The sequence below is a fragment of the Pipistrellus hanaki genome, assembly GCF_964339955.1.
Source record: "Pipistrellus hanaki genome assembly, chromosome: 3".
NCBI classification, from domain to species: Eukaryota; Metazoa; Chordata; class Mammalia; order Chiroptera; family Vespertilionidae; genus Pipistrellus; species Pipistrellus hanaki.
The window spans coordinates 39,301,263-39,589,620 of NC_140505.1; the positions used below are offsets into that span (position 1 = coordinate 39,301,263).

The 288,358-nt window shown below is 42.9% G+C and overlaps 1 protein-coding gene across 1 annotated transcript; it reads left to right on the top strand.

The window, feature by feature from the left end:
- Positions 1–441: 441 nt before the first annotated feature.
- Positions 442–223,823, top strand: ABCC4 (ATP binding cassette subfamily C member 4 (PEL blood group)). The gene is made up of 31 exons (XM_084876712.1): positions 442–794; positions 48,669–48,779; positions 49,313–49,433; positions 61,514–61,738; positions 75,399–75,488; positions 76,805–76,968; positions 78,361–78,486; positions 79,110–79,359; positions 86,035–86,136; positions 88,411–88,500; positions 89,457–89,648; positions 96,955–97,049; positions 97,264–97,350; positions 102,528–102,624; positions 106,341–106,550; positions 108,223–108,363; positions 108,781–108,818; positions 109,251–109,345; positions 111,387–111,533; positions 151,957–152,036; positions 178,831–178,981; positions 183,342–183,461; positions 184,580–184,690; positions 185,573–185,673; positions 186,851–187,042; positions 194,784–194,939; positions 204,129–204,218; positions 207,954–208,126; positions 208,531–208,636; positions 217,377–217,511; positions 221,736–223,823. Exons 1-31 carry the CDS (start codon positions 721–723, stop codon positions 221,841–221,843), a joined length of 3,978 nt encoding a protein of 1,325 aa, XP_084732838.1. The 5' UTR covers positions 442–720; the 3' UTR covers positions 221,844–223,823.
- Positions 223,824–288,358: the final 64,535 nt, after the last annotated feature.

A 288,358-nucleotide genomic window follows, 5' to 3' on the forward strand; every position in this document is an offset into this window, starting at 1 on the left:
TCCGGCAGCTTTCCGCAGGTCTCCCCAAACCGCAGCCCAGGGGGCGTTTCTGAGCCGCGGGGGCGGGCGGAGCCGGCGCCTCCCTTCCCTACTGAGCCGGTGCCTTAGGTCGGAGCACGAACTCCGTGAAGTTTGCGGCCAGGTGTGAGCACGTGGGCCTCTGGGACCGGGGCACAGGGCCCGTGGCCCCCTACTATCCCCATCCAACAGCGCCCCAGCCCCAGCGCGTGGACTCCGGCAGCGTCGGTCGGGCCTCCTGCTTCCCTGTGGACCCCGGCTCCCCGCGGCTCCAACTCCGGGCTCCAGGCGGGGGCGTCGGCGCCTGCAGCACAGGCAGCACCGGCAGCAGCAGCAGCAGCAGCACCATCACCACCACCACCACCACCACCACCACCACCACCACCACCACCACCACCACCACCACCACCCCCACCCCCGGCACCGGCAGCAGCAGCAGCAGCAGCAGCAGCAGCAGCAGCAGCAGCAGCAGCAGCAGCAGCAGGATCGGCGGCGGCGGCCCGGGCGCCGGAGGCGGGGACGGGGCGGGCCGCTGGACTCTCCTCCCGGAAGCGGGCGCTTGTGCGCCTCCAGCCGAGCGGACCGGCAGGCGCGGCGGCCAGAGCTCCAGCATCCCCGCCGCCGGCGCGCCCGGGAGCCGCGGGGACACAGCGCCGCCGCCGGAGCAGCGCCAGCCCGGCCCGCGGCCGCGCGGCCGGCAGCATGTTGCCTGTGTACACGGAGGTGAAGCCCAACCCGCTGCAGAACGCCAACCTCTGCTCGCGCGTGTTCTTCTGGTGAGCGCCCCCTGCCCCCGCCCGCCCGCGCCTGTCACCCCGCCGCCGCCGCGTGGCCCGGCCCGGGGGTGGGATCCGGGCTGCACCGGGGAGCGCGCTCCGCCGGCCGCGTGCTTCCCGCCGGCACCCCGGCGAGCAGGCCCGGGAGGGGGCCCCGGAGACCGGATGGCGGGGCCGCCGGGTAGCCCTGCCGCGCCGATCGCCTGGGGGGAGAAGGAGGAGGAGGAGGAAGAGGAGGAGGAGAAGGTTACTCCGCGGGAGAACCGACTGGATCTCCCGGATCTCCCTAACCCGCCAGCCTTAGCCGGCTTCCCCCCGCGGAGGCTCGGGGTTTTGCACTTTTGAACCAAAGCGACACCCTTTTCTTTCTTTGTAAGCAAGCAGCTTAGGAAACAGCCTGCTTGATCTCACTGCAACCAAAGCCACCTTAGTGCCCTGGACCATTGCCATCTCCCCGTAGTGACCCCACCTCTTCCGATATGCCCAGTTCCAACGCCGCCGGCTCCCTCCGTGCCTGGCTCTCACCCTCTCCCTTCATGTGTGTTTCACACGGCGTGGCCTGGTACTCAGTTGTGGCACATGTCGTGTGGGTGAACAGCGCTTTATTATTTATTTAAAGAACGGAGAGACGCTTGGACACGGCTTTTTCTTTTGCCTGAGGCACACATAGCCATGTGACTGGAGTACATAGTCTCCTTGACCGGCCCCTTTCCAATTGCAAATATATCCACTCCCACCTTTGAGGTCTCGAACGGGGATAAGGTTTTACAGGGAGGGATCTCTAGCCTCTAGGGAAGCAATTCAGGGTCTGGATGCAGGTCGTTGGCTCTTCCCCGGGAGTCCTATGGTCCTAAAACCACTGGAAGGTGCTTGAGCTGGGTGGTCACACACAGGTGCAAGTCTGCCCACAGAGGTGAAGCTCTGAAGTTTTACCTCGAGGAGCTGGCACCAGGAACTAGGTGGGCCTGAATCCTTGGACTTGGATCACACTTGGTTGGTAGTTAGAGCTTTTGTTTCTCGGCCCTAACCCCCTCCTTTCGTCTTTCCCACACGTTCTAAGAGATTCCAAGGGGATCTCCACCTGCACTGGCATTGATTGAGGTGTAGTCAGCTTGTATGGAACAGACCCCGGTGGTTTGGTGCCCTTCCCTAAATGAAAGGGGAAGAAGGATATGTCTGCTTATTATAAATGATAACGAAGGAGGCACACATCTTTTTTTTTTTTTTAAAAAAAATATATTTTATTGATTTTTTACAGAGAGGAAGAGAGTGGGATAGAGAGTTAGAAACATCGATGAGAGAGAATCATCAGTCAGCTGCCTCTTGCACACCCCCTACTGGGGATGTGCCCGCAACCAAGGTACATGCCCTTGACCGGAATCGAACCCAGGACCTTTCAGTCCACAGGCCGATTCTCTATCCACTGAGCCAAACCGGTTTCGGTGAGGCACACATCTTAACTTCAGGCAGGGCAAGGCACTCTGGAAGATCTTCCTATTTGTGGATTTTGGAAAATGTTTGTACATGGAAATGGGAAGGTGAGGACTTCGCTTGAATGACTTGGAGTAGGCATTCATTTCTGGTTTTCCTGCTGGAGGGGAAGGGAAGGGGCAGGTATCTGTTTTCCCCCTGCAGGCACTGAACCGGAGAGGCTGAGGGAATTGCCCGGGATCACGTAGCTAAGTAAGTGGTGGAGCAGCATCCCAAACCGGGCAGCCCTGGCCTGTGTTCCAAACCGCCGTGCTGAGCTGCTTCTGTTGGGACCCGTGTGCTTAAATCCGTGGAGAAGGCATTCTTAACGCACTGTGGTTCTTACGGACTGGAGTTGTGAGGTGGTTGGGCCTCAGGAAACAGATCCATTACCTTTAGGGCAACCGTTCTCCAAGTATGGCATCCACATCTGCCTCATCCACATCGCCAGGAAGCTTTGTTAGAAATGCAAGTTCTCATTTAAAAAAAAAAAAAAAAAATGCCGAAACCCTGCGGACTGGAGGGTCCCGGGTGCGATTCCGGTCAAGGGCACGTACCCGGGTTGCGGGCACATCTCCAGTAGGGGGTGTGCAAGAGGCATCTGATCGATGATTCTTTCTCATCAATGTTTCTAACTCTGTAAAAAAAAAAAAAAATCAATAAAATATATTAAAAAAGAAAAAAAGAAAAGCAATCTCTCCAGCACCCATTCCATTAGCAATTCTGTAAAGTTGGAAACTCGGTGGGGGTTTAAGCCACTCCTCCATTGTCATTCCTAAGCCCCCCTCCATTGTCATTCCGGTATTATAGTTTAAAAAAAGGCAAGTGTTTGTGAAGTCAATGGTTGATCACACTTGCTGACCTGTATTTATTGACCTTCTGCAGTTTGAGGCATTTTAAAAGTCTGGGGCACCTTAGAGATTTTCTTGTTTACGCCTCTGGCTGTAGGCGGGAAAGCTGAAATGAACCCAGCCAGGAGGAAGTGCGGCCTGGAGACAAGGCCCACCTTGAAGAGAACCAAGTTTTCAACTCAAATTTCATCTGCTTCCTACACTTGTAAACTTGTAGCTACTTATCTTAACGATACCAGTAGCTAGCTCCCTGACTTATGCGATGACCTTTCCAGGGTTTTGGTGTTTTCACACCACATTTGGATTTGGGGTCTAAGAGGAATTGTACATTATTGGCTATTGGTAATTGTTGTGGATTTTTAAAGAGAATGTATGTTTTTCTGTTTCTGCAAGAAATTCCAAAAAGCCTACTAGAAGGTAACCTAAAACAAACAAACAAAAATTCCAAACTATAGAAAAAAGAAGGAAAAGGATTTAGTTCTATCAGCCAACTTACATACAGGTGCTGATGTTTTGGCGGTCTCTTAAGCCTTCTCTTTAAACCTCTTTAAGCACACCTGAGGGTGCAGGCATCTTTTCTACAAAACTGGTTTTGACCCTGATCCCTTAAATCCTATGGTTAACATTTCTTTATGGCATCAATCTTCAAAATAGGCTATTTCGTGGTTATAGTTTATGCAGTCTTTCCCTTCTGTTGAACACAATTTGTTTCTTGTGTACGATGATGTAATTAATGTACATCCACATTAATATTTTTCTTGCATCTTTCCTTTTTTCTCTATTTTTAAAAGTAGAGCAACTGGTGGAAAGCCAAGTTGTTTTCTAACAGGATTTGACCCATTTGCCCTCTTAATAGTGGTTTATGTGCTTTAAACCACTCATTGTCAACTTTGAGTACACAAATTATTTTTCTAAGCAGAAAGGTTAATGGGGGGCGGGGGAGGAGGTAAGGGCAGAGGGTGGAGTGGGTACCAGGTGGAGGGGAGCTGTGGGGGGAGGGGGAAGGAGAAACAATTGTAATAATCTGAACAATAAAGAATTATTAAAAAAAAAAAAAGTTAAAAACACTACCTTTAATGTGAATTTATTTGTAACAGGGCTTATAATATTTTTTTCAGATATTCATTTGTCTCTTAATTTAGTTCAGCTATCTTAAAACTTATGTTTTGTTCATTAAACTGAGCTTTTGTAATGTTCTTAAAAAATCTCAGCACCATCTAAATCTTCATGAGCATTTTAGCTTTCTTGTGTCATTTCTAACAATAAAGGCACCTGGAACTTCTTTTACTGTTTGATATGAGATAGCTCCCCCTACCCCCCAAACAGCTCATTTTCCCATCATGATTTATTGAATAATTCTTCCTCTTCCCCAATATTGGAAATAAGTGGCAAAGCTTGTGGATTGTGTCCAGCTGGGCACTAGAGCGCCCGTTCCCCTGAGACTCCCTGGTGCTAGCCCTCTCCCCTACTGGGCAACCTATGCATGAGTGTGGGTGTGTGTGTGTGTTTTTCTGTCCACCCTTATCCCAGAGGTCAGCAGGTTGGGGAGTGGCAATGCAGGACCTGTTCCCAGAAATGGGGGTCTAGGAGGGCTTGGGCCAGACGCCTCAGGCAAACCAGAGTGGTTAAATGCTCCCTCCCCCGAAGCTGGCTCAGGAAAGCCAATGCGGCTGTGGAGACTCTGCCCCTGGTGTCAGGACACACTCTCCGGAGACTCTTCCCCAGAGAACGCTGATGACATGAGGGAGAAATGCAAATGGCTGAGTGCTAGGGTGGCGTAGAGAGGCTGGCTGTAGTCAGCCCTCTCTACAGTGGTTGTGAATGCATAGAAATATTTAATTTTAAACTAGGATTTTTGCACCATTTTCAGAATACCTTGCTCTTTGTTAACAGTTGGAAACCCAAAGGTAGGTGGAGGCTGGGGGAGCTTTGCAGGGCTCTTTCTCCGGCCTTAGCCTGTTCTTTCTTTCTTTCTTTCTTTCTTTCTTTCTTTCTTTCTTTCTTTTTTTTTTAAAAAAATACATATTTTATTGATTTTTCACAGAGAGGAAGAGAGAGGGATAGAGAGCTAGAAACATCGGTGAGAGAGAATCTTCGATCAGCTACCTCTTGCACACCCTCCACTGGGGATGTGCCCGCAACCAAGGTACATGCCCTTGACCGGATCGAACCTGGGACCTTTCAATCCGCAGGCTGACGCTCTATCCACTGAGCCAAACCGGTCCCGGCCTTCTTTCTTAAGGTTTAATTTGATGAGTTTTGACAAACAAGAGACAGAACATCCCAAAGGCGTGTTGAAATTGACTACTAAGTCCCTACTAAATCCCTGCAGTTATAAGTATCTCCTACGGGTTATTCTTTTTTAAAATTAAATATGTTTTTATTGATTTCAGAGAAGAAGGGAGAAGGAGATAAAAGAGAGGAACATCAATGATGAGAGAGAATCATTGATCAGCTGCCTCCTGCATAACCCCTACTGGGGTTGAGCCTGCATGTGCCCTGACTGGGAATCAAATTGTGACCTCCTCCCGGTTCATAGGTTGATGGACCGATGCTCTATCCACTGGCCAAACCAGCTAAGGCTTGTGGTTTATTCTTGATTTTTTTTTATTTTTTATGTGTGTCTTTATATTCCTGCATCTGGTTTGTCTGGGAGGTGTGAACTAGTGTCCATTCAGTTGTGTCAAGTAGATAATTTGCCTTTCTGACCCCTGCCAGGGACTCCTCTTTCTCCTGTGTAGCTCCTAGAGCAGTATTGGGCGAACTGCGGCTCGTGAGCCACATGCGGCTCTTTGGCCCCTTGAGTGTGGCTCTTTCACAAAATACGACGTGCGGGCACGCACATACTGTGCGATCGAAACTTCGTGGCCCATGTGCAGAAGTCGGTTTTCGGCTCTCAAAAGAAATTTCAATTGTTGTACTGTTGATATTTGGCTCTGTTGGCTAATGAGTTTGCTGACCACTGGACTAGGGGACACCTGCTCTGTGGGGTGTGGAGCACAGGGCCTCCTTGTACAGCGTGAGCCTTCACCCCCAGTCACACCTGCCACTTTTCAGTGGGACCTGGGAACCGTGGCCCTCTTACCAGGAGGATGCTTTTGTGCGTTTCCTCTTCACGTGAGCTCTAAGCCCCTGCAGATATTTTGTGTTTTTGTGTTGACGAAGAGCATAGAGGTTGATGCCAGTAGAGGCGGTGGGGAAGTCTGGGCTTTGGAACAGGTTGGACTCAGGTCTTACCTTCAGAGCTGCAAATTCTGTGTGACTAGGTGCAAGTGATCTCTGAGCCTTAAAATTGGAAGAATAGAGGTGATCGTAAATGCAACTCCAGCTCAGAGTTAAGGCCTCGAATGGCCAGGGGATCTCTGATAAGTGGTAGATCCATTTAAATATTAATCCTTATGAGCTCTCTTTATCTGTACAGGTGTACCCTGTTTTGTTTTGTTTGTTTGTTTTTTCACTTTCCTTTATTGTGCTTCATAGATGTTGCTTTTTTTTTTTTTTTTTAAATAAATTGAAGACAAGACCCTCTGCCAACAAAAAAGATTATGGCTCACTATCATAGTGGTTTGGGATCAAACCGGTATAGTATCTCTGGGTATGCCTGTTTTATGTACATACATAGAAATAACTGAAAATGCAAGTCAGCTAAGGTTAAGCTTAATGTTTTCTTCATGTTTATCTACTCATGTTTATCTACTTCTAAAGAAAAAGGAAAGCATGGCAATGGAGGGGTGGGCAGGTGAACGAGGCGAATGGTAAACTAATGTTAATCTACTTCACTATTAATAATGTAGACGCAGACCTGTTTCCATCCTCCCCCCAGATCAACCTGGTTGTGGCTGGTCTGGGCCGGATGTGTGGAATCTGTGTTTTAAGTTGCTTCAGGGCACTTAGGCTGGCAGGTAGTCCCCAGAGGTGGATCTTAATTTAGATAACAGTGCTACTAATCATTAACATCTTTTGAATGCTTCCTCTGGGCTCAGAATTTTGCTCACTTTTACATTTATTGTCTCATCGAATTCTCAAGCAATCCTATGAGGCAGGCATCTTGTGAAATACTTAACTTCATAAATGAGGAAATCCAGGTCTGGAGAGGCTGGGCAACTTGTCAGGAGCCGCATACTTAGGCGGTCACAAGGTCCTGCTGGGATTCCTTAGCACACCTGGAAGCCAGCAGTGTATGTGCTGGTTGGATCGAACAAAAAAAAGCGATATGCTGACTTTTATCCAGGGGACATTTAAAAGTTGGGTCAGTGAATGATATGCCCTTTGCATATCCATGCATCTGAAAAATGCCTTCCTCATGCTGCCTTCTGAATTGCCTTGGGGGATTTTAGCATCGCTATCCACCCAGTTCTTAAGATGTGAACCTGTCAGTTCTTCACCCTCATCTGCTGACATCAAATCCTATTGATTCAACTTCAAACATGCCCCTGCCTGCCCCCACCTCAGCTTACCCTCTTGGCTTCCCTTCCTTTCAGTGGGTCTTACTGCTACCAGCCTTCCTCTTAAAAGTCCGTGCCATCCTCCTGCTTAAAAACTTCTTGCTACACTTAAGAGTAAATCTCTAAGTGGCATTCAGGATGCTGCAGAATTTGCTTTCCGAGCATCATCTTCCATCATTCCTCACACAATTGGGCCTTTCTGATGAGGTGAGGCAGATCTTGTAACTATTCTGCCTTTTCAGGGCCATCGTGTTAGGGGCAGAAGTAGAATACTGGGGACTAGCTATATGATAAGAAATAGTAATCCTGCTCTGTTAACATGGATTGTTTTGTTCTTATTACCTTCTAACCTGGCTGGGAGTTGTGTGAACTTGGAAACTGGGAGTCAACCTTGAATGACGTCCATTTTCATTGAGAACTGCCTGTTATCATGGAAAGATTAGTAACCTGGTTGCCCCAACAGTGGAGTCCCGCCCCAGCCCACATTGCCTACTTCCACCCGGCCCCGCCCCACCTGCCTGCCTGCAGGCCTGCCTGCCTGCCTGCCTGACTGCAGTACCCATTTTGCATACCTATTTTGCCACGCAATCTTTCTTTTTTAAAGCTTTATTTATTTATTTTTTAGTGAATACTTACTCAAGGATATTTTTCCATTGATATTTCAGAGAGACAAGGAGAGGGAGAGACAGAAACATTGATTGATTGCCTCCTGCAAGCAAGGTACATGCAGGAAAAATCTGCAACCAAGGTACCTGCCCTTGACCGAAATCAAACCTGGGACCCTTCAGTCCCCAGGCTGACACACTATCTACTGAGCCAAACCAGCCAGGGCTCCCCATGCAATCTTCATCCTACCCAATATAAGCAGCTGGCTTAATGGGGGGTAAGGGGGGTTGCAGAGAGATTTTTGTGGATGACCTGCTGCTTTCCCATATTGCGGGCAAACTGGAAAATAAAATACTCGTATATGATTCAACCCTGTCTCTGCTTAATTGGCTCAAGTAGTAACAGGCAGCCGTAATCCATTCAGCCCCTCTCTTCATGGGACTTAAAAATTCTAGTGAAATGGTCGCCAACCGGTGGTCTACAGACTATTGGTGGTCCGTGAGGTTCGAAAGGTTGATGACCGCTGTTCTAGTGAGAGAGACACTAAACAAGCCTGGCCGGTGTGGCTCAGTGGTTGAGTGTTGACCCATGAATCAGGAGGTCACGGTTTGATTCCCAAGCACATGCCCAGGTTTTGGCTAGATTCCCAATAGGAGGCATGCTGGAAGCAGCTGACCAGTGATTCTCACTGATGTTTCTATCTTTCTCCCTCCCTTCCTCTCTGAAATCAATAAAAATATATTAAAAGAAAAGCTAAATAAAATGAATAAGTAAATTGTAGTATGTCAGCTGTGAGTTATTATAAGGAGAAGAAATAAGGCAGGGAAAGGGATTAGGAGTGAGTGTATGTACTGGGAAGAGAGATGGAAGTTTTAGGCAGCGTGGCCAGCGAGAGCTTCAAGGAGAAGGTGAGCCAGGAGGTGGGGGAACGGCCAATGCAAGAAGAGATTTTGAGGACCTTGTTGGCCAGGTGGGACCACTTTTCAGAAGAGATGTAACATAGTCTGCTAAGGATTTAGTAAGATCAGTCTGGTAGCTGTATTGAGGCTGGACTAAAGTAAGGAAAATCACGAGCACATAGATGCAGGGAGACTCGCAGGAGATTTCACAGCAGTTCAGGCAAGTGATGATCGTGGCTTTGACCAGGATGGTAGGAGGGCAGTGGTGAGTAGCAGGCTATAGGGAAGAGCTTATTTGAAGGTGAAGCTGAGCATTTTGGTGCCAGACAGAATGTGGGACTTGAGAAGAAAGTCCAAGTTGTCTCAATAAGTTTGGCCTGAGCAAACCTAGGGAAAGATGGAGTCACTGTGTTAACGAAAACAACAACAACAACAACAAAAACATTGAAACCTGTAAAGAATTTTTGTGAGTTTATTTGAGCCAAACTGTCGACATATGCTGGGAAGCAGAACCTCAATGGATTGAGGTAATGCTCCGATGAATGGCGGGTTACATTTCTGTTTATACATTGCAATCAAAGGAGGGACATAGGTGGGTTACATGAAATTCATTGGTGATGAATTAAAGCAAAGCGGTGGGAAACACCTGGGATTGGATAAAAAGTAAAATGATGGACTTGTACTTAGGTGAGTGCAGGGGCAATTAACATGATAAAGAAGGAATTTGAGGCAACTGTCCTAGCGCCTTACACATTCGGTTGTGCCCCAGGGGCTCCAGGAAAAGGGAAATGACAAGTTACCTAGACATCTCACAGATAATGTTAGAGGCCCAAAGGCGAATGGGCTCAGTAAAGATTTAAGTTGATCTTTATCGGCCTAGGACATGACTGCCCACTATAACTTGTCTGTAGATAAATATTTAATTTCAGACCATCTTTTGTGGTTATTTTAGGTCTCTGAGTTTGCCAGACTGCACGCAGGCCTCCCCTGAGCTTGTCACGTTAGCATGTGGCTCTTTTTGTCCACAGCTGTTGGATGAGATCCTGAAGCCTGTAGGAGGAACAGGTTGGAGAGGTCCAGAAGTTTGGTTTTGAACACGTTGAGTTTGAGATGCCTGCTACACATTCAAGTGGAGAGGTTGAGTAGGCAGTTGGTCATGAATCAGCAGGGGAGAAGTCTGGGCTGGAGATAAAACGTGGGCATCAGCAGCAGTGCATGCAGTGGAGATATTTGGACACACAGTCAACTGACCTCACTGCGGAGTGTATCCCCAAACTACTCTTATCCCTATTTAAGTTCATGTTGTTGATGTCAAAGTTTAGCATCTCATTGTTGCCTGATGAAAGTTATTTGAGCTGAAACCGGTTTGGCTCAGTGGATAGGGCCTTGGCCTGCCAACTGTAAGGTCCCGGGTTTGATTCCGGCGTGTACCTTGGTTGTGCGCACATCCCCAGTGGAGGGTGTGCAGGAGTCAGCTGACCGATGTTTCTCTCTCATTGATGTTTCTGACTCTATCCTTCTCTTTTCCTCTCTGTAAAAAATAAATAAATAAAAAAAAAAAATAAAGAAAGTTATTTGAGTGCTTTTGTGGTCTGTCTACTAGAAAGGGCAAGTCCTGGAGCTGTCTTCTAAGTTGTGGCTGATCTGCTAATGAACACAGTGGGCAGTAGATTAATTTGTCTACAGGTGTTGGGAGAGGTCATGCCATCTGTATTATTATTATTTTTTTAATTAAAAAATATTTTATTGATTTTTTTTTTTTTTTTTTTTTTTACAGAGAAGGGAGAGGGAGAGAGTTAGAAACATTGATGAGATAGAAACATCGACCAGCTGCCCCCTGGTCGATGTTTCTATCTCATCAATGTTTCTCACTGGGGATGCACCCACAAGGCAATTGCCCTTGGCCGGAATCAAACCTGGGACCTTTGAGTCCACAGGCCGGCGCTCCATCCACTGAGCCAAACCGGTTATTGGCTGTCTTATTCTTATGGGAGTCCAGAGGTGTTGTATCTATTGGGCAGTCATTCTGAAACTCTACCAGAAAAATTGAGGTCTCTCTCTCTCTTTCTTTCTTTTTTAAAATTTCTTTATTGATTAAGTTATTATATATGTGTCCTTATCCCTCATTACCCCCCAACCCCTCTCCCCTCATGCCCTCACCTCCCTGTTGTCCGTGCCCACTGGTTAGACATGATTGCCTGTTAATGAACATAAGCTGGCTCTTGGTGCCGTCTTTCATAATTATACTCACAAATTGCCTCCGTCAAATGATTGATGGAAATGATTTCTATTAAGCTTATTAGCTCTATTTTGTCTTAAGTTCTAATTAGTTAATACACAGAAGTTTCTCATCCTTCACTGTGATTGAATTTTACTTGGGCTGCCATAAAATTCGAGCACCTGGTTCCTTCATACACCAGTTGAATCGTTTCTGGGAAAATATGTTTTTATTGATTTCAGAGAGAAAGGAAGAGGGAGAGACAGAAACATCAATGATGAGAGAGAATCTGATAAGCTGCCTCCTGCACGCCCCCTACTAGGGATGGAGCCCACAATCCAGGCATGTGCCCTTGACTGTAATCGAACCCAGGACCCTTCAGTTCGCAGGCTAATGCCCTAATGTACCTTGGTTGCACACACATCAGTATTTTTAAAAGTTTTGGCATCAGTATTTTTAAAAGGTTTCCTAAGAGATGCACAGTGAAGACTAAGAACGACTGAATAAAAACCAAACACATTTCTGTGTTACATTTTTCTGGCCACGATTCCGAACTGTCCTTATCCCCATCCCTTTTCTGATTCCTCCCAAAGGATAAGCACAGTGGGGCTTGCTCATCCCTATTGGGAAGGAAGGGGGCTTGTCCAGTGCACATATCTTAAAGACACTTGGTCCTTGGATGCTGTGGTAACCTCTTGTGGCAGCTGGCATTGTCCTCATTTTACCCAGGTGGGACATAGTGGAGCTCTGGATTGCGTCAGGTCTGACAAATTACAGAGCATGAGCTTCAGCCTTCATGTCACTGTTTTATGTCCTGACCCTGGTCAGACAAGGATGCCTAGATTCATTGAGCTTATGAGGGTGATTGAGTAGAAATCTCACACTTGCCAATGAAAAGCTCGTGTATATGAAATTGCTCACCTTATAAACTGCTTTTATTTGCAGACTTTTATTAGTGTGTTTTATTGGCCAAGATGTGACAGATTATGTCATAAATCCAATTGGCTACTTCTTTGAATGTCTTATGTTGAAGGATTCTTCAGCGAGAAAGTGTACACCCTTCTCTCCTCCCTCCCCTTTCTCTCCTTCTTCCCTTATCTTTTTTTGATGGTGTGAAAGGTGTCTGTCCTGTTCTAAATTGGTAAAAGGGAGATTTATCTGTGGCTTAGAACTTTAGGCTGGGCCTGGAGGTGTCTGATTGTCAAAGAATCTCAAAGTGGCATTTACACGAATTTTGAGTATTCATTGAGCAACAGTTTGTCCGTCAGTAAAACAGATAATGCATTCTTAATGGATGTTACCTGGCATAGTACCTATAAGTGACTGCTACATATTCGGCCCTCAGCAAATGGGTATAGTGGAGATTACTGCAAAATTTACTCTTTGATTATGTTTTTGTTTTAAATGATCAAGTGTTAAGTCTTTATTCATGTGACGTTTAAAAATAAGTTGCTATCTCTGTAGGTAGAAACCATTGTCTTTTACATCTTTCTCTCTCAGCACCTGGCCAAGCATCTTGTACTTAGTAGGCGTATTCAGTAATTTTAAGTTATTGCTTTCGTCTTTTCAGGTTCCTCTCAAAGCGTGAGACCAGCTGGCACCGTGGGGCTTATTCATCCCTGGGGGGACTCGGCAAGTGATTGGGGAGGAAGGGGGCTTGCTTTGTGCAGGGATCATGGGGATACTCATCCCTGGACCCTTTTAGTAGCCCCTTTTCTAGTTTGAATTGCTGACACCGCTACTTTATTTATTTATATATTTAAAAAAAATATATTTTATTGATTTTTTTACCGAGAGGAAGAGAGAGAGGGATAGAGAGTTAGAAACATTGATAAAAGAGAATCATCTATCAGCTGCCTCTTGCACACTCCCTACTGGGAATGTGCCCGCAACCAAGGTACATGCCTTTGACTGGAATCGAACCTGAGACCTTCCAGTCTGCAGGCCGACGCTCTATCCACTGAGCCAAACCGGTTTCGGCTGACACCTCTACTTTATTTATTTTATTTTATTTTTTTATTAAATTATTATCTGTGTACATATTTTAACATTGCCCCCCCCCCCTCCCCATACATGCCCTCCCTCCCCAGAGTTTTGTGTCCATTGGTTGTATGTATATGCACGTATACAAGTCCTTTGGTTGATCTCTTATCTCCCCCAGATCTCCCTCTCCTCCCTGCTGTAATTTGACAGCCTGCTTGTTGCTTTACTGTCTCTATATCTATCTTTTGGTTCATCAGTTTATAATGTTCTTTATTATCCATAAATGAGTGAGGTCATGTGGTTTTTCTCTTTCATCGACTGGCTTATTTCACTCAGCAAGATGTTCTCCAATTCTAACCAGGTTGCTGCAAATGATGAGAATTCCTTCTTTTTTATGGCAGCATAGTATTCCATTGTGTAGACACCTCTACTTTAGATAGGAGCAGGCTGGGTCTTATGGAGAGAGCATCAGACTGGAGCCAGAAGGCCCAGGTCCTAGTCCATGATCTTGCACTTGTTTAGCTGTGACCACAGGCGAGTCGCTTAACCCCTCTGGGCTTCGGTATCCTCTCCTGCAAGTTGGGAAGATTAAACCTACTCATGGTGTATTCCAAAAATTATATTTTATTTTTTAAAAAAATATTGATCTTTTACAGAGAGAGAGAGGGATAGAGTTAAAAACATCGACCAGCTGCCTCTTGCAACACCCCCCACTGGGGATGTGCCTGCAACCAAGGTACATGCCCTCGATTGGAATCGAACCTGGGATCTTTCAGTCCTCAGGCCGATGCTCTATCCACTGAGCCAAACCGGTTTCGGCCAAAAATTATATTTTAAATGAATAAGGTTCTACACACTTCTTTCCCTCCCCCACTTAGAACCCAGCAGGCAGGGCAGGTCGGCAGGGCTTGATGAGGAAACAGTGCAGTGTGTAACATCCAACTCTGAGGAATGGAGAAGTGCCCTGTTAGTAACTGTCCCACGGAAATTAAGAAAAAAGAAAGCAGCAAAGAGAAGTATAATTCATGTCAAGATCAGGGTCACTGTTGGTGGCAGCCCTTTGAAAATTGTAAGGTGATGTTATTACACCTGCCAGAGCAAAATGGCCGGAGCTGCTCCAGACAGCTCCCCCTGGCAGCTTCTCTCTCCAGGCCTGGCCCTTGACCTCACACTTCCGAGCCTGTGGAACTGGAATTGTGAGAATAGATTTCTGTTGTTTAAGCGTCCCCAACTGTAGCACTTGATTATGGTAGCCCCAGAAGCTAAAACACCCACAGGCCCCCCTAGAAGTCTTTATTGGAGTTGGCACCACTGGCTGCCATGGATCAGAGCTGCTCTGGGTTGTAGTTTGTCCTCTCTGGGCTTGAACTTGCCAAGAAGGATTCTGATCGCCTCTTAGTTGACCTCATTATAGACCTGCCTCCTCATTTTTTTGAATTGAATTCAGGAAAATCCCCAAAACTTGTCAGATGTGGAGCCCCAATCCCCAGGAATCCTTCAGAGTGTTTTGCTTAGGAGGAGAGCATCTGTCCCTGGACAGGCAGCCTGGGCGTCGCAAGGATAAGTCTTGCTATTGAAATAGATTACTCATTGTTGCTGTTGGTGGGCATGTCTTTGGCCTGAGGCTGTCTGTCCAGCGTAAGCTGTTTTGTTCTTCCAGGCTGAGGTAACTCAGGCTCATGCTTTGAATTTTCTCCTATATGCAAATTTACCAAATTATTTTGCTTTTGGGGAAAACCCCATACAAGTCTTCAGTGTATCCTGTATTAATAGCCAAAAAAAAAATGAAAATAAAACTAAAAAAAACCTAAAAATGGTGGCTTTATCGTTCTCCCAGGCAAACTCAATCTTTCCTCTCTCCATTTAGAATATAATGTAGTGCAAGCTTTCCCTTAAGAAGACAAAAGTTAGAAAGATAACATCAGTCCCTCCAGTGGATTTTGGAAATCTCCGCCAGGAGCCACTCCACATGAGAGTTAATTGAAGTCTTTGGAAGGGAAATTCCTGAGGCGGTTTCTCGGGAGGGATTCCTTCCCCGTGGCCCGGGGACATTTTCTAAGAAACCTTTCCAGGAAGGATGAGGTGCAACCGGAAGGAACCCTACCGAGGAGCCCATTCACAAACATGGAAAGGGGACTTTAAATGGCCTTTTGTTTCTGGGAATTGGCGTTTGTGCCGAGGGCAGACAAAATGAGAAAACAGCAGCTACAGGGTCACGGAAAAGGCGGTGTGCGAGGCGGGTGAGGGTTGTGCCAGTGAAACTGAATTCTTTGGGGCAACTGAGCAGCTCAGCCTTCCTATTCCCTGCCACCGATTCCCTGTCACCATCACTAATTCTCTTGGGAAGTTTTACTTTAAGAAGTGGGTGACAGCCCGAGCCGGTCTGGTTCAGTGGATAGAGTGTCAGCCTGTGGACTGAAAGGTCCCAGGTTCAATTCCAGCCAAGGACACATGCCCAGGTTGTGGGCTCCATCCTCAGTGTAGGTTATGCAGGAAACAGCCAATCAATGATTTCCTTTCATCATTGATGCTTTTATCTCTCTCTTCCTTTCCCTTCCTCTCTGAAATTAAAAAAAAAGAGTGTCAGGTGGACAACTAGCCTAGGGCCACACAGAGGTCTGGTTCGAAGCCTAAGTTCTGTGGTTTTCTCCCTCTCACATATTTAGATAGAATTCCTGGCGAGCATTTTCAGGAAGTAAAAGGTGGACAGGAACACTGATACAGCAGCACCTTGTTTGTTGAAGGACGACCCTGCCAAGCATGTGCAGACCGCGGCCATGAGGGGAGGCTGTGTCCTTCCAGGGCAGGAAAACAGGCCGCCACCTCAGCGGGGCCCTGCGGCTCCCGGGAGCTGGTGAGCTTGGCACGAGGTCCCGTCCACACTTCCTGCCTGTTCTGTGCTCTCTGCTCACTCCCCCAGGCCTCTCTGCCATCTCCTGTGTTCTCATGAGCTCTCTTCTCTCCCCTCTCCCCTTCAGAAACTCGGCCCCATTGACTGGTTTCCACAAAAACCTACACACAGTGACTTTTGGTGATTTTGAAGATTTTGGTTGATTATCCGGGGGAGGCCCTTGCTCCTCTCCCCCTGCCTTTTCCAGCTCCCATCCCTCTCTGAAGTCAGAGGCCGTGTCTCCCTTATCTGGGGCACAGCCATTCTGACCCCTCCAGCACCTGCTGAGACTTTGTTGAACAGCTTCCTACCTTACTATGCACATTCCTATAAGCAAGGTAGCATGCTACTGTCCGCGATTAACATGTATAAGCAGTTTGCCAAGGGGTCACTTTCACGGTCTCCAGCTGAGCGGACCGGTACAGAGGTTATTGCCTCCAACTGAGGGAACTGACGGTGTAGAGCACATGTGTCAAACACAAGGCCCGCGGGCCAAATCCAGCCCGCCAGGCCTTGCAATATGGCCCGCACCGCGCTGTCATCACTGCACTCCGCTGTCAGTTTATGACATTGTCAGTTTATGACTGTTCAGTAAACCATTCGGCCCGCGATTTAGGCTGGATTTTAGATTTTGGCCCCTTCTCTGATTGAGTTCGACACTGTAGAGGTTCACTGTTGAGCCCAAAGCAAAACAGCTTAGTACATGGAGGGGGGCAGGGCTGTCTGAGTCCCAGCCTCACGTGTTGACATCCCCTGCAGAGATCTTGGGGAGGTGGAGGGGGGGGGTTGCGTTCAGACAGGTGTTCGCTGGAGGAGCCCGGGTGATCCAGAGTGGCTTCGTGGAGCAGGTGTGCTTGTTGGATAAGGTGACCAGATGTCCCGCTTTTCTTTAAAAAAATTGGGACTTTTTTAAAACGCTGTGGGACGCAGGACAAATTGTTAAAAATTGGGACTTTCCCACCAAAAGCGGGGCGTCTGGTCACATTATTGTAGGAGCCACATTGTGTTTTAGCTTCTGCAGAAATATCCCTGTCCTTCAACACCTTAAGACGGGCACCCCCAAAAGTGAGTCTCACTCAGGGATGATTTCTTTTCCCAGGACTCGCAATCTGGTGTCCATGTTCAGGCCCAGTCTTTATTTCTGAAGTGTCCCCTGGTTCCTGATGGATTATATAGCATTTGGTTAGATTGTAGAGAAAGGGGGTGTGTGTGGGGGGGAGTTTGTATTTATTGTATCTGGGTCTCCTCTCAGGCCATGACTCTGTGTTGTACTCGTCTTTTTATTTGGGAAGGGAATGATTTGGTGTAGCAGCCTCCCTCCTTGCATTCCCCCCTAAAGCACACATGCACACACACACACACACACACACACACACAACTCGATTTGACATGAAGTCAGCAATAGTAAATATTAAAAAAAAATGTATTTTTATTGATTTCAAAGAGGAAGGGAGAGGGAGAGAGCGATAGAAAGAAACATCAACGATGAGAGAGAATCATTGGCTGTCTCCTGCAAGCCCCCAACTGGGGATCAAGCTCACAACCATGTGCCCTTGATCGGAATCCAACCCATGACCCTTCAGTCCACAAGCCGATGCTCTGTCCACTGAGCCAAATCAGCCAGGGCAATAGTAAACATTTTTATTGCCCAAGGTTGTTCTTAAGAAGTTAAAAAAAATTTTTTTTCTTTTCACCTGTACCAGGTGGCTCTAACTCCACCCCTAACCACATTGTAATGATTAACAGCACCCCATTTTATTCCTAAGAGTACCTGCGGAGGTTGAATAATAAAATAACATTATCACTCTCACTGAGCTGAAGTCCATATTCCATAAAATACTCCCCCAAGCCCTGGAGCATGCTCAGGAACTGGACAGGGTGATGTCAGTATTTGCTAAACGTGTATCCAGAGTATTGACTGGTGAATATCTATTACTATCCCCACTTGAGCAGGTATCCTCACAGCACAACCCCCGGCCTGTGCTTTGCATGGAAGAATGATGGCTGTGTCAGCTACAGGTCGAGTGCTTGGTTCTTGGGGTGACACCTGGCAGGCCAGGTGGTTGGGAGTCTGGGGTGGTTAGTCTGCTGGGCTCCGAGAGCTGTGCGAACATGGACAGTCACTGGGAAGGTCTCACCTTTGGGGTCCAGTTCAAGTGGCTGGAGGGACCTTACCTAAAGGGGTCTCCTTGAGAAGGAAAGAGAAGGAAACCCCTATTTGTAACAAACTGCTGTTTGGAATTTTCTGCTGTTATTCTTAGATAAAATGTGGCTTTCTAGTCTGCATTAGCCTGTTTGAAGAATGATGATAAAATTAGCTGTCTGACCTTGCAGGTCAAGACTAGGTATGCCCATAAATTTAGCTGTGTTTGTTTTCAAGGACAGCAGCAAGATAACCACTAATTGCACAGAGAGCTGGCTCCTTTATAAAAAGGGAAGCTCTGCTTGTACCTTTGCTTAGAATTTGAATTCATTTTCTCTAAGCCCATGGCGCGATGAATAAAGTGAGTTTCTCCAAACTCTCCTCCTGCGTTGTTTGATTGTTCGGGAACTCTGCAACATCCTGAAGGTGTGAGCGTAGCCAGTGAAGGCAGTTGTCAGTAAGCACTCACTTGGGAGGTGTGAGGCGAGGAGAGCAAGGTGAGGAGGCCTGTACCCTGGGGGTCTGCTGAGACGGTCACCAGAGGCCGAGGAAGCCAGTTGCTTGGGTGAGCTTGCAACTCTGGGTGGCTGTCTTGGCTGGTGAACCGCTGTGTGATCTTGGTCCCGTTCCAATCTGATCCAGTTTTTTTTATTCCTCAATTATTATTAACCCTGTGAGGTGAGTGGAAGATACTAGCCAAGTTTGCCCTCCTCTGGGATCTGAAACCCAGACATCTCTCCCCGGTTCCCTGATTCGGTACCACCTGTAGGACATCCTTCTAGCATCTCTGCTGATCTACTGGGAAATATTTCTCATTCCGGGCTTTTTCTCTAAGTGCTTTAGCCTTAGGGCTTCTGCACCCGCTGATATCTTTGCTTGGAACACACTGACTGCTCCTGTTTTTTGAGCCTTGGGCCACACCTGGCTTCCTCTGGGAGCTCTGCCTTGTCACCTCATCTAAAGTAGCTGCACCCTGCCGAAACCAGTTTGGCTCAATGGATAGAGCATTGGCCTGCAGACTGAAGGGTCCCAAGTTCGGGCACATCCCCAGTTGGGGGTGTGCAGGAGGCAGCTGATCGATGATTCTCTCATTGATGTTTCTAACTTTCAGTCCCTCTCTCTTCCTCTCTGTAAAAAATCAATAAAATAAAAAATAATGTAGCTGCCCCTACTGTTAGCCATGTCTCCCTATTTTATTTATTTACTAGAGGCCTGGTCACGGAATTCGTGCATGGATGCGGTCCCTAGGCCTGGCTCGCGATTGAAGTGTAAGTGTTTGGCGTGGAAGGGCAGGTCCCAGCTGACCTCTGGGCCCTGGGAAGCACCTGGGCCCTTGGGCCCCGTCCACCCTCCTCCTCCGAGTTCCCATGGGAAGATGTGGTGATCTTGGCTGGACGCTGTTGGCTGGGGTGCAGCGTGGGCCTCTGGGCCACTCAGTGGCACCATATGGAAGCCAGGCGGGCAGTGTGCTCTTTCCTGGCGAACCAATGGGGCGCCAACTGGCCCCTGCGGTCCTGGTGTGTGAGCCCTGGCCTCCAAGGGGAGGTCAGGAGAGGTAGTGAGAGCAAACTCTGTGGACACCCCGCATTCTCACCACACCTCTGTCCCGTCACCCACGGCCCCCAAGTAGACGACGACAAGAGGTCAGAACGTGTCTCCGACGCCCGCCATGTTCCGTGTCTCCCCCTGTTGGTCAGCACAAGTCATAGCAAGCGGTTGAACTCCAGGTCGAATGACTGCCCAAGGGGGCAATTTGCATATTAGGCTTTTATTATATAGGATGTATTTACATTAATTAATTCATTAATTGATTGATTAATTAATATTCTCACCTGAGGATATATTTACTGATTTGAGAGGGAGAGAATGAGAGAGAGGAAGAGGGAGAGAGAGGGAGTAATATTGATTACTAGTAGTTGCCCTGCTCATACGCCTCAACCAGGGATTGAGCCCACAGCCCGAGTGTGTGCCCTGACCCGAAATCAAAGGTGCAGCCCTGACTGGGAATCACACCCTCCACCTTTTGGTGTATGGGACAGTGTTCCCGCTAACTGAGCCACCTGGCCAGGGTGCCATAACTCCCTGTTTTATTTTCTGTGGATATCATTGTTTAGAACCCTTTTTTTTTTTTTTTTTTTTTTTTAGCTTGCTTCTCTCTCTCTTCCTTCCCTGAATGTGAGGTCCATTAAAGACTCGATCTTTGGCTTAGAATGTAGAAGAGTACCCACTACATAATGGACAAGTACTTATGGAGCCGATGGGAATGAGTGAATATTGTGATTTCTGTTTTCCTACAGCCCTGTTGTTGAGATTTCTGGTTAAAAAAAAAAGTGAGCTGTGGGTTGCATCCTTTTAAAAAATAAAATAAAATAAAGGCACTAATGCACATGCTGTGGTTTGAGGGCTGCTTCACTTAGCTCTGCCCCTTTGGAGGGAGAAAGAGGAGGTGACTCTTGGGGGACACAGCTCAGTATTGGGGGATTTGCCCTTTCACTGTCCTTGGCCCTTTCGGGGTGTGCTGGTGTGGGTGGTCTGTATTCCCTCATTCCCCATTCCTTCTGAGGAGCTGACCTCCATGGAGGGCCGAGGAGCAGAGAGGTTTTTCGGGGGGATGGGGGACGGGGGACGGGACTGGATTAGCTTGAAAACTGCGCTCAGGGCACAGAGGTTGGTTTAGGATTGTGGGCGGCAGGATGGGCCTGGGAGGGACGGGCTCTCTGAGAAATATCTCCACGTAGCACCCTCTTCGCTGTCTGACAAACCTGTTTGTGTTGTTTTCAGTTGCTTTTCTTTTTCACCCCTGTCTGCTTTTGTGGTTAGAGGAAATATTTTCTTAAAGCAAATAGAGAAGATTCCCAAGATTATTAAGGAAGCTGTTTTAGCAGGTCCTAAGATTTGCTATGGAGTTTTCCCCTCTTGATTTACTTTCGACCAAATAAGCCCTTTAATAGATGCTGTGCTGAGGCTTTTCAAAGAATGTTTTTGTTCTTTCTGAAATGCAGCTATTCAAGTGGTTTCATATTCACGATTGACCTAATGCTTCAAAAAATGAAACGGAATTTTCCTAAAATCTGTCCCATTGACATAGTATTGACCAAATATAAAAGTGTATGATTTAGAATTAGCTTTTCCTCCTTAACTCTGGATGATAGGAAGAAAGGTTATTACATTTTTCTTTATTTTAACTATGTTTTCATTGATTTTAGTGAGAGAAAGGGAGAGGGGGAGAGAAGCATCAATTGGTTGCTTCTTGCATGCTCCCTACTGAGGATGAAGCCCAAAACCTGGGCATGCGCCTTGAACCATGACCTCCTGATTCATAGGTCGATGCTCTCAACCGCTGAGCCATGGCCTGGGCTCAGGTTTTTGACTCATGGTGACTGAGGGAATCCAGTTTCCATCCTCCAGTTTTATGCGGAGCCTGGTCACACTGGGTGCTCTGTTTCTGTTAGGCCCCATGTCTGTTATGTAAATAGAAAAGGAACATACAATTTAGTAAACTTAAACCTTAACCCAAGTAAGTTTCCCTGCATTCCAGAGCAGCTCAGTGTCCTTGGGGTTACCGCCTAGTTCTCATCTGCTTCCTGCAAAATTGGGGGGGTGGGGGGGTGGGGAACCCAAAAACCCAAAAACCCATGGAGCTATTTGTATGCAGGATTTATAAACACTGGATTGCTAGGATGTTGAGGGCTGAGGTGATGGAAATATTTGCTGAGGTTTTAGAGACGAATAACCTGTTCATCACAGCTGTGGTCTTGGAGAGTAAACACCTTCCCCATGGGCCACCCCGGAAGAACAGCATGGTGGGGGGGGAGGGGAGGCTGGGGGAACCTCAGGCCCACATGTGACCTCCTTGTCCTCTACCCCTAGGCCAGCGGTCACCGTCCTGGGCTGTGGCAGTGACTGCCTTTGGAGAGCTCACTGTTTACGGTCCGTGTCTGACTCAGGGTGGCAGATACTGTTTCTGACAGAATCCAGCCAGCTCCTATCACATTGCACAGACTTAAGAAATCTTTCTGCAGCTGTCTCTGTATTCATTTGCTAGCTGCACTTTAAAGCTGGGAGTTAATCATAGGTCTGAGTTAAACTCTGTGTGGGGCAAAAGAGAGAAAGGCCAGCAGGCTATTTCTGCTTGGTCATTTCTGGTGTGTCTTCCACTGCTCACCATGTGATCACCATCTCTGAGTATCAGAAATGACAGCTTGCAGAAACCGGTTTGGCTCAGTGGATAGAGCGTCTGCCTGCGGACTGAAAGATCCCAGGTTCGATTCCGATCAGGGGCATGTACCTCGGTTGCGGGCACATCCCCAGTAGGTAGTGTGCAAGAGGCAGCTGATGGATGATTCTCTCTCATCAATGTTTCTAACTCTCTATCCCTCTCCTTTCCTCTCTGTAAAAAATCAATAAAATATATATTAAAAAAAAAAAAGGTAACGACAACTTCTTTGGTGGGTGTATCTACCTAGAGATTTGTTACCCCAGGGGTGGTCTGCAGACCGGGCACATTGCCATCACCTAGAGCAGCAGTTGCCCACCGGTGGGTCCGAAAGGTTGGCATGGGAGTCAGGCAGAGTCTCAGGCCTTGCCCCAGGCTTGGTGAATCAGAGTTTGTATTTTAACAAGGTCTCCAGGTGGTTTGTATGCATGGACCCAGGCCAGTCTCCTGTTGTGGTCTGCTCGGTTGAAGCTGGGTTGCTGCCTCTTGCAGGTTCTAGGGGTGGGAAGAGGAGAGTGTGGGGAAGGCGTGCTCATGGTTCTAAGGGTTGGGCCTTCCCTGCTAGTGGCACACCTCTCTTCCCCATCAGTGCAGTGTGGCCACACCCAACTGCAAGGGGGGGTTAAGTAATAGAGTGAAACCACAGTGTGAGGAATAAGGGTGAAGGGAGGGCGAGGCTCAGGAATGGGCCAAGGAATGGATTAAGTGAGTTAAGCTGTGGGTGTGGTTCATCAGGCAGGATTCTGTCTACCTTTCCTTTCCCTACTCCTTTTTTAACGTGTTTTTCTTCATCAGTATAAAAGTAAAAAATTAAAGCCTATACTTATTGCTGATTAGAGGAAAAGTTGCTAATTTTATTTCTAATGATGGATAGCACTGATATGAATGGTTGGGTACTGTCACTCATACAGAGAAAATATTCAACATGCTTATCAGGTACCCTACACAGGTATGGATTTCACCCCAGGCTTCCTCCTTCCTCCCTTTCCTTTTATGATGGAAAATGACAAACAAATGCATATGCAAATGCACATTAAAGTATAACGAATACCTGACCACCCATCTGTGTCCACAATTACCAACTCAGGGCCAGTCTTGCCCCTGAACTAGTCACTTCCTGTCCTGAATAGGAAATGTCCATTTTTTATTTTAATTTTTGCAGGCGTGATGTATGAACAATAGTGTCATGGGCTGATGTCCCCCTAAAACTCATATATTAAAACTCCAGTACCTAGTACCTTAAAATGTGACTATATTTAGAGATAAGGTCTTTAAAGAGGTGATGCTGTTAAAATGAGGACATTAGGGTAGGACTGTAATCCAGTCTGACTGGTGCCCTTATGAAAAGAGTAAATTTGGACACATGGACACCAGAGGTACATGCACACAGAGGACAGGCCAGCCATCTGCAAGCCAAGGAGAGAGGCCTCACGGGAAACTGCTGACACCTTGATCTTGGACGTCAAGCCTTCGGGAACAATGAAATTTTATGATGGCAGCTCAACCTCATAGGCGGACGCTCGACTTTGTCTTTAAAAACAGCCTTAAACTATTCCATCATGTTAGTATATTTTAGACACTGGTCTGTTTTGGAGTATTTGCCATTTGGTTACGTTTTAAAGTAGTGTTTAGAATGTTACTGCCAAATTCTCTGGATTGATTCAGTTCATCCTGAAAGTCGTTCAGCACCGTCCCGCCCCAGGTACTGGCCTAGACATTGGGGAGAGAAGATGGTGTATTCTTTCACAAGGTTTAAAGCATAGTTCTATTGAGTAAATTTCTAAAAGTTAAATTTCGGAGGCAAAGGATATACCGATTTGTGATTTCATGAAATATTCCTGGGTTTTAAAGAAGGAAAATTGGATCAGTTTGAAAATACGCCTATCTTATGAATGTGTCTATGTTAACTCCTAGCCAGGCCAATACAAACACCCATTCGTACCCACACATTTGCTGCCTCTCAAATATTGGAGCCTGGCTGGCATAGCTCAGTGTTTAAGCATCGACCCTAAGAACCAGGAAGTCACTATGAACCAGAAAGTCACAGTTTAATTCCACGGTCAGGGCTTGGTCCCAAGTTGTTCAGGAGGCAGTCAATCAATTATTCTCATCATTGGTTTTTTAAAAAATATATATTTTTTGATTGACTTTAGAGTGGAAGGGGGAGAGGGAGGGAGATAGAAGCAGCAGTGATGAGAGAGAATCATTGATCCGTTGCCTCCTGCACAACCTCTTCTGGGGATCGCGCCCACAATAGCATTGGGGTTCTGAGGCCAACCTCACTCAGAAGGCTTCAGATTTGGGGGTTCCCACAACCCCCCAGGTTTACTAATTCGCTAGAATGATGCACAGAACACAGTTATACTTTTATTTTACCAAACACATACAAATTGGAAGCAGTTGAAGGGAGAGGCACAAGTGGTGAGGTTTTTGAGGATGGAAGCTTTTTTGACTTAACCCCATGGAGTCAGGACATGCCATACGCCTGGCACAGCAATGTGTGACAGTATTCATTGTGCCAACCAGGAAAGCTCCCCTAAACTCTGGTGTCTAGAGCTTCTTTGGGGTTTTATTATGTAGGTGTTATTGATTGATTAATTAGGCATGTCATTGAACTTGATCTCCAGCTCCCTTCAAGGAGGTTGGGCTGATGTCACATGGCTCCAAAGCCCAGCCCTCTTTTTTTTTTTTTTTTTTTTTTTGTGTGCAATAATTTTACTGCGTAAGAAATCAGAGATTGCATAAATCATTAAGTCAACAACATACATAGAAGAATGAAACAAAACAAACATGATTATTTTGAGCAAGTAAAATAGAAAAATAATCCGATTCTTAAAAATACAACAAACTCCCCAAATGTGGCTTCCTTTGAGAGAAAAATACACATCTTGCGTTTTCTGAATATAGTGATGACTGGGATTCCCTTAAGCCAGATGGTAAACTGCTTTACAGCTAAAAACATTAAAAAAAAAGCAACTTACATAGATGTGTAGCCCTCTTACTACTGGATATAACACATAAAGACACCAGGCTGCCTGCTTTTGCCTGTAGCATAGCTTGGATTTTCTATTAGTAGTAACAATTCATGTAGAATGCTACACAATTTCCTGTGTTATGAAACTACAGGAGTTGGAGAATCCAAAAAATATTGCAGGAGTGAACTTCTTCCTATGAAGGAAAAAGTATATAAATGTACTAGATGTTAACATTTCCATTCTTCACTCAATTATTTGCCCTGTCCATAACATAAAAGTACACATAAATATGTTTCCTTACACATGAAGTTCATACTATATTATTTAAAAAAAAAAGATTAAGAAACGCAAAAATCTTAATTTACCCTTTGTTGTCATTAAATAAAATGCCTAATATACAGACACATTTGATATTTACATAAATTGTAGGAATCAGCTTGTCATTTCCTGTTCACAGCCGATGTTGAATAAGTGCTAGTTTACACAGCATGGTTCACATCCTGAAGGCAGGGTTAATTCTAGTGTAAGTTGCTCCAGATAATATTTTTCTCTTTAATAAAAAAAAAAAAAAAAAAAAAAAAAAAGACTTCATTCTGGAAATCTTGGGACTTATATTTGAGTGGTCTGAAAAAATACAACTTCAATGAAAAAACCGCATCACGTATTCAAGAGTCTATACTGCTGGTGCTGTCATCTTTTTGCATGTCAAATGGTAGAATAGAAAGGATCAGACATCTTTCTTTTGCATTTGTTCCAGCTTGCGTCGCAGGAGACCGTAATTCTCTTTAGTTCCCGGTGCCGCGGGGTCAAGCTGCAGGGAGATCTCATAGTGTTTTTTGGCCAGGTCCAGATGCCCCCAACGATGACAGAGCACAGCCAAATTGCCATGGTAACTTGCGGTATTTGGATGAGCTTTAATTGCTTTGAGGAATAACGCTTCCGATTCCTTGTATTTCTGGGACTTCCCAGTACGTTTGCCAACGAGAACATGAGAGAGTGATCATTGGGTATTAATTCCAGCGCCTCTCTTCCAACTGCTTCGGCTTGGGCTAAGTTGCCTGTGTTATCCAGGAGTATGATCGTGTTGTTCCACGGCAGGCTGTGCTCTGGCTTCAGCACAGTGGCGTTTCTCCACGCATTCAACGCGTCCACGTGACGATTTAGATCTGCATACAAGCGCCCGAGGTTGTAGTAACAGTCGGAGTACTTCCCCCTGTGTCGGATTGCTGTCAGGTAGCTGTGCTCGGTGGCTTCAAACCGTTTCAGGCTGTTCTGCACGATGCCTAAGTTCATCCACGCCGCAGCAAAGTCCGCCAGCCTTCTTTTAAAAAAAATATATATATATTTTATTATTTTTTTACAGAGAGAAAGAGAGAGGGATAGAGAGTTAGAAACATCGATGATGAGAAGCATTGATCAGCTGCCTCCTGCACACTCCCTACTGGGTATGTGCCCGCAACCAAGGCACATGCCCTTGACTGGAATCGAACCTGTTACCCTTGAGTCCGCAGGTCAATGCTCTCCACTGAGCCAAACCGGCTAGGGCAAGCCGAGCCCTCTTAATAATTGGCTTTTCTGGTGGGGCCAGCCCCATCCTTAGTCATCTATATATATTTAAAGTATATTTTTATTGATTTCAGAGAGGAAGGGAGAGGGAGAGAGAGATAGAAACATTAATGATGAGAGTCACTGATCGGCTGCCTCCTACACGCCTCCTACTGGGGATTGAGCCTGCAACCTTGGGCATGTGCCCTTGACTGAAATCGAACCTAGGATCCTTTAGTCTGCAGGCTGATGCTCTATCCACTGAGCCAAATGGGCTAGGGCAGGGGTCCTCAAACTTTTTAAAGTGGGGGCCAGATCACGGTCCCTCAGAGAGCTGGAGGGCCGGACTATATGAACTACTAATTCCTACTGTAACACCTTGGCTGTGCTCACTGCCCAAAAAACCTGGCGGGCAGGATCAGACTCCCCTGGGGGCTGCATGTGGCCCGCGGGCCGTAGTTTGAAGACCCCTGGGCTAGGGCCTGAGTCATCTCAGCATAAACTCTAGGGGACACCATGAGTCACCTTGTTAGCAAACCATCCAGGCCCACGCTCACTGGGGAAATTCCATGGATTCAGAGGAAATGGGACAATGCCCAGGAACTAGGGACAAATACAAAGTGCTTCCTCCTTCCCCCCACCACGGTATTGAGTACAGTTGACAAAATTGTAAAATATTTAAAATGTACAATGTGGTGAGGATATATGTATACGTAGTGAAAGTATTCCCCCATTGGGTTAATAATTAGCACATCTATCACACATATTTTCCCTTTCTAGGCTGAGAATATTTAACTTCTACTCAGCAAATTTAAATTATAAAATACAGTATTATCAACTGTACTCATACCTTGTAGTCCTGTAATATATTAAATCCTTAAACTTACTTATCTTATATCAGCAAGTTTGTACCTTTTTACTAAACTTCTCTTCCTACCCCCCAATTCCTGGTAACCATATTTTTGTTTTTTCTATGAGTATGACTTTTTTTTTAAAGATTCTATATATAACGGATACTTTGTATTTGACTTATTTCACATAGCATAATGCTTTCCAGGATTTCCTTCTCATTAAAGGTTGAAAGATATTCCACTGTGTGTGTACAGTATATGTGTGTGTGTGTGTGTGTGTGTGTGTGTGTGTGTATGTGTATGTATGTGTATATACTAGAGGCCCAGTGTACAAAATTTGTTCACTGGTGGGGGAGTGTTCCTCAGCCCAGTCTGCACCCTCTCCAATCTGGGACCCCTCAGGCATCGGACATCCCTCTCACAATCCGGGACTGCTGGCTCCCAACTGCTTGCTTGCCTGCCTGCCAGCTTGATCACCCCCTAACCACTCCCCTGCCAGTCTGATTGATGCCTAACTACTCCCCTGCTGGCCCAGTCTCCCCCAACTGCCCTCCCATGCTGTTCCAATCGCTCCTAACTGCCCTCCCCTGCAGGTTTGGCCCCACCCAACTGCCCTCGCCTGTTGGCCCAATTGCCCCCAACTGCCCTCCCCTGCTGGCCATCTTATGACCACAGGGGGTGGTCATCTTGTGTGAGGGCATGACAGTCAATTTGCATATTACATCTTTATTATATAATATATATCTCATATTTTCTTTATTTGTGTGTGAGTTTTTTTTTAAAAAAATATATATTTTCATTGATTTCAGAGAGGAAGGGAGAGAGAGGATAGATTTTCCAACATATGTTCCCTGACCAGAAATTGAACTGTTACCTCCTGGTTCATAGGTTGATGCTGAACCACAGAGCTATGCCAGTGGGGTAGATCGTTTTTCTTAATGTAGGTGTTATCACTGTGAATTTTCCTCTTAGAACCACTTTTGCTGCATTCTATTGGTTTCGATAATTATGTTTCCACTAGAGGCCCAGTGCACAGAATTCGTGCATGGGTGTGGTCCCTAGGCCTGGCTGGCGACCGAAGCTCTAGTGTCTGGTGTGGATGGAAGGGCAGGACCCAGCTGACGTCTGGGCCATGGGCAGCACCTGGGCCCTCATGCCCCCATGCGCCCCACTCCACCTGAATTATGGTGTCCGAGTCCCCATGTGGAGATGCGGTGAGCATGGCCAGATGCTAGGGCCACAGAAGCCACGTAGGTAGAGTGCTGTCTCTTGGCTGGCCTCGTAGACCGGCTGCTGTGAGAACCGACTGGGAGCTGTCTGGCCCCTGCGGTCCCGGTGGCTGCTGCCTGGCTCACCTGGAAGAGGCCATGAGGGTGTAGGGTGGCTACACGAGCCCTGGTGTTCCTGGAGAGGATAGCAGGGGGAGTGAGAGTGAGCTCAGTGGATACCCTCATTTTCACTGCATCTCCGTGCCCGTCACCCTTGCCCCCAGGTAGTCAGGGAGAGGTCGCAGCCACCCCCCCCCCCCCCCCCCCCCAGTTCCCTGTCCCAGCCCGGGAATGGCCCCGATCGCGTGGGTGATCTGGACCTGCTGGCCGCTGGTTGCTGTCTGTGGGGCGATTGATCAGGGCTGGGGCCCCACTGCTGTCACTGGCACCATCTGCGGGGTGATCGGTGGGGTGATTGGCCCCCACTCCCACCCACTTTGGCCTGGCGGCACCTGCTCACCTGCTCCACCATCCCACTGCGGTCGCGGTCCTTTTCTTGTAGGGGCCCATTGTGGTCAGCAGTGTCTCCATTGCCAGCATCGCATCACCAGCACCCGCCATGTTCCCTGGTGGTCAGCTCATATTGTAGTGAGTGGTCGAACTCCTGGTCCAATAATTTGCATATTAGGCTTTTATTATATAGGATTTTGATTTGTCTCAAAATATTTATTTATTATTATTTTTTTATTGTCTAAGTTTTTACATCTCTTCTTTTCTCCCAATTGACCCCCACACTCCCCACAGCCATTCCCACCCCAGGCAAGTCCCCACTGTTCCTGTGAGGCAGCCTGTGTCCATTGGTTATGCTAATATGCATGCATGTAAGTTCTTTGGTTGCTCTCTAACCCCTTCTCTTCCCTACCTTTTATTTCTGGATCTATTCTTGTTCATCAAATTATGTTGATCATTATATCCCACATATGAGTGAGATCGTGTGATATTTATTTTTCTCCGACTGGCTTATTTTGCTTAGCATAATGCTTTCCAGTTCCTTTTTGACCCATTGGTTTGTTCAGGAATTGTTTACTCCCCATATTTGTGAATTTTCTCATTTTCTTTTTGTCATTGATTTCTAGTTTCATGCTATTGTGGTTTGAAACAAAGCTTGATATGAATTTAACCTTAATTTTATTAAGACTTCTTTTGAGAAGGGGAGTGGACTGATGATTCTCAGGGAAAAGGGGAGTGGTGGATGCGGGAAGAGACTGAACATAAACTGTGCACCTAAGGATGAGGACAATGGGGGGTGGGGAAAGGGCAGAGGGTGGGATGGGAACCTGGTGGAGGGGAAAAAAAATGAGGAACTTTTGTAATAATATGAACAATAAAGGTTTATTAAAAAAAAAAAAAAAAGACTTCTTTTGAGACCTAAAAAAAATGTATCCCAGAGAAAGTTCCGTGTGCTTCCGAAGAATGAGGATCTGCTGCTGTTGGATGGAATATTCTGCGTAACGATATTTTGGACAATGAAAGACTGAATATGTAATGGAGGTTCCATAAAATTATAATGTAGCTCAAAAATTCTCATTGCCTGGGGGTGAATAATATTCATTATTCACATAGTGAAGTGCATTATTCATGTTTTTGATGATACTGGTGTAAGCAAACCCATTGACCTTCAGTCATATAAAGGTATAGCACACATATTTCTGTACATAATACTTTATAATAGTAATAAAAGACTTGCTGGCATATATATATATATATATATTTATTTATTTATTTATTTTTAAAAATATATTTTATTGATTTTGTACAGAGAGGAAGGGAGAGAGATAGTTAGAAACATCGATGAGAGAGAGTCATTGATCAGCTGCTTCTTACACACCCCCTACTGGGGATATGCCCGCAACCAAGGTACATGCCTTTGATCGGAATCAAACCCGGGACCCTTCAGTCCCCAAGCCGACGCTCTATCCATTGAGCCAAGCCGGTTTCGGCTATATATTTATTTTAAAAAATATATATTTTATTGATTTTTTACAGAGAGGAAGAGAGAGGGACAGAGAGTTAGAAACATTGATGATGAGAGGGAATCATCCATCAGCTGCCTCCTGCACACCCCCACTGGGGATGTGCCCGCAACCAAGGTACATGCCCTTGACTGGAATTGAACCCGGGACCTTTCAGTCCCTAGGTTCTGGCATATATATTTAATATACTGTACTTTTTATCATTATTTTAGAGTATATTCTTTTTAAAAACTATTTTTATTAATTTCAGAGAGAAAGGGAAAGGGAGCGAGAGAGATGGAAACATCAATGATGAGAGAGAATCACAGATCAGCTGCCTTCTGCACACCAAAGATTGGGGATTGAGCCCACAACCTGTGTGTGTGACTTGATCAGGAATCTAACCCCAACCCCCGGGTTCATAGGTTGACACTCAATTACTGAGCCATGCTGTCTGGGCTAGAATGTATTCTTTTGATGATAAAAGCAAATACATTTTCTGTAAAACAGTATGCCGTATTAAACTGGCAGCATCCTCATACACCTGGTGTTTGCTGTGTCCCTTATTGAATCTTTTTCTCTTGTGCTTGGCTTAATCTTCCAATCTGTTCATCATGCCCCTAAGTGTATCAAATCCCCTGCTTCCCGGCCGGCCTGGCTCAGTGGTTGAGTGTCCAGCTGTGAACCAGGAGGTGACAGTTCCATTCCTGGTTAGGGCGTATATACAGATTTCGTGCTCCATCTCCAGTAGGGGGCATGCAGGAGGTAGCCAATCAGTGATTCTCATAATTGACTAATGTTTTTATTAGTTTCAGAGGGAGGAAGGAGAGGGAGAGAGAGAAATAGAAACATCATTACTAGCATGCCAATGAGCCATCCATTTCTAAGGTCTTATTTTAATGGGAATAAATTTAATGTGCATTTTTCTGGTAAGCAAAATTGCTCATGAATATGGTTTTTTATATTTAGCATATAACCTATGGAGTTCTTAATATATATTATTGCTATGCTTGTTTTCAGGGATTTAAGAATGAATCTGATCTAGAGTTGCTTCTTCAGTTTATATTAAATAGGATATTAAAAATATTTTCTTAAAGGATAATTTGACTTGCAATGTTTTTTCTTGTTTTGACTCCCTAGGGTAAATTAGTAATAGGATGTTGAATTTTAATTTCTGATTTCTAGTTCATGTGGCTTAGCTTTATGGTACAGTGGTAGAGTTAGGACCAACACAGGCAGGTGTAAGTCTGGGAGAGGGAGTTTTATCTAGTTTGCTTGTCTGAAGGAATGTGGCTAATTGTCCTGGTCTCACTGTTTTAAATGATTCTAATTCATTTTTAAGCACTTTCCTTGCCTTCCGCAGTTTAGCTTAAAAAACTGTTTCTTTTTTAAGGTCAGGACAAAGTCCAAATTCCTAAGTTTAGAACACAAGACCTTTGATTACCTCACTACTCCATCAAACATCATGCACTTTTGAACCTGCTGTCCCCAGGCAGAATGTCTGTGTGTCTGTTCTGTTTTTGTGGAAGCTCTCCTCTTCCTGGTCTCCTCAGTGAATGCTAATTGGTCCCCCCCCCCACCTGACTCACTAGCCTCCCCCCCCTTCCCCCCATGGAGGCCACCCAGGCGGATGCACAGGTTTTCTCAGTGTATAAGTGGATCCCAGACCTGATGATCAGAATCGATGGGGGGTGGGGGAGGGGGTTCAAAAGGCCACCAGTTGGGCCCCATCTTGGCTCATTCTGACTCAGTCATTTGGGATGGGGCTCTGGGTACCTGTTGGTCTTTGTTTTAAGACTTCTCGAGTTGATGTGGGATTTTGATGTTTAGTCAGGGTTGGGACTATTGGTGTGAAAGCCAAGTGAAGCATCCAAAGCGCACGCTGCAGCAGGTTCTCAAACCTGAGCCTATATCAGCATCGCCTGGACAACTTGGTAAGATAAAGATTGATAGGCTCGCCCTGGCTGGTTTGGCTCAATGGATAGAGCGTTGGCCTTGGACTGAAGGGTACCAGGTTTGATTCTGGCCAAGGGCACATGCCTGGGTTGTGGGCTCAATCCCCAGAAGGGGATGTGTTGGAGGCAGCAGATCGATGATTCTCTTTCATCATTGATGTTTCACTCTCTTTCTCCCTCTCCCTTCCTCTCTGAAATCAATAAAGAAATATATATATATATATATATATATATATATATATATATATATATATATATATATTTTTTTTTTTTTAATAAGTTTTAGCAAGTTTTTTTTTTTTTTATATTTTATTGATTTTATACAGAGAGGAAGGGGGAGAGAGAGAGAGTTAGAAACATCGATGAGAGAGAGTCATCGATCAGCTGCCTCTTGCACACCCCCTACTGGGGATATGCCCGCAACCAAGGTACATGCCCTTGACTGGAATCGAACCCGGGACCTTTCAGTCCCCAAGCCGACGCTCTATCCACTGAGCCAGACCGGTCCCGGCAGAAATATATATATATTTAAAAAAAGATTGATGGGCCCCACTCTCAGAGATTCTGATTCATAGGTCTGTGTGGGGCCTGAGAATTTGCATTTCTAACAAGGTTGGGGAATCTCTGCTATACAGTAGATGGGTCGGTTATTGGTGAGCTGGGGGTAGTGATCCTTTTCCCCTACAAAGACCTGAAGAAAGACAAGAAGCAGATCTTGTGTGTAGTTCGCAACCACATTTGCCACATACTGTAATTCTTGGATAGATCCTTTGCTCACTGGACTGTGAGCGCCTGTAGGGCAATTGAACTAGAGAATATAGTGAAGGTTTCATACCATTCTCCTTGCTCTAGTGGTTAAGGGAGTACTGCTAGTATCTTGTGGCTACTCTCTGGGGCCAACAGTTGAAGTGGAGTCCTATGGCTTTTCCAGAAATATGAAAAGACTGGGGCAGCAGTTCTGATCCTGGAGGTTTTGCCACCCAGGCAATGTCTGGGGACAACTTGGTGTTGGGAGGTGGTACTAGTGTCTTGAGGGTGGATTTCAGGGATGCTTCTAACTGTCCCAGGACAGCCCCCCAGAGCAAAGAAGCTTGCGGCTTCTTTGTCATTTATTGTTGAGAGGATAAATGTTTTTCAAATGTTAGTTCTGCTGAGCTCCAGAATCCTGCCTCAGGGGAAGGAGGTTCTGATGAGGTCGGTGGGTCTTGCTGGGAGATGTGTCTGTGGTCATTTGTCCCTTCCCAGTCCCTGTTCATAGGTTCCCTGACCCAGAGTGCCCCTACCCCCAGCCCTCCCTGATGGAGCCTAGGGCTAGCAAAATGTGACCAGGGCTAGCAAAATCTTCTGGAGGATTAACCAGAGATTAATATTTGCCACAGCTAGAAGAGCTTTGAAAAACATTATCCTCTCAACAATAAATGACTTATTTGAGTGGGGCTAGGACATTTGCTGAATGATTGACTGACCTTAGCTGACCTGTATCTTCTCTTCTCCAGAAGAGAGGGTTGTGTGACTGAATGTCCCCTGCCACTGCTTCTCAACCAGGGGAGAGTCATTTATTTATCAGCTCAGTTGAGTTTTTTTAAAAAATATATATTTTATTGATTTTTCACAGAGAGGAAGGGAGAGGGATAGATAGCTAGAAACATCGATGAGAGAGAAGCATCGACCAGCTGCCTCCTGCACACCCCCCACTGGGGATGTGTCCGCAACCAATGTATATGCCCTTGACCGGAATCGAACCTGGGACCTTTCAGTCCGCAGACCGACGCTCTATCCACTGAGCCAAACCGGTTTTGGCAGCTCAGTGGATTTTGAGTGACTTGCCCTGTGCCAGGTCTGGTGAGCATCACAGAAAGACCAGGGTCTCTACTCATGGAGTTCTCATTCTAGAAGGGAGATGGACAAAATGAGGGATTATGTTTCTCTAGGAAAAAAAAAAAAAAAAAAAAGCTTTTAGTAACTAGATCAAGAAATTAGAAGAGGAGAATAAGGTGGAAAATCAGAGTATATTTGTGTTTTTTTTTGATAAGATGGTCAGACCTTGCTTTGGAGGTGACAGTTCGGGTGAGACCTGGAGGAGACATGGTGCAATCCTGGGAGGAAGTGGTACAGAGTGTTTGTTCCCAGCAGAGGGAATAGGAAACAGGAGCTGGGACCACAGCAGGCCAGCCTGACTGGAACAGTGAGCAGGGAGGGGAGGGGCAGGGATGGGTGGCCAGTCAGGAGGGGTTCACGCATGGCACCTGTTAACGAAAAACAAAAACAAAAAACATTGAAACTTGTAAAGAATATTTGTGAGTTTATTTGAGCCAAACTGTCAACATATGCCGGGAAGCACAACCTCAATAAATTGAGATAATGCTCCAAAGAATGGTGGGTTACATCTGTATTTATACATTGCTATCAAAGGAGGGACATAGGTGGGTTACATGAAATTCATTGGTGATGGATTAAAGCAAAACGATGGGAAACCCCTGTGATTGGATAAAAAGTATAAAGATGGACGTGTACTGAGGTGAGTGCAGGAACAATTAACATGATAAAGAAGGAATTTGAGGCATCTGTCCTGGCGCCCACCACATTGGTTGTGCCCCAGGGGCTCCAGAAAAAGGGAAGTTACAAGTTACCCAGACATCTCACAGATAATGTTATCTTAGAGGCCAAAAGGCAAATGGGCTCAGTAAAGATAAGTTGATCTTTATCAGGGAAAATTCAGCCTGGGACATAACTACCCACTATAACCTGTTTGTAGTTAAATATTTAATTTTCAAACCATCTTGTGGTTATTTTAGGTCTGAGTTTGCAAGACTGCCACTGCCAATCCCCTGAGCTTGTCAGGTTAGCATGTGGCTCTTTTCGTCCACACCCCCCGGGAAATGTGAGGATGGCAGTTGTAAGGCCACAGCCGTCCGGCATCTTTGAGGTCTGAAAGCCCATCCTTAATAAAGAGAAAGGAAGGTTCTAGAAGAGATTAGAACAAGAAAGTGAGCAGCGGAGGGTGCCTTAGGGCATGGAAGTCACTCAGTGATGTTGGTAGTTGGGGTGAAGGGGAAGCCTGATCCCGGAGCTGGGGTGTGGAAGAATGATAGGCAACAAGAGCAGTCAGCGCATGGCCTTTGGAGATGCCAGGGTTGTTTACAGCCGGGAGGGGCCTGGGGCTGGAAAGTGTGACTGGGGAAATGGGTGATGCTGAGGCTGCAGGGAAGTCCTGTTCCCAGGGGCCAGCCAGGCCCCTGTAGCAGGAGAGCAAGGAGCTGAGGATAGTCCAGGGGCTTCCTGGAGAACACCCCCTTGGCCACAGCATGTGGGGGCCTATGCCTGAAGTTTGGAAGTGGGGTCAGATAACCAGCACTGCCCTAACCGGTTTGGCTCAGTGGATAGAGCGTTGGCCTGCAGACTCGATTCCGGTCAGGGGCATGTATGTACCTTGATTGCGGGCACAATCCCAGTGGGGATGTGCAGGAGGTAGCTGATCAATGTTTCTAACTCTCTGTAAAAAATCAATAAAATATATTTAAAAAAAAAAAGATAACCAGCACTTCACCGGACTCCATTATTGGGAAGCAGTACTCACTGTTTAGGAAGTATAACGGTGAATCCATTGCTTTTCAACGCTGTTTCCCAAGGGCCCCTGTAGGGAGGAGGGTGAAGGAGCACCCCCTGGAAGTGTGGGAGTGGAAGCTCCCTGAAGCCTGGTCTTTCTTGGCCAGTGTTTCCATTTATTCGGTGTTGATGTTGTTCAAACTCTATAGTTTACTGAAACTTCCGCGAAGATGTGCCCAGTGTTCCTGTGGCTTTGTGTGCTCCTGGGACCCTTGGGGACACTCTGTGGGGCGTGGGCCTCTCAGTAGGGCACCCTTCTCTGTGGGGAATCTTGGTCTTTTCAGCACGGGGAGTTTCTTGTATTTTGGTCCTGTGCGTTTCACTTCCTCCTCACTGTGGGAAACAGGAAGTGATGCAGGAGTGACAGCCACCTGTGAGTTGGGCAAGGGGGAAACCCTCCACAGAAGCCACATTGCAGCCTAAATGCCAGTTTAGCCTCTGGATCATTTCTCTGCAGCTCGAATGTTCACGGAGCTCAGCTGTCCAGGGAGCTGTGCTGGGAATGGAGTTTGTAAAAAGGGCTGACAGGCCGCCTGCCCTCGAGGGCCTCCTGGATGGTGTGGGGATGAGGGTGCCAAGTGCATTGTACATACAATGGACCCATTAGTGTGTCAGGAAATCAATTTAGTGAATTTCAACTGGCATTTCTTGTTTGTTCTTTTTTTTTTTTTTTTTTAATAAATCTTTATTGTTCATATTATTACAGATGTTCCTCTTTCCTCCACCCCCCTCCATGGCTCCCCTCCACCAGGTTCCCACCCCACCCTCTGCCCTTTCCCCACCCCTCATTGTCCTCATCCATAGGTGCACAGTTTATATTCAGTCTCTTCCCACACCCCCCTCTCCCCTTCCCCCCCCCCCCCCCCCCCCCCCGAGAATCGTCAGTTCACTCCCCTTCCATACCTCTGATTCTATTATATTCACCAGTTAATATTGTTCATCAGATTTAAAAAAAAGTTTTTTTGGTTTTTAGATTCACTTATTGATAGTTACGTATTTGTTGTTCATAGTTTTTATCTTTATTTACTTTCTCTTCCAAAATAACCCCCTTCAGCAATTCATATAATTCTGGTTTGGTGGTGATGAACTCCTTTAGCTTTTTTTTATTGGTGAAGCTCTTTATCTGGCCTTCGATTCTGATTGATAGCTTTGCTGGGTAGAGTATTTTTGGCTATAGGTTCTTACTATTCATCACCTTGAATATTTCTCGCCATTCCCGTCTGGCCTGCATGGTTTCTGTTGAGAAATCAGCTGACAATCGTATAGGTGCTCCTTTATAGGTAACTACCTTCTTTGCTCTTGCTGCTTTTAATATTCTCTCTTTGTCTTTTGCTCTTGGAATTTTAATTATGATTTGTCTTGATGTGGTCCTCTTTGGATTTTTTTTGTTTGGAGTTCTGTATGCTTCCTGGACTTGTAAGTCTAATTCTTTCACCAGGTGGGGGGAGTTTTCTGTCACTATTTCTTCCAGTATTCTTTCGGTATCTTGCTCTCTGTCATCTTTTGGGTCGCCCATAATTCTGATGTTGGTTCGCTTGAAGTTGTCCCAGAGGTTTCTTACATTATCTTTAACATTCTGGATTCTCTTGTCTTCTTGCTTCTGAGGAGTGTCCTCTGGCTCTTTTCAGTTCCAAATCTTTGACTTGATTCTTGCGATCTTCCATTCTGTTTTTAGGACTCTGTATAATATTTTTTATTTCAGACAATGTATTCTTTATTTCTTGTTGATCCCTTATTATTTCTTGTTGATCCCTTATTATTTCTAGTTGATCCCTTTTCATAACTTCATAGGTCTCGTTTATTTTATCAGTCTTTTCTAGGAGATTCTTGAACAACCTTATAAGTGTGGTTTTGAACTCTATATCCAGTCGCTTTTTGTCCTCTATTTGTTTCGTTTGTGATCTATTTCCTTGTCTCAGCATTTTCGCAGCTCCCCTGAGTTGCTAGCCTTAAAAGTCTCTGTGTTCTGCCTGGATATGGCGGAGTTTCAGGGTGGAGCCTACAGCCTTGGCTTCCATCAGCCACACCCTATGCGGCTCCTGAGTCTCAGTATTCCTCAGGGTCCTTTAGTACTTGCTGCAAGCACCTCTGAGAGTGAGGTGCCCTCAAGTTTCGCCTGCTACCAAACAGTCTAGTCTCTCCCCCAATGAGCCCGGAACTGGGATTCAGTTCAGTTGGAAGTGGGGTTCAGAGTAGTCTGGAGTTTTTGTCTCCTTCCCGCCAGGGCACTACCGCGGCACAGCCAACTGTCCCTTCTCTGAGTGCAATGTGCGGGCCTTCGGGGGCTCTGCTTTTTGCCGTTCCCCCAGGGTTCCACCTTACAGCCCAGTCTCCCTCTGTTTGAGCCTGGGTCCCCGAGGTCTGGCCTAGAACTGGGGTTCAGAGCAGTCCGGAGCTTTTGTCTCCTTCCTGCTAGGGCAATCTAGCAGCAGAGTCAACAGTCCGTACTTTGTTGTGCGCCTCCGGGGGCTCTGCCTTTTGCTGCTCCCCTGGGATTCCGCCTCACAGCCCAGGCTCCCTCTGTTAGAGCCTGGGTCCCCAGGGTCTGGCCTAGAACTGGGATTCAGTGCTGTCGGGTCTGGGGTTCAGCACAGTCTGGAGTTTTTATCTCCTTCCTGGTAGGGAACACCAGCCAGGCACTCAGCCGCCCCCTCCTCTCCGGCTCCGTTCTCTCCGCGCGTGCTGTGTGTCTCTGTACCTTAGGCTTTTACAGCTCCTCTGATTTTCCTTCTGGTTTTCTCCTTCTCCTTGTAGAATTTCCAGTCTGTCAACTTTCCTGTAGTTCTGGGTAATGTCCATTTTATATTTTAGTTGTATTTTATTGAAATTGTTGTGTGCGGCTGCGATTAGGTGTTTACCTGTGAAGCCATCTTGGATCTTCCCTATCTCTCTTGTGTGTTCTTAATTAAAAAAATTTATGGTAAAGCTGAAACCAGTTTGGCTCAGTGGATAGAGCGCCAGCCTGCGGACTGAAAGGTCCCAGGTTCGATTCCAATCAAGGGCATGTACATTGGTTGCGGGCACATCCCCAGTAGGGGGTGTGCAAGAGGCAGCTGGTCGATGTTTCTCTCTCATTGACGTTTCTAGCTCTCTATCCCTCTCTCCTCCTCTCTGTAAAAAAATCAATAAAATATCTTTAAAAAAATTATGGTAAAATACACAAATAAAATCTACCATTTATAAAAAAATTGAGGTATGATTGATATTAATTTCAGTATTATAACATGACTCGATATTTGTATATATTTTGAAGTGATCAATATATTAAGTCTTAATATCCATCGCTCCACATAAATACAAATTTTTTTCCTGTGATGAGAACTTTTAAGATTTACTCTCTTAGCAACTTTCAAATAGGCAACACGGTATAATGAAGTTGAGTCACCATCCTGTATATTATATCCTCATGACTTATTTTATAACTGGAAGTTTGTATCTTTTGACCCTCTTCAGCCATTTTGCCCACCTCCACACCCCTCACCTCTGTCAATCACCAATATGTTCTCTGTTATCTTTGAGCTCTTTAAGATTCCACATATAAGTGAGATCATACTGTATTTGTCTTTTTCTGTTTGACTTATTTCACTTAGCATAACACCCTCAACGTCCATTCATGTTGTCACAAATGGCAAGATTTCTTTCTTTTTTTAAAAAAAATCTTTACCTGAGGATATTTTTCCTTTTATTTTTAGAGAGAGTGGAAGGGAGGAGGAGAGACAGAAATATCGATGTGAGAGAGACACATTGATTGGTTGCCTCCCACACTCGCCCCTGCAACCGAGGTACTTGCCCTTGACTGGAATTTAACCTGGGACCTTTTAGTTTGTTCTGTCCACCGAGCCAGATGAGATAGGGCCATTATTTTTTATGGCTGAATAATATTACTTTGTGTATATGTATATAATACTAAATTTACCATATTAACCATTTTTTAGTTGTGTGGTTTAGTGACTGGCCTTTTATGACTGGCTTATTTCATTGAATATAATAGTTAGGATTCATCCATGTTGTAGCATGTATAAAAAATTGCCTTCCTGCCCTAACTGGTTTAACTGGTGGATAGAGCATTGGCCTGCGGACTGAAAGGTCCCAGGTTTGATTCCGGTCAAGGGCATGTACCTTGGTTGCGGGCATATTCTCAGTAGGAGGTGTGCAGGAGGCAGCTGATTGATGTTTCTCTCTCATCGATGTTTATAACTTACTATCCTTCTCCTGCTCTGTAAAAAAAAATCAATAAAATATATTAAAAAAAATTTCCTGTCATGGCTGGCATGCTAAATGGTTAGAGCATTGGCCTGCACATCAAAGGGTTGAGGGTTTGATTCCTGGTCAAGGAACCTGGGTAGCAGGTTCCATCCTTTCCTGGGCCAGATGTGTGTGGACGGCAACCAGTCTATGTGTCTCATTCATAGCAATGTTTTTCTCTCTCTCCCTCTCCTTCTCCTACTTGCCCCCACCCTCCCTTCCATGCTCTCTAAAATCAATGGAAAAAATATCCTTGGGTTAGGATTAACAAAAACAAAAACAAAATTAATGGAAAAAATATCCTGAGGTGAAGATTAACTACAATAAGAAATTGCCTTTCATATCAAGGCCAAATAATATTCCTTTGCATGTATATACCATATTGTGTTTATTCAGTCATTCATTGATGGACACTTGGTTACTTTCACCATTTGGGTATTGTGGCTAATGTTAAGATTGTGGGGGTATAATGACTGGCATTTCTTTTTAATGTTGTAGGGTAGAATACAAAATATCAGAGTAGCCTGGGTAAATGTGGACACAGTGTAGACAGACCTGGGCATTCAAGAACTCTTGGGAATCTAGATTTTTATAGGAAATAGAACTTTTTAAGCTATCATTCTTCAAAATAATAATGTGTACCCCATTAAGCATGTTTCTTGGCTGGGATCTTTGTGTGGGACTCTAATGGGTGACCTCAGGCATGAGAGATTATAAGGGATTTTTGATAAGTGACATAAATTCCATGGGTCCAAAGAAGGAGAGACTTAACTGGAGAGAGAGGTCAGAGAGGGGCCAAGTGAAGGAGCTAGAACTTGAAGCTGGGAATAAGGCAAATTAAAAGAAAAGGGGTACAGGAACTCTTATTCATTGCTGGTAAGATTGCAAAAATAGTGCAGCTACTTAAAACATATTATTATTTTTATTGATTTCAGAGAGGAAAGGAGAGGAGATAGAGAAACATCAATGATGGGAGATAATGATCGACTGACTCCTGCAGGCTCCTCACTGGGCCCTGGGTCCATAACCCGGGCATGTGCTTTGACTGGGAATCAACCGTGACCTCAAGGTTGATGCTCAACCATTGAGCCACACTGGTTTGGCTAATGCAGCTACTTTTGAAGACAAGTGTGGGGGCTTCTTACTAAATTTACTCTTTCCGTATGAACCAGCAATCATGTGCCTTGGTGTTTACCAAAAGGATTTGAAAACTTAGGCTCACACACAACCTCCTCTCGGTTGTTTATACCAGCTTTATTTATAATTACCCAAACTTGGAAGCAACCAAGATGCTCTTTAGTTGGGGAATGGATAAATAAACTGTAGTCCATCCAGTTAATGGAATATTATTCAACACTAAAAGGAAATGAGCTATCAAGTTATGGAAAGATTTGAAGGAACCTTAAGTGCGGATTAAGTGAAAGAAACAAGTCTGCAAGGGCTAAATCCTGTGTGATGCCATCTCTGTTACATTTTGGAAAAGGCAAAACCATGGAGACAGTAAAAAGATCTGTGGTTGCCAGAGGAGGGAGGGATGAATAGGTGGAGCACAGGATTTTTAGGGCAATGAAACTCTTCTGTATCATACAGTAATGGTGGACACATGTGATTACACATCTGTCAAAAGCCAGGCGATGTATGGATTTTGACAGATGTATAATGAATGACCCTTACTATGAACGTGCCAATATAGGTTAACCCATTATAACAACTGTACCACTCTGGTGGGAGATTTTGATAATGTGGGAGGTTGTGGGAGAGTGGGGTGATTCAGAACTCTGTGCTTACTGCTCAGTTTTGCTGTGAGCCTGCAACTGCTGTAAAAAAATAAAGTGTAAAAAAAAAAAAATGAAGGCTTTCCAGGTTGGGGGATGGAGGTAGGAGCGTCTGTGTGTGCTCAGGGAATAAGTGGGCAACTGGTCTGGCTGTGAGAAAGCGTTCCTGTTAGGACAGCGGGATATGTGGCTGGAAAAGCAGTCGGGTGCAAATACGCAGACACACACCAGCTTGTGCTGGGGTGGGGCTTTGCCAGCGGCATGAGGTGATGTATCTCTTAAATTAACCTAACTGCCCAGATGTTTATCTCCCAGGGACTCATAAACTGAGCAGCCTGTGAAAGCATGATGATAACTGACTACACTGCTCAGATCAGTTCTTTAGCCTTGAGTAGGTATCCTTTTAATCAAGAAAGTGAATTACATGTCCATGTGCATGTGATTAAGTAAATTCTTTGACCCAAGAAAAGTGTTTTCTGATGCCCTGATCCCAATGAGTGATATTAAAGGCTTACGTTGTTAGTCAGTAATACCCTCCAGGTCCATCCTTACTCTTGGAGTTTGGAAGCAAGATCTATGTAATCCCTTATAGAGGAAGAGGTTTAATAGTATAGAAGAAGGTGTTTGATTGGAATAGGAGCTGTTGACCATATTTTCAGAGCAGAGCTAGCCAGCACTTAAGCACTCACAGCCTCAGAAGGGATCTTGCCAATGAGTCCTTACCCTAGTGGTGGTCACTTGGGCTGGGCTAACTACACTACATCGGCAAACTCAATCAACAGAGCTAAATATCAACAGTACAATGATTAAAATTTTTTTTGAGAGCCAAATTTTTAAAAAAACTTCTTCTAATGCCACTTCTCCAAAAATAAATTCACCCAGGCTGTGGTATTTTGTGGAAGAGCCACACTCAAAGGGTCAGAGGAGCTGCATGTGACTCGCAAGCCACAGTTTGCCAACCACGGCACTAGGGTATCAACCTGCCGGTTGTAAGATCCCTCACTTGTGAGTTTCAGTCAGATGTGCTTTAATCCCACACAGCCATGGGCAGGAGAACTAGTGTCTTTCTCATGACCCATTTTGTTCCTAAGGTTACTGAATTGTATGCGTGCATGTGCATGTGCGTGTGCGTGTGCGTGTGTGTGCGTGCGTGTGTGTGTGTGTGTTAAAAAAGGGTTTAGGATAGTTATCCACTCACAGTAGTAGTAGATTCGGGGTGTTGGTTGCAGTGAGGGAAAAGTTCTTGTGAAGCTGTGCGGTGAGAAGACGAGAGACACCAGGAGGCTGTAAAGGCATGGGTTAGCCGTGGGGACAAGGGAGACAAAAAGGCAAGGGATGGACCAGGGGTTTCTGAGTGCCCACAGCCTGGGAGGACCCACGTGGCCTGGGGCAGAGGGAGTGCAGGGACCTGGGGGACGTTGGGGAGGAAAGGGGACCCAGCCTGCACTGCCGCCTGGCTTACTTTGACCCGGGAAGAACTAGTGGGAGATGAAGGGGGAAAGGATATATAAATGAATTTGGAGCAAGCTTTAGGAAAGGCGAAAAGCCGCAGAGGAATGAGGAAAGGCGATTTTTTAGCTTGAGAGTTGCCGCTGCGTTTAATTTGATTTGGCTGTGGGCCGCTCCAGGAATGCTGGGGTGGTGACCTGTTTTGAGACAACTTACCTGAGGTGTGGTGTTCCAGCCTCACCCTGGATGGATTCCGATGACATCTTGCCAAGACAAACCAGACACACTGTCTTTTTTTTTTTTTTTTTAAATATATATTTTATTGATTTTGTACAGAGAGGAAGAGAAAGGGATAGAGAGTTAGAAACATCGATGAGAGAGAGTCATCGATCAGCTGCCTCTTGCACACCCCCTACTGGGGATATGCCCGCAACCAAGGTACATGCCCTTGACCGGAATCGAACTCGGGTCCCTTCAGTCCCCAAGCCGACGCTCTATCCATTGAGCCAAACCGGTCCCGGCAGACAGACACACTGTCTTTGATCACAGAGCTTCTAAGTAGTTTGACAGTAGTCATTGCTCTGAAGGAGGTACAGTCATGGTGAGACAGGAGGGAAATGCTGTTACTCCATCAAGTGCTGTGGATGGAGAGAGTCTCTGTGGAGAGAAGGACCACTGGGGCGGAGCTGGGTGGGAGATGGCCCCTTTGGCAGTGGTCTGGAATCGAGTAAACTCCCTCCAGGATACATTGGAATCAAGGTGACAGTTCACCACGTCTAATTCCTTACTTAGATAGTGACAGATAATTTAGGCTCCTACGAAAGTAGGCTTCCAGCAGATCGAAATGAAAACCTTCAGCCCTTGCTGGCACCCATAGGGCTCAGCTGGCGTTCTGAGATTTGAGCATTGAAGGGAATTGGAAGGGTCCTTAACTCAAAAGCCACCATGAAAGAAATACGTTTGAGTAATTTCACCTATCTGAGTTATTTGGCTTTCTAATGGGGTCCAAATGTGATTGCTTAAGAGTTCTATCCTGATAATGACTGATATTTGGTGGGATTTTCCAAGTTTCCAAAGCAGCTCCAGTTGATCTCTCAGTGGCTGAGAGAGGGGTATGTCTGGGGGTCCTTCCCATTTGCTTGAGACCAATACTAATAAATTACAAGGCTACTTTAAGGTCACACACAGGAAGGGGCAAAGTCCTAGACTCTTAACAGCAGGATTTCTACCTCAAGATGTATTTTGTTTTTACTCATTAAAATTTTTTAAAAACTTTGTGAAAATGCACATACCTAGACTTTATCATCTTAGCCATTGACGTGTACAGTTCAGTAGTGTTGAAGTACACCCACATGGTTGTACAACCAATCCCCAGAGTTCTTTTCATTTTGCATCAGTATTTTATTAAACCCTGACTCCTCCCTTCCTTCCTTCCTGGTCACTCTCCTACTTTCTGCCTCTCTGAATTTGTAGGACTCCAACTACCTCATGTAAGTGGAGTCCTACTACAGTGACGGTCCTGTTGTGTCTGCGCCATTTCACCTTCCCGCCAGCATTGTGCAAGGCTTCCGGTTTCTCTACCTCCTTGTCCACACTTTTCCATTCTAATGTGTGAGAGGTGGTATCTCACTGTGGTGTTGATCTGCATTTCCCTGATGGTTAGTGATGCTGAGCATCTTCTCCCGGACAAGCAGAATTTTAAAGAGGCCCTTTCAGGACCAGCTGGTTCATCATCTGGGTCAGTGGTCGGCAAACTGTGGCTCGCGAGCCACATGCGGCTTTTTGGCCCCTTGAGTGTGTGTGTGGCTCTTCCACAAAATGCCACGTGCGGGCTCGCACAGACAGTGCGATTGAAACTTCGTGGCCCATGCGCAGAAGTCCGTTTTCGGCCCTCAAAAGAAATTTCAATCGTTGTACTGTTGGCTCTGTTGTCTAATGAGTTTGCCGACCACTGATCTGGATAAATTCCGGTGGTAACTGCCTGAGCATTTGCGGAAAGGCACAACTGTAGAACAAATGAAACGGCCCAGCACATTTCAAACCCGTTTAGTGGTAAAGCTTACAGATTTATACTTCTGCTTTGGAAGGAAGTTAAAACCTAGAGATGTGATATGACTGGCAAAAAGTCATGGAGGTCCAGAATCGACCTCGTAGAAGGGAAGGCGGGGGAGAGGGAGACGGTAGAGGCTCTGGGAACTCCAGGGTTCTCGGGATCATTGCTGGGACTAGACCCCACTCTTCCGATTCCTAGTCCAGGACTAGCAAAATCTGGAGCCCAGTTTCTCTTCCTGCTTCCTTAGTGACTCATAGCTGTTCATTCATTCATTCATAAACAGCTCTTGAGCACCTGCTCTGTCCCCAGTGCTGTGCTGGGGACAAAGCAGTCAAGGAGGTAAAGGTGATCTCTGCTTCCATGGTTGTCGTCTGGCTTCAGAAGTTTCCGTACCCTGGCAACATCAGTAAAATGGTGCTAACCTTTGAGCTAACTTTGCATATTAATTATTATCACTTAAATAATGCATAATGGATAATGGCAGTGCATTTGCTTAAGGTTTTTCTTGGGTCCTCTATAAAGTTACTGTTTTTTCCTTTTATAATTAAAAAGTAATTTGAGATTATGTGAGTATTCTCTTCCACATCAAACTTTCATTGGTTTTTTTTTAACTCCCATTGATCATTTCTTTTCTTTTCTTTTCTTTTCTTTTCTTTTCTTTTCTTTCTTTCTTTCTTTCTTTCTTTCTTTCTTTCTCTCTTTCTTTCTTTCTTTTCTTTTTTTTGTTGTTTGTTAATCCTCACCTGAGGATATTTTTTCCATTAATCTTTAGAGAAGGTGGGAGAGGGAGAGACAGAAAGAAATATTGGTGTGAGAGAGACACATAGATTGGTTGTCTCCTGCATGCACCACCACCAGGGCCGAGAAACCTGCAACCAAGGTATGTGCCCTTGACAATGAACCGAACCCAGGACCCTTCATTCCGAGGGCCAACACTCTAACCACTGAGCAAAACCGGCTAGGGCTCCCATTGATCATTTCTAAATCCATTGTTCCTTCAACATTTATTTGCATTTGAGAATGCAAGCACTTTCCCTTCTCTCCCATTTGCAGAAGGTAAGGATTGGGGGACTCTTGTTATTTAAAGGGTTATGATCCATTGCCATTTATATTTATCGTGATGCTCAGTGTATCCCAGATTTCCCTAGTGAGAGCCCTTCAGGCCGTCTCCTCTGTCCTTTGGACATATCCTCATGATTTCTCGGAGCTTTTCCTTATTTTATGGTGTAAGATGTTTCAGGCCCGTCTTGTACTTTCTCTGCCTGTTTTGTGTTGGTCTGATCACTGGGTAGTGATGCCGTTGCTAGGAATGCTTGGGGCACTCCTCACAGACATTTTCCCGGAGGAGCCAGTGCTGTAGCTGGACCAGCCCTTGTGGTTGGTAAGGTTGCCAGCTGCACCTCCACAGTGATCAACAGGGAACTTTGAAAAAAGATTAGGTGTTTACTCACAAGTCCTGCCTGGGGCTACACAGCAAGGTCTTGGGGTTGGCAGAGTAGAGAGAGAGAGAGAGAGAGAGAGAGAGGGAAAGAAAGAGAAAGAATGAGACAGGAAGAGAGAGAGGAGTCATGAGTGTGAGCCTGGGGTTCTGCCTTTATTGGGATTGAGGGTGGGGACCCTAGAGTGTTGTGGGTTCCCTCTTGATCAATTTAAAACGTAAGAGCGGGGAGTTCAAGTGCAGGAAGGGAAAAGCAAGTCGACAGTGAAAGGATCACTTATCTAGGTCAAGCAGAGTTTTCTGAACAAGAAAAAGGGAAGCTCGTGGGTGGGTGGCCTGGGTTTTTATAGTCACGTAGCTGGCAATGTGTTTGAGTTGAATGTCTTTGAAGTGGATGCCTCAGCAATCAAAAGCTTATGCTGCAATAAAAAAAAAAGCTGATTGTGATGTGCTTCCACTACGCTGGCCCAGCCTTGGAGCCAGTCATTTCTGTAAGGAGCCTCGCTTTCTCGGAGGCAGGAAAGGCATTAAAAACGGAGACCTGGGCGCCTGCCCGGAGTGTTCTTGGACATCGGTGTGTCATTGTTTCCAGGCCTCCCGGCAGACAGAGCCAGGGGGTTTGTGGGTGTGTGAGCACATATCTGAGATATCTCACTCTGACCTCCCTCTCCCCCCCATGCCTGTGTATTTAAAATGTAGACTTTTTATTTTTATTTAAAAAAAATATATTTTATTGATTTTCCACAGAGAGGAAGGAAGAGGGGTAGAGAGCTAGAAACGTCGATGAGAGAGAAACATCAACCAGCTGCCTCCTGCACACCCCCTACCGGGGATGTGCCCGCAACCAAGGTACATGCCCTTGACCAAAATCGAACCTGGGACCTTTCAGTCCGCAGACCGACGCTCTATCCACTGAGCCAAACCAGTTTCGGCAAAATGTAGACTTTTTAAAAACAAAACTTATGGATGTAGGATTCTTAGACATAGATGTGTATTTTTTGGGTAGATGCTAATTCATTTTTCTCCCCATTTTTTTAACAGGTGGCTAAACCCCTTGTTTAAAATCGGTCACAAGCGGAGGTTAGAAGAAGATGATATGTATTCAGTGCTTCCGAAGGACCGCTCAAAGGAACTCGGGGATGAGCTGCAAAGGTAAGCAGTAGGCCGTGAGGAGAAGGGTGTGGAAGGAGAGCCTCTAGGCTCTGATGGCTTGGAAGGGGTATTGCCTGCCTTCGGATCCTCGGGAGAGTGGGTACACTGCCCTCCCTTCTCCTCAGCTGTCCCTGGGCTTACCCTGCTTTGGCAGGTGGGTGAAACCGGAGTCGCCTGTGCATTTGTGGGAGTGGAGAGAACCTCCAGCCGAAGCCTGGATGCCAAGAACTGTCTGGGGAGGAGGTATCCCTGCAGGAGGTTGTCTAGACTCCTGTCTGCCCTCTCGGGCTGCTCCAGATACCGAATGCCCTGCAGAACTGGCAGGAACTCGTTTCTTGAGACTGAGACTGTTTTCCTGGTGCCTCAGATACTGCACCCCGAATTTTGGGAGCCCTGCAGACAGTTAGCCAGCATCTGTTGGACAGGGGTGAAGTGCCCAGCAAGAGACTCTTACCTTTCATTCTGTTACCTTCCTGGTTTGCCCTACGCGGCAGGGCGTGCTGCTCTTCACCGTGCTGTGTTTCTCGTCGCAGGTACTGGGAAGAAGAACTTTCGAGAGCCCAGAAGGTCCCACGGGAGCCATCTTTAACAAAAGCAATCATCAGGTGTTACTGGAAATCCTATGTAATTTTGGGATTTTTTACGTTACTTGAGGTAAAAGCTTTTATCGCAGTGAACTGTTTTTCAGGGCCATTAGGGAGAGAGGCATGAAGTTTAAGTGGATAAAAGATTTATGGGAAACACGATATCGTTAGACTGAGCAATTACTTAAATGACTGGACCTGGGAGGAGATTTTAATAAGATTTTAGTAAAACCTTCTATTCATTTTTTTCTGTAAATTAAATAGAGTATTGTGGAAGGGCAGTCCTGAAAAGGGAAGACATTTCATACCACGTTAGGACACACGTTGGTGCTCAGTAAATGTTACAAACATGGAGTGGTTCTTGACCAGAAGAAGATCCCACAACCTCTGTAGCCCCTCCTCCCCTGGCCAGGCAACCTTCCCCTGCCCTCTCCCCCCTCCCCAGTTGGCCAACCTCCCGCAGCCTCTCCTGCCAGCTGGCTGGCCCTGAAAGGCTTTGATCGCTTGCCAGGCCAAGGGACTCCACTTGTGCACGAATTTGTAATTGGGCCTCTAGTTCTATATAATAAAGAGGTAATATGCAAATTGACTGTCACACCCTCACAAGATATTGCTGCCTATGACCAGGCCGGCAGGGGAGTTAGTGAGGGACAACAAAATGACTGAACAGTAGGCTGCATGGGGCAACCAGGTTGGCAGGGGGGCAATTGGGGGTGTCCAGGCCAGCAGGTGATTAGACTGGCTGGCGGGGGGCAGTGAGGGGCTACTAGGCTGGTGGGGAGGCAGTTGAGGGTGACCAGGCTGGCAGGGGGGTGCAGTAAGGGATGACCAGGCCAGCGGGGGGTGTGTGGAGGGGGGGAAAAGGCGGGCAGTTAGGGATGACCGGGCAGACAGGCAGGTGAGTGATTAGGAGCCAGTGTTCTGTATACCTACAGGTATACAGAACAAAATAAAACAAAAGAAACTCCCTGGAGCAGGAAGTCAGACTAAGGATTATAAATTGAGGTGGTCAGGTCCCTTGAGTGCTGGAAGTGGCTAGGGTGTTGACGCTACTAGCATCAGCAGCATGGTGCACTCAGATGGGTTAGGGCCTTGTAGAAAGCCACCTTCCACTCATTACCATCCCTAAGTGGATGTAGTTGTGTCTGTGGCCCGGGTGACCTACCAGCCATACCAATTAATTATGCGGATTCTTTTCAGTAGATGGAGTTACACATGTGTTGATATATATGCGATTTGATATGTATGTTATTTTGTTGTATTGACAGCAAGCTTCAAAACTTTATAATATGTCAAATTTTCTGAAGGTGTTAAGATAGATATTTTTTTTTTTTTTTTTTAATAAATTTTTATTGTTCATATTATTACAAGTGTTCCTTTCCCCCCTCCTTCCCACCCCACCCTCTGCCCTTTCCCCAACCCCCATTGTCCTCATCCATAGGTGCACAGTTTATGTTCAGTCTCTTCCCACATTCCCCTCTCCCCTTTTCCCCAAGAATCATCAGTTCACTCCCCTTCCATACCTCTGATTCTATTATATTCAACAGTTAATATTGTTCATCAGATTTTTTTAAATTTAATTTCCTTGGTTTTTAGATTCACTTGTTGATAGTTACGTATTTGTTGTTCATAATTTTTATCTTTATTTACTTTCTCTTCTGAAAGAACCCCCTTCAGCAATTCATATAATTCTGGTTTGGTGGTGATGAACTCCTTTAGCTTTTTTTTATTAGAGAAGCTCTTTATCTGACCTTCGATTCTGAGTGATAGCTTTGCTGGGTAGAGTATTTTTGGCTGTAGGTTCTTGCTATTCATCACCTTGAATATTTCTTGCCATTCCCGTCTGGCCTGCATGGTTTCTGTTGAGAAATCAGCTGACAATCGTATAGGAGCTCCTTTATAGGTAACCACCTGCTTAGCTCTTGCTGCTTTTAATATTCTCTCTTTGTCCTTTGCTCTTGGAATCTTAATTATGATTTGTCTTGGTGTGGTCCTCTTTGGATTCCTCTTATTTGGAGTTCTGTGTGCTTCCTGGACTTGTAAGTCCAATTCTTTCCCCAGGTGGGGGAAGTTTTCTGTCACTATTTCTTTCAGTATGTTTTCGATATCTTGCTCTCTCTCATCTTCTGGGACCCCCATGATTCTGATGTTGGATCGTTTGAAGTTGTCCCAGAGGTTTCTTACATTATCTTCAATTTTCTGGATTCTCTTGCCTTCTAGCTTCTGCAGAGGAATGTCTTTTGGCTCTTTATATTCCAAATCTTTGACTTGATTCTTGCGATCTTCTATTCTGTTTTTAGGACTCTGTATAATATTTTTTATTTCAGACAATGTATTCTTTATTTCTTGTTGATCCCTTTTCATATCCTCATAGGTCTCATTTATTTTATCGGCCTTTTCTAGGAGGCTCTTGAAAAACCTTATAAGTGTGGTTTTGAACTCTATATCCAGTTGCTTTTTGTCCTCCATTTCTTTCGTTTGTGATCTATTTGGTTTAGGCATTTTCACAGGCAGCTTTTCTGATGGGGCGGAGTTTCAGGGTGGAGCCTACAGCCTTGGCTTCTGTCAGCCCCGCCCTATGCGACTCCTGAGACTCAGGGTCCTTCAGTACTTGTTGTAAGCACCTCTGAGAGAAAGGTGCCCTCGATTTTTGCCTGCTACCAAACAGTGTAGGCTCTCCCGCAATGGGCCCGAAACTGGGGTTCAGTTCAGTTGGAAGTGGAGTTGGAGATGGAGTTCAGAGCAGTCTGGAGCCCCTGTCTCCTTCCCGCCAGGGCAGGCCTACGGCACAGCCGGCCTTCCCTTCTCTGCGCGCAGTGTGCTCGCCGCAGGGACCTCCTTTCTCCGCTACCCCGGGGTGCCGACTTACAGCCCAGCTCCCTATGGCTGAGCCTGAGTCCCCGGGGTCTGGCCCAGAACTGGGGTTCAGAGCAGTCAGGGGCCCAGCACAGTCGGAGTTTTATCTCCTTCCCGCTAGGGAACGCCAGCCAGGCACTCGGCCTCCCTCCTCTCCGGCTCCGTCCTCTCCATGCGCGCGCCGCGTGTCTCCGTACCTTGGGCTTTTACAGCTCCTCCGCGCTTCCTTCTGGTTTTCTCCTTGCTTCTTGTTGTAGGATTTCCAGTCAGTCGACTTTCCTGTAGTTCTGGGTAATGTCCATTTTATATTTTAGTTGTATTTTATTGAAATTGTTGCGTGCGGCTGCGGTTAGGTGCCTACCCGAGCAGCCATCTTGGATTCTCCCCCAATAGTCAAGATAGATATTTTTATGCTTAAAAATACCTAATTTTGCCGAAACCGGTTTGGCTCAATGGATAGAGCACCGGTCTGCAGACTGAAAGGTCCCAGGTTTGATTCTGGTCAAGGGCATGTACCTCGGTTGCGGGCACATCCCCAGTAGGGGGTGTGCAAGAGGCAGTTGATTGATGATTCTCTCTCATTCATGTTTCTAACTCTCTATCCCTCTCTCCTCCTCTATGTAAAAAAAAAAAATCAATAAAATATAAAAAAAGAAAATACCCAATTTTGTGCCAAAAAAGAGCATTTTCAGGAAGTTTTTTTTTTTTTTTAAATATATTTTATTAATTTTTTTACAGAGAGGAAGGGAGAGAGATTGAGAGCTAGAAACGTTGATGAGAGAGAAACATCGACCAGCTGCCTCTTGCACACTCCCTACCGGGGATGTCCCCGCAACTAACATGACTGGAATTGAACTTGGGACCTTTCAGTCTGCAGACCGACGCTCTACCACTGAGCCAAACCGGTTTTGGCCATTTTCAGGAAGTTTTAATTCATTACTTTATTTTGAAGAAGAGTGCTATTGAAAGTTATTGTATACTCAGGAAGCTTATGGTGAACATGCTCCATCTCAAGATACTTGTGAACGCTGGTCCCAGGGGTGTGCTTGCTTGTTCATGCTGCGTTCAGGTGGTTTATGGTATAAAATTAGACAGTGGCCTAGATTCCCCAGATGAGCATGATGACTAGCCTATAATGTTCATTTTAAAAGCGATAATAACTGGCTGAACTCTTTTCTTGGAGAGATAATAACTTGCTGAACTCTTAGTTGTGATGCAGTGAAATTCAGGGACCACTCAGGGTCATTAGAGCTCGGCCAGAAGTCAACCTTGAATTTTCTGTTTCTGGCAGCCAAAGGAAGCCTGGAATCCAACACAAAGACTTGCTTGTTGACACTCTGGTGTTTTGAAGATTTGAAATGATTTCTTAGGGTGAAACACTAGTAAGGATCTGTTTATATTTCAAAAATCATTTTCAAGTGCTGTTTTGGGTTTTCTGTGATTAAAACTAGTTACTGAGTTAGCTGGGATGAATGTTGGTTTAATGATTGAAGCAGCTTCCCGTTTTGTGGTCTGATGTCTATGCTCCTTGTTGGTCTTTGCATTTTAGATAGTGGAAGATCTAAACTCAACCTGGGCCGAAACTGGTTTGGCTCAGTGGATAGAGAGTCCGCCTGTGGACTGAAGGGTCCCAGGTTCGACTCTGGTCAAGGGCATGTACCTTGGTTGCGGGCACATTTCCCAGTAGGGGGTGTGCAGGAGACAGCTGGTCGACATTTCTCTCATCGATGTTTCTAACTCTCTATCCCTCTCCCTTCCTCTCTGTGAAAAATCAATAAAATATATTTTAAAAAATAATAAACTCAACCTGTGATTTTCTAAAAAGCTCTAGGCCTGAGAATGATTAGAGCGTGGGCAGGGCCTTCTCTGGGCACTGCTGTCAGCAGCCAGGGGAAGAGGCTGGCCCAAAGAAAGGCTTTTCAGGGTAGGATTTCAAAGTAGTTGAACCTCTGTCCTACAGGAATTGAGGAATGATTGTATGCTCGGAGAAGCAGGTCCCAGGCTGATGATGAACGCGGTGTTCTTACAGGCCAGCGATAATTAGAAGGAAACAGCTAGTGAGTCCCCAGCACTCCTGGCTCCTGTGTGGGACTGCAAGTATCTTTCCATCTAGAGCCTTTAGGGTAGAGGGGAGGAGCCTGAAGCCTTTTCTAGGGCCAAACCTGGGGGAAGGCCACCTCTCCAGACCTGGGGCCTTTTCTTGGAGAGATGAGTTCTCTGCCTGCTGGTATATGACGTGGCCTCAAAGAGCCGCTGTGGGTTCTGAGAGGGGAGGACTGGACTATTCCATGACCTTTGGAAATGGACCCAGGCAACTGCCGGCCTTTGCCAGAGGCCACTGCAGCAGATGCTCTTTGGCTCAGGTGGAGGCTGTAGGAAGGCAAACATTTTGTGTTGAAACTAAGCAGCTGGACAAGAAACAAACAGACAAACAAAACTCTGAGTAGAATTTATGCCTCGACTTAGGGCTGATTCTTTGAGAGTGGTATTGGGCTTTTTATTTATTTATTTATTTATTTTTTAAATATATATTTTATTGATTTTTTACAGAGGAAGAGAGAGGGAGAGAGAATTAGAAACATGGATGAGAGAGAATCATCGATCAGCTGCCTCTTGCACACGCCCTACTGGGGATATGCCCGCAACCAAGGTACATGCCCTTGACCGGAATCAAACCTGGGACCTTTCAGTCCGCAGGCTGACGCTCTATCCACTGAGCCAAACCGGTTTCGGCTATTTCCCAGATCTTTCTTCCAAGTGTCCCTCACCTCCGCCCAAGCTGGGTGAAGAAATTGATAAAAATAATTGTGAGCCAGGAGCAACCACTGAGAGCTGCACAGCAAAGGAAAGATGGAGGAAGCATCCAAAAAAGCTAACAGGAGACCTGAGCAGACTGCTGTGTACACCCTGCTAGTTCCAGGCACATAGCACTAGCATGGCAATATCCATAATAATGATCCTGAGTTGTCACCAAGGAAATTCTTCTCAACCCATTTTAAGAAGTCAGGGAAGTAGCCCTGCGGGTGTAGCTCAGTGGTTGAGCATTGACCTATGAACCAGGAGGTCACGGTTCAATTCCTAGTCAGGGCACATGCGCAGGTTTCCAGCTCTATCCCCAATAAAGAGACGTGCAAGAGGCAGCTGATCAATGATTTTCTCTCATTACTGATGTTTCCATCTCTCCCTTCCTCTCTCTGAAATCAATAGAAGATATTAAAAAAAGAAGCCAGGGAAGTAGGTGACTTATTTTCAAAGGATTGCGTTCAAAATGGTTGAAATAAAAATCTGCCCAGTAGTGAAGCTTTCCATTTCTGTCTAGGAAAATTGGCCTTGAGGAATGATTTCAGTTAGCATTTCTCATGCTGCTCCGATTGCCTGTGAACAGCAGTGTGTTTTCCAAGCCCTTTGTGAATCCAGCCTCTGCCAGTCTTTGCTGCCAAGCACGGAGTAGGTCCCGTCCGGGAACTTTTGTGTAATAAACATGGTCATGCTTACACTTACGCTCATGCTTACACTGACTCAGAGTACATTTCACGGTCTTAGCTCCTGCAGTTGTCCCAGGATTTCTCTGAGGTAGACAAGGCAGAGGGCATGGAGGGCATGTGAGGGCTTAGAGTCCTGTGACTTGCAAGTAGCCAATTTGGTCTCTGAAGCAAATGTTCTCATTCCTAGGCCAGTGCCCTTTGCATTCTGTCCTGATGCTTTCTTTCCTGCCACACCCCCTCCCACAGGTCAGAGAGCCAAGAGTAGGTGTGTTTTTCTGACAGCAGCTTGTGCTCCTCTGTCAGCTGCTTCATACAGTGTGTTTTTCCCCCTTGTAAGTTTGTAAGGACATTCAAAAATCTATACTAATAAAAGGGTAAAATGCTAATGAGACTGAGAGACCTTCCGGGAGACCTTCTGGACATCCTTCTGGACAAAGCCATGGAGGCGGGGCCGAGGCAGAGGCCATTAGGGGCTATCAGACTGGGCGGGGGGAGGGTCAGTGGGTGGGTGGGGGGGCAGTTGGGGGCAAGTAGGCCTGCAAGGGAGGGCAGATGGGGCAACCAGGCCTGCAGGGGAGGGCAATTGGGGGTTACTGGGCCAGCAGGGGAGCAGTTGGGTGTCGATCAGGCCTACAGGGCTGTGGTGATCAGGCTGGCAGGCAGGTGAGTGTTTGGGAGCCAACAGTCCCAGATTGTGAGACGAATGTTGGACTGCTGGTTTAGGCCCTATCTCTTTGGACATCCCCTGAGGGGTCCCAGATTATTACTCTTGTACAATATATCTAGGTAGGACAAGGGATGGATCGAGATATATATTGGGTCGGCAGCTAAGTAATTGCGGATTTTTTAAAGAAAATCAAAGACAATTTTTTCATGGAACTAAATAACTTTATTCTGTAATGTATTGCCCATTTTGATCAATGACCTTTTGCCATCTTTCAGGCAGCATCATAATCCCACGTTCAAAAAACTTCTGGTTTTTATTAGCAAAAAACTGAATCAGGTACGATTTGACATCATCATCATTATTGAAATTTTTACCATTCAAGGAGTTTTGTAAAGACCAAAACAAAAAGTAATCAGATGGTGCAAGGTCAGGACTATATGGTGGATGTGGCAAAACATCCCAACCAAGCTCCATTAATTTTTGCCGAGTGACCAAAGATGTGTGTGGCCTTGCATTGTCATGATGGAATACAACACCTTTTCGATTTGTCAATTCGGGCCGCTTTTCTTCAACTGCATTGTTTAATTTCATTAGTTGTTCAATGTAGACATCAGAATTGATCGTTCGGTTGGGTGGTAAGAGTTCAAAGTAGACAATTCCTTTGTAATCCCACCAAACTGATAACAAAACCTTCTTTTGATGAATATCAGCTTTTGATGTTGTTTGAGTTGGTTCACCTGGCCTGCTCCACGATCTTTTCCGCTTGATATTGTTGTAAACAACCCATTTTTCATTGCCAGTTATCAGTCGTTTTAAAAATGGATCATTTTCATTACGTTTCTTTAGCAAATCGCAGCTGCTAATGCGTTGCGTTAACTGTGATTCTTTCAGTTCGTGAGGAACCCATGTATCGAGTTTTTGAACATAGCCAAGTTGTTTTAAGTGATTTTCAATGCATGTATGTGATACATGAAGCTTCTCTGCAATCTCACGTGTTGTACTGTGACAGTCCGAATTGATTATTGCTTTGATTAGGGCGTCATCAACTTCAACTGGACGACCAGAGCGTCTTTCATCTTTGAGTGAAAAATCACCAGAACGAAATTTGGCAAACCAATTTTGACACTGCCGTTCTTTTAAGGCTTCGTCACCATAAACAGCACATAACTTTTTATGAGCTTGCGATGCGTTTTCCCCTTTGCGGAAATAAAAAAGCAAAATATGACGAAAATGTTCCTTTTGATTTTCCATTTTTCAACGAACGCCAAACAAAAACTACAAAACAGATCAAAAAACTTTTTTTACTGATTAACAGCTGAATATCCAACTATCAAATAACAAAATGTGTTTTACATTTGTACTACGTCTGCAAACCTAAAAATTCAACTGAAGCCATATATGTGTGAAAGCCGCAATTACTTAGTTGCCGACCCAATATATATATATATATATATATATATATATATATATATATATATATATATATATGTGTGTGTGTGTGTGTGTGTGTGTGTATATATATATATATTTTTTTTTTTAATTTATTTTTTTTAAATATATACTTTATTGATTTTTTTTTTTTTACAGAGAGGGAGGGAGAGGGACAGAGAGTCAGAGCATCGATGAGAGAGAAACATCAATCAGCTGCCTCCTGCACACCTCCTACTGGGGTTGTGCCCACAACCAGGTACATGCCGTGAATGGAATCAAACCTGGGATCTTTCAGTCTGCAGGCTGATGCTCTAACCACTGCGCCAAACCAGTTAGGGCCCACGGGGTATTCTTAATTAAAACATATTTTTATTGATTTCAGAGAGGAAGGGAGAGGGAGAGAGACGGTCCTATGCTTCTTGTATACACTCTAGCAGTCTTTGCTAGTTTCCGTGCTTTCTGGAGTGACAGGATGTTTTTGGTTCTTCATGTGCAGTTTTTGCCCTACCTGGGAATCAGCTGTTTTCTAAGCAGCCCTGGCTCCTTTTAGTTGGAAATGGTGTTTAGGGACTAGAACGTCGGCACTATATGTGCTATTGCTGCTGTGTTGGTTATTATTTATCAGTTTGATTGGACCAAGCTAGACTATGTTCTTTTTAAGGTAAACATATCATGGGTGCTTTTTGGGTGTTTATAGTCCAAATCATATTGAGGATGCTAATATTTTTACTTAATCTCATTATTCTAACATCTGTATCTCTTTTCTCCCATCATCTATTCTTCTTTCTCCCAGGCCTAATCCCACTTCCCATTGAAAACATAACTATTAATTTGTTTTAACTTACATTGCCAACACTATCACCCATAATGTGACTTCTGGGAAAAAAAAAAAAAAGATTCTTTTGCAGTTCATATAGGTCTGTATATCACATAGGGAATGTATGTTCAAACTATTTTGTTTAAAACCACTTTCAGTTATTCTCTTTTTGTGTGGTTCTGCCAACAACTGGATGGTATATATATTTAGGTACATTTGCTTTATTTTACTCTGAAATTTTAGGAACTGCTTTTTAAAAATGTGTTTGTTTTACACGACATGAACAGGAGAGGCTGATTTTAAAGAAGGCTGTTATTCTTGTTCCTCCCACTCTATGCCCTCTTTCCTTTTAGAGGTAACTTTAATATGGCTCTTTTTTTTTTTTTTTTTTGCCTCTCTTCTTCCCCCACCCCCGCCTTGCAAAAAGCTTTATTGTTTCATTTGGTCCAGTGCATGGCAGAGGGCTCCAGCGTGGTTAAAAGAATCGCTAGAAGCCTTGGGGAGAGGTTCAGGCAAAAGGCAGACACTGGGGGAATGCAGAGGGGCCCCCCAAAGGCCTCTGGGCTCCAAAGGCTCCTAGTGAGCCTTTTGAAGAGATACCTGCCCTGTCCAGCCTCGGGGCCAGCCAGCCTGCAGAGGTTGTTCAGATGGCTGCCCGTCTTTGTGACCAGTATCACCTCCTCATCCAGGAACTGGTTCTCCAGGAAGTCACAGAGCTGAGGGTCTGCACGGGTAGAAGCCAAGGCATGCAGCTCCAAAAGGGCCTGGTTCAGGTTCCTCTCCAAGGCCAGGGCGGCTTCCATGGTGCCCAGAGTTTTGCCTCACTCATGGGAAGGCTTCAGTACACCTTGGAAGAGAATCCGGCCACCACGCTGGTTTTGCATTTTTTGAGATTTGCTCAGTGCCGAAAGGTCGCAGGGTCAGTTCCCGGTCAAGGGCATGTACCTGTGTTGTGGGTTCACTGTCTGCTCCTGGGTCTGGGCAGTGCAGGAGGCAACCCTTCCTTGTGTCTCTCTCACATTGGTGTCTCTCTCTCTCTCTCTCTCTCTCCATTCCTCCCTCTCTTCTACTCTCTCTCTGAAAAGCAATGGAAGAAATATCCTCGGGTGAGGATTAAAAAAAAAAAAAGATCAAGCAAGAGTGGACAGATGAGTGTGAAGGTATGGGCCTTGAACTGGCATTCCTCATCCGTGAGCTTCTTTGCCTGACTGGATTGTTAAATACTGTCTCTCAGCAGAAGATTCCAGGTGCTGGGGGGTAACTTTTTATACTGGGTTTGTTGCGTTTATCAGTGTTCTGAGTGATGGGTGATTATACGCTTAACATTCTCTTGTAATGATACCCATGTTAGGCTTTAAATGGAAGCTGAGTAACAGGTACCACTGATTCTTAGAAACAGTCATAGGTTTTTTAAAGTTTAAGGTGGCAGGGGTTACCTCTGGGCTTCTGGTGGGGAGCCTCAGGGTGCGTGCTGCCCTTCGCTCTTCCTGGGTTGGGACTGTCTCATGTGCTCAGTTTGATGTTCTTGCTCCAGCTTTTCATCTCAGTATACTATTATATTATTATTATTATTTTAAAAAAATATTTTATTGATTTCTTACAGATAGAGAGTTAGAAACATCTATGAGAGAAAATCATTGACCAGCTGCCTCCTGTACACCCCCACCTGGGATGTGCCTGCAACCAAGGTGCATGCCCTTGACCGGAATCGAACCTGGGACCTTCCAGTCCGCAGGCCGACGCTCTATCCACTGAGCCAAATCTGTTTCGGCCTCAGTAAACTATTATTAAAGTCTGTTTTATGGCCCTCTGCGATAGGGTTCTTTTGTAAATTGCTTGTTCCTCTTGGGGCGAATGAAAGGACGTGCTGGAAAATGTAACAGTGAGTCTTTGTGTTCTTGCAATCTGATCATCTTACTCATAATTCTTCAACTGAACAGTGTTCCCTTACCTCTAAATAGTAGATGGAAACTTCTGTGACCTCTTGGAAGGTGAAGCTCATGAACATGTCTGTGCATGTGCATACGTAGGACAGGGTGCTTTTTATTGTATTTTTTTTAAATAATATATTTTTACTGATTTCAGAAGGAAGGGGAGGGAGAGAGAGAAAGAAACATCAATGATGGGAGAGAATTATTGATCGGCTGCCTCCTGCATGCCCCACACTGGGGATCAAGCCCGCAACCCAGGCCTGGACCCTTGACCGGAACCGAACCGGATCCTTCAATCTGCAGGCCGACACTTATCCACTGAGCCAAACCAGTTAGGGCTGTTGATGGGGTTTTAATGTTATACCCATTTGAGGGACAGGGTCATCTCTCTGTAAATATCCGGATAGGGAACTATTACTTGGCTGAGAAGAAAATGCATGTTCGTTTTATTTCATGCCTGGTTCTTTGGATCCTTCCTTTCTGTGTGCATCAGTCCCTCACCACAGACAGATAGGAAAGCGCCATCCAAAGCAAACGTGCCCATGGTTTCCATGTCTCTGTTGATAAGGATGGATTGCTTAAAAGGAAATGCTTGTTTCAGAGTTGAGTTCTTGAAAGATTTCCAAAATGTTGGCATTTTGTCTTTTGAGAATTCAGTGGAGGAAACGATGTGGAGGGCCTGTGTTTACTTCTGGTGGCTCGGATTTGCACTGCGTGTTTGGATTTCTTTGAAGCGGAGAAGCCTACCTTACACGAGAGGAAGTAGTTTGTGGGCTGAAGTGGCCGCTGGCCATGGAGGGGCAAGGTTTCCTTGCTTTCAGTCTTGGGGAAGAAAACACTCTACCTAAATCTTACACGTCGGGAGGCAAGCCCAACGACTCCTAACTCACTGGTGTAGGATTTTCATCGTTAACCTCTATGGCTTGTATGTCTAATGAAGGCCTTTTTATTTCCCTTTTGTAGGAAGGCACCAAAGTAGTCCAGCCCTTATTTCTGGGGAAAATCATTAATTATTTTGAAAACTATGATCCCACCGACTCTGTGGCTTCCCAGAACGTCTACATCTATGCCACGGTGCTCACGACCTGCACGTTCCTCTTGGCCGTTCTGCATCATCTGTACTTCTACCACGTGCAGTGCGCGGGGATGCGGCTAAGAGTCGCCGCATGCCATATGATTAATGTGAAGGTAAGTGTCGTTTGGTGTGAAACTGGGCACCTCACCCGAAGCATCAGAAGTGTTTTGGGAAAGTCCTACTTAACCTAACATTTTTGTAAATAGAAGCATTTAAATCTTACTTAAAGAAGCTTGATATTTGCATCAGGCTATTTTTTTTTTTAAACAAACTTTACCAACACATACTGAGTTTTCTATGAGATCATATCAGGGCTGCCTTTGATAACATTTGGCCCCAGGCTGATGCAAAATACTTATAATGTAATCTAATTAAAAAAAGTATCAGGCCGGGACCGGTTTGGCTCAGTGGATAGAGCGTCGGCCTGCGGACTGAAAGGTCCCGGGTTCGATTCCGGGCAAGGGCATGTACCTTGGTTGCGGGCACGTCCCCAGTAGGGGGTGTGCAAGAGGCAGCTGATCGATGATTCCCTCTCATCGATGTTTCAAACTCTCTATCCCTCTCTCTTCCTCCCTGTGAAAAATCAATAAAATATATTAAAAAAAAAAAAAAAAGTATCAGATAGATTTAAGCATGAAAAATTTTCATTGTTTTCATGCCTACACCTCAGTTATATTTATAGAAATTTTGTTGTTGTTCATTATACAGTGTTTCCCAAAAGTGTGGCACGCGTACCCCCAGGAGTACGGGAAGAGTTTGGTGGGGGTACGCGTTGCACCGGGGTTTGGTGGGGATATGCACTGCACCGTGCTTAGCTGCGCCTAATTCTACGTTCTCATGAGTATGAGGGGTACTCAGCGTTACGAAAATTATAGAAGGGGTACACATATGTTTTACAACAACGTTCTATTTAAAACTGACCATCAGCGAAATTGTATCTGTAAAATGAAATCTACAAAGATGTATTTGAGAAAGGGAATGATGATAATTTTATAAGTGAACTATTTAATTATTTCACTGTAATTTTGTTAACTAAAGAAAACTGTAAATGGGAGCCACATATAGACTCGCTCACTATAGTCTATAATTATGGTTGTTTTTAGTAGTATTAAAGAAAAGTTGGGAATTGGGGATAAAACTTTAAATTTCATATATATATTATTAATTTTGGAGAGAAAGAATGGTTTCATCTATTTTATGTCACTTTTCAGTTAAGTTATTGGTATTTACAGTACTTTTTTAAAAATATATTTTATTGATTTCGTACAGAGAGGAAGGGAGAGAAATAGAGAGCTAGAAATATTGATGAGGGAGAGTCATCGATCAGCTGTCTCTTGCACACCCCCTACTGGGGATGTGCCCGCAACCAAGGTACATGCCCTTGACTGGAATCGAACCCGGGTCCCTTCAGTCCCCAAGCTGACACTCTATCCACTGAGCCAAACCGGTTTCGGCGGTATTTATAGTACTTTTTACCCTGTTAGTGTGCATGTTAGCAATTTTAGTGATAAGACCCTATTTAAAAAAAATTTTTTTATTGAGGTATTACATATTTGTCCTCAACCCCCCATTCCAATCTCCCACCCCTCCCCACTTATGCCCCACCTCCCTATTGTCCTTGACCACTGGTTAGGCTCATATGTATGCACACAAGTTCTTTGGTTGATCTCTCCCTTTTATCCCCACCCTCCCTTTGAGGTCCAACAGTCTGACTCATGGCTCCTTATCTCTGGTTCTGTTCTTGTTCATCATGTCTATGTTGTTCACTATTTCTCCTAGATGAGTGAGATTATGTCCTATGGAAATATACTTATAAGAATAAAAAATGAGACAAGCAATAATGGTTATGCTGAAAGGCATATGAATCAGTCTGTAGTGAGTTTCTTTCTGTGCCAACAGTTCTTTTGAGACCCAATTTCAATGTCAGACAGTTCCTTATTTGTTCATGTCATCAATGATATTTCAGTTCTGGGTGGTGGACAAATGGTGGTAATGCAGGTCCGCCTCTCTCTGGTTTGGTCCTGGGCAACCTGCAGTGACACACAGCTGCTGACTGCTAGTATGTGAAGGCGTCATCAGCGACTTCCATCTCCTGACTGCTTCTCTTCTGTCTTCATGGCTGGAGCAGTCCTGTCAATTCCTCTCTGTTGCCAGAATCCATGTGGTTTCTGAGTTGTTTTCTGAAAATATAGAAACATGTTCTCGACCAAAAGTTAATAAAGGAATAATTTCTATAAATTTGACTTGGGATCCTTTTTCATTTTTTGCCCAAATGATTTTCCTCTGGCTTGTTTGACGCCATGTGTGTTTTTCATGGGTGTCTGCTTTTAGCATTACAATTAATTTTCTAAAGTACAAATTTTCTAGATGTAATTTACTTAGAGGGTATTTTTCCTTAAATCATATTTTTCTACTTCCCCCCCTCCCTTTTTTTTAAAATATATTTTATTGATTTTGTACAGATAGGAAGGGAGAGAGATAGAGAGTTAGAAACATTGATGATAGAGAATCATCGATCAGTTGCCTCTTGCACATCCCCCTACTGGGGATATGCCCGCAACCAAGGTACATGCCCTTCACCGGAACCGAACCCGGGACCCTTCAGTCCCCAAGCCGACGCTCTATCCATTGAGCCAAACCGGTTTCGGCTTTCCCCCTTTTTTGATTTAAATATTAGGAGGTTTTGAAAATTTTATAATGTAGTCTTGATAGCTTTTAAATTTTAATTTTTTTGCACTATAATATGACTGCTTTAGGTTCATTTCCTGTTGTGAGATTTTATCCTGAGATGAACTACCAATAAAAATTTTACTTAACACTTTAGGAACAGCTTTTTGTCCAGTGCAATTAGTTTTTCTAGAATCTTTGCTTATTTCAATTAGCCAATTAGCCTGAAAACTTGTCCACTATTTTACTGTCAAATTTATTACTCTAAAACAACCTTATTTTACCATGTAAATATTAGGGGAAAGGATTAGTTGCCTTCTTGAGGAGGCCCTGAGCATTCCTGGTGATAGGCTGGGTTTAGATATAAAAAACCCACTTCCCCACATCATGTTTATAAGACAACTCAAACAAATCTTGTTGTAGTGAGAGGGCAGCTGCTGTCGGCCAAGTCTGTCTTTTACCCGTGTCCCGATTTGAGCTGGGCATTGGAGCTAAGCAGCCATGGGGGCAGGAGACTCCCTCAGCAGGGGTGAGGTTTCAGGCCTCTGAAAAGTGGGGGTGAGGGTCTGTGCCCACCTCAGTTGACTCCCAAGTTCTCTCCTGATGGCCCCTCTTCGACTGTTCTTGTCTTAGGTTGTTCCTTCCCTGAGGAATCTTACCCGTTACTGCCTAACCAGCCATCCTCTGGTGCCAAGCAGGGTGATGTGAGGTTCAGTTCTGTCTCCTTGGTATCCTATGTCCCCATGGCCTCCACATCCAGCTCCTGCCTTAGGATCCCCTTGCCTGGTGGGGGCCCCAGCACTGATCACATATCTTGGGGAACCTGGTTTTCTTCTCCAGGGAGGGCCCAGGTCACCCCACTGGGTGAGAGACAGATCCATGGTACCAGTCATCACGAGGCTTCTATGCCGACCATGGAACTAGGGCATAGAAACGGTTGCGATGCTGGTACTCTCAACTTGGGGTTTTTGTTGTCACTGTCTTCCTCATTGTCATCATCGTGTCGTCATCATTGTCATCATCATCATCCTCATCCTCATCTTTGTTATTCTGTTGCACTCCTTTCTGCCATTCAGGAGGAGACTCAGGTTTATTTTGAAGTTAGCTACATTTTGTATTTCCAGGCTATGGTTAGCCTCCATAAATACACAAGAAATTTCACTAGCCCTCTGCTCTGAAATCTGTAAACACTTAAGTCAGGGTTGAAGTGACAGTTCAAACAAAGCTCTGTGCAGCACAGGTGAGTTGCTGTCCACCTGTTTTTCTTGCTCTTCTCACTAAGGCTTTGGAAGGTTGCCCTGGGGAAATTCGATCTGACTTAATTAGCGCATGCAAACATCTCCCATGAGTATTAATTTGCCAACTTGATTAGCCTTGAAGAATTGACCCTTTACTAAGTCAAGCATGGCTTTGGGTTAAACTGTAGAGGAAACCTGAAATTCCAGAAACGTGGGAAACACAGATTTCCTCAGGCACTGCCTTGCAGCTAGAATCCTGCTGAGGTTCTCAGGTGGGCTGATTGCTTAGGGTAGGGGTGTCGAACTCAATCAGAGAAGGGGCCAAAATCTAAAATCCAGCCTAAATCGCGGGCCGAATGGTTTACTGAACAGTCATAAACTGACAATGTCATAAACTGACAGCGGAGTGCAGTGATGACAGCGCGGTGCGGGCCACATTGCAAGGCCTGGCGGGCTGGATTTGGCCCGCGGGCCTTGTGTTTGACACATGTGGCTTAGGGCAAAAGCTGACACTGCAGTGCAGCTCTGAACTCAGCATTTGCAGTTTCTGCTCAGACCCCACCTCCTAATCTCCCACCTGGGAGAAAATCAGGTTGGTCGTTATAAATGGAATGGCTGTTAAGCTCATTTCTAGTATTGAATGACTTTTTGGGGACGTATCATATATCAAATGACTTGTCATTTGTTTAACCTTTTCACACCTTTGGTAAAATTACTTTTGGCTTTCGATCATTGATTTTATTATGGTAAAATATGCATAATGTAAAATTGACTGTTTCTAACTCTTTAAAAGTGGCGTTGATGACATTCACGTTGATGTGCAGCCATTCCTACTATTCATCTGTAGGACTTTTTTTATCTTCCAAAACTTGACCCATTAAACGCTAGCTCCCCCACACCCTCTCCCCACAGGCAGCAGCCTTCTGCTTCCTTTCTGTATGAATTTGTCTCTTCCAGGGACCTAATACAGGCGGAATCATACATTGTCATGTTGTATCTGGCTGATGTCATGCAGCCCAATGTCTTCAAGGTTCAATCATGTTGTAGAATGTGTCAGAATTTAACTCCTTTTTAAGGCTGAGTAGCAGTCCATTGTAGGCACATACCACATATTGGCACGTCTTTTTTTTTTTTAAATTTAAATTTAAATTTTTTATTGTTGAAAGTATTACCTATTCTCCTCATTTCCCCATTGACCTCTCCTTGACTGCTTCCTCCCTCCAGCACTGGCCCTCACCTTCCTACTGTCTGTGTCCATTGGTTATGCTTATAATGCATGCATACAAGTCCTTTGGTTCATCTCTTACTTCATCTCCCCCCTTCCCCACATAAACTGATGAACAAAAATACATAGATCCACATGTTGTTTATTCATTCATCTGTCATGGACACTTGGGTTGTTGCCACCTTTTGGCTATTGTGAGTAATGCTGCTGAGAACATAGTTCTACAAATCTCTTTTCAAGTCTGTGCTTCCAGTTCTTCTGGGTCTATACCCAGACGTGGAATTGCTGGACTGTATGGTATTATTATGTTGAATTTTTTGAGGAACGGCCATACTGTCCTCCATAGTGGCTATATCATTTTACATTGACACTCTATCGTTGATGTTTCTGTGTAAGTTGAGGACAAAATGCAGTTTTTATGAAGCATGTCATTTTGTTTGGATCAATGGTTCCAGTTGGTCTGTTGAACAGCTCATGGTGGTCTATTCAGGTTCCTCAAATCTTTAGGAGCATTTTCCAGGACATTTTACCAAATAAAGGGATGGTGTGACACAGGCTATTTCTTCCCCCCCTGTATAAAACAGATTGGCATTAAGAACACAAGTTCCTCACACACTAGTGTTTTGAACATTGTACTTGATCATTTTAAAAAGTTACCGCACGCCACAGGGCATATTGCCAGCATGGGTTGCTGTCACCTGTGCAATGAGAGCAACGGCTTACTTCCTGTCTTTGGTTTTGGCTGGACACAGAAGAAGGAAGACATGTCCAGCTTCAAGTCTCAACAGGCTGCTTCCCCGGCTTAGAGCACAGGAGGTGGGGCCAGGCTGGGGGAAGACAGGAGCTCAGGGCAGTGAGCCTGGATTGGAGACAGCTGACCATCTCCATCCCTGCCACTAGTGGGAATATATCCCCTGCCTGCCAGCCCTGACCTTGGCCTTGGGCCTGGGTGGAAATGAGCCTAAATCAAGTCTTTAGATCTGGGGCAGGCAGGATGACAGTCACAAGAATCAGGATGGCTTTGTGGTATTTCACAGACATTTGTTCGCATTATAAAATGTGTACGGTACAGAGATTTTCTTTAAGATCTTTAGCTTAGTTGGCTCTTAGGTTTCCTGACTTTGTGTGAAGAACTGTGGCAGTTCCCACAGTGGATCCTGAATGCCAGGTACACTGGCACTGCCCTCTGCCACTTGCTTCGTGGTGCACATTTCCTTGCAGAATTGAATCAGTTTGGCCAGACTTCTTATTCTGCCTAAAATCTGGTCGCGACTCTTCATTTGCTAAGAGTTACATAAAGTATAGTTTGTGGGAGAGTATTTGTCTTTATTTTCGACTTCTAAGGTGAGCCGATTTCCTGCAGACTTCCTAGTTTCCCTTTATTCTTCGTGGTAGATCTGCCTGACAAGAATTTGTGTACAGCCGATCTTGGCTTATTCCCAGCCAAGGTTGAACAAGATGACGCTCTGTCTTCCGGTTGCAGCTCTCATACTGAACACCGGTGTCCTTTTCACGGTCGACTTGTTGTCTGCATCTTTGGGGGGGGGGGTTTGCTGTTTAACACGGCCCCATGCAGAGTGCTCCTGTGCTGTCTGGCACTCCTGAGCACAGGAAGACTGTGATGTGCCTTAGGGAGAACATACCTGGGTCACACACGCTTGTTTCAGGTGTGAGTGGTCCTGCGTTTGGCCACAAGTCCAGTGTTAATGAATCAACAAAAGATGTGAAATAAGTTGTCTTTAAACAGAAACAAGGTTATGTATGCATCGATCAGTTGATGAAAATGCTGTTACCAGCCGAAACTGGTTTGGCTCAATGGATAGAGCGTCGGCCTGCAGACTGAAAGGTCCCGGGTTCGATTCCAGTCAAGGGCATGTACCTTGGTTGTGGGCACATCCCCAGTAGGGGGTGTGCAAGAGGCAGTTGATTGATTCTCTCTCATCGACATTTCTAACTCTCTATCCCTCTCCATTCCTCTCTGTAAAAAAATCAATAAAATATATTAAAAAAAAGAAAGAAAGAAAGAAAAAAGAAAAAAAGAAAATAAAAAAGAAAATGCTGTTACCAAAGGCTGGCAGAAACCTAACCCTGTATTTCCCTTAGGAGCAAGTAATATCACTCATCATGTTCACAGTGACTGTATAGAACATAACTATCATGAATAATGAGAATCGACTACTGATATTTATTTACCCAATACATCTCAAGGTGGGAGGGGGTGACTTCTATCGATCAATGCTCTATTTAGAGAAATATTTTTACTTACCTTAGGTAAGAGAGAGAGAGAGAGAGAGAGAGAGAGAGAGAGAGAGTGTGTGTGTGTGTGTGTGTGTGTTTAGTTTTTAAGTGATGTACAGATGGTACCCAATTTATGACAGTTTGATTTGATGATTTTTCAGCTTTATGATGGCGTGAGAGCTGTTGAATTAAGCAGAAAGCATATATCGCGTTTTGAATTTTATCTTTTCCTGGGCTAAGTGATAGGTGGTATCACTCTGTGATGCTGGGCAGTGGCAGTGAGCACAGCTCCCAGTCAGCCAGCCACCCCATCACACGAGTAACAACCGGTACTCTACATTGCACTGTGTTACCAGTTGTTTATTGGTCATTGTGTTTTCTCATTCTCTCATGTCTACTAAATGGCCATCTCTGTCTCCTGCTTCTGGTGAGAACCTCAAGATAATCATCCATGTGTAGGCTAATGTAAGTGTCTTGAGCAGGTTTAAGGTAGGCTATGATGTTCCATAGGTTAGGTACATTGCCAAAGTGCATCTTTTGATTTACAATATATTTTGTTAATGCATTTTATTGATTTTTCACAGAGAGGAAGGGAGAGAGATAGAAAGCTAGAAACATCAATGAGAGAGAAACATCGACCAGCTGCCTCCTGCACACTCCCTATCAGGGATGTGCCCGCAACCAAGGTACATGCCCTTGAATGGAATCGAACCCGGGACCCTTGAGTCCGCAGACCCACGTTCTATTCACTGAGCCAGACCGGTTTCAGCTGATTTTACAATATTTTTAAGTTACCGTGTATTTGTTAGGACATAACCAACCTCTCATGGTAAGGTGAGGGGCAGCTGTCTGCCCCTCTGCAGCTGTCATTATAGAATTCTGTCGCTTGAGGCAAATGCATGCTCCTTGTGCCCACACCAATCCGATTCCGTATTTTCAGGCACTCTTCATCTTTCTGCGTGAAGGACTTCCCCTTTCCTTCAGTCCTTTCTTTTAAGACCTGTCTTCCCTTGACCATCTTACTTCTCCTTTCCAGACATTTCTCTAGCTCAGTTCCATTTTAGGCCCAGGGTCAAGATATCAGGGGTCCTTTATCACTGACTGAGGAGGAAGTAGAAGGAGCTCTTCCAGGATGCAGAGAGAGGCTAAGCTTGCTCACCTCTGAGCAACACCTGCAGCCTTCTGCAATAAATGAAGCCTGAGTTCAAAACATCTCTCACGGACCTAGCTGGTTTTGTTCAGTGGTTAGAGCATCGTTCTGCCGATTGTCGGGTCCCAGGTTCGATTGCAAACTCAGTTCCCTACTCTGGTCAGGTGTGTGGGAAGCTACCAATCGATGTGTCCCTCTCACATTGATGTTTCTCTCTCTCTGTCTCTACCCCACTAAGGGTTTTAAGGGAGAGATTAGGGTAGGACCCAGGAGAAGATGTCAGTAGAATATTCATCAGTTTTCCAGGTGTGTTCTTTCAGGGTTGTGGTCTCCACTGCTTGATTGGCTGGCACCAGGGCAGGGGGTTTTTAAGTCAGTGCATCTGGTCCCTATGTGGCGGTGGCTGGTTTTGCTGCTTTTCTGGGCTTGGAGCTGAAATACAGCAGATTACTAGATGTTATCTCTAGGGAAGGAAGGTCAGGTGGTCCAAAGCGCATGAGCAGTGCTATGCTAAGGCAGGAAAGGTCACGCTGGGGGCGATGGCCCACACTATGATGGCCCTTTGGACTTTCCTCCCTGGTGACCTTCTGTACCTGGTCCATCGTCCTTGCTCTGCTCCTGTCTGTATAACAACATAACTGCATAAGTTAAGGAAAGGAGAAGCTGTTTGGTTAAGCTTTCTTCAAAGAGGAAATTGCTGCTGCTGGAGAACCATGAGTGTCCATTGCATTCTGCCATCTGGCAACTGTGTCTTGAGAAATTGCTAAATGATTTTCACAGCGATGGTACTATATTAGGTTCCTACCAATAACCTATGATTTCCAGTGGCTTTAGATCCTCACCGGGACTTGGTATTGTCAGTGCTTTTCATTTTAATTATTCATAAGGGCATAAAGTAGTATCTCATTATGGTTTTGATTTTTACTGCATTGATGACTAAAGATGTGGGCTGGGGGTGGGATGGGGCAAAATCACCTCAGTGAGAATCAGCCCCTTAGAGTGGTCTGTAATTCTGACATGTGGTCTTTCGGGGTGTCTCAGCTTTACGCTAGGCTTGTTAGTGACGAGTTAATAAGGTTTCTCCACTCTGGCTGTTGAAGAGCTTCAGGGTCCAAACTCTGCTGAACCTTCATGTCTGTGTTCTGCTTGCCATACTGCAGCACCAGCTGTCTGGTGAGTCTTGGGCAGTCTTGATCTGGGCCTTAAAAAAAAACAACACACACACATATATATATATATAGATAGATAGATAGATAGATAGATAGATTTTTTTACAGAGAGGAAGGGAGAGGGAGAGAATTAGAAACATTGATGAGGAAGAAGCATTAGATTAGCTGCCTCTTGCACTCCCCCCCCCCCCCCCCCCAAACCCACCCCCTGCCTACTGGGGATGTGCCTGCAACCAAGGTATTGATATATGCCCTTGGCCAGAATTGAACCCGGGACCCTTGTGTCCACAGGCTGATGCTCTATCCACTGAGCCAAACTGGTTAGGGTGACCTGGGCCTTTTAGTTCACTTCTGAGCTAAGGACTTGTAACAGGAATCTCCTCCTCCACCAAGACTTCGGAGACCCTTCCTTTCTGTAACCTCTACTTCTTGATGGCCTTGCCAAAGATGCCTGCTGCTTCAGCTGACCTCTGCCCCCTCTGCTCAGGGCTGCTGTGCTTTGTGGACTCCAGCCACTGCCACTGTTGGACAATGGTCTCCTGGCAGAGAACCAGGGCAAAGGTGGTGGTCACCTCGTGAGTGTCCTTTCTCTCAAGGATCAGCCATGCACTGCCTGTTATCTGATGCCTGAAGACAGAATTTAGTCCTATTATATAGTTGCTAATAACAGAGGCGGTTGGGTGGGTGGGTGGGTGGGGTGGCTGGCCTCTCTAGCAGTTAGACAGCCATTAATCACAGCAGCCGTGGCTTCACTGCTTTTATCGGCCGGATATTTCTGGGCCCTGCAGTGGGGAGTGTGTGTACAGAACTGGGTGTGGTAGTATTAGCTGTAGGACATGTCTGTTCAACCTCCTTGCCAAACACACCAAGAGCAGGGGCATATTCTAGGCTGAGATTCACCAGATTTTTTTGTCATGAGTCTTCCTTGTGCTTATTAAAAGCCCAGCATTTGTTCTGGACAGTGTTCTCAGTGGTTAGAGCATGGACCCTTGCACCAAAGGGTCTCGGGTATAATTTCCAATCGAGGACACATACCTGCGTTGCAGAGTCAATCCCCGGCAATCCCCACAGAGTGCATGGGGGAGGCACCAATCAATGTCTCCCTCCCCCTCTCTCTAAAAATCAATGGAAAAAATATCCTCAGGTAAGGGTTAACAACAACAAAAATACAACCCAGAGTCTGGGTCTAAATCCCAGACCTGCTCCTCAGAATTTCTAAGGAAGAGGCCTGGAAGTTTTATCTGTGCGCTGGGATTCTTATGGTCAGGACATCTGAGGAAGCATACTTCAGAATCAGAAGGGGGCAACAGACACGTGCAAGGGTGGCCTGAGTATCTGTATTCCTTTTCCTGGGATTTATTCTTTGCATAGTTATTGGTAGGCTATATTCATTAAACTGTAGTCATTTTTCTGAAACAACATACACTGAGTGGCCAGATTATTATGCTCTCTGAATGCATAATAATCTGGCCCCCCCCCCCTCTCTCTCTCTCTCTCTCTCTCTCTCTCTTTCTCTCTCTCTCTCTCTCTCTCTCTCTCTCTATATATATATATATATATATATATATATATATATATATATATATATGAGGCCCGGTGCATGAATTCGTGCATGGATGGGGACCGGCCAGCCTGGTCAGGGGGAGGGGACATGGGCAGTTGGCTGGCCTGCCTGCTGGTCGAGGGGACAATTTGCTTATTAGCCTTCTATTTATAGGATATACACTGAATGGCCAGATTATTATGTGTTCAGAGATCATAATAATCTGGCCACTAAGTGTATATTGACTATCTCATCAAGACACATATTTTCAGTTCATTCATTAGATTTTTTGAAATGTTCCCAAGGATCTGTGGCACGTGAGGCCCCCTACAGTGGAGAGTGGTGTTTGGCATGTAGCATGGTCACCAGCAAACTGCTGGACACTCTGTGTAGCAGTCTCTAGAATGGGGCTCTGGTCAGGCTCTGCTTCATCCTTCAGAGGCTGTGGGTGGTTTGCAGGGCCTGGGGGAGCCAGCCTCAGGGACTCATCGCTTTGGGGTGTGATGATGTCAGAGAAGGTAGAGAAGCCCCTTCCCTGGAGAATTCAAGTCCTGAATCTGACTTCATAGCAAGTATCACACAGCGTGGCTCTCTTGTGCCCGAATAAATGCATGGCATTGGAGTCCGAGTCCGGAGTGAAAAAAACAAAAAAACAAAACAAAAAAAAAACACAAAGCAAGTATCATAGTTTCCCCAAACCCCCAACTCCAGTGGTTCTTGGGGTCTACATTATCCTCTCAGGCTTGGATGCTCACTAGTCAACTCTGTACACATCTTTCTGGCCTCTTGACCTCAGTGAGTCAGAATGGTATAAGGCTAAAAAGGTGGCCAGTGGAGTTAAAAAAGAAAGAAAATGGCACCCCCAGGAGGTAAAAGCCAAGGGCCTGTCAAAGCTTGCAGAGAGCTTTCTGTACAGTGGAAAGTCAGGCAAAAAAGTTAAAAAGGGCAATGGAGCTGTCAGGTCATAGAGAGAGCAGGGGTTTGATTTTTGTATGGACTCTGTTTTTATTTCCTTGAGTCTCTTTTCTGTAGAACTGTAGAGGGGGACTGATTAACCTTATGGAGTTGTCACCATTATGCTCTTAGGGACAGAGGATATTAGGCAGTCTTTGGGCCCTCCCCTCAAAAACAGATTAATGGGTTTTGATGACCCGGTCATGAAAGTAGGTGCGGCAGCCTTACCAGGCAATTCTGGGCAACAATATTGGAAAAATACAGGCGATTTTCTGCTTCAAGTGAGCAAACATACTCATCATGGTTGCTTGTTATAGTATTGCCCAGTGTACCCGAAACCACATTATGTGACAGACAGCTCTGGGTAGGGCCGGGTAGGGCCAGGAATCAGGAAGTAAGCCAAACATGCAAAAAGCTGACACAAATGCTTGCATTTTGTTCCGAAAGTCCTTCAAGTTCTTACTCACAGCCTAGTTATTTTGACTTTCCTCAGAATATCACCAAGCATATCCTGGGTCAGAAGCAGTGGTATGTAATGATGGTGAGATGGTATGAAGAAAGGATAGTGGAGGGTCATGGTGAGATAGCCCTTCGAAGGGGTAGCCTGACTGCAAGGGATACGATGGATTTTAACATGTGCAATATCCAAAAGCATGCATTCGGGGCACCCTCTGGAGCAGCGTCTACACACACGAAGGGTCCTTGACATGGGGTCAGTCATGTAGGTGATGAGGAACCTGAATCATGAAAATGATGAGCCACAGTTTGTGTCTTTTGTTTTAAACGACCATTAGAGAAGGGTTTGGGAGGATTTTTATTGAATGAAGATTGGATTCTTAAAGGGGCAATATACCTCACAGTCTGGAAAACTGCCTTCTATGGGAGAGCATTCTTTTTTCACATTCCTTTGGTGGCGTTAATTTGTGTTCACATTGGGTTTTGTGTTTCACTTGTACTGATTAAGTAATTGAGAAAGGAGAAACAGTTTATTTTTTTTATATGAGCCACAATTATTGCTTGCGCTTATTTTTAAAAAATTGTACAAAATGAACACGTGACCTAGATTATACAGTTTCCTAACCTCCAGATCTATTTTCATTCCCACTCACAGGAGGAACCAACCAATGGAACCCTGCTCTACTGGAGTTTGCATTTCATAGTTCATAGTTTTGTTCAAAATGGTCCCTGAAATACTAGTATAGCCAGTAATTAGATACTTAGATTGTTTTCACATTTTTATTAATTTCATTATTTAGATTATTTCCCAGGTTTTACATATTGACAAACAGCAGTGCAATGAACATTATTAAAGCTAAAACTATGTAGACATCCTTAATACCTTACTTAGAGTAGGGAATTTCCCCTTACCTCCTACTCCTGCCTTTGCAGTCCTTGTGGGCTGTGGCTGCCACAGCATTGAGGAGTAGAAGGCTAAACCCCGGTCCCTACAGCCCCGCGGTAATGGGTCATCCTGCTTATCTTCACACACCAAACAGGACTCAACGAAAATGCTTTCCGTTTTGCTGCTTTCCAAGTGTGTCTTGGTATCACGGTGGGAATATAATTCTCTTTCCCTCTCCTATTTTCAGGCACTTCGTCTTAACCACACGGCCATGGCCAAGACCACCGTCGGCCAGATCGTCAATCTGCTGTCTAATGACGTGAACAAGTTTGATCAGGTAAGCTGCACCTGAGCGGTCCTGTTTCCTTTCCCACCCTTCCTGTCTCGTTCACCACGGGCCAGGATCCTGTTTTGGACCTGAGGCTTTTCACAAATAATTTAACTTTCATTTTTTTTTGTGTGTGTGTGTGTGTGTATCTTAGATGATGAAATATATGCTGTCCTCTAGATGAAGAGTTTGTTTTTCTATTGTTGCCCACCCCATAATTCAATTGTAAATAGGCAGACAGCAGAGTTCTTGCCCAGCTTGCTTAAATGTACCCAATAGTCTTACTGGGTTTCTTAGCACATTGTGCTGGTGTTATTGGCTGAGTCCTTTTCCTCCTGTAGACCAGCGGTTGCCAACTGGTGGTCCCTGAGGTCCGAAAGGTTGGTGACCGCTGCCGATGGACTCCTGGTGGGTAGGGATTTTTTTTTTACCTCTGTGTCCTGAATGTTGCCCTGTGCCCACATGCCTGCTGTGTACGAAGCCTTTAATAAATAATGGCAAATGGTGGTTCCTAGCCAGAAGCAGCCTACTCTCCTTTAACCCTCTACACTCTCGTTTTCCACTTACCTGGTGAATATATCCTCTTATCCAGGACATCATAGCTGCTGGTCAGATCTGTATTGTACTAGATCACTTCTCTTTTTTTTAAAAAAAAAAATATTTTTATTGATTTCAGAGGGGAAGGGAGAGGGAGAGAGATAGAAACATCAATGATGAAAGAGAATCACTGATTGGCTGCCTCCTGCACGCCCCCTACTGGGGATCGAGCCCACAACCCAGGATGCGGCCTTAACCGGAATTCAACCTGTGACCCTTCAGTCTGCAGGCCAATGCTCTATCCACTGAGCTAAACCAGCTAGGACGATCACTTCTTTTCTAACCATTTATAAAAAATGAACTAGGGTGCCTGCTCAGTTTTAGGGATGACAGAGAAGCCATAGTCTACCAGGTAGATAAGTACACAAAGAATTACTGCAGCATGTGGTAGGGACCCTGCTATGGGCTCTTCCTGGGTGATGGAGAGAGAGCCTAGGGGAGGTGGGCTGAATTGTATGGCAGAGTTTGGGGAAGCCCTGAGCTCCTCTGTGGGGAAGACAAAGCCGAGAGCTTCCTGCCAATGCTGCTGCTCAGGTTGTCCCTGGGAGTGCCCGTGTTGTTCCAGAACGGTAGCTTCTTGGTGCCGTAGCCGGTTGAAAGCCCTGTGTGATCACTTCTGTGTAGGTTCTCGTCTGTTCTGTTCGTTCAGAGCAGATTGTTCCTATTCTGTATCTTTCGCTGGCTTGGTTTTTAAATAGTCCCACAAAGGCTTTGTCTTTTTTTCCAAGGTCACGGTGTTCTTGCACTTCCTGTGGGCGGGCCCACTGCAGGCCGTCGCCGTGACTGTCCTGCTCTGGAGGGAGATAGGAATTTCGTGCCTCGCCGGGATGGCCGTGCTAATCATCCTCCTGCCTTTGCAAAGCTGCGTGGGAAAGTTGTTCTCGTCCTTCCGGTAAGAGACGGGGATAGGTACTCTTGTAACAAAGTAACGTGGATTTGGGAACATGCACAGTGAGCCCAATGCTTTTGTTTAAACACAGAACAAATGCCCTCTATGATCTCTTTGCATGGTAGCCTTAGAGAGTGGGGCTCTAGCCTTAATCAGAACGCTAATCTTGTAGCAGGAATGGGGAAAGCATTTGCTGGTCCCTCTTGGTGAGCATTTTTGGGGACCAATTCTCAATAAGTAGAGTGTACTTTAGCAGAATTGACATGCATCAATGTTATTTAAAAATTATCAACTAGTAATACATTTAGATATCTTATGGTCCCAGTTCTAGCTGCATATACTTTCATCATGCTTGTGTTAGAGCCATTTGCAGCATGTGTCATTTTTTTTTTTTTTTAACAATTCACTGTTTCCATTAGTTATAAGCTCCCCAGGGAGCTTGATCTTAATTATGTCTTCATACGTCCTACAGCCCTAACAGTGGGTGTGATTGAAAAGTGTCCCGTGATGAAGAACCTAATGGTGGTGAATTAGCCCTGAAGCAGATTGCAAAGGGTTGGAAATATGGGTCATTGCCAAGGTTGTCAGGGGGATGAAGATAAATTGTTTGAAACACATTGAGTTCTTTTCTTTGTGCCTGGAAACCTGGTACTTTTCTCTACTTGGAATTTTCTTTCTCTTCTTTGCCATGAAGAAATGTTCCTGTTCCTTCGAGGACTGTTGTAAAGCTACCAGAATTCTGAAACTTTTTTGCTTTTTCCTATCCCAGTACATTGACGAGCCCTCTCTTTTCTGCTCCCCAGCAATTCATTCCTAATTTATTACAGTATAGTCAATTGTTGTTCTTGTTAGAATCAGGTGTGCTTTTTTCTCTTTTTAAACATGTTTTTATTGACTTTAGAGAGGAAGGAAGTGGGAGAGTGAGAAACATGAATGATGAGAGAGAACCATTGACCGGCTGCCTTCTTGCATCCCCCCTACTGAGAATCGAGCCCACAACCCTAGCATGTGCCTGGAGCAGGAATTGAACTGTGACTTCCTGGCTCATGGGTTGATATCAACCACTGACTCACTCCTGCTGGGCGAATTGGGTGCTTTTCTTTCTTCCCTACCCAACCATGACCTCCTTGAGCAGACAGGTTGTCTCTGACTCGTTTCTCACATCTTCCTCAGCAGGTATTGCAAGCTCTCCAAATTGCTTCTTGAACTGGAATGAATTGCTGACTTCCCAGTTGAAGACTTTCCCCATTTGTGTTTTGAGTAGGACCTGCCCCTGTTCTCAGTGCAAAAGAGCTGAAGGGAATTATTGGATCTTTGGTCTCTGCCTGTGTCCTCTGCTGATGAGGAAAGTTGGCAGTGGTCACCATGGCTCATCTCTCACATCTGTCCCCGTAGGAGTAAGACCGCAACGTTCACAGACGTCAGAATCAGAACCATGAATGAAGTGATAACTGGCATCCGGATAATAAAAATGTATGCTTGGGAAAAGCCATTTGCAGACCTTATTACCGATATAAGGAGGTAAGTTTTTGTATATATCCACCATACTTTTCATATTTCTCAAAAGTCCAAAGCACTCCCATTGTGATTCTTCTCTGACCCCCGACCGACTCAGGCTCTGCTCCTCAGGTTCTGTGCGTGTGCCTCACCCTGACTCCACTGGTTCATGGGTCCATGGGTCCCAGTAAGATGCCTCTTCTCTGTGCTCCCCTGCCCCCCCACTCCACCCACCCCCACCCTCACCCCTGTTCTGTGCTGGCCACTTCTGCCTAATATCTTGATGTCTCACAAGTTTTCAGTTGTTTATTCTCTCTTCCATCGAGTTATTTTGCTCTTGGAAGGGACAGGCTGCATCTCTGTGCCATCAGCGAGGTGCCTCTAGCACGACCTTTGCTCATGAATGAATGTTCAAACCCGGTCTGACTGACCCAGAATGTTCAAGTGCCCATTGGTCCTGCCTGTGGGTGGGTGAGCGAGTGTGTATGGAGCATGCTGTTGTCGTGTGGGAGCTGGCCCCGGGGTTGGGACTGTTGAATGCTTATTGTCAAGTGTGTCCACTCCTTGGAAAGAGGAAGGGACTTGAATTCGTTTCCTGAGTTGGCTGTCGATGCTTCCCCTTAAAACATATCCTTACTCTTTCCTAGGAAGGAGATTTCCAAGATTTTGAGAAGCTCCTACCTGAGGGGAATGAATCTGGCATCATTCTTCGTGGCAAGCAAAATCATCGTTTTCGTGACCTTCACGGCCTACGTGCTCCTTGGCAACAAGATCACGGCCAGCCGCGTGTTCGTGGCCGTGACGCTCTACGGGGCCGTGCGGCTCACCGTCACTCTCTTCTTCCCCTCGGCCATCGAGAAGGTGTCAGAGGCCTTGGTCACCATCAGAAGGGTCCAGGTTTGTTGACAAGGAGCTTTTTTTTTTTAAAGCTGTCGGCGGGTTTTAAGTAAAATCACGCCTCCTTGTACTTAGTGCCAAATCTGCAGTCACTCCAAAATGTCGTACAGACTCCTCCCCGTGTCCTTAGGTTGAGCGCATCTCAAGTAACGTAAGCGTCGCTGATGATTCATGGGCAGCGTGAATGTCGCAGCACAGTGTAATGTCATAACTGCGGGAGAGGGAAACGGAGTTTGCCTCCCATGCTAACCGGAATGGCGAGGCAGGGACTGCACACAGTCTTGGGGTACGTGGATTCGTCTCTGGGCTGGGAAGGAGAGAGTTGCTGGAAGGTCTCTGCTCCTTGGACCGGAAGAACGGCTTCCACCTCACTTAGTTCTCTCTGTTTAAAAATCGATCCTTTCCTCCTCACTTTGCCTGTGATTTCTCGGTCTGCCTTTTGGACCTCGCTTTGTCGTCCCTTTTCCGCCTTTTCTTCCTGCCCCAGCCTCTGCCTTTCAAATTTGGTTTTATCCCCACTATAGCTTTTTCTAACTGGTTGTCCCTACATTGCTGGGGGCAGCTAATGTACCTCACCAGATTAAGGGCCAGGACACAGTCGGTGACAAAGAATCTGTATGTATGAAAACGCCTAAAAATGAAGATGCATTGGCTCTGTGTCAGGGCAGGAACTTGAGTGTCTGGGCTTGGCCAGAAATCTACTTGGTTTTGTTCCTGTGTCTTCACTGCAGTGAATGCCCACGAATAGATCTTTAGTCAAGTCAGATAGTATTGGGCTATCTGGTAGGGGGAAGTTCTTGCCATAAAAGCTGAGATGTTTTATGATTAAATTTCTATACTGTTTAAGAAAACAAAACACAAAACAGCATTGCCCATAAAACAGATGAGTCATCCGGGGTCAGTTCTGGTCCCTGTGTTTCTTTTTGCCTTCCCTGACAGGGGTTTCTATCAGCTTTGTTAAGGGATGGCCCGTGCGGTTCAGTACAGATTCTTTTACATAGCTTCCTTCTTGAATGTGCACTGTACCTTCCCCAGGTGGGGGCTTTGCTTACATACTGTGTTCATGCTGCTGCTGCATGTGCTGCCCATGGCCCAGACACTCCTGAAGCTCTTCACGCCATCTCATTTAATCCCAGCAGTGCTGAAGGAGATGAGCAGTAAGGTACCCACCTTATGGGGGAAATAGTGTGTCATCTCCACATAGCTTGTAAGGAGGAGAACTAGGATTCTCCCCAGAACCCTGTTTTCTTTTCTGTCTTTTTTAAAAAAATGTATTTTATTGATTTTTTACATAGAGGAGGAGAGAGGGATAGAGAGCTAGAAACGTCGATGAGAGAGAAACATCGACCAGCTGCCTCTTGCACATCCCTTTCCGGGGATATGCCTGCAACCAATGTACGTGCCCTTGACTGGAATCGAACCTAGGACCTTTCAGTCCGCAGACTGACGCTCTACCACTGAGCCAAACCGGTTTCGGCAGAACCCTGTTTTCTTAAGCCTTGTATCATTGCCTTCTTCGCATCTTCTGGCATGTGGATTGTTTCCTTAAGTGTTGTTATAATCACTTAGTCTTCCTCCGGGCATCTCCAAAGGTTTCCTGTTTCTGTGGAATCAAAATTTTAAACTGGCATGGAATGAGTCCAATCTATAATAATAAAAGCGTAATATGCTCATTAGGCTGGCCAGCCAGACGATCTTCTGGATGAAGCTGGGGCTGTGAGGGAAGCCCTGGTCCCTGGTACCAGAGGGAAGTTGGTGCCTGCAGCTGGGGGAAGGAAGGCTTATTCTTGCAGGAATTTCGTGCATCGGGCCTCTAGTAGGATTATAAAAGATCTTGTCTTAACCTCAATGCCCTGAACATCTTCAGCAGCTTCTGCAATGAGTAAAATTTGTCTCTGAGGTTATATTGTTACCAAAGCAGCTTAGGTTTTTGCCTACCAACCACTCTGAAGTCGATCTTTTTGGCTCCATTTCCAGCGTCTGATACTTTGCCACATGACCTGTTCTGGGTGTGCACTTCGTGGCTCAGAGGGCAGTTTAATTATTTCAACTTTTTCATCAGCGCGAGTGCTAGAGGAGAATGCGCCCAGCACTGCTGGCTCCTTTACAAGCTGGAAGATGGTGACTTCTTTCTCCACTCAGACCTCTTTATGGAAAGTGCTCAATAGATTTACGTCCTCACTTCGTACATGGTTTTCCTTATCTTTTTCTTTTTCAAGTAGGAAATTTCTATCCTAGTGTACACACTGTTGAATTTTTTGTGATGGTCATATATTTAAGCTAAACTCAGAATTTTATTCCATATAGATGAGATTTATAACACGTTACCTTTGCTTGTTGCATGTTAACTGTGTTAAGGCTGCAGCCATGTACTCAATGGATTGACTCACTTGAACTAACTATATAGTCTGTTCATCCCTCCAGTAGATACTGTGATATGCTGATTCTGTGTGAGGCTCCGCATTAGGTGGAATTGAGACTGTGGTTGTCAAGTGTGTGATATTATGGTCTCTACCCTCTTCCAGATTTAAAGTCCCTTTGAGGATTCCAAGGTAGGGAGGGTAGTGCCGGTGGAGGTTGTGGGGGAGGGTGTATTCTGATTTGCTTTCTAGGAGGGTTAGTATTTGAGATGGACTCAGAAGGGTGGGTAGGATCAAGGCTGAGGCCACTTTGGGAGCATGGACTTAGGTGGGGATGGGTCCCTAAAAGGTTTTAAGCATGTTGAACTTTCTTAGAGGAGTCTTAAGGAGGTCAATAGGGAGTGGTGTTGGAGAGTGCTGGGGAAGGAATCAGCAGGTGTAGGGAGACGGGAAAAGAAGTTACGCCAGTATTTTCAACGATTGGTAGTGAGTGAGATCCTGGCATTAATGCTGTCTCCAGAGGAATAGAGGATTGGAGAGAGGGGTGGATTGTGGCAGAATAGGTAAGAGTTGGTAGTTGGTTGACTAGGGAAGGGGAGGTGTGCAGAGAGAAGTCAAGCAGTGGGTCTAAAGCCTGCAGAGGTGTCAGACCACAGTGTCCATCTGGCCTCGCTGCCTAGACATGGGATTGGGAGGATAGGAATAGCCAGGTTTGAGTAGGTTCTTGGTCTGGGTGAGAGGGTGAGTGAAGGACTGAATGAGCAGATGGTGCCTCATGCTTGCTGGGCCTTCGAGAGGAATGCAGAGGGACGCATTTTCCTTTTCCTACAGAGACGCTTTCATTTCCATTGTTTCCCAGCTGTTCTTTTGAAGTAGGGCATCACATTGGTAGCTTTTCGAAATCACAGATGAGAATATTAAGGGTGTTTACAGTTTTTTAGAAGGTGACTTCTTTATGTGCTGTTTTGTTTTTCACGTGCTAATTTCAGATGCCTTCTATACCGGTTGGGATTAGGTTTGCCTATGGGTTCTAGAACATTCATGTTAAAGCTGCTTACACAGGGGACTTTCCGTTCCGCTCAGGCAAACATCCTTGTAAGGTTCTGTGTTTGTTTCCTAGGGCTGAAGGAGCAAAGTACCACAACCTTGGGTGGCTTAAGCACCAAAATTCATTGTTTTAGAGTTCTGGGGGCTCGAAATCAAGGTGTCAGCAGGGTCACCATCCCTCTAAAGCATGTGTGGGAATATTTTTTTCTGCCAAGGGCAATTTAGATATGTGTAGCATCATTCGCAGGCCATATAAAATTATCAACTTAAAAATTTGGCCTGCTATATTTGTTCAGACATTTAATTAACTCACCCCTAATGCCTTGGCATGGCCAGACCAAATGATTTCGTGGGCCTTATATGGCCCTCGGGCCAGATGTTCCTCAACCCCGCTCTGAAGTGTAGGAGGGAATCCTTCCTTGCCTTTCTCTGCTTCTGGTGGTTGCTGGCAAACCCTTGGTGCTCTCTGGCTTGTAACATGCCATTCCAGTCTCTCTCACGTGGCTGTTCTCTGCCTGTGTGTTTGTCTCTGCATTTCTCTTCCCTTTTTATAAGGATCCCAGTCATACTGGGTTTGGGGTCCCTTCATACTCCAGCATGACCACCCCTTAATGAATTACTTATGTAATCACCCTCTAACTTCAACATAACTTTTGGGGAGGACAGAATTCACTCCATGACAAGTCCCTGGCTGGTAGGATCCTTTATGATGCCAGAGACTCAGTCTCTTTCTTGTTACTCCTCTGTGCTGGGCCTTGAGCAAGCTGGCCACCGCCTCCAATTCCCAAGCTGTGGGACCGAGAAAGGTTGCTGTATGTGTTCACTCCACTGGTCTGCGTTTAGTCACAGGGCTTCTATCTGCACGGGAGGCTGGGAGAGAGATCCTTCTCTAGACTGCCGCAGGCAGCTGGAAATCAGGGTTTTGGTACCACAGAAGCCTGAGAGCGGGTTTTGAGGACAGCTAGCAGTCTGCCATAGGTTCTGAGATATTTTGGGGCTGGGTGGTGGTGGTCTCAGTTTATTCAGTTTCTGCACCAGTGTAGCTTTTCTCATTATGTCTAGCCCTGGAGGCCTGGTGAATGAAATTCATGCACGGGGTGTGGGGGTGTCCCTCAACCTGACCTGTGCTCTCTCCAATCCGGGAGCCCTCAGGGGATGTCCTACTGATGGGTTAGGCCCATTCCCCATTGTCCTCTGCTCTCTGCAGGGCCTGCCTGTCCCACACCATGCCAACAGCCAAGCAGGCCATGCTGAGAGCTGCCTCCTCCCTGCTGTCAGTCTCCAGGGAGGCAGTGAGGTTAATTTGCATACTCACTCCTGATTGGCTGGTGGGCACTATGAAGTTATGGTCAATTTGCATATTTCTCTTTTATTAGTGTAGATTTGCAGAACAAGAGGAAGTGTTCCTCTGGGTCATTATGTTAGATCTGCAGTGGTCATCGGGACCGTTTTATTCAGCTACCCAGTATTGAATAGCCCCTAACTACCCTGGAAAGTAGCAAGAGGTGGAAGACATGGCATTTCTGCTGCTGAGGAGAGGGCACTTACTAAGGAGAAAAGACATGAGTGATTGTAAAAAGGTGCTCATGAAATATATATATATATTAAAAATATATTTTATTGATTTTTTTACAGAGAGGAAGGGAAAGGGATAGAGAGTTAGAAACATTGATGAGAGAGAAACACCGATCAGCTGCCTCCTGCACCCTCCCCCACTGGGGATGTGCCCGCAACCAATGCACATGCCCTTGACTAGAATCTAACCAGGGACCTTTCAGTCCATAGACTGACGCTCTATGCACTGAGCCAAACAGGTTTCGGCTCATGAAATATTTTTTTAAGAGATAGACACTTAGTGTGTTTTATTTTTAAAACAGTAATTGTTATTGACAAGTGGTGATATATTGATTGGATACACAGAAAGAACAAGCAGTGTGCACTTGAGTGTCTGCCCAGCTCAAGGTCACAAGAGCTAAGCAGCAGAGTCGGGGCTTTCATTCATGGTCTCAGCCATTGATAATGTGCTCCCAGCCTGTGCTCTGGCGCCAGCCTGATCCCCTGCAGGCCTGGAATGGCTTTTGTCTCTGTGTTCCTGGCACATCGAATGGTGCTTGGCACAGGGTGTGATTCAGTAAATATTTATGGAATAATTTCCTATCAACTCTTGTGTTTATTGTTAGTAATGCAAAAGTAAAGCAATAAAAATGCCCAGGTTATAAATGTGTTCAGGTTTGTAACAACAATATTATCTCTTCAGGGTTATTAGTACACTTGTTGAGAAAGTTACCAAGATAACCTGGAGGCCATGAATTCTAATATACAGTATATTGCTGATACATCTTACCTAATAATCTTACCTAATAATAGACAAACATGTGAATTGTCTGTACCTCCACTACGCCCACAGTCAATCAGGAGTGAGTATGCAAATTAACCCAACAAAGATGAAGGTTTAATTTGCATATGCATGCGCAGAGTGGCTGGGTGGGGTGGGACCCCTGCTATGAATGGGCTGCAGAGCTATAGGAGCAAAGACTTGCTGGCTCCTAGGACTTGGTGGCTCCTGGGACTTGGTGGCTCCTGGGACTTGGTGGCTCCTGATCAGCCCGGGAGTGGGAACTCGCTGGCTTCCCTGGTGACTGGGAACAAAGCAGGGGAAGGACGGCCTATTGTTGTTCGAATATCATGCAACGGGCCTCTAGTAATTTATATTACATTATATGTAACAATAACAATATGTAATGCTATTATATTTAATACTGTACTACAAATACAGTTTACAGTATATTATATAATTATATGTGCTAAAAATATAGATATATGAATTTTATGTCAAAATATATAATTGGCCCTTGAACAGCATGGAGGTTCAAGGTGCCGACCCCCTTGCACAGTCAAAAACCTGTTTGTAACTTGTGACTCCCTTAAACTTAACTGCAAATAGCCTACTATTGATTGGCAGGCTTAACGAAAACGATGAGAAAAATAAATACTACCTTTATAGTACAATACATACTTACTGGGAAAATCCATGGGCCCTCACATTTCAAACCTCAGTTGTTCCAGGTTCAATTGGACAGTACGTTATAGGATATGTTCTGATGTGAACTAACACTTAAGTGCGTTTGGTAAAGTGACATGTACCCTGTGTAGTGCGTATGATGAAATGACATGTACCCCGTGTAAAGTTTTGGTAGTTCAAATTCCAGGAAAGCAGTTATTTTTGTTTATGCAGTTTTAACGATCTGTATTTTTCCCTTTTCTGTAGAACTTTCTGTTGCTTGATGAAGTAACACAGTGCAACTATCAGCTACCATCAGATGGTGAAATGATAGTGCATGTGCAAGATTTTACTGCTTTTTGGGATAAGGTAACAAATCCTTTATTACGAGGTCATGGCTGCTAAAAGACAACTGGTGACTTAGATGTAGAGAATGTTGGGATTATGCAGATGGTATCAGATGTAAATTGCTCATTTACTGAAAGTGTGTTATAAAAACTCTTAAAATCAGGAACCAGGTTTGCATTGAATGGAGATGAAGTATAAAATCAGCCCTAAGGCATTTGAAACGTTGCTCTTTGTCTCCTTTTTAGGAGAACTTTCAAGGTATTTTGAACTTAAAAATATGTACATTGTAATGTTTGAATTTACAGGATTAGAGGGTTCACTTTTTTCTTAATTGTTAGCAGACCATGTTATGCCATGTTGGATGAAGCCATGATTTGGATCTTTGCTCCTCTAGTCTAAGCTTCTCTATGGTGCCGGCTACTTTGGTGGCAGTGAGAGCAGGGCGGAGGCAGCAGGCGGGTACACTAAGCTCAGTGAGTCCCAGTCTAACGGCTTCAACTGGGGTGCAAGCTGATAGGTTGAGCTGGCAGGATCACCAGGATTTCCCCAGTACTTGGTTTATTAATATATGACATCTAGGCAAATGGGGAAAGAAAAACAAATCAGGGACCACGCTCAAGAAGTTCTCCAACTTGCACACTGAAACGCTTTTCTCCCTGGTTCCGTGCTCCTCTGTGCACATCCTTCTGGATTAGTCAGGAAAACAGAACCCACACCACAGGAAGAGAGAATTTCAGGCATGTACTAACTAGTTACATAGGTGGCCCAGAGATGAGCAGTGGCAAGAAGCGGTACCAAATTCCACCGCTAGGGCTATCGGAACTCGGGAGGAGGTGACATGGACCAGAGGGTCATCAGTTTTGAGCAGGACCCACAGACGGACGGACTACAACGGGAAGGGCTGTGGTACTGGTGCTGGCCCTGTGGAGATGAGGTGACTGTTGTGGTAAGGGTGCTGGAAGCAGGTGGACAGACCAGCTTCTCTCGCTCCTGCCTCCTGGCCTCGGACTGTGCTCTCCAAGGGCTGAGCTGGAGTTAATTGCAGTTCTCAGGAAGCTGGCAGCCTGATCATAGAAATGGAGCTCGGAGCAAACAGGTGCCCGAGCGGCTGGCACTCTTTTCCATCGCAATGCCGGCTCTCTCTTCTCCAGTGGTCAGGGGTCCAGACTCCGTGGACTGTATTTTCATTCCTGTGCCACTCGCCTCGGGGTCACCTGCTTTTAATTTAGTGTCTGCCATTTCCAGCAAAATAAACCCCTAATACATAAAACCACATCATTGCACTTTGCACATGGAAGGTCACATAAGCTGCCTCATCTAACCTGCCCTGTCTTAATACAGTAGATTTACCTCCTGCTGTGTATTTTCTCTCCATAATACATTGTTAAGCATTTATAGAAAGCACCATTAACACTCATTGTAGAGATGTACTCTGTTGAATGCATTGAGGTAGCTAACACCCCCTTTCTATGACCCATGACCAAATTTCTTTTGTACCAAACTATGCTACATTGTGAAATGAGCTACTCTATTCTTCAAGAACTTCAACATGTTATGTTCTCAGACTTTTTTGCCTCTTGCATTGTAGTAGTACACAGATCACCCTGTTCTATTGTGTTGGCATTGCCTGTGAATGGATTATGCCTTCTGCTAGAGGCAGTTAGGGAGTGTAACAAATGAAAGCGCCCCTGGGTAGGGGATGGGCTCAGACATTGGGGAGTTTGGAGAGAAGCTGAGGTAAGATGAAGCTTATGTAGGAGAAAGGCTCTACCCAGCTCCACTACACAGCCCTACAGGTGGGTGAGGGAAGGTCTCCTTGACTGGCATTTCATTCGTGAAATGCATGGATTTGGTCTTTATCAAATGAGGATGGAGAGATGAGTGGTGATTTCAAATTTTTATTAGTGAAGTACAGGCATGCCATGAACTTATGCTGCCACCTTGTGGAGGTGAATGAAATAAGAGTAAAACCCAGGGTTGTGACAACTTGTAAATGATGAAAGCCACTCACACTGAGTGTTGAAGTATATTTCCTTTTAATAAGATTGTACGCATCAAGAAGTTTTCATTTGGAGAAGGTGCTTTGTCTTTTCTACTTACATTGTGTGTCCAGAGCAGTGTCCTTAAGGAACTATGTTAAAAGAAGAGGTCTTCCTAAAGCCAATAAGAAGGAGAAAGATGTGGGTTATCTGCACACAATAGTATCAATGACTATTATACTATTTTCTCAACTATTTGATGTGTCTTACTTTATTGAAATGGACGCTTTTTTTTTTTGTAAACTTTCGTTTGTAGGTATCAGAAACCCCGACCCTAAAAGACCTTTCCTTCACTGTCAGACCCGGTGAATTGTTAGCTGTGGTTGGCCCCGTGGGAGCAGGAAAGGTGAGTTGTAAGGTCTTTGGGCAGCTTGAAGCAATGTCACATCCCATGTTAAAATCTCCGGGTGGAGCCCAAAGCCATATGTAACACAGGTATGAGTTGGGTACACCTAGAGTGGCCTTTCTCAAAGTGTGTTCCATGGAATGTTCATGGACCAATAAATCTGGACACAGCACATTATGTTTTTCTCTTTGGTCATTCAAGTGGCACAGTTGGGAACTGCCTGTCTGGAAGCTGGCCATCTCAGTGAAGGAAATTACTTCAGTGACAGCTGTTCAGGCTGGAATGATTGAGAAAATGGGACTTTTTTTTGTCAGGGCAGACCTTACAGAAGTCACGTCTGTGTACTGTAACAGTTGAAGGAAATGTGCATGTATACTTAATCTTGTGTGTTCTGAAACAACAGCATATAGAAATCTAAACATAGGCTGTAAAAAGGACAGGGGGTTTATTTCTCTTATGATGGGTTTTTGTTCTTCAGAAACATGACTCTTCAGAGTTCTTTAAATAATCTTTTCTGGTGCATTGCATGTATTATGTACACATAGCTTTGCAGGAACTAGTCTTTGTGAAGTGAAGGCTACCTGGTTGCTGGGACAACTGCAGTGAACACCAGGCCTATGATGCACACTGAGTGGCCAGATTATTATGATCTCTAAACGCATAATAATCTGGCCACTCAGTGTGTGTGTGTGTGTGTGTGTGTGTGTGCGTGTGTGCGTGTGTGCGTGCGTGTGTGCGTGCGTGCGTGTGTGTGTGTGTGTGTGTGTGTGTGTATTAGAGGCCCGGTGCATGAATTCGTGCATGGTTGGGGTCGGGCCAGCCTGGCCAGGGGGAGGGGACATGGGCGGTTGGCCAGCCTGCCTGATGGTCGAACTTGTGGTAGAGGGGACAATTTGCATATTAGCCTTTTATTATATAGGATATACCTTTAACGCTTTGTTTGTGATCTCTTTCAGTCCTCGCTGTTAGCTGCTGTGCTTCGGGAACTGCCCCCGAGCCAGGGGTTGGTCACTGTGAATGGAAAGGTCGCCTATGTTGCTCAGCAGCCCTGGGTGTTTCCAGGAACTGTGAGGAGTAATATTTTATTTGGGAAGAAATATGAAAAGGAACGATATGAAAAAGTAGTAAAGGCTTGTGCTTTGAAAAAGGTGAGTTGTGACTTTTAAGCCGCATCTACGTTGAATTTCAAATAATAATACCAGTGTTGGTTTAATCTACAAACTTTGTTTTTTCATACAAAAGATATTTGAATGCTACTTAATACTTTTAGCTGGTCTTCAGGGTAAAGACATATGCACATATGCTACTGTTTTAGTCCTGGTCTGATAATGACATTTACAGATTGCTTTTTTCCTTTGGTTTTGTGAAGTTTTATTCACTTTTAATATTTTTAAGTGGACACGTGTAAAATTTTGCAAAAGTTGAGGGAATAGTGTAAGAATCCCCCTGTTCCCATTCCCTAGCTCCCGTCATGGTCAGCTGGCCACCAGTCTTGTTTCATTTCTACTGCTAACCCCACCCCAACCCAAACCATCTGCAGCAGACCCTACCCCGCATATTAGTTCAGCTGTAAACATAGGGTGTCCCCCCAAAAAAATGCATACACACACATTGAATAATTATAAAGACAATGTTTATTAAAATACATTTCATTTTCAAAACTGAGCTATGAGCTGTTAAAATGTGCCTATATTCATTGTTTGGGGAAACCTGCATTTCATTAGTTATCTCTAAAATATAAGAGAGCCTTGGAAAAAACTGCATCCTGTTATAACACCAAAAAAAGTGACTCACATTCATAAGTATCATCAGTGTTCTACTCAGTATTTGTATTTCCTTGTCTCAGTGAGAAATCTTTAAAAAATATATATATATTTTATTGATTTTTTACAGAGAGGAAGAGAGAGAGATAGTTAGAAACATCGATGAGAGAGAATCATCGATCAGCTGCCTCTTGCACACCCTACCGGGGATGTGCCCACAATCGAGGTACATGCTCTTGACCGGAATCGAACCAGGGACCTTTCAGTTCACATGCCAACGCTCTATCCACTGAGCCAAACCAGTTTCGGCTCAGTGAGAAATCTTATTAAATGTTGGTCTGCCCCAGTCTCCACAAAAGGTCTGCGCCAGACTGCACATGGGGTTGTCCCTCTATGCCCCTCTGCACTTGGTTGATTCATCTCCCAGGTCTCATTCATTCTATAGGTTTTCCTCTTCGCTTCGTTAAAGAAAGCAGAAGGATTTAAAATTTCCCTTTAATACTGCATCATTTCACTTGGGGGGTGGGGTGAGGAAGAGATTGTTTTCAGAAATGACATTGAGTTTCACAGCAATGGGCAGAATGAAATGTATAATACTTGTACATTGAGATTTAAATAAAATTAGTGGTCGAATGATGAAAACTGAACTTACCTGATAGGACAATATAATTTAGCAAAAAGACAAAGATTTTGATAAATACCGTATAACATGCTTTGGGCTATAAAAATCAGTGAATGGTAGTTTTCAAGAACTCTCTTGGGGTCAGGTCTGTGCACTCTGGACACCCGACTGTTCTTTTATGCTGTGAGGAAAGGCAGGGACGGGTGGTCCAAGGTCCAGCATTGAAGGCCCCCAATGGGCTTCGTGAGGAAATAGTAATTTTGCTTGAACAATGGCTTGAACTTCACAGACTGTATCAGGTGAGTACATTTTATGACAATGTGGCTGAAACATAATTGCGTGCCTCCTTGGCTTTTGTGTCCTTTTCCTGGGTTATTGTTACTGAGCGATTATGTTGTGCTTAGAAGTGACACCAAGTTAGCATCATGAGCTAGACTTTCATTAAACAGTATATAGCCTGTATAAGAAAAAAGGAAAAACAAATGTAAAGCAGCAATAACAATAGCTCCCATTTGTTGAGTCCACATGTTAATCATTTCTGTCTCTCACATGTGTACACACAGGTGTATGAGTAGTACTTAAGAGTATTTAATAAATTACCTGTGTCTTTGATGTTCCCGCCCTCATTTTATAGTTGGTAAACCTGCGGCTTAGAGAGATGAAGACTCACCTAACCATTTGCAGCGCAGGCTCAGGTCCATTTCTGCACGGCTGGGTTCTGTGCTTTCCCACAATGCCTCGCTGCCTCTTCATTGAGAAAGTATGTGAGGAAGAACTATTTAAGAATTGGGTGGTTGATGAAGGTGGAATGTGGGATGGGGAATAAACAGACCTCAGACATTTTCTCTTTATCTCTGTCAAGTTCAATTTCTGATGCCCAGACTCGTAGGTCAGTATCTGGCTCTTTCTTTGCAGGACACTGCCTTTCTGGTCATAGGTGAGGCCATCTTTCTGCACACTTCCCCCCAATGTTTGAGCATCTTTGGAGAAAACCAGGTGTTGGGACAGTGGCTATCATTCACCATTTTTTTCTAGGGGCCCATGCCTTTGTTACAGCCACAAGGGATGACTGGAGCAGCAATGGGGTGGATACCCTCAGGGTGTCTGTGTGGGCAGGAAGCCCCTGCAGGGTTGGGCTGCGCAGTGATTCTTCTGAACGTCAGGCGATGCGCAAAAGTTGAGCGTTGACCTATGAACTAGGAGGTTCCAGGTTCGCTTCATGGTCAGGGCACATGCCCAGGTTGTGGGCTCATTCCTCAGTGTGGGGTGTGCAGGAGGCAGCTGATCAGTCGTTCTTTCTCATCATTGATGTTTTTAACTCTCCCTTTCCTTTCCTCTCTGTAATCAATACTAAAAATGTTTTTATTAAAAAAGCATGAGTACAAAAGGGATACATGAAGCTAATGTAAATATGGAAACTAAGTTTATTGTACTTAGTTATTGAGCTATTTTAGTGTTGCCTTCATTTCAAATATATTTTTCTGTAACCACTGGGGGCAGCATGTTGGGAAAGAGAGCAAAAGTCTATGAATTGAGATGAGCTTGGTTCAGATTTCAGCTCTTCCCTTTAACAGCTGACAGTGCTCAGACCAATTAGGCACCTCACTTTGTCTCAGTTTCCTTGGCTATGGAATGGGCTTAATACAGTTGCCCCTCAGTATTGGGGAGTGGCGGGGGATTGATTCCAAGATCCCCCCAGCTCCATGGTCAGCAAACTGCAGCTTGCGAGCCACATGCGGCTCTTTGCCCTCTTGAGTGTGGCTCTTCCACAAAATACCACGTCCTGGGTGAGTCTGTTTTGAAGAAGTTTAAGTTTAAAAATTTTGGCTCTCAAAAGAAACTTCAATCGTTGTACTGCTGATATTTGGCTCTGTTGACTAATGAGTTTGCCGACCACTGCCCCAGCTGATATAAAACTCACGATGCTCAAGTCCCACATGTATAAAAAGGCATGGATCACTGAGTACAGTTGGCCCTCCGCATCCGTGGATTCTTAGCCACGTTTGAAAAATTCTGTTTCCCATTCAGGATTGGTTCAGTCTGCAGATATGAAACCCACAGATATGGATTCCCGCCTGTCCATGCTGTGTGTGCAGCTTGTGAGGATTAGAGATAGTCAATACACAGCATCCAGAATAGTGCTTGGCACCTCGACCTTACTGTCCAGGAGCTGAGTAATGGGGAGAGAAGCCATATACATGCATACAAAATATGAAGCAGAATAAGATGGTTCCTTCGTGAGAAATATAGACAAAGTTTTAGGAACCCACTAGATAGCGAGATGACTTTCTCACTGGGAAAACGCGGGGAAGAGAGTGTTTGAGCTGGGCCTGGAAAGATGGGGAGGGCAATTCCCAATGGAGGCGATGCTATGAACCAGGGGTCTTCAAACTACGGCCCGCGGGCCACATGCGGCCCGCAGAGGAGTCTGATCCTGCCCGCCAGGTTTTTTGGGCAGTGAGCGCAGCCGAGGTGTTACAGTAGGAATTAGTAGTTCATATAGTCCGGCCCTCCAGCTCTCTGAGGGACCGTGATCTGGCCCCCACTTTAAAAAGTTTGAGGACCCCTGCATATGAACAAAGGCTCAGTGGACGCATCGATGCCTGCTGTTTGACTTGGAGCCGGCTCTCCAAGGCCAGGGCCTCGCTCTGGCCTCGTAACCGTCCCAGCAGGCTGCTCAGTGATATTTCTCCTGTAAGTTTCTCCCGTTACTAAAAGGCACCGGATGTGTTTCTGATCCTATGGTATCAAACCGCCGTAGCTGTTTTCAATTTATTTTTTTCTGGTTTGTGTGTCTGATTTTCAGTGAAAATCACTGTAAATGAAATAATTTGTTAAATTAATCTAGGAAGACTTTCCTGTAATTCGGAGGAATCGTCATATATGGTCAACTACAGCTTTTCCCTCTAACCTAGCAGTTTTCAACTTTTTTTATTTTTTTTATTTTTTATCTCACGGCACACATACAATTCTGTGGCACACCAAAAAACATACTATTTTTTTTCCCCAATCTGACCAAAAAAAGGTGTAATTTTGATTCATGTACACTTGGTGTAATTTTGATTCATGGCTGTTGTCATTTTCTTAATTTTTTATTTGATGGGCTAAGGGAAAAGAGGTCAGTGCCTCTTACTGCAGTTAGGTATTGAATGTGTTAAAAATTCTTATGGCACACCAGTTGAAAACTGCTGCTCTAACCAAGTCAGACCATCATGGCTAGGAAATTTGTTTGACTCGGGTGTCCTTCAAATCCTTTGAAATGTTTTTCCCATCTGAGGCTTGTCTATAAAATAGTTTGCAGAGACAGCAAACACACTTGAAGTGCTTCTACCAGGCTCTGTGAGAGCCCATTTCTTAGGTCCTAACTGTGGTAAATCAAAGAGTGGGTTTTAAGTGATCTTTCTAGAAAAAGGCTGTGATTGCTACGCTATATCCTGGTGGTCTTCAGGAAAGCAGAACAATGTGAAATCAAGGCATGAAAACTAAGAAAACTTTGCAAGGGTTGTCAGCAGTGAAACAGGCCAAGTACACTGTGGTTATGTGTGTTTTCCCAGAAGGCTGGGACCCTGTCTTCAAATGGCTCATTTTTTTTTTTAAATTTTTTAAATTTTTTTATGAAAAGCAAAGCAAGAGATGGTACTAACCCCTTACCTCAGCAAAGAAATAATATGAAGTGATAATGAATTTTCATGATTGAGCCCTTGCCCTCTTTCCTTTGATGTAGTCCGCGTGAGCGCTGAGCATGCAGGTGTGTCTGTGGCTGTCAGGCAGGGAAGGGGTTATGATGCCGGCGCTCTCTTTCTCTTCTCTTGGTGATGTGTGCTTTGCATATTACGATTCACACGGAATCGGAATGTGAATGAGTTCCCACTGTTGGTTTGATAGGTGTCAGTTACCAAGAGCAAAAATGAATTCATGCATCTTTTTTCCATTTGTAGAGGCTGTTCGTACACATACTCTCGATTCTCAACAGCATCCTTGAGTTTAGCAATCCTGGTTTCTGTAGCACATTTTGTAGGAGAGGACATGAGACTTAGGGAGAAAAAGATCCCCATGTGCCACTTGCTTACTCCCCCAAATTGTCCAAAGTAGAGACAAAGGGACGAAGGCTGCATTTGCAGAAAGATACTGCTGTGTCCTAGGTCTGTGCTTGACAGGTTGAGTAGAGAGCTAATAAACTCCCCCCAACCTTGGCTTGTTGATGCCAGGGTCTGTCTAGTGATAATTATGGGTAATCTAATTAATATTTTCTAATACAATATGCAATTTAGATCTGATTGTTATCCTGTCATTTTTGAGGATGTTCTTTTCATCTTTTTTTCGCCCTAGGTAATATGATTTATCTATTTTCTAAATACTACTGAAATACAACTTTTGATAGATTCCCCAGATTCTCAAATCAAAACTTCTTGTTTTTCTTAGCTTTGAATTTTTCCTGTTTTGCTTGGAACAAGTATCTACTTAGTTCAAATGATCTGCTTACTATTCCTGGACCATACTTGTTTTTTGTTTTTTGTTTTTTTTTTTCTGCCTAGACTGCTCTTTCTGCTTTTATTTCTTGTACAGATCTTGTCTGTCACTTTCTCACTGTGCCTTAAATATCCCTGTGAAGACACGGGTCAGGTGTCATCCTTTCTCTGAAAGTGGGAAGCTGAGACCGAGAGCAGCAAGATGGCCAGTTAAGACACACTTGCTTCTTGATAAATAAGTCCTGTGCCTCTGCAAGCCACGTGTGTGCTCCGGCTCTCACATGGGATCTCCAGCACAGACGCCAGCTCTGTCATCACCAATGGGTATCTCCGCTTTCCCATAACTGAAATCTTGACTTTATTCCCTGAACCCGCCTTCCTGTTCTTCCTCTTCCTCTTTCCTTCAATTCTTTATTTTGTAACCTATACCCATCCCACCAGCATATCTTATAGGCTCTTCTTTGAAATTTGTTCAGAACATGGCAATTTCTCTTCATTTTCACTGTTTCCACTTTGGTCCCTGCCACTGTCATCTCTCACCTAGATTACTGCAATAGCCTCAACCTGTATCATGACTTTTCCCTGCCCCTTTACTGGCAGTCTGTTTCCCACAAAGAGGCAGGGGTGATCAAAAACAAAACAAAACTAATAAAAGCCTTGGCTAGTGTGGCCCAGTTGGTTGAGCATCAGCCCATCCACCAGAGGTGGCCAGTTTGATTCCCTGTCAGGGCACATGTCTGGGTTGTGGGTTTGATCCCAGGCAGGAGGCAGAAACATCAATGTGAGAATGGAACATTCATTGGCTGCCTCCTCACCGAAAGGCTTCTCTTTATCTCCCTTAAAAAAAAAAAAAAAATTTAAATTAAAAAAATATATTAAAAAACAAAACAAAACAAAAAACCTAAGACAAATCATGCCCGTTCTTTCATGCCCACCCCTCCATGCTTATGTTTCTGTGCTGCGCCCCCTCCTATCTCCCCCTCCCATCCCCAGTTCTTTATTCTGCTCCTGGCCTCTTTGCTAGCCTCTGAATACCTTGCTTGTGTGTCTGCTCCATGCCTCTGCACTCACTCATTTCTCCACATGGAATACATTTTGTCCAGATCTGTTCAGGCTCGTTCCGCCCTCTGATAGGTATCTACCTATCCTTCTGATCAGAGCCCTCGCGACCACATCTAAGATCACTTTCCCTCCTTCACTCTCTGTCCTTCTCAGCAGAGTACCCTTTTTCTTCTTGGTACTCGGTGCTTGCACTCATGTTCATTGTTGATGTCAGTTTCTCACTTTGGAAATGAGAGATTATTTTCTTCCCTGCGCTGAGTTCATGGTGCCCATACAATGCCTGACATATAGTCGATGCTCAACAAATATCTGTTAAAATGGTTAAAGGCATAAACACTGGAAAACTACAGGATGAAGGCAAACACAATGCCCTGAGAGGTTGAAGGTTACAATTTAGTTCCTTTGAAATATATCCATTGCCGTTGCTCAAATTTATGAATGAGGAACTAATGCTGAAAGTTTGGGATGACAGTGGGAGAAATATTTTAAGTCTTTCTCTCTTTCTTCTCCCCCCCCCCCCCCCCGCCCTTCTATGTAGGATTTCGAGATTTTGGAGGACGGGGACCTAACTCTGATAGGAGATCGGGGAGCCACGCTCAGCGGAGGGCAGAAGGCCCGGGTTAGCCTTGCAAGGTAAATCCCGTTTTGGTGGCATTCTGCACGTGCCTGTTAGGCTGCTTCGCAGACCCCCTCGCTGCGTGTCAGCATTTAGTGAGGCTCTTGTCCCCGACTATTTCCTTGGCTTTGGAATGAGCATCATCTGAATCGTTGAGCACTGTTGTGATTCAGAGATGAGCTCCAGGGGGCGTGAAGTGTCTCGCAGTCTGACATCTCTTTCGTTGTCTAGAGCCGTGTACCATGATGCAGACATCTACCTCCTGGACGATCCCCTCAGCGCCGTGGATGCGGAAGTCGGCAGGCACTTGTTCCAGCAGTGAGTTTTATGTCACTTCTGCTTTCCAAGCACCGCGTGCCTCAGAAGATCCTGTGCGTTCTGCTTTGATGTCCCTACCCATCCCCTCCCCTCCCCTACTTCCGAAGAAGGTCCATTTTATTTCATTTTTTAAAATATATTTTATTGATTTTTCACAGAGAGGAAGAGAGAGGGATACAGAGTTAGAAACATCAATGAGAGAGAATCATCGATCAGCTGCCTCTTGCACACCCCCTACCGGGGATGTGCCCTCAACCAAGGTACATGCCCTTGACCGGAATCGAACCCGGGACCTTTCAGTCCGCAGGCCAACGCTCTGTCCACTGAGCCAAACCGATCCTGACCGAAGAAGGTCCATTTTAGAGAACAGTTGCACAAACACGTGAGGTCAAGATGTGAAAAGACCGAAGATGCTTACAGTGTGTGGAGGCGAGTGGAGTACTTGCTGTAGGGAGTCAAGAAATAAATGGCAAATTTGGCAAGTTGTGCGCCCACCCCCCCCTTCCCTACGCCCCCATACACACTTGTGGTTTTTAACCAAGATACTGATGATGGATCTGGACCCCAGAATAAGAAAGATGATGTACAGATTTTAAGTCTAAGGTGCGACTCAGCGACCTGGTACTAGGTTGCCAGTTCTTTTCCTCCATCATTGTTTTTGGCACATTAAAAGGGACATTTTCAGTAGCAACACCACTCTTCCACAGAAAGACCTTGTTGGCTTATGCGAATTCTGGAGGTTGGAATACCCACAAAGGTAGGGTTAAATTGAAATTGAAAGTAGGAATCTAGAATCTGGCTTCATTCCTGCCTCTCACTTTGTGTTTCTGGAAAGTGTTTTCTTTGGCTTTTGCTTAGCTGCTGAGCCACTGAGCTAGAGCAGTCTGACTCTCACTCTTTAAAAAAAAAAAAAATACATACAAACATGTGTGTGTGTGTGTGTGTGTGTATATATATATATATATATATATATATATATATATATATAATTGATTTTTTTACAGAGGGGAAAGGAGAGGGATAGAGAGCTAGAAACATCGATGAGAGAGAATCATCTACCAGCTGCCTATTCCACACCCCACAATGGGTATGTGCCCACAACCAACGTACATGCCCTTGACTGGAATCGAACCTGGGACCTTTCAGTCCGCAGACTGACGCTCTATCCATTGAGCCAAACCGGTTTTGGCCTGACTTTCTATTTTTGTATACCATAACCCAGTGTGTGTTGACTGATGTTCTCTGGGCACTTTAGGCTGGCCTTTTGTGAATTTGCTTTTTACTAAAGCAGCCTCCACATCTCCATCATAATTACCTTGCTCTGCTGTTCACCTTCTTAAAGCCAAGGAGCCGTTTCAGTTGCACTTATTGAAGCCCTACTGTGTGCACTGAGATAGAGTCTTTTTAAAGATGCACAAGACATCTTTAGTTTATAAAGGAGTACATAAGCTAGAGAGGGGAAGGGTCCAAGCTAGACAGAAGAAAGGAGAACAACAAGTTTAGATTTTGTTTTGGCCCCTAAGGCCGTGGTCGGCAAACTGTGGCTCGCGAGCCACATGCGGCTCCTTGGCCCCTTAAGTGTGGCTCTTCCACAAAATACCACGGCCTGGGCGAGTCTATTTTGAAGAAGTGGCATTAGAAGAAGTTTAAGTTTTAAAAAATTTGACTCTCAAAAGAAATTTCAATTGTTGTACTGTTGTTGATATTTGGCTCTGTTGACTAAAGAGTTTGCCGACCACTGCCCTAAGGAATTTGTCTCTACTTGCAGTTTGTCAAGACAAATGCGTGGGAAAACTCACCCTCAGGTCTTAAGGTCTTTGATAAAGGATAACAAATGCTATAAGGAAGTTGAAGGGGGTAGCTAAGATTGGAAAACTCACTATGCACTGGCCTTTGTGCGAAGTTTCTGTGGTCCTGCAGGCTGGGAAGGGTGTGTGGAGACTGAATCTAGAATTCAGTTCCTTTTGCTAAAAGGGACAGTAGAGTCAGAGTTGTAGAGGTTGGAAGAAGCAGGGCCTATGAAAGGAACAGCAGGCATGTCCTCACTGGAAGGTGCAGCCTGTGTAGCAGAGGGAAAGCTATTAGGAAATGCCCTCTTTAAGGTCCTGTATTAGTCTGTTAGGACTGTATGTATTCAGGCTGCTATGACAATACCATTGACTGGATGGCTTATAAGTGATAGAAATTTATTTGCCTAAATTCTGGGGGCTGCAGAGTCTAAGATCAAGGCAAATTTGTTGTCTGGTGACAGCCCACTGCTTGGTTCCTCACCTTGCCGTGTCCTCGCATGGTGGAAGGGAAAGGCAGCTCTCTCTCCCCTCCTCTCTAAGTGCACTAATTTCATTCTTGAGGGCTCCACCCTCATGACCTAATCACCTCCCAAAGGCCCCACCTCCAATACCATAACAGAGTAGGGATTAGGTTTCAATGTATGAATTTTCAGAGGGCACACACATTTGGCTGCCGTAGCAAGGAATCAGAGGCTGGGGGCCCAAACAGCATAAACCTATTTTCTCATAGTGCTGGAGGTCCAACATCAAGGTGTTGGCAGGGTTGGTTTCTTCTGAAGCCTCTCTCCTTGGCTTGTGGATGGCCATTTTGCTGCTCTGTCCTCGTGTTCTTTCCTCTGTCCACCTGCACCCCCGAGGTCACTCTTCTCATGTCCTCCCCTGCTCTTCTTAAGACACCAGCCCTACTGGACCCGGGCCCACCCTCACATCCTCATCTTAACTTAGTCACCACTTTAAATTCTTAGGTACTGGGGGTTAAGGCATCGGTGTGAGAATTTGGGGGTAGAGGTGAGGAAATGACACATTTCGTTCAAAGCAGTCCCTAGTTAGTGAAGTAAAGGGATTCTAGCAGAGTCAGCAGTGTGAGAGAGAGACAGTGTGAGACAGCTCTGGGCCTGGGCATGAGGAACTGGGATTTGAGGTCATCCACTAAACATGGGCCGCTGAGCCAGCTGGTTCTTTAACATTTATACACCAGAGTATGTCTTTAAGATGTGCTTAGTTACAGGAGTGGTGAAAAGTTCCCGAGATAGATGGTGGCGATGGTTAAAATGGCAAATTTTATTTTATGTAAATTGATTTCAGAGAGGAAAGAAGCGGGAGAGAGAGAAACATCAATGATGAGAGAGAATCATTGATCAGCTGCCTCCTGCATGCCCCACCCTGGGGATTGAGCTGGCAACCCAGGCAAGTGCCCTGTCTGGGAATCGAACCCTGGATTCCTGCTTCATAGGTTGACGTCAACCACTGAGCCACACTGGCCGGGCAGGAGGAGGTTTTTAGCTGCTAAGTATCAGTGTGCTTATCCCAAGAGCTCTCCTAAGTTCTGCAAACACAGGCATTTATAAAGTCCTCTCACACCTCTTGGGTTTAATGACTTTGGATATACTCTCGATAGAAGCAAGCTTGTTAAAATTGTTGTTTGCTAATCAGAACCACGCGTTTTAGGGAAACTTAGGGCAGGGAGCACGAATGCAATTTAGAAAATCACTCAGCAGCAGCTGCAGAATGTTCTCAATGAGTTAGAAAATTGGATTGAACAATACGCTATGAAAGATGGCGGTTGTGTTGACGCTTAGGAATGTGAAGGGTTTTGTATGAAAAGTGAATGAATTACACTTTTACTTGCCACTAACAGTTAACTTCAGTCATGACAATATACCCAAGGTTATTAAGGTCTGTGAGTGTTACAACTATGTGCTGTAAACATTAAGTGGATTCTGCCACACGCAGAAGGTCAGGGGGACCCTTAGATTAAATGATGTCAATCATTGTAGAAAAAGCCCCACGCACCAGACCCCTACCTCCTGCATCATGAGTTCTTCGGGTCTTTCCTTATCAGATCTCCCGTATGGATGCCTGCTCAGGTCAGCTTTCTTGCTTCAGACCTGAAATGGCAAACGAGGTTCCTTGCATTGCATGTGCCTCCAGAACCCTTGATCTGATCTAACCCAGCAGGTTGAGTTGTGGCCGTATTCCTGAGATTTGCTCAGTGGGTGACTCGGGCAACCAAAGTGTGGCTAGAGCCCTGCCTGTGATCACTACTTGCTTAGCTGGCGGGGTTGTAGACCATTGTAGGATGCAGCTGGGTCTGAGTTCCAAGTGGTCTGCGTTTCAGTGTAGGAGCACTTTGAGGGGTTATTGTAAAAACAACTCCAACGTTGAATGCTGAGATGGCTCTTCATAAAAGAGTCTACGCGTCCTTTGGGCCACGGGGTAATTTTTGCTGTGATTTGGGCCATTTGAATTCTGTTCTTTAATTTAAAAAAATATATATATTTTTTATTTATTTATTTATTTATTTATTTATTTATTTATTTATTTTAGAGAGGAAGGGAGAGGGATAGAAAGTTAGAAACATCGATGAGAGAGAAACATCAACCAGCTGCCTCCTGCACACCCCCTACTGGGGATGTGCCTGCAACCAAGGTACATGCACTTTTCCAGAATCAAACCTGGGACCTTTCAGTCCGCAGGCTGACGCTCTATCCACTGAGCTAAACCAGTTTTGGCTATTCTTTCGTTTTCATATTCGGCAGGTTTTCAGTCCTAGCAAAAGAAGGTGTGCTTCCCATATGGGACTGGCAATATTGTAGGAACCCATCGAGGCTGCAACTAGCATTTATTTCTCTCTCTAATATTATTTAGGAAGAAGTTTCTAACACTTGCACTCTGGCAAAGGTTACTGAGAAACTAAGACTTCTTTCATTTGCTTAATATGTACACTTTAAGTCATAAATACTCACCCAGGAAACTGTCTTAAGAGAAATGTTCGTGTTCTTAGATGACACAGATCCCTCTTTCTCCTAGCCCTACACAGGGATAAAATAATTAGTATTTCAGTTCAGGTTTTGGGATCTTGATATTGCTCAATTGTTTTTCAGTGTGAAATACAATAAATTGTTAATCTGAGTTTTAGGTGGAAAAACAACAACATTTAGCATTAGTTTCCTCCTGCACTGGACTGCTATTTAGAATTTCTTGGTGGTGGTAGACTTAAGTTTGCTGCTGATGAGTTTGAGGACCCAGTTGGTTTCATTGATTTGTATTTGTATTTGAACCGAAGATCCTTTGACTACTGTGCTGTCTTTGTTTTCAAAATATATGCTTTTCAATTTGGAGTACCCATTAATGTGTTTTTGCATGCTGTACCTCTTGCATTTGTAGGTGTATTTGTCAAACCTTGCATGAGAAGATCACAATCTTAGTGACTCACCAGTTGCAATACCTAAAAGCTGCAAGTCAGATTCTGATATTGAAAGATGTAAGTAATTTCTAGAAATCTGAGAGCTTGCTAGCCCTCAGGCATGTGGAAGGCAGGGCCTCCCAGTAGGTCGCTGTTCTTATATTTCTGGTACACTGGCTCTTCCTCCTCACTTTTCCATTGCTATCTTCTCAGAGATTCTGCTCAGCCTTTGAGGATGAATTTCAAGACACTTAGAAAAATCATTATCACATCCTAAGCCATAATCCCTAAAGTATAAAAATTGCTGCCTCCCTTATTAAATTATAACTGTTTAGCCCTTAAATTATAACTGTTTAGCCTGGCCGGTGTGGTTCAGAGGTTGAGCTTTGACCTTAGAACCAGGAGGTCCCTGGTTTGATTCCCGCTCAGGGCACTATGCTCAGTTTTGTGGGCTCTATCTCTCCCTCTCACTTCCTCTCTGAAATCAATAGAAAAGTAAAATAAAATAAAACTGTTTTAGGGTGATGATGCTATTTCATTTAGAACTTTTTGTTTTCCTCTTCTACTATTCAAGTTGAAGTATGTTCTTTGGAAATCAGAGATACGAAGACATGTTTTATCCATTTGATTGTTATATGCAGATTTTCTAAAGTGTGTCTTCTATTAATGATGGAAGTGTGGTTGGGGAGAGCCACCCACCCCTCTCCCCTCCATTGGTTTGAGACACCCATGCTCCTGGTGTAGTTGGTTGCTAGTTTCACCGCACAGGATTTTCTGCATGCCTGATACATGTGGGAACCCATGCAGCTTGTCAGACAAGTAAGTCCCTGCCATCATGGGACTTCCAGCCTTTTGGGGGGAGATAACAATGATGAAAGTGACAGTGGGTGGGCATATCATGACTGCCTCCCCAAGGAGGGACCTGAGTGCCATGAAGGTGCTGATCAGGTAGTCACTAGGGGCAGGGCATCTGGGCAAGGGGCCCCATGGCAGGGAGCTGAGGAAGTAACTGACCTAGGAGGAACAAACAGGAAGGCCGGTGTGGTTGAGGCCAAGTGAGCAGGGAGATGGGCTGCGTGAGTCCAGGGCAGAGGAGTGTGTGATCTGAGGTGTGACTGTAAAAGATCCCTCTTGATGGTCACTGGAGAGGCACCAGCCAAAACAATGAGAAGTCTTAGTAAAGTTCAGAAGATGGAGTGATGGGCTTAGTCTAGTGTTGTATCAGTTTCTAGAGCCAGCACCACAAAATATCACAAGCTGGGCAGCTTTAAACAAATTTAATCAACTGTCCCGGAGGCTACAGTTCACAGTCAAGGTGCTGGCAGGGCCACGCTGTCACTGAAGGTTCAAGGGAAGAGTGGGGGTGGTCCTCCCTGACTCTTCCAGCTTCTGGTGCTTTGCTAGCCATCCTTAGCGGTCCCTGGCTTGCAGTCTCTGCCTCCATAGTCATGTGATGTTGTGTTGTCCCTGTGTCTGTCTGAGTCTCTTCTTTCTCTTTGTAAGGACATCAGTCATTTCGGGCCCACCCTAATCTAACACGACCTCATGTAAACTTGATTACATCCACAAAGACCCTATTTCCAAATGAGATCACATACACAGGTATCATGTTTAGGACTTGAACATATCTGTTGTGGGATAAATGGTGGCCCCAAACAGCTAGCATGCTTGGTGGGGTGGAGGTTAGTGAGAATTTTTAAGCCTTAGTGGTCAACACATCACTCCTTGGCTTGCTGGTATTTGTGCCTCAGTACCTCCATTGTTAACCCTTTTCTGTTCCAACAGGCCCTTGGAATTTCTTTCCTACGGATGGTTATAAAAAGGCAGTTCCCTGTGGTGCTTCTTCGCCACTCCTCCAGGGATAAGGAGCTCAGATTTCTCCAAGTTGAGAACCATTAAGTTCATGGGCAGAGGGGTGAAACTAGTGTGGTACATAACCCCAGTGTTGGCAGTATTGTGAGTACAGAATCAGGGCAGGAGAATAGCCTGTTAAGCTAGTCCCCAGGTGTTTTGGGGGTACCCTTAATGCTTCCTTTGAGGACATCACGCCCAGATTAGTACTGTCTAAACATGTGTCCACTGGTGAGCACCCTGGATGAGTTGGGTTCATCCTTACTGTTCACTTGGTTCCTCTCTCAAAGCAGAGGGGTTGGCTGCCCCCCTACACCAATCCCCTGTTGGAATTATCAGTGCTTGGCTGAGTAAAATTGCTATGTCTATACCACTAGCATCTCACAGATACTAAGTAGAAAGTGGTAATTTCATTAAGTGAGTTTGTATGCATTTGCCTCCGAAGTGGAATAAGACAGTGCTGATTTCAGCCCGCTGGAGTCAAGATGCATTGGCCTTCTGATGTTTCCTTTGCACTTTCAAGCAAATGCTTGTTGTCCTTTGGCCCCTGGCAACACAGTATACTCATGAATAATTTTCTAATTCTGCCATATCAGATGGTTTCCCAAAACTTTACGGGTTTTTCTTGGTGGCCCACCTTGGGGGGATGGACTGAGGGGGACATGAGGTGGGCTGGTCCTTTTTCCCTCTGATCTGCCTTAACCAAGGCTGACCTTTGATTTGTTTTGCACCTGGGATTTTGCCCAGTATTTGTTTACTGTTGAGTGAATCAGTTGAGTCTTATTCCACAGGGTGATAAGATAGTGAAAACATCTGCATATTTTTTATATAACTTTGTAAGGACAGGAAGTGTCACAGGTCTTCAGAAACATTACTTGATTGGCTGTAACTTGAGCAGTTGACTGACTTGGGAAAGTCTAATTGGCTGCTTGTACTTGTTCAGTTTTGTTTTCTCGGATTTGAGTGCGTCGATCCTGGGGTAGGTTTTGGGTTCCTTGCATAGGCTACTGAGGTATTAAGGCCTAATGGACTGTTTGTTTAATTATTTTAACACATGGAACATTGAACTTCCTGAGTTTTGGGGGGCAGTTTTAAAGACCATGAAGATGCAGCTCATGGGTTGTGTCCAGGGCTAGTCCCCACAGGTCTCGAACTAGCAAGGTCCATGACAGGCTCTATGACTGTGGTCTGCAGTGACTTGATGAGTGACTTTTACCTCTATAGGAGCACTTGTGCATAATTTTTTTAAAACAAATACCAATGCATAATTTATTTAATTTTTAAAATCCTCACGTGAGGACATTTCTCCATTGATTTTTTTTTCTTTTTCTTTTTTTAAAGAGAATGACAGAGATAGGGAAAGATAGGGAAATATCGATGTGAGAGAAACACATAGATTGGTTGCCTCCTCCACGTACCCAGACCTGGGCCAGGGAAGAGACATGTCCTTGACCAGAATCGAACCTGGGACCCCTCAGTCTGCAGGCCAACACTCTAGCCACTGGGTCAAACTGGCCAGGTTGTGCATCAATTTTAAGTTGTTGTTTTTTCCTGGACTATCCTCCCTAATTGTGTTCTTTTCAAGTCTGCTTGTTACAAGTGCTCAATTTCCATGTCATCTAAAAAGATTTCTGATATTCTCACCAATATCTATGCTCTTGGCTTCCTTAAATGGCCATGGTAGTTCTATCAGTGATATCTACTTTTAATACACGATTCCCCATTTCCTTCATATGGTCTAGTACCTAACATAGGGTTTAGCAGAGAATGCTCAGTTCCACATTGAATTAAACTAGATTTGTTAACCAGAATTCCAGACTGATCACTATTTTCTTACAAAAATCATAATTTAAGACCAATGAACATTTCTTGATTAGTATTGCGTCGGATTATTATTATCAAATGCAAATTGATTTATCTCAAATTCCTTATTTTTATTTTAGGGTAAAATGGTGCAAAAGGGGACTTACACTGAGTTCCTGAAATCCGGGGTAGATTTTGGTTCCCTTTTAAAGAAGGAAAACGAGGAGGCTGAACAAGCTTCCATTTCAGGAAGTCCCAAGCTGAGGCACCGCACCTTCTCAGAGTCTTCAGTTTGGTCTCAACAGTCGTCTAGGCCCTCGTTGAAAGAAGGTGCCCCGGAGAGTCAAGCTGTGAGTATCTCCTCTGGCCACATGCCCTGGCTCTGTCAGCTCTTAGTGGCCTCATGGACCTTCATTCTGCTCTGCCCATGACATTTTAATTTGTCCCAAAGTAGATCTCGAGGTTCCAGAGTCTTAACCCATGGGCTTTGTAGAATTAAAACAGAATGAAGGGAGCACGCCCCATTGGGGTTCTCCTTTGGTATGGGATGGAGGAGATTGTAGACATCGGTAGTGGATGTCCCGCTGTCAATTCCTAGGTGTATGTGGCTCACAGTGATTGATGTTAGCATGCAAGTTTATCACTGGTTAATCCTACTTGCTCTGGTGGCCCCAGGCTTCTCTCTTGCAATCAGAGTCTTACTTTGGAGACACCCTCAGACTGTGACCTGCCTTGGCCCTCATAAAATCAGCTACTTTTACTTATTTTTTTTTTGTTGTTGCATTGATTAAAAAAAAAAAAAATCCTTTATTGTTGAAAGTATTAAATATGACCCCCTTTTCCTCTCCTTTTAGCCCTCCCTCACACCACACCTTCACTACTCTATTGTCCATTAGTTATGCGTATATGCATACAAGTTCTTTGGTTGATCTCTTCCCACCCACACACCCTCCCCGTCTTTCCTCTGAGATTTGACAGTCTGTTCCATGCTTCTGTGTCTCTGGATCTGTTTTGTTTATCAGTTTATTTTGTTCATTAGATTCCACATGTGAGTGAGATCATGTGAATCTATAATCTAAGTCCTCCACATGGAAGTGCAGAAATGCACTAGATCTTCCTTAAAAATATTCATTGTATTCTTTGATATGTGAACATTACTACCCAAATCCGGGACTCGGACTATTCAAGTATTCAAATTAGTCTCTCACATTTGAATCTCGGGAATCACTCTTTTCAACAAATTGATTCAGTTCATATAGTCCCCCTTGTTATTCAAACTCTGATCACTCCATCTCAGTGTTCAGACTCAGTTTACTGTATTTAGCCAATATTTTGAACTCCTCCTGTGTTTCATATTTACATTATTGAGTGACACTAATAGTGATACATTGGTTCCCTATCATCTCTATATATATATAAAAGCCTAAGTGACCGCCCAACTGTCTGACCGTCTGACCAGTAGCTATGACATGCACTGACCACTAGGGGGCAGACTCTCAATGCAGGAGCTGCTGAGTTGCGGTGACTTGGCAGCGAATAAAGTCTGATTCCAAGAACCAGTGTCACCCAAGAACCACCCTCTCACAATCTGGGACCCCTCAGAGGATGTCAGAGAGCTGGTTTTGGTCTGATCCCTGCAGGCCAGGCTGAGGGACCCCACCAGTACACGAATCCATGCACCAAGCCTCTAGTTTTGTATATTATTTTGGGACTTGCTTCTGCATTTATACTTGAATCCAGTATGTTGTGCATGTGCTGGAAATCATGGCATTAAGCAAAGGCATAAAACAATGTTAACCTTCCTTATTTCTAAAGATTCCAGGAAGTGGGATGGCTGGGTCCAAGGGCAACTGTGTATGTGGTTAGATCTTTCCACACCCCACTCCCTAGGAGATGTACCATTTTGCACTTCTACCAGTACATGTGATGTGTATGTTTTCCCACGGCTTTGCCAGTGGAGTGAACTTTTGAAATTTGGGCATCACTTAAAGTTTTGTCTCTCACTGCCTTTTTCCTTCCCAGATTGAGAATGTACAGGTTGCAGTAGCCGAGGAGAGCCGTTCCGAAGGAAAAATTGGTCTTAAGGCCTACAAGAATTACTTCATAGCTGGTGCTCACTGGTTCACCATCATTCTCCTTATTCTTGTCAACATTGTGGCTCAGGTACCTAGGGGCTTTGGCTTTGTTTTGTGCCCTCAGCTTGATATTTACAGTAACATTTACATTTATACTGTATCTGTTCATACTATATTACTGTATTTTGCAGTTCACTTGGATTTGCATTGAAATATACTATTTGTGGGGATCAGAAAAAGTGATGCCTACTGGTGTCGCATGTCCATTGCAAGGAATTTCTAGGGGGAAAAACGGGATGCCTTTTAAAGATTTAAAAATGTGCTGTGCACTTACTTGACCTTTTGTTATCGGGGATGTTGGGTTTGGCATAACCGTGACCTGAACTTGAAGAACCCTCCCATTTTCTGGGGCCTTTCCATTACTCATGTTAGTGAGTGACAGTTTTTTGAGTTGAAAAGTCATGCTAGAGTTTGATCTTTGTGTGTGTTTGTTTCCCTGCCCTAGCTCTCCTATATTCTTCAGGACTGGTGGCTGTCATACTGGTGAGTTATTTCTGGGCTGGTTGGAGGTGCTGTGAAATCGAGGTGAAGCCTCCCTCCCCCGCAGAAGCAGGGGGCGGGGGTAGGTTGGGGTGCGGGGGTTTGCTCAGCCTTCTCCTCTAGACCTCACTTAGTTTCCCTGAAGAAAAAGAAAGTTCTTGCTGGTGGACCATGACCCGCCCCTGGTCTTTACTATGTCGGATTCTCAGCAGGGTCTTCGCGAACAATTCTGAGACCTCAAAGTCATGATTCAAATTGAATTTTTATAAGGTAGACAGACACCCACAGAACCCTGGGAGCTGGGAGTCATCTTCTAGCATACAACATGTCTACCCCGTTGGGGATAAGTGGTTTTGTTTTGTGTTGTGTTTGTTCGTTTTGGTATTTATCTAAGTTCCATCTGTAGTTTAATATTTTTTCTGCCTTGTTCTATAGGGCAAATCAGCAGAGTGCTGGGAATGTCACTGCAAATGGACAAGGAAATGTAACTAAAGAGTTGTCTCTTGACTGGTACTTAGGGATTTATTCAGGTAAAGTGTCATCACTTGGTCTATTATGTGAGAGTTTGAGGTGCTTACAATGAGCCTGTGTGAGGAACTAGGCTTCCGGGAGTAATTCAGTAATGTCTTCACAGATTAAGGGTCTGAGTCGTATTTACTCTTGTGAATTAATTAGAATAATTATTTTGAAAAATCTACTAGAAGAAAGAGGTTCAGTGAAGACTCTTAATTTGCTCAGTACTGGATTTTGGAAGTTAAACCGGGATTGAGCATTCAGAAAACCAGCCACCGGAAATATGTGGCTATTGTCTATTCTAATAGGTTGCTTTAGCTAAATCTTATATTATTATATGGATGGGCAAGGGGATTAGAAACGGATCCCCACCCTCTGGTCCAGATTGTTCCAATTCTGTGTGAATAAAGCCTGGCTTTTGTTGAACTTGGATGCAATCCTCTGGCAGCAAGGCCCCCCAAATAAAGCAGCATTATTCCCTCGCAGGTATGCAAAGCTTCCCTCACCATGCTGCTCGGCACTTGGGCTTCACTAATTACTTAGGAGGGAAGCTAACCAGGGAGAAGCCCTGTGTCTGGGAATTAGGCTGCCTTCTCTTTCTTACCTCGAGATCACAATGTTATCGCCTTCCCAACTGTGGGAGTAATTTAACATTTGGCTTGCCAGGCCAGTGTTAACACCAAGCTCCATTTTCACAAGAGTGCTTAGAATGTAGGTAGCATTCCATACTTTTTAAAGGAAATCCTCATCTAAAATGTTAAGTATCCTCACTGGAGACACGCATGCATGCTCTCCTCAAAGCTAGAGTGAGTCCTGTTGGTAAGAACCCACTCATTGAAATGTGGTATTTATTTCATTGATCACTTGCTAAGAAATCTAAATCCGTTTGCTGTTTACCTTCCATATTGGTGGACAATGGATGACCTAAAGGAAGAGGGAAATGATTCTGTCATATATTCATGGAGTATAATAGGCTATGGACAATGCCTGTTGATGGAATTAAAAAATCTGACCAGCTTTCAGAGTTTGAACAAATGATGTGTTATCTGAAGGGGGGAAAAGTACTTAGTGGAATATTGATTGCAAAAGTTATCCCTACTTTATGTAGATGTGTGGCTTCCAGAGATGTTAGGAGAGCTATGTTAATGTGCAGAATAGGTATTCATTTATGTCACTAATAAAATAGTATATAATTTAAAGGATTATGTCCATATGAGATGCTTTATTTATATAAATCACTTAGTGAGATTAGTCACTCATTCAGATTAATTATGTTATAATATGCTTTGTATTTTCTCGAAATTCAGTTATTTAAGAGGTTTTCTAATTGCAACTTCAGATGGTATTTTTATGTTCTTTAAAGGCACTTGGGCATTTTTTACAAGGACATGGTCAATTATTTCTCCTGTTCCCTGTTAATATCACATGCTGGTATAAAAACATACCATAATTTTAGAGCATGGGACATGTTATAAGTAGTAAGATTTGGAATATGGAGAAGGGAAGATCAACTGCTTTTTATAATTGTCTTTATTTTGAGTTTTTAATAGAACATGTAATTGAATTAGGAAAGACTAGAATGAAACTATACTTTACACCTGATTCCCTCTCTGCGGGGGCGCATTCCCCCCCCCCCCCCCGTTCCTATTTGAGAGAAAAATAAATTATTTTATAGTCTTTATAAATGTATCTTGCAAATGCATTAAATTTTTAAAAAAATGTATTTTATTGATTTTAGAGATGGAGGGAGAGAGGGAGATAGAAACATCAATGATGAGAGAGAATCATTGATTGGTTGATTCCTGCTTGCCCCCTACTGGGGATCGAGCCTGCAACCCAGGCATATGACCTTGGCCGGAATCGACCAGGGACTCTTCAGTCCGCAGGCCAATGCTCTATCCATTGAGCCAAACCAGCTAGGGCAAATGCATTAAACTAACAGAGCCCAGATCCTTTATGGAATAGAATACACGACCTCTTTATAATCCGCCTGCCACCCGTTAGCATTGTTGAAGGGAGTGCAGAGACCTCGTGCTGAGGGATGTTTCTTCGTTTCAGGTTTAACTGTGTCTACCGTCATCTTCGGCATAGCAAGATCTCTGTTGGTATTCTACGTCCTAGTTAACTCTTCCCAGACTTTACACAACAAGATGTTTGAGTCCATTCTGAGAGCCCCGGTACTGTTCTTTGATAGAAATCCAATAGGTAAGTCAGACACCAAGTTAATTGGCAAATATGTCTTATTAACACACTTAATGTCCCGATTGCGTTTCACTGTTTGAAAGTGGAGGCAACGCTTGGAGCCAAATCACTTTGTGTGTTGATTCGCTTTCTATAAAGAGCTTCACTGGTTTCCTCCCAGAGAAAATCGGAATAGAGGGGCATATGAGCTTTTATTCCAGTATGTGTGTGTGGAAAGATAAACGAACATTCACCCTGCGAATGACTATGGAAGCCATTTGCTGTGTGCCATAGGAAACACCATGCATGCAATGCAAACTTATTTAAATGTAGTTGACTAGCTGCCTAAACGTTGGCTGGCGTACAGGTAGGCCCTTTTCACAAGGAGTCTCTCCCCATGAGACAGGCTGTGTGTTTCCTTCATTGCCCACCCATCTCTAAAGCAGAGCTCTTCACCAGCTCTCTGAGGTTGACCTAACATGGTTATGAAAAGCTAATTAAAGTGCAAGCGGGTGAAATGCAGACATCCTATCCTCTTCAGTAAAAGCTATGAACTATAGTTTTAAACTAGACTTCTGGTTACATATTGGAGGCTTGGTCCTACCTGCCAGGTGGGCTGCCCGGAGTAATTTTGTTGGTATGAGTGTACCTGCTGGTTTCCAAGCGGTGGGTGCCTCCGCCCGGTGGCCTTGACCTGTCCTGTTTCTGAGGGTGGACCCCGAACTGGGTTCCTATGAAGAGGTAGGCCATGAGCATGCATCCCCACTCTGTCCAATTGGTTAGACTTGTGGTGAAGCCCAGGGCGCCTTTGCTTTTGCAGGTAGTGATGATTGACAGTTTTTGCAGGTAGTGATGATTGACAGAACCTGTGGAGGCAGGGAGGTGGGTTAGAGGGAGCACACGGGTAGCCTTGGTCTGGCTATTAACTTGCCATGTGACCCGGGCCAGAGCATGTAGGTATTATTGGGTAGGCAAATCTCAGAGCAGGTAGCTGTGGTTAAAAGTTGTGGCCTCCAGAGCCCACTGCCTGGTGTGAATTCCTAAGTAATAACCGGTTATAGTTGCATTGATATTTATGTGTTCTAGTCACTTAATTTCTCTGTGCCTGGGTTTTCTCCTCTGTCACATGCGGATGCTGTTCATACCTACCTTGCTCAGATATTGTGCGAATTCAATAGGTTGATAGAATCACCATGGTGCTCAGACCATGGCCGGTGCCTGGTGACCTTGGCAATGACACCTCAGCACCTCCTCACCTGTGAGGTGGAAATGACTGCCGCTCTGTGTTACAGGACTGTTGTGAGGATGTAATAAGACTCTTCCGGAAAGCGTCTTGTGTAGATTTAGTCAGCCCATGTTTAGTCAGCCCATGTTTAGTCAGCCCATGTTTAGTCAGCCCATGTTTAGCCCAGGCCTGTGCGAAGCACCAGGAATTGTCAACTGCAAAGGCACCCACCATGGACAGTGTTCTGTAGCTGTGGTTAGAAGTGATCCGAAGACTTAGGTAGTCTTTTTAAAAATATATATTTTGTTGATTTTCCACAGAGAGGAAGGAAGAGGGATAGAGAGCTAGAAACGTCGATGAGAGAAAAACATCGATCAGCTGTCTCCTGCACATCCCCGCCCTCCCCCCTGTGCCCCCCCGCCCGCCCCCCCCCCCCCCCCCCCTCGGGATGTGCCCGCAACCAATGTACATGCCCTTGACCAGAATCAAACCTGGGACTTTTCAGTCTGCAGACCGATGCTCTATCCACTGAGCCAAACCGGTTTCTGCGACTTAGGTAGTCTTAAAGTTGCTCCACTTTGCCAGTTAATGTGAAAACTACAGCCATCAAGTTTGGAGCATCAAGTGGGACTGCATTTCTGTCATCACTGCCCCTGAATACTTGCGACCACCATTAACCAGACCCTTCATGTGCAAGACCCGTGGGCTTCCCCACTTGCTGGTTTATTCAAAATTCACAGATTTGGGGACCAAGTCTCAATCTGCGAGGTTGCTCATCGCAGAGCGGCACAATAACGCTTATCTTGCCTCCCCCTCCTGCATCTATTGCAGGACTTGACTCCGTCAAGAAAATAGTAGCCCCCGTAAGTACACCAGAGCTAGGCCTTGCTTGCCCAAAATGTTGAGGGCCTATGAGTTATTTACTCTTTCAGTGGTAGATTAAGAGGTGCTTTGAATTCAAGAAAATTTTTTATGTGGTAGATTTTTAATTTCCATTTGGATAAAAGTTTTGTACTTCTGAAAATGGGAAGATCAAGCCAAAACTATGAATTATGCCTCCTCGTTGACATTGATTCTATATACTTTAATAGTTATATATTATTTTAAAAAATTCCCCTCTAGAGTAGTGAGGTACGCATGTTCCATTTCTAAGTCCATTACATGTTCACAAGTGCCTCTAGTAGTGTTGCTCCCCGAGTCACAGAGTGTCCCCTGAGCAGCATGGAGCCTGGAGGGAGAGATACTTTCTGTTCTGCCATTGAGAGCTCACTCTTAGAGAGACCCAGGAATCAGTGTGTTCCCGTGAGCTCAGGGTCCTGACGACCCCCAGATTTTATAAAACCGAGGGGACAGTTAGGCTTTCGTCCGTGTGTACATAGGCTCCTCAACTTACGGGGTTACCTCCGGTAAACCCATGTAAGTTGAAATTGTCATAATTGTAATTATGTAAATTGAAAGTGCACTTAATATAACTAACCTAGGAAACACCAGAGCTTTGCCTAGTCTACCTTAAACATGCTCAGAGCACTCACCTTAGCTGTCAGTTGGGCAAAATCATCTTGCTTCCGCTCCCCAGCATCACGGGAGAGCATCGCATTGTATATCACTAGCCTGGGAAGAGAGCAAAATTCAATATTAGTGGAGTATGGGTTCCTACTGAATATAGGAAGTCAAACAATCTTAAGTCTAAACATTGTGAGTTTGGGACTGACTTTAGTTTTTAGCAAGCTGGACTTGGGTGGGGACTGGTACAGAAACCAGAATTCCAGGCAGAGGCCCGGACCATAGCCCTGCTTAGATTTGTGGAGGACTTTCCAGAGTTCCCTTCCATATTCGCCCCCCAGTTCCAGCTTCTGCCATAATATTCCCAATGACTCTGACCAATGATCCTGATTGTAGCGATGTTGTTTACACTCATTCATGGGTGCTTCCAATCCAGATGTGTTGTCTCCCTTCTAGTATTTTCTCCCCGATCCCCATGCATTTTGTTCGTCATCGGGGGACACTTTGCAAGTTTGCAGAGGACCAGGCCTTCAGGGCAGGGTCTTGAATCGGCCACCGGCTGCCCTGCCAACATCCAAGTTCACCCACTTGGACTTAAGCAGAAGAGCAAGGGGACCTGGAAGTGCAGGTTTCTTCTCACTAGCAGAGTTTCTCTGAATGTGAGCCGTTCCAGAGCTGATCTGTAAGAAGGTTCCATTGCTCCAAGCTGCATGACTATGTTGCTCTCCATTTTAAATCCATATGGTTGCACGAAGTTACCTTGTTCAGTTGTCTATATAACATGACACTTTCTTGTGTACTGATATTTCATATTCTTATATATAAGTTGTTTGGGTAAAACTTGAATCAACTGGTGTGAGGCCTCACAATGGCCAAAACTAGTTTTCTTCTTTTTACCTTCCTTGCTCTCAGCCATCTCTGTTTTTTATTCTCTCCCCCTAAGATGTATTTTGCTAATAGTATTGTGTGTCTATTTAAGAGCCGCACATTTTCAGCTGCCATAATGTTTCCTACTCATTTTGATCGCAACTTGAGTTGTCTAGTGTCACATGACGTTTCCCCGTGCTGTTGACCTTTGTCCTCCATCATCGTAGCTCCTTTCAGTTCTATGAGCTTTTAACACAAGGGTAACGCAATCCCAGGTCAGCAGTAAGTCCTTCAAAAGTTACGAGATAATTTCTGTTTTAAATTTAAGTCCTGTTTTCCTTGCAAACGCAGAATTCATTTCATTTTTTTACATCCGGCACTAGAGGGCAGCATGATCTACATTATCTCAGGGATTCAGTGTAAGCAGGGCAGCTTGCTGCAAAACCTGGTTGTTTTTCTTTGAAAGCTTTCTTGGAAATTCCATTTTTGTAGGTTGGGTCTTTGTAGTTTGTAGTGTTGATGTGAGATTTTAAAAGCAATGTCGTGGTGGTTTATAATGTTTGACACATTAAACTCTTTGGGTTTATAAAACATCACTCCCAGCACCGTCCCAGAATATCTACGGTAGTATTTCAAACAAGGTTACTTGGATTTTTTTAATTGACACCTTCTTTGCTAGTAACCAGGATAGGCAGCTGCTGACATATTGACTGGATGTATTTTAGTTGCGAAAGGGTAGAATATAGTCATTTGTATGGCCCGAGTCAAACATGAGTTCAGGGAGACAGATGAACCAGTTTCTTCACTTTTCTTCCCCACCATGAGCCAGCAGAGACATTTTATTCTTATCAAGTCTCTTGAATTTCTCCCTTTGTTTTGGAGACAAGATGAGTGCATAGTGTCTTGTTTTTTTTTTTTTTTTTGTTTTTTTTTCATGCCTAACTGTGGTGACATACACTTGGCTGAAAGGGTTGACTATAATGAGTTCTAGACAAATATTTTGCTTTCAATGTGTTAATTTGGCTTTAAGAAACTGAGCTGCTGGTGTCAGTAGATGATGTTTGTTTACTATTCTCTCATTTTGGCTGTGGCCAGTATGTTCATGTCACATGACTAAATTTTGTACAGTGGTGTGTGTGTGTGTGTGTGTGTGTGTGTGTGTGTGTGTTTGCTTACTTATGCATCCAGTGTAGAAAAAAGTGCAAATTCATATTATTTTGCTCTTTTTAAAAAAATATATTTTATTAATTTTTTACAGAGAGAAAGGGAAGGGATAAAGAGTTAGAAATATCAATGAGACAGAAACATCGACCAGCTGCCTCCTATACACTCCCTATTGGGTATGTGCCCGCAAACAAGGTACATGCTCCTGATCGGAATTGAACCTGGGATCCTTGAGCCAAACCAGTTAGGGCTCTTTTGCTCTTTATCAATCAAGTTAAGTTAAGGCTAAAACACTATAGAGAGAAAAGTAAACATGCTACTACTGTCTTTTGCCATTTTTACTCTTCTGATGGAAGGTACTTGTCCCCATTGAAGTGCATGGGAAATGAATGTTTGCATTGGAGTTTCCCTAATCAAAAGGTTTAAGATTTCCAACCTGCCTGAGTGGAAAGTGAGGCTCGATAGGTGATTTCACAACCGAAGATACCCTGGGTTAGGATGTGCGTTGAGTAGGAGTTGAGGGTTTGGGGGAAGAGGGTTTGAGCCATTGTTCTGATCCTTCTACCTGGAAATGGACTCCTTCGCATCCAGTGTAACTTGCTAAATAAATACCTTGCAGAGAAGTGCAAAGTGAAGTGGCATCGCGAGCTTTTTGTCCTATCAGGGAACCTGTCTTGCTTTGCTATTCATAAAATCAATCCTCAACATCCCTGTGCCTTACCAGAAAGGAAGAGTCGTCAGTAGAGAAGGAAGATAATTGTAAGGATACCTATCTGTTCAGTTCAAATGACCACTGGGGTTAGTGCTAAATGCCTATTTTTAACAAGTATAATATTTCAGCACTGTCAAAATTACCTTGACGATAATAGACCTGTTAAATTATAGCTCTATAAGTTAGGAGGTGAGATGGCTTTGCTTAGCACACATTCATCTATGCCTGTTCACACAAGTGATTCTGCTGAGCAGGTAGCATGTTAGAACAAGAAATACTGGTCCTAAAACCTCAGATTTATGGTAGGTGTTGTTTTGACACAGCATCATTCAGACGATTTACAAGGCAAGGCTCCGTGTTAAAATATTTCACCAGTGTCATCATTCGTCACCGACATAAATATTCAGTGGTGATGCTTGAAAATTGGTAATATGCCCATTCATGCCAAATCACTGGCTATGTTTCCTTTCAAGTGAGATCTTTTTGTGGATATGGTTAAAAGAAACGACGATTTTTCTTCCTTGAGAGCAGATAAGCTGCAAGAAATCGAGAATAAGAATAACAACCTTCCTGACAGCTTTCATGTGCTCATCTTGCCCAGGTTGCTTTTAGTTCTGGCTGAAGTCCTACAGGCTTTTTGTTTTCTTCTTCCTTTCCTTGCTTAGTGCACATTGTAAAGGACATATTTATAAGTACATTAGCTAAACAGGCTTTTTGTGTTCAAAGGAAGAAGTTAGTCATCATCAGAGAAGCTTTGTTGCAAAACAGAAACACACATTTCCCCTTTCATTTTTCCTTGTTAATAATAACAAATGCAAGTGACTGTAAAGGGAGTCACACAAAAGATTGCATCAATCATAGTGATTCTCAATAGCCACATAAATATTATTTTTTCAGGTCTGAATGAAACAGCTAATAGTTTGAAGTAGGTGTGGTAATTAAATCCTGTCGGGCTGTCACATATTAAAAATAATGTTTTTTCACATAACAATGGTTATATGTACTTAAACTCTTATCAGGGTGATATTAAGTCATATTTTATGGGAGTTGCTCACTTACTACTAATAGAATCATAAAAGCCTTTGTTACGAGTTTAAATAGTTACATAATTACATGTATTTGCTTAATATTGTTATTTTGTCAGTAATCTCTATAAAGGTGATTATTATGCCCTTGACCACGGCTGGTAAATATTGTACCATTTTGGTGTGTATTTTTAATCTGTTAGAATGTTCTGATTACTCTTTATTCGTGTGTGTTTTTCTCCATGGTAATCATACATGAAAATACTGACAACTTAATAGCGAAAAAAGCACTGTTTGTGATTGTCCAGTAAAATATTACAAAGATAAGATTTAGGAAGCCTGTGCCTTGTTCAAAGTTGTTTTGTAGTCATGTAATCTCTGGATAATGTAACGATGGTATTTTACTTGCTTTCCCCCCCCCCCCCCCCCAAATCATGAATATATTAAGTGGTACATATACATCTCTCATAAATTCACTACACTACTCTAATATTTGTGGCTATGATGTTAATGCCCCCAAACTCCTAGGTTTTTAATGGTTTGCTGTCCCCAGAGCTTAGAGCTATGCAGACTTTGGTACTCAAGAATTCCTTGGTGTATCCCATTTTCTGATATTAATATGCCCAATCATTTGGTGTTATATGGGATATGTGGTGTATGGTGTTTTATAAATTGAATAATTTATAAGGTTTACAAATCATTTAAGTTATAGTAATTCAAATTCTGTCACTTAAAAGCCTCTTTCTCCCTCCCTCCCTCCCTCCCTTATTACTTCAACATTTTAGCTTTTTGTGATAGAAAATGCATCAGTCTTTTTTTTTTTTTTATGGCATAGTTCATTGCTTTTGTACAACCATTTCCAGAGAAATTAGAATAGCTTTTTGGGCCAGTTCCCACATGAATAAATATTGAGAAGTATATTACTGAGAAGCTAGTATGTATAAAGCATAGTCTCCTGACACTAAGTGAGAATCGATGAGGATTTGCTGGATTGAAATTCTGTACAGTTTTGCTATAATGTCAAGTGCTTCCCCTAAAATATGTGTGTGTGTGTTTGTTGTTAATGTGCCTTATTGATTTATTTACTTACTTTTTGTTAATTCTCAATCGAGGAAATTTTTTCCATTGGGTTTGAGAGAGTGTGAAAGGGAGAGAGAGAGGAGAGAGAGAGAGAGAGAGAGAGAGAGAGAGAGAGAGAGAGAGAGAGAGAGAGAGAGAGAGAGAGAGACATCGATGTGAGAGAGACCCAATGATTGGTTACCTCCCATAAGTGCACCAACTGGGATCAATTCTGCAAACCTCCAACCCAGGTATGTGCCTTTGACCGGAATTAGTTTGTGGGCCAATGCTCTAACCACTGAGAAAAACTGGCTGGAGCTATTTATATATTTATTTTAAATTATAAGATTCTGAAGAGAAACCAACAACTAGTTATCTGAGACAGTTACAGAGGCAGCGAGTGATCCTTGGGTACCTCTCTGATGCACATCCCTTAGTTGGTTCTTGTTCTACACTCAGGTCCCTGTGTTTTCTCCTGGCGGTGCTCTCATAAAAGAGACAACTGGTGAAATAAATCACTTTCAAATCACCCAAAGAGCATTTGTTGTGTTTAATTTTTGAATTCTTCACCCAGATAGTTCCCATTTCCAGCTTTAGAGTTCAGGCTTGTGCCCTTCCTCAACAAACAGCTGCTGATTATTGGCATTTGTCACTTTGTTTTATGAATCTATTTGGATTTACTCTTCTCATCAGTAGGTTCATCTTGGTTGTCACAGAGACCAACGGGCAAACTTTTCTTTTCATTTTATAACCGAAATCTTCATCTTCTTTTATCATTTCTTCCCTGGCCACTTTATTGTAAACATTATCATTTGTTTTGCCATGAGGAACATGGGGAGAGGGGGCGCGGAAATCCAAATATTTACGACATCGGGCTTGACGTTTCATTTCACAGAGTTTTGGTAGAGTTCTTAATCACATCTTTATAGTCCTTGTCAAAATTACAGTTAAATTATAATTTAGGTAATTATGTGTTGACTGCCTGTCTCTCCTCTTAGCCTTGGGCTCTTTATTAAGTGTATCTATTGTGTTACTAGGAAAGCCGCTGAGCCCAGGAATGGGCACGTTGTAGCTGATTAGTAAGTATTTGCAGGCCGGATAGAAGCGGGGATGGTTTCAGGAGTGTACTTGCACCTCTCTGTGCCCCACCCATAAAGAGCATTGGAGCTTTACAGTGTTGAAATAGAACTGGAGTCTTTATCTTATCCTTTGTTTTTATATTCAGTTGAACTCCCCCCTATAATTTATTTTCAAATGTAGAATTTCTAATCGGTCATTTATGGTGGATTTTGCTTCTGTTATGTGATGGCATGAAGAGAGAACCATATATATTAGTTCATGGAACAAGGACTATTCAAGTTCTGTTGTCTGCCAGTCAAGGAAACGAAACCATCAAACACCTGATACATTTCTTTGGGGATTAGTTGTGCGTTGAAGATGAATGTAGGCAGTGAAATATTTGGTACTTTGTAGTTTTACCTGATAAAAACTACATGCCCCTAAGAAGTAAACAGGAGGACTACCTCCATTCACAAACACCAGCAAGCTTTTTAAAACTGTTATTGGATAGGGAGTTGAGAGGTAGGTCAAGAGGTTGCAATGTCCCATTTCGGCTAGAAACCTAGATTTGGAATAGCTGTTCCAGACCCCTCATTTCTGTTGGCCTCAAGTTTCTAAGAGGTAAAAATGGGGATTTTTTTCACTCATCAAGTATTTATTGGTTATCTACTAGTCGTCGGTTGTGGTCCCAAACATTGGGGCAAAAAGTCCCTGTCTTGGAGACATTTCCACACTTAAATAATTGCAGATAATGGATGGTTTCTCTCTCTCTCTCTCTCTCTCTCTCTCTCTCTCTCTCTCTCTCTCTCTCTCTCTTTAAAAAGACAATATTCTGATTCCATATAGAAAAGATAGAGATAATCAATAAAATATTTAAAAAAAAGAAAAGAAAAGACAGAGATTCAAAATTTACTACAGAGATCTTGACTCAAGCACACACATAGCACACTCGCCCTCACCAACATAGCCCTATGGCATATTTCTTTTTCACAATCAATTACGTAATCGGTTGGCCTTGATTTTCCAAAATTTCCAAAAAGTGTTCTGGAAATTCAAGATGAATTGTTTTCAAAATGAAATCATACCAGTGGGAGTGTGAGAGGAATTTAGGAAACAAAGTAAGTGATTCTTTATTTAAGATCCTAATCTCTAAGCTTACAGCAAACTCAACCTGGTTTCTAAGCAGACTGTTGACTAGACTCACTTTCCTGACCCACCAGGGACTCTGGCTGCTGGAACTCATTTCAGATCAGTGATAGGGAAAGGAGAGGGCAACCAGACTTCCAGTTGTTGCCCTGCATAGGTATCTACATGCAGTTCTCTTTGGGCCTTTTAGAAGTGGGTTACAGATGTTTGAATGGAGCTGGATTTTCTTCTCCAGTAATATTACCATGAAATCAGCTATGATCTCTTCTCAATCTTGGTAACCAGGACTAAACTTTTAGAGACTACCTCCTCATTTAATACCAAGAAAAAAGATGACAAGCTTCAAAGTACACTTTGAGTGGAAGTTTATGAAAATACTGTGGTTAAATGGAAAGCTATCATGAAATCAAGTTCTCTGTTCTGGAAATATTTTCCTTTCATTTTTTTTTTTACATTTGCATTTTAATAGATTGTATCACATGGGGAAATGTTTCAACTTCTTGAACACCTGGAAAGTCTATTTTAGACTTGTTATGTGTTTAAGAGTCTTTATCCAGACATTTTCCAAACACAATCCTGCTCCTCAGGAGAGGAAAATCCTGCCTCCAGGTCAGCTGCTGGTGGAGAGCGTGCGGCAGAGCAGCTGTGCAGCCAGGGCTTCTGCCCTGCTTGCTTTTCAACCTAAGGCCCAGGTTTTTAAAGGATTTCTCTCTGAACTTCAAGTGGAAGTTTCTAGAAGTCAATAATTAGTTAATGATTTCTCTCTGAACTTCAAATGGAGTTTCTAGAAGTGTTCTTTTGATTCAGGGACTGATCTCATCCTTCACCCACTTTTTTCTTCGTCTGCACAAAGGTAGTTGAACAGATATTACAGGGTATGTGGAGTTGTCTTCACAAATAGTATTTCCTCCCACATATAATCCCATATATTTAGATCAGCAGCAGTGCTTTTCGGACATCATCAGAATCATGGACTAATTTTTTTTTTTATTACCTTTAAGTATTTAACAATGAACTAAGAAGGAAATAGTTGCTTTCTTATATAGAGTTATTATATTCTTTTTCATTCTTTTTCCCCCTGTTGGTGTCAGAATTGCCTGGGTTAATAACATTTATTTCTTTGACAGGAACCATTAAATTATTCTTCCTTTTTTGGAGGATAAAATGGTATTAATATCTTTAAATTATATCTTATGCTAATATAAATCTTCTCTGCATTTTCTCCTTTACTTTAAAAAGGAGTCAACAAGGTTTAATGAATTCCACCAATAAGCGGTCGTATAGACAGAAGTATTTCTTATTGGTGCCAGCTTTTAACTTTAATCTTGACATAGTCTTGTGAGTGAAAGGAAAATAAAAACATTTCAAGAAGGTGAGTAATCAGTGTTACTAGAAAATTGTTCTTCTTGACTTCAAGATTAAATAAATAGCTGTTGACATAAATAGCCAGAGTAATAAAAGGGAGCACCTGTGTAATCCAGACAATCAGTGGTTTTATCATACAATCAGATAAGCTGCTGTTTATTCACGAATCTTCATCTTTAACCAGGTGACTAGAGTTAACACATACATTAGAGAATTCTAAAAATTGGGTTAAGAAGCCTTAATTCCCTTTGATGCCAAATTTCCCATCCACTTACATCGCTTTTCACAAATGAGACACTATAGGAGTTTAATGCTTAATAGTCCTGGCCTTCAGGAATGTCGTCTTCTCTCAGTTCTTGTATCAAAGTCGATAAATTTTCCAGAGAAGATCAAGGTTTGAAATTGTAGGTGACAAAATAAGTACCTTGCAAGTTCTGGGATATTTAAACAAATATATAGCCTCTCTTCTCTCTCCCCTTACTTCTCTTGTCGAGTTTTTATTTGATGTCAGCCGAGAGAGACCTTTGGTTGTAGCCATTGCGACATTATTACCAGGCAGGGAGTTGAGAGTTAGAGATGTTGCTCAGTCCCGTCTCCTCTAGGAATATGACTGTGGGATACCTGGGCCAGTCACTTCGCTGGCAGCATCAGGATCCCCAGGTTGAAGCACAGTTACATCTCTAGCAGCATTCAATATGGTGTGGGGTGGGGTCTGTGTGTGAAAATGAGAGAGCTCTCTTTTTGTTAGATTGCCACACCAAAATTAGATTCAGATTGAGATGTAAAATGTATAGTTAGAAAATTAGCCAGCAAATAAAGTGACCTTTGACTCTCTTCATCACCAAATCGGATTGGTTTTCCTTTATTTTCCAGTAGTGGTTTTGAGCTACCATGTGATTTGTAATTGGTGTGCCTCAGGGAGCCCCCATGGTAAAAGTAAAAACAACAGCCTTAACTGGTTTGGCTCAGTGGATAGAGCATCAGCCTGCTGACTGGAAGGTCCCAGGTTCGATTCCGGTCAAGGGCATGTACCTTGGTTGCGAGCACATCCCCAGTAGGGGGTGTGCAAGAGGCAGCTGATCGGTGATTCTCTCTCATCGATGTTTCTAACTCTCTATCTCTCTCTTCCTCTCTGTAAAAAAAAAAATCAATAAAATATATATTAAAAAAAAAAAAAAAAGACAACAGACTTTAGAATCAGCCCTCCTGAATTTGCATTCCAGCCCTGAACACTACTATTGGGGTGGGGTGGGCGGTAGTAGTATGGTAATAGTCCTAGCATCTTTATGTGTATGAGAATTAATATATGTAAAGCATTTGAAACAGTGCCAAGCAAATAGCTGATATTGAATGATTTTTTAACCAGGTGCCATGATAAGTATTGGTGTTTTTTTGCACACACCCCCCCCCCTTTTTTTTTTTTTTTAACAAAATCCAAATGAATATGCAAATTTTGATAAAATAGCAGGGAGTTGGGGTGGACTTGTGTGTTTTCTCAGACACAACGAAAAACAGATAAATGACCAAGACTAACAAGCCACAAAACAAAATCAAACAGCATTTTTTTTTTGTTTGCTTGTGTTGTTTTTGTTTTCATTGAGGCTTTGCTTCACCCCAGAGTGCATTTTAATTTAACTGGGTTTCACAATGAGAGCTCAATTTTGCATGTAAGTACCAAACATCTGGTTTGCTTTTTGCTTGAAAATGATACGGATGAAGTTTATTACAGGTCTATTGGATAATTAAGAAAAGACAGTTTGAAATTTTATAAAATAAGTTCTAATTAAATAGAAAATTGGGATTAGTCCAGAGAAGTGGATATAGATAAAACCTTTGAGTAACAGGAACCTATTATTTTTTTTTTATATGCCATAACTGGTCAAATGTAGAACTTCTATCTGTTTCACTTTTTTTTTTTTTTTTTTTTTTTTTTTTAAAGCATGAAAAATGTCAAATTTCACAAGTGAAAGTTAAAGTTCACCTAAGGCAGTTTTAGATTGTAGAACCTTCAAATTTTATTCATGGGATATTTTTAGAGACATTCCGTGGTTTTGTTCACTCCAGGTAATTCTGGGCAGACCTTGTGCATTTTTATCAGATGGGCATCTTGATAATTTAAAACTCCCTCTTGGGCTAAATGTGGTTAAAAGCAGCCTGAGAAGAAAATGAAATCTGTGGTTAGTTAGTATAATTGTAACGCAGTTAAAGGAATAATAAATCTAATAGAACAGATACAACTCTTCTATATAGACTCCCCAATTAGCGTTAATAAACTAACAATTTAAGTGCCATACATTATTGGCTGGGTGTAATAGTAGCATTGAGCTCTATGAAGAAATACATAGATTTGGGCGGAGAGACCTAAATGAAAACAGAGTGCTTACTAGTTTGATACCTGCCAGCGATTCTATCATCCTGCAGAACTTGCCTGGAAATAATGTGATAGATAAAAGCAGAAGAGAACCAAAACCGAGCTGCTTGTAAAGATGTCAGAGGATTATTATACTAGTTTTCATGTACCTTCTCATGTTTAAGCGATCTCTTGCATAAGACAGATTTCTTCTGTGACAGTAATAATCTCGCTAGAGGCCTAATGCACGAAATTTGTGCAAGAGTGGGCCTTCCTTCCCCTGGCTGCCTGCACCAGCTTCCCTCTGGCACCTGGGACCCGGGCTTCCCTCAAAGCCCCGCCTTCATCTGGAAGGTCGTCTGGTCTAATTAGCATATTATGCTTTCATTATAGATTTCCTGGCAAACTGAAGATCAGCTGGAAGTATAATAAATTTGGAATATTTCCCCATGTCTTGTCATTTTATTGCAATATCATAAATTTGATAATTTCAGCTTATCAAAATATTGTCATTTCCATTGTCTCATTTCATCTTCCATTGCAACAAGAAATTTGCTGCAATCTCTAATTTCTCTGGAGCTTGTCAACAGAGATGCCTGTGCCTTGCCCGGTCCTCTTCTTATTGTCACCATAAGTTTTCTTGTGCGAACCATTGTAATGATGCCTGTAACTGGAAATGAAAGAACCATCCCAGACAGATTGACTCAGTCTGTTGGAGGGCCATTCCTTGTACTGAAGGGTTGCCGGTTCGATGGGCATTTCTCGCTCACGTGGTATATCCTTGTGCATCTCAGATGGATCTTAAATTCTTTGACTTTTTGGGAAACTTTGTGTTTTTTTATTTTTATTTTTATTTTTATAAAATTTTTTGCCAAATTTGAGAGTGATAAAGAATGCACCTGAGACCTAGGTAAAAAGTGAATTAACCAAAAAACTCTAAAGATAGGGAATAATTTGTTTTGGTCTGAGAAAAGAAAAACTTCCTTGGACTCTCCTCTGTTAACGTTTTGACGACATCTCGGTTTGACGGCATCCCAGGGTGTTCGAGAGCTGGGCCCATTTGGCCTGGAGCAGGCTTGTGGCTTGCAAATCCTAATGTCTTGAGGAATTAAAACGCTCTTTCCTTTCTGAAGTAAATATTTGGAATTTCAGAATTATGACTTGTGGGTGTATTCAGCTATAAGGAAACCTTTCTGTGATGAGCACAGGACTTTTCACCTATAGCCTGTGGGGTCCCTGACTGCCCTACTGCTTGGGATCCTGCAGGGTTTTGCTTCATTCTAGCCTACACGGGTGTTATTTAATGCCACCAAGTTGCAAATGCTGATAAGGAACACAGTTAAGGTCATGGTCTGAAAGAACTTTGATGTCCTGCAGAAGCCTGATTTTCCCCTAATATGCGTGAAAAGCTTGTGCAGTAGAGCTCTTAGGAGATGAATAAGTGTTCGTGTGGGTTACAATAGCAGACATACCCTGGGAGTGATGGTAATGCTTTCTAGAATATGATTTGGAGGAAAAGGGGGAAGAACTAGCTTGCTAAAATTAGTCATGGAAATCCACAAATACTAGGCCAAGAATATTCCTGCAAATGCATCGGCTGGGTTTTACCAGGAATGATGGACAGATATGTTTACAGGTCCTGTCTATTTAGAATTTCTGATTGTCTTAAAAGCTCAGCAAAGGATTTCCTTAAGGTTTCAAACCTTCTTCAAGCCCTTCTCCAATCTCCTTAGTTCTTAGTTTTTGAAAGAATGCGTGGAAAGCCATTACTCTGTGCATGTTGATTCTTAGGGCCACTGTACTGGTATAGGCTTTGGTAGCCTGGATGACTGAGAAGGCTTGCTGGTCGTTTTGTGTGCCAGTGCAAGAGAAAAGTCCTAGTTCCCCATCAGGACTGAATACACATGCACATTCCTCTGGCCATCCATACCTTGTTATTAGGATATCTTGGTGTAACATTGGTTAATAACATTATGTAAGCTTCAGGTGTATGATTCTATAATACAATGTTGGTATATTGCACTGCATCTCACTACCCTAAGTCTAGTCTCCTTCCTTTACCATGTATTTGACATTCTTTACCTCCTTCATTCTTTTTCCCTCTGGTTACCACCATACTGTTATGTGTGTCTGTGAATTTTTGTTTGCTTGTTTGTTGCTTTCTGCTTTCTATCCCTCATATGAGTGAAGTCATGATTCTTGTCCTTTTTTTGTCTGACTTATTTTACTTAGCATGATATTCTCAGGATCCAGTCACATGGTTGCAAATGAGGATATTTTATTATATTCTGTGCCTGGGTAGCACTCCATTTTATAAGTGTACCACATCTTCATTATCCAGTGGTCCATCAAATAACACTTAGGTTGTTTCCATGCATTGGCTATTGGGAATAATGCCGCAATGAATATAGTGTATATGTGTCTTTATGACTTAAGTATTTTCAATTTTTTTTTTAGTAGATACCCAGAAGGATCGTGTGTCATCTGGTAACTCTATTCTTAATTTTTTGAGAAACCACCATGCTGTTTTTCATAGAGTCTACACCAGTTTACAATCCCACCAGCAGTGCATGAAGGTTTCCTTTTCTCCACATCTTCTCCAACTTATTTCTTTAAAGCAGGGTTGGGGAACATCCAGCAGAATGAACATCTGGATGACCTCACTGTAACACGCACTGGTGCCAGGCCAACCAAGATGGGTTTCATGCAATTGCGGGGGCAGGGGGCTCTACGATGATCACCCCAAAGAGGGAGGCCCAGGCCACAAGTCGGTGGGGTGATCAATGTGAGGGGGGCCTCCATGAATGATTGTCCCAAAGGGGGAGGCCCAGGCTACCCAGCCGGCAGCACTGCAGCAGGTGGGTGGGGCCTCCCTGTGGGTGGGGCCTCCCTCTGTGCGGTAATTGATCCTGGAGCCCTGTGATCAATTGCCTCTAAGAGGGAGGCCCAGGCTACCAGGCCGGTGGCGGGTTGGTGGGGCATCGGCTTTGCAGTGATTGATCTGGGGTCCTTGCAATCAATCACCACACAGGCCTCCGGCTAGTGACACTGTGGCAGATATGTGGGGCCGGCCAGCGATTGCCCCGCAGGGGGAGGCCCAAGCCAGTCAAGCGATCTCACCCTGAAAATGGAGCCGAACGGTGGCAGGGGAGGAGGGGGCAGCGCTGCACAGGTGGCAAGCAGTGGCAGCGGCAGGGGAAGGGCCAGCTGTCTGCAGCCGGGGGGAAGGAAAGCCCTTATAGGCTCTGATCACTGGCCAGGCCCAGGGACTGTACCCCAGGGGTCCCAGATTATGAGAGGGCTCAGGCCGGGCTGAGGGATCACACACCCCATGCCCTGTGCATGAATTTCATGCACTGGGCCTCTAGTTATATTATAAATATCCATATGGCCTTTGGCTAAGAAAAAGGTCCCCCACCCCTGCTTTAGACTATCTTGTTTCTCATTTAGAGCCTGTGGAGGCCCATGGACTGCCTCTCCTCTAAGTGAAACAGGAGAATGGAGGCAGCCTCCCCCCACAGTTGAGGAAATATGGAGCTTTACTGAGTGAATCCATTGTGCAGGGTAGTGGGAGAGCACTGGGCTCGTGGTGATGCATCAGGTTTTCAGTGGTTGACAACATGGTGAGGAGAGACTGGGGAAGAAGGAGAATCTGGGGAAGGCTGTGGACGTGCAATTGCTCTGAGTAGCATTGAGAGATGTGGCGATGGTATAGTCCAGTGGTCAGCAAACCGCGGCTCGCGAGCCACATGCGGCTCTTTGGCCGATTGAGTTTTCTAACGCCATTTCTTCAAAATAGACTCTCGCAGGCCAAAAACCGACTTCTGCACATGGGCCACGAAGTTTCAATCACACTGTACGTGCGCACCTGCACGTGGTATTTTGTGGAAGAGCCACACTCAAGGGGCCAAAGAGCCGTGTATAGCTCTCGAGTCGTAGTTTGCCGACCACTGGTATAGTCGAAGCGACTTAAAGAATCTAATTTTGGTAATGGGTCATAGAATAGATCAGAATGAGCCCTAACGGCCAGGATGTCAGCACGGAGTAATCTGAGCTCTTGCCAGGGGATGGCATGGTAATTATGAATGCCCATATCAGAATTGATGTGATCAACCACTCAAATATTTTGCACCAAAGTCGAGATGGGGCATTGTGCAGGCGAGAGCCAAGTAGGGCAGTGCCATTGAATACAACACTGGTTAATAATCTTGAAGCTGCACAGAAGGAACTTAGGCTGAAGAGAAAAATGAATACTAGTATTTTTTATTTATTTATTTTTTTTAGTTTAAACAATTTCTGTAAACCCAGCTTTCTTAAAGTGGAGGCAGACTGGAACCATATAAATGTGGGCATTGTTTCTGAGCACTCACAGCCCTGCTCGGCGGTGTGGGCTGTGGGGGTCCCAGGCAGGGGAGGCTCCTGGAGCTGGGGTATTTTCGCCCACCTCCCACACAGCCTGCCCTCATCCCTTTGTCTCAGGGCCAAGTTTCTGGGTTGCAGCTGCCACAGGCACACGCTGAAATGTTCCCTCTTGTTTTGAATGTGACTCGTGATTATTTCCCCCCGCTACCTTTCATCAACACCAACCTTTGGGGAACGCTTGCATCGCTCATTTGGGTGGTCAGTGCCTACGTTGTCCTCGGTTCTCGGAATGAAGTTCTCATAATGTTTGTTTTCTAAACAGGGACAATACCGAAAATGCCAGTTTCGAAACATATTCCCTTCAGCTCCCATCCACCTGTTGAGATACACTTACGGAGCCCTCTCATGAATCAGACATGGTGTCATCCAGACATACGTGTCTTCTGCGTGACGTCACATTGGGGCCCAAAGAAGGGTGGTGTGGTGGGCACTGTGGAGGAAGAGGCCCTGGGGACCTGGTGCAGTTCGAGGTCACCTAAGCACGTTTGAGGAGGGGTCACTATTAGAGCTTCTCTGGTGGACCTGACCAGAGAATGAGTCCGGGTTATCCAGGAAGTGGGAATGGGTGTTTGCAATGGGTGATGCTGGCCCTGGAAACCAGGGAAAGAAGGCTGGAATGGAGTGAGTGTGGGCTAGAGGGATGGGAAGGGTCTCCACAGAGCCATCCAGGTGGAATCCTGCCAGGCGAGGGAAGATTTTTAACTCTATTCCTCCTAAAGCAGTGGGAAGTCTTTCTGTTTGGTAAGAGACTTGATCACACGACTTACCTGTGAATGCCAAAGCTTGGTCTCATTGAAGGACCTCAGAATGGGATATTTTGGATATTAAGACATAAGTTTTGTAACTATCTGGTTTACACTTGACCCCGTGGCTTGTGGCCATTTGTTTCTTTGGTATTAACTTAATTGCATTGAGGATAACTGTGGCAAATGCTGCTTTCTCATGGTTCAAAGTGCCTCACAAAGAGGAGGAAACCAATGTTTCTTATTATACCTTTAATCCAGAAAAGTATTGCACGTTGGTTAAAATCTGTACTTGTGCACATTTAACTGGAAACTCCCACGGAAATTAATATATTGCTTTAATAACTTGTTTTTGTTATAAACAACGGGTAACTTTTCCAGTAATACACCTACCATTAGCTATTTTAAAAAGTGAATTGCAGTAACATTTGGCTCTGGAATAGCATTTAAGTTGCAGGAAGCAGCTACAGAGGCTCACTTTGGAGACTTATAGACTTGAGCGTTTTGAAAGTTTCATTAGTGTCAGAGGGGGTTTATCATAAAGAAAGAATAGGACATTTTTCTGTAAAAATAAAAATGCTGTTTAGTGGGTACCCATTCCCGCCACCCCATTCCCTGAAAAAAATAAAATAAAACTTTGGTGCTTAATCAGGGTTCCAGATGTTTGTATGTATGTATGCATTTATTTGGGTATTTATAGTGTTTTCTGTCAAGCAGTTTGCCTCCCTGGGTGCATTCCAGAAATTTTAAAAACATACATGGCAAAGCCACAAAGATCAAAGACCGGCGTCTTATGGACTCTTTGCAGCACTTTAGGCCAGTGCCTAAAATGATTTATGCTAAAAGAACCAAGCGAGCGCTCTTACTGTCCACAGCGTGTCTGAGGAATGTTCTGGATGGGGACTGAAGAACCCGGTGATAAACCTGTCCTTCCTCTCTGCTGAGTGTGGAGATTCATCTGAAATCCTCCTATGGCACAAAGATGTTAGGGAACATTGCTAGTCTCTTATATTTCCACAGTTTATTGCTGTTGTTTTAGTATATGTGCTGCCGAAACAAGCATGTATTTTTTTTAATTGTTTTATTTGAGAGATAGATAGGTAGGTAGGCAGATAGATAGATAGATAGATAGACAGATAGATATTCTTGTATGTTCCCTGAGGGATGGAACCTGCAACCTTGGTGTATTGGGATGACACTAACCAATTGATCAACCTGGCCAGGGCCTTCCATGTTTTATTGTTTAAGTTTCTGTTATTTCGTCCTTAAAACATGGGAATTATGTATTTCTCCTGCCTCCTTCAAGATGAATTCTACCACATAGAACTTTGAAGACTGCTCATTAATAGTATGTGTTTTATTTTGATATTGCTTTTAAAATAATGTAATGGCTACCATTTAAGTGGAAAACAGCAAGACTTTTTGTACTAGCAAATGAGTGCCCCTGGGACTAATATCTCTGAGAGAGGACGTGGCCTCGGCAGTGGAGGCCCGACAGAGTCGGCCAGAGCCGGGTCCTTGCGGAAGGTTCTTCTGCTCTGAGTAAGAGTCTCGAACACAGTTGGCCTTCTTTGATGTTCCTACCTGAATGTTCTCAGGATTATGGATTTGGTTTATTGCATCTCTGATTAATGATCAATAGGTATCTTCTTGCTTCAACTCCTTATTGCAGTCCTTCTCTTCTGGCTGGGATTGGGGGGAGGGGGGGGGGGGAGGCGGGGTGGAGGTGGATGTGGAGGATGGACAGCAGGTGGGTGATATGATGGCCTTGAGAAAGAGACCCTCTCACCTCCTGGGTGCCTGTCCAGAGTGGTGCACACAAAGGAATCACACAAAGTAACATCTTGACTCTGCTTTCCTTTCCTTCACCCCTGGCCTGCCCCTGAGGTTCACCTCTCCAGAAGTACAGCTCACACTTCTAGTGATGTACGGTGTTCGCCGGGCACGGTGTTTGCAGGGCGGGCGTTGGGCAGGCTTGCTCTGAGGCACTCCCAGTGACTCATTACATCTTCAGGTGTTTGCTCTCCACTCCCTCAGTTCTCCCCAGCATGTTGACCACCATGAGGTGAGAAATTTGAAAGGAGGTACATTTAGCTCAAAGGGCGATAGAGTTCTCTCTTCTCCAAGTTAGTGTATTCAGAGTGGAACCTGTTGCCTTTAGTTTGAGGCTGGATCTCTCCTGAGGAATCCAGCTTTGTGGTCAGTGACTTGAAGGATGGAGGTTGGCCTGTGCTTCCTGCACTCCCCATTCATGCTGGGAACACCCTCGGAAATGCCACCATCTGGCCAGAGTTACCTAGCCTTTTTGTTGGCTTGTTTTTTATTTGACATCTTCTTTCTCAATAATAAAAGCTTAGCTATTCCTTAACTATAAAATTATCGAACCATTTTTCTATGTAATCAATTTTGTCTAAAGTTATGTCTGGAAAAAATTAGTGTTTTATGAGCGAAATAGAAACAGTTTAAAATAGCATAGTGTTCAGAATCATGCTAGTGTCTCCTGGTGGGTGCTAAGTGGTAAAGGATGCCAGTGATTGAAACATGACTCGTGTGTGTGTGTGTGTGTGTGTGTGTGTGTGTGTGTGTGTGTCAGAGTGGATGGGAGAGGGAGAGATAGACGCATCAATGATGACAAGAGAATCATTCACTGGCTGCCTCCTTCCTACACACACCCTACTGGAAATCAAGCCCACAACCTGGGCATGTGCCCTAACTAGGAACCACACCGTTACCTCCTGGTTCATAGGTTGACACTCAACCACTGGGCCAACCCATCAGGCTGAATCATGAGTTTCTTGATCTGACCTATAACTTCTACTATGTTATATTAAGCAGTTTCTGAACAGATTCTGCATAAGGGAGTAAATAGTTAACTAATGTTTTTTCTTATTGTGGTAAAAACACACATTAGTTAATGATTTTACGTATTGCCTTTATAAATTAAAGCAGATGTCATATGCTTTCTTCCATGTAATGGACCACTGGGGTAGGTGTCTCAGGTGTCTACTTATTCTAGACTAGTTATTTAAGGCACTGCGTGCACCCCCCCAAAAAAATAAAAATAAAAAGATGTAGTTATAACTAAGTCAGTTACATATATCCTGAAAGACAGGCCCTAATGTCCTGGGAGTAGTCCATGTGTGACATTGCCTTTTGGTGTTGCTTCCCTTGCTGCTGGTCCTTTGACCGTCATCCCTGCCTACCTCCCCGCACCTACACGTACACCCCACATTGGATTGAAGGGTTCTTTCCTCTTCTTACCCACCAAGCTTCAAAAGCTTTTTGCTATCACTTAAGTGGGCCTCATGTACTTCCCTCAACACATGTTTCTGTGTACCCTTTTCTAGAATATTCCATGGTATTTTCATTCTTTAGACTGAGACTAGCTCATCTCCACCTTCATAGACCCAGTGATTTATTTATCTTTCCTTTTCATTTCCAAGACACATCCCTGGAAGTGCAGAGGAAGGTACATACAGACAGACCTACCTCAATTCACAGTGGTTTGCCTTATGATGCTTCAGTTTTACAATGGTGCAAAAGTAATTGCATTCCGTAGAAATACTTCTTCCATATGTTGAATTGTGATCTTTCCCAGGAAAGTGATATGTGGTACAATGCTCCGGAGAGTGGCAGTGAGCACAGCTCCTGTTCAGCCATTCGAACATGAGGATAAACTACAGCGGGCAGTGTTTTGGGGGTATTATGTTTTATGTTTGATGTCCTATCATATCTACAAAATGCTTCTGGTGAGAAGAGGAGGAAGACAATTTTTAAAAAATTGATTTTGGTTGAGAGAGAGAGAGAGAGAAAAAAGAAGAGAGAGAAAACATTGATTGGTTGCCTCCTGTACGTGCCCTGACCGGGATCTAACCCGCAACGTTAGTTAGGTACGTGCACTGACTGGGAATTGAATCCACATCCTTTTGGTGTATGGGACAATGTTCCAACTAATAGCCACCCTTTGAGATGACACTCAGGATACTTGCCCAAGTGTAGACTACTATAAGTGTTCTGAGCACATTTAGGGTAGACTAGTAGACTGAGCTATGATGTTCAGCAGGTTAAGTGTATGAAATGCATATTCAACTTACAATATTTTCAACTGAATTTGGGTTTATTGGAACATAACCCCATTCTTAGTTGAGAGGGATCTGTACTTCACTCTCTTCTTCCAGTCATATCTACTTTTGTTTTATTTTGGTTTCACCTGTTAGCTTTCCTTTCTTAGGTTGGGTACGTTCACAAAAGGCATTGGCTCTTAGCACCCCAAAAAGGCTCTTCATTGTGTTTTCGGGTGTTGAAGACCAACCTTAGTACTATTTATTGGGTTCCGATGGGGCTGTTGTCCTTGACTTGAAATAGTAGCGAATGGGAGGCTTTTGATGAATCTGTGTTGTGTTGATTTAGCCATGTCATCCATTAGGACTGAATTCCACTTTTATTGATCTTCTGCATCTTTAGTGGAAAGTTTTTTTCAAGGTGTTGGGGAAGTGGACAAGGGGAAAGGGGGGGAGGTCAAGAAAATTGATTGTGTAAAATACTTTAGAGAAAGGTAAATTGCTGTAGCATTTTCTAAAGGTCAACCAATGCTTTGCAGACTAAAATGTCAACACATTCTACTCTCCACCTCACCCTGTGGCGGGTGGCATTTGTGTCTTTTCGGTACCACTCTGCCATCAGCAGGAGCCTCTTCCTTTGCTCATTTCCACCCCAACAGATGTTCTTCATCTTCACTCTGCTCTGCTTATCCTACTGAGAGACAGTTTGTGGGGGTGCTTGGTCGATTCTGGTCCTGGTCCCCAAATATGCACAAGTCTATTATCTTCCACAGTGGGAGTGTGAAGAGGCCACAACAGGCACACCCTCTTTGGCCTTAACACATGGGTGCTAAGTATCCACACTGAGCTAAACCTTCTAATAAGGTCACCAGGAATAGATAAGTGTGACAAGGTAGAATGGATTTTTAGAGTTTGAATTCTTTTCCTTAAAAATTGTGATGAGAAAAACATAACATGAAACTTAACGTCTCAACCATTTGTAAACCCACCTTCAATGGCATTAGGTACGTTCACACTGTTGTATGATTGTTGCTGCCATCCATCTCCAGAATTCTTCCTCTTTCCAGATGGCAACTCTGTACCCATTAAACACCAACTCCCTCATGCCCGTCTTCCAGCCTTTGGCAGCCACCATTCTATATTCTTTCTCTGTGGATTTCACTGTCTAGGTGCCTTATAAAAATGAAATCACATATTATTTATCCTTCTGTGACTGGCTTATTTCATTTAGCATAATGTCCTCAAGGTCCATCCATGTCTTAGCAATTGTGAATAATATCACTATGAACATGGGTGTATTTCTTTCTTTCTTTCTTTCTTTCTTTCTTTCTTTCTTTCTTTCTTTCTTTCTTTCTTTCTTTCTTTCTTTCTTTCTTTCTTTCTTTCTTTCTTTCTTTCTTTCTTCCTTCCTTCCTTCCTTCCTTCCTTCCTTCCTTCCTTCCTTCCGGGGCGGGGGCGGGGGCGGGGGGGTGGGGGGAGGTGGTATATATCCAGAAGTGGAATTCCTGGATCATATGGTGATTCTATGTTTAACTTTCTGAGCAACCACCACACCTCCTTCCACAATGGCTACAGCATCTTACATTCCCACAGAGTTCCCGTTTCTCACATCCTCACAAGAACTTGCTTTTTCTGTTTTTGATATTAGCCATCTTAATGGGTGCAAGGTGGTTGAATCCTCTATTTTCTAGAGTAGGTCATAGAGGTGGCTCTGGGCACCAGTCCTAGTGTCAGCAAGTGCGAGGCCCCTGGAGCAGTTGGAGGGCCCTGCCCCGGGAGCTGGCTGTGTGGGTCCTGGGCTCCGAGTGCAGCTTTCTTTGTTGCTAGTCTTCTCTTGTCACATCTCCTTGGCACGCTTCCTCTTTTTTAATCCCACACTTAAAACTAGATCAAATGCAACTCGTGTTTAGATTTATTTAGTTTCTTCACTCCTTTCCTGTTTTCCTTTTGACAGACTTGGCATAAAGAAGTCTTTTTCAAGTAGTAACTTAATTTAGGCGGCAAGCACCCCACCTGAATTTTGTTACATGCTGGCAGGTTAGATAAATGGATATTATAATCTCAGCACATTTCTGCCCAACACCACGGGGCCGACTTGCAAGAGTCTACAAAAGTGATAATATTCTGTCAGTTTGGGGCCTACAAGAAGAAGAAGAAAAAGGCACGTTTTCTTATTTGTGTTTAGAGGATTCCTGTGGAGAAGCTGGAATTGCTCTATGGCAGTTTACATGGCTAAATACACATGAAGAAAGATAAGAAACGCAAAGACTTTCCTTTGTAGGCACACAGGAGAGGAGAGGGGCGAGATCAGTAACAGTCAGCTGTGTTGGAGATACATTCTCTGGTTCGACCAAAGATTTTTTTTTTTTTTTTCCCTTAAGCTCATCATTTTCTAGAAGAATGTGGTGGTCTATTTTTAATGACTTTATTGATTTGATGATTGGGTTACAATGTACTTTACCACTGAAATGTTTCGTTACTGTCAGCACTTAATGCGAATAAATCTACTTTTGGGCACCACTTTGATGGACTGTAAAACTGCTTGTATTTGCAGGAAAATTTGTTTTGCTATGGTATGTTTGTGTACAGAGGCAGTGTGACTTTCCCCCTTCTCCGAATCACCATGTGCCACAGTCTGCTGAGAAACACGTGCACACAGGGCTGGTATCATTATGTTCGTACGGACTGCGTTGTAGCAGCCTAGACAAAACATGGCTTTTGTGTGAGGGAGTCACAGAAATAGGCTTCAGTGATTTCATGCTCAATTCTTACGTGATTATGTTACGACTGAAGTTTTGATTCATAGTTAATATATTTTTAAAAATAACGAATTTATAGTGTATCCTACATTCACTGTTCCTATCTGCATGTGAATTTAATAATTTATATCTAGTGAGACCCAATAAAAGTGGATCTTTGTATCCTTTTGCCCATTTTACGAGCAAAGGTGAAATACATTTTGGTAATAAGTTTTTCATGAAGTTTCTTTTTCATGAATGTAGTGTCACATATATTTAGCTTTGATGGATTATGTAAATTCAATTTTAGGAGACGCTGACATAGTACATCTTTAAAAAATTTTTTGCTTATCATGACATCTCTTTGTAAAAATATTACCTATATATTTTGTTTTGAAAAGAGACATACAGTTTGTTTTTTTCTTTTCTCTTTAAAATTTTAATTTAAAATATATACTAAGACTGATGCCAACCCAGCATTGAACACAGCCAGGCTGGGATCCCCTCTCTAAAGAGAGGCAAATAAAATTCTTGATAGCCTCTGCAATAGAACATCATCAAGCCCATTTTCAGCCAACTGTACAAACTTTAATTCAGATTTGAATCAGTAGTGAGCTGTAAAAATAATGCATTTTGAAAATAGCAACATTCGTGACACTGGATGTGCTTATAGTGCTAGTGTAGGCACCCCTCCTCCCCTCACCCCCACCCAGAAAACAGCTAGTATAGAGCTGTGTTGTTTTTTCTCGCTACATTTCCCATAGGAAGAATTGAATTTGCAGGAAGGTGAAGGGTCCTGAGAAACATGATGGAAAGACTTATCAGCAGCACTTAAAAATGGACCTGTGGGTTCCCACGGAGAGCTGTGTTATAAAGGGACATTTAATTTGAAGGAACCAAGATAAAGCGGGTCCTGGAAACCAAAAACTTTGAACGGGTTTTTCCTGGACAGACAGTTGTGTGAATCAAGGGTTTTTATAGTCGGCCGTCACCGGCTGCTAGGGAAGTGGCTGTAGCTCACCCTTCCTTGGGTGGAAGGTAGGTTCCTTTCAGAGTCTTTCATTCTTTTTTCCCTGCTCTGAATGAATAAACACTTCAGGTAGGTGGGGTCAACTGTCCAGCTCTTTGCTCTTTCGGTCGGGGAGGAAAGAGTTGCCTAGCTACGGGCCTGAGAACCAAGGTGGGCTGGCACACGCCCCTGGGCCGAGGAGCAGCTGAGCACATTTTGAATCATGCAGTCGAGCGGTCTGCTAAGTGGCGAAGGGAAGAATATCACGCACAGAGGTCTGAAGTCTTTTTATGGAAGAACAAGAGTTTCGATTCTCTCACTTCAGCCTGGCCATTGTGTGGCTTAATCATTGTTTAACTAAGATCCTGCCAAGTATTTGACCATTAAATAGCCTCCAATCTGTATAGAATTCTTCTCCTACACACTTTTATTTGACTGTGATTAATTGGCATTGAATTGTTATTTAATTACCTCTGCAGAAATCTAAGAACAGTATGTGTTCTGATTAACTTGTTTGGTAGAAAAACATGAGTGGCACTGTGGAAGTCAGTTTAGCCTTTGCTACACCTTGCTACTGGCAAGCCAACTTTTATAGCTGCTCAGAGCTCACAGGACATCCTTAAGTATCAGAAACCTGTACAGAATCTGGATTAAAATTTTTTTCTTAATATATAAAATTGTTTTGGCACTCAGACTTACCATGTAAGTCTGTAAAGCTTTTCTTTTATGTTGAAACTAGATGCCCGGTGCACCACATTCATACACTACAGAGTGGTGGTGGGGATTCCTCAGCCTGGCCTGCACCCTCTCGCAGTCCAGGACCCCTCAGGGGATGTCCGACTGCAGGGAGTGAGCCTAAGCTGGCAGTCGGACATCCCCTGAGGGGTCCTTAGTGCTGCTGCAGAGGCTGGAGAGGCTCCCACCACCACTGCTGCGCTCACCAGCCAAGAACCTGGCTTCTGGGAGCACACTGACCTGTGGGAGCACACTGGGCTGAGCCTCTTTCCCTTGGTGGTCAGTGTGCGTCATAGTACCTAGTCGTTCCACCATTCGGTTGATTTGAATAGTAGGGTTTTATTATATAGGATTCTTTTTAATTTATTTATTGGCCTATTAAAGATTTTAAGTTATTGGGTTTCTCGGATTACAATTACCCATTTGTGTGCCTCTGAGATGTGCCTGGGGAGAGGCCCACCAGTGGAATGCATGGACAAAGAAGAGTAAAGGGAGAGATGAGATAGGGGCTGCAGCTTCTGGTTTGGGTGTCTGTTCTTACGTAATAGCCAGCAGTGTGCAAAGGGAAGGGATGACCATTGGGGAGGCGGGGGGAGGTAATAGAGTTCTGAGAGGTGAAAAATCTTGAAATACAAGTGTGGGAGGCAGTTGTATTTAGGAAATGTGTATATAAGCAGTAATGAATAGAGACAGATACTAAAGGAAAAATAATTAGATACCAGAAACCAGCATACATAAATATCTCAAAAAAAAAAAATGTTAGAAGTCCAAGTTACTGCAGAATAAGTCATAAAGAGTAAGGATGGCCGAAACCGATTTGGCTCAGGGATAGAGCATTGGCCTGCGGACTGAAGGGTCCCAGGTTCGGTTCCGGTCAAGGGCGTGTACCTTGGTTGCAGGCACATCCTCAGTAGGGTGTGTCCAGGAGGCAGTTAATAGATGTTTCTCTCTGATAGATGTTTCTAACTCTATCCCTCTCCCTTTCTCTCTGTAAAAAAATCAATAAAATACATTTAAAAAAAAAAAGAGTAAGGATGGATTCTAGCTGTTTGGCTCAGTGAATAGAGCATCGGTACTCATATTGAAGAATTCGAGGTTTGATTCCCATTGAGGGCACATATCTCTGTTGCCGGCTTGATCCCTGGCCCTGGTTGGGGCACCTATGGGAGGTAGTCAGTCAACGTGTCTCTCTTACATCAATGTTTCTGTCTGTCTCATCCCCTCCCTTCCATTCACTCTAAAAATCAATGAAAAAAATATTAAGATTAATAAAACAAAACAAAACAAAAGTGAGGATAGGCTCTGGCCAGTGTGGCTCTGTTGGTAGGAGTTTTGTTCCTTATTCCAAAAGGTGGCGGGTTCGATTCCGATCAAGGCACATTTCCAGATTGTAGGTTTGATCACCAGTCAGGCAGTGCATGAGATGTAACCGATGGTTCTCTTTCACACCAATGTTTCTCTTTCTCCCTTCCTCCTTCTCTCAAGTCAATTAAAACATATCCTCGGGTGAGGATTAAAAAAAGGGAGGAAAGCTGGCTTTTGGTTTAGAAACTAGATGACTGATGTATACCGTGGTGTGAAATGCTGGAAAGGATTGCAGGGTATTTAAATGGGCCAGGATTCCAGTGAGAAAAGGACAACGACTTGGCTAAGAGGTAATGTGTGTCCAACGTCTTTTATAACTGACAAGTCAAATAGAAGTATAACACTAGGGCGATATTTCCAGTTCTTAATACTTTTATATGAATTTCTTTTTTTTAATGTCTTTATTAAGGTATCACTTATTTCTCCTCAACCCCTCATTTCAATCCCCCCCTCCCCACTGATGCCCCCACCCCCCTATTGTCCTTGACCACTGGTTAGGCTCATATGTGTGCACATAAGTCCTTTGGTTGATCTCTCCCTTTTATTCCCACCCTCCCTTTGAGGTCCAACAGTCTGACCCATGGCTCTTTATATGAATTTCTTAAAGAACAGAGCAGGTGAAAATTATTTTCCCTTCCTTTTTAATGGCTCCCCCCCCCAAAAAAAAAAACAAAACAAAACAAAAAAAAAAACAAAGCTCCATGCATTTACACTTAACACAGCACAGCTAGTTTTGTGTAACATCTGTTGGCGGTTCCCAGATATTAAAATGATATGCCGGAGATAGACCTGACGATCAGATTTGGGTGTTGGTTGATCCGTCTCCAGTACACCTTAGTTACTTTACATAGGGTGGGGAGTGGGAGGGCCCATTGTCTTCAAGTTTAGTCATGTTCTCACACCAAATGTTTTTCTGGCCTATTTTTGAGCTTTACGTAGAACTTGCATGTGTACTGGAGGTAGGGAGAGTCGATTTTGCATGCTGAATGGTAATTTCTAGCCAACATTTTCTGAATTATTGATTCCTATACCTGCCTTTGTGGAAATGGGAGTTCCTTGCCTAGGCAAATGCTTTAGAAATTGGCATTTCTATCCCATCTCTGAACACATTTCGAGGTGAGATTGCACCATGTTTTAACTCCCAAGTGCTGGAGATATGCAATAGAGACTGTGCATTTAGTCTTGAAAGACAGCCGTGGGGAAGGCATGTGAGGATTGATGAGGGGATCTTTTCTTCCAGACCACGTGGTGCATTCCTGTGGTAGAAGTCAAGAGAAAGGTGGTTTCCTGCTCTCTTAGAATCAGAGGTTCTTAACTGGGCCACTTAGCCCTGTGGCCACTCCACTTTTTGTGGTTCAAGGTTTATATGCAAACTGTATGTGTGGGCATTTTTCCAGTGGAAACACTCGGTAGCTTTCATCAGACCCACCGTATTTCAGAGCTACTAGGATCCTAGAGGTTCTTCCACTGGTTGTCCCCTGGTATATACATCACTGTGTGATATGTACATCACATATCACACATGTGAGCCTTGAGCCTCACTCCTGTGTGATATGCTTCATGATTTGCGCCCAGGGGAAAAGGCCGTAGCCTGGACTAGCTTTCCAGTGCTTAGGAAAAGTATAATAATGACTACTTACTATAGCAAAGCATTTATGGCTGCTGCAGGAAAGTGGTTTCCTGGGGCAGTTTTTGAGGCGTATCTATTCCTTCAAGGTTAGTACTTGGTAGTAGGTGCTCCGAGTTGACCTGGGTTCAGGCCCAGCTTGTGGTGAATCTCAGGCTCCAGGACTTTTGCTAATCAGTAGGCCATATGTCCTCATTCAATCTTTCATCTGTTCACTTGTTAGGCTATTCATTCAACCCACAGTCACTTCTGTCATTTAATTTGGAGGTGGAGTTCCTTTAAATGTTTTACTCTAATTATGGTTAGTCAAGAGAGATTCCTGGTACTCTTCTACCCAGAAGTGACAGTCAAAATATTTAGCACCCAGTGGAGCAGGCGTTAGCCAATCAGAAGGGGGCTGGGCCACAGTAACTGGTCTGATCTTCACCATTCCTACCAGCTAACACCAGCCCTGCCTGTCACATTATTGGCTCTTTTTCTTGGTTGATACGTGATAGAGCTTTTCGATGTGTCCAGAGAAGTAGCTTTACCTGTGTTCACTTGAACTTTCTGAATCTCTCTAATGCTGGATGGGAGGCCTCCCTTGGGCACTTTATAGCCGAGTGTCCTTGAGTTAAATTCTTTCTGTCTCAGCTACCAGTACCTCTCACTCGTGGTTTCGAGATGAAGTGTACGCCGAGCTTACCAGTTTCTGTCATAATTGTTGCTGTGGTGGTGCTCTGGCAGTTCAGTGTGAGTGAACCAAAAACAACCACGTGAAAAAGTCCTGCCCAGATCTGTGGTACGGTGGTGAATTGGTGTGTTGTGGGATCATCTGGGGTCACAGAGGTTGAGATAGAATTGGTTCTTGCTGTTTTGTTTGGATGCCCCTCTGTCCTCTCTCTACCTGGCCCCTCCTCAGTACTTCTCCTCACAGCTGTTGTTGTGAAGAGACACTGACGAGAGGAAATTCGACCTCCTCTTCACTAAAGGGAATTTTCAGTGGAGGCCCCTTTCCACTCGGCGTCCACACCCACGTTCTCTCCTGCCTCAGCACACCTGAGGTCGTGTTCTCTCCACCAGCTAGGCAAATATTTGCCATCCTTTTGTCCTTCCCTACTTCTTAGTCCTCCCAGATGTCATTCCTCCCACCTGGGCAAACTCTCCACTCACCCTCAGCCCATGCTCTGCCCTCCCTCCAAATTCTCAAGCATTGTTTCTCCTCGAGAACTTGTTAGGCTAACCCTGCCTCACCTTGCAACTCACACGGTCCGGTGACACCCACGGTTGCCGTGGCTGGCTGTCTCATCGGCACCTGCCGCGGGCATGTCCAGTGCTTGTGCTGCCAGCATTCTATGTCACTGGGTGTCCTTGATGCACTTACTGTACCCTATTAGTCTGCCACCAACGTTAGAGTGTAAAATGCCCCAGCATGCACCAAAAAAAAACCAATTTGTGTCGAACTTGAAATCGAAACAGCATGTTTTGTCTGATTAGCAAGAGGGAAGAAAAAGGTACAAGGCAGGAGAATGCTGTGACCTAGAGGAAGGAGGACTCGAAGCTGGATGTAGGACGCATGTTGTGGGATTGACCTTTGTCTTAAACACAGCATGGGACTTTAAAGTCATCTCGTCTGGGACAGTCCCACCTGGCATCTTCCAGGTGGGGAACAATTTAGAAAGCTCTCATTAGACAGGGAAAGACCACCTGAGCCTTTTTTGAAACTCATTTCCTATGGTTTGTCATGTTATGTAATGAAACCTTGAAACTGCTCTCTTTAATATGCCTTAATGATGTGAAAGGCCAGCAAGTACTACTAGACTTTGAAAACACAGCGTCATTATTCTCGGAAGGCATTCCTTCACATTGCTAGGGGAGACCCTTCCCGTCCTCCTTGATTTACTGTTTTCCTGACTCCTACCTCCCAGGAGGTATGAAAATCCCATAGTGTTCGGTGTCTGCCTGCCGCCTCCACCACCGTAGGGACCGCTCCTCTGGTGTGTCCCTGAGGTTAGTTCACCTGTGGCTTTCCCCCTTCCAACTGTGGCCACTGCAGTGAGCAGGACACATGTCAGGGACCTGCCCCCTGGACCTCAGTTCCGGTTTCCCCATGTGTGTGAGCAGGTAGGTGGGGCAGCCAGAGGAACACTGGTGCAGGGCACCTGACCCACGATTTCTGGGACAAGGAAGAAGGACCCTTTTGGGGCTGCCTGGAGGGCACAGTGGGCTTCTTCCTCAGCCCGGGGTTAAAGCTCACCCTTCCCAGGCCTGGCACTAGATTTAGTGCCTGAAGAAACTGGTCTGGGTTAGGATGTACCCTCTGAGGTCTCTCATTTCAATCAAATGCCATCTGTTCTGCGGTTTGAACTTTCAGTTCTCAGGGGAGTTCTAGCTTTATTATTTTTTAAATATATTTTATTGATTTTTTACAGAGAGGAAGGGAGAGGGATAGAGAGTTAGAAACATCAATGAGAGAGAATCATCGATCAGCTGCCTCTTGCACACCCCCTACTGGGGATGTGTCCACCAGCAAGGTACATGCCCTTGACCGGAATCGAACCTGGGACCTTTCAGTCTGCAGGCTGATGCTCTATCCACTGAGCCAAACTGGTTTTGGCAGGAGTTCTAGCTTTAGAGGAATTCTATAAAACCTAGGCCATGGGTAGACCAGAACTCTCCCTCAGTGTCTGGTTAAATTATTATTGGTGCCTTGCATTTCCTTCCATCATTCTTGTCCGCCCTTGCTGCCGGCTCCCTAATCCCATGTGATCTGCGTCTGCTCCACACCTCTTCTTCCTTGCTTCCTTCTTCGGCAGCTGCCACCTCCCCCAGCACCTATGGACTCCTGTCCCCTCGCCCGTCTCCATTCTGTGAGACCAGGCGCTTCCCGGCCCTCCTGCCAGCTTCTGTGAATTGCTGTCCCCTAACCCAGTCTGCACTGGGAACTTCCAGGGCCTTGGAAGGAGCACAGACAGACAAATTGGTTCCACAGCAAGGCAAGGAAAGTGACAAGTCTGACGAACCAGACACTTCATGTTGCAACAGGAATATCCCCAGGTCGGAAAACACCCGCCCAAAGAAGACGACACGAAATGTCAGCCATTGGCGATAGAGGCTGAAATTCGAAAACAAACCATTGTTATTTATTTATTCAGAATATGTTCTAGTGCCTTCTCTATAATAGGCATTGGCCCAAGCACTGGGGGAACTGCAGTGAATGAAACAGGCAGAATCCACTGCCCTAATAATGCCAAATGTATATTCTAATTTAATTTGTGAACAAAACGAGGCAAGTGTGGTCTTTGGCTCTAGGAAGCAAAAGGGGGAGTGGGATTTGATAGGGCAGTAATAACATATAAATGTGAGTTGGCCGCCTTATAGGTTCTTGAGACTAAAGGAGCATCATCAGGAATGTCCACATTTTGCCTTGTTGCTCAAAGTGATGTCCCTGGACCAGTAGCATGAGCATCACCCGGGGAGCTGTTAGAAGCACAGAATTCAGCCCCTTCCCTACCCACCTCCGCATCGCCCCGCCCCCCTCGGTTCTTGAGAGTATTCAATTCAAGCAGATCACTGGGAAATTCGTGTACAGATTAAAGTTTGGGAAACATTGCTCTTCTCAGTGTCTGAGGCCACTCGGATACTCAGGAGCCCTCGATGTCTGGGAGAGTTTGCTGACGTGTCCACAAATCCGAGACTGAGCATTGGTGGGATCTGTAGTGAACAGAATAAATCTTCCCAGGTGTGTCCCCTGACATGTAGAAAGATGGTGGTAAGGTGGGTTTCAGGTCTTATAGTCACTCTTCAGCAAGAGCTGTTTTTTAAGATACTTTACAGATTTGTGTGTTTCTGCAAGGTCTCCCATGTTAAAAACAAAGTTGGAACGCCACTGGGTTTGTGGTGTTTAGCAAATTCAGGGACCCCCCGCACCCCCACTCCAGGCACTTGGCAGTTTGTTACAGGTTGTATATGAAATGGGGCCCATATTTACAGAGGGTGTGTAATCTAGATGTAAATTCAAGACGAATATGCATGAAAAGTAGTTAAACCACAAAATAGATGATACTGTGATATATTCTGAGATATATCCAGCCTGACTCCAGGGGGAATCTGGGAGCAAGCTGAAACAGTCTCTCGTCAAAGTTAGAAAAACTGTGCCTCTAAACATGAAAGTGGCTTATGTCTTTGCTGAGAGAGTCTTATTGTAGGCGCTTTGTGATTGCAGGGCCTCCTCTGTCCTCATCACTAAGAGTAAAACTGGAGATTGGAGACACGTTCTGGGCAACAGAACATGTGTCAGTAGAGGGTGCAGTGATATAAAACCATCGTGTTTGGGGTGTAGGGGTGCATCCTATGCAACCTCAAGTAGCCCCAAATAACATGGTCATGTTTAAAAATAGTTAAACTATTGGCCCTGGTTAGAGAGTTGTCCAGATAGGGTAAGTTTCGGATTTGATCCCTAGTCAGGGAACATACAAGAATCAGCCAATGAGCCCTAACCGGTTTTGCTCAGTGGATAGACTGAAGGGTCCCAGGTTCGGATTCTGGTCAAGGGCATGTACCATGGTTGCGGACACATCCTCAGTACGGGGTGTGAAGGAGGCAGCTGATCGATATTTCTCTCTCATCGATGTTTCCAACTCTCATTTTAAAGAATTAACCAGTGAATGCATAAAAAAGTGGAATAACAAATCTCTCTGTCTCATATTAATAAAAATATTTAGAAATGACTAAACTATGGATGCTCAAAATATTATGTTCTGGATTGTTAAGAAAGAATGAATTTATTCTTTATCTTTTGTTTAAGAAACAAAAGTCTAATCCACACGAGACAATTTTCTGCCAAAATGATTAAAATAAAAATAGAGATTTGTTACTTAAAGGAATATTAGTAATTTGGAAGTTTTACTTTATAAAATCCATTTCTCCATCTGATTTTAGACCGCAATCTCTTGTTGGACATGTTCTAATCAAGGCTTTTGGGTTGGTAGAGGCAGAACCTACCTATGTGAGCTCACAGGAGGAGTGCTTGGTCTTGGGGCCCTCTCTATGTGAAGGGCTTCTTCTCTGGAGGGGCCTCTGAGGGGTCGGCAGTGAGGGAGAAGGGTAGGGTGTCTGGAGCTGGGTAAACTTCACCTGCATTTCCTCTTCTGCCTCATTCTTCCAGACGCCTTTGTAAAACCTCAATCTTCACAAGACAAAGTTTGGAAATGACTAGCTCTAGTGACCTTTCATGGCCCTTAAAGTTCTAAAACCCCACAAGGATGATAGGACACCTTGCACGAGGTGCTCTCATAAGCATATCTTTTATCCTCATAATCTTTTACCCCATGAAGTTGTGGAGGCAAATGTTATCATCCACTGTTCCAGATAAGGATTTGAGGTTGGGTGAGTTGCCTAAAGGCCTGTTGCTGCCAAGTGCCCAACGAGGCCAGCCTTTTCCAGGGATCCAATTCCTGCTGCTCCTTCTGTTTGACATTCTTTAGCAGTCACATACTGACGGCCTACTCTAACTGTAGAGGCGATGGAAATGTTGAGCTCACAGACTTCTGAGCTCCCACACCAGTTCTTTTTTTAAAAAAAATTTTTAGTTTTATTTATTTATTTTTTATTTATTTTTCTTTTACGTTTTTTATTAAATTATTATCTGTGTACATATTTTAACATTGCCCCCCTCCCCCAATACATACCCTCCCTCCCCAGAGTTTTGTGTCTATTGGTTGTACTTATATGCATGTATACAAGTCCTTCGGTGGATCTATTATCTCCCCCAGATCTCCCTACCCTACCTGCTGTAATTTGACAGCCTGCTTGTTGCTTTACTGTCTCTATATCTATCTTTTGGTTCATCAGTTTATAATGTTATTATCCATAAATGAATGAGATCATGTGGTGTTTCTCTTTCATTGACTGGCTTATTTCACTCAGCATGATGGTCTCCAATTCCATCCAGGTTGCTGCAAATGATGAGAATTCCTTCTTTTTTATGGCAGCATAGTATTCCATTGTGTAGATGTACCATAGTTTTTGATCCATTCATCTGCTGACGGGCACCTAGGCTGTTTCCAAATTCCGCACCAGTTCTTAATGTTGGTCCGAGCCGGATTAATCTGCTTGGTCTGATGCAGAAAGTCCTGAGTGGCTCCCTCTCAGCCATCGTTTTCAGGCTGGGGGCTGTTTCCAGGATCCACATCTTCTCCTTTGGGTCAGTTTTGCCCAATCAGGGGGTGTTGTACCTGGAAGGCCCAGGTCATTCTCTTTGCCCTTTCGGGGGGACTCTGATAGGCTGCTGGAGTTAGATTCCACCTCTCCCTAGCACAGTGGTTCTTGTCCTTGTCCTCCCCACCCCACCCCTGCACAATCCCTCAGCCTCAGCCAGCTGTCCTGGTTCAGATTCTGCCTGGCTATTACACTAACAGTCAATTCTTATTGAAGCAGTCAGGATCTAGAACCATCAGGGAGACTAAATGTGGGCACATATGAAGTCCACAATATTGAAGAGTTCTGGTATGGGGTTGTTTTTGCTGGTATCCAAGGCCATTTCCATGCTAAAGAGTGAGGTCCACAAAGAAGGAACTGCTGATACACACTGTGTAACCGATGGACCTCAGAAATGTTAGGCTAAGTGAAAGAACCTAGCCACAGAGACCACATATGTGCAATCCCATGTGTATGATGTGTCCTGAAAAGGCAAATTTACAGAGAAAGCAAGTACATTAGTGGTTACCTGAGGCTGGGGGTGGAAACCGCGAGTCACTTTCAATGGCATGGGTAGGGGTGGGGTGTTTGATGAGGGGATAGAAATGTTTTAACACTGATTTTTGGTGGTGGCTGCATCATTTAATTAAGCTACTAAAATCCATTGAATTGTACACATGAAATTGGCCAATTTTATGAGATGTAAAATAAACTTCCTTTTAAAAAAGGGAGAAAGAAAAAAGAATAGGACTTAAACTAGACATGGCAACTTCCAAGTTTTAGATCATAGTTTAATTATACGTAAGCTGAGGAATCCTGGATATGGGAGAGGTGTCAGAATTCTAGAGGCGACAGATTCCAGCTTAGATGGTAGAATCAGTTCTTAAGTCATGATTACTTATGAATTTGTATTTTGACAAGAATTTCTATGACATGTTTCATGATATTCTAGCTAGTGGACAAGACAGAAGAATGTGAACCAGAGCAATTAGGAGGACCCTAATAGTTCTTTGATAATATGGATTTCAAGGGAGGAATACCTCTCCCTCCCTCCCCCTCTCTTTCCTTCCTTCTCCTTCTCCTTCCCTCTCCCTTTTCCTGCCCTCCCCTCCTTTCTCTCCCCTTGCTACTTTCCTACCTTCACTCCATTCCTTACCTTCCTTTCTCTTCCAGTCATTCTTTCTCTCTCCCCTTTCCACATTTTAAAAAATACACATATATTTTTTACTGATTTCAGAAAGGAAAGGAGAGGGAGAGAAAGATAGAAATATCAATGATGAGAGAGAATCACTGACTCTACATTGGGGATCGAGCCCGAAACCCGGACATGTGCCCTGACCAAAAATCAAACCGTGAACTTCCGATTTATTGGTCGACATTCAACCACTGAGTCATGCCGGCTGGGCCCTTTCTACACTTTTTTTATACAAGTAAAATAGTATACATAGTTATTGTAGAAAAATAACAAATAGAGAAAGTTTAAAATTATCCATAATACGTACATTGTCGACTTTTTCAGTCCAGAGTCCAAAACATGATCTGGGCACCATTGATTGTCAGGTTTGTGATTGCCCATATCCTGTGCAGAACAGGGATCACACACTCCCTGGGGTATGGATTTTACTCCTGGGCACAAGGCATTGACTGAGATGGGCCATCTGAGTCTGGGCAAGGGCAGTGGCCAAGCTGGGACACGTGCCTTTTGAGGGATAATTGAGGCACCAATGACTTCAATTGTCAAGAGAAATTAGATCTGCTCTGTAAAGTTATGAGGAGTGAATAAGCGGCTCAGATTGGATGTTCCAGGAAGGCAAGATTTGTTGTAATGTAGGAGAGCTCTGTCTTAACAGGACAGCCTGAAAATGGACTGGGTCCCCCTTTTCTCTATATCCCTGGAGATACTGTAGCATGGGTCATAGGCCTGTGTATAAAGGGAATTTATCGTAAGGATTTAATTCAGGAACCTTTGAGAAAACCTTATGACTAAGAAGCTATGATCTAGAAATCAGGGGTCTGATTACAATAGCCTATGGCAAAGACAGATGAATTATTCCATTCATTCTCTTGTTTCTTAGAGCAAGGAAGTAACTATTGAGCCTTCTAATTTCACATTTCCTACACTCGGCTCGCTGGTGAAGAAGAGTTCAGTGTTTGACCATCTTTGACATTTAGTTCAGTGAGTGTAGAAGCCTTGTGGGGAGATGGTTTTTCTCAGATGGGGTTTCCTTGTATTTTACACTCTTTGCCACCGTGATGTCTCAGACTTGATCTAGATAAATGGGATGATTTCAAGTACCGTATTTTCCGGCGTATAAGATGACCCCCTAATTTTACAGTTAAAACATAGGTTTAGGCCTATATTCGCCGTATAAGACTACCCCCCACTTCCGAGGCAACACCAGTTCTTTTTTAATAGACCGCCTCTCTGACTCTGGCCAATCTGAGCAGGCTTTTTACTAGAACACAGTGTAGCTTTGGGTACAGAACACATACACCGTGTTCTAGTAAAAACCCTGCTCAGAGAGGCGGTCTATTAAAAAAAGAACTGGTGTTGCCTCGGAAGTGGGGGGTAGTCTTATACAGCGAATATAGGCCCAAACCTATGTTTTAACTGTAAAAATTAGAGAGTCGTCTTATACGCCGGCAAATACGGTACTATTCATCTCTGTGTATCTTGTTTGTTTGTTTGTTTTTAATTTGAAGATTATTTTCAACATTTTGTAAGTTGAGCCATACTTACAGTGCTTCTGAATCCTGTGTATGTTAAAAAGTTGTACTTTTCGCCCTGGCCAGGATGGCTCTGCTGGGTGATGTCGTGTGCACTGAAAGGTTGCCGGTTCCATTCCCTGTCAGGGCACACATGCCTGGGTTGCAGGCTCGATCCCCGGTAGCAGGCAAGCAGGAGACAGCTGATCTCATTTTCACATAGATGGGGTTTCTCTTCCCCACCCCCCCTTCCCTCTTCCTTCCCCTTTCTCTAAAAATTAATCTTAAAAAAATTGTACTTTTCAGTTGAATAACAAGAGTCTAAATTATGTCTTGAACATCCTTTGACTTAGTTTCCGTATTTTGCTATTGATGGCTTGAGAAGTTAAAAAATAAATAGGCCACAGAATCCATAAGAATATGTGAAAATTGCCCATCTGATGTTAATGTTCCCGAAATACAACTGATTAAATAATAACCGAACCTCTTGTCTGTCAAAGCCTGGCCTGGGCATCAGCCTGGGAGCCTGGTACAAAGGCAGAATCTCAGACTGCACCCTTTGGCTACTGAATCAGAATCTGCGTTTTGATCAGTCAACTTCCCCCGGTGACATGCTGCAGAACCCTTGAGGAATAGTAATTTTTCTCACCTTGAGTTTTCTTCGTTTTTTGAGCACCCGTGTACGCGTCTCACATTATCATTGGGTCCTTTCACATGCATGAGCCCTCAGATTGACCCTCTAAAGCAGGGGTGGCAGCCTTTTTTCCGCCAAGGGCCATGTGGATATCTGTAACATCACTCGTGGCTGATACAAAATTATCAACCTAAAAATTAGCCTGCTCTAGCATTTCATTGACTCACCCGTCATGCCTTGGCAGGGCCAGACCAAGTGATTGTACGGGCTTTATGCGGGCCCCGTGCCAGACATTCCCACCCCTCTCTCTAACGAAAAGTTATCACTGGGGCTGCCAAAGGTGTCACTGAAAGACAGTTTCCGGAGTCGGTGTTCCTAAGCCTGAGACAGGAAAATTGGGGTTCAGCTTGTAATGGCGCGGCCTGGCCGAACATGACAGCCTCCAGTTGCTCCAGGCCTCCTGTGGGCACACCCTGTGCTTCCTTCCTTGTGGGAGGATGGCAGAGGGAGCGTTTCTCCAGCCTTCTAAAAGCCAGGGCCCGATAGCTCCCTGCCCACTGCCATTTGGTAATATTTTTTTGTTTCTTTGTTAAGTGTCCATCCTCTTTCCTTTTCCTTTACCACTGACATCATACGAATGTGTAATGTATTAAATGCATATGCATTGAAAATATTGTTTTGATTTATTTGTGAATTGTGCCTCCTCGAGGATCTACCAGGGGAAATGAGTAATGTCTCACATCCTCTTCTTCCAGGAAGAATTTTAAATCGTTTCTCCAAAGACATCGGACACATGGATGACTTGCTGCCCCTGACCTTTCTAGATTTCATGCAGGTAATGTAACAGTAACGTCACGTTCTCAGACAGAAGACGGAAAGTTGCTAACTTCTCAAGGCCCTCTCTCGGGGGCTCAGGGTGGGCCCGTGCAGCCCGGCGATGTGTCATGTTATCTTAAGAAAAGGCCATGTTTGTCAAAGCAAGGTGTGGTGACAGTTTGGAGGCTGAGTTAACATGAGTAATGCCTCGTGTGTAGGAGTGGCTACACAGTCATGCCGAGGTTGGTTCAAAGCAGCTACATGCTTGGTAAGTGGTTCTCCACCTGCCTTCCAGGGATCTGGCGCCAGGTCCACTTTACTGCGGGCACATTTCATAATATAGAAACAATCACCTCTCACGGAAAGATAGCCTAGATTAACTAAATTATGCATTGTATTACCACAAAGGAAAAATATTTACCGCACCGTTTTTTTCTTCTTTTTTTTTTGTGTGTGTGGATAAAACCAGGTGTGGTTACTTACAAAGAAAAGATTAGTAATAATGTGAAAATAATACTTTGTTAAGCAAGGACAATAGAGAGCAGTTATTGCAGATGCAAAACCTTTAAAGGCAAGTCCCGATTAAGCCAGTGCTTTGAGTACAGGATCAAAGTCATCTCAGAAAACGTCTTTTTTGTTTTTCTAGGCAGCTTTTCTTTCACACGTAGATTGCTCTAAGTCTTAAGGTGTCTTTTTTTTTTTTTTTTTTTTTAAGGAAAACCAACAATCCCATAGAAATGCCTTCTGTAAAGCATTTGCTTTGTCTGTGAACTTGGGGTTTTAAAGGATAATGCTGGGTCGCCCCATCTTTCATCTCCTCATTCAGTGCTGTTGCTCATGTGGTATGTTTCTTCTGTTGTCTAATTCTGTCTACATGACAGAGATTCAGGCCGGGGGCCTTTCTTCATTTCCAAGAGTTTGCTTTGGAAATGAAATAAAATTAATCAAAGGCTACACCTATTCTACCATCCCCGCTGCTGTAGCTCATACCTCTCAAACCCCTTTTCACTTTTCCTAAGTGCCATTGTACGGTGGTCTAATCAGGAACTAGATTGAAGGCCAGGAAGTAGAAGTGCTACCGTTGGGGTGTGCAATTATGGCTGGATCCTGATAGTCTTTTCCACTCCCCTCCCTTCCCCCGCCCCCTTCTTGACTCTTCTGGAGCTACTGTTCTAAAAGGAGCCAGAATTATTCAATTTGGAAAATCAGCTATGTCAAAAAAAGTCATTTGTAAGCCTGAGATAATTGCAGGCATTCCTGTTAGCGACACAGAAATGCAGCAATGCCTATCTGACTACACACAGTCCATGGCAAAGGCATCCATCTACTATTGACCAGCTTGTGAAGCAAGCTGAGACTCAGGCAGAGAGCTTCTCCTGCAAACAAAGGTGTCTGATTTCTTTTTCTCTTCTGCATACTTATTTTTAAATGTGTGCTGTTGGGTTTCGCTATGAAATATATCCCCAAGAAGCAGTCTTCGACTGACACAGTGCCATGTTTTGACCTGATGGCTTATGACTTTGGGAAGATTCTATGAAAGGTTCCTTTCCTTTGCCACTGTAATCTAGGCCAAGGTTGAGTTTCCAAAGCTGGCTGCCCGGGCTTAGCACATGTTAGTTAGCTAGAATATGTCATGCACAGGGATAGATGCTACCTGATCTCAGTATAAAACATTCCCATGCCAAAACCGGTTTGGCTCAGTGGATGGAGTGTCGGCCTGCGGACTGAAAGGTCTCAGGTTCGATTCCGGTCAAGGGCATGTGCCTTGGTTTTGGGCACATCCCCAGTATGGGGGGAGGGGTGGGGGGGGTGGTGGTGGTGTAAGAGGCAGCTGATCCATGATTCGATCTCATCGATGTTTCTAACTCTCTATCTCTCTTCCTTCCTCTCTGTAAACAAAAAACAAAACAAAACAAAACAAAACAAAACAAAAAATCAATAAAAATATATATTTAAAAAAACAACAACAAAAATATTCCCAGCCTGCAGAGAGAAATTGCTCATCTCACTGTGCTTTTCTTTAACCCGAGAAACATGGGTTTTTTTGTTTTTTTTTTCTCTCTCATTCTTCGCTCTTCTTAATCTTGGCGAATCATATCATTGTTGCATATCCGTAGTCCCAATTAGCTGATTTCGTGAATCTAATAGCAAAGGTAAATCTCCTTTTTATTGCCTCCAAGAAAGGAGCTTTGTATAAAGGATAACTCAGTTATCAATTATGATAAAGATCTGTTGTCACTGGTTTTGTTTGCAGGTGTCTTTAATAAGGCTTCCCGTAATCCCTTCAGGAAGAAATATTTTCGTCTTTTAAAAACAGTATTTGCTAAATATAAAAGCTCTGATCCCTGCCATTGTTGTTGATTCTTTGCGGGACATTTCCCCACATTCATTGTTTAAATGGTTGTCAGGAGGAATCAAGTGAACCTTCCTAAACAGTGCAGTCACTGGCTCATCTCTCCTCGAGCAGGTCTTTCTCCAGAGGATTTGCATTCAGTGTGTGGGCCTTTGACGGGAGGTATCACAGGCATCATTTTGAAGTATTTGGGCCTGTTACTTTATTAGCAAATGAAGAGTTTTATTAAAGCCACACAAAATGAATTTGGCCTGCCCTCAAACAAAGGCCAACAAAAATCAAAATGTAAATGGATTTTTATTTTTAATTTTTTTAAAAGTTGGATAGGACTCTAAGGCTGAAAACAACCCGGTGGTGCGCTGGGACTCTTAATGGAATCATGTAAACTTAAAGTAAACACTATTATGGTAAGCACACAAAATGAAAACTAATTTTCCAAATCAAATACATTATATTCAATTCATTTTCCCCAATCAACCAGATGTTTAAAACCTGTTAGCTATAACAGCCATCTTCTGGAAATTAATTAGAAGCCTATTAGCTCTGCTAGCTGAGCCGAATGAAGAGGGTTGCTCGTTACATTTCTAAGTAGGCTCTTGTATGAAAGCAGAGCAAGGTCAAAATGACAATCAGCTTGACTCACCTCAGGGCTGTGCTTTGGAAGTTGATCTAGTATGTTTGTTTTTTTGAGGGTTGAGGGGGAGGGAGTGTTAGTTTTTAAAGGAAATTTAATCTACTTTGACTCAGCTTCGAATAAAATTTTTAAGTTGAAGTCCTACTCAGCTAGGACCGTGCAGGTGTCATAAATTTTATCTGCATGAAAAACAGCGCCCTCTCAATTGCATGGGGCTCTGGAACGGACATGACCTTTAGGCCTCGTGTCCAGCTCATCAACCCTTCTCACGAGCTTAGTTAGTCTCTTTCAGAACTGGGAGAGGAGAAAATTGCCTGGTCTGCCTTTGCTTTCAATGTCATTGGCAAAATCTGTTGCTGACAGCAGAGGGCTCTCAATTTTAATGTTTCTCATCAGATTCTTTGGGTAACCATCCTTATAACCTGCAGCTCTTCCTTTGCCTAGAGAAGCTCACAGAATTTAGTCTTCAGTCTAACAGCTGAGTTAGTTGAAACACAAGTTTAAAAAGAGCTGGGAATTTCCTAGTGAAGAGGTCACCCTGGGTGTTCTCTTGTGCAGGAAATGATCCTTACCTGTCTACCCTGTTTCCTCGAAAATAACACAGTTCTTATATTAATTTTTTCTCCCAAAGTTGCGCTAGGTCTTATTTTCAGGGGATGTCTTATCTTTCCATGAGCTAGGTCTTATTTTCGGAGGATGTCTTATTTTCGGGGAAACACGGTACATATCTGGTCTAGTATTCTTTTTTTTTTTTTTTAAATATATTTTATTGATTTTGTACAGATAGGAAGGGAGAGAGATAGAGAGTTAGAAACATCGATGAGAGAGAGTCATTGATCAGCTGCCTCTTGCACACCCCCTACTGGGGATATGCCCGCAACCAAGGTACATGCCCTTGATCGGAATCGAACCCGGGACCCTTCAGTCCCCAAGCTGACGCTCTCTCCATTGAGCCAAACCGGTTTCAGCTGGTCTAGTATTCTTAAGACAGAAAGAATGTGACAGGATTTATAGTAACAAATAGGAAGCAAACAGAAGAGCTTAAATATCTTCATGAGTAGGCAGTTCAGCTCTCCACTTATCAGAATATTGACACTAACACTGTCCTGCTGAATGTTTCTTTTTCTTCCTAAAGATATGCATAGACTCGTGCTCTTCTGAAGAATTAGAACCAAATAGATACAGAACTAATCTAATTGCATTTGCCCGTGTGAGCTTTTTATTTTTATTTATATTTTTAAAAATATGTCTTTTATTGATTTCAGAGAGGAAGGGAGAGGGAGAGATAGAAACATCAATGATAAGAGAGAACCATCAATCGGCTTCCTCCTGCACACCCCGCACTGGGGATTGAGCCAGCAACCCGGGCATGTGCCCTTGACCGGAATCGTACCCGGGACTGTTCAGTCCTTAGGCCAACCCTCTATCCACTGAGCCAAACCGGTCAAGGAGAGCTTTTTAATCCAGAATATGCACATTTGATTAGCTTTTCTGTAAGACTGTTGGATTGTGTAAGTAAGAGTTGAAAAATGGGGACCATTGGAATAGCACTTCATTGTGCTTAGAACTTCTGATGCTGAGGAACTGAGGGGAGAGGCCTGAGGACACATCCTCCAGTTTGCTCACATGGCTGTCGTTGGTGTACTCTGCAGGAGCAAGTCGGAAGTCAGGGACAGATTTTATAACTCCACTGACTAAATGACTGAGATAAGAAAATTCTGTTTCAAATGTGAACAGATTTGCTGGTCTGATAGAGGTTATTAACATAGCTTTGCCCCTTGGACTTCAACAAAAGATTTGTATTTGTGTGGACATTTGTGGGTTTTGTTTACTTTGTGTGTGTGTGTTTTTTTTATAGTTAGCTGTTAATCTACATGCTAATAAGATACAGTGACACAGCTGATTTTGAAATCATGTGTCTTTTATTCTTTCTGCATTCAGTGAGGAGTCAGCAGGAACAGTGGGGCTAATGTGTGGGATTTTGCAACTGAATGGACACATTTATGGTAAATGAAAAAATTTTTGACCTGCGAAGCTTTTTGGAAGGGGAGGCCAGAAGTGAAGGAATTTTTTTAACATATAGGAAATAAATAATTTATGCAATACAAAACAGCAACAGTCTGCAGGTTACCTCAGGCTTATCAGATAAGTTAGCTGATAACTGGCAGTAGATATCTGGCTTATCAAAGTGTTGTTCAAACACGTTTTGTTTGTTTGCTCTTTCAAAAATCATAACAGCTTTGAGTATTAACAGTATTTTAAAAACCAAGTCGTTTAAGCAAGAACATAATTCTTTGCATGTTAAAACTAAATATGAAAATAGCGATTAAAATATAAATAGTATAATAAGATCTTTATCAAGACCTCAGGCATAACATACCACTGCGGGGGAATTCTTTGACTAGGACTTTTGCCATCCTACCATAGAGTATTTAAGTAAACAACAAAAACATACAGGCAGTAATTAAAATTTAATTTTTAAGTGCTTGATTTCTTCTTTAAAAAAATATATTTTATTGATTTTTTTTTTACAGAGAGGAAGGGAGAGGGATAGAGAGTTAGAAACATCCATGAGAGAGAAACATCAGCTGCCTCCTGCACACTCCCTACTGGGGATGTGCCCTCAACCAAGGTACATGCCCTTGACCGGAATCGAACCCGGGACTTTTGAGTCTGCAGGCAGACTCTCTATCCACTGAGCCAAACCGGTTAGGGCAAGTGCTTAATTTCTTAATACCATAGCACAAAATACAGCAGCATAAATCTAGTCTTTGATTTTTTTTTTTTTTAAAAACAGTGATTTAATTAATAAAGGTGCCATATGTAATTTTTGTAATTTTTATATTTGATGGGCAGATATGTTGTTTTGTGAATATAATTGCAACTAGATATGTAGTGGGAAATCTTGGCATTCTCCAAAAAGGAAAACAATGTTCATATTACATATCTGCGACATACGGATTTATAATTTTTTTTTAGGATTTCTCATTTTTATAACATCTTCCTTTTTGTGTTTTCCACCAGTTGTTTATTCAACTCTTTATGTGCTGGGATGTAAGAATTAAAAAAGATGGAGCCTTTACCTTTATTCATCCTACAAGCTCTTATTATCTTGCATGCTAGGCACCGGGTTGGGCATGGGGATGTGGTGTTGAGATTTAATTCCTGTTTCTCCTGAGCCACACTCTCCTGGAAGAGACAGAAAGTCGGTAATTACAATGCTGTGTGATAAGGTATAATAGGAGGCCCCTGCCTGGACTTCCTCTATGGCACTTCCCTTAGCAGGCATCATATCTGATTTCCAACTCCAGGTCTGCCCTTCTGTTATTGGGAGGAAGTTGTGGGACCTCCAGATGGAGGGCCCCATTGTGTAGTTGGAAGTGCGGGTCTGGTGTTGACCTGGGATGACGGTAGAGCCCGCATGTCGTTCACTGAGTGGGTAGCAGTTGAATCTGTTGAGGATGGATAAGATTGCCCAGACAGCACAGCATTTTTAGGGGCCAGGATCAGAACTCTATGGAAGCCTAGGTATTTAAAGAGGAAATAGAGAAAGTGAGGCCAAGCGGAGGAAACAAAGAATGAACCGCCAGGAAGAGAGGAGGAAGGTCAGTACTGGGAAAGCCAAAAGTCCTTTGACTAGGACTTTTGCCATCCTACCATAGTGTATTTAAGTAAACAAACAAAAACATATAGGCAGTAATTAAAATTTACATTTAGCAGGTGTGCTAAATGCAACAGAGATGGTGACCAGAAAGTTGTCAGTTGGGTTTGGCAGTTAGGAAGTGTCTAGGGGCCAGCTGGAGCAGGTTACCATAGAAGGGGGCCAGATTGCAACCGCTGAACATCAGAGAGAGAGGAGGAAGCTGAGATGAGGGCAGACAGCTCTTAAGAGGTCAGGCCCATGTGGAACACAGGGTCTTGGAAGGTGTCACTGGGTGTTGCGTTATTTGGGTTTTGTGGTGGACGTGTAGGATTGTGGTAGTATGTGGGATAGCCCTTTTTCCCAGCCCTCCCTTCAGTGCTCAAGGATTAGAGTGGAGGCCCTGAGAGGCAGTGGTCAGGAAGCATGAAGGCCTCCAGGCAAGGTCCTCTCCAAGCCTCCCGGGGAGGGAGCCAGCCAGAATTCAGTGCCCTGCTGAGATTGGAAGTCCTGGCAGGGGAACTGGGGCTGGGAGCTAGAGGCATTTGGGGAGTCTGGTCCAAGGTGTTGGCAAAGCTACTAGGAAGTGACCTTTGGCCCAAGATGAGAGGAAAAGGGCACAGCAGATGCCTCTGGAAGTCGAGTTTCCACTTGGGAACCACACTCTTCTCTGTCATCAGGAGAGAGTGGATGGGAAGGAGGAGGAGCTCAAAGGGAATTGTTCTTTTTTTTTTTTTTTTTAAAGGATACAGTTAGTGACTGTTCGAAATCATTTTTGTGGCTCTGCTCTTTTGTGCTGTATTTGATAAACCTTAAAAGATACTTGATCATTTTTATTTTTGTCATGCTTTAAAGTGTTTGTTCCATTTACTTTCCCTCAGCTTATTCCTTCCCATTCCCTTACGTGAGATCTCGGGCAATTCATTTACCAAATTGATAAGAAAGGTATGCCTCCTATTAGTTCTTTGTCTCCTCTGCCTTTGCCTTGTGAATAGCGTGGTGCACAGATTAACCTGCCCATGAGCCCCTGAGATCAGCAGATACCTTTGTTCCTTGCTTTCAGATGCCAGTATATTTGCTTATTTTGGAACTTAAGAACTTCCCTGAACCAGAGACTAATATGTCACGGGGCTGAGACATCGTCAGGCTCCCACTTCCCCTGAGACTGTCCAAGGAGCAGCCCCTAACCCTGAGCCGTTTCTCACAATGCAACACCATCTTAGCCTCTGTGTCTCAGTAGGTTTTGCTTCTTTTGTGGTGATTTGCGTTACAAAGGAGCACATGCCTACAGAGTAAAATTCATATTTCCCAGCCCTTTAACCTCTCTACAAAGCCTGGGAGGAAACTTCATATGCCTGCTAGACTGACGTGTGTGTGTGTGTATGTGTGTGTGTGTGTGTGTGTGTGTGTGCGTGTGCGTGTGCGTGTGTGTATTTGAACCTTTCATCCCTCCTTAAATGGATCATATTAATTGTTCAACCTTTAAGGACCAGCAAGTCTCTCTTCCCGTTAGTGAGCTTTCCTTACTCACTCTATCCGCAATAAAACACGCTATGTGCCCTACAAAAGTGAAGGGATCATGTAACAATGGGTCTCATTCTGTGCTGGCCATATTTCATTTCAGGCTCACAATCATTCAGTCAGTGTTTTGTGAACATGTCCCATGTGTCGGGCACTTTTCTAGGATGTGCTGTGTGGAGCAGTGAACTGGGTATTGGCTTCTAGGAATTTGCATTCCTCTGCAGGACACAGATACAAAATGGGTAAACTTTTGTAGTGATTCCTGTAGACTGCTAGTGCCTTAAGGAAAGGCAAGGGTTTGCTGAGACTGTGGGAAGTGCTTCAAGCTTGGTGGTCAGGGAACAGGTGACATCTGACGATAAGAAATAAGAAGGAGCCGAAGCTGGTTTTGGTTCAATGGATAGAGCGTGAAGCGTCCTGGGTTCCATTCCTGTCAAGGGCACCTGCCTGGGTTGTGGGCTCGATCCCCAGTAGGGGGCATGCAGAAGGCAGCCAATCAATGATTCTGTTTGTCTCTCTCCCTGTGACATTTTTTTCATAAAGTTGAATTTACTCAATTTTTCTCTTTAGATATCTTGACTTTCTAAACACAGTGGAATTGCTCTGCCTGGGAATTCTAGTCAGCGATGCCGCGTAAGGCAAAAGTCCAAATTACCCACATATAACAGTAATCCTACTGGCTGGGTCCTGGGTGTCAAGTCTCATTTTTTCAAAATCCTTTATTTGTATAAAATCTCATTTTATCTTCCCCGAAACCCCATGAGGTCCATAAAATTTCCGTGTTGGTTTCACAGGTGAAGGAAATGAGACCCAGAGAAATTACAGAATTTTTCCGGGATCACAGAGCCAGTTAGTGATAAACTGGAGACTTATTTTTAAGGTTTTTAGGTTTACTTATTATGCACATGAAGGAAAAGCAAACTGCTCCTTTTTCTTATTGTTTTTTAAAAAAATCTATTTTATTGATTTTTTATAGAGAGGAAGGGAGAGGGATAGAGTTTTAGAAATATCCAGGAGAGAGAAACATCAGCTGCCTCCTGCATACCCCCTATTGAGAATGTGCCAGCAACCAAGGTAAATACCCTTGACTGGAACCAAACCTGGGACCCTTCAGTCCTGAGGTCCGGCCTCCCTCTGTATGTGGGGGATTCCATCCTGGAGCCCTGGTCAGGTGGGTGGGGCCTACCTCTTTGGGTGATTGATCGAGAGGGAACAGGCCTGGTTGAGGGACTACCCCCGATCCAGTGCACGAATTTTGTGCACCAGGCCTCAGTGTCTAAAATATTTAAATTATTGGTTATTTAGTATCTACACCTTTTCCTCAGCAAAAGCTGTAAAATGCTCATATAGTATGATCCATGGTAGCCAAGATATAAATGTTTTTGAAATTGTGGTACTAGCCTTTTATTTTTTCTTTTGCAGAATTCATTCTATGCAAATCTACTTTCACTTCTGCAAAAATACTTTTGGAAATGTTTGCTGATTGGTAAAGTTTAATCCAAGAACTACTATTTTCAAGAACTTTCTTCCTTCGTTTTGTGATAAGCCTAATACTGGAGAAGTTGTGACACTTTTGGGAGTATGAGCATCAGAATGCTCAGGAAGTAGAGAACTGTATTTACACACAATCTGCTGCAGATGTGATTGAGGTGTGACATATATGGCTCTGTAGTAATACTGTATGAACAGGGAAGGAGAATTAGATGTGATGAAAGCAACTGCACATTTCTTGAGGTTTTGTTTAAAAATAGTAGACCATAACGTCTGCAAGCAATGACCCTAATGTCTTATGCTTCATGGGAAAGTACCTGAATGGACAGAGGAATAACACAAACTACCTGCAACGCCAGCTTGTATATCAGAAGGAATTAGAAAATCAGGTCCAGGAGGAGGGAGACCCATTGAGAAAGCCTGCTAAAGTGTTAGGCAAATAGACATAACATCTGAATGCAGCAAAGCAAGTCTTCTCATTGTAGTAGGTCCCAAAGTCAGCTACTTGGGGATCTTAATCATCTCCATTTGTCAGAAGACTGCTTTCCTTCATCGGTGTGTATACAAATAAGTCTGTTTAGAAAAAATAAATAAAAATAGTAGCATAACTTAACATTAAAACTTTAGGCACAGTGGATGATTCTACATTGTACTAATGCTGGTAATTGGAAATGCATTTGGTCTATATTATAAATTGCATATAATAAATCTATCCTTTTTTTCATGGGGTAAAAGGACATCTTATGGTTTTATTAAATAGAACGACCACGCCACAGTTTAAAAGTTGACTACTCTGAGAAACTATCAATAAAGGATGTAAATTCCCAATTCCAAGATTTTATATGGTAGGCAGTACCCTTCTTTTCTGTGAAGTGAGACTAGGATATCTGATATATTTGACTTTACACAGCACAGCTTGTCAGTACAATACTAGAGGCCTGATGCATGAAGATTCATACAAGAATGGGCCTTCCTTTCCCTGGCTGCCAGCACCGCCTTTGCTCTGGCCAGAGCTGCCTTTCTGCCTTCCCATACTGCCCGGAGGCTGGGAGCATCTTTGTTGGGTTAATTTACATACTCACTCCTGATTGGCTGGTGGGCGTCACAAAGGTGCGGTCAATTAGCATGTTACTCTTTTATTAGTGTAGATGTGTGTGCATGTTTATAAACAGAAATGCATACCCTTTAGCAGCAAAATTACATTGTTCATATAATCCTTTCAAATCAAGTAGCTTGATGCACATTTAAAACTATAAACCAAATGGCTGGAACATGTAATTTATGTAGGACTCTAGGTGGATCAAGGCCTACATTTTAAAGGGTTTTGAAAACTTTTCTAAGGAATTTATAGTTGAACCTGGAGACAGTTGAGCCCCAACCAACGTATTTGAACAGGTGTCTGCTCACCATGTAATTTTAAGGAAAGACTAGAATGTGTGCATGTCTGTCTTCTTTGACGATGTTACTATTCCCAGTTGATGGGCTTTACTGAAAATAAGCAAGGCCAATAATCTGGTTTGTGCTGAACCCACATAGTGGTTGCCCTGAGTTGTGCCCATAGTTGCTTCTGAAAAGGACCTTGGTGTGTTTAGATTTCTCTCTCCTGTTTGTGGGCACCTGAAGAAGTCTTGGTGGCAGGTGATTTCCTTCTGTTTCCTTACTGGTTCCAGGTGGCAATGCATCCACACTCAGGGTTGGACAGCAGGCCACCTTATTCCTTGCTTCACTGTGGCTTCCCTGGGCTTTTGACTGTCGTGGGTGGAGGTGGGGGTGAGGGTATGGGTGGGGATGCCAGGGCCCCCTGGTTTGTTGGACAGTCTTTGATTATTTGATTCTTTCTACGATATTCTGTCTTCAGGAGAAATTAAGGAACAAGCTAGTGAAACCAATGATGTCCCTAATGTCATAGCTTTATGATCCATAAATACCACGGCATGAGTTTATATCACAGAGATTCCAGATTTACATTCTAAAGATTTTAAAGTACACGTTCCCATGTAGACTCACTGAATCCAAAATCAGTTGTTTTCAAAACAGAGCATTGAAGACCAAATATTCCTCCTTTCTGAAACTTTCAAGTTCCAGATAATATTTGCACCAAGAGTCTTAATTATCTAGAATTTTTGCCATCAAAACATCATTTCCTAGAAGTCTTCCTACTGACAAAACAAGTGTAAGTGAAGGTTAACTGTAGAAGCCGTATTTAGTCCTTTAAAAAGCATTCCAAAACCTTGGGAGCGCGCTGTGCATGTGAACTCGCACACAGCTGCCCTCAGCAAAATGCCGTAATTTATTGAGGAAAACTGAATCGCAAAAACCTTTCTTCCCCACACAGCCTCATCCCCTCCCCAAGCCCCCCGCCTCCCCCCCAAAATCAACAGCTTGACTGAGCTTAAATAACTGACTTTTCATATTCTTTCACGGAACACAAAGGACTAATCCCGAGGCTACTTGAGCCACCAATGCAGGCAGTGATGGGGACCACCATGGAACATGTCACTCCCTCCTCACCTCACACAAAACACATTGACTGCAGCTTTATGAAGTGAAAATGCCCGAGAAAAAGAAAATGGGAAGGAGGTGTCCTCGGTGATTTCTTTCCAGAGGGGGGAGCGCCAAAGAAAAAAGCTGCTGCATCTGGATACGGAGAACAAAGCGAGGCTAAGACTCGGGTATAATAGGTTGGGTCACTTGCTTTTATAGAAGCAAAAGAGTGGAACTGCCTTTACTTGTCTCAGTACCACTGACCCTTGCATTTCATTGTGTGGAGATGTCAGGGAAAGTGTGTAGAAAGCATTCCAGCCTCTTTTCACCGAACAATGACTTTGTCATTTTGAGATTTCTATGGTGGGCTGACCCCTTCCCCCAACTCCCTCCCTCCCGTCCCCCTCGGGACAAAAGAGGTTGTTAGTGCTGCCGCCTTGCCCTCATTTGAAAGATCTCTGTTTTACCGACTCTTTAAAAGTAAACTCATCCATTTTAACCACTTCACCGTGTTTTCACGCTTTCAAAATCAACAAAAGCGTTTTTAGTCAGAGCATTTGCAAGGATGGGATATCCCGTGAAGATGCCAGTCCCAGGGATAATGATTTATGCGAGCTGTCACATTAAGAGTGGGCTTCCCCATTAAGGGAAAGGAGACTGGAGGATGTGGGTTACCTGAAATACTTCCAAGCACTTGACCCTCAGGTGTCTGAGATGAGGATGATAGGAATCACACAAGCCCACGCATACAGTTCCTTTACCCTTTTATTTTTTTTTAGTGGAAGACAAGCCAGTTGGGTTTTTCCCATGTGATGGTGAGCACACTCACTGAGCAGACCGTCCGCATCAGCATGGTGACAGTTAATCACGGGGGACCCTCCCAGGCTGGCAACCGGTGCTCCAATTTGTCTGTCCCAGCATGTGTGCTCCAATGATAATGTGTGTAGTTTAACGAGAAGCTAATTAAGACCCAAAAGAAGAAAATAATCAGGATCTCGTTTTTATCAGGCCTGATGGTATTGTGCGAAGCATAGACCATGGCATTATTGGATGACGTCCATTGCGGAACGGTAGTGGCCACTCTTGGGGCCTTCTCACCTTGCCATCTTATGTCTTAGCCATGATAAAATGAACAGTTGTTGCTGGGGACAGGGAAATGGCTGAACGCAGTTTATCCTTATGTCATTTTCCATACGAACAACTGCATTTCCTTCTTTGAGGACCTTTAGAGTCTCCAATATGGTATTCTTGATTACATTCATTGAGTTTACTGAGTTTTCTTGATTAGATGAACAAGAAGGGGAACTTTTCTTCAGATTTAGAACAATCTTGCACGTGCTATTTTGTGTATGGCTGTATTTCTTAAATCTGATGTGGGATGTGATTGACTCTCATCTCTGCTGCCTCGTGGTTGCCTTCTGCGTGTTTCTTGCAGCCTTTCCTGGGTTTGCTGATTTTGTGTTCCCTGATTATCGTCTGCGATGGGTCTCCAAGCAGATAGTGCAGTGCTAGCTTCATAGCAAGTGTGACTTGGGTTGTTTTGTTTTGTTTTTTGAGACACACAGGCCGGTTACCGTATAGCCCTCCCATGTGCTCCCCCAAGTTCCCCTACTCTCAGTTTCCCCAAGAAAATCACCACATGACACCGTGCCTGTATTGTACACATGGCCAACACCTGCCTGACCATGACCTAATGGGAACGGTGTCTTTATTTTTCTCACCTATTGATATTATTGCTGAGGTATAGTTTATATACAATAAAACACTTCATTAGTGGGATGAATTTTGATCATTGTGTGACTACCACATGAAACACTATGTAGAGTACTTTCATCACTCAGATAGTCTCTCTTGCTCCTGCAGTTCATTCCCACTTTTCTCCCCGAATTCGTCCACACCGATGAGCTTTCCTCTTTCCTGGGCTCCTCTAGTGTAAAAGGAATCGATGCTGTATGTTTCCCTGTGGCTGCCTTCTTTTGCTCAACATGTGTGTTGAGATCCATCCATATTGTTGCCTGTCTCCATGGTTTTTCTTTCTTTTCTGTGTGATATTCCATTGTATGGAGCTATCCCACAGTTTATTTACCTGTTCTCTAGTTGATGGACATTGGCATTGAACCTTACTGAGCAAGTGTTTATGTGGTCATGTGTTTTCATTCTTGTTGGGGTCAAATACTTAGAAGTGGAATTGCTGTATCATAAGATAGGTGTAAGTTAACTTAAAAAAGTTACCGTAAAATTTTTCAAGGTAGTTGCACCATTCTATACACCTACCAGCAATATAGAAGAGTTCTAGTTGCTCCACATCTTTGAAATATTAATATTGATTTTAGCCTTCCTAGTGGGCATGACTGGTCTCCTGTGGTTTTAATTTTGCATTTCCTGGATGATTACTGATACTGAGCTCATTTTCACGTGTTTTAATTGGCCACGCAGATATCTTCTTTTGTGAATTACTATTTCTGATCTCTTGCTTATTTTTTTAAACTTAAAAAACTTATTTATATTGTTGATATATAGTTTATATGTATACATTTTTAATAATAGTTGTATTCTAGTCCTTTGTGCATATATTATTCTAGTCTGGGCTTGGCTTTTTATATTCTTGAAAATTTTTTTGAGCTGAAACTGGTTTGACTTAGTGGATAGAGCGTCGGCCTCCAGACTGGAAGGTCCCGGGTTCGATTCCGGTAAAGGGCATGTACCTTGGTTGTGGGCATATCCCCAGTAGGGGGTGTGCAAGAGGCAGCTGATTGATGATTCTCTCTCAGCGATGTTTTCAGCTCTCTATCCCTCTCCCTTCCTCTCTGTAAAAAATCAATAAAATATATTTTTTTAAAAATTTTTTTGAGTGAGGTATAATTGACATATAACATTATATTAGTTTTAGGTGTGCAACATAATGATTTAATAGTTGGACAGATTGCAAAATGATCACCACAGTAAATCTAGTTAACATCCATCAGTTTAGATGGCTACAAGAAAAATTTTTTTTCTCGTGATGAAAACTTTTAAGCTCTACTCTCTAAGCAACTTTCAAATATACAATACAGTATTATTAACTATTAGAGGCCCGGTGCATGATCTGGGCCAGTGAGGGACACAGGAGGTTGGCCAGCCAGGGAGGGACCGTGGGAGGGCTCCAGGTAATGGCAGGCCCATCTCGCTCAGTCCTGATCAGCCGCACCTCAGCAGCAAGCTAACCTACCAGTTGGAGTGTCTGCCACCTGTGGTCAGTGCACATCATAGAAATTGGTCAACTAGCCGAAACTGATTTGGCTTAGTGGAAAGAGCATTGGGTTGGGGGCAGCTCCTGCGTTGAGGGTCTGCCCCCTGGTGGTCAGTACACATCATAGCGACTGGTTGTTCCACCATTCCATCAACTTGTTTATTAGGCTTTTATTATTTGGATTCAGTTTATTGGTGTATTATTTAGTGTTCCTAAGACATATTTGTAATTTTTCTGTCTCCTAATATCTTTCTCTGGTTGTTATATATCATAATTTTATTAAGTTCTCTGGATGAATTTGCTAAGTAAATTTGCTACCATTTACTTGCCATGCCATTTTGGTCTAAGTCTTTTCTGTGAGAAGCTTTTAAATTATGGTTTCAGACTCATGGAATTATTCAGATATTCTGTATTTCTTATATCATTCTTGGTATGTAATTATTCAAGAAATTTGACTTTGCATTAAAAATGTTAAAAGTTTATTAGCACATTGTTTATTGTATTCTCTTTTTAATGCCTATGGCATCTCTTTGGTATCTCTTTTTTTCTCCCCTTGTAGTTCATGATAATGGTGATTTCCCCTCTTTTTTTCTCAGTTTTGGTAGGAGTTTATTCATTGACTTTCTCAAAGACACATGATTTAGGGTTTATTGGTTTTTCTGAAAGTTGGCTTCTGTTTCACAAATCTATTTTTCTCTGGTTTCAATTCTGCTACATACTAGTACTTTAATATACTCTTCATTTTCTGACTCAAAGATGGAATTTTAGACGTTTAGCCTTTTTTTTTTGTAAGTCCTTTTTCTGAGCAGCTTAGGTTGACAGCATTTCCCATGTATTACTAATAGCCTTTCTTTAAAGAAAAAAAAAAATTAGGACAGAATCCAAGATGGCTGAACAGGTAGACACCTAGCCGCAGCCGCACACAACAATTTCAATAAGATACAACTAAAATATAAAATGGACATTACCCAGAACTACAGGAAAGTCGACTGACTGTAAATTCTACAATGAGAAGCAAGGAGAAGGTCAGAAGGAAGAGCGGAGGAGCTGTAAAAGCCTAAGGTATGGAGACGCACAGCGTGCGAGGAGAGGACGGAGCCGGAGAGGAAGGGCGGGGTGGCTGAGTGCCTGGCTGACCTTCCCTAGCAGCAAGGAGATAAAAGCTGTGACTGTGCTGGGCCCCAGTTCCTACTGCTCTGAACCCCAGTTCTAGGCCAGACCCTGGGGACCCAGGCTCATCCAGAGGGAGATGGGCTGTAAGGCGGAACCCCGGGGGAGCAGCGAAAGGAGGTCCCAGAGGCGCGCACATTGCGCGCAGAGAAGGGACCATTGGCTGTGCTGCAGGATTGCCCTGGGAAGGAGACAGGGGCTCCGGACTGCTGTGAACGCCACCTCCAATCCCACTTCCAACTGAATTGAACCCCAATACCGGACTCATTGGGGGAAAGCCTAGACTGTTTGGTAGCAGGTGAAAATCGAGGGCACCTTTCTCTCAGAGGAGCTTGCAGCAAGTACTGAAGGACCCTGAGACTCAGGAGCTGCATAGGGCAGGGCTGACGGAAGCCAAAGCTGTAGGCTCCACCCTGAAACCCCGCCCCATCTGGGAAACTGCGAAAATGCCCAGACGAAATAGATCACAAACAAAAGAAATGGAGGACAAAAAGCGACTGGATATAGAGTTCAAATCTATGCTTATAAGGTTTTTCAAGAATTTCCTAGAAAAGATTGATAAGACCTATGAGGATATGAAAAGGGATCAACTAGAATTAATAAGGAATCAACAAGAAATAAAGAATACATTGACTGAAATAAAAAATATAATACAGAGTCCTAAAAACAGAATGGAAGATCGCAAGAATCAAGTAAAAGATTGGGAACATAAAGAGCCAGAAGACACTCCTCCGCAGAAGCTAGAAGGCAAGAGAATCCAAAAAATTGAAGATAATGTAAGAAACCTCTGGGACAACTTCAAGCGAACCAACATCAGAATTATGGGGGTCCCAGAAGATGAGAGAGAGCAAGATATCGAAAACATACTGAAAGAAATAGTGACAGAAAACTTCCCCCACCTGGTGAAAGAATTAGACTTACAAGTCCAGGAAGCGCATAGAACCCCAAACAAAAGGAATCCAAAGAGGACCACACCAAGACACATCATAATTAAAATCCCAAGAGCAAAAGACAAAGAGAGAATATTAAAAGCAGCAAGAGCAAAGCAGGTAGTTACCTATAAAGGAGTACCCATACTATTGTCAGCTGATTTCTCAACAGAAACCATGCAGGCCAGACGGGAATGGCAAGAAATATTCAAGGTGATGGAATAGTAAGAACCTACAGCCAAAGATAATCTATCCAGCAAAGCTATCACTCAGAATCGAAGGTCAGATAAAGAGCTTCACTAATAAAAAAAAGCTAAAGGAGTTCATCACCACCAAACCAGAATTATATGAATTGCTGAATGGGGTTCTTTCAGAAGAGAAAGTAAATAAAGATAAAATTTATGAACAACAAATACGTAACTATCAACAAGTGAATCTAAAAACCAAGGAAATTAAAAAAAAAAAATCTGATGAACAATATTAACTGTTGAATATAATAGAATCAGAGGTATGGAAGGGGAGTGAACTGACGATTCTTGGGGAAAAGGGGAGAGGGGATGTGGAAAGAGACTGAACATAAACTGTGCACCTATGGATGAGGACAATGGGGTGGGGAGGGGGCAGAGGGTGAGGTGGGACCTGGTGGAGGAGAGCAATGGAGGGGGGGGGAACATTTGTAATAATAGAACAATAAAAATTTATTTAATAAATAAATAAAGATTAAAAAAATAAAGAAGAAAATTAAGTTATAAATTTACTTCTAAACACAGCTTTAATTGCAGCCCTCAAATTTTAATATTAGTAGATTTCATTTTCTGGCAAAATACTTTGAGGCCGGTGTTATGTCAAAGGTCATTACTGAATTTCTAATTTAGTGACTTTCTAGTTACCTTTTTGTTGCTGACTTATTAAATCCACTGAGGTCAAAATATATTCTGCACAATTTCTGTCTCCTGAAGTTTGTTCTTACTTGCTTTTATTGCATGTACATATGCAATTGTAAAGAATGTATTCAGTTAATGGCTCCAATATTGTATAGTTTTAAATTATGTGAAGTTTGTTAATTATCTTCTCCAATCTTTTATATATCTACTAGAGGCCCGGTGCATGAATTCGTACATGGGTGGGGCCCCTCTAGGTGGCCTGCGGGGGTTGTGTGGAAACCTGCAGTTCAACGCTGCTTCAGCTCCTTTGTACTGCTCATGCTCATCTCGGCCCCACTGTGCCTGTTGTTGGCTTGCACTCCCTGATAGGGAGAGGCTTCACTGCTACAGCAGTGCTCACCAGCCTGAGGGGAGTGACCTGCGGGATCGGGCTGAAACTGGCTCTCTGACATCCCTCAGGGGGTCCCAGATTGTGAGAGGGTGCAGGCCAGGCTGAGGGACCCTACGGGTGCACAATTGAGCTGGGGATGGACTGTGGGCGGGCTCCAGGATGTGTCAGCCCAACTTGCTCAGTTGCGATCATCAGGACCCCAGCAGCAAGCTAATTTACCAGTTGGAGCGTCTGCCCCCTGGCAGTCAGTGCACGTCATAGTGACTTGTCGACTGTCTGCCCCCTGGTGATCAGTGCAAGTCATAGTGAGTGGCCTTAGGATATCATTAGCATATTATGCTTTGATTGGTTGAACAGTCGACTGGTCACTGAACGACCAGGCACTTAGCATATTAGGCTTTTATTATATAGAACTGGAGGCCCAATGCACAAGCATTCGTGCACTTGGGATGAGGGGAGGGCTCCCCTCAGCCTGGCCTGTGCACTTTTGCAGTCCAGGAGCCCTCAGGGGATGTCCTACTGATGGCTCCTGCCACAACCGCTGGACTTGCCAGCCATCAGCCCAGCTTGTGCCTGAGCAGCACTCCCCCAGGGGAAGTGCACTGACCACAGGGGGGCAGCTCCTGCATTGAGTGTCTGCTCCCTGATGGTCAGTGTGCATCATAGCTTCCGGTCATTCCATTTGCATATTACCCTTTTATTACATAGGATTGATATTTATCTGATTGTTCAATCAGTTATTGAGATAAATGGATTAAAAACACCCACTAGGAGTATGGATTTGTCTATTTCTCCAGGGTTCTGTCAGATTTTGTCATTATGTTGTTATGCTTATATAAATGTAGAGTTTTTAATATCTTCTATATAAATTGAATATTTTTATGAAATGTTTTTATTTATTTCTATGAATCCTTACTAACTTAAAGCTTCTATGTTTATAGTGGTATAGCTAGACACTCCAGATTTCTTTTATGATTAGTGTTTTCATTGGGTTCCTTTTCCCAACCTTTTACTTCCACCTTTATGTGCCCTTCTTTCTTTTTTTCTTTTTTTAAAAAATATATTTTATTGATTTTGTACAGAGAGGAAGGGAGAGAGATAGAGAGTTACGGTAGAAACATCGATGAGAGAGTCATCGATCAGCTGCCTCTTGAACACCCCCTACTGGGGATATGCCCGCAACCAAGGTACATGCCCTTGACCAGAGTCGAACCCGGGACCTTTCAGTCCACAAGCCGACGCTCTATCCATTGAGCCAAACCGGTTTCGGTGGTGCCCTTATTTCTAGGGGATGCCCTTTAAAAGTAGCGTACAGAGGGACTCCAGCATTGAATTTCTTCATAAGCTCTAACACTGAGGTAAGGTAGAAAGGGAGTTATTGATCAATAAGATGATGATCACAAAGAAAGGAAGAAGTGCATTACATTTCCCTAATATTATCTATGTGTGGTTCAGAAATTGTAATCTGTACCCCACCATTCCACTATGCAGTGGAGTTAGCTAGGACTCAGATTAAAGAACTAACTGAAGACTACACAAGCCCCAGAGCTTGTGTGGATATGAAAAGATCCCAGGCCAAAATGGGGGATGAAAGAAATAATGGACATATCCCAAGGAAAGGACAAGTGTAGAAAGTTTAATCTTAGAGTTTGCATAGACCTCTTCATACACTGACTGGGATGAAGTAAAAAGAAACAAGTGGTCAAGGAAGGAACCAGATTTGACCTCTGAACTCCCTAAGACAATGGTTGGCAAACTGCGGCTCGCGAGCCACATGCGGCTCTTTGGTCCCTTGAGTGTGGCTCTTCCATAAAATACCATGGCCTAGTATTTTGAGGAAGTGGAGTTAGAAGAAGTTTAAGTTTAAAAAATTTGGCTCTCAAAAGAAATTTCAATCGTTGTACTGTTGATATTTGGCTCTGTGGACTAATGAGTTTGCCGACCACTGCCTTAAGACACGGGAGGAGCCACCTCAACACATAACTTACACCTGAGGATTTAGTACTAATCCTAGGTTGATATTAAGGTTTAGGAGCTTACATTTAAGACTCTTCCACACTTTTCTCTTTGCTTCTATTTACCTATCATTGTAGTATAATGAGTATTATTTGATTGGAATTACATTTTACTTCTTAATACTTGTAGAATTTTATATAGCCTGCTCAAAATGTTACTGCCTCCACAAGAATCTCGTACTAGCCAGCAGCACAATCTACTGTATGTGATAGCCATTTTATGGAACGGTTATTTTTTTATCTTATATGTTTCCAAAATAAATAGATAGAAGAATCTCTCCTACACCCACATCAGTAAACAGCTTACTGATGAAAAAACTAGGCATCATTTCTTTCTCCAAATCAGAAGAAAATCTTGCCATGTTTTCTTGCCAAGAAGTGAATCTTGCTTTGTTTATTGCATTTAAGCCATATCTTCTGTGAGATCAGCAATAGTTTAAGGCAATCTGGATGATTTGCCCTTATCACAACTTGGAACAGAATTCTTTGGAGTCTGACTGACAGTAGATTTTAAAGCTTTGAAATTCCTTTGAGGTGTTAGCAATCTTAATGATCCTGGTTTTATTTTTTTAATGCTGTAAGCAAATAATAAAAGTACTGTCTACTTGTTAAGTGGTCTTATGATTAAATACATATTTTACTTAGTATTTAATGTAAGTATGCGAGTGAGGAAGAGTTCAAATAGTAATGGAGTGAGCCAAAAGTATGGATGACATATTTATTTGCATAGAATAAGAAGAATACATTTTTACTGCTGTTTATAGAAAACATGTTCTTTGGCACAAGCTTCACAAAGACGAGCAGGAACAGAATTCCATGGAATTAAGTTGAAAGTAAATCGTGGGTAGATACCTAGGAATTCTTACAGGACTGTAAGCAGTTTGGTAGTTAGATGCCAAACAGGCAAACAGGTCTTTGTGTTTGAAATTGTGCTTGTGATGGGACTATGTTAAAATCTATAATATTACAATACAATGTTAATTCTAGAGGAAGAGACTTCCTAGGGAAATGAAATGTTTTTACCACCATCTGAATGCAGATATTGAACATGCAAAATAGCCTCATTTTTTTTGTGCTTGTGTTTTATGTATTTACTAGAGGCCCAATGCACGAATTCATGCACAGGTGTCGTCCCTCAGCCTGGCCCGTGATCAGGGCCCATCAGGGCCCATCTTGCCCAGTCCGAATCAGCCTGGGAGGTTGGCTGGCCAGGGGAGGGACTGAAGGAGTTGGCTGGCAGGCCCCATCAGGGCCGATGGGGGGGTGCAGCGGGGAGAACACGTGAGGGCGGAAGGTTCACTATAGGTTGGCTGTGGGAGTGCACTGATGACCAGGGGGCAGCTCCTGTGTTGAGCGTCTGCCCTCTGGTGGTCAGTGCATGTCATAGCTACCGGCTGATCATCCAGTCGTAACAGTTGCTTAGGCTTTTATATATTTATTTATTTTTTTTTCGTATTGAATATTTTTACGTATTGAATTTTTACTTTATTATCCATATTTTTCGTATTGAATATTCAAATATGAATCTGATATGTATATGGGATACAATATTATGCAGAGTTTTAAAGAACAGGCACTGGTCAAAAATGACTGAATTATCTGACTTTGGGCAAATTACTAAACCTCTCTGAGTGTCATTTTCCTGCCTAGTAAATGGAGATGATAATCCCTCTTATTAAGAGTTGATTCGAGAATAAGATTAAATAATGACTGTGAAATACTTAAGAGGTTGGACACATTATAAGCTTCATGAAATGTATATTCATTATTAGTATTTGGGCGGGTGGGATGACCAACATTTCATTGCTTGCCAACTAGATCTAGGGGATTGTGGGACTTCTTCAGTATTATGAGGAAATTTGCCATTAGGCATCAACAATAAATATGGCATTCTTTTTTTCCAAAGTTTTTGATTGGGCAGGTTTTTAAAACCATTACATTTTTTTTTATAAGCACTTTTCCCTTTTTTTTTATTTTGTACACCTTATTTATATTCGCTTGTATGCCAGTGTGGTTTGTTAGGAACAGCTGCCCACAGCCGCAGCAGGCTTCCTGAGAAGGAGGGGTACATGTCACATTTCCCTTCATAAGGGCTGGTGGCAGGTTCCTCCACCTTAGTCACCCTGGCATCCAAATCAAGATGCTTGCTTAGTAAGAAGGCCAACCTGGATGGGGTAGACACAGTTGACTTTCCTGGGATTCAGTGGTTCACAAAATCTAGCTTTTGTGTTTTCCATGATAACGGCACCAGCTCATGATGCACAAAGTAGAAAATGTCAAATCGATCTTCTCTTTTGAATAACCTGGTAAGCAGGCATTTGGTTTGCTTTTGAGTCAGAGATCCCCACCTTATTCCTTACGTCTCCCTGAATGCTCAGCAATTTCAGAGCGAGTGTGTCTTCAATAAGAAGAAGCAAGGCTTTCCCCTTAGAGGAAAAAGGATGTGGAATGCAAACAGTAACAATTAAAAAAAAGTTTTGTTGGAGTTGCCTTCAGGTTCCCGAGGTTATCAGGGCTTGGGGGGGTTGAGGTGGGAGGGGGAATGAGGGGAGGATATGTAGAGGTCAGAAATTGTAGTAGGCATGAGGTTTATTATCCATCTTATTTCAGAGGTGCATATTCAAATAAAATAGGTCCTGGATACAACAGCTAGAGAAAAACCACAGCCACTTTTACTCTCCCTCCACGCCCCCCCCCACCCCTCCGCCCTGCCCCCTAACAACTAATGAAGGTAAGCCTGGTGACTTTAGTTAGGATCTGCCAGCTGGAAGACCCTCCCCCATGAGCGTGAAGGAAGAAGGTGGGCTCCTTCATGGGTGCAGCGGGGTGGGATGCATTGGTGAATCCAGTAGCTGTGAGACATTGTTCAGAAGCCAGACAGCCCTATTTTTTAAAAAAAATATATTTTATTGATTTTGTACAGAGAGGAAGGGAGAGAGATAGAGAGTTAGAAACATCGATGAGAGAGAGTCATCGATCAGCTGCCTCTTGCACACCCCCTACTGGGGATATGCCCGCAACCAAGGTACATGCCCTTGACCGGATTCGAACCCGGGACCCTTCAGTCCCCAAGCCGACGCTCTATCCATTGAGCCAAACCGGTCCCGGCAGACAGCCCTATTTTTCTCCATTTATTTATTGGAATTTGTTCCTGCAGAATTCTATTCCTCTTGTCTCTGGGTTTTGTGATGATAACCACAGTACAGCAGAGACTGGGAGAAGCTGTAAAAGCACAGGGGTCTGCATCAAGACAATGCAGTTTGATGATTCACAAGGGCTCCCGACCACACGTTCAGCCCTTGTGGTTTCCTCCATCCTCCCTGCTCCTCCTGTCTGCAGCTGTGGGCATGGATTCCCAAAGTCCAGTGTGCTCCCGGCTTTCTCCCTGATACCTCGCTGCTTACAGGGAGAACTGGGGACCGCCACTTAAACTCCCAGCTTCCTGGCTCCTTATCTGTCAGTGGAAATGACAGTTCTATCTTTTCTCATTCAGAGCTGGTGGTGAGGACCTTTGTGAAAAGTGATTTGGAAAAGCTGTGAAACGATAACCTACGTCTGCATAGGCGTCACCCTGCTAATCCTCCCACCGCGGATGGCTGCCCTGGGTGGGCAGTGGGCACGGTGCTGGGCTGGCAGATAGGGGATGCGGTGCCAGTGCTGAGACGACACAGGAGAACCCGCGTTCACTTTTGCTGCTGGGCTCCTTCTTGGTCATAGGTTGCATCAATTGTGATTACTACCTGCAAATTCTCCATGCCACTCTCTTTCTGTTTGTTAAGCCCGCCTGTGAAATTTGTTCACAAGTCTCTTTTTATTTTTAAAAAAATATTTTTTATTGATTTTTTTACAGAGAGGGAGGGAGAGAGATAGAGTTAGAAACATCGATGTGAGAGAAACATCGATCAGCTGCCTCCTGCACACCTCCTACTGGGGATGTGCCCGCAACAAAGGTACATGCCCTTGACCGGAATCGAACCCAGGACGCAGGCTGATGCTCTATCCACTGAGCCAAACTGGTTTTGGCATAAGTCTCTTTTTAGAACCCTCTAAACAGGGTCCAGTATTCCTCCGTATGTTTCTGTAGCACCCTGTGCCTTGTGCAGGTGGTCATGGGTTTGCGTTCATCAAAGATGATAAACTTTGAAGGTCTTGACCCATGCCAATATGCATCTTCATGTCCCCACCATTCGATCTCTTCCCCCCCCCCCTCCCCCCCAACCTTTCAGAGAGGAAAGGAGAAGTTGAAAAAATAGAAACATCAATGAGGAGAGAGCCCGGAACTCTGGCATGTGTTCTAACTGGGAATCAAATCATTCCCTCCTGGTTCACAGGTTGATGCTCAACCAGGGTTGAGCTCAGGCAGGGTGTTTAGAGGAAAAAAACTAAAGATAAATTAGGAGGCTCAAATAAGTCACTGTTTTTTCCTGGGCAGCAAAAAGTTGATTATGAGGGGCAAGCTTTAGTATATTATAACGGCTGACAACATGTACTCCCTAACATATGTTTTGCAGTCTGGGTCAAGTTGGTTTTCCTCTTCCTGTGCCTCAGTGTCTCCATCTGTAAAATGGGATAATATTACTAATTCAATAGGGCTATTGTGAGAATTAAGTGAATTAATGCACATGAAGTATTTATTCAGTTACACAGACAGCATGCAGGAAGTGTTAAATATAGGTAGAACATGAAAGCCAAACCCCACTTCCAAAGGTAAACATTTTCCTCCTTTTCTGAGTACTGAATTTACAGCTATCCACTTTTTTTTATTGTCTAAAGTTTTACATATGTCTCTATCCACTTCTTTATCTCTGAGTATAGCTGCATCTTCTGATTCTTCATCTGTAATAACTACTTTGCTCATTTCCTACGTGGTATCTACTGACTCATGATAGTTTGGGATTCAAGTCTTACCCCCTCTGAGTCTCAAATTTTCTCACCAGCTTAATAAGGAAAATAGCAATGCCTACCGCATGGAGCTACTGAGAGCATCAGAAGAGCTCATGCCCAGGAAGTTCTTATCTCCTGTCTGGCATATAGTAAGCATTCGATAAGTAGCAGCAGGATCACACCTATGTTTTTGTTATTTGGTTGGATGGGAAAACATTTCCTGCCATTACAACACATCTTTGGAAGTGAGGAATTTAGTCCTAACAAAACAACTCATTAAATCTATTTTTGAAAAGAATTCTTGGTAAGGAGGTGAAAGGGTTCCAGGACCCATTTCCAGTGTGTGTGTGGAGGCTTTCCCACACCAACAAGAAATTATCGGATGCCAGCATGATGTCCGGGCATTTGACTCAGTTCTGACACCATCTGTCCAGGATGGAATCTGATTCCACAGATAAAGGAGATAAAGGACTTAGTCTCACCAGACCGCCATTCACTTCAGACTCACTTGCAAGCCCGGCTTGTTACCTGTGCTTCTGAATGACTGGCTGCAAATCAGGGGTTTCACTGAGACCCTCCTTGGGCTCCATTAATTTGCTAGAATGGCTCGTAAAACTAGAAAAACCCATTTACTCGCTAGGTGACCGATTTATTGTAAATGCTAAGAATATGGATCCACCGCCAGTGAAGAGAGACATAAGGCAAGGTGCCGGAAGCCAATTATTGTTTTAGTAATAGAGAGCTGAGGACAGGGAATTTGGAGGGCTGATCAACCTTAATTGCTCTAGCAGTGTTTCCCAAAGTGTGGTACGGGAAGAGTTTGGTGAGGGTACGTGTTGCACCGGAGTTTGGTGGGGATATGCACTGCACCGTGCTTAGCTGCGCCTAATTCTGTTCTCATGAGTACGAGGGGTACTCAGCGTTACGAAAATTATAGAAAGGGTACACATATGTCAAAAGTTTGGGAAACACTGAAAGTTTTAATCCTCTAACCATAGATTGGCTCCATTGTCAACCAGTTCTGTTCTCTAGGTGTATTCCTAAGGCTACTTCCTTAACATAAAAAAGACGAGTACCTTGATAACCTGGGCGCTCTGTGTGGGAAATGGGGGCAGAGACCACATCGTTAATTCTTGTTTTAAGCCACAACATCACAGGAGACCTCTGCATCTCTTTTCACTGTTTCAGACGTTTCTGCAAGTGATTGGTGTGGTCGGCGTGGCGGTGGCGGTTATACCGTGGATCGCAATACCCTTGGTTCCCCTCGCCATCATTTTCATCGTTCTTCGGAGATATTTCTTAGAAACGTCCAGAGATGTCAAACGCCTGGAGTCTACAAGTGAGTACAAAGGCTCTCAGGTTGGGATGGCAGCAGTGCAATCTGGCTTCCATTCATGCCCTAATTAAGGAGGCCCCTGAAATTCTCATCAAGTTAACATGAACTGAGGACTAAAACCTCCGTTAGTCAGTGTGGCCTCTACCGCAAACAGATCAGTGCCACGCCAGGTGCAGCCTTCAGCTTGGCATAAGGCAGGAATGGATGTCTGTGGAGTAATATTTCGTGGGAACGTGAGCACTGAAGACAGACAGTTTTCCTCCTGGTCATGACATACCTCCTAATCTGGAGCAGAAGGCCATACATGTTTTTCTGAGGTATAAAATTTCTCATCATGTTTTAACTAGTATAGAAATAAAACAGCTTCTCTCCCCCTCCCCCAGAATTTACTAGTAATGACAAAGGAAAGGAAAAGATTAAGAGGAAGAAAAGGAGGTGTCAGGAAATACACTCATGTCAGAAAGTGATACATTTGAAAAACATATTACTCTCACATACCCCAAAAATGTCAAATAAGTTGTGGTTGTTAAATGTTTTGAAAAGATAAGCACTGCTATTTTCAGTCTTGCTATTTATTGTCATCAGTAGTGCCTCACTGTTTGAGGGCCCGTCCCCCCCCCCCCCCCGGGGGGGGGGTTGTCCATATAAATGGATACTGAAAATAATCCCCTTGGGAGGACACAGGAGAGGGATCAGTTTAGTGTGTTACTCTATTCAGCTTCCTAGTGTTAAAATAGTGGGAAAAGCATTTGACGATTAACCATTGTGTTCTACAGGTAATCACAGAGGACATACCGATAATGAGCTTATCTCATTAATGCACAAACATTTTGTTATTAAAACAACAAAATTATAAGGAGAATAGATACTAATATATTTTTTAAATCTTTGAGGACGACAGCCAAAACATAAAGAAGGAATTTAAGTAAGAATATCTAATATATATATTTTTAAGTCTATAAGGATGATAACCCAATCATAAGGGAGAAAGATATTTGTATCAGAAACCTCAACTGAGGATAGTTACTGCAAAATAATACTTAGCTTTCTGGAAGCCAGGCTAAGGAGAGAAATGTTGATTCCCACGGTTCTCCGTATCTACCAAGTGGAAAAATACAAGTTCATCAGGATAAAGGAGTTTTTGTTGTGGCAAAATGTGTGTTTCTTTTTTAATAATAAACTCTAGAAGGGCAGTCGTCCTAAGTATTTAGGCTAGTGGGTGACAGTTTCATAAAAGCTATAGCACACTTTTCAGTCATCAAGAAATCCAGTTAAACTGCTGTTGGGGGTTGGCTTTCTCATATCTTTTAATGGGGCAGCAGAGCAGGAGCAGTGTGGTCAAGGTGTTGATAGCATTCTGTTGATGTGATTTGTTAAGATGACGGGACTTGTAGAAGCAGGACAAGTGATAAGCCCCAACCATTCTTTTGTGTAGACAACAAGGCTTCAGTCATTTACTAGTTGAGGCCACTCTTTCCTTCAAACCTCACAGATAACCAAATGTGGGAGCCAGTTGATTAGACCTTCTGGTCAGTGCCATAAGTAACAATTCCACTGTTTCCTCTAAGCCAGTGTTTCCCAAACTTTTGACATATGTGTACCCCTTCTATAATTTTCGTAACGCTGAGTACCCCTCGTACTCATGAGAATGCAGAATTAGGCACAGCTAAGCACGGTGCAGTGCATATCCCCATCAAACTCTTCCCGTACCCCTAGGGGTACACGTACCACACTTAGGGAAACACTGCTCTAAGCAATAATTGATAATACTTCTTGAGGCTGCTGTTGAGACCACCAGCAAAAAGAAGGACATCTAATTGTCTTGGCTAGACGGCACAAACTTGCTTCATCCGTGTGCTTTGAATAACTGCTAAAGTCCTGAGATTTACTTTCAGGTCACACTTGAAACCTTGCAATCTTGGGCTGACATTTATGCTGCCTTGCTGTCAAATCTACAACTGATCTAATGGTTTTTCATTTTTGCAATTGTGAGCTTAGCAATGTTCAATCATAAAGAAGTGCATAAAGCCTGGATGGCATTTAGTTGTATTTCTGTAGCCAACTCTACTCATTGGGCAGTGCCTGAATCATGAAGCCATATTCAAATTTTGTCTGTAAGGGTTCTGTGGTCAACTAGCAATCTCTGCCAGGGGCATTGCTGGGGGAGTGTTAACACGTATGTGCCACGTGTTTTCAAGTCATGGATCCTCATGTCTGCTGTTTTAGAGTTCTTATGCCAGTTCTTAGGGACTTTTTTCAACCTAAGATGCTTAGTAAGATGTAGAGTATTGAGTAAGGCTTGTGAATTAAGATTGTAGGGTTTTCTAAAGATAAACTACAAAGTCTGGGGCGAGGGAGAGAGACATTTAGTCATACACAGGCATCTTTAACCCTGATTATTCTCTCTGTGAGGTGCTGTGGTCATGATAAAAAACACAGCCCTGGGAATAAGCCAGAGCTGGGTCTGTCACTCAGCTCTACCAGCTACTTGGTTGATTTACTTAATCTTGGGCAGTGCTCTTAATCCCTCGGAATGGTTTTCCTTCTATCAAGAATATAGTACACCTGCCCTCTGGAGTTCTTGTGAGGATTACTTGAGTCGAGGCTTAAACAGTGCTTGCTGGCTTCTACCAAAGGCATTAAGAACACGACAGCTAGCAGGTCACCCATAGCATTAACAAGAGCCTATAGCAAGGCTGTCAGCCCAGGGTCCTTGCAGGCAGTTCCCTGCCCACCTTGCCAGGGAAGATTTGCAACTCTGTGTCCCCAAGAGTCCTCAGGATCACGGAAAACACAGCTGTCTGTCTTGTGAAATGGAGGTTACACTTGTCTGTGACTGGTGACTAATGCCATGGGTGTTACATAGGTCTACTTCAGGATAGTTGGCTTAGTCGGTGGGAAAAAGGATATTACATTGGACACGGTAATACCAGAGACTTGGCGTCCCCTCTCTCTCTTTGTCCCAGTTAATTTTCTTGGCAAACCCTCCAATTCACTCGCCCTGGTATCCGCTCAGAGCTGAATGGCGTGTGGAAGACAGAGGATAGTTTTCCACAGGTCAAGATTCCTGTCGTACCGCTATTGCTCTTGGGTATGCGGTGAAGAAGGTGATGTGTTCTTTGGGTGCCCTGGTGTTCGAGGCTGGTGACCCTGTGGGGATAATCCATTGCCACTTTGACCTCCTAATGAGGGAAGCAAGTGAGGAGGACATCCACGCTCTGGAGAATTGTAGCTCCTCTTTTTTCCTTCTCAGAAGAATTGTCAGTGGTGAAATACAGTCTATGTGACAACATTTGCTCTGGGCATGAAGCCATGAGTTCTCTGCACATGTGTAGCACTCTCTTAATATAATGAGCCATATAAGTCCCCTGAGTCATCCTGCTGAGCACCTTCTATCCAGACTGGCCGAATTTGGGGGTGGACTGGGGCATCGGCTGGTGGGTGTAGGAAAGGCCTCTATGGAGCTTCCAACCTTTCGGATTTGGCACTTGAGTTTCAGTCTGTGTTCATATTGCTCTCTTCGAAGTCCAAGGTTAAAGGAAGCTAAAGTAAATAGAAGTTAAAAGTTGCTCAGTATGGTGGAGAGAGAACAGTGTGACCACAGCAAGACCACAAGCCTAAAACTGGGTGGTCAGCACCATCCCAGAGTCACTTAAGGTTCTTTGCCTGGATTAGATACAAGGGAAAATGTGAGGTCCTGTCTGCCTCGGAGAAGGTTTTCTCCTTTCAGCACTGTCGCGGGCTGGGGACCCTAACCTTAGCACTAACCCTAATGGTCCCAAGTCTGGAAAGAGCCCCAGGCAGAGTGGATGGTCAGATGGCCCACAGCCCAGGGCTGTCCACACATGGAGGCCTGCTCCCTCCTTGCTTGTAGAACATGCGTGGTATTGTGACACACACACTTGATGCCGGGCTAAGGAACCAGACTCTGGCATTAAGTTTGAGTTTTTCCCTATCATTTCATAAGATCTCTGTAGCCTCCTGTATCACAAGTGAGATCTTACCTTCCCCCAAACACCCAGGTTTTACCAACAGATCTTTTGAGCAGGACCATGATGAATGGGCTAGCAAAGAAAGAATTTATCTAAAACTAGCTATGACTTGAAGCTGGCCAAAGATGGGGTCAGAAAGAAGCATTTCCAGGTGGTTAATGGAAAGCATGGTGTGACCAGGGGCTTGAGGGTCGACCTGCAGGGTTTTCCCAGAAGGGGCACAGCGTTTCTGCCCCAACCCCTCTCCCCCCCTCCCCCTACCCCACCTTCCCACCGCCCGCTGGGAGGCACTGGCGGTGCTGTTTGTTGGGACATGCCACCACAGATGGTTTCCCACTGACTTTCTCTGTCGTCTCTCTCTGCTTCCCCAGCTCGGAGCCCGGTGTTTTCCCACTTATCGTCTTCTCTCCAGGGGCTCTGGACCATCCGGGCGTACAGAGCCGAGGAGAGGTTTCAGGAACTGTTCGATGCACACCAGGATTTGCATTCAGGTCTGTACTTTTCTGGAAAATGCTTCCAAAGGATGGGACCTGCTGCCTCCTGAGCCTTGACCTCCCTCTCAGGTGGCCTTGCTGGCTAGCATTCTCTCTGCCTCCCCCTGGGGCCAGCCCCACATCCTGTCGCTGCACATCTTCCTCCCCTCTCCTGCCCCCTCTGTGTTCCCCTCTTTCTCACTAACCGCACCAACCCCCCCCCCCCCCCCCTGCCCCACCCAGCCTGGCTTGCGTTGTTCTTCTATCACTGGGCCCGTGACTTTTCTGTCCCTTTGGGGCAGGCATCAGGAAACTTTTTTTTGTAAAGAGCCAGATGGTAAATATTTTAGGCTTTGTTTGCCACATCAGCTCTGTTGCAACCAGTCAACTTTGCTGTTGAAGCACAAATGCAGGCAGAAATAATGCATCAGCAAATGGTTGTGGCTGTGTTTCAATAAAACTTTATTTATAGAACAAGGTGGCGGACTGTTCTTGGCCACAGGGCACATAGTTTGCCAACCCCTTTTCCAGAACATGTGTGATGGCAGAAGTGGCTGAGGAGATCCACTTCCTAATTGTCAGATTTGCCCCCCTTTTGATACGTACTGTTCCTTGTATCTGTGAAGCTTTCCAATCTGTCTCATATTTTGAACGCTACACGCAGATCCCTTTAGTGAGATGGCCATTTAGATACAGGCTCCTAAGGCATAAACGCTGTGTACAGGGCCCTGTAGTGAGTATGGAAGGTGCTAGAAACAGACTGGGAGCTGCCCTCTCTGCTGTTGGAGCCCTGGTGACCACTTCATGCTGAGGCCCCGCTAAAGAAGACATGCACCGACGAGGCCATGTTTCCATGTTCTGCAGATGGATCACATTTCTGTCTATAACCTAAGAGTTGAATTTTTTTTTTTTAATGCATGCACCCCACAAAATCAGGAAAAACCCACTGTACTGATGCCTGAGCATGTGGCACTTAGCTTTCTGGAATCTTCAGGTTCCCTGGGTGTGCAGCTCCGCTGGCTTCCTTTGTGTAAAAATCGTCTGTAGCTTGACTGAGTACAGCGTTCCCCCTCATTCAAAGTGACTAATGTGGTCTTTCTACTTTTCCGTGTGCTCACTGTGCTTCACAACCTCAGAGGCTTGGTTCTTGTTTCTGACAACGTCCCGATGGTTCGCTGTGCGTCTGGATGCCATCTGTGCCATCTTTGTCACCGTGGTTGCCTTCGGGTCCCTGATTCTGGCAAACAGTAAGTACGGATGGGAGTAGCTGTTTGTAGTATGATTACACTGTATAGCTGCATTTACAAGTATTAAATTAAACTCTTGCCACCTTGTCTGATACCTAGTGGGTCTGTATTAGAGCATTTGCAGCCAGTGAGGTTGGGTGTGATTCTGATGTTTGGCCCACGAAGAGGACCGTTGGGGTTTGGATGGGTTGGGACCTGTGGAGATGTAGCAAGATGACCCCCTTCACAATTACCAGACTGGTAGCGTCTGGTAATTGTGAGGATAGTTCACCACTAAGCATTTTGTCTAGCTTCGGGCTTTAGGTTTTAGCTAGAGGACCACTCAGCTCTCTTGGTTGTAGGTGCCTGGGGCACTGGGTGGAGAAAGATGCTCAGCAGGAAGGAATCTTATCCTCATTGCCCCGTGGGTACCAGAGGAGCAGGTGTGAGCATGCATGGCTTGAGTTCTCCATCCCTAACTATTCCATGTTACAGCACCACATCTCAGTACTGAATAATGGAATAAGGAGAGGAGCATGTTGGATTGAAAAGCACTGGCTTTTAGTACGCATTGCTTTGTTTTTAGGGGTTTCCAACCGCAGTTGCATTGAACCTAGTAAGTGAAATGACATAATGGTCCTGGAAACCACAATGAAGAAACTCTAAATAATGACTTCCTCACATATATCACCTGCCAGGTGGTGTGTGTCAGTCAGTCCTGTGGGGTTAATAAACTCATGTAGTATTCATTGTGAATTCACATGAAAGTGTAACTATAACTACTATTGAATGCTATGTGTTTCAATACTCTGAAGGGGTCTTTTTGGTAAAGTGACAGAAAGAGCTGGACTCTGGGTTTAGAATGGACTGTCTTGACTCTCCTTTTCCCCCCCCATCGTTTAGCTTTGGATGCTGGGCAGGTTGGCCTGGCCCTGTCCTACGCCCTCACCCTCATGGGGATGTTCCAGTGGTGCGTCAGACAGAGCGCTGAAGTCGAGAATATGGTAATGTTTATCGTGACGTTCTTAGCCTCTTCCAGTCTCCTTCCCATTAAACAGCATAAAAGCGCTCCTTATGTAAAATATTAGAACTGTTATTTTTACATCGGAGCTAGCGGAGTGTTTCAGATCCTCCTCCCATCTGTTTAAAGTTAATGTAAAATAGAATGTATACATCTTTTTCTCAGTCTTATGTATGCCATGTCAGCGGGTTTTATATTCACCACAAGCTGTCTTCAAATGTAATACAGGTCTCCGTGGGAGGGAGGTTCTGAAATCCTGGAGTGGATATAAGCTAATTTCTCAGAGGCCCATTTATTTATTTTTCTTAATGGGGTTGTTCCTCTTTCCTGGGTTTTTAAAAAATTATTATTTTTAGTTTTTTCTTTGTTTAATTGATAGGCATCTCCTCCCATCACCCCCATTTTAGCATTTAGCAATTTGCCACTGAACACCTGCATTTAATTGCTGGGGTCCCTCTTTCCGGTAGAATTAAGCTCCTCTCTGTGTCTGGTCACAGGTGTTGCATTACCAGCACACTTGTTTAGGAGGGCATTTGTCAATATGTAAATGATCTCCTCTTAGGAATATTTGCACCTTCTCCTAAAAGGAGGAAAATGATAAAAATGAAATATAGACATTTTACTCTTCTAAGGAAGTACAAAGTGACTATTAAAATGAGGTTTGGTGACCGTCCAGCTTAATTCATGTATAACAGATGGCCCTTCCATAGGTTACATTACTGATTGGTGGCTATAAGTAGTCTTTTCTTTAATAAAATCCTCTTGTCTGTTTTGTTTTTACTTTTATTTTTTATTCAGGTATGAAAAGTAGATAAATGAGATCTTAGCATTCTTTTCTCTCATTTTCTTAGTTTCAATATAATGTTGAGGACAGAACTAAGTTCACCCTTAAGCATTTTGTCCAGCTTAGGGCTTTTAGTATGCATTGCTACTAAAAAGTGTCATAGTAAGTAAAAGTGTTCAAAGATGATGAACAAGTTTGTAAATCATCAAAGTCTTCATCCAGTTCCTAACTTCTCTTCTTTGGGGGGTGTTACGACATGAGATATCTTTAATCAACTAAGATAAAAACAGAATGGTTCAAAATAAAATAAAAGTACAGAGCGGTTCATTTGCAATCTCTTACCATCCTTAAACCCACGATGTCCTCTGTCTTGCAGATGATTTCAGTAGAAAGGGTGATGGAATATACAAACCTTGAGAAAGAAGCGCCTTGGGAATATGAAAAACGCCCCCCGCCGGCCTGGCCCCATGAAGGCGTGATTGTCTTTGACAACGTGAACTTCACCTACAGCCTGGACGGGCCTCTGGTTCTCAAACACCTAACAGCGCTCATTAAGTCAAGAGAAAAGGTTTGTTTAAACCACCTTACCTCTTTAAAATTTCAACTTAGGGTTTAGTGGCTGCATCCACCTGTTGGCTTCTTCGTGAATGAGTTAGGGGCCTCCTTGTTCTTAAGCAGATTACATCGGTGACTATAGGTTAATCTTGGAAACAGACTATGAATGTGAATACCAATATTTCTCTCGTGGTGTGAGCTGCCTCATGGTGGTTGGTGAGCCCCGGGCCGAGGCTGGAACTTACCCTGCCCCAGGATATGGATCTAACATCTCATTATTCACACCTAAGTCTTGGAAGTCAACCCTGGCTACTTGTTAGTATCTCTCTAGTCTCTAGTTCCGATCAATTCTTACTAATTTGTATTTCACAGTCCTTCTCTTCCTCCTCTGGGTGGCCTTTAGTTGCTGCCCTCTGTCCCTTGGCCCATTTTGTAGACTTGCCCTCCTCTAACCCATCCTTTGCTGTCATTCCCCTGCCCTCCCACCAGCAGGCTGCTGCTTTCTGGGACACTGGTCTGATCCCTGTGGGTCCCCAATAGCTCCTGGCCTGGGTGATGCACTGCTAGACCCATAGCCCTGGGTCCACTCCATCGGGGTGGTATGGCCAGCACTCAGCCACCAGAGAAGATTCTGGAATCCATGACCCAGTCAGGACTCAGCTGGGGTCAGTAAAGGGCCCAGAGACTCACTCACATTTGATGGAAGGAGGCTCAGGGGGCAGGGGAAGCCACACGTGGGGGACCCAAAGGAGGACCTACCGGGGGGACCTACCAGGGTCTAAGTGCCCCGACAATGGGAGCTGGGCCCTCAGCTGGACCAGGGCAGGCTCTTAAAGAAGTGGTTAAACCAGAACAGACGAGGCTGTAGAAAGCTCTACTCTCACCTACCCCTCGAGCCCCAATTCCCAACATGAACCCCTCCATTCCCACCCCCACACTTGGCTAGTGTGAAGGTTCTGCCAGAGCATCAGGCCTCCTGGCTCCCTTTCCACAGGAACCCTTTTTTTTTTCATCACCTGGATTTTGAGAGCCTCCTTGTTTTCAGAGTCAATTCTAATGCTAGTATACCCCCATGTTCATAGAAGGACTCTTCACAGTAGCCAAAAGTTGGAAATAAGCCAAGGGACTAATGGATAGTCAAAACGTGGTAGATCCAAACAATGGGGTATTATTCAGCCTTAGAAATGAAGGACCTTTTGACACATGGATGACCCTTGAGGACGTTGTTTTAAAATTTTACCTATATGTTCCCAAACATTCTAGTTTAGCACCTCTTAGTTGGGATTCAGGAATCTGCAGTTTAACAACTCCACCAGGTGATTCTCATCGTGAGAGAAGTTTGGGAAACACTGTTTTAAATGAAAGAAGCCAGACACAAAACGACCGATGCTACATGATCCCACCTGGATGAGGTTAGGCGCGTTGTTAGGTTCAGAGACGGAGGAAATAGGATGGCGATTGCCAGGAGCCCGGCCAGAAGCCGGCAGGTGAGGTGAGTGGAAGTTAGTGCTTCATGGGTATAGATAGCATTGCATTGCAAGGCAAGAGAGTTTTGTAGATTGGTTGCACAACAATGAGAATGTACTTAACACTACTGAACTGTCTGTATACTTAAAATGCAATTTAAGTTGGTAAACTTTGTTATGTGTATTTTACCACAATTAAAAAATAAAGGTGGTACTTATGCCGTGCTTTGTAATTTGAGGTCTGCCCTCACAGTCAGTACACTGAGGCTTCTTAAGGTCAGGGAGCATCTCATTTTCATCTTTGTTCCCCAGAACATGGCACTCTGCAGGCGCACGGTGGGTGGGGAGGCACTGCCGGCTGCGAGAGTGCGTAATGCACAGGTGTGAAGCGCCCGGTAAGAAAAACAGACACCCAGGACAGCTCCTGTAAACAACCCATTACCTAGATGCATTAAGTGCCTTAAGCACTGCTCTGTTAAGCTCTTCTCCACCACAGACCCATTTAGTGGACGATAGCCATAATTTAATGAATGATACCCTTGTGACATGAAAGAATAACTGTTCAACTTAATGCCCAAATGATACCCGGGAGCAGCTCTGCTGAGTCACGTGGCCCACGCTGGCTCATTATTTCCAGTTCTATTGCAGGTCGGGAGGGAGGTGAGGACTGCTGCGTAGGGGGAAACATTAACTACCGCTCTCGATGGAGTCCCATCCCTCAGAGCACTGTCAGGGAGGCTCACTCACCGGCAGACACTGACCGTCGGATTGCACGTGCCACACATAATTCTGTTCATTTGCAACATGAATTAAATTTCCCAGGAAATCTCGGAGTATGAATTATCTAAGAAACTCGGTCGTACCGCTTAGAAACATAACAGATGTTCGTTCTTGAATCTAAAATGCACACCTCCCTTCCCAGAGTTGTAGGATTATCTTAGATTCTAAAATGTTTGTGGGAGCCGAAACCGGTTTGGCTCAGTGGAGATAGAGTGTCAGCCTGTGGACTGGAGGGTCCCAGGTTCGATTCCAGTCAGGGGCATGTATGTTGGTTGTGGGCACATCCCCAGTGGGATGCAGCTGGTTGATCCCTCTCCCTTCCTCTCTGTAAAAAAATCAATAGAATATATATTTAATAAATAAATAAAATAAAATGTTTGTGGGAAAATCGAGTTCGGAAATGGAAGTACGGTAACTCCAGTAGCTTGGCTTTTGCTCTGTGTCTCTGCCCACCACAGTGTCACGCCGTGCTCCACTCGTGTGTTTAGAGATCGTACCTGCCCAGCGTAGTGATGAAATGATTTCACTGTGCCTGTGAAGGTCCCGGGTCCCATCTCCATGCCTATGCCAGGTCTGTTACTCTGGGACACCCCTCAGTCTGGCATTTGATGGAGAGAGGCTGTTCAGGAGACGTGGGGATGTGTGAAATGCTGCTTTATTCTCCTGCACGTATTTCCTCTGCTGTCCAGATTCCTGGAAAACGAGAAAGTATAATAGGTACTAAGCGGCAATCTAATTCCTGTAGTAAATGAGAAAGTCTGATAGGTACTAAGCAGCAATCTAATTCACAGAAGAAACAACAAGTAAAAGAAAGAACCAAAATGAGGCAAATAGCACCCTGGGCAACCTCGTTAGGTTCTAAACACTGGCTGCATGTTTCATTTAGGCGATTTTGAGGTTGATTTGATCATTTTAGTGAGTACTGGGCCATTGTAAAGCATTTCCCAGCCCAAGAGGTAGATTAATTTTGGGTTTTTTTTTTTTTTTTTCTTGCTCAGAGCTATTGCTTGGGTAATACATTTTACAGTTGTGTGCTTGATCTTGCTATAATGCACAAAAATGTTAGTTCCCTGAATTTCCTCCTTTTTAACGTAGTACTTTCTCAGGAACCTCTCCCCTCACTCCAGAGTGTCCCAGTCCCCAGGCCACTTCCGGTTTCCTTCCTACTCAGACAGCAGGGCATCACACCCCCATCACTTGAGGCGGACTCTCAAGCCCAACAGAGCTCTTGGCTCAGAATCCCATTTGAAAAGGGCCCCCTCTCCTGAAGTTCTACTCCCAAGGCAGTTTTTGATGACTGATAGCCCATGAAATGTCCTTTGACAGTTTGAAATTAAGCTCATCAATTACCCCATCCGCTATGATTCAGCAGGATGCTCTAGATCAGGGGTGGGGAACCTTTTTCTGCCAAGGGCCCTTGGGATATTTATAACTTCACTCCTGGGCCATACGAAATTATCGCCTTAGAAATTAGCCTGCTATATTGGGTCAAACATTTAATTAACTCACCCCAGTGCCTTGGCAGGGCCAGATCAAATGACTTCTCTGGCCTCACACAGCCCACGGCCGGTTCCCCACCCCTGCTCTAGAAAGTTCTGTCACTCACCACCCCACAGGTTTGTTTTCTGTTCTCCACAAGATGAGACATGTAAAGCTTCTCCTAGCACAGAGACCAGCACAGCGTAATCTCTTGGACAAAGAGGGCTGTTGTTATCACAGGGTGTACAAATGGTTGTCTGGCCTGTGAAAATGAGGGGGTTGGCCATTTGCAATCCCATTTATGGTTATAGGATCCATATAGGAGCCATGTCTGTCTTCTTTGTCCAGCTTATTGTCTATCTAAACAATATGGGAGTAGATGTTCCATAAATTTCTCCAACCTGAGGTAGACTCCCCAAACTCTCTACAAAATGCCCCTTTTGTGCAGGACCCCGCAGGCAATACAGATCATTCAAAGGTGAACTAATGCAGAGCCCCTGTCAACACATGCAGTCCAGAGAAGAAACAAGGAATTATAAAAATGTCTGCCACAGGAGATGGAAGGGGGTCACAGTTTTTATGGACGTGTAGAAGATGATGTAACATCTGTTAGGGGGAACAGGTAGAATGTTTCGAAGAAATGGGGCATTTGAAACAGAATTTGTGATGTGGCTAGGATTTCAGTAGGTGGAAATGCATGTGAAAGTCATTCTAGCATAAGCAAAGATGTGATGCCTTGATTCATTGAATGAAGAACTAGGCTCCTGCAGAGCCTTCAGGGAAATGAACCCCCAGGCGTGCAACACTCATTTTCACCTTTTTTTTTTTTTTTTTTTTTAATATATTTTATTGATTTTTGTACAGAAAGGAAAGGAGAGAGATAGAGAGTTAGAAACATCAATGAGAGAGAGTCATCGATCAGCTGCCTCTTGCACACCCCTTACTGGGGATATGCCTGCAACCAAGGTACATGCCCTTGACCAGAATCGAACCCGGGGCCCTTCAGCCCCCAAGCCGACGCTCTATCCATTGAGCCAAACTGGTCCCGGCTCATTTTCACCTTTAATCCCCACAACTACCTAGTAATCGTAAGGATGCTGACTTTTGGAGATAAGGATAGAGAGGTTTGTTAGACAGTTTTGTAAAGAAGACTTCCAGGTACACAGACAAGCGTAGAGGGGTCCTTGGGAGGTTTAGCCTGAGAAGTGAGTGCACATGGACTGTCGTGGGAAGATGCAAGAGGCAGGAAGCCACTGTCTATTGTGTACTCCCAGCAAGGTGTTAATGGGGACCATGATTCCACTTTTTGGAATGAAACTGATAATCGCTTAAAACAAAGTTATAACACCCAGTTTTGTGGATGTGCAGTGAATCCGGTAAAAGTAGAAATTGATCTATTTATGGAAGGTAGTTTCGCAGGTACTTAACAACCTTCTTTGAAAATGTTCATACCTGTCTGGCAGCAATTCCACATCTAAGAATTTTTCTGAAAGAAATAATTAAGGTTGTTTGCAAAGATTTAACTTCAAGAGTATTTGACAGTTATTTATAATAGCAAAATATCTACAAAGAGGGGATTTGATAATAAACGATCACATACTATAATATCATGTAGCCATTAAAATAACTTATTAAATATTAAACAAAAGCAGGTTATAATGGTATATTCATATTAACCCCATTTTCTTTAAATATATGAGCTAATATCTTAAGAAAACACACAGACACACACTTTGAAAGAAAATACTTAAACATCTTAAGAATGATTTTATCTGAGTGCTGGAATTACTGCTAGTATATATTTACCTTCAAATTTACTCTCAGTGATTATGATTTAGAAAAGGATTGGTTTTATTTATTTTTTTTTTATGTGGTAATGCAGCCTTGCACACAGGTGAGGTCTGGGCATTATAATGAGGGGATTGGGGTCATGACACATTGCAGAAGTAGAGTCTTCAAGGCCATGCCAGTGTTGAAAGAACTACAAATAAGGTGAATGTTCTGAGCCCGTGAGCCTGGAAAAGAAGTTAGGGAGTGAAGAGGAGACGTCAGGAGGGGACCAGCTGTTGTGAGTGGGGCATTGGGTATTAATCATGTTGAATTGGATGTATGAAGAGAGATTCAGGGGCAAAAGTCTACCACTCAGGTGCCAGTCCTCAGACCAACCTTAGCAGATGCAAAGCAGTTAAAAGAAGACTGCCTCTTTGGTATTGTGAAAGTGAATGTACTGATTGGGGACAGTCTCCATGGGCAATTGGTAAAACCCACTGGTGGCGTGTGAAAGACTCCAGCTTAGCTTTTTTTTTTTAAAGATATATATATATATATATATATATATATATATATATATATATATATATATATATAATTGATTTTTTACAGAGAGGAAGGAAGAGAGATAGAGAGTTAGAAACATTGATGAGAGAGAGTCATCGATCAGCTGCCTCTTGCACACCCCCTACTGGGGATATGCCCGCAACCAAGGTACATGCCCTTGACCGGAATTGAACCTGGGATCCTTCAGTCCACAGGCCAACGCTCTATCCACTGAGCCAAATCGGTTTCGGCTCCAGCTTAGCTTTGATGACCGGCCAGGAGAGAGAAACATAGGTGGGTTTTCTCTGAATGGCCATTTTCTTATCATCCTCACTGTGATTTGGAACTCCCAATCCTATGATCCTGAGCCTCAGCCGGGCAATAAATTCTTTTTTCAAATGCCATTATTGATTTTACAATTAGGCTTTGAATCTTTGGAGGTATTCAAATGAGAAAATATATACGGTTCCCACCATATAATCAGTGCTCAGAAAGGTTTAGTTCTTCTGTGTTTAAAGCTGTGAGTTTTTTAAAGTCTAGTGAAATAATTTAGTGATGGAAAGCATATCTTATGCCCCTCATCGATCCCAGAATCCTGGGCAGCTCCCACCAAGGAATTTTCATTTGGGCAAGCTCCTTGGTTTAAAAACACACATAAAAAACCATCTCCCTCCCCCAAAAAACAAACAAACAAAACAATAACACACACACACACACACACACACACACACACACACAGCAGTTTCTGCATACAGATTTACAAGCACACAGCTAAAAGCCAGTTTTTACAATACTGTTTCACTCCTGACCAGCATTATACTGATTCTTTGATCTTATTGTCAGTGCACTTAATTTCTCTCTGGTTTTAATAACTAGACTGATACTTGACATGTTTCTTTCCCAAGGGGCAATTTATAACTATTAATTGGTTTGTAAAATGCCTTTTGAACTGCTCAGATGAAAGGTCTCATGTAAATAGTAAATGCTTCTTATGTTGTTGTTGTTGTTGATTTCATTGTGTGTATTTTGACTACTTGCTACTTACTGTCTTTTAAGACACTGAAACCTACATTTTAAAGTGTTTAGATCTTTCCTTTCAAGAACAAACATAATCAGGTATTTAATATCCAGAAGTGATTTAGCTTCTTTACCAAACAATACTTCCTCTTTAAAGGTAGGACCTGGGAAGGAGGAATGCTTGTTTATGTATAACACTTCTGACTTGACTTGTTGGCACCACAATAAAAAAGCATCCAAGAAATTCTCAAGTTTCAAAATATCCAGACACAGGGATAAAGCGAATTTAAACCTGACTTCTTATTGACCACATAGAAGTCGACTGGCCTTTCATCATCAGGAGACTGAGTCTCTTATTTTTAACTTTTCTTTGGACAGAGAAAAAAATCACCAGGGGCAGTTTGCCACCCCAAAGGACATTTGTCAGTGTCTGACATTTTTGGTTGGCACAATTTGGGGGTACTACTGGCGTCTAGATAGATAGAACCCCAGGATTCTGGTAAACATCGTATAAAGCAAAGGATAGCTACTGTCACACAACAAAGAGTCATCTGACCCAAAATGCTGACAGTGTCCAACTTGAGAAATTCAGACTAGATTCAGTGTAGAACTTGATTTGTCTTCAACAACCAGGATTTCTCCTCAGTTTGTTGCATATTGTGTGTTTTTAAAAATCTTGCCTGGATTTCTTTGCAGGTTGGCATTGTGGGAAGAACAGGAGCTGGGAAAAGTTCCCTCATCTCGGCCCTTTTTAGATTGTCAGAACCTGAAGGTAAAATTTGGATTGATAAGATCTTGACAACTGAAATTGGACTTCATGACTTAAGGAAGAAAATGTCAATCATACCTCAGGTATGCAAGTCAGAGAATTCTCACATGATCTTTTTATAAGGGCACCTAAGTTTAATTGCTTTTAATTTTATTACTGTTTAAAAATGAGTTAAAGAGGTGATCCATTCCTCCCAGTAGAGCATATTATAACAGCAGGCATTTTTAACTGACATTTTAATCAATTGACAAGTTTAATTTGTTTGTGCATTTGTTTTGGTGTGTGTGTGTAAGAGAGAGAGAAAGAGAGAGAGGAGAGAGAGAGAAATTTAATAATTTACCCAGGTAGGTTTCTGGGCTCAAACTTCTCCAAGTTCACAATTTTATCTACTGACTAGAGGCCTGGTGCATGAAATTTGTGCACGGGTGGGGTCCCTAGGCCTGGCCAATGATCGGAGCCTATTGGGGCTGTCTCACCCAGTCCTGATCAGGGGAGGGGGGTGGGGGGGAGACCTGGGCAGGCTGTGGCCTGTTAGCTGCTGGCCAGGGCTTGGGGGCATGCTGGTTGGGGGGAGGGACTGCAGTTGGTTGGCTGGCTGTAAGAGGTTGGCTATAGGAGTGACTGACCACCAGGGGGCAGCTCCTTTGTTGAACATTTGCTCCCTGGTGGTCAGTGGTCCTTCATGGCAACTGGTTAACCCATTATTCTGGTCATCTGGTTGCAAAGGTCACTTAGGCTATATATCTCTACATAATTTTGAGAATAAAATGATAAATGTTTGTTTAGCACTTGATAGATTTCTGTAGGAAAACATTGATTTTAAGTTACTTAATGAGGACATTTTGCAGCAGGAAATAAAGCTACCCTTTCATTGGTGGTTATCTCCATGGAGACTTTTCTATGAAACTGAATGACTTTGAGAATTTTGGAGTGCATAGGAACTCAGGGGAGACTCTTTGAACTCTAGCCATTAGTAAATGGTACAGGCCAGGGAGGCAGTGCAGTGTAGTGAGCAAGAGCATCAGACAAGGAATTCCATCTCTCTGCACCTCAGACTTCTCTCCAGTACATGTTAGCTAGCACTACCAAGTCCCAGAGCTGCTGTGAGGACTAAATAGGTAAGTGCCTGTGGAGTGGTTCACCTGCTGTGATGATGGAGGGTTAAATTGACCCTTGTCCAGAGTTCTAATTGTTTCCTTTTCCTTTTACTCTGCTTCATAATACAGGCATGGCCTTCAGGCAGGGTTCTAGAGGTGGGTTATATGCACAATAGGAGCTCCTGTCATGCCTGTGGTTCATCTACTCAACATAAATTCAGGGAGCATGTATTGAGCAATTGCTTTCCTCTAGTATATAGCTAAGGGCAACATAAACCCTGTACCCATTGGCCGAGGCCTCAGGTCCTCCATCCTACCCTCTGCTTTGACACTTAATACATATTCAGCTTTATACTTGCTGATTATTTTTAAATTTAAGGTTTTTTGTTTAGTTTTATACTGTAATCTTCTGGCCATCAAGGGAAGCTGGGGAAAAACATACCACCTGTTGAGATGAGAAACACAGAGAAGAGACAAGACAGAAAGAGCCAGGCCAGTCGGCTTCCTGCATGTGGGTAGAAAAAGCTCTTAAGTGCCTGATCATTAGGAAGTATATAGGACATGGTACCCCAAGGGAAGGAGAATGTGGACTTGTGTCTTAAGACCGAGTTCAGCTATTGCTACCTACCACTGACCTGTAAAATAATTGGACTTTCTCTAAGTAATTTTAAAATCTATATATCCCCTTCAGAACCCCATTCAGATGCTAATTCACACCGCTTCGGTTGACTAATACCTAAAGGAACAAAACAAACAGAAAATGACAAGTATTGGAAATTATGTAGAGAAATTGTATCCTTGTGCTGGTGGGGATATAAATGGTACAGCCACTGTGGAAATCAGGATGGAATATTCTCCAAAAATTAAAAATAGACTTATGATATGACCCAGTAATTCTACTTCTGGGAATAAACCCCAAAGACTTTTGAAGGGACTTGAAGAGATATCTGTATACCCACACATTATTCATAATAGCAAAAATGTAGATATACTCCATGTGTTGGGGATGAATGAATAAACAAAATGTGGAATATCCATGCAGTGGAATATAATTCAGCCTTAAAATGAAGGCAGTTTGGATATATACTGCAATATGGATGAGCCTTGAGGACATTATATGTGGAATAAGGATAATACTATATGATTCCATTTATATGATGTGCATAAAGTAGTCATATTCATAGAGACAGCCATAGAATTGTGGTCTTCAAGCAGTAGAGAATAGGGTGTTGTTTAATAAGTACAGGTTCAGTTTTGGTGATGGATGTTCAACAGTGTTGAATGTATTGAATCCCTCTGAACTGTACACTTACAAGTGGTTGAAGTATCCCTACTTGGTTTGACTCGGTGGATAGAGCATTGGCCTGTGGACTGAAGAGTCCCGGGTTTGATTCTGGTCGAGAGCACATACCCGTGTTGTGGGCTCGATCCCCAGTAGGGGGCATGCAAGTGGCAGCCAATCAATGATTCTCTCTCACCCATCTCCTTTCCTCTCTGAACTCAATAAAAATATATTTTAAAAAATAATAAATAAAAGTGGATAAGGTAGTAAATTTTATGTGTATTTTACAGAATTTAAAAAAAAATGGTTTAAAGATATCCCTTTCAGAAAAAATGGTAAGGAATTTTCAGCACATAAAATCCTGGTATTGAAAGATTCTTTCTGGGCTATTAGATTCATGATTTAATAATTACAGTAAAAAATATGAATTTAAATCCCCAAGTTTTATATTTTTGTGTACCCTTCTCTGAAATGGGCCAAAGAGATTTACTTAGCAGAAACAATGGGCGTGTCTGTAAAGTACTTTCATATCCTTGGATGAAAGGATCTAGAAACGTGTCCTGTGTTACTTTTAATGCTTCTTAATAAGAAATGGTTGTATGCCTGTGTACATAAAAGAAATGTGTAAATAAAGAAATAACGTTAGATGATTCTTGGCCATCCCAGTAATGTTTTGGAAGCACATCTGAGCAATGACTAAATAAACTTTGACATCACCAGGTTTTGGTTCCGCTCCATCAGTTGCCACCCTACTTATGAGCATGCTCCATATACATACTCCAGAGAGAGTGCTGACAAAACAGAGCTGAGCTTTGTATCTATGAAGATAATGATCAGCAACCATTGTAAACACAGAACCTTTATTTTGTTTTTCACTTTATATGCCTTTGTCTCCAAGGCTCGGTGTTTGTTGATTCAAGAAAGAGAGTTAGTAGAGACTGTCTAGGGGTCACACAGAAACATTCACGAGGCAGCCAGGGGTAGAAGCTTCGAAAGTGGAGACCTAGTGTCTGACTTGCTCTGCCTCACAGGAGTGTGTGACCTTGACGAAGCTGCACGGCCCTCAAGCTTCAGTTTCCTTGTCCTTCCACTGGGTCTAGTAATTCCTGCCTTGCAGAATTGTGTGGAGACTTCACTGGATGAGAAAATGTTTGGGCTTCATAGAAATGCTCAGTAAATAGTAACTGTGATTATTATGGACTGGGTTACTAGCCTTTCTGGTATGTTGCTACTTAAGTAAAAATAGTAAAACACTCTGGATGGATTTTGCTCTTTAATTTTTACTCATGTGTTTGTGGTCCTCGGTGGTTTTTCTTCATATTCATTATAACATGAACCAAATTGTTTAAATAAATGTAAAGAGTGGAGGGAAAAAGTGAGGGTTGGGGATGTAATGAGAAATCTATCCAATATTTATCCAAATGAATAAATATAGAGCAAAATTGAAAGCTATTTCTCCTATTGGTGCATCCCTCATTGTCCAGTTTGTTGGTTTTGAAAAACTGAACTGTTTCCTTTTGCCAAAAAACTCAAGTCACACTCACCACTAAGGGAAAATCAGTTTAGAAATGGGTTTAGCCGAAACTGGTTTGGCTCAGTGGATAGAGCGTCAGCCTGCGGACTGAAAGGTCCCAAGTTCGATTCCAGTCAAGGGCATGTACCTTGGCAGCTGATCGAGGATTCTCTCTCATCGATGTTTCTAACTCTCTATCCCTCTCTCTTCCTCTCTGTAAAAAAATCAATAAAATATTAAAAAAAGAAAAGAAAAAAGAAATGGATTTAGTCACTAATTTGTCATGGGTTAGTGTCAGGAGAAGATACTCAAAATCTTACCTTGCGAGAGTTCTTTGCAGCTTCTAACTGGCTGCAGAGGAGAAGTCTGTTGGCCTGGTTACATGTCTATACTGTGGGAAACTTACATTGCTTTTCACCCCAAATGAATAGGAAGCAGTGTTGCTTCTGCCTCAACACCCTCAGACTCTGCAAAGGGGGAACCCAGTGCTACTTCCTTGTTTACAGATTTGGTGAGCAAGGCCCATAACCTCTTCCCTGCTTCCCGCTCGCTGTGCACCATGAGCTCCTGTGGTGGTCTCTCTCTTTCAGGGTCACCCCTGTCGCTATTTAAAAAAAATAAATTAAAAAAAAAAAAATATATATATATATATATATATATATATATATATATATATATATTATTTTTTTATTTATTTTTTATTTCAGAGTGGAAGGGAGAGGGAGATAGAAACATCAGTGATGAGAGAGAATCATTGATCGGCTGCCCTCTGCATGCCCCGCAGCCCCACACTGGGAATTAAGCCCACAACCCCGGCATGTGCCCTGACCAGGAATTGAACTGTGACCTCCTGGTTCATAGGTAGACACTCAACCACTGAGTCACGCTGGCTGGGCTGGGCCATCCCTGTCACTGTTTACTGCACCTTGAGGAGGCCAGAATTGGGAGAGAGGTGATAGCAAAGACCTACATGGGAACAGAGGCAAGGAAATGGTGGCACACAGTCTGGCTAGTCCTGGAGGGAACTTTAAAAAGCACACAACTATATTCTTAAAAATGCACACCTCTAATTTGTGTTCAGAATTTCAGGAATGGCAAACAAATAAAAGCACTTCCTTAAAAAAAAATTTTTTTGTTGTTTAAACCTCTCCCAAGGCTATTTTTCCATTGATTTTTTTTTTTTTTTTTTTTTTTTTTTTTTTAAGAGAGTGAAAGAGAGATGGAAAGACAGAGAGAAATATCAATGTGAGAGAAACACATGGATTGATTGCCTCCCCAGAGCCCGGCTCGGCAGGAGCCTGCAACCAAGGTACATGGCTTTGACCGGAATCAAACCTGGGACCCTTCAGTTCTTAGGCCAATGCTCTGTCCAGCTAGGGCCTAAATAATTTTTTAAAACTGAACAGGTAGCTGAAATGTAGGCATCCTTTGTACTCGTGACCTGAAATAGTTAAAAAATGTTCCCCAAAGAGAGCACCATGGTGAGGTTATATTCAGGGAGTTGCTTGCTTATCTGAGAGATCTGTAAAAATGGATTTCAAAACTTCTTTGGATGAAGTCTCCACACCTACAGCCCCTATCCTATGGGCATAAAGAAAATGTTTTCACTTGAAGAGGGATTCCATGCAAATGCAATATTCATGATAGCACCCCAAGGGTTGGCACAGATCAACAGCCATGATCCTCATACGATTTAGCAGATCCATTTGTTATTTTTATGAGACCTTTATAATCAAAGCAAAAGGTGGGTAATTTCTAAACAGTATCACTTTGCTCTTTTGTTATTTCCATTCCAGGGGTTATCTTCATCAGGTTGAAAGGGTTCAACAGATCTATCTCTTTAAGACTTCTTCCTTAAGACCTGGTTTTCTTTCCCTTCTTTTCTTATTGAGAACAAAACTCAAAGAGAACAGAGGTGGGTATGCTGTTACTCGGAAAGAAATACAACTGGATCCAAGCCTAATGCAGTGGGGTCCTTTGTTTCTGACACTGAAGTCTTCATTAAAGGCCCTGGAACTGCTCCCCGCGGCTCCTGACCTTTTTGTATCGAAAGAGGACTTTACAGGACTTAAATTCTTTTTCCTTTGTTGGCGAACAATGTCCTTTTCTTCTGAATATGGATGACGATCGGTTCATTCAGAGGCTACAGGGTTTAAAAAAAAAAAAAAAAAAAGAAGGACACCAAGAAATAAAGCAACTCCAGGTGATTTTCTCGTAATGGGGAGATGAGCTGCCCTCAATAAAGGGCCTTAGATTAGAAATGAAAACGTAGCTCTCAGGACTGGAAGAAGCAGTGGCAGTAGCCACCCCTGAGGATGTATTTTAATAAGAGAGGGTGGTTTCCTGATTTGGGACTAGAAACGATGAGTGTAAAGTGTTGCGCTTTATCTGCCGAGTTTGTAACCATTTGTACGCTTTTTGTCTTGGTCCCGGGTTTTAAGTGTCTGGAGGTTAGTGGGTAGGGTTTCTTTTTAGGATAATGAGAGGCTTGTCTTCCCCTAGTGTGTCCAAAGGTCTAGTAGGCCTTTGGGTTCCCGTCTTGCAGTGTGTCCAGGGATTATCAATTTACTACACTCAGTACTCTGATTCAGAGTGGCCTTTTTGGGGTCACACACCTAATATGAACTTGTGTTATGTTAGTAACAAAGGAAAAAATTACTATTAAATGTGGTACAGAGGATAAAAATACTGTACCTTTAAAACCAAGATGAAAAACAGGTTTAATACTAATGCTCCACTTAGAATATTACATTTCTTTTTCTAACTGTACTGTGTCAGCTCACTCATTAAATGAGGTTTAATTGTGCACCTTCAGAAAAAACTTAGTACTTTGGTTAGTAAATTTAGTATATATTTACATGAAGGTTCTATGTCCTACCATAAATGTCTAACACTAAAATGTTCTGCCTGCAAATATTTTTATAACATTTATAAGATTAGTTTATTAACTTCATTGCTTGGAGGTGGGTACTTTAAATATTATCATTTTGTATAGATATTATTTTGACCCTTATCTGCTCTTGAAGTAGTATCTACTGTGAGCACTTTTACTATCTTTTGAAGATAACATAATGGTTTCTTATTTGGCAAGTGGATGTGAGTACAGTAGGTAGTAACCAAACTGAACACAGTGCACAAAACACACTGGCATATTAAAGCAGACATTGTTAACAAATTGCCAAGTTGTTGTAAAGAAAAATATAACTGTACTCAGTTAATGTTTTGAGAAATCATTTTTTATTCAACAAGTTTTGATTGAAACTTTATTCATTTTATAATATACTAGAGTCCCGGTGCATGACATTCATGCAGTGGGAGGGGAGGAGGGAGGAGGTTTCTTATCAACCGAACCTGCGCCCCCTCACAGTCCAGGACCCCTCAGGAGATGTCCACCGAGGGGTCCTTAGCGCTGCCATGGAGGTGGGAGAGGTTCCTGCTACCACCGCTGTGCTCGCCAGCTGTGAGCCCAGCTTCTGGCTGAGCAGCACTCTCCCTGTGGGAGCCCACTAACCACCAAGGGGCATCTCCTGTGTTCAGGGTCTGCCCCAGGTGGTCAGTGTGCATCATAGCGACCAGTCTTTCTGCTATTTGATTTATTTGCATATTAGCCTTATATTATATAGTATATGATATTTGGCATGTCTTAAAGAGAAATATCATTATTTATTAAACTATTTTCTTTTCATACTGCTAAGTAAACATGAGTAATTGCCTAATATATTCTTTTAGATCCACAAGTACAGATTTCAGTGGAGACCCTTTTGCATTGGAAAATGCTTTATTTCTTTTTATGATACTCAGCAGTGATTTGTTGATGGTTAGCAGACCCTCCTTAAGACCTACAGAGTACCTCTGGTCTCTCTATGCTTTTTAAAATATATTTTTATTGATTTCAGAGACGGAGAGAGAGAGATAAAAATGGCAATGATGGGAGAGAATCACTGATCGGCTGCCTCCTGCACACCCTTACTGGGAATCAAGCCCACAACCCAGGCATGTACCCTGCCTGGGAATCAAACTAATAACCTTTTGGTGCACAGAATTATGCCCAACCCACTGGCCAGGACTTAATGTCTTTTTAATGTAGGATTTTGCTTAGGGATACATGTTGTTTGATGGCCAACCATCTGTTTTCTGCATCCATTTTCCCCTCACCCTTCCTGAAACTAAGACAAGAAGGAGAGAAAGTGTGGGAGGTTCTCTGAGGGTCATGCTTCTTCATGGCTAGAGAAGATTAAGTACTGTCTCTATCCTTCTTCTCTGGCTTTTGAGAGGTGAAGAGGAACCATCCAGCCCTAAGGCCATGCCAGCTCCAAGGCTGTTGATTCCCTTGAGTCTAGCACTGGTGGAAAAGTCCAGTCTCTTCTTGTTCCCATAGCTGTGCGTCTCATTGTTCTGCCGCCTTTTTGAAAGCAGCCTGTTGAGCTCTTTTCTGCTGCCCATATTCTGGGTTACTAGAGCTTCTCAAGAGAAAATGTAAACGGCCTACTTTATAAGCTCAGGTACAAGATTCTCTTTTGAAACCTAGAAGGAGGCATATTTTTTCAAGAGTAATTTAATTGTGGTTCCTCCCAAAGCAGATGAAGAGGAAGAGCTACTTAAATAAAAATAATCTTATTATGACGCACATCACACAATGGGTTTCAGGTAATCCAGCCCTTTCAGTTAATAACAAAGTTCTATGAATCATGAAATGCTGATGCACAGACAAGATAACATGGGGTTTGCTGATGCAAATCAGAGGTGATCTCTTTATGAATAGAGGTGTCATTTGCCTCATTAGTTTACCTTCTCTAAGGACAAAAAACAGGTTGTCCCATTCACACAGATAGAGAGATTCCCAATCCTGAAAGTTTGGTTTCCCAATGGAGAAAGAATTTCTTCTTCTTTTTTTTTTTTTAAGTTTATTCTGTGCAAATGTGAAAATATTTAACAGTTTTGCTTAGAGGCACAAATTTCGCCTAATCATGCTGTTGGTGTTTTCCCAGTATCACACCACACCTGGATTGACAATTAATTTATGTTCTCCTGATGTAACCTCAGATTAATTTATATTCTCATTTTTTCTCTTACAGCAGAATATCATTATCAAAAAGGCATTTTTAAAAATAAAACCTTCCTTTCTCAGTTTCTTCTTAAAATGACACACTTCATTAGTTTCTTTTGTTTTTGTTCAATGGCCCAGGAGATATTTTGGACTGCACGCTGTACAATGGAAAATTAATATAGAAATCATTCTGTATTCAAGTATTTGTAACCATATAACTTAGGATTATAGTGCATTTTGGGATTTTGAATTTTAATTCTGTTCTGAAAATTAGTATTGGAATACAAGGTAAAGAGGGTACAGTAATAATATTCACTTTTTTGCGGTACTTAGGAGCCTGTTTTATTCACTGGAACAATGAGGAAAAATCTGGACCCCTTTAATGAGCATACAGATGAGGAACTGTGGAATGCCTTAACAGAGGTAATTTATTACTTGTAGTTAATTTGTTAGCATCAGTATATGCACATTTACTAGGTGTACCAGTTAATAATGCGGATTTTTTTTCATAGATGGAGTTACACATATGTTCATATATGTGTGATTTAATATGTATGTTATTTTGTTGTATTGACATCCAGCTTCAAAACTCCATACGTCAAATCTGCTGAAGGTGTTAACATCATAGATATTTTTATGCTTAAAAATGTCAAATTGTGTGCCAACAAAAGTGCATTTGCATGAAGTTTTAATTCATTATTATTATTTTTATTTTTTTTTGGAAGAAAATGTTATTGTATACTTTGGGAAGTTTATGGTGAACATGTTCCACCTCAAGATACTTGTGAACTCTGGTTTAAACACTACCCTGCAGGCCATCTTGTGGTGGCCATCTTGTGTTCACATGGGGGCAGCCATCTTTGACCACATGGGGCAGTCATCTTGTATGTTGGAGTGATGGTCAGTTTGCATATTACTCTTTTATTAGATAGGATGACTTTTGTATGCTTTTCAATGAAAGAGTTGGCATTCTGATTTTTAGAAAATTTACCAAATCTTTCATTGAAAAACATAGAAAGTAATGGGGTCAGACTTTAGGAGAACTAAAAACCCTGTTTGGCTGGTTTATAAATAATGCCATACTAGAAATGGGAACCCAAACTCACAGGGTTGACTTAAGAGTCAATAAGAGGATACTACAGTTTTCCTCTATTTTTTTTTTTTTTTTTAATAATGTCCTCTTTATTTTTCTTCCTCCTTGTCCCTTGGTGGAGATGGACATTCAGCTAGTTCTATAGATGTTGCCCATTTCATCTTGGTTATTTTTTTAAATTATGCTGAAAATACATTTTTGGTATATGTTCTGAAAAATAGCCAGGTGTAAACTCAAAGTTCATTAGAAGTTAGTGCTGATTTTGGCACCTAAAATGAAATGGCAGCTCTATAAATATAACATAAGTAATGGTTAAAGATTAAGCAGTTTATCAATGAGAAGTCAAAACATGCAAAATTTGTTTTATGTATACCCATTCTCAATACTGATAAATGCAAAGAAAAAAAAAAAAAGGAGCAGAACATGGAGAGAGGCCAGCAAACCACATCTATACTAATAAAAGGGTAATATGCTAATTAGACTGGACATCTTTCAGACATCCTTCTGGACAAAGCCACGGTGGCAGGGGCAGAGGCAGTTAGGGGCTATCAGGCAGGCAAGGGAAAGTAGTTAGGGGCGAACAGGCCAGCAGGGAAGAGCAGTTAGGGGTGATCAGGCCACCAGGCAGAGGTGTTTAGGGGTGATCAGGCAGGCAGGCAGTAGGCAGGTGAGCAGTTATGAGCCAGCAGTCCCAGATTGCGAGAGGGATGTCCTGGATTGGAGAGGGATGTCCCGGATTGGAGAGGGTGCAGGAAAAGGGTGCAGGCCAGGCTGAGGGACACCCCCCATCCTGCACAAATTTTGTGCACCAGGCCTCTAGTTATTAATTACAAGCAACATCTATTGAACACATACTAATTTTATACTCTAACAATGTTAGATGGTTGACACCTTTATTGTTAATATATTATAGTATTTATAGGTTAGGAAGCTAAGATAGAGAAAGTCCAGGAAATTGCCCAATAGACAGACCCAGGTGATACTCATGTCCGGGCTGTGTGGCCTCAAGGTCCCTATGTTTTAAAATTTCATAGCACAGGAAAGTCGAATAGACTGATGAACAAACCTATGCCCTTCACCTAAAGTCACTGGTTGCTAACATTTTGCCAGTTTTTGCTTTCTCTCTTCTATATTTGCTAAATTGTTTGAAAGTAAGTTGCAGAAATTTTCATTAAATGCTGCAATTCACCCTTATGTATGCCTTATAGGAACAAGGACATTCTTCTACACTACATTTACAGTCATTACCCTGTTACCTAGTTTTCAAATCCATCAATTGCAACTCCTAGCTACTACGTTATATTGCCTCTGTTCTCTTTTTCTCGGTTCTGAGGCTTAATTATAACATGGATGTGTGATAACACTAACAGAGGTCCTTGGCATTCAAGTCATTCTCCTAACCAACCCTGATTAGTAAATGAAGACCTCGTCTCAGAAAACAGTGTTTTCTGGAACCCATGTCTATTGTTCTTCATCTCACAACCTTTATTCCTCATCAGGCAGGTATGGACAACCTGAAAGATGGTTAAAAACCAGACTAGTGATGAGATGTCATGTGAGTTGGACAAAAGTGTGAGATTATTTCTTCAAAGCCAGGATATTGATCGTAAGATAGACCAGTTTGCACACACAAGTGCTACCAAAGTCAGCTCAGCACAAAAAGTCTTGCCACTGTTATACCTTTGATCAGTTCTGTCACCCAGGAGTGCAGACTTGTGAATATGTGTCGTAAAGAGAATACTCAGTAAGTACTCTTCCTTGTAATGGAGGGCAATTGGCTGAGTTGACATCTTCATTTTATAATTTTCAGTACAAGTAAATGTACCACAGTTCAAATCTTGTGCCTTAGATTTCATACATCTTTCATGTGAATGCTGAATACCAACATCATATTTAATACCAACATCATATTTAACAAATTCACAATTACCATATTTAATCCTAACTGAGAATTTGTTTGTTGGGCTTGGACCTCCATCATGAACATAATTCAAGAACACACTCATAGAAGTACTTTAGCGTTTAGGAAATACCTTGAAAACATTGCCCACTTACCCTTGGTGTGTGTTACTTGACATGATACTTTTGTGCCCCTGTTTATTGGCTATCACTCATCCACATCTGTTAATTTCTTTTTCTTATTTAATCCTTATCCAAGGATATATTTTCATTGATTTGAGAAAGAGAGAGATGGGGGGGGGGGGAGAGAAACATTGATGTGTGAAACATTGATCGGTTGCCCCTGCATGTGCACTGTGTAAGTGTGATTCAGTGATTTTGGTAAATTTATAGTTATATAATCACGACAATCCAATTTTAGAGCATTTCTCTCACCCCCATTTACAGTTAACCCTCCAGTCCCTAGGCAATTGGTATTCTACTCTTTTTTTGTTTTTCTTTTATAGCTTCACTTTTTCCATTGCTTTTTCAATAGAGTGAAATGGAAGTGGGGGGAGGAGGGAAGAATTGGAGGGAGGGAGGGAGAGGGAGAGAGAGAGAGAGAGAGAGAGGAGAGAGAGAGAGACTGGTTGCCTCCTGCAGTCACCCTGAGTGGGGATGGGGAGTGAATCTGTAACCTGGATACGTGCCCTTTACCCAAGTAGAATTTGTAACCCAACAGCCTGGGCTGATGCTCTATACACCAGCCAAGGCCACTGTTCTATTCTTTGTCTCTATAAATTCCTGTAGTTTAATTTGAATTAAAAAATTAGAAGGAACATTGAACATTTTTCTATATTTTACCGCAGGGATAATTTTATTTCGCATACTTTATATGTCTTAATGACATTGACAGAACTTGAACAGACTGCCTACTGATGGTAACTAAGAAGAATCTTGATTTCCTTTCAAGTTTATGCTCTTAAGTCAGAATGTTTCTGTCCTGAGTTGACTTACCCATCTTTCTGAGTGAACACTAATTGGAAATGATTGTCGCTGTCATGTGGCCATACACGGAAGATATGGAAGAAGTCCTAAAGATTCCAAAGCTCTGATGACTAGGAGGCTTGTGTACTTCAAATAGTAGTTTGTTGAGGAAAACACCATTCTTCTTTCTACATCAACAGGTACAACTTAAAGAAGCCATCGAAGATCTTCCTGGCAAAATGGATACTGAATTAGCAGAATCTGGATCGAACTTCAGTGTCGGACAAAGACAGTTGGTGTGCCTTGCCAGAGCCATTCTCAGGAAAAATCGGATATTGATCATTGACGAGGCAACAGCAAATGTGGATCTCAGGTACAGAGCTGAGTTCCATGTAACCTGGTATCTGAATTTTAAATATGGTAAAATGAGAAACATTTAATGATAGTGAGTTTTTCTGAGTGCTTTCTTTGATACCTCTTGATAACCCATGAAGAATCAATTCTGGTAAGCAGAGGAAGAAACCAAAACATGAATGCTGTTAATGTTACTATTAAGCTTCCTAAGAGAATAATTTCTCATAGTTTTAATAATTTGAAATGAAGGATATCTTCCATTTTTTAATGAAAAGTGGTAAATTTGTAAATAGACTTTCTACTTAGATTTTAAAGAACAAGATCATGCTTAAAGTTTTGATTTTTAGAGACATATAAATATCATATATTTTTAAGTCTTAAGTCTGTCTTTACTGAACTAAACTTCAACTTCTTTGATTCCAGAACTGATGAGTTAATACAAAAAAAAATCCGTGAGAAATTTGCCCATTGCACGGTGCTTACCATTGCCCACAGATTGAACACCATTATCGACAGTGACAAGATCATGGTGAGACTCCCACCTGTGGAATTCCAGTTTCTTTTTCTGTACCTGTTTTTCAGTTTTTCCTTTCTTGTAAAGCTTGAGAGACATCTACAATTAGTTAATTTTCCTTTCATTCTTGACAATAATCCAAATACTTTACACATTCAGATGTGCTATTCAGTATTATGCTCACTCATTTCATATTTTCATACTGAAAGCTTATTTGAATTATTATTTTTACTTAAGATGGCCAACCATGAAAATATTCCAAATTGAAGATATGGCTTCATATTACAGAGTGCTAGAACAGGCTTCAGGCAGTGCCAACAGTCATCTGGGCTAGCAGCAAGAAGCAGGCCACGCCCACAGACTTTTGTGAGTGACCATGTGACATTCCAACATTATAAGACAGATTTGTTAGATTCTAAAAACATTGTTTAGCATTAAGCATCCTTCACCTTTCATTTTGTGTTCTTGAATGGTAATCGGAAATAACATTTCATTTGTGCCTTTTACCTGTCACTTTGTTATTTTCATCTCTAGAATTGTATTTCTCAGACTGTCCCATAAAACATATTTCTTCCACAGTAAATGACTGATACTGTGAAGTTCACCGTTTCACTTTGTCAGTCTTTTGATGCTTCAGAAAGATGGCTTCATCTCTGGCTCAGTTGGGGGTCCGTTCCAATTAAATCTTTTCTCCTAAATGTACCACATAGATTTATTTTGGGGTTTTGGTATAACAATATTGAAGGTAGCAGCTTGCTTTTATTATCTGACTAGAGGCTCAGTGCACAAAATTCTTGCACAGGGGAAGGGAGGAAGTGGGGTACCTGTACCCTTTCACAATCTGGAGTTGTTCGGGGGATGTCCAACTGAAGGTTTAGACCCTATTCCACAGGGATCCCTGTGGGATTGGGCCTAACTTGGCAGTCGGACATCTCTCTCACAATCCGGGACTGCTTGCTTCTAACCGCTTGCTTGCCTGCCTACCTTATTGCCTTCCTGCCTGATCAGTCTGCCTTCCTGCCTGATCACCCTTAACCACTCACCTGCCTGCCTGATTGTCTCTAACTGCCTCTGCCTGGGTCTCTGCCATGGCAGCTTCATCCGGAAGGATGTCAGAATGACGTCTGGAAGGTCGTTCAGCTGTCCGGTCTAATTAGCATATTATGCTTTTATTATTATAGATACTTAGAAATACTGTTACCTTAGAATGTATGGTCAGTTAGGGAAACAGCAAAGAAAGACAAAATGTAGCTGACTTTTCAGTTGGACACTCCTAAATCTTACTCATCAGCACTTTGACCCACATTCCCAAACATTTAGTTCATGAGTATCTCCTTAACCTGTTAGCTCTGTTGCCTTTATCAAAGTATGCCCATTTGTTTAATACTGTACTTATCAGTATCTCCTAGTAAATTTCAACAACCTCAATTTTCTCTCTCTTAATCAGTGTCTACTTAGATCCTTCACGTGGTTTTACAAAGTGATGTATAGCCCAGACCTTCCCTACCCTTCCAGGCATGTCCAGTCTGCTCTCCCTCTTTCCTCTATAGTTAAAACCACATTGATCACATCTCAGTTCTCCAAAGGCAGCACTCACTCCGGCTTTTACAGTTGTATCCCCTCTTCCCCACCGGATGTCTGTGAGATGCTGGAGGTGGAGATGGTAAAATGATTGGACTAGATAACGAAGTAGAGCCCAAGCAGACTGCATGATGGGCTGAATGTGGGAGCTGAAGGAAAAGAGGGAAGAGTCAGTGCTGGTTTCTAGGGGTAAGGCTATGAGCCTCTTGGTGAATAAGGTAGACTGAGGGAGAAGTTGATTTGGAGAAGGGAAGTGCAAGGGCTGTCTTAGAGCATGATACCTTTGTGATAGCTGATTTTTTTTTTTTTTTTTTAAGTTGACTTCAGAGAAACAGGGAAAGGGAGAGATTGAAACATCAGTGATGAGAGATAATCACTGATTGGCTGCCTCCTGCACACCCCCTACTGGGGATCAAGCCCACAACTGAGCATGTGCCCTGACTGGGAACCAAATCATGACCTCCTGGCTCATAGGTCAATGCGTACCCTTTAAGCTATTATACACTGTCAGGTCATGGGGGCCCATCTTGTTTTCTGTAATGACTTTGCATTTCACCACGCAGCTTCCCTACCCTCTCTCATATCCAGTCACTAGGGGTTGGGGGTAGAAGTGTGAGGTGTCCTACCCGGAGATGAAAACTTGGCTCCTTGTTTGCACCTGGGACAGAGCTGGTTTTTGCTGCCGACTCCTTTGTAGGGGGTAGCAGGATTAGACCTTATCCCCTAGCTTCAGAGTTGAGGAATTGTTCTCCCTGCTCCATCCACTCCGGGGGCCATGAAATCCTCCATCTGCATTCTATTCTAGAGCTTCTGATTATCAGTTGGCTCTCTGTTCGGCAAAGCGCCATGAATGACAACCTCTAGTGCCTCAGTCTAGGCCGCCGAATAAATCACAAAGCTGTGATTTTTAAAAATATATATATTTTATTGATTGTTTACAGAGAGGAAGGGAGAGGGATAGATAGCTAGAAACATTGATGAGAGAGAACCATCGATCAGCTGCCTCCTGCATGCCCCCTACTGGGAAGTGCCTGCAACCAATGTACATGCCCTTGGCCAGAATCAAACCTGGGACCTTCCAGTCTGTAGACCGACGCTCTATCCACTGAGCCAAACCAGTTTTGGCAAGCTGTGATTTTTTTGAAGCAATTTTCTTTTCTTGCTTTCTTTAGGAATACCTACTTCCTTTCCAGAAAACAGGTGATTTGTCTGTTCTGTTATTTTGGAAGACTTAAGGACATAAAGACAAGTCAATCAGCTGCAAAGCCTAATGCTTCAGAGGGCGGGTGGCCAGCCTGGGGAGCGGCTGGGGAAGTGACAGATGCTAATGAAGGGCATAACCAGCAGTGTTGTCATCCCAAAGTCGTGTCACTGCAAATGCTCAAGGTGTAATAATTATATTCTGTTGCACTGGTGAATACTTCTGCACAAAGACGGACGGCGACGGTTTTGTTTACTGTGAGTGAATCAAACAAAAGGCCGTTGGGAAACAACTGTGACCTAATTAATAGCTTTGTTTGTGTGCTGGCTCTCCGAAGGGATTTGCCCAGTTTTGGTTCATTAAGTGGCATTGATGTGTTCGGCTTAGAGTTCTATTTTACAAAGATGTTCTCTCCATTTTAACTTTATTAAACATGATGTCGTTGTAACGACAGCTAATTTAATCTTCCTCGTTGGCTCAGTTGCCACAAAAACCGTGGAGCAAGACAGACGCATGAGAAAGCCTTTCTCCTAAGACTCGCCACTATCTCTGCATTAAGGACGGCGCCTTCCCTGTGGTTTTAAGGATTAGCTGGTGACTTGTCACCCGTTTCCAGCCAAGAGCATGGCTCTCTCCTCCGGTCCCTGGACACTTCCGTCTTGATGACGCCCCAGGATCCTCCCCAGGAGTGTGAGCAAGAGAAGCTTGTGAAAATCTGCAGCCGCTCTGGCTATCTTGTCGCCTATGTTCAACATTTTTCACCGTCAGGAGTTAGTGAGTTATTGGGGAAGGACGTCTGGAGAGCCCAAACCAGGGCTAAGGAACTCAGATCCCACCTCTTCTGTTTACAGGCCCTCTTATGGTTTTATATAATCTTGACCCTTTCTTCCCAAACTCCAACCTCTCCTTGGTGGGATTTCCCAGAGAAATCAAAACTGGGTACTATTTAACAGAACCACCTGGAAAAGCACAAAAAAAAAAAAAAAAAAAAGAACTCAAAGCTAACTGGAGTTTTACTTAAATTCTATTTTTCATCCTTATGGAACTTTTCTTTAAGCCTGCAATGGTCACGGTAAGAACATTTCAGTAGAGGAAAGCTCCTTTAAAGACAGCCCAGGAGATTTCGTTCACATTTTCAGAGAGAAAAAGAAACTAATGTGAACACCGAAAGCACCATCCGGGAGAAAAGCTACTTCCCCAGGGAGAGAGGGAGGGGGCTTCCATGCGATAGCTGACACTTTGGGGGTGCCGCTGTGGAGGCCATCGTGGCCTAGTCTTCATCCTCCCCTGGTGAGAAGAATGGCTTCCATTTCAAGACCTAAGAATGGGGCTTGAGTAACACTTGCCACAGAGAAAACCACTGGCACCTATTTTACCAGTCAAAGGGCTGAGCTTCCAAGGTGGATAACTGTTCCCGGGCCCCTACATCACCTGGCAGCCATGAGCGGGCATCTGAACCCCCTCCCGTCCCGACTCCACCCTACTTGGCGATAAGTGGGATCTCCCTTTATTGCCGGCCGCCTACTGAAAGCTGTTCCAGCATCTCTTTCCCACCCCCAGGCTTTTCCTCCACCCTGCACTGCCCCCCACCTTTCCCCGAAGCCATCCCACTATCGCTGATGGCATCCTGCCCATTAAATGGATTAACTTATTTTGCAATGGGTCCATTTGGTTTTATATCTAGGACAGCTACTTGGAATATTTGTAGATGCACAGGCCTGACAAAACACCTCTTCGTTGAGCTTATGCAACTGATTGACTCATCCAACGCGATGTATTTCTTCTCCTCAACCTGCTAGAGAGCGGCGAGCAGTTTGAGGCTGGTGTTCCTGGAGAGATTCTGGGGCTGGGGGGTTGCCATCACACTGACTGATGTATTTACAGTTTAATTGGGGTTGCAGGGAGAATGCAGACACAGCGCGAGATTTCAGGGGCCTCTTAGAGTTGTAAAGGATGTTAAAAATAAAAATTCTAAGTTGTACCTTTCTATTGGTACAAAAAGAAAATTGGGAGTTGTATCACGTTTGCTTGTTCTAAAATGTCTAGACTCGATCAGATCAGTGAATGTAAAGGCTGAGGGGGTGCAGGCTCTTCCTGGCCTTGTTTCAGCCCGTATCCCAAGGCAGCTCCTTTAGCACCTGGGGTTAGACTGCTCAGCACCGCCTCCCCTCCTCTCTCTTTTCCAAGATTTGATATAAATGAGTTTCAAGCCTTCATCCCCAATCCTAGTCTGTCCCTCGTGTTTCCTTGCCCTCTCGCCCATAGCCATCCACCTGAGGCATGTGGTCCTCCAAAGCTGTGTCCCTAATCCCACTCTTCCCACCTTGATCTTGCCCTGTATTTTTGCCAAACTACACCAATGGGCAGTCACCCATTCATGCCTTGAATTTAGTTCCTTTGTGAATAACTTTCAGCCAGCTTGTATTGGGTGCCTGTTACTTGTCATGTACAGTGCCAGGGCCTGGAGTTGACATGCTTACCACCACCATCCCCTGCCAGTCTGGTTAGCCTGCTGTTCAGTCATTTGGTTGTCCCTCACTAACCCCCCTGCTGGCCTGGTCACTCCACACAGCCTGTTGCTCAGTTGTGTGATTGTCCCTTACTGCCCCCTCCCCCCTGCCTGGTTGCCCATGCAGCCTGCCGCTCATCATGTGATCATCCCTCACAAATCTCACCCCCATACACACACACTGGCCTGGTCGCCCCATAGAGCCTTGTTTAGCCATATGTTAAGTTGTTTTGGTTGTGACAGTTGCTTAGGTAGGTAGATAGATAGATAGATAGATAGATTGCAGCGGAAAGTGGACAGGGGAAATGTTTTTGTTTATTGGCATACTTTTTTAAGTTATACAAAGTTAGCATAAGATAATGTCCATGTAGAAAGGGATCTTAGAAAATTGAACATTAAAATTCTCATATCCCTTATTTTACTTATGATAAAAATAAATAAATATTTTGCTTTCAATAATAAACAGTGCCTTTCCCTGGGTACTCACGTGGAGAGGAAAGAGTGCAGGTTCAGAGCTAGGTTCAAATCCCAGCTCTTACATCTACTGATTCTGCAGCCTCAGCCAAGTTCTTTAACTGAACTGTACTTCAGCCTTCATCTCCAGCTGCAGACTGTGTCTGGCTCAGTTTTAAATCTCCTGTTTCTAAAACAGTGCGGTGGTATTAGGTGCTCATTTAATGCTGACTGGGAGGATGGGTGAATAGAAGGAAGGGAAGGAGGAAGGAAATTTTGCGTTGTGTTTGTCTACTCTATTTTGAGAATTCACAGTGGTGACTAGAGCAGGTGGCACAGTGAATGCTCAACCCATATCTATTTTTATTTTCCCTTACAAATTCAAAAGGCTGCTGTTCTCATTATGGGGTGATTTTATTGGTCTGAAGGTAGCTATACGCTTTGTTACATCGCATATATGCCATTGCATCTCATCTCTCAGATTTTGTGAATTCATCCATGTGAGTCCATACTAATATATTTCATGTTAAGATACTGTATTTTTAGCATATCAAAAGAGTATAAAAGAGGTATATTTATTTTACATCTTTAAAGTATTTCTTAAAAAGTTAAAATTTAACCTTAATAAATTATCAAACTTATAACAAATTACTACAGTTCTGTCACTCCCTACAAAATAAAAAAAGAAAGAAAGAAAACTCCCCTTATGAAATACAGTACATGGCCATTAATTGCTAATGCTTATAAGCCTCAAAATATTTAGACCTAAATGATCTTCCTGTCATTTATATTATTAATCCTGTTGCTTTTGAGAACATTAATATTTTTCTGGTTCTGCCTTTTTAGATATTGGTCAATTATGAAAACTCCTCATCTTAGTGTCATTCCTGTGTTTTCAGACAATCTGCAAGAAAATGGAAAGATTTGCTATTCAGTCAAATTTGGGCAGATAGGAAGTTGGACAAGATAGTAGTAGTTACCTCCATTAAAAATGATGTGAATCTTTATAGCTAGAGAACTCATTCTCCATCATCTCTGAAATGGTGATTTTTAAAAGCTTGTTGCTTTTGCAGAATATCAAGTTTCTCATTACATATAAAGTAACTTGATTCACTTATTTACTTAGCCTGAGAGAGACATGTATTTTAAAATTGCGTGTGTGTTTTTCTTCATCAAGGAGGAGTGGTTACACTCTATAATGCTATGCTTAAGTAAATTATACATTCAGGGCATCTAAATTGTCATGCCAAATTATAGGACATCTTAATTATTATGTGGATGTGACAGATTCAATTATTCTTGAACTCTTTTGAGAAAGCTGCCCTTAGCAATGGTTCACAGTAGTAAACAAAAGATGAACGGGGAAAAATGCCCTTTGTAAGAGACCTCATACACGTCTCCCACTAACTGTAATACCTCAATGTGGAAAGCAACCTGTGTCCTGCTTTACATTGTCAACAGATTCTCTTAAGATAAATTTACTCTAAATATGGCCTAAGTCACATGTGTCAAACACAAGGCCCGCGGGCCAAATCCAGCCCGCCAGGCCTTGCAATGTGGCCCGCACCGCGCTGTCATCACTGCACTCCGCTGTCAGTTTATGACATTGTCAGTTTATGACTGTTCAGTAAACCATTCGGCCCGAGATTTAGGCTGGATTTTAGATTTTGGCCCCTTCTCTGATTGAGTTCGACACCCCTAGCCTAAGTGAACAATGAAGTGCCACTTACCATCAGAGCTGTTTGCCTTGGTACCTCACTTGGACCAATTGATTCAGACTCCCCCCCCCCCCACACACACACACACACACCCCTGTCTGAAGCCATTAACCAAAGCCACTAATAAATCGAAATGTGGAGTAAAGAGCCCCTTCCTCTCCCTTTCGATTTCAGTGGGCATATTAATGAGCGATCAAATGGCTGGAAGGCAAGCTGCCGGAGAAAGAGACAGAGAGCACCAAGGAAAGATTATTGTGAACACAGATACTCAGGTCCTCGGCAGCTCAGACAGGGCTGCCCACGAGAGCGCTAGGTGGGCCCTGATCATTGGAATTTAGAGCTCGATTTCTTAATTGCTTCTTTAGTCTTATCCAAAGGGAAAATTGGATTTCTGGAGATTTCTTCTGTGCAGAGTAATTATGCTAAAGCTGCTTAGGTGGCAGCTCATTCAGCCAGCCTTTCCCTTTCCGAATAATAAATTGCATCCAAAGCCAACCTCAAGATGTGCCTGAGTCTCCTCCGCGCGGGGGCGCTGTCCCCTCCACCAGGTGGCATGTACCAGGGAACCCCAGAAGTGTTGACTTCTTTTCCAAATATCACTCAGATTCTGTCAAACCAGCTCAGCAATTTATTTGCTTTCAGGTCATGACCCAACTTTTTTATTTTATTAAGTCAAGAAACTTCCCGCTGAAACTGGTTTGGCTCGGTGGATAGAGCGTCAGCCTGCAGGCTGAAAGGTCCCAGGTTTGATTCCCATCAAGGGCATGTACCTTGGTTGCGGGCACGTCCCCAGTAGGGGGTGTGCAAGGGGCAGCTAATCGATGATTCTCTCTCATCGATGTTTCCAACTCTCTATCCCTCTCTTTTCCTCTCTGTAAAAAATCAATAAAATATATTTTTTTTAAAAAAGAAACTTCCCAGCCCTGAATATGTGTATAAATAGCCCTCCAAGCTCAGAGTCTGAGAGCTAAACGCGCTAACTAATGGAAACAACCCAAAATGTCCTTGGCAGAATATAAAATGCCAGGGGACTGCTTGAGTGCCCTTAATCATAGCCTAAACCTCCCCTTTTCTTCCTTTGCTATAACATTATACTAATAAAAGGTCGGGTGGAGGCCTTTGTCTGCCTGGTAAAACAGGGTAATCAAACCATTTAAACACCCGCCAGGCCTACCACCCAAATAGAGGCTCTCTATTCTCCCTCTCCTGCCTCTTTCCGAAACATTGTCTGAGGTATAATATGCTGCTGCACAACATTGTGTGCTAAATGGGTTTCTTTCTGCTGATTAACAGGTTTTGGATTCAGGAAGACTGAAAGAATATGATGAGCCCTATGTTTTGCTGCAAAATAAAGACAGCCTCTTTTACAAGATGGTGCAACAACTGGGCAAGGCAGAAGCTGCTGCCCTCACCGAAACGGCAAAACAGGTGAGCGGGCCATGCGGGGTGGTAATTAGAGTCCGTCTCAACAGTTCTCTCCTCGCGATCCGGCACCAAGCGGTTCTAACAAGCACTCTGTGCCCCTGTCAATTATAAGCCTCCAGAGACAGAGCTTCATGGCTGGGTCCTAACAACACGTCCCAGGTTGAAGTCAGGTCTGCTAAGCACCAGCAGACGTGGTGGAGGCGGGGGAGGGGGAGGGGAATAGGGAAGTGTGCATGCCCACCTGTGCCTGCAGGCACGTGTGCCTGAGAGAGAGGTTTCAGGTTGGGCTTCTTACACCTCTGGACCCTACTGGTTCCGATTCTCATATTTTCCAGCTCCATTGCATTCCTTTCTAATTGGTGCTTGGCACATTTGAGATGCAAATGTTTTGTCAAGGTACATCCCAGAAATTGGAGGGTTTGAGGGGGGAAAATGCAGGATATTGATCATTGGGTCTAGAACCGTGGTCTGCAAACTGCGGCTCTCGAGCCACATATGGCTCTTTGGCCCCTTGAGTGTGGCTCTTCTACAACATACCACGGCCTGGGCTAGTCTATTTTGAAGAAGTGGCGTTAGAAGAAGCTTAAGTTAATAAAGTTGGCTCTCCAAAGAAATTTCAATCGTTGTACTGTTGATATTTGGCTCTGTGGACTAATGAGTTTGCTGACCACTGGTCTAGAAAGATCTACTAGGGAAATGGTAGGCATGCTCCTGATCCTTGACATGTAAACCAAAAAATGTAAGAAGAGCAGAGATACTCAGTTTCTGTGTTGAGCAGTGACGGTGATGAGTGAGGAGGACGAGGCTCTGAAACTTGTGTGCAAGGCACTGCGGTGCAGGTTGTGTTAATTGGTGTGCCTGTGTAGGAGGCGGAGACCTGCAGAGGGAAAGGATCCCACCCATGCACGAATTCATGCACTGTGCCTCTAGTAATGAATAATAGCTAAAAAAAAAAATGCTCTCCATTTATCCATGTGAGGGAACACCCCCTTCCTTTTTAATCCTCACTCAAGGGCATGTCTATTGACCTTTGAGAGAGAGAAAAAGGGAGAGAAACAGCAATGGGTTGCCTCCCTTACATGCCCCGACCAGGGATCGAACCCGCAATCTTTTTGGTATACGGGACAATATTCCAACCAAGCCAGCCATCAGCCATGGTTATGCAGGGGAGTTTTTATTGCTGTTGCATTTAGTAAGACCTAATTCCATGGTGATGGCTTTATTGACAATTTAGAGTTTAACCTTCAATATAGTTCAACCTATATTAATGAAATTATAATGAACTAACCCCAAGAGAGGGAGGGGGAGAGCGACAAGAAACCAACAGTCATTGTCTTCTTTAATCTTCACACACTGTTCTGAGTTGGTGTTATCCCTTTTTGACAAAGGGCGAAATTAAGGCAGAAGAGCCTAAGTAACTGTTCAATGTTACTAGTTAGTACTCCTGTTTCTGTAATCTTTAAACTGCCTTTCTGCCTCTCCAGTTACCACATTCACTGCATTAACGGTGTCTCAACTTATGACTCTGGAGTTCTTTAAAGATAATATCAAGAGATTCACAAAAGGGCCTCCCAGATGTTTTGTTTTTTCATTCGAGCTGAGTGATGCTGCTGCTGTCCATGGACCAAGGGGCCATTTCTCTGAGCAGCATCATAACCGCACCCAACACTTAACTCAGGGTGTTTTCAGCCTGCAGTTTGTAGCCATTAATTAGTTCCTGTGAGGTAAATCATTGTCTCATTTCACAGATGAGGCAGCCAGTATGGGTAGAGGTTCAGTGATTTTTTTTCCCCAGGATCAGCAGTGAGTTCCAGAATAGAAAGCTGAGAGGCTTAGCCTATACACGAGCACCCTGCTAACAAGTGTTGGGTCATCTCATCTACCTTCATAGCCTGCACTTGGCAACAGATGAGAAAAAGGTCAAATCAAGGATTTTGTACACAGGACACACGTTTTCAGTATTTAATTTCAAGTATTTCAGACCATGAAGCTAAGACCAATTTAGTGAAAAGTTGCTAATAATAACATAGAGAAACATTGACTAGTTCCACTTATTTATGCATTCATTGGTTGATTCTTATATGTGCCCTGACCAGGGATCAAACTGTAACCTTGGTGTATTGAGATGATACTCTAACCAACTGAGTTACCTGGCCAGGGCAATAATAACATATTCTTTATATAAAAAAAGTTACATTAAGAGGGTTATGGGGAAAGTAACTGGCTTCTTTGGGAAGGACTATCAAGCAGTAGAAAACAAAATCAATTTCCACTTGTTCTCTTGGCTGTTTTTTTTAAAATATATTTTATTGATTTTTCACAGAGAGGGATAGAAAGCTAGAAATATTGATGATAGAGAAACATTGATCAGCTGCCTCCTGCACACCCCCCACTGGGAATGTGCCCACAACTAATGTACATTCCCTTGACAGGAATCGAATCTGAGACCCTTCAGTCCGTAGTCCGACACTCTACCCACTGAGCCAAACCAGTTTCAGCCTCTTGGCTGTTATTAATTTCACCAAGAAATAGTTTTGTTTTGTTTTTAGTACATCCTATATAATAAAAGGATAATTTGCAAATTGACCAAACAGCAGAACGACTAATCGCTATGACATGCACTGACCACCAGGGGCAGATGCTCAACACAGGAGTTGCCTCTTGGTGGTCAGTGTGCTCCCACAGGGAAGTGCTGCTCAGCCAGAAGCTGGGCTCAGGGCACAGTGGCCGTACTGGGAGCTTCTCCTGTCTCAGCAGCAGTCAGACATCCCCTGAGGGCTCCCGGACTGGGAGAAGGCACAGGCCAGGCTGAGGGAGCCCTCCGAGTGCACAGTTTTCATGCACTGGGCCTCTAGTAAAATATAATCACACAAAATATGGCTATCTTTAAAAAATGGAGGTGGGAGATGATATAAATTTAGCTTTCAAAAACCCTTATTTTTTAAATACTTACATTATAATCAAAATAGCCTTAGATTTCACCCAGTGGGGTCCAAGCATTATTGAAGGATTTATTATTTTTCTCCTACGTGAAAATATAGAGTTATTTTAGATACAGCCCTGTGTTTGAGATAGCAAGTATGTAAGCAGCAAGAGAAAAAGTACACTTTAATATAAAGGTCGCTCTCTCAGCACTTTTCATTTCTGTATGTGAAGTCCATTGTCTCCTATGATAACTCTGTTGACAGCACCCACAAATATCTTGGGAGCCAGGTCTTATAAAATAGATCCAGGGTCGTATGACTAACAGACGCAGCTCATGACACGAGTCAGCCTCAGATAGATGGCACATTTTCTGTTTTAAAGACTCAGACAAAACTTTTCACATTCATCTTATGGGGGGAAAAAATTACATTTGAAGTTCTTTTTCACCCAAACACATTTTGAGATAAGAGCTCACAAGCCTTGACATTATTTCATTTTGTTATGCGCATCTGTCAAGGCACCGAGATACGATACAGCCGCTAAAAACTGATGATTGTGGAACAGAGAGCCTTGACAGCATTTCATTTCCTTTAAGTTCTGATTATACATTTATCAGAAAACCTGTATCTCTCCTAGTTCAGCTAGAAATTGGTAGAATTCAAGAAGTCAAAGGCTTGGCAAAGAACTGTCCTATTATTTGGTATCATCTTACATTTGAGAGAAGTTGCCTGGTTGAGTCATTGTTAAAGCTTTTGCTTCTCTTTTCATTATCGTGCCCCACTATCCACAGATCACATTTCTATGGCCCCTGTAACTACCTCGTCGCACAAATTAAACGCTGGGATATTTCATCCATATACGCCAGCGTTTCAATAGTTGTCAATCAGAGTTTATAAAGTACAGGGATTACAACCCGATATTAACACCCAAATCTATTGTGCTCATTTTATGTGTGAAAATGAGAAACCCTCGTGCAGACGCTCCATTTCCCAGCCTCTTTGTCACCCTGTTTTTAATTTATCTCCAGGTTTTGAGTCAGTAAAAATGACTTTGCTTATCAATTTAATGTAGTGATAAAACATATCTGTGAATCAGAATGATCAGAACTAAAGTGGATCTATCGGTTGTTTGGCATTTAAGCCCAGCCCTACCAGAGGTTTTAATGGGACTACTTTATAGAATAAAAGCATCCCTGTGTTTTTTTCATTGTGCCTCTGTGAGTGATATGATTTGCTTCATGTGAAGAAGTGGGCATAGAAATGCATTGCCCCATGTTCTCTCGTGCCTCTTTTTTAATTACAGGTGTACTTCAAAAGGAATTATCCAGATATTACTCAGAATGGCCAAATGGTTGTGAATGCTTCCAATGGACAGCCCTCAACCTTCACTATTTTTGAGACAGCACTGTGATTCTACGATGTCAAGTCTATTCTGAAGGCATTTCTCCAATAGTTTTGCACTGTTTGAACTATACATTTTTTACACTAGCAACAAATATTTACACATACAAGATGTTAGTTTATTTGGATTTTTTTTTCTTCCAACTTCACTCAATGATTTCAAACTCTAACAAAATTACTTATTATTTTTATTTATATTTATGTTATAGTATTTTTTTTATCTTATCCAAATCAGAAGTGCAGGCCACCAATAAAAACTGCTTATCAGGTCTTGTGCCTTAAGAGACTCAGAGCCAAAGCTAATTTTGTGAATTATGAGACAAAGTTGTTGAGATTTGTTTTGTTTTTTTACTACCACCCAAACTACATATTACTTTGCAGTTATATCAGGGATTCTATTTACTTGAAAGCTGTGTGAAGTTGCCATTTTGTCATTAACACTTAGGATCCGTTCTCACACCCCTCACCTCCACAGGTCTCTGGCTGAAATAGTACAGATAAAACCAATAGGAAAAGCAAAACAAATACTTCGGTATAAGTGGCATTATAGTAGGGAGAATCCACTCACCCATCCCCCCCAAAAAAGTCTGTAGTTAAAGTATAGAAAGGCAATATGTAATTATGTTCTAAAAGAAAAAGAAAAGAATGTTTTCTCAAAATAGGCGCCCATACAGGAAGAACACAGTGGGATCATTGATCATCTTTTAAATTTGCATGCCTTTGACATGGTAACTGTTGTAGTTTTAGTCAGTGTGGTGGTGGTATATTCAAAGAAGGCCAAACCGCTACTGGTAAGTCCTGAATATGTAGTAGTACTCTTATTCGAGTTTCTGGTTGACTGCCAGCTAACCTTCGGTTGACTAGAAAACTTTTGGGTTAGCCTTTATGGAAATTCATCCTAAATTGTTTGCATAGGTTCTCCCAAGTTAGTAAGAAAAAACGAAAATCATTGCAAACATTGACTGTAATTATGCAGTTACTAGAGGACTGGTGCACGGATTCGTGCACTGGTGAGGTCCCTCGGTCTGGCTGGCGCCCTCTTGGGGGATATTGGAGGGCTGCTGCACGTATTTGGCCCGATTCCCGCAGGCCAGGCCAAGGGACCCCTTGTTGTACGAATCTGTGCACCGGGCCTCTAGTATGTGTATAAGATCTTTGGTTAATCTCTTCCTACCATCCCCTCTCCCTCTTCCCTCTGAGATTCATCAGTCTGATTCATGTTTCCATGCCTGTGCATTGAGCGCCTGCCCCCTGGTGGTCAGTGCGCGTCATAGCTACTGGTCGAACACTTTTATATAAATATATATATTCTCAGGATACATCCAGAAAGTTCACTTTTATGAGCCTACCCAGGTTAGTTTACTTTTGTTTAGGTCTTTCTGATTAGTAAAACGGAAAACCACAATACTTCCTAGGGCCTACTGTGCTTTCTTTGAACTGTGTGTCTTTTGTTTTTCTTGATGGTGATGGTATGGTGAGTTAAGTTACTGAAGGTTGTACTGTCATGGTTTTAAGTGGTTTCTCATGACGTCTCAGAATAAGGTATAACCACCCTCAAGTTGCAAATATCAACATATATATGTATGTATATGTGCCGCCGTATAGCAAGTATTTGGACTCTTCAACAGACACAGATGTTTTATAGACTCAAGCCTTAAACACACACACACACACCACAGCAAACTACCAAAATACACTAAATTCCGTAGCTGTGGAACATTTTATATCTAGAAATAATATGGTTAATGTTTAGTCCAGTAAACCAATAAGTTGTTTAATAGTCAAGGCTAGTAGTTCAGGAGACTGAAATGATAATGATCAATGGTAATAATGAGGTTTGTTAGAACAGTGGCAATATTTGAAATGTGTGTGTGTTTGTTTTGTCTTTAGATGTTAAAGCTGGTTAAAAAAAAGTTTCTATTTCTGTTTTGCAGTCATCGTAGAGTTTTTAATGAAACAAAACTCAAATAAATGGCAGTTTTCTTCTCTATTTAAGATGTCTGTATTTTTTGTTCTTAGATTACTGACTTACATCTATGCTCTAGAAAGCCAATGTATTTTCCTGAAATCAAAACCTACCTTCCATTACTGACTGACTGGTTCTCTTGATTAATTAGGTGTACCAAATATTCTAGGCAGATAGATTGGTTTCAGATAGTTTGAAATAGTTGCCATTGAAGCAAACTCAGTTGCACCATTTCTAGGAAAAAGGAGAGAATAGTATGCCCTTTGCTTGAACAAATATAAAGTTGTTGAGATTTTTGTTTTTTGAAAGGTGACCTTGCCATAGACTAACAAGAAACATGTATTGCTGCTACCTTTAAAACACTGAACATTGGTTCCAACAGTGTGGTCCCAGGCCCAGCAACATTAGCATCACCTGGGAACTTGTTAGAAGTGCAAGTTCTTGTTTCTCACTCCCTATTTACTGAATCAGAAACTCGGGTGGTGGGAATCAATAATCCATGCCTTAAGCCCAAAGGGGTGATTCTGGTGCAGACTAAAGTCTGAGAACCAGTACTTAGAACCTAAAGAACTCCTAAAACTCATTAAGAAAAACACAGAAAGCCCAGTTAGAGAAATGGACACAGCCTTGAACGGGCACCTCACAAAAGAGAACTTCCAAATGTCCAACAACTGGAGAAATGCTTGCTCCTGTGGGTTACCAGGAAAATGAACACTGGAACCACAGTGAGATACCACTAAACACCCACTAGAATGGCTAATACTGAAAAGGCTTAGAATACCAACCCAGGGCCAATGGAGCAGTGGGAACTCACTAACTACTGACTATGTGAATAAAAAAGTGTATTTTGAAAAAGTGACTTTGGAAAATAGTTGGACAGCATTTACCCAAGCTGTATACTCTGCGATCCACTAATTCCACTCTGAATGTATCCACATGTGCTCTAAGAGATATGTTCAAAGATGTTCCTAGAAACAGAGTTCTTAATAGAACTCCATACCCATCCAAATGCTCATCAACAGCAGATGGGAAATAAACTGATGTCATAGAAACTCCACAGCAATGAAAGTGATGAATTATATCAACAACACAGGTAAATCTCACAAACTTAAACCTGACTCAAAAGAATACTTATGATTCCATTTATATAAAGTTCAAACATAATCATGATTAAACTAGTGTTCAAATGCAGAATTGTTTTTCACCTTGGGAAACTGGAAGGTGTTGGCAGTTGGGTGAAATAAATGGGGAATTTCTGGGATGCTTCCAATGTTCTTTTTGTGGGGGCTGGGTGGTGGTTAGAACAGTATTAATTGAGGGGGGAAGAGGTGGAGGGTATGGAGGGTAAAATGGTGATGGAAAAAATAAAATTTTATAAAACAGTATTGGGCTCTTTGTTTATTTGCTGCACTTTTCTGTTGTGTATCATATTTCGCAGTTGAGTTAACTAAAAGTTCTCAGCCTGTTTTTCTTTCATTATGTTATTCAAATTCAGTGGCTTAATCATCTAAAATGGACTCATTTGCCTCTGGGAAATTATTTCTGCTTAAAATGTGAGTCTGTTTAAAGTTGTCTTGTGGTCCATAGCAAATGGCCTCATTTGAAACTCTTGGTACATGAAAGTTCAGGGTTTCTATTTTCTCTATCCAATCAATAAAATATATTATATCTCCTCTCTCCAATTCCAGGATAAGTACAAACCAAGGAACTATAAGAAATTTCTTTGCTGAGGTATGATTGACATACAGAAAGCTGTACATATTTAATGTCTACAACTTGATGAATTTGGAGATAAGTATACACCCATGAAACTACCACAATCTATGCAATAATCATATCCATCACCTCCAGAAAGTTTCTTCCTGCACTCTTATAATTTTCATTAATATGAATGAGATTCAAACAAATCGAAGTCAATCTAATGTTAAATGCTTTTGATAACACTATAACTGCTTGGTGTCTTAACTTAGAAAGACATAGCTTACACCAATGAGGCAGTGAGTTAGACTTACTAAGTATTGTGACAATTGGATGAGTAAACTGTCAATTTTATCAACAGATTAGTCTCTATGTAAGCTTATGAAATCCTTGCTTTTCTTTCTGATGGTTTGGAAATACTAGAAGCTCCTCTTCTCAAACCTCAGTATTTGTTTCATATTTAATTCTGAAAGTTTAATGATGTTCAGAATCTGATGCCCTGGTGTGTGTGTGAGATTTAGCACTTGACTATGTAAGTCACTTCTCATAACCAATTCTGTTTTGGAGTGTTTTCAGGATTCACCTTCATCAAGAGTACACAATAGTCTGGACACCACATCACAAGAAAAATCACTTCCTTGTCATTCTGTAATTGTAGTGAAGGAATGGACACACCTATATGTGACTAAAAGGAAAGAGAGAGAAAGGAATCCTTTTCACTTGGAAAGAAAAGAACAGCTCAAATTAAAACAAAAAAGTTCTAAAAGCCATGTATATAGTCAGCCAATGTAGTTTCAGTACCACATGAGCTAGTTCTCAAAAGTTCATTTATTGAATATTGAATAAGTGTGTGTCAGAAAAAGGAAATTACATTCTATTCCAAAAATAGGCTTATGAGCTACATTATTCCAGGTACAGACTGAAAAAAATAGTTACAGTTTTCCTCAAGAAATGCAATAAATTCATGGATTAATTTCTGCAAAATGGGCAAAATGGGCATGTTGATCCTTATAAATTGAGGTTTTTAAACCAAAACGTAAACATTCACACACACAGTCCTTTCCACTGTTATAAATTCTATTTTTGGGACTTAGAAATAAACAATTGTATAACCAATAACTTTCAAATAATCCCCTGCAATGTTGGAATCCTTTTTGATTCCTGTTGTAGTTTGGTTCTCTGGTATCTAGAGATGGAGTTTAATGTGCAGGGTGTTTATTAGGGAATGCCACTGGGACCAACACTAAAATCAAGGGAAGAAACAGTAGGGTAGAGGGAGAAATCAAACTGGAATGCTGGCCAGACCACCTCAGATGACCCCACTGGGAACTCTGGAGCTAACGCGGTCCATAAGGTTGGAGGCCTTTATACCTCCACCTTGATCATATGCCTACAGGGGGCTCCCTCCAAATACTAGTAGCTGAAAGCTGCCTTCTAGTAACACCTCAGCAGCGGGAGCAACAAGTCCTTGAAGAGAGAGCTGGGCGGCACATCCCCCTGTCCACCACAGTGTCACAGATCCAGAGGGAGGTAGATAATTAGGATGTATGTGGCAGAAAATTCTTGGTGATGACATTTAAGGCAAAATGACTGATTGTTCCCAATACCCAATAGTCTGAACAATAGAGAAGAAAGTCCATGTAGGGGAGATCGCTTCATGCTCTAAGGTCAGCCCAGTTTTCATCTCTTCTGGAAATCAGTCTCCATCCTAGGTAAATTCCTGTGTATTTCTATAATACCCGGACACCCCTCATTTGTTAAACTAAACCACACTTAGTTTAGTGTCCTATTGTCACCATCTTGACATTGAATTTTTAAACATTTTGCCCAGGGCCTGTAAATTATGCAGCATGCCTTGATAAGCACTTATAAGTGATCTGCTTCCTCACTAAATCATGAGCTTCCAAAGGCTTGACCCATGGGCTTTTTTTTGTTTTTTGTTTTTTGTTTTTGTTTTTTTTTTAATCCTCACTCAAGGATATTTTTCCCATTGATTCTAGAGAAAGTGAAAAGGAGTGTGTGTGTGTGTGTGTGTGTGTGTGTGTGTGTGGGGGGGGGGGGAGAGAGAGAGAGAGAGAGAGAGAGAGAGAGAGAGAGAGAGAGAGAGAGAGAGAGAGAGAGAGAGAGAAACATCAATATGAGAGACACATCAACTGGTTGCCTCCCACACGTCCCCTACTGGGGATCAAGTCCCTAACCGGGTATGTGCCCTGACCAAGAATTAAACTGTGACCTCTTGGTTCATAGATTAATGCTCAACCACTGATCCTCGCTGGCTGAGCAGGAGTAGTGATTCTCTTAGAGGCTTGTTGCAAGGATTAAGTAGAACAGTGACACAGTGTATGGTCTGTTGGCTAGTGTCAGTCCATGAACTGTTTGTAACTAGAAATTTCAAGACAGAAATTTTTTAGCCCCATGACATTGCCACAACATCCAAACTCAGCATCAGTGGAATCCTGCAGACCATGAACAGCAGAATGATTTATTAGTTTTCAATGGATTGAAAATTATAAAGGATTACTGGTGAGAAGCACTGCTTAAGAACAATGCTGACCATGTAGTTAGCTCTCAATACACATGTTTAAAAAAAATATTTTATTGATTTTGTACAGAGAGGAAGGGAGAGAGATAGAGTTAGAAACATCGATGAGAGAGTGTCATCGACCAGCTGCCTCTTGCACACCCCCTACTGGGGATATGCCTGCAACCAAGGTAAATGCCCTTGACCGGAATCAAACCTGGGACCCTTCAGTCCCCAAGCCGACACTTTATCCATTGAGCCAAAACGGTCTCGGCTTAATACACATGTTTATAAACTGTTACCATAGCAGGCAAAAATTATGCCATGATATTTATGTATGAAATGAGACCACATAGGCTCTATTATAAATTAGCAATATTTAATAGCATTAAAAATTTAGAAATAGACTTGTTCAAGGTTGGAGATGTCTTTTTCTTATGTCTAAAAGAATTTATATCCACTATATTCTTGAATCTACAGCCTAGTCTTGTTGGAGAAGGCACCTGGGAACACATCAAGCCACTTTAAAAGCTCTTTTAGGAAACACGGTTTTGTGTGTAAGCTGGTGGTTTTCCTTAAAAAGAAAGAAAGAAAGAATATGGATTAACTGTATTTTTGCTTTTTAAATCGAATGTTCTAAAGAAAATAATCTCATTTTTTTTCAAAAACTAAAACACCACGTGTTGTAAAAGCTGAGAGAAACATATGTTTACTTGAATTTAGAACTTAGAATAACATTATTAAAAGAAAAACATGCCCCGCCCTAGAAGGCCTCCATCTATACTTCAGGCCCATCTAACTTGCCTTGGGGCTCAACATTGGGACTGTATGTTATTTTTTCAAGAAGAACTGAGATACCGAGCTCCAGTTGCGCAATCGGTTAGCGCGGTACTTATAAGAAGAACCAAGATAAGATTTAATTCGCTAAGAATGTTGTACAGAAAGCTTACATTGAATGGTTCCAACCAAATTCAGTCTTTCCCTTAGCACCATGCTCATGAAACTAGCCAACTCACAATTATCCATCCCAGTACATGGGAGCTCTGGGTGTTACCAAACTGCTTGAACCAAAAGTTAATCATATTTAATTTTGGAGGGCATTACATGAAAAACTTTTAAAATTAAATTTTGCAGGCTACCTAGACAAATTAAAATGAGCTCCATGGGACAGAGTTTACATCATGTTAGGAGTGTTGTATGGAAGGAAGTAACAGTCAACAGAGGGTCAAAGACTAAAGCTTTCCATTTTATAACATGGTAGGTGTTTTTAAATCGAGTTCATATTGAATCTGATAAGATATATGATAGATAAAAGGGAATTTTTTTTTTTTTTTGCTATACAATGCCAACAAATGTAAAAGAATTGATAAAATAAAACAAAACAAAAATACCATGTGGCAAACATCCCTGTCACTAATCATATAAAATTCAACATTGGCTACTAAATAAATATAGAGGCAATGTTGGGAAGCATTTCCATGGATTGAACGTGTTTTCCCAGATTAACTCTACTCTCCCAGAGTGTAGAGTCCACATTGAGATAAGCAAGGGATGGCTCTATGTGGTCTATACAAATCATCAGCCACGTTCCAGTTTTGTGGGTATGGTTCACACAGCTCCCTTAAGCTTGAGTTTATAAGTGGGGGTAGGGGTGATGGTATCTTTAAAGTGAAAAAATCCAACAGACACCACCCTAATCCAGTGACCAGTGTTACCAGTACCAATAAAGGGCCAGAGGACACCCTGGCCTCTTGATGTACGAGGCAATGACAAGACACCATTTCTGTCTCCCCTGCAAAAGAACCAAAAAAGCATAATCTAAATAGAATCAAGTCAAACTCAAATAGAGGACATTCTACAAAACAATTGGCCTGTACTCTTTAAAAATATCAATGACAAAGTTTGAAGAAGTGTTTCAGATTAAATGGACACTGAGAAAAGAGCACCATTGAATGCACTGTGTGATCCTGTATAAAAAAAGGTGCAATGTAGTAAATAATAGAAGTGCATCAATATTACATTTCCTGAATTTACTCATTATATCATGTTATGTAAAAGAATGTTCTTAGGAAATATGTGCTGATATATTTAGTGGTGATGATCTCTATAACTTACTCTCAAATGGTTCTGCAGAAATGATTACATATATACTGAGTGGCCAGATTATTATGATCTCTGAATGTATATATCTATTAAAGACCCTGTGGATGAATTCGTGCATGGGTGAGGTCCAGCCAACCTGGCCAAAGGGAGGGGACATGGGTGGTTGGCTGGCCTGCCTGCTGGTCAAACTCCTGGTCGAGGGGCCAATTTGCATATTAGCTTTTTATTATATAGGATATACACTGAGTGGCCAGATTATTATGTGTCCAGAGATAATAATAATCTGGCCACTCAGTGAATATTACATATAACATATAGCATATAACATATTATATTATACACCTATATGATCCTGGATCAAAAATGATATGTACCTATCTATAAAGAAAGCACATGAAGGAAAAATGTTGAGTGAATGTAGATGAAGGAGACACAGGAATTCATTATACAATTACTGGAACTTTTATGTAGATTTAAATATTTTCTAAAATGAAAAGTTTTTAAAAGACTTTCCCGTAGCTCATCCACAGAGTGTAGAGTCCACATTGAGATAAGCAAGAGATGGCTCTATGTGGTCTATACAAATCATCAGCCACGTTCCAGTTTTGTGGGTATGGTTCACACAGCTCCCTTAAGCTGCAGTGTGCCAATCTAGCTTGAGGTGAAAGCACACCTTCAGCTGAAACCGGTTTGGCTAAGTGGTAGATCATCGGTCTGTGGACTGAAAGGTCCCAGGTTCGATTCCGGTCAAGGGCATGTACGTTGGTTGCGAGCACATCCCCGGTAGGGGGTGTGCAAGAGGCAGCTGGTCGATGTTTCTCTCATTGGCGTTTCTAGTTCTCTATCTCTCTCCCTTCCTCTCTGTAAAAAATCAATAAAATATATTTTAAAAGGGAAAGAAAAAAAAGAAAAGAAAAGAAAGCACACCTTCACCCAGGAGCCTGGAGGCCTGCTGCTAACACAATTATTGTTCATGCAAGCAAGATACAGCGTCACGTGATCTTTCAAGGCCAAAGTAAGGCCAAAGGCAGAATTACCGATGGGCTAAATTTCCAAACCTGTGTCATTCACTCCACTGACGTTGAAGGGAGTGACACTCTGAGATCCCCCTGTGTTCTGAGTGGAGACTCTGTCAATCACAGAGCTGCCCTTAGCAGTGGATGCCTTGGGCCTCCACAGACAGTTGAAACCTCAAGTGCTGCTCAACAGAAGCCCTTCAGACTGGCCCAAACTATGTGTGCCAGTGTGAACTCATTTTATCCAGAAGGCTCTCTTTTTTCCCAAGATATATAAATATTTCTTTCTGGAATTGTGCCAGCCAAGTTTATTCTGGTATGCATTTTCTTGATATGAAAATAAATGGACTCCTTTCACTAGCTTTCTTAATGACCTGACTTAACTGATCTGACTCTAAGAAAGCATCATCTCTGCTTTGATGCTACTTGTAAATGTGGTAACAAGCCAACACACAGCAAGCACATAGGAGAAGGAGGTTAATGCTAGAATTTCCTTCCTCCAAATAGAAAACCATTTTCAAGAAAGTTCACCTTAGCAAAGACATAGGTAGTAAAACCTCAGACATTTCTCATAGCAATATTTTTTCAGATAGCTCTCCTCAGGCAAGTGAAACAAAAGAAAAAAATAAGTAAATGGGACTACTACATCAAACTAAAAAGGTTTTGCATAGCAAAAGAAACCATCAACAAATGAAAAGATAACCCACTGAATGGGAGAACATATTTGCCAATGATACATCAGATTAGGGGTTAATATCCAAAATTTATAAAGAACTTACAACACCAAAAACACACACTACACAATCCAACTTAAAAATGGGCAAAGGACCCAAATAAACTTCTCTAAAAGAGGACATACAAATGGCCAATAGACATTGAGAAGATGTTCAATGTCACTAATCATCAAAGAAATGCAAATTAAAACCACAATGAGATATCATCTCACTCCTGTCAGAATGGCTATCTATCATCAATAAATCAACAAACAACAAGTATTGGTGAGGATGTGGAGAAAAGGGAACCCTTGTGCACTGTTGGTGGGAGTGTAGACTGTTGCAGACACTGTGGAAAGCAGTATGTAGTTACCTCAAAAATTAAAAATGGGCCCTGGCCAGATGGCTCAGTTGGTTGCAGCATTTTCCTGTTCACCAAAAGGTTGTGGGTTTGATCCCCACTTTGGGTGCATATATTGATGTTTCTCTCTTTTTCTCTTTCACTTTCTCTCTCTCAAATCAATAAACATATCCTCAAGTGAAGATAAAATAAAAAAATAAAAAATGAAACTGCTTCATGACCCAGCAATTCAATTTCTGGGAATATATCCAAAGAAACTCAAAGCACTAATTAGAATATATCATCCTTGTGTTCATTTCATTATTATTTACAATAGCCAACATTTGGAAGCAATCCAAGTGCCCATCAGTGGATGAGTAGATAAAAAAAGCTGTGGTACATTTACATAATGGAATACTACTTGGCCTTAAAAAGGAAGAAAAGTTTACCCTTTGTGACAGCCTAAATGGACCTGAAGAACATTATACTAAGTGAAATAAGCCAGTCAGAGAAAGACAAGTACCACATGATTTCACTTTTATGTGGAATCTAATGAACATAATAAACTAACAAACAAAATAGAAATAGATACAGAGAATAGATTGATAGCTGTTAGAGGGAAGGAAGGTTGGGTGCGGGGGCCAGATGCAGCAGGGGTCAGATATGGCAGGGATCTCCCTTTTCCGTGTCCAACACTGAAAGAAATATGAATGAACCCATTCTAAGTGGAGGTGGCTAGGCATTGAGAAATGAAAGAAAGAAAGAAAGAAAGAAAGAAAGAAAGAAAGAAAGAAAGAAAGAAAGAAAGAAAGAAAGAAAGAGAAAAGATGCAGAAATATAATAGAAGCAAGCTGGGAGCCAGGTGGGACGCCATTTTCTCTGATGGAGAGGTAGCACAACTCAGCCCACGCAGCACAGTTACTTTATACCCCCAAATACCAGGAAGTATCACCAAAACTTAGAATCAAAGGAGCTTATTTGCATTCTTGAGTAGGCCCTAGCATTCCTAGTGCTTGACTGGATTTACATATCTAGACCCGCCCCTGCCGACACCTGGGCTGATATGAAAGCCACACTGATTATACTCTCAACCATCTTGGGGAAATGTGTATCCAAGACTCAGCTCTGCCAGTCATCTCGGACTCAGCTGACAATAATTTAAAGAAATGCCCATGTGCCTTCCCAGGTGGTCCTCTACAGTAGGGGGCTGGGTTAAAAAGATGAAGGGATTAAAAAAACTCACAGACAGATAACAGTATGGTGATTACCAGAGGGGAAGTGGGTGGAGGGAAGTAGAAGAAGATAAAGGAGGGATAAGTTGTGATGCAAGAAGACATGACTTTGGGTAGTGAACGCACAATACAATATACAGATGATGTATTATAAAATTATGCACCTCAACCTACATAATTTTATTAACTGATATCACCCCAATGAGTAATTTTTTAAAAGAAGAAAAAAGAAAGTACACCTTGGCAGTTTAAAATAATGTTGAGAAATAGGGATGACTAATTTTATAAAATAGAGATTAATATCTCTGGTCACTTTAAAGTTCCGTTGAAATTTGCCAATTTCTTTTACTAAATATCTCCAGTATTTCTTTCATGTTGTTTTACAGTGAATACAATGAAAATAATGATGTGTTCTCCAATTTGTAAGATTCAAAACAGACAATACTCCATGTTGGCAAGGATATAGCAAACCAAGCACTTTCCCACATGCTGGTGGAAATGTGAACTCTACAGACTTTATGTAGTGACACAGGGTAACATATCAAGGTCCTTAAAATGTTCCTAAATTTTGGCTCCAACATTTCTTTTCTAGGAATCTAACCAAAAGATGCAACTATAAATCCCAAGAATAACAAAAAATATATATTCAAAGGTATTTTTTGCAGTATTGCTTATATCAAAAATTGAAACAAGCTAAATTTCAGAGTCCAAATTTGGTATGTTCATGCAATAAATTAAGTAACTGATAAAATAGTCTTCCCAAATACTCATTTTACATTAAGTGAGAAAAATTATCTAAAATTTTAAATATTTGTAAAGTGCATTTGTATTTTTAAAACTGAAGTTAAATAAACAAAGTGTTAACAGTAATTACTTCTGACTGGTTTGAGTATCACTGATTTTTATTCTCCTAGGTTTTCCAAATTTTCCAAATTACCTACAATGAGGCTGGGTTAATTCTAAGGTTCACAAAAATATGTAAAGAGGAAGTTACAGTGCCTCATTCAGTTGGAATAAACTAGTAAGTTTACATTTTATTTATAAATAATATCTGGCCACATAGAAGCTCCTAGCCTCAATATCTTTACATCAAATCTTCTCATTAACTCATGAGTTATACGGTTATTCAGAAGAGTTTTGTATCATGGGCTACATATCTTTCCCGTGTTCCAATTCCCTGGCAATTTTGGCAAGTTTGAAAATTCCAATGTATTCTCATTTAAAATGTAGGCCATATGAATACCCGGCTTAGAAACAGGTTTTGAACAATACTTTTAGGACAGACAATCATTCATTTCTAAAGCTTAAAAATCTTTTTTATAAACATGTAAATGATTGCCAAAGGGTTAAAAAAGAAAACCAAATTCGCAGTGAGGAACACAGCCTGCTTTGCCAATGCAACTACCAAACAGTGACAACAATGGTTGTTACTCTAAAACATCCAGTTTTTACTGAAATGTTGGCTTCTAAATTACACTTTGGCCTATATCTGCCACCATGTGTTTTTTGGGAGGCACCTAAAATCAGTTATTGGGCAAAGTAATTTTTAGGCAAATTTCCCTGAGAGACTTAGTGCTTCCCCATTATAATAATGTCTGAGCTTCTGATTTACATGGGTGGGGGCAGACCCGCAGATGACAGCTAGGAACCTGAGACACTACTTATTTCGATGGAATTTAGACTTTCAAGTCTTTCTCAAGCAGCTGGGCTCCAGAGGTGAGACAGGTAGATGGTATGAATAAGCCAGCCCAGCATAACGTCCATGGCTGAACATCAACATGCCCAGCCCATGGAGCAGGACAGGTGAACTGTCTGTATGTAGCTTTTGGTTCTTTTCCTTGCCTCCTCGCCTTTGTTACCTCTCCCTATTTAGAGCAAGATTCCAGCTTATAAGTTATGAATTGGAGTCAGCAACATTTGTCCCTACCTGATGAAGACATGACTAAACTGATTGCATCAGTGTCAGAAGCCTCTCTTCAAGGCTAGCTTTTTGAGTAGGTAGACCAGGTAGCCACCCATGTATGGCGACTGAAGGAGCCCTGGGAAAATTCTCTACATAAAATATGTTTCTCTCTAAGGCTTGAGGGGCCGTTCTTGGTGATTCATTCATGTGGATACCTGTGCTCTTTCCTAGAGATCCTTTTGGAAACAAGATACTGTATTTGTGTAAAGGTGTAAAACATTACGTCACTAACCCTTTAATATTGCTGAGTTTACCACATTGCTTTCTCTAACAAAACAAAATTTAAAAAAAGCAAGGGATACTACACATGATTTGGGGGAGTGGATGCTTAGAAGCACTCATCCTTGGTAAGCAAGACAGAAACTTAACCAGTAAAGATACTTTGACAACTAAGTTGCATAATAACACCAAATCACAATAAGGAAATCGCCCATGTCCTGATAACACATAGGCAGTTGAATTTGGCTTCACTTTGTGCAGCCAGATATACAAATTTGAGCACCACCCAGCTACCAGTCTTGCCTATTAAGCCAAGTTATCACTCAGATCTACTCTGTGTCAGATTTGGTTGAAGGATCTTGTAGGGCTTGACTTGGCGTTCACCATTTTGGGGAGAGGGAACTTGAAGAACCAGGCCTGATTAGTAAAGAGAGGTTTAGCCTGCTTAAGATGCCAAGGGATTTTTTTGAGGGCAGCCAAGTCTCTTTGATCAGAGTCTGGCTAAACACGGCATCTGAACCATAGCAGGAGAATAATCAGTGTAGGCCGAAGGAATGAATGGCTTTCATACCGAGTATTAGTTGAACAAGTTGGTCCTTGTTTCAGGCAAACTAATGTCACCTTCATCTCAACATCAAAAAATTCAGATGTAGTTTAAACTTTCAGGCAACGGGTTGCAGACAGTGTATTTATGTGCTAAGTATGCTACGTTATACCAATTATTTCTCTCTGCTTTAATGTAGGAAGTATCTACTATGGGCAGAGCCACCACTCATATGTTCACACCCATAGCAAGAGCACAAATGGAGGCCCACATACTTAAGTAGGCAAAGCTATAAGTCAAGCTAAAATGAAGTGTTCAATAGAGTGCGTTTTGCTCCTATCTTGATAATCCTTCAGAACCACCTGGAAGGCCTAGTTCCGATTTAGAATTGTTGGGTCCTCAGAGTTCTGTGATGAAAGGAGGAGGTGTTGGAAGAGCTGGCCCAATCCCCGTAGCCCTCACCTGAAAGAGCCTCAGGTACATCTGTAAGGACATCCTAGATGGCACAGGCAAGTCTAGTCACCCCTCCCTACCCTCACAAACGGGCCCTCCCTGGCCAAGGCCTACTCACACCAGCAATATTGCTTTTAGGAGGATGGACTCAAGCAACAGTGCCATGTAGGCTCTTGAAGTGGACTGGAACCACTTGGACAAGCCATTCCAGGATCCTGAGTGGTCTAGATCAGTGCTTCTGGACCTTTAATATGCATAGAATCCACCTGGGGATCTAGTTAAACTGCAGACTCGTGTTAACATGCAACAGGTAGGAGAACTGGGCTGAACGCCTGCATTTCTGACATGCCTCTCTCTGGGAGATGCTGATGCTTTTGGTTCATGGACCACACTTGGCATAGTGAGCACCTGAAGGATGGGCTCTGGACAGGTGTGTCCCCTTGGCTCTCTGACGCTTCACCCCATGAGGACTGGCCAGGTCAGCAGAGGGGTGGAGCGGGACCCTGGGCAGAGGACTCTTGCCCCGGTCTAAGGGCGGTTCTGGTTCCTTCTTTGCCCATGTCCCCATCGCAGCAATGGGCTCTGTTCCCACACTGCAGGGCCCGGGTCCACCCCTGCCAGCGGTGCCACCTCCAGCCTTTGATCTCCCACCCACTCTCCCCAAATCAAGTATCTCTTGGCTCCTTTCTCTGCCGCCGTTCTCACTCCTGCCTCTGCTTTTTTCTTACGCCACAAAACAAATGTAAAAATAACATTTCAAAAATATTGAAAACGAATGCTGACGAAATCGTGTTTTTGTTTTCTTGGGAATGTAAGAGCATGTAGTAGCAACAATCATAGATAAAGCCTTGCCAGTGTCTAGCTATTGTTTGTGAGCAGAATCCTATCTGCTCACCCCTTTTCATTACCTCAAATAAGGACTTCCACACATAAATGCTTATTAGGTTAGAGCAGACTGGACTTTTCTCCCATATTTTTATTTTGACAAGGCTATGAGAGCTGCTACCTCACCATCTAATGGAATCTCACAGGCTGCTAAAAATAACCCCTGAACATTTGTAATAGAATCAGGAGACACCGCTTCCCCCCCCCCCCCCCCCTTCCTGCCCCTTGTTGAGATGAAGCTTAATCCTTCGACTTGTGTGCAAGTGTTTGCACTGGCTTTGGGTTCTTTTCTTCTTTCCAAGGCTGTTTTTCACTATTTGCCCGCGTTATTTGAACAGGTGCCTTTGCACCGCCTATGCTAATGGGACGCTTTTGTCTGCTTGGAGATTGCACCCAGTCATTTAGGGGAGAAACATTTCTTTCTTGCTAAACTATTCACACCTGTTCTGATAACCACCACCCTGTGCGGAACTGAAATACCACGCGGGAGAGGGCTTCCTCGGGCCCAAGCTGAGCAATCTTACTTCTAAGACAAGCAGCCCAAGGGCTCCGTCCAGTGTCTTAGGCTGGGTGCCCCCTGGCTTGGTCCCAGAGAGAGTGGACATTGGAGATCCCTGCCAGGAAGGTTCTGGGGACCTGGTCCATGGCGAGGGGCGCAGGTGGGCGCAGCGGGCCTCCCAGAGTCCGCAGCCAAGGCCGCGAGCCCGAGCCGGGCTCCCCGATCCTTTGTCCCGGGCCACCTCCGGCGGGCGCTCGGGCCGGGCTGGAGCGGCGCTTGGCGGGCGATCACAGGCCGGCGCCCCGGGACGCTCGGCGCGCGCGCTCCTGGCGGCGGATCACAGGCGCCGCGCTCCGCCCGCGGCCCGGGCCCGCCTGCTCCCTGGAACGCGATCACAGGCCGCGCCTCCGGCCGCGGGGCGGGGAGGGGCGCCGCCGGCCCCGGAGAGCCGTCGCCGGTGCGTTCCCACGGGGAGGTCCGGGGCCGAGCGCAGGCTCCTCCAGCTGGCCCGCCGGCGCGAAGGGGGCGCGAGGACAGAGGGCAGTGCCCGGCTGCCGGGCGAGAGGGAGGCCGCTGCCAAGCGGCCCCGGGAGGGGCTGCACAGACACTCCGAGGTCACGGGCATTGGGTAGCCACCGACTAAGTATGGGTTCCTAAGGAGGATGCGCTGAGGGTGGGCTTTTCTAGTTTTCTTTCTTTTCTTTTCTTTTCTTTTCTTTCTTTTTTCTTTTCTTTTTTTTTTTAAGGGAATCTGCACTCTGTATTCCCTAGCCACAAGAAAGAACGAAGTGCACATGAAATGGGCAAAGGCTGGCTTGGATATAGTTTAAAGGGATCCGATCCTGCCCGCAAAAGCGGGTGTGATGATGCCCAGTAGTGCTCACCTGGCCCGCCGCTCCTCACCTGCGCGCTGTAGGTGGGCGCCGGGCTGCCTCCCCTGGCGTTAACCCGCAGGCACGCAGACACACATGCACACAGACACACATGCACGCAGACACACATGCGCGCGCACACAGTTACAGGTAACCTCCTGAGACTCTGGGCCCCACAAGGAAAAGGGGGAGCCAAGTGGCCCATATGCCTACCATGACCTTCAGGTCCCTGGCATAGCTACAGGAGGTGTGGGGAAGTCTGGTGTATGAATGCCACACACACACACACACACACACACACACACACACACACACAAACTGTCCAGAGGCCATCCCTGGACCCCTAAGCTCACCAAGCGTTACCCTTAGACTAAATCAGTGGTCGGCAAACTCAGTCAACAGAGCCAAATATCAACAGTACGACGATGGAAATTTCTTTTGAGAGCCAAATATTTTAAACTTAAATTTCTAATGCCACTTCTTCAAAATAGACTCGCCCAGGCAGTGGTATTTTGTGGAAGAGCCACACTCAAAGGGCCAAAGAGCCGCATGTGTCTCGCGAGCCGCGGTTTGCCGACCACTGAACTAAACCAAATAGGATGTCTAGAAACAGGTAGTGCTGTTTTCAAGTTTAGGTAGGGGATAGGGTCCATTTTTTTTTTAAAAACTTACTCAATTCAGAGTAACTCTCCTCAAAGGGCATCTGCCTGACGAAGTTTCTTTCGCTTAGCAAAGTTCTTTTGAAAGGCATCAAACGCTTTTATCAGGACCTAGCTATTTCTTATTTCTTACGGAGTGATACTCCACTAAATGGATTTATCATAGTTTGTTTATTCATTCACCAGTTGGCCATCTGGGTTGTGTCGTGGATGGAAGGTACATCTGCATCAGAATCCCTGGAACCTGTGAAAATTACCTGACGTGACAAAAGATGTGGTTAAGGAAGGAGAGGAGGAATTTATCTTGATTTCTCTAAGTGCCCTAAGTGCCGTCACATATATCATCATAAGAGGGAGACAGAAGGAGCTTAGAAATAGATTCTTGGAGAGGTGATGTGACTACAGAGCAGAGAGATGCAGCCTCGGGCCAAAGAATGCCAACATCCTCCAGAAGCTGGAGGAAGGAAGATTCTCTGCTGGAGCCTCCAGGGGGAGTGCTGTCCTGCCTGCACCTCGATTTTGGACTTCAGGCCCCCAGAACAGTAAGAGAATAAATTCTGTTGTGTTAAGCAATGAATAAAAAGTTCAGCTTCTCCACATCCTCCCTGACACTTAGCGCATGCTCGTTTGTAAAATTTTAGCCACTCTAATGAGTGTGTGGCAGTATCTCATTTGATTTTAATATGCATGTCCTCCCTGGTTAGCAATGTTGAACATCTTTGCACATGTTTATTTGCCATGTAGATTTTCTTTGATGAGAAGCCTATTCAAATCCTTTCTTCAATTTATATCGAGTTATTTTTTTTAATTATGGATAGTTTATATACTTTTATTTTTTTATTTTTATTTATTTATTTATAAAATATATATTTTATTGATTTTTTACAGAGAGGAAGAGAGAGGGATAGAGAGTTAGAAACATCAATGAGAGAGAATCATCGATCAGCTGCCTCTTGAACACCCCCTACTGGGGATGTGGCCGCAACAAAGGTACATGCCCTTGACCGGAATCAAACCTGGGACCTTTCAGTCCTCAGGCTGATTCTCTATCCACTGAGCCAAACCAGTTTTGGCTAGTTTATATGCTTTTAATACACACTATAACTGAAAATAACTTTTACAAATACAACTTTATTTTATTAAACCTTATGTAACTAACTATAAAATTAAAATAAAGCATCTTTCAGTTAACATTTTATATTGTGAGACACAATCTACTGAATATATTTTTTAATGAACGTGATTTTACATCTCTCTTTTTATCAGGCATTAGTGTTAGGAACAATGGGGCTGAGTCAGAAGTGCATATCAGGTGCAACATCAAGACTATTCATTTATTTTGTTTTTGTTGGAGCACAGAGAGTGTTGTAGCAAAGGGAAGCAGAACATAAGTTTCATGTTTTGCAATATTTGGATATCTTTGCAATGAGCTTCTTTAAAAATCATTAATTATTTCATCTTGGACAGCTCAACTTCCAGATTTTCAGGGTCTGGAGGCTGGAATTATAAATTTTCATTCTGAATTGTTCAACTTTGTGTTTGTTTAGAGCAAAAGATTGGCTTTTTGTTAAAACTGCCATCTTTTAGATGCAGTGGTGAGAAAAGTTGAGAAGAATAAATGTTTTCATGTGTAATGAAAAATGAATGCTATCGCAAACATGTGCTGAGATTATAGGAATCCTAACAGGCAACACACCACTGCGAATTGACACAGCTCTCATGCATTCAAGCATCAGGTGATCTCACTTCCTGGTCTCCCCAGGTGTGACGTACAATTTTAAAAGGGAAATTATTCTATTTTACAAAAGACAAAAAAAAAAACAAACAAAAAAACTCTGCAAAATATATTTATTACTTTTAAAAATATGTTTTAGGAGATATATCCTTGCATAGAATTTTTTTTTTTTAAATGAATTGCCTCTTCAGGTCACGGAAATGTCTGAAAAACCCTGCACCAAACAGTTTCACATATATAATTTTACAAATTTTTGTTTAACTCTAGGTCAGTTGAGTCCAAATGTTAATTTGTGTCATAGTCATCTGGGCAGTGGTTTGTTACCATGCAGATTTCTGTTCCAATCCCCACTGGAGTCCTGATTCCATTGACCTGGGTATGACCTGTCCATTCTCCCCACATAATTCTGAAAAGTTTGTTAAGCTATGAGAAACAATACACACGGCCCTCAATTGTCTTAAAGGAATAGTTCAATTTTCTGATAGAGCTTTATTCTGATATAGGGAAATTAAAAAAAAACAAAACTATAGTCTAGTAACTAGCAGGGGAGAAAAAGGTATAATTTCAGAACTATGTAGCAACAAGAGAAGCTTTTTTTAAAAGCGTGTAACAGTTATGTCCCACACACTGACACTGGATAGGAGAACAAACCTGGGGTCTGGTTGGAACCATGCCAGCCAAGAGCGAGATCTGGGACCCATGTCTTTACCCAGTACAAACAGCCTGTGTGGCCTTCTGTAAACTACATGACTTCCTCAGATCCGTGTTTTTGTCAAGAGTTCTCACTGGAAGATCAGTAGTTTTAGAATTAGTTGAAACCTAAATTTGTTACTTTTAGGTCATTTGTTTAAAAGTTTAAAATCCATATTGTATTTTTGCAACTTCAGTCATAACTGAAAATGTCATAGTTGCCTGCTATTGGGATGACATTTATTTGTTTGTTTGTTTGTTTGTTTATTATTTTTATTGACTTTCTACAGAGAAGAAGAGAGAGGGATAGAGAGTTAGAAACATCGATGAGAAAGAAACATTGATCAGCTGCCTCTTGCACACCCCCTACTGGGGATGTACCCACAACCAAGGTACATGCCCTTGACTGGAATTGAACCTGGGACCTTTCAGTCCTTAGGCTGATGCTCTATCCACTGAGCCAAACTGGTTTTGGCTGGGATGACATTTAACATAAACTACAATTACAGTATATAATGTAAGTTCCTCTCTTTATTTTCTCTTGCTTTAGCTTTCCTTCCCCTCCACTAAGTAGCCTTTAATAGCAAATTTATCAAGTCTAGAAAAATTTTATTTGGATGTTCAATTGAATACAGTGCATTATTTCAGCTACTATAAAAAGAATAAATTGCCCTAAAAATATGGGAAAATAAACTGTTTCCAATGGCTAGCTAACAATGGGAGGGAAGTGCTGTTTACTTTTCTTTATAAACCACTTTGAAGAAACATTTTTAAGTGGGAAGCAATATGGTAGAGAACTGAACATGAGCTTTGACTTCAATTAAAGCTCTATTTTCAACACAGACATGCCTATTCTATAAATTTGAGCAAGGTAACTCAACCTTTGCTAACAGTGGATGATAACCTTTATTTCCAACGTTGTTGATTATATCAGTAACTTATAGTAGTTGCTCAATAAATGACAGATTATCAATGGTTAAACACTTCAATGCCATTAAAACTATATGCTGTCTGCATCCCTGTTTGCTCATCACAACCACCAAAACTCAACACCTTCTGAATTTACCACAAGAAACATAAATCACATGGAGATAAGTAATAGTGAGCAATCTTCAAAATGGGCTAACCACATCTTAAGATTTGTTAATGATCCTGAATAACCTGGGTGGTTATTCTTCATTTGACATTTTCACCCTCAACCATTCTCTTCTCTTCATCTCTCTCCTGCTGGGAAAGAAACCCACTTGGGCTATTTTGAGGGCTGATCTCCAGTTGGATTGAGCAATGGAAGGCATCATTAGGAGACTGGTAGGCCAGAAAAGTGGGAGGTGGAGTATAGCTTCCTTTTCCCGCCCTGCTGCAAGGAAGCATTTCGGATAATAATTTTATCCCCCTATGACTACCACTCTTCTTCCCCACTCCAACTCTCACAGGGTCTCACCATCATGGAATTATCCACACCCAGCATATTTATTGAATCTGCCTTTAAAAAAAAATCATGGAAATGTGGGTGAGTTGGCAGCAAAGATTTTCTCTGGAACCACACTTCAAAAATTCACACCTACACCATTGTGCAAGGCACTACTACAGACCCTGTGGAAGGCAAAACATGTCAAATATAGGCCCATACATCAAGTCATGTCTGTCTCTCTACCTCATCCCTCCCTTCATTCCTGCCAGCATCAGGTAACATCATGGTGTTTATTGCCTTTTTAACTTCACATTCATTCCCTTATTTTACAGATGCTATCTTACCTGACACTCCCTCATCTATTCAATTCTTATTTAGTCTTCAAAATTTATTCAAGCAAAATTTCCTTTAGGAAGCTTTCTCCGATTCTGTGGTCTGCTTTCATTTCCCTGTTCTATGATTATTCTCAGAGCACTTGGTATACAATATACCAGATACTATACTAAGTGCTTTACATGGATTGTTTTATGAATCCCAACCCACGCACATACACACACCAAAAAAAAAAAAAAAAAAAAAAAAAGACACATATGAGGGTAATACTATTATAACCCCATGTCACAGATTAGGAAACTAAACCTCAGTGTGTTTAAGTGACAAGTCCAAGTTCTAACCCAGGCAATGTGATTTCTAAGACCATCATGTAAAACCACTTCATATTTATCAAACACTAATAATTTGTTGCACTTCTTGTTTTTTTTGTGCATGTTCACCACACAATTATAATCTAGGTACATTATTTTACTCATTCATGCTTCTCTGGTGACTACTACAATGTTTGGGAAGGAATGAAATCATTCTCAATCACAAAAGTTGCAGAAGACCAACTCCATATTTCCTAATGCTTATACTTGCTATGGATAAATTTACAATGATTGGGGGTGGGGGGAAGCAATCAACTTAAAAAAATTATAAATGAGTCTTAATTGTTCTCAGAATATACTAAGAACTTTCAATTTTTTCTGATAAAACACTTTGAATTTCCTTTGGATTTTTGCACCAAAGCTAAGGTTGTACATGAAATGATGTAAGAAATGATCAAAGCTGCCCTGGCCAGGTAGGTTAGTTGGTGGAGTGTCATTCTATACACCAAAAAATTTCAGATTTGATCTCCAGTTAGGGAGCATATTAATGTGTCCCCCCCCCCTCTTTCCCTTTGTCTTTCTCTAAAATTAATAAAAACATATATTTGGGTGAAGATTAAAAAGAAGTAGAAGAAACAAAATGACCACTGCTTATACCATTAATTTTATGTCTTGTTATTTCCAGAACCAGATAGTGAACATGTAGATACTCCAGGGACATTGTGACATTTGATGGAATAGTAATCATGGTAATGGAGTGAGTGATGGGAAGTTACAGGTTTGGAATTCTGGGTATCTTCCTCAGTTCTGTCTTACTGATGAAAGTCACTCTGGCAGCATTGAGGCCATATATGACTTTTGGGATAGTGTTGTCTTTCTCATTCAAGGTCAAGACATGGGTATACATGGACACATTAAAGTTATGGAGGATCTTTGGATTACTCTAATTCTGTAGGGTATAGGATTTAGAATCAGATAGAACTGGCTCCGAATTTTAGTTTTATAGTTTATTAGTGTGACTTTGACCAAGTTACTTACCTTTGTGAGATGCAGCCTTGATTGCCTGCCTTGTTAGCCTTTTATTGGAATTTTTGTCTTTAGATACAATCAATAGGGTGAGTAATCTTGGGAGGACACATGTTCTCTAGGCAAGGGCATCCAGGGATTAAGCATAAGGATTCCAGTAAACACCCAGGGTCTGTGCATGCACAGACTTGTTTGGAAAGGTCAGGGAATAATTAGGGGCACCACCTTTAGCACTTCCCTAAGTCGGAATTCTGGTAAACAGAGCAGGCTGCCTTCCACACACTTCCCTTTTCTCAGAATGTCCGTCCTATAAATTTCCCAACCAACTCTGGTGTGCTTCCCAACATTACAGAATATCCAACTCATGCTAACTAATAGGCAAAATTTTAATTGATTTCAGAGAAAGGAAGGGAGATAGAAACATCAATGATGAGAATCATCAACTGGCTGCCTCCTGCATGCTCTCTACTACGGATTGAGCCAGCAACCTGGGAATGTGCCCTGACTGCGAATCGGACCTTGACCTTCTGGTTCATGAATTGAGACAACCACCAAGCTACATGGGTCGGGCCCCAACTGATGCTAATTAAAGTCATATTTAACTTCAAGAGATGAGGAATAGACTGCAACCTAACTCGATATATCACTTTAGTACCTGTATCCAGCAAAGCCTGTATACAATTCTGAATTTTTCAGGAGCAATAATAAAGTTCCCATTTCCCTTTTGTTGTTTGATGAATTTTGAATGGGGATTTTGTCACAGAGTCATACTAAAGTGGTTTAATATTTTGATAATTTGGCAAACATGTAGGTAGTGCCTACCATGTGCCATTATTCTCCCTTCAGTTTTGTTTGTTTTGTTTGTTTGTTTGTTTTCATCCTCACCTGAGGATAGTTCTTCCATAGATTTCTAGAGAGTGGCTGTGGAGAGAGAGAGAGAGAGAGAGAGAGAGAGAGAGAGAGAGAGAGAGAGAGAGAGAGAGAGAAAGAAAGAAAGAAAGAAAAAGAAAGAAAGAAAGAAAGAATCAACGTGAGAGAGACACACTGATACAACAGGGGTATGTGCCCTTGACCAGGAATTGAACCAGAGACCTTTTAGTCTGTAGGCCGATGCTCTAACCATTGACCAAACCCAGCCAGGGTTCTCCTTCAGTTTTCATCTTCTGTAAGACTCTGGCTTCCTTCATCTACTAGTGACATCTAACAGCAGGGCCACTGATGCTTGCTCTGCACTAGTGCTTTGCTTCCCTTTAGGATCCCCAAAGAAAGATATAATTGTCTTGCATTTTGTTCTTCATTTGAGCGCCATCAATAAGCTAATAGTGTGTCCTTCATAAAGACTGTGAAATCCCCAAAGGCGAAGGCCATATTTTATAAATATTTATTGATCACTGGAAGCAACATGTTTCTTCCAAATGGGTATTCAATAGATGTTGGCTAACACTCTTGAAAGTCAAAGAAAATAGAGAAATAGTCATAGTTTCTGATCAATTAAGACTGTAAACTAACTTGCTTCATTGATCACTGACTTCTGGGCATTACAAAGTCTGATCCTAACAGTTTTTTGGAACCCTTCACAGATATTGATTTAGTCATAAATTTGGCCCAAATCACTGGTCTCTGAAATGTTAGTTTCCTCTGCTTTTGGCCTTCTTAATAACTAAATTAGGTCAAGTATGTGGCATTTCAGTCAGTTCTGCAATGTCCTAAACAACCTGAATGAACTGACTGTGGGAACTTGACTTATTATAATGACTGAATGAAAATTATGATGTGTATTTTATTTTTATTTTTATTTTTTTGTTAAACCGCACCCTCTATCCACTGGGCATTTGAGGGTTACAATGCAGACTCTCTTGGTAAACCTCCATTCAGACTTTCTGGAACTTACTTCCCCAATCATTCAGACAGGTGAGGACTGGTCTCTCTCAGGACATTCAGAGGGGAAATTTAAAAAATTTCCCTGCTGAGTCCTTTCCGGAAAATATGAAGTTGCACAATTCTTTCAGAAAATAGTTCCCTAAGGAGCTGTTATTTTCAGGAATCTGTTCAAATTGCCTGGAGTTGCATCAGGGAATAAGGCTGTGTGATTACCTTGCAGTACCCTTAGCCCATTGTTCCACACATCCAGGCGGAGAACAAATCCATAACACGTGCTTAACCCAGGAAATTTTCATATTTCACAGATAGTGCTTCTCAGGGACCCTTTTTCCTGTTGGCAGGATCAAAATTTATGCATCTGATTTAATTATGACTTATTTTTACCGGTTGAGTATTCTACAAAAGAGACTTTGATTTGGAAGTAATTTTGAGATTACTTGGCAACCACATAAATTCTCTTCCTATGTCTTCCTAAAGAATAGCGATTACACAGATTAAAACTGAATCCCAAGAACAGCTTTGAGTAGATCCCAGTTCCCTATGAAAAATATGCAAACAGACAATACAAAAGAGCAAAACAGTAAACTTTACACAATAAATTTTTCATAGACAAACCTGGGAATTTCTCAGGTGAATTGTAATGGGTGAGAGAAAATATAATGAAACATCAAAAGCAATGAAGCCAAATAAGTTCATGTTTAAAAGTACATGATTTGTAGGAAATGCACTGACAAATACAGAACATTAAGTAAGGTATTCTAAAAGAACATTTGAAGTACATCGGCATTGGCATTGGAATCCCTTAATTATTATGTTCAAAAGGCCAAATATTAAGGGGTCATACAGTCTCTCAAAATATGTACCTTGAGGATAATTTTTTTCATGTTTGCTTTTAATTCTATGGCAGTTTTTAGAGAAAAAAAATCAGATAAAATCCATCAGATAAAATCCACTTCTAATAATAGAAAGGAAGGAAATTATATGGCTTCTTAATACAAAGAAGGGAAAAATTACAATTGACTCCATATTCCTTTGATTGGCAATCATGCCCCTTCCTTTTGTCTCTCTGTGAAAAATTTTTGGTGATATATTTTTGATATGTTACTTTCTACAGATAAAATTCTAGAAGATCTGTCTCTTCGGGTATCACCTGGGTGATGATTGACCAAATGGAACAGAGAAAGTGGTCAGAGCTGTAGAATAAGCTCATTCATTCTTCCACTCATCTGTTCATTCATTCATTCATTCATCCATCCATTCATTCATTCATTCCTATATATAAAAGTTAAACTGATGAGCAAGTCAACTGATCAGCTAAATCACTCACTTGGTAGTTTGCAGAGTCTTGGCAAGTAAATATAAAACCGGACTTGGGCTTTCCACTGGGAGATATTGAGGGTCATTTCTGATTATTAAATGGGATTTACCTACTTCAGAGGACTTCCAAGGAAAATGGTAACAGCACAGAGCCACAAATTTGGTAGAGAATTCCAAGGCTATTTAACCTTAGTTATACAAAAGGATGACTTAAGGATCTTATAAAAAAAAAAAAAAAAAAAAAAAAAAAGCTAGACCTGCCTCCTCCAAATATGGCTCAGTAATAGTTCAGGGGTGAGTTGAGTATCAATCATTTTTTAATAGCTCTCCAAGTAAATCTGATCTGTAGGCAGAATTAAGAACCACTGACCCAAAGACCACTTAGGATATTCATTAATGGAGTGAGATTGGTAGAGCTGGCTCTAAGAATCCACTTAGTAAACAAGTTCCAGGAGGAACTTGCAGCATTTTGTGAGTTCTGAAATCCCTGTGACAGAGAGAGAAAGGGCAATATGTGAGACGGGAGAAATGCACTTGATGACTGATTCTACCTCTGACTGGTGCTGGACATCAGCAAGATACCCATTAAACCTGTGTTACCTGAAAGATAGGACTAATGCCTCACAGGGTTTTTATGAGGAAATCAGACAGTCAACATAATGTCTAGCATGGCACCTAGTTCTTAGCAAGAATGGAAAGTTGAAAAGTGATCCCCTTCAACAGATACCCATGTCAAAGTTCTGGAATCTGTGACAGTTAACTTATCTGAAAAAGGATCTTTTCCAATATGATTCAGGATCTTGAGATGAGAAGCTCATCCTGGATTATCCAGGTAAGCCCTACATCCTATGACAAGTGTCCTTATAAGCAAAGCAGGGGAAGGTGTGAGACAAACACAAAGAGGAGACAGCTATTGGAAGACAGGCAGGCTTGGAGTGATGGGGCCACCTCCTAGGATCCTAGGACTGCGGCAGCCACCAGAAGGCAGAGAGGGCACAGAACGAGCTCTCCCTCCGAGCCTCCAAAAGGAACCAGCCCTGCTGTCACGTTGATTTTGGGTTTTGTGCCTCCAGAACTAAGAGAATAAGTTTTCGTTGCTTTAAGCCACCAAATTTATAGTAATTTTTTCTGTCAGGTGCAGCAGAGGAATACAGTGGAATTTAGTGAATGCCGTCCTACTTCATGATTGAGGCAAAACAGGAAGTTCTGGGAAAGAAGTGTTCAAGATCATTTTCAGGTCTAACATGTTTCTGGTTTAGAATAAACAGACACAGAGGAACAAACCATCCACTCAATAAGTTGGAGTAGAGAGGGTACTAGTTAGTAGTCCTGCTCCAGGCTTTCTTTCACAGAAAGACCAGATGGTCTGCAGAGGTGTGACCCACCAGAGTGGCTAAGAACCGAACATGCCAAGTGATGGCAAGGATGTGGGGCAACTGGGGTGGGTATGCAAAATGAAAAATTGTATTTTCTTAAAAAGATAAACATACACCTACCAGACAATATAGCCATTGTACTCTTAGGTATTTTCCTTAAAAAAAAAAGAAAACCAATGCCCACACAAAGACTTATACTGAATTTTTATTCATGGTTTCATGGTAATACCCTCCAAGAGGAAATAACCCCAATGCCAATCAACAGGTGAATATATTTTAAAAAAAGTTGTCCATTTCTACAATATAATAATGATTATAAATGAAAAAGAACCATCTACTAATACCCTTAACAACTTGAATATCAAAACCATTAGCTAGCCGAAACTGGTTTGGCTCAGTGGATAGAGCATCAGCCTGCGGACTGAAAGGTCCCAGGTTCGATTCTGGTCAAGGGCATGTACCTTAGTTGTGGCCACATCCCCAGTAGGGGGTGTGCAGGAGGCAGCTGATCGATGATTCTCTCTCATCGATGTCTTTAACTCTCTGTCCCTCTCTCTTCCTCTCTGTAAAAAAATCAATAAAATATATTTTAAAACAAACAAATAAACAAAAAAACCATTAGCTAAATAAACCAGATACAAAAGAATAATACTGGATTACTCCATTTATATACATTTTTAGAAAATGAAAACTAATTTGCAATGACAGGAAGCAGCGGAGTGGTGGCCTGGGCACAGGGCAGCAGTTTGGGGAAAGCCCAGAGGGATTGAATGTAAAAGAGACACCATGGATGTTTTGCAGACATGGAAATGCTAGTATTGTATTAGTGGTTGTGATTTCATGGGGATATAAATCTGTCAAAACTGTTCAAAATGCATATTTTAAACTGTGCAGTCCATTTCTTATAAATGAAGCCTCAGTAAAGTTGGTACAAAAGAAATTTAGCATCCACCTCTGAGAGAGCAAATAGGCCAACTGAAAGGCCCCTGAGAATCCAAAATGAGAGAGAATTTAGAATTGGCTGAAAGGAGTGATAAGAGGGAACATGTTCTGGGTCAGTGTAAACAGAGGAAGAGTGGAAGCTGATGTTTCATCATGCTTTATAATAAAGATTTAAGTGGGTAACTGAGCAATGCGATGAAGCATGGGCTTTCCCCATTTCAACTAGGCTCTCAGCTTCTCAGGGTTGGGAGCTTCCCTGGTATTGCTCAAGTCTGCTCCCTGGTGCTGGGAGGGGACGCTTGTTAATGGTTTGTCTTCTCAGGGAGAGAATCCTCTGATGCTCTGTCCATGTGATGATGTCTCTCTTCCAGGGCTCAGTCTGAGTGCCATGGTCAAAGAGCTCTCCTGTCTCAATGGCCTGGGTCTCCCTGTGAAAGAAAACCAGAAGAGAACTACTATCGCTCTCACTCTAATTTCTTTCTTTTAAAAAAATATTTTTATTGATTTCAGAGAGGAAGGAAGATGGAGATAGAGATAGAAACATCAATGATGATAGAGAGTCATTGATCGGCTGCCTTCTGCCTTCTGCATAGCCCCTACTGAGGATCGAGCCTGCAATCCAAGCATCTGTCCTTGACTGGAATTGAACCCATCATCACTGAGAACGACTCAAATCAACACCACAAGTCTCAGTTTCAACAGTGACATAGAAATCGGGCAACATAAAAGACCAGGTGAATAAGGACATGGGCAAAAATATACATCTTATTAACTTTTATATTTTATATTGAATTGTCAGTTTGCAGGCTGACAACCTATCCACTGAGCCAAACCAGCTAGGGCATCACTCCAACTTCTTGAGTGAATGGCTTGCTCTTTTCTGTGTTTGAGTGTTTATTCTATTCCAGAAACATCTTTAGATTCACTGCAAAAGGACTTTGCCTTAGTTATTTCTGAACATAGTAGAACAGTTGTCTACACTTTTCTACTTTAAAGTAAGATATGCTTATAGAGAAAGTAAAAAAGTATTGGAAAATGGGAGCAAAGGAAAGCATTTCTTGCTAGCCCTACAATTTAAATGAACATGCAAAAAAATCTTTCAATTTCCATTCTTTTTTCTATTAAAGTTTTTTTAAAAAAATATTCATGGCTATGTCATATACACAGCTTTATTTCTTGCTTCTTTCTTTATCATAATCTCCTGACCATTTTTTCTGGGCTATTCTACAGACTTCATACATATTACCTTTAATGGATGCACAATATTTTATTGAGTGGGTACACCATTGTCAATCGGCCTTATTTGCAGAGAGTCTGAAACATAATTAGATGGCGAATAAGACTGGGTGAATAAAGACACAGGCAAAAATACACATTAACTTCAGAGTTGAGTGAAATCTGAAGATACAGAAGGAGGAGGTGGGATGGGTGAAAGATCCCTGGACTGGAGTAGGTCTCACTTTGGTTCAAGCTGAGTTATTAGTTGGTGACCTTGAACATGTATCCATACTTCACGATGGCCTCATTTTACTTGCTCATCCGTAATTCATACATTCATGTAGCTTTTTAAGATTCCTTCCAGTTTTAAGATTCTGGGGTTCTATGATTTACTCTACTAAACCAAAATGTCTGATTTGGGCTATCCAGGCTTCTTACCAACCCATTCATTTTTCATACACTTAAAAGATAATAGGTGTCTAATGAGTTGTTTTATATCAATTAAAGTGAATATTTTATATTGAATTGAAGTCATTAAAGTTCAACTGAGCTCAGCAGACCTTTAATAGTCCTTCACGTCAATTGACCTCAATAGGAAGAACCAACTATCTTAATTCCTTCATTTATAGAAATAAGTGTTTTGAAAGATCTGACTTGTTTACTGCACACTCACTCAGGACATTTCATTTACATCACTGAGAATGACCCAAATCAACACCACAAGTCTCAGTTTCAACAGTGACATAGAAATCGGGCAACGTAAAAGACCAGGTGAATAAGGACATGGGCAAAAATATACATCTTATTAACTTCTGCAATTAAAAGGAATGTTTAGGCTTGGAAAGGCTCCTCTGAATTACATGGAGATCACTGGATTTGTTCCATATGTAACAACTTTAAATTTGCAAGACTGTACGCCTCCAAAAATAATAGGAGACACTCCTGCCTGGATGTCTGGAGCCCGATAAACAACCCCATTAATTAAAAGGAGCAAGTCATTAGCATATGTTACTACTATTACTCTGAACTTCTCTTTAATGTAATTTACATTTGCTTCATTATGCCAGGTTAAACTTTCTGCTTCTTCTGAGTCTCTCCCCTCACCCCTCATTTTATATCTACTGAATAGAGTAAGAGTACTATTATAGAGTAAGGATAATCTGTATTTCTATATGAGACTATGTCCAACCTTAATAATTTAATCACTACTTGTATGAATTTAAAATGCAGAGTAAGTAATGCTTAAAAAAAAAAAAAAGCAAAAACTTTCATGCTTAGAAATATAAAATCAATCCACACAAATGGCAATTTAACCAATACTCAAAGTGATATTGCTATATAGTGGTTAAAATTTCACCTAGAATATCATACCATGGTTAGAACAATAAGAACAAAAAAGAATATGAAAGGATATAATAGCAAGTCTTCTGTGGTCCTCAATAGGAAAAAAAATGAGAGATGGTGGGAAACAAAGTAAAAATACACTTTCTCTCATTATTTTATATTTTTTAATGAAACATTTTAACAATCTGTTTTCTAAGTTGGAATTAAATTTAGTATAAAAATACAACCACCTTATTTTCTTTTAGTCTTCAGTTTGCTTTTATCAAAGGTAGAAACTTTGGAAAATGGAACTCACTAAATTACTCTGAAAGTCTATACACTTTCTTTCAACTCTGAAAAAATGTTCAAGTTAGCAGCATCTTAAGAGGATCACTAATTCATATTTTCATAGGTTCACTGTCTTTTAAACAAGAGCTTTCTTACCCTTGCCAGCTGAATTCTGATTTATATAGAAAAGTACATTTGAGTTGGTTTAAATGACCAGAAACAATGTAAGTCTGTTGCTTTTTCAAGATGTAATAAAGAGAAAAAATTAAACATTCCTGCTACTCTGTGGACTTGGAAATGTCTTTATTTGCCATAAAAAAAAAAAGCATGGCATGTCTCATTCAATTACTGAACTTACCTTAGGGTAGGAATTCATTCAATCAGGAAAGCCATTGATCAATAAGACATTGGGAAACCCATTCATTCAGTTCATTCACTTAGCATATGTATGAACTTCTTCCTAGGTGCGGGGCACAGAGGAGGAACACATTTAATTATGAATTCTTAGATCACAATCCGATGCTCCACAAAACTCACCATAAAGCCTTCCTGGACTTTAACTTTCAGAAATGATTCTAGCAATTGCTTTCAGAATGTAACATATCATCTCTATATGTTATCAATAATTGATTACAGAGAGCTTCCTGTATACAATAAGATGTGGAAGATTCATAGATAAATAAGATAAATTTCCTACCGTCAAAGTGCTCACTACTTGGTGAGGAAGGGAGATGATGTTACTAATATGAACAGTGACGGGGGTGGAAGGTGCTAGGCATGTAAGAGGGCATGTCAAAGCTCAGAGGAAGAAGAAATTACTTCTCTTGGAGGGCTGGATCATATTACAGATTTTCTTTCTTCCCTGCTGGGATATAAGCTCTGTGAAATCAGGGCATGGTCATGACTGTGTTGAAGCTTCAAGAATAAATGCAAACCTGCCATATTAAGTATGCAAAAACATTGGTCCAGAGTGAATGACTTGGCATTTGACATATGGTAAAAGATGAGGATTCGATTACATAGACAAGGTAGGGGACATTCCCAGTGAAGAATGGAGGGGACACACAGGTGCATAGCACAGGTTGATTAGGGAACTTAGCACAAATGCTACAAAAGAAACATCCCTATTTCTCAAAGGCTTAATACAATAATATGCTATTTCTTCCTCTGGTCAACACTTATGTGGGTTGGGCAATCCTCCCTTCTCTTATTTTAGCTACACCATTTGGGATATATGGCCTGCAAGGTTGCCATATAGCAGAGGAAGAAAGGAATGGAGGAGTCCTCCTGGGTTTTTAACTGCCTTGGACTTCACCGAGTCAATTAGAACTCATCATGCTGCAAGGGAGCTTGGGAATGTGGAGGAGAAGAGAATATTTGGTGAGCCATTGATCAGTAAGAAATTGGAAAACACATTCATTCTGTTCATTCCCTCAGCAATCACTCCCCAACTGGGGATAGAACCCAAACTTCCTGTGTGCCCTGGCCAGGAATCAAACTTGTTACTTTTCAGTGCAGGGGGCCTATGCTCCAACTCCCTGTGCCACACTGGCCACGGCAATCTAAATTTTATTTAAAATTATGAGATAGATTCTCTGATATAATTTATTTGATTAAAATATATTTGACTTGGAAGTACTAGTATGTTTAAAGAGATTTTCATTTGGAGCTAACCAAGGTAGAATTTTGGCTAATATTTATATCTGAGTAACCTTTTTTGTGTCTCATTTTCCTCATATGAGAAATGAGATTATGATACCCATTACTGAGATCATTTGTTACTTTAAACATATAGGTAGGTAGGTAGGTAGGTAGATAGATAGATAGATAGATAGATAGATAGATTTCAGAGAGGAAGGGAGGGAGAGAGAGATAGATAGAAACATCAATGATGAGAGAATAATTGATTGGCTGCTTTCACTCCTAAAACTGGGAATCAAGTCCGAAACCTGGGCATATGTCCTGACTGGGAATCAAACTGTGACCTTCTGGTTCATAGGTTGACACTCAACCACTGATCCACGCTGGCTGGGTGGATCCTTTGTTTCTTCAAATAACCCTAATGCTTTGATAAAGTCTGAACCATGTAAGGTCTAAATGCTTGATTTTTATACATTACACATAAACATGTAAAACAACTGACAGGATGATAAAAAAAAATTCCGTGGTGGACCACAGATAAATATGTCAGATACTTTGTAGTGTATAATATATATGTAGTCTCTAACATTTCCTATCATTTTTTTCTTTGATTTTGTTTTTTATTTCCTCTGAGGATGAAAAATGAGATAGATTAGTTGGGTGAGGGTTTAATTCTCTGCCGGGGGGGGGGGGAGGGTTTGGTAAAGATTCTCTGGAATTTAAACTAAAAAAATGAGAATTGGCCTAACTGAATTCACCTTGGATTTGAATTAGGCATGATTAGCTGAGTAGCAGGGGGGAAAACAAAAACAAACAAACAAACAAACAAGCAAAAGCACACATGCACAAATGAACAAAATCTCATGTGAAAATTTAAAAATTCCTAGACTGTTAGTTTTCTGGAGTCAGGGTTGGTTTCAGTTAAGAAGGAATTTTGATGGCAAAATACTCTCTAAAGAAAAGAAGCCATCAGAAAATGTCCAAACCATTGAATAGGCTTGCTTCTAGCCACCACACGAGGAGTATTTCTGTTAATCAGTGGTTCTCCGACTTCAGGATGAATCTGAATCACACGGATGCTCAGGGGCCCCACCCCCAGGGATTCTGATTCTGTAGGGATGAATGGGACCCGGGAATCTGCATTTCTAACATGTGATGCTACAGCTGCTGGTCTGAGAACTATTGTTTTAGATCCTTTTTTTTGCAAAGAGGACTTCATGAAGGTGACAATGAGAAGCTGTGTACTGAGTAAACGTTCCTGGACTCCACACTCAGGTTGTATCTATTTCTGGTCACTGCACTGACTCTGGTAGGGTCCACTCAACATTTTTTGCTAATTTTATTTCTGCAAAGGCAAGGGGATGAAGGTAAGGATGGCAATTTGGATTGCTCATGCATCGAGTCCAGTGAGGAAATCACTTTAGGTTCCAGTTACTTCACAGAATTTGGGGTCTGACAGGGATGTTAAAAACTTTTTGATGGAACCTAACGCTTTGAGATGGATAAGCCATTAAAGAGGCAACGGAGACTCAGATTAATCCCTTGGGTTTATCAATGGGGTGAGAGGTATAGATGCAATAGGGTACTCACAGCCAACACAACACTTGCATTGACCAGGTCAACAACATTCTGTAGGTCACTGGTTTCAAAACATGATGCAAATTTTATAAAACTCATACAGAGACTCGCGTGTCCAAATCAAAAATACCTGACTTGGGAGGAACAGATGAATTATTGAGATAAGTTTGTCCAAAGAATTTTGGAGAAATCAGTCATTCAGGTAGCTAAACAAGCAAAACTAACTTCCAAATTGCTAATTAAGCCATTATGCATAGAGGAGTCTTCCATCTTGCTTATAAGCGAGTCTCCTTTTACTGTAAACAAATAGCACTACTTAGCAATTTTTATTAATAGAGTTTCTGTATATACAATACCACTTTTAAGTTTGATATCGTATTACACAAGTGCCTTGTAAAGTACATAATAAATGCCAAATTATAAGGAATGTGGAAGCGCTAATGCAGCCTTGAAAATTGGTATGAAAAAATCAGGTCATAGAACATTTTAATCACCCTGCCACCCACCAGGAGGTTCACATGTAATAAAATAATGAAAACTAGATTGTTTTCTATTTGCCTGCCATAAGTTGTTACTCTCCAGGGGCTTAGTGGGCACATATTCGAGAGCTAGGCAGGAATACATTGCCACAAATCATTTTTTTAGGGAGAAGCTGACAAAATGAGCACATGCCATTTCCACCCAGAGCCATTTTGGATATTAACAGGCCTAAAAACTAAGGGATTGCCTATAAATCCCTTTGCTGGGCTGTAAGAGAAACTCACCACCAATGAGGACATTACAGTGGAGTCCTGAAAAATATTCATGGCAAGAATCTAAACTCCACACATTGGACTTTTAAAAGTACCTCTTATTGCCCTGATCGGTTTGGCTCAGTGGATAGAGCATTGGCCTGCGGACTTAAGGGTCCCAGGTTCGATTTCAGGCAAGGGCAAGTACCTTGGTTGCAGGCACATACCCAGTAGGAAGTGTGCAGGAGGCAGATGATCAATGTTTCTCTCTCATCAATATTTCTAACTCTCTATTCCTCTCCCTTCCTTTCTGTAAAAAATAATCAATAAAATATATTTTAAAAATAAAAAAGTACCTTTTATTGGTAAAGGTTCTTAAGCAAGTGCCTTTGACCTTCTATTTGTGTTCTGATCTCCATACATAATCAGAGGAAACACACACACACACACACACACACACACACACACACACACAATCTAGACATATATGGATTAGGCAGAGACTACTTAAGGGAATTGCAGTACATAATGCAAGTGCTTCTTTCACAGACGTTCTATGAGTTTCTCGGCACCTGGACCCCTTAACAACACTTGCCATCCACTAATTTCCTTCCTTGAGCCTCCATTGACTCTGGCAGTCTTTTGTATTTGTCTTGAACTGCCAAGTCCTTGTTTTGAGCCCCATAACCCTAGCATTCTTATGAAAAGCTCAGAAGTCATGCCCTACTTCTCAGCAAGACTTAATAACAGTGATCTTCAGTATAATCTCATAATACTAGGTCATCATTATTTGGATAATATACTGTATGCTATTAAAAATTATCCCAAATAATTGAAACTAAATGAAACTTATAAAAATAAAAGAACAAAGTGCATATTGTGGTGTGGGTGTGCGGGATGATTCTTCCAGACACGGGGTTGAATTCGCAAGGGTAGAATGAGTCAAATGAGAAACTGACAGGCAAGAGCAGTTTCACCTGTTGCAAGGAGTAGTTTTGGTTCATTGAACTTGGCTTTGAATTTTACTCATTGATACTTAAACATAATATTAAGACATTTTAAATAGCTCTTAATAATCTTGCGCCCATCTGCATGATATGCTGGCTAATAGACATTACCCAGTTTCTTAAGAATAACAGAATGAAAGCAGATGGCAGTGGTGCAAAAAGGCAACCTGAGTATCATGAGAAAAAAACAACAGGTTAGGGCAGTGGTCGGCAAACTCATTAGTCAACAGAGCCAAATATCAACAGTACGATTGAAATTTCTTTTGAGAGCCAAATTTTTTAAACTTAAACTTCTCCTAACACCACTTCTTCAAAATAGACTTGCCCAGGCCGTGGTATTCTGTGGAAGAGCCACACTCAAGGGGCCGAAGAGCTGCATGTGGCTCACGAGCCACAGTTTGCTGACCACGGGGGGTTAGGAGACTCCGAGCCAAGGAGTATGGGAATGTGGCCATGGGACACCCAGTTTCACCAATATAATCCTGGCCGCCATTCATGGAGTGCTACCCAAATGCCATGCTGTTGTTGAGGAAATCGGTGTAGAATAGGTGGCTTGTCGCAAAGTAGTAACTGGTAGAGCTGAGATGTGAACACAGAAAGGTCTGAATCAGCTTTGCTGTTAACCAACAGGCACAGTACTCTCCCTCCATAGAAAAGTGGAAATTCAGTCTCCGGAAGGCTGGGGATCTGTGCTGTGGTGGGGTAAGGGGGGTTCCTCTCTCTCTGCTGCTGCTTGTCCCAGGCTGATGCCCTGGTCCTCCTGCCACACAAGTACAGCCTGGGACTCAAAGCTCCATGTCTCAGCAAGGGAATTTGGGAGGGTTTCCCTTAATTTTTCCCACAGTATCTCTTTGCTGCTGCCATGCCAATTTGAGAGACGGTTCTCTTATAGCTCCACGGATAAGCATAGCCCTCAATTAAGGAAAAGAGAAAGAAGCATGCTACTCTATGCCACTGCTGCCTGCCAAACAGGCTTAGCCACCCTGCAAGGGCTCCAAGTGAAAACTGACTGACGCTCTGATGTTCTTACAAGGACAGGACTTTTCAGGGTGGTCACTGCCTTCATCAGCTAAAGAAAAAGAAAATGGCTTTAACTTGTCCAAGTTCCCACTGTCCCCAAGGCTATATTTTAAAAAAGTTTGTGGTGGCCCTGGCCAGTTTGCTCACTGATTAGAGCATCAACCCTCAGACTAAAGGGTTGTGGGTTCAATTCCTGGTCAAGGGCATGTATCTCGCTTGAAGGTTCCCCAGCCCCAGTGGGGGCTCATGCAGGAGGCAACCAATCAAAGTATCTCTATCACGTTGATATTTGTCTCTTTCCCCCTCCTACCTCCCTTTCACTCTCTCTGGAAATCAATGGAAAATAAAACAAAATAAAATGTCCATGTGGTGGACTGGGACTGGCCCTGTAAAGACACACGGAGAGACTCAAGTCCTGGGATGGTGCTCAAATGAGATTTCTCTGGGGAGAGGCTGGTGGAGAGTGTGGAATGGGAATAACCTTATGAGTGCCCTTCAACTCACCAAGTTCACTGCTCACTGCTGGAGAGAACTACAACCTCAAAGAAGAACCCATGTTCTAGGCATGCTCTAGGCATGTTCTAGGCATTAGGGATAGGGAGGTGGGGAGCAGGGTGTGACAGTAGACACTGGATGTTTCCTCTTTTAAAGTAATGTGGGGCCCTGACCAGTGTGGCTCTGTTGGTTGGGCATGTCCCATGCATTGAAAGGTTGCCAGCTGGTTCCTTGGTAGGGGCATGCAGGAAGTAGCCGATAAATGCTTCCCTCTTACATCGATGTTTCTCTGTCTCTCTTCCTCTGTCTCCCTCTCTCTTCTTTCCCTTCCCCTCTCTCTCTCAAAATCAATGAAAAAAAATCTTTTTAAAAAAGTAGCATAGGAAGTTAGGTTAAAAAAACAAAAACAATCTAGATAGTCTCAGGAATGGTTTGGTCCTACCCAACGTTGTCTGGTCAGGACAACCCAGTCGGGCTGTCCCCAGATGGATTGTGGGAATGCCCTGCCCTCCACCACCACTTGCTCAGGCTTCATTTCTCAGATTGCAGGACAACTTATGGCTGTTTCACAGCTGGAGCTAATTCTAAGTCAAGGGGTCTTCTTTCTACTTGTCTACAAAATCCTCAGCACTTTCCTTCTGTCCACCCACCATCAGAAGTACCTCCCCTTCTTTTGCTGATTTGTCACGAAGGTCTGCAGAATCATCTTGCTCTCCTCTCATGAGTTAGCTCATCCTTCCCAGTATCACCTGTTTTAAATACCTTGGACCACACTGCCAGCCTTCTGACATCAATTTTGCCTACGTAGATGTCTGCCGTTGACTGTTCCTTTGATTGTTTTCTTGCCTTTTCAGACTCTGTCAGAAGACTTTCATTTTCTACCCTCAGCAAATAAGACTTCTCACCACAGGTCCAGCTTCACTCAACCTTGTTATCATTTCTCACACAGGGCTCACTCTTTCCTCCCCAGGAGTTAGTCCCTAGCACCCTGCCTTTAGGAAATCCTATTCTTTATTTAAAAACAAAAACAAAAAAACAGTTAACAAGTAAATGGGATAAGAGGAAGCTCTCCATTATAGCAGAATTCTGATTCATAAATGTGGGAGAAAGATGGAAATAGAAAATTACCATTTGGCAAACAACACAGCATTAATGATTATAGGCAAGACCAAGGGTGGATGATAAAATTAGTGGGCAAAAGTATAAGAAACAGGATATTTGCACAGTCTGAAAGTATCCTTCCACAAGGAAGTTACTAATCACAAAGGGAAATTGTAAACTTTTAATGAAAAAACCTGCCAGAAACCACCATAACCAAATGGTCCCAGGATGAGACATAGTGTCATCATGTGCCTGAGAAGGGTTCAGTGGCACTTCCAAGGAATTCTTGTCAAAAAAAAGGACAGAACTTAAATTGAATCAAGACGGTGCATCAGAAAAATTTGAATTGAAGGACATTCTGCAAAATAACCACCAGGACTCTTTCAAAGTGTCAAGATCATGAAGGACAAAGAAAGACTGAGGAGCTGATTCAGGTTAGAAATAAGCAAGGAAATTCGACAACAAAATAAGGAAATTTGACAACGAAATACAACGTGTGATCCTGAATTGGATCCCAGATCAGATAATGGCCCTTAGTGGGGGACAATTCATGAAATTTGAATAGGGTCTATAGCCAGTTAACAATATTGTAACAACGTTAATTTTCTGGCTTTGATGATTATTTTGTGGTTATGTAAAATGTTAGCATTTATAGACCACGAGTAAAGGATATACAGGAATTCTCTTACTGTATTTGCAACATTTTTTTGAAAGTCAGAAGTCATTTGAAAATTAGAGATTAAACATTTTTTTTTCAAACTTACTTTAATAGCCAATTTAAGTCCTACTTCCCTAAAACCTGCTATATAAACTTTATTCAGTCAAATCACACCCACGACCATCCTGGAGGAGTGTAAGTTTGGTTTTGGTAGTGAGTGAATAACTAGTAGTTTGACAAACATTTATTGAGCATCTACTATGCTCCAGTAATTACAATACACAGTGGGACTTCCTGGTTGGGTGTTATGCATGTATTTAGTTACACTTATATGCCCTGTTTCCCTGTTTACATGGAAGGCTCCTAGAAGATCAATTTAATATTTCTTTGTACTTTCCCACAGGATGCCTGGGTCAATGCCATTTACATAGCAGCCCCATGGTAAAAACACAATCATTAATTGGATGCATATTTGTGTTATTCCCTTTCTATGAGGTAACATGGATGGTTGGCTCCTGGTCCTCTTCAAGATGGGCCCTACCTATACCTCTTCTGGCATCAAGTTGCCCTGGCTATTTCTCTGTGTCATAAAGAACGCCCCTCTCTTCTACCCTCTCCTTTGCTGATAGCTCTGTGGGAACACACTGATATCCTACAAGACCAGGCCTTGAGGGAACACTCTGATGAAAAGATAGCTTCCTCTGTGACTTTGGGCAGATTGCTTGACCTTGTTGTGCCTCTTTTGCTCTGCCTCTAAAATGGGAATCCTGTGAATAATTTGCCAAGGGCTTTCCCAAGTCCAAGTGCAAATTACACCTGATTAAGAGGAATGATAAGCCCAGCTACTGGAGTGAGTCTGCTCCAGAGGAAAGGCAGGCCAGCTCCCACTTTCAGACAGAGAGAGCTTCTTGTCCTTGCCATGCTTTTAGTCACGCCTTCTTCTGGGTAAATCACGGCTGGCAAAAGACTGGCTTGATCTTATGAAGCTTTATCTAGAAAGTACACAAAATCACATCTCAGACCCTTGCCTCATCAACTACTTTCTCTCAAAGGATCAAAATAATCAGGATAAATAGAGTAGATTTTACATGTGCCTTGAGCAATTTTACAGTAGCCTGAAAAGCAAATAGGAATAAAGAAGTTATTGGTATGTGAGTGTGTGTGTGATTTTAATTGATTTCAGAGAGAAACAGAGAAGGGAGAGAGAGAGAGGGAGAGGAGGAGGAGGAGAAAAAGGAGGAGGAGGGGGGAGAGAGAGAGAGAGAAAGAGAGAGAGAGAGAGAGAGAGAGAGAGAGAGAGAGAGAGAGAGAGAGAGAGAGAGAGAGAGAGAATCATTGATCGGCTGTCTCCTGCATGCCCCACACTGGGGATCTAGCCTGCAACCTGGGAAGGCTTGACTGGGATGAACCTGGAGGCCAATTTTCTATCCATTAAGCCAAACCAATGAGGGCAAGAAGTTATTTTTGAACAACACTGGAGTAAATTTGTCATCTTACAGATTCAACTGGAAAGGAAAGATGTGCCGTTCTTGGGGTATTTGGGGAAGGTACCCCCACTCCTGCCCTTTCTTAACCCTGTGTTTGTATCTGTGGTACAGTGGGCTGTTTGCAGGAAAGCCAGTCTGCTTATTGCACACTTGCAACACCCACGCCATCATTCTCTGTGGCATTTTAGTGCCTCTGTTATTGTCTATCCTACAGGACTCAGGGTGCAAATACACATCTGCTGCTCATATCGGATGGTTTACAGCACTGTCCGATATTGGCAGCTTAGGAGTAGTTAACTAGTGCCTTACCCAAATGAGTGGTGTAGAAATACACATCCAACGCAAACAGGAGAGGATTTGGAATGAAGAAGGTGCACTTTTTGGAAGAGCTTGTAAGCTGCGTGCTTACGGAAACTGCAGCGAGATGCACGGGGACGAAAAGCAGCCAGAAGACACAGGCAAGCATGCATAAAATAATCGCATTGTCGCCGTGTGCCAGAATCTAAAGCAGGCAGGGGCACGCCACTATTGTGGGAAAGCAGTCGGCGACTGTTCCGAATCTACATTCAAAGATGAGTATTTCCGGAGAGGTAACAGCAAAGGGAAAATCCAAAGATTTTGTTACTCAGGGAAGGGCACAGAGAGCGGATTCCCTAAGGACTGGAAACTAAATAAAAATATGCATGCTGTGGCTGCCGATAATAGAGACTCAGGCTGTGAGCATGGGCTAGCCCGTTTAGAGATACGGTATTCAGCATATTCAGTATGGGCAAGAGTGATAGAAAAATAATCTGGTTAACACCCCGGGTGGAGGCCGAGATGCTACAGATGCGGCTGGACACAGGATCAGCAGTGTCCATCATCTTATGGCCGGGCTGTGGAATAGCCTTCAAAAGTGTTAAAATGATGGAGACAGGCCAGCTAAATATGCCTATTTAAGGAAAGAAAAAAAAAAGGGGGGGGGGAGGGTTTCCTCCTTAAGTAACTAAAGAAAAAAAAAATCAGCACCTAGCATCAGATGTATACACCTAGTAGAATGCAAGCTCCAAACATTTTGTTGCTGTGAATAACTCCTTAAAATTCAGCTAAGCTGGCACTATTTTAGCATAATACACTCACCCACACTGACCAACAGACCAGTAGCTGGACAGCTAAGCAGCTTTTGAATGTGAACCTGAAATATCCCAGAGAATAGAAGCAGGAGTTTAAGCTGACCGAGAATAAGCAGTTCCATCAGGCACAGATCGTCTATTACGCCATCTGGTCAGAAATAAAAAATAACTTGAAGAACTAAAGGTCGTTTTAAAAGGTCTGATGGGAAACGGAGAGTGGGACTCTCCCTCTTTCTGTAAATAAAGCTTGATAATACTATCATTTCTATATCAGAGCAGATGTTGGAACTTTTTTTTTTATACAAGCAAATCTTTTTAAAAAAATATATATTTTATTGATTTTTTTTTTTTTTTTTTTTTTTTTTACAGAGCGGAAGAGAGAGGGATAGAGAGTTAGAAACATCGATGAGAGAGAATCATTGATCAGCTGCCTCTTGCACACCTCCTACTGGGGATGTGCCCGCAACCAAGGTACATGCCCTTGCCTGGAATTGAACCTGGGACCTTTCAGTATGCAGGCCGACGCTCTATCCACTGAGCCAAACCGGTTTCGGCAAATCTTGGAACTTTTAAATGGAAAAGGTGACAGCTCAGTGTGGAACCTAAACTGGTTTCCTGGCAGAGCAGGCGGGCTGGTGGGCAGACTACCCGCATTGGAAGGAAATAAGGGCACGGGCTCTGGCACTCCCACGCTGCCTTGCTGTGGGATGGATCAGTGCAGGGCATCTCTGCGTACCTCAGGTGTCTTCTGTCTGTATTTGCAAATGGAAGAAACCATCAGCAGACCCCCACCTCATCATGGTATTTTGAAGACCAGAAGGAGATAGCATTTGTGGAAGCACTCTGCCAGTTGCAAAGCATTGATCAGATAAAGGCTTCCATGAAACCATACTGTTAGACAGACAGAAAACCCTTAGCTTCAGGTGGATGTTGGAAAAGGAAAACAGAGGTTTTGAAAACAGACAGAGTGAAGGTCAACAGCAGTGATTGAGAACCAACCTGCAAAGTCACTTTCACTATGCACACAACTGCATGCAGCAGGCACACAGGAAGGAAATGGAACTGGCAAGGAAACATTAAAAGACAATAAATATTTTACCACATCTCTATGTCTTTTTAAAATTTTTTAAAATTGATTTTTTTGAGAGAGAGGATGAGAGAGAGAAACATCAATGCGAGAGTGAAGAAAGGTAACAATGTAAAAGGTGTTAAGGAGCTCAGCATTCATTCTGTGACGGCTGTGACATCACTGTCTGCTCCACCCATCAGCGCACAGAGGAAAAACCTCCGGCATCAGTATCATTTGCCCAAGTTCTAAAGATTTCATTTGTATTTTTCTAGAGGGTGGTAATTACATTGCAAAGATCCCTTCTGTCCCAAGGATAGTCGTTGCCACTCAGATAACGCTTAACTATTCTGAAAGTTATAGAAAGTGATTTTTTTTTTTTAAATGTACTTAGTGGCTGAGGGGTTGTATAGAAAGTACAATCAGAAAGTAACTGGAAATAATTCTGATGCTTTCATTTTAATTGAGATTTTTTTTTGGAGGAGTGCCTTTACTAGAATAAACCCAATTTTAACCAAGTAGAATAACACACACAGAGCCTGGATCAGTGGTACTAGCTCGAGAACACAAATCCTTTGGAATGGACCACCTCGGGCCAGGAACTGACAAATGCGTAACTATCAACAAGTGAATCTAAAAACTAAGGGAATTAAAAAATCTTATGAACAATATTAAGTGGTGAATATAATAGAATCAGAGGTATGGAAGGGGAGTGGACTGCGATTCTCTGGAAAAAGGGGAGTGGGGGGTGCAGGAAGAGACTGAACAAAAACTGTGCACCTATGGATGAGGACAATGGGGGGTGGAGAAAGGGCAGAGGGTGGGGTGGGAACCTGGTGGAAGGGAGCAATGGAGGGAGAAAAAAAGAGGAACATTTCTAATAATCTGAAGAATAAAGATTTATTTAACAAAAGAAAAGAAAAGAAAGGTAAATTACTATTTTGACCCATTTTTATACCAAAAAAATTCACACTAAAGGAAGATGCTTAGGAATCATTTCACTAATAGTAATGAAATGATAGTAATGTCTTATTACTTCATCACCATAAGAATTGACATTTAAAATAAGTTGAGTTAATAGTTAACAGAGGTAAACGTTTATATAACACCTGCAGTTCCTAAGTGATGTCACACAGCTCGAGGGTCTCATGCTGGAGGAGCACAGGCTTGGGAGGACTGACCTCGATTCAAAACCTCCTTCTCCCACTTTCTAGCTGCATGGTTTGAGCACAACCTTTAACATTTCGAGCCTCAGTTTCCTTGTCTGTGAAGAGGTAATAATGACAGCTTTGAGGTGTCACTTGGTGGATTACATTGCTTTGATTCCATTGATCAGAGGGATGCTAAAGCAAAGCATGGAGTTAGCACCTAGTAATACTTTATCAGCTGCTTGCTTTTTCCCCTCCCCCCTCTCTTCTAGAAGTGCAACTAATGGTAGTCTTTGATTTTAATGAATTCAATGGTCGTTCCATTCGGGAAGGGTCTTGTGTGCCCAATGCTTGATCAGCGCCTCTAGCCAGCGGGTGCTCCATCAACATTTGTTGAACAAACAAATGAATAAATACCTCCCAACCTCTATGTCTTTTCTCTTCCTACCCTTCCTATCCAGTTCTGAGCATTCCTATAACTTAGATCTATACCTTTAAAATATTGCTTTCATGGGTTTCCCTATCTCATGGCAAAAGGTTGAGCGCCTTCATTCAGACCGACAATGAACAGGTTTGCCATTTAATTTCACATCTGTTCTCAGTGCAGAACGACGGCTCTCTGCACATGGACACTCCGCACGCGGCCCCGGCTCCTGCCTTTGGGGGCTTTGCTGCATGGGATTCTGGGGGCTGCATTTCCGGCCTGATCCTCATTTCCCCCAGAAGGACTCCCTCCTTCCTCTGGTCAATGCCCCTGGCACAGCCTTCCTTGTGGAGAACCTAATGCCTCCTGGCCCAGGTGGTTGATGGTCAGACCAGCTTTTGATTAAAAAATGATTCATCAGGAGAACATTTAGGCCTATTTTCCAAATTAACTCTTAACAGTTGCAGTGGAAGGGACAGCACCTTCATGCCACTTCCTATTTCCCAAAGTTAGATTTTAAAATCTAGGGAAAGTGATATTTGTATATTAAATGTACTCATGCTCATAGTTGTTTTAAAAATTTATTTAATCTACGGGAGGGGGGGGAGGAGGGCGGACTTCACTAGTAAAGGAACTACCGTATGCCTTACATCTAGCGTAGCAACCTCTTTATTGTTTTAATATTCTTAACAACCAGTCCTCTGACTTCTGCTACCCAATATCCAAACCAGAAATAAAATGACCATTTAAACAACAAAACATAATTTCAAAATAATCAAGAAAATATAGAATGGTGGTAGGAAATCTTTAGTTTTTCAGCACTAGTAGTGTACCTTCACCATTTGAAGACTTTAATACAATTCGCTGGATCTTGGAGAAGAGAAATTGAAGAACATAACCCAGCATTTTGGGTATATCACATGTCAGACTACTTGTTAATATTACAAAGGAGTTTTAACTTTATTAAGTATTTCATTTACATATACTGCCATAGGTCTGCACTTACAATTGCTGCTGCTTTGGGTGCCTTTTTAAGATTGAGAAAACACAAACCTAATGGGCTCAGAGTCTTGAAGTTCCGCCTCCCTCTTGGTGAAAGGGCTCCTTTAAGAATCAACAGCTAAAAATTAAATTGGCTCGGGCATTTTTAGAGCAAAGATCAGAAAGGACATTGCCTTTTCTTTTCCATCCCTTTGAGGTTCGCGTTTAATTCAATATTTTAAAATTGAAAACTGTGCTGCCTCATGGACACACTGAGATCTTGGCTTTTTGGAAATTTCAGAAAAAGCAAATAAAAGAAAACTTCCCCCCCCCCCCTTTAAATGTAGGTGTGCAATATGGGAATGAATGTGTAGGCAAAATACGCTGTACCTAAAAACTCATCAGAATCCCCAGCATTCTGACCTATTAAGGGTTACAGCTTTAAATTCACGTACAAGGTCATCGCTCCAAGCACTGAGCTGACATCATCTTCAGGGCAGTACCTGGTGTTGAGAATTTCTATGATCCCAAATCTTTAAACCGTCATTGACAGTGTAGTTCAGATGAGTTCTTAGGAAGCTATTATGCCAGTTGGAGAAGTAATGATACACGTATTTAAATTCATTAAATATTGTTATGCAGCCACTCATTGCTTCCAACAAAATAAAATGCTTTTTTAAAAAAACTGCCTCAACCATGACGGGTTCTGCCTAGCGTGGTGTCAGATGATCAATAAATATCTAATGAAAGAGATACGTTTATGCTAATGTGGATTAAAAAATAAATAAAACCAAGCCTGCAGAGTTCTTACACCCCCTGACATCCATGAAGCAAACGGAAGTGTCTTGGCTTGGGGCCCTGACAGTCCTGTGGGCTGCCATGGTTTTGAACTTCAGGTGGAAGAGGTGAACCGCACCAAGCAAGAAAGTGGCCCTCCTGCCTCCTCCGAAGTGTGGCTGACCTGCAAAAGCACCCACCAGCTCCAGTTCAGAATTTCAGAGGAAGGGCTGGGGGAGCAAGACAGAGTTTCCACCTCGGGTTTTGGCCGGCACAGCTGACTTTTGTGCATTCCACCCCAGGACTCCTCCCTGAGTCCCGGGCTTTGTGCACACTCTTCTTAGGTTACTGGGACCTAAGAGCAAAAGGGTATCTTTCACTTCTGCCCCTCCGCCTTCCTCCACCAGGGAAGTGAATTCCCCGGGCGGAAATCGGGGGGTGACGATGTGGGGCTGGGGAAAGCGGAGCGGGAGAGCCGAGGTTTGGAAACGAGGGCGCGCGGGCTGCGGAGCGGGCGCTCCTGGGCACCCCGGGAGCCGGGAATGGGGATGGGAAACGGGGTACAAAGCCGCTCCCGGGCGCTCGGCGGCGGCTGCAGCCCTGAGCTCCGGGCAGAGGCGACGGGGCTGCGGAGCGGACTCGCCGGCGAAACAACCCGAGTCCCTGCGTGGTGGTTAGAGTCCGAGCGAGCTCCGCGCAGCTGGCGCCGCCCCATTCCCTCCCCCACCCCCATTCCCGCTCGCCCCGGAGTTGCGGGGGGCCTGGCTCTGGGAGTGCCCGCAGGGGTCCTCCTGGCGCCCGGGGAGGGGGAAACCTCGCTCCTCTTGGGACTCGGGGATTTCATTCGATGCCTGCTCTTAGCTTCCCTCTGCTCCTCAATTGCGGCCTCCTTCTAGGGAGCCCCCTCCAAGAACCAGGGACCTCCTTTCCCCCATTTGGGAGAGGAGGCCCCGCGGTGCTGGGGCGAGGACAGAAGGGGGAGCCAGGGACTGTGCCCAGCCCCTGCAGAGGAAGAGAAGGGGCGGCGGAGTTGGGGAAGCGGGGCCTGCAAAGTTCCCCTGCCCCCCCCCCCCCCCCTCCAGGAGCGTGGAAGGAGAGGGGAGCGTGAATGCTTGTCTCCTTTCGCCCCCAAAACTTTGGGATGCAGCTGCGATGGCCCACTGGGGGCCGAGGGTGTGGAAGGCTCCCGGCCGCATCCTCGCGGGGGGCCGGGTGGGTAGGCGGCCGGGACCGCAGCCCGCGCTCTGTCCCCGGGGCCGCCGCGCATCTCCGCTCTGGGTCCTTTGGGCCCGGTCATGGGGCGCCCGGCCGTGCGGTCCCCGGAGCCCGACACTTTGCGGGGCTCCCGGTTGAGAAGCGCGATGCTACCGGCCTGCAAGGAGCAAATGACAGAGCCCTCGGCCGCCCCGGCGCCCAGAGCTGGTCCAGCTGGTCGAGCTGCTCCCGGGTACCAGCATTTGCGGGCTCCGGCTGCAGGTCTATTGCTTTGATCGTGCGGGTGGAAGGAGGAGGCCAAATGGCCTCCTCCCTTTTATCCCCCCCCCCGCCCCCCACCTCCTTCCCGAGAATGTCTTCGGGGTCTGGAATGAGCTGGGAAGAGAGACCTGTTGAAAACTCTTTACGCCAACTTGAAAGACAATCAAATCGCTGAAGCAAAACCCTTTCCCCAGTTTGATATTTTGAAATGTCATAAACGCTGCATTGCAGGCAAGATTGCTGCTCCCTTAAATGGGCCAATAATTCCCAGCTCTCTCGCACAAATTCCTCCGACCCGAGGATTTCAATGTAGAGCAATTCAAATAAGTAAAAACCACTTCATTGCTGTTCAAAAATTCGCATGCATTTATTCTGCTTAAAATTCGATATAGGGCATTTTTTTTTGTATTCCCATTTATCGCTTGCCAAGAAATAATTAATAATAGGAGCTCGAAGATTAATTTTAAATAAAAAATCTTCTCAAATGAAAATGTCAGGTCATAAAATTTTCTTTTAAATCATAACAGCATATAAATCTTTGAAATTAACCATGTAATTACAGTGTCTATCAACTTTTACCTTGAGCTTTGAGCCTCTCTTTTTAATCTCCCATTCTTTTTTAATGAATAGCTATTTTGAAATTAAAAACTACTGTTCATTACACATGCCCTGCTATAATAGGGTTTTTATCATATTTGCTCTATGTAAAAATACTTGCTACTTTGTAATTATTCACACGCCGATCCTTCCTTATATTGAGTAGAAAATAAAAAATGAAATAGAAGTCAAAGGTGCTTTAGAGCTGAATGATTTACACAATTCATTAAGGACGGTGATTTTTCAGTTAGCATCAGATTAAATGGTTACTTACTCTCAAATAGCCCTTGGGGAGTTGAATTGCTGGGTAGCAAACAGATTAAAGTTTGCATTGAAAGAAAAATTGAATTCAGAGGTAATCAATAGCATAATAGGGGCAGTGAGTGGTGCCTGCTGCCTGAAATGAAATTACCATATTTTTAATCTTAATTTTCCACTCTGTTTATCTGACAGTGTGGATGTGCAATCCAAACAGATAATGAGAGAGTGGGATATTGACACTGCTGTCCTCTGGAGTGCTTGTTTTCAGTGATTAAATGCTGTGATCTGTGATTACTTTGTGCAAGGATGTCGGGGCTGCTGGCCAGAACCGCGGGAGGGGCACTCGCTCAGCAGCTGTAGCTCCCGGCGCTCCAAGGTCCTAATGTCTGAAATGCATTTTCCACCAGCAATACTGAAAAAAAGAAAGAAAGAAAGAAAGAAAGAAAGAAAGGCTACCTATTTGTGTATATACTTCGGCTGCACAAATTACTATAATTAATTCAATTATTTTTGTTGTCCTGACTAAAAAAAATGTTTAATTAGATCAATATGTAGTGAACCCTCTCTGTTAAGTTTTGCATTAATGAGCCAACAAACTTGCTTCTGATAGGAAGATGTGAGTTGCAGAAAGTCATAGGCTGGGAAACTTTGAAGGGAAAGTGTATTATCATTAGAGAAGCAGCAGAGAGAAGAAAACTCAGGGCATTGTTAGAGGCATCCAGCCCCAGTGGCTGCAATTATATAACAAGCTGTGGTAATTTTTAAAAAATGCAAATTGTCTTCTCTGGGTATTTGGGAGAAAGTCCTCTTGTACATTTAATTAAATTAGTACCTCTAGCCAAATCACAAAAGCACCCAATCACAAAATTGCAAAGTTATGTAAATCCTGTACTCATTCTCTGAATTTATTATTTTGTGAAATATACGCGTACCTTGTGCATAGTAGAGTTCTGACAAATAAACTATTTTGAAAACATTATTCCACTTTCCTGCAATGAGGAAATTTACAATGCTTCACATTTGACAACATATTATGGATGCATCATTTGAATTTGAATTCACTTAATCCTGCTGTGGGAATAGATTTACAATAGATGATGGCTATCTACCACCTCCCCCAACCACTTGCAATGTACAGCCTACTTTTACTTCCACTGAGCAGAGCCTGGATGTGTTTGGAGAATTCAGTAATCATGCATAGTTAATTAATTTATCTTCCTTTTGTACATATGTGGCCCTAAATAAATAGACATGAAGAGAAAGTGTGATGGGCATTGCTGGCTAGCTGATAATAGATTATTACACAGCATTTATTTCTCCAAATTGGAGAGCAGTCACAACAAAAAAGTGATAGTGTCATGCCTCATTCAATCATTCCTTAACCGGGGCCAGATGTAGTGTCTTCAGTTCCTAACACACATAAGAACTTTATTTTTTCTCAGGCATTTTTGATATGCACAGCTGTCTGGTAAGAGGAAAGGGAATGCTAAGTACTCAGAAATGCAGAGTGAAAATAACCGTGGAAAAGGCGAATGAACTCCATGACTGGCTGTGAATTCCAGATTGTTAACTCCCTGGCTTTGCGTCCCTCACAAAAAAATCCCTGAGTTCTCCAAAGAGGCAAGTGGTTGAATTTGGAAAGTTTTAATAAGTCAATATTTTAACTCTTCCATGGCCACAGGCAACTCTGCTCGTATACATTTATTTATTTGGTAAAGAAACTGGAGAGGCATAGATGCTGAAAAATATTGAATGGGGCTCTACTGGACACAGCATGACAGCTGGCTGTTGTTTTGTTTCATATTTTAAGCATATAATAAAGACACCCCCCTATGCTATATAAATCTGCAATGAGAATTGCACATCTCAGTTTTACCACTTGCTTTAGATATGCTGTGTTATTTTGTAAATTGCTCTAGAGAAAGGTGGCATTAGATCTACACAATAAATGAATGTATTCACTTCCCACTGAATCTATATAGTAATGCTGGAATGAACTTAAATATTTTGCTTAGAGTCTTTTTAAAAAATCATAAAAGATTTACTTGCCAGATTAACAGTTTGGACTGATTCTTTCACAGAAAGTTTTAGTACCATTTTAAAAATGTATTCAGTATTCAGAAAAATCCATAAACTTGAATATAAACTACATACAGTTCTGTCTTCATTACAACAAACTCATCCAATTTTTTGATAACTTGTACTGTGTACCTTAACACTTTTTTTTTTTATCAATACTTAAACATGCTGATTCTTATAGCCACGGAATATGGCTGATACATATCCATTGACATGGAAAGTAGTCCAGGTCCTATTTGAACTTATTTCTCCACTCTCTTGACTACCTCTATAATCCAACTGAAACCTGGGTTTTCTAAGGATACAAAAGCCTTCCTCTACCCTATACCTGCAGTCACCATTCGAAATTTATTGAGCTTTAGAGCACACAAAGGGAGTGAGAAAATCCAAACCAATCTCTTTCCTTTCACTTTCTAAATCCTGACATGGTCCATCACGTTTTTAAAATGGTGAGCTGGCCTTCCCCAAAAAGGAGAAAGGAAACAAAATCTAATGGAAAACAATGGAAGAAGGATAATCTAATCTTTAAATAAAGAGACGTGTTTCTGAAGGCTTAAGACGGGTGAGTTTCACATTAATGTCACCTTCTCCTGCAAAATGGGAGCCCCCCAGGAGGTGAAGAAGGAAATATTAATGCCATTAATCCTTTGTCCCCAAATTCTCCCTAAACAGATGGGATTTGAGGGAAGGCTCTAGGTCACAAGAAGTGGAAGTATTCATGGAAAACAAATGGTTTGCTCCTGATTGGCATTTAGTTCATTCAACCATTAACAAGCTAGTCCTGGGAAAACCAACCACACACACAAATGAGTAGCTGTTACTTCCTACAGGTGACCCAAGCGTTCTTTCCAATGCCAGTTTCTCATTGCCCAGTGAAGAAAGGAAATGCACTTTCTTAACACAGACTCTGGAAATGAAAGTTCATCCTTGGACACCACTAGGCTGACTAATGTCCCCTGTACATTTGGTGCTAAGGAAACAAACCCCATGATGTTTCTTCAAGGAATGGGACTCTACTGGACCCAGCACGACAGCACCAAATATGTTTATGAATTTTCTTTCACCTCTAGAAGCTAGAGTTTTGGGGGACTAACTTTTGAAGTCTGCACTTTCTTGTTGCATTATGCACAACCTTGCAGCAAGAACTAGCAAATAAAGGTACCAACAATGCAGAAAGCGGAGTGACCATTTCTGTAGAGTGAAAGGGAAGCACATAAACTGTGGGCTTCATAAAACCTATTTGGGCATACATTCTGAGCTATTAATTGCTCTATCCCCAGTCTTCAGCACAGTGCCTGGCACATGGTAGAGATTGATGATTTGCTTAATGAATCAACATACAGATATAGCAAGAGTTTGAAAAACTGTCAGATTTGATTTAACTACCATTAATTATCTAGACCTCAAATGCGCAAGTTATGAAAGGTCAATATTCGCCGGGCTTGTAGCATTCCCTAGCTATATTCTATCTGAAAGTTCATGACTACTGAATCACTTGGAAGACAGAAGCAATAGCCTAGTAAATGAAATGGCTGTGGAGATACTCAGCTTAAGCAGCTCCTCCTACCTTTCCAGATACCCAGTAAAATACAGATGACCACTGTTAGTTCCAGCTGCTACCTACCATATGCTTGGGCTCCACTCACTTAGCACATGGTCATGACATTACACTTCACATTTGTCCCTCCTCTTCCCCTTTGAGAAGATGAAATCTTTGAAGATAAGAACCCAATTCTACCTTTATTTCCCATGTCCTTGGCACAGAGAGACCTTGCTAAGTGTCGGTTGAATGAGTTAAAATAAGCCTGTGTGGTATGCTGGCAAAACTTTATTCTATGCTGTTCTTGTTAAAAAGTAATTGTAAATATCATTCCTACTAGAGTTCCATTCTGAAGACTGCCTCAGTCTCAATGTCCTCTTGGGAAGACAGCTACTAATCTGGATCCCCTTTTGTCATCTATACAGTGGGGGCATGGCTCTAGGTAGTTTTCAAGCTTTAGAATTGTATGAATCAAAGGTTCTTTTCTTGACTATTCAGCCCCTGATTAGATTTGTTCACAAACTAAACATTTTTCGAGAGTGCAGTCATTATAGGTGAAAGTATAATTTTACAAGTCATCTTTTCTCTCATTCTATGTAGAAAAGCCTTGGGATGAAAAAAGAGTTTTCCAAATTGTAATTTTTTTTTCATCCCATGTAGAAAAGCCACAGAAAAATCATGTTTTCTTTACAGAAAACAACTATAATATGTATCTTTCTGAATGGCTGCATATTTAAATGCCTATGAGTAAATCCTTTTCTTTGATTTTGCTCTAACCAACACCTTTCTCACCTGTGTGTCTTCTCTCAGCCAGAGAAAACCCACAGCCTTAAAGCAGAGAAGGGCCCTTTGTGCTGTTAACCGCTATGCATATTGTGGTAGCCAGCCCCCACACAGCCTGGAATAATCCCCACCTCCTGGGCTTCACATTTTTGTCATTCTTTCTCATTCAATTGTACCAGAATTTTCCATGTGATCCATAAACTACAGAGACTGTACCTTCAGAGTTAAGCTCATTCTCTCTCTCTCCACTTGCTCTAAGGATAGTCCATTGCCAAAGTTGTGAGGTGACTACTAGGTGAGACCCACATGCTAAGGAGCAGCCCACAAGGAGCTGGGAAGCCAACCACCATGTCAGGAAGATCTTCAAGCAACCCGTGGAGAGACCCACAAAGGGGAAAACTGAAACCCCTGCTAATAGCACCAACAGCTCCATGAATGAACTTGGAAGCAGATCCTTTCCTAGTCAAGCCTCCTAATTACATAGCAGCCCTGGTTAACAGCTTGACCACAGTCTCAAGAGATGTGATTCTTGAGCCAGAATCATCTAGCAAAGCTGCTCCCAGGCTTCTTCCCACAGAAACGGTGAAATCACAGTTCAAGGGGCTGGGTTTTGGTGTCATTTGTCACACAGTAAAACTAGGTACCAAAATGCAGGTATGAAGGGTTTTACTTTAGCATCATGTGATATCAAATGCACATCTTTAGGAATCTTTTTTATTTTGCACAGACCTTTCTGCCTGCCTGGATGTGACTCTGAGTATTCTAAGCTGAGTATTCCAAGTTAATAGTATCCTAAGCTATAAAGACTACACAATCAAGATATTTGCTTTTTAAAGTTTGTGATAAAAATGTCTTCTTGATATTATGCCTCTAATATTTAAGGATTGCCTTGCTGGGATCCACATTTATAAAATCTCATAGAGACTTGCTCAAGATTGATTACTTCTCTAGTCAATGAGAAAAGGTACGCATATATCCAATAGACTTACAGTTTGAATGAGAACAGGAAAATCTATAAGATATTCACGGACACCAGTTCATTCATTTTGTAGCACATTTTGGAAATCAGGGTAATAGGCTCATATGGGACCAGGGGAGGTGCTATGGTTTTAAGCGCAATACTGATATTACTCAAAAGACTATTTCTCTTTTTAAATTCTTCAAAAAACCCACAAAGTGACAAATATTTATAAACAAATTAAAAACATGTAACTGGCTTAAGGTTTTGATAGAATGAATATGACACATTTGTCCTGAGCAGAAAAATAGAAATCAATTCTAGGTTGAATATAAGATAATTCCCTTATCACCTTAACTTGAATATTAAACAATGGCTATGCATTTATGACAATACTAATAATGACTATTGACTGAAAACGTGACTGAAGCACATATTTTCACATCTAATTCAAACTTCCCTTTAGTTCAAATTAAGAAAAAGAGTTATTATGATCCCATTTTATGGGTGCAATATCAAGGCTAAGAGGATTTAAATAATTTTCCCAGATCACACAGCTCATAACAATGGACCTAGGACTCAAAGCGAGGCCTTCCTAAGGTTTATGCTATTAGTATTATGCTTCATTGCCTTCCTATGTTATTATTATTAATGTCAGCTTTAGTAATGACAATAAATTAGCAACTGCTGAATTCTTTCATGTAGATTTATGGCAAATCCATAACCATCACTAACAACAATAACAAAAAATCCCCATGTTCAAAAAGATTTTATATCCAGCTCAGGATAAGAAAAAGAGCTCCCACTTACTGAGAAGGTACTCAGAAGGGAATAGTGAAAAGATGATGTGTTTTAGCTTCTAAACCCTCCCTACACATCTGATGAGAAAGATGTTAGCATTTTGTGGATACACTTTCATCACGTGTCTGCATTTTATAACTGTCGCCATCCCCCGAGTTTTAGAGTTGGCCTTTTGTCTCAGAATATTATTTTCTCTTCACTTTTCCTATTGAGAGTAAATATGATTTTAATATGTTGCTGAGTATTCAGTGCCAACCTTTAAAAAAAATCTATACACATATAATTAGATTTTTTTTTTTCCAGGGGAGAAGGCCACTTACGTTATTCATCTTCCCCTGAGTCTGTTGGTTTATCTAGTTAAGGTTCAAATCAGGCAGCTCCGCCAGAAAGTTCCTGGATGGCAGGCACATTGGCTCTGGGGAATGCTTGTTGGTCAGACTTTGAGGGCAAAGGAGGAGGATGGCACAGGTCGCTAACACTCTTGAGCTGCCTTGTCTGTTGGCCCTGCTACTCTGCTTACATCACTGCTCTGTTGGAAGGTGCCAAAGAAACATGGAGAGAGAAGTAGTACTGCCCCTGCAGTCACATAGAAAGGAAGTTGCTGACCACTTATTAAAATATTAAAATATTAAATAGGGGCAGTTATCACCCATCACTCATCAGTTCCAGTAACAACAGCTTGTCTTTTAAAATCAGAGAAAAATTATCATATAGCCATTCAGTGCTTTGGTTTTTTTGTGTTACTGTGTGTGTGTTATTCTGTAAGTAAAAAGTACTGCAATTACTGAATAGTTAAATACTGTGATTCTGAAGTGTTTTTCCCCCCTTCATATTACAGTGAATTGCCCTATTTTTGAGGATGATTTGCTATATTAAGGTCATTGCTGTATGTAAATAGCTGCTGGCAAATTGAGAGAATAAACACTTGTCAAGTAACTACACCTGGCCACATCTCCCTAAGGCCTCCATCTCAGACTGATAAATGATCATTTCCTTTATTGCCTGAAGTTTTTTTTCCCCCCAAAGCTTTATTCTTTTAAGCCACATGCTTCTTCATACCTTCATGCCACTGTCCCCATTTTAAAGCTTAAGATATAAAACGTTAGCACTTTATTAAAGAGGACAGAGAAAAATCCCGTAGCATAGATTTGAAATATCTATGAAACCCAGTCTGTATCTGCTTGATGCACATTGCTCCCGAAAAAGTAAAGTGTTCTCCAAATAATGATTATTAACAATTTATAAGAAACAATATTATCTTGACTGAGGTAACTTTTTAAAAAAATTGATTTTAGAGAGAGGAAGGGAAAGAAAGAGAAACATCAATGTGAGATATGAGAAAGAAACATTCATTGGTTGCCTTCTGCATACACTCCGACAGGAGACTAAACCCACAACCTGGTGCCCTGATTGGGAATCGAACCCAAGATCTTTTGGTGTACAGGATGATACTCAAACCAACAGAGCCACACTGGCCAGGGTAACTGAGATAACTAAAAATAGCAACAAAAATATTAAAATAAAAGTTAAACAAATGACTTCTAATTTAATTAAATTGATATTAGAATACACTGTTGACTATTTTTGTTTTTGTAAGAAGATTAATTTTGTTTTCATTTGTTTCCATTTGGAGAGCTTTAGACAAACTCTACTTAATTATTAAAACAGCTAATGCTGTTTTAGTACATTAAAATACATTCTGGTTTTGTATTTTTGTTAACATGATCTTAGACTGTCTTGTGAAATATCTCTCCTATGTTGTAAGATACTAATATTCTACTTTCTTTCCAGTAATTTGCAACTTAGATTAGTGCATTAATAGGAAATGACATACTTTAAATCGAGGTCCCAGATATTTTTGATAGTGCATGTTTATAATTAAGGAAATCTGAGCATAGACCTCCAACCTATGCATGTTTCTTTTTAAAATACTACTTCATGTAGTATATATCAGTAGGACTTAGTTCCTTCCTTACCTTTCAGATAAAGAAATGTCAGTAGAAGTTAAATTTTTCTTCCTGTACCTTAAAGGATTATTTTGCATATAATCCTATTTTGGAGACAACTACTGTAGAGTTTCTATATTTCAAGTAAATGTTTTTGCTACATTTAATGTATTTATACTTTATCATTCATATGCTTAAATTACATATATAGTTTTTAAATATATATTTTTATTGATTTCAGAGAGGAAGGAAGAGGGAGAGAGAGAGAGAAACACCAATGATGAGAGAGAATTCTGCACACCCCCTACTGGAAATCGAACTACCTGGGCATGTACCCTTGACCGGAATCAAACCCAGGACCCTTCAATCCACAGGCTTATGCTCTATCTACTGAGCCAAACCGGCCAGGGCTACACATATAGTTTTAAACTGTGACTTTTGATGTTTATATAGTTTTATTGCATTTTAAATGCAAAGGAGGACCACAACATTAAAGACTAAAGTGTGACCCAGTCTTCTAACATGAAGCAAATAGTTGTGCAGTGTGTGCGACCCAATGTGTCTTCATCTGCGGTTGGTGTTCAGGTCAAGGCAGGAGGAGGACACAAGTATTGTCAATTCTCCGAAGGTCTTTGAGAAAGGGGCTCCCCCTTGTTCTGTCTCTTTCTAGAAAGACCGTTTGGAACCTGGTGGATGTTGCTGGGAGGCAAACTTTGCTCAGTGACGGACATTTTGGTTTATGATTCATTGACAATAAAGGCTGCCCTACAGGAGACCACTGTCCTATGATGTAATGGGGACTATGCCAGGAGGGGACGGAGCTGTTGGAAATAGATTCCTGCACAACGAGGACGTCAGAGCAGAGAATCTCCAGCATGACTCTCCATTCTTAAGTCTGTGATTGTATAATAATTAAAGAACAATTACCCAGAAGGCTGGTCACTTGGAATCTCTCTGCCACAAAGAGACACACTGACCACACTCTTTTGTTTTTTCTTTTGCAATATTTTTAAAAATATTTTTTATTGATTTTTTACAGAGAGGAAGAGAAAGGGATAGAGAGTTAGAAACATCAATGAGAGAGAAACATTGATCAGCTGCCTCCTGCACACCCCACACTGGGGACATGCCCGCAACCAAGGCACATGCCTTTGACTGGAATCGAACCCGGGACCTTTCAGTCCACAGGACCACGCTCTATCCACTGAGCCAAACTGGTTTCAGCTGACCACACTCTTAAGTGTGAAGGTTATGTAGGAGGCAGGGTGGAAGGGGAGTTCCAGACCTACAAGAAGAAACCCAACTTCAACTGGGCACGGAAGCAAGAGGAGCATCATTCATGAGCATTGTGTTAACTGAGTTGGGAAAGATTCTTCTCTTCGATACCTTTGCAGAGGGAATGAAAAATTATTCCTCTGGGAAGCTCTGCACTTAACTTAATCAAGGGTAAGTTATCTTACAAAGTCCCTTTAATTTCTCAGGTTCTCTGGGTTATGATGACCACCTGCTATGGTTAATTAACTAAATCTGCCAAAACAAACAAACAAATAAACAAACAAACAAAAAAGATAAAGAAAACTCCCAGTAAAAAAAAAAATAGAGGCGAAAATCTCATTTTAATGCTTTGCTTTGACTTTTTTTCAGTTATGAGAAATTTACTCTGAGTCAGTGGGCAGGAGCAGACTAATAATACATTATCTTTTAAAAATAATAAGATATTAGGCTGTGTCATTGCTCACAGATCCAGCATGGAGGCTGTGTGTGGTTTCTGGTTTCTGCGGTGTCTTACAAAAATAAATATACTGGGAAGTAAAAAATAAAACTTCCAACTTATAGGCATGAGAGGCAGAGAACCCGGACTCTTCTTCCTGGGTGATAAACAGGGAAGCAGACTCTGTGAATAGTTCCACTTATTGAGGGTTCCTGGGAGCAGAAATCAATGCTGTGGCCTACAGGGCAGGTGCAGTGCAGATAAAGCCCCTCAGTGCTGTCCCCGGGCGCAGAAAAGGCATGAGATCATACAGCTCACACAGGCCCAAAGGAAGCTGCCAGCTCTGCCCATCTGGAGGCTGCTGTCTTGAAAAATTCCCCAAAGGAGCGAGTGCCCTGCTTTTCTGCGTGTTACTCAGCTCGCAGCTTCTTCCTTCAGCGCAGGCAGAGAAAACAGAAATGTTTCCCTTTTCAGGACCACTGGCTGTTACAAGATTCAGATGAAGGGGCAAATGCCAGTGTTACCAACTGGACAGCCAGTGTCAACTATATGATGCTGTGATAAATTGTAATTTCACTGACAAAAGGAAAACCTGTGGTCTAAGGTGTGCCAGCGAGGGAGAATAAACTCAATCAAGACTTTGCACTTAGGAACTAGCCACGTGATGATTTACTAGCACATTTTGGATCATTTAAAATGTTGCCTGGAATATTTTATTAATCTTCTTTAATTTGCTATAAGCCAGGCATATTGTCTAAATTTGTGCATATATTTATTTATTAAAATTGTATTTAAAAATAAAACCCTATGCCAAGTGCATATAATTCTATGTTAAGTTGATTTCAAAGGTTATAAGGTTAGAATTATTTTTGACTTAGCGTTTGAGTGGCCTCTCATATTACAACAAAAACAAAGCTATGGACATTCATAGTCAATTCTATTTTCTTCCATTTCAGTAACTTTTACAATTATTAAAACTCTGGGTATAATTATATATTTTAACATATAACTGAGTTTATTTTATACCAATAATTGAGAAATTATAATGACTTAATGAGCTAAAGTGTACCTTTACATAGTCTACATAAAAATATTTTTGGCAAACAAATCTTGCCAGGGACTCAGCGATAGTTTCTTGGGGGACATTCCACTTTTGGGGCACAAGCAGAATTCAAGAAGTGGTCGTGAGAGAATCATGAGAGTCAATGCTATCGAAACTAGGGAGAGGAGCATTTCAAGGAAAAGGCCGAGGGTGATGAGTCCTTCTGCAAACTAGTTGCAGAAGATGAAGCTGGAAGAAGGCCATTGGATTTCTGTGCGAAGATCAATAATAACCTTATAAAGCCCAGCCTCAGTAATGTGTTGGGGGGAAAACAAATTACCAGGAACTACTGAAATTGGAAACAGGGATTACAATCTACCCTAAGAAGAAACAAACCTGTGGGAAGGGAAGATGTAAGAATGGTAGAAGGGTTAGCAGTCTCAAGGAAAGGCTGGGTTTCCCTTTCCCATGAATTCCCAGGGCCCCAAGAACAAGGGAAACTTGACTTTATTTATAGCCAAATTTGCAGTTTCAATTTCTGGATCTATGAATTCACTGTGTATCATACTCATCATTACCCATTTTGGGTTGATGAAACAATACAGTGGCCAACAGGAGACTCATCCTGAGTAACCAGCCCATCTGCTCTTTGCTGCAACACCTCCCAGTCCTCCATACTATGAACCTCGGCCTGGTCTCCTCCCACTTCTCACCCAAGGTGTCAAAGCGAGTTGATTTCCTGTCTCTTCTCCTCTCCCATTGCACCTGCTCCCCAGATTGCCCTCATCAGAGTGGTCTCCACCACCAGTCCCCTCCCCGCTCTGATTTCTGCCATTGCTACTTCCCTAGATAGAATGAAGGCACACTCAGCCTGGCACACAAGTTAGCACTTTCCTGGCCCCTGTCACCTCTTCAAGCCTCTGCCCCCTTCCCTGCTCCTAACATAAATGTCCTCAAACATTGACAAATAGCCCCAGTGGGTGAGGGTCATAGCCTTGCCTCTGGTTCAAAACCATTGTTTAGTTTTCAGTTAATTGCTGTCATTATAGAACTCATTACATTGTCTTAACATAATCTCTGTTTGTGCTGTACCTGGCATATAGAAAATGCACAGAAAATATGAATTCAAACATGCAGACAAGTGAAGACTAAGAACTTAAGAATCAAGCTGGGCTTCATTCTCTTCTTTAACAGTTACCAGCTGTGTGATGCTGGGAAATTATTTGACCTTCCCAAATCTTCATCACAAATGGTGTAATAAAACCAAATAACAATGTCTTTATTTGAAAGGCATGGTTTGGAGCAGAGAGAAAACACTAACAAATCATCCTATAAAGCGTTTTCTCTGCCCCATTTCATTCCTTTCCCATAATTAGGGTTAGGGCTGCTCACGGTGCCTGGCACAGAACACTTGCTCAGTTTTTGGATGGGGCTCAAATGACATAGGAAAGATACATACACACAACCTTTTCAGGATTCACAGAGGAGTTAAGCAAACACGAATAGGGAAGGAGAAATGGACAGGAGAGAGCTGCCAGTAGATGGCCTCTTCCTGCTTTATCTTTGCTCTGGCTTTTCTCCCATTACCTGATTCCTGTGTTACTTTCAGCAGAAAGTAAGAAATAGAAATCAGCAGCTGAACTAGATGCAGAACAACCTAGATGACTAAAGCACCTTTTAGTCAAAGTGTATATGTTTTACTTTCTCTAGAAGATTACAAACTGCCTGAGGGTTGAAAGTATTGTGGCTTGTGTAGTTTAAGTCTTTATTTTCCAGAACTAGTTCTTGACATAGATGATCTTTATTTTTATTCACTCAATCGGGTTTAAATTTATTTTTTTAAATAAATATTTATTGTTCAGATTATTACAGTTGCTCCCCCCGCCCCATAGTTCCCCTCCACTCGGTTCCCATCCCACCCTCTGCTCTTACCACACCCCTATACGACTGTTCTCATCTATAGGTGTACATTTTTTGTCCAGTCTTTTCCCGCACCCCCCACAACCCCTTCCCCCTGAGAATTGTCAGTCCACTCCCTTCTATGCCCCTGATTCTATTATATTCACTAGTTTATTCTGTTCATCAGATTTTTTATTCACTTGATTTTTACATTTACTTGTTGATACATATGTATTTGTTGTTCATAATTTTTATATTTACCATTTTCTTCTTCCTCTTCTTAAAGAATACCCTTCAGCATTTCATATAATACTGGTTTGGTGGTGATGAACACCTTTAGCTTTTTCTTATCTGTGAAGCTCTTTATCTGACCTTCAATTCTGAATGATAGCTTTTCTGGGTAGAGTAATTTTGGTTGTAGGTTCTTGCTATTCATCACTTTGAATATTTCTTGCTACTCCTGTCTGACCTGCATAGTTTCTGTTAAGAAATCAGCTGACAATGGTATGGGTACTCCCTAACAGGTAACTAACTGTTTTTCTCTTGCTGCTTTTAATATTCCCTCTTTGTCTTTTGCTCTTGGCATTTTAATTATGATGTGTCTTGGTGTGGTCCTCTTTGGATTTTTTTTTGTTTGAAAGTCTATTTCTTTCACCATGTAGTGGAAGTTTTCTGTCATTATTTCTTCAAATAGGTTTTCAATATCTTGCTCTCTCTCTTCTTCTGGCACCCACATAATTCTGATGTTGGTACACTTGAAGTTGTCCCAGAGGCTTCTTACACTATATCTTCATATTTTTGGATTCTTTTTTCTTTTTGCATTTCTGATTGGGTGTTTTTTGCTTCTTTGTATTTCAAATCTTTGACTTGATTCTTACAATTCTCTAGTCTGCTGTTGAATCTCTATATATTATTTTTTATTTCAGTCAGTGTATGTTTAATTTCTAGTTGATTCTTTTTCATATCCTTGAGGGTCTCACTAAATTTATCAGTGGTTTCTAGAAAATTTTTGAATAACCATGGTTTTGAACTCTATATCCTGTAGTTTGCTTTCCTCCATTTCTTTCATTTGTGACCTGTTTCTTTGTCTTGGCATTTTCACTGCTTCCCCGTGTTAATAGAGTGGCTTTGTGTGCTAGGTGTCCTATAGGGTACAGTGGCCCAGCCTCCCTAATTACCTGAGATAGACACTCTTGGTGCACCCTTTTGTGGACTGTGTGCACAGTCTTCTTGTTGTTAAGCCTTGATTGCTTTTGGTATCACTGAGAGGAATTGACCTCCAGGCCAATTGGTTGTGAGGATCAATTGCATCTACAATGGGAGAACTTCTGTGCTGGAGACACCCTTATGGGGCAGGACTTGTTTCAATGGGGATTTGGTGCTCACTGTGTCTGCCCCCTAAGTGTGTCCCTTATGGATCTAGAAGTTGTAATCTGGATGGTTCTACTCTGACCACTGGGTACACTGGCTCTTGGATCTCCAAGGAGGTGCTAATTTAGCTCTGCCAGAGGTTACTCAGCAGGAGCTATGGAGAGATCTGCAGATTCCTCTTCTTTTTTGGGGGTTTGGAGGTACCCAGACAAGGCCCAGCTGTGAAGCAATGCAAGCTGCTGTGGAGTCTTGGGCCTTATTTTGGAAGTTCTGGGGCTCTCTGACCCAGCTGCAGTTTGTTAGGTAATTTTAGATTGCAAAGGACGAGGCCATTCAAATGCAAAAGCCTCTGTACACATCTGGATTGGGTGGGGCAAGGTCTCAGGAAATCAACAGGGAGGAGCAAACAGCAATGGCTGACCTTCAGCTTTGTCCTAAGAGGACCCTGGGTCTCAGTGTCCCAGGGTAATCACTGCAAGCACATCTGAGAAAAAGCCACCCTTGTGTTTCAGCCCAATGCCAGACAGTTCAGTTTTCTCCCCCGTATGAGTCTGGGTCCCCAGATTCTCACCTGGAACTGGAGTTCAGAGCAGTTGGGAGCTTGTGTCTCCCTCCTGATTGAAAAAGACAACAATGTACTCAGTTGCCAGACCTTACTGCGCTCGTCTCTGTACCTCCGCACTTTACTTCCCCAGCTCCTCTGAGTCTCAGTGTGCTTTTCTCTTCCCTTCTAGTAGTAGAATTTCCACTCAGCCAGCCTTCTTGTGGTCCTGGATAATTTTCATTTTGTCTTTTAGTTGTAGTTTTGAAGTGGTTGTGCGAGGCAGCAAGTTCAGGTGTTTACCTATCCTGCCATCTTGGTTTCTTCCGACATTGATGCTCTTTAGATGAGTAAATAAATGTCTGATGTTGATAAACCTGCCATTCAGTGGAGTGTTTCCTGCTCTGAGATACCCTATTCTGAGATGTTGTGCTCACATTGGCATGATGGTTGGCTAGAGCCAAAATTTGGAGCTTAGAGATGGCTAAATGGGTTTGGCCTACCAGCAGAATTAGCTTTGCTAGTTATCTTACTGGTATAAAAGAATCCTGCTCATTAGCATGACTGCTAGCAAACTAAGTTAACTGGCAATAGTTGATTTATGGTACATATAAGAAATTAAATGGAGATCCACCAGGAGGTGAAGGTGGGGAGGAAGAAAGGAATCTGAAATTAAAAGGTAATTTTTCTCAAAGTGTGATCTTTGGACAACTTGCATGAGAATTACCTGGGATGCAGGTGAAGTGTGCTTTTTAGAGATACAGTTTCCTGGGCCCCACATGAGACGTATGGAATTAGAATATGTTGAGGAAAAACCTCCCCACACTTCTTTTTTAATGCATTTTGACAAAATGGGATGCTTACTAAAATTTGAGAACCACTGCTTTAAAGAAAACAGAATTTAATGTCAAATTCTAAGAGCCTTATTCTACATGGTCTGTGACATTGGGCAGTTTCACTCTTCTCAGAGTATTTTGTAAGGCCTGAAAAGACATAACAGTTTTAGGAAAAAAGCTCTGGCTTGCAGTTAGAAGGCCCTCGAACTGGTCCAGGCAATGTCTGTGCCTCAGGCCAATCAAACCTCTTTGATCTGTTTACCTTGCTTGAATGATCCAGATGTTCCTCATGGCTCCAGAATTCAATGAGGCTGTGATCTTCAAAACCCTCTCTGCTGTCTTATAAACAAACATCACAATATCAAACATTGGCAGAGTGCTTACTCGGGACTAGTTACTATTCTAAGTACTTTACATGCATTACCTCATTTAATCCCTCTCAACAACCCATTGAGGCTAACCCCAGTGTTGAGACTTTAAAACTGAAGCAGAGAAGGTTAAGCAATGACTTACTAGTAAGGTTAAACAGCAAAATAAGCAGGTGAAAAGTTTATTTCACCTTGAAGATAATTGTTATTATTTTTAAAATATATTTTTATTGATTTCAGAGAGAAAGGGAGATGGAGAGAGAGTAGAAACATCAATGATGAGAGAGAATCATTGATCAGCTGCCTCCTGCTAGCCCTCTACTGGGGATCTAGCCTGTAACATGGGCATGTGCCCTGACTGGGAATCAAACCCTAACTCCTGGTGGACGCTAAACCACTGAACCACACCAGCTGGATGAAGATAATTATTTTTATATTCAAAGATTTTTTTTCTATGATTTATATTTATATGTTTTATATATTTCTACATTCAAGATAGTAGGAAGAGCACTGAATACTATAAAGGACACCTGGAGTCTAGCCTGCACTGACAGTACAGTTATGTGGTGATGGCTGGTCCCTTAACTCCCTGACTCTCATTTTTTCCTCAGCAAAATGACATTCAACAATATTCTGGGATCCCTTCTAAAACCTTCATGACCTTTCCGCACTAATCTTTCTCAGTGTGTTTGGTACACCCATTATGCATAAAGAAAAAAAAGAAGAAGCTAAAGTACTTGAAATTCCTACTTCAAAATATTCATATAAATTAGTTTTGGTTAGGCAGAGGGATAAATAATTCAAAAATAGGCATTGTATTTCCAATGGCTTGTTTAATTTAATAAATGGTTTAATTTTATTTTTCTTTATACACCTGGTGGGAAATGAGGGTGTCCTGCCTTGGACACCTCACATACCAAAGAGGAGCTGCCCGTTTGGTATGTGGCTAGCGTGGCTAACCCAGCTCCTGTTTGCTCTTCCTGTTTTAAAATCAGGTGAAAGCCATTCATTCTGCTGTGAAAATTTCATCTGTTTTTATAGTTGCCTCTTCCCAATGGCTGATACAGAATCCTATAAGTAAGCACATCCCAAATGTTTCCTTTTCATAATTATCTAAAGCACAGACGAGCCTTGAAAAGACAATTGTGTAGCTTCTTGTGTTGCTTCATGGGCTTTAAGTGCCCACAAAGAGGATTCCTCATGCTTTAATTTCTCTTTATTTTTCTGACTGTAAAGACCCTTGGGGTAAATGCCAGCCCCACAATCCCGCCGTTATATGGTTACTGTCAGCCTGCTCCAATGATGCTTCCTGTTCACTAGGCCTCCTTTCATCTGACCACAATGTCCTGGCTTTGCTGCGATTCTTAGTCACCGCCCATCTCTTCAATAGCCTGTGAATAGTATTAAATGGTGTTTATGCTAGCTATTGTTGCCTTTTGTGTGGTTTGTCTAATTCACAGAGAAAAGTCTGCTTTTGTGGTTGGGGACCAGCTACGTCATGGCACACCATGTGCCTTCTGATGGGACCCAGTCCTGCTGAGTGATAACATTGCAGG

What these genes read in the sequence shown, in the direction of transcription:
- ABCC4 (XM_084876712.1), top strand. Translation starts at nt 721, where the DNA reads ATGTTGCCTGTGTACACGGAGGTGAAGCCCAACCCGCTGCAGAACGCC. An exon ending in ACGTGAACAAGTTTGATCAG is followed by an intron (nt 75,489 to 76,804) that starts GTAAGCTGCACC and finishes TTTTTTTCCAAG; the next exon opens with GTCACGGTGTTCTTGCACTT. An exon ending in TCACCGAAACGGCAAAACAG is followed by an intron (nt 217,512 to 221,735) that starts GTGAGCGGGCCA and finishes TTTTAATTACAG; the next exon opens with GTGTACTTCAAAAGGAATTA.